Below are 288358 nucleotides of genomic sequence, written 5' to 3' on the forward strand. Positions count from 1 at the left end.
AATATTCACAAGCTGCCATCTTGAATTGGGGTCGATGACATCATTACAAACTGCACCGTTGAGGTGTCCCTGTGTGTCACTCACTACAACTGTTACTGTACCAAATTTGGTTAAAATTGGTTAGGTGGTCCATAAGTTAGCCCTCTTGCACCTCAAACATTCACATTTCTGCCATCTTGGTTCGAGGTGGGTGACATCATTACAAACTACACCATTGAGGTGCCTTTTGTGTCACTCACTACAACTGTTCCAAAATAGTTAGACCATCCACAAGTTAGCCAACTTGTACCTCAAATGTTTACATGTATATACCAACAACAGTCAGGATGGCTTTTAAATGTATGTTTTATTTGTTTAATTTTTATATCTAGTCTCCCCTAAAAGTGGATTATTTTGAGATGGAACAAAGTATGCACACTTGATAAACAGCTTTATAGAAGCAATTTGAGAAAATCATTAAATTTGATTTTCCTTTATGGGAATTATTCAGATATCTGCAACATTTTTATTTTCAGAAGTTCTTTGTTAACATTAACTAATTAATCTAGTGCACTAAATGCCTGTCAGCACCTGGTTAATGGATGTTTCTTAGCTGGATCTCCATAATTAAAGCACACCCTGTCAATCTGCTCCCTTCTGTTTCTAAACTTCAGTTACATGGAAGATTGTCTATCTCCTGTGCTTTCATTCTTACCTAGCCCCAAATAGCCAGAAGGCAGAAATTCAGAGGCATAAACAAGAACATCCTGATGAGGAGCCAACAAATGAAATTGTTGTAGTTTCCATTTTGCCTCAAGGGGGAAAGGGTTATCAAGGAATTTAGCGGAGTCTCCCCCTCCTTCACAGAGTGATTTTAAAATCTTGCAAAACCTATTGAAAAAGGACAGACAGTACAGTGGCACCTTAGCTAGATACCATTTTATCTATCTATCTATCTATCTATCTATCTATCTATCTATCTATCTATCTATCTATCTATTAATTACTATATAATATAAACATACCCATCAATCCACCCATCCATCCAATCTGTTAGTCAAGATTGACCCCAAAGCTGCTTATAACAATTAAAATTCAACACAATGAGATATGTGGAGTAACATCCTGCAAACCCAGTAATGACAAGACATGTTTATTTGGAGAAAATAAGGCTACTTTATTAATTAAATTTGCAAATAACCTGCAATGAGGAATATTACTAAATAGAGTGCGGTACCACCCATGTGGCTCAGCCTCAAAAGGAGCACTGCCCACAGCAGGGTGTAGGAATGGGTGTTGATTCAGCTTGGCTGCCAGTCCAGACATTGTCACTACCACGAGGTTACACCTGCTGAGGGGAGGCTGGCCAGCCCCACCCCAGCCCAGGCAGCAAAACTTTTAGTGGTGGGCCCAGCCAGCCTCCAAATGGGGGCAGATCCCAGCCCAAGGGCCACAAAACCTGCAAAGGATGTTTCTCAGCTTCCTACTCACCTTAAATGGTCCTCCAGCCCAACACCGATACAAGACAGCCTACCCCAACCTGCACTCACCTAACAGCCTAAACACTGATAGCCTTGCTGAAAGTGACCAAAGCGGCTGTAATGTTGCATGGGCAGTCAGGTTTCACTTGAGGAAAAGTGAAATCAATTGTGAGTGAAAGAAAATCAGGGCAATGTAAATTATCAGGCAAACATTTTCCAAGCCATGTTGAAAAGTTGTTGAGAAAGAGAATGGTTTCTTATAGTGTTGAAAATATTTTCAAAAAATGTGAAGAGTTTTGGCTCATCTCTAGTGAAAATTCACTAGCAAAGCAAGCATGTGAAAAATGACCTTAATAATAAGTATTCTTTTTTCCTAGCTGGGGGCATTAATGGTCAGCATGACATCCCATCCATCTCTCTTTCTCTCTCTTAACATAGCATTTCAGGCAACTGTGTCGAGTTTAGACAAGAAGATATTTATTCTTTCTTGGTGGTATTTCTTTAGGATTGCTTTTGTTTTCTTTATATTGTATGAAGGATCTAGGAAGGGCACCTTGTTAATATGACTGGCTGGTAGGAAATAGCATCACAGTTTGACAGAATGTGATTCAGAAAGGGTTGGGAGAAAACAGTAAGAGATCACCCCAGAAGATGTTGACATTCTTCAGGACAACCCTAGAGACTGGTTGCCTGGTATCCTTGCTACAGCACAACTGTCATGACGGCTGTCCATGGCAGGGAGAGGGGGTCCTGGCAAGGCATAGTTGTGGTGTGGAGATTTCTAGAGTCACCTGTCCGACCCCACTGCCTCCGGCCCCCACTGCTTCAGCTGAGTTGCAGCCCAGGCCCCACAGTGCACTCTGCTTGGCTACAAGTAGTGGTGATTCTGGCTGGGTTGCGCATCTCTCTGAGCAAACCAAAGAGGAGAGTAGCCCAGAACAGCATACAGCTGAGCCGAATGTGCTATAGAGTCTAGCTAAGTTAGGAGTGCAGCTGCTGTGGATGGAGCTGTGCTCTGGGGCCAGCGGCAGTAGTTACAATAGGATGATTTGAGGTTGGAATCTCTGCTGCCAATAGCATGGGGCCAGGATGGCATAGGGCTTGTGGTGATGGTCCCGGTTTGCTCCTCTAAAGAATGAGACTGTCACCAACTTTGTGCTGCACCTTATATTATTGTTTATATTGCTTATCTATTATACTATATTCCTTATATATTGCTTGTACTCAGTGCACATATGCAAGTACAAAATGTCCACTAGTGGGATCAATCAAATATTGCATGAATGTTGTGTGTGCGCATGTATCCTTTGCATATTTCCCCTTTAGTACACCAGATTAGCAAAGAAAGTGCACTTTGTGATAAAAGCATGTAATTTAGTATATGCCAGGGGTATCCTATGAAGCTCAAATTAAGATAGAGACGCCTGCCTAGTATTTCCAGAAGTCAGTCTCATGGTCTCAAGTAAGTAAGCTTGTCAAAGTTCATACTTTTATCACAAAGTATAACAATTCTAACTCTCATTGTGGCTTGGCCACTGCCGCTATTTTCAAATACAGAAGTGGTAGAAGAGGCAAGAATTAAGAGGGGAAACATGGCTATTACATGACTGCACCAATCTTTTTTGTTGTTAACTTGTTCATGTTTTTATCATGAACAGAAGGAATTATCAAGATAATAGAGAACAACATGTAATTAACCCAGACTATCTAACTGATTATACATAAACCATTCATATGCCATGCCATTTATTTTGTACTGAAGTATGCACACATATCTTAAGAACTGTCTCTTCCTCTATAAACTTGCTTGGTTGCTTTAAACCCCTTTATACAACAGAAGTTCTCTTGACAGTGTCTTTACCATCTGAGGTAAGCGAGATAACAAGAGATAGGAGACCAGTTCACCTAGTCATAACTAGGGGAAAACTAACTGTTAGGTGAACATGCAAATTTCTTTGACAGAGGAATTCATAGTCTATGCACTGAAGTCAAGAAGACCCCAGTGCAGTCCATAAAAAAACCAAGGCAGGAAGCACCACCCATGCTCATGTGCTAAGCAGCAGCTGGGTTGGAAGACTCCCTCCTACCCAACAGCTGTGCCCAGCTGCTGAATGTGGTAGGAGGAAAAGCGTTCAAACCCAGCTGCTGCACATGAGCATGGAAGGAGCTTCTGGCCTTGCTTTTAACTGAGAGATGTTTGGCAACTAGAGCATGCACAGCTCCTGGATTAGAGTAGCTGGCTTCTCCTACTGTAATTATGATCGTATGGACTTCCATGTGGTCTTCTTGACTTCAGTGCCTAGACTATGAATTGCTCTCCCAAAGAAGTTTGTATGTTCACCTCTCTGTTGGTTTTAATAATGTGCAGCCAAGACTTGACTTGTTAGCAAAGACTCTGGGTTCACTGCTAGCCTCTGCTTTTAATATTATTTGTTGCTGTTATGATTGTTATTACTTATCCTGTTATTATTCATTCATTTTCAATTTTTTCATTAAATATTTTAGCTTTTTAAAAAATTTATTTTTGTATGCCTCCTTGAACATTTCTCCATGGAAAGGCAGGGTGGGTACGTATTAATGAATGTGTGACTAAAATGAAATTAACGTTAATGCTTGAGTAAAAACTGGTAGATGGGTAACTGGTAGCTGGAGGCATTTGTTCAACAAAAAAAGCTAACCCCCCCACCCCAAAAAAATTGGAATAAGTTTAATTTTGAGCATTTTCTTGATGCAATGTTAGATATTTTAATTTGGTCATATATCTACTTACAGGCAGGACATTTTTATGTTGGTGGTAGATGATTATGATATAGATTTCAAGCTGTTTTAAGACCATCAATTTATTTTATATATGTAATTAAGACCAGCCATTTATTTTTGAAATAGTTTTCATTAGTCATGTTTTCTTTCTTTATTTTTAAAGGATATTCTTTCTTGGTTATAATTGTCCCTTCTGTCCCAGAGTTTTGAATAAGTTTTACTGTTGGGTATTCCCTACATGTGTTACAGACTAAGACAAAAGGTAGTCTAAGAAGATATTTATGAAAGTAGAAAATTAGTGAATATGGCATACACCATGCTGAAGAAAGAGTTATAAATTAGACACATTGACTTCACAGAGATTTCTTATGTGTGCAAATGTTTACAATAGGGTGAATGTTTACCTTTTTCAATTTTTGCCTTGAAGCATAAAGCAAATCTTGATAAATTTGGAAGTGAAGGAGTAACTAAGTGCTTGTAACTCCTTTTTCCTTTAACATAACACAAACTTGAAAATGTGCAGAACATGTCTGCAGACTACAAGACTCATGATGTTTATAATCTTACAGGATTACAATTTTAGCACATATAATGCATCAGCCTTTCTACAGTAAATTCATTAGAACAGTTTATTTCAATCTTGTCTTCCCCAGGGTGGTTTTTTATTGGAAAAGTTAATTGCAGTCCTGACATTATACCATCTACCATACAATAGTTACACAAAATATACACGAGATAATTTATGATTTAAGCTGAATAACAATGATCATTTTAGATGATCCCTGCTAACTTGGCAAAGAGGCACTTTTTAACGTGGTGATTCTCTTTATTTAGCAGGGGGGAGAGTAACTGGCCCTATTCACCTCCAGCACAGTATCTCCAGTGACTGTTGCTGGTGTCTATCTTGTGTTTCTTTTTAGATTGTGAACCCTTTGGGGACAGGGATCCATCTTATTTATGTATTATTTCTCTGTGTAAACTGCCCTGAGTCATATTTGGAAGGGTGGTACAGAAATCAAATCAAATAAATAAATAAATAAAATATTATTATATAGTAATTTGAAAGATATGAAAGACAAGAAGCTGAAGAATGAAAACACCAAACAGTATCTAATCCAAAAGTACCATCTACAGGTGAAACTCGGAAAATTAGAATATCGTGCAAAAGTCCATTAATTTCAGTAAAGCAAATTAAAAGGTGAAACTGATATATGAGACAGACGCATTACAAGCAAAGCGAAATAAGTCAAGCCTTAATTTGTTATAATTGTGATGATCATGGCGTACAGCTCATGAAAAACCCAAATCCACAATACCAGAAAATTAGAATATTACATGGAACCAAGAGGTCAAGGATTGAAGAATAGAACAATATCGGACCTCTGAAAAGTATAAGCATGCATATGTATTCAGTACTTGGTTTGGGCCCCTTTTGCAGCAATTACTGCCTCAATGCGGCGTGGCATGGATGTTATCAGCCTGTGGCACTGATGAGGTATTATGGAAGACCAGGATGCTTCATTAGCGGCCTTCAGCAATTCTGCATTGTTTGGTCTCATGTATCTCATCCTTCTCTTGGCAATGCCCCATAGATTCTCTATGGGGTCAGGTCAGACGATTTTGCTGGCCAATCAAGCACAGTACACTGTATACTTTTCAGAGGTCCGATATTGTTCTATTCTTCAATCCTTGTCTTCTTGGTTCCATGTAATATTCTAATTTTCTGGGATTGTGGATTTGGGGTTTTCATGAGCTGTACGCCACGATCACCACAATTATAACAAATTAAGGCTTGACTTATCTCGCTTTGCATGTAATGCATCTGTCTCATATATCAGTTTCACCTTTTAATTTGCATTACTGAAATTAATGGACTTTTGCACAATATTCTAATTTTCCGAGTTTCACCTGTAGATTCAAGGAAAATTAGAGAAGTCCTGGAAATAATAAAGCAGCAAATAACAGCAGTGTCAAAGAAGATTAGCAGATACGAAGCTAGAATTACACAACACAGGAAGAATCTCCAATTCCAGTCGAATCAGAGACGTTTCTACCAAAGCATAGAAGGAGAAACTGCAAGATACTTAGAAACACCAATTAAGAAGAAACAGTGCAATTTTTGGGGAAACTATGGGACAATCCAATAGATTATAATAAAAAAGCAGGCTGGGTGAGGGAGGTCGAAAAATGTAGCCAACAAATGCAAGATCTAATAATAAAACCAGAACTAATAAGTGAAAGAGCAAAGAAAATTAAAAATTGGACTGTAACAGGTGATGATGAACTGCATGGCTTTTGGCTTAAACACCTAACAAGCCTCCATAAACAACTATCAAAACAGTTCAATCACATTTTGCAAGGAGGTGATATTGAATAATGGCTAACAACTGGGAAAAGTCATCTCATAATGAAAGACCAAGCAAAAGGTGCACTTCCAAGTAATTATAGACCAATAACCTGCCTGCCTACCATGTTCAAATTATTAACTGGAATAATAGCAGATGAAGTCATGCAACACTTATTAACTAATAAACAGCTTCCAGTTGAACAGATAGGAAATTGTCTGAACACCAGAGGCACAAAAGACGAGCTGCTGATTGACAAAATGATTTTAGAAAATTGCAAGAGAAGAAAAACCAATCTAACTGTTGCATGGATTGACTACAAGAAAGCCTTCGATCCATTGCCTCACAAATGGATACTAAAATGTTTAGAAACAACTGGTGTCAGCAAAAATGTTCAGATATTTATTTAAAAAAAGCAATGAGCATGTGGAGTACACAGTTAACAATCAATGGCGAGACACTTGGACAGGTTAGCATTAGAAGAGGTATTTTCCAAGGGGATTCACTATCCCCTCTGTTGTTTGTAATCGCCATTACTCACAAATACTAAACAGAACAGGCCTCGGATACCAAACATCTAAAACATCAAATAAAATCAACCATCTGCTGTACATGGACGATCTGAAGTTGTATGGAAAGTCCCAGTCAGAAATCGAATCACTGCTAAACACTGTCCATATATTCAGTAGCGATATAGCAATGGAGTTTGGACTAGACAAGTGTGCTGCATTAATAATGAATAGAGGAAAAATAACAAAAACATATGGAATCGAACAGCCCAATGGAAGCAAGATCAAGAACCTGGAAGAGAAAGAACATCACAAATACCTGGGCATTCTCCAGGCTGATAACATTGCACACACTGAAGTTAAAAGAAAAATGGGAAGTGAATACATCAGGAGAGTTAGAAAAATCCTCAAGTCCAAACTCAATGGCGGGAACACCAAACAAGCCATAAATAGCTGGGCTATACCCGTTATCAGATACACTGCAGGAATAATAGACTGGCCCCAAGCAGAGCTAGAGACGCTAGATCGTAAGACCAGGAAAATAATGACGATCAATCATGCTCTGCACCCCTGCAGTGATGTAGATAGGCTATACCTCCCTCGCAGCTCAGGTGGAAGAGGAATGCTGCAAGTCCATCAAACAGCAGAGGAGGAGAAAAGAGGTCTTGAAGAATATATAAAAGACAGTGAAGAAGATGCACTTAAAATGGTCAATAACACGAAACTATTCAACACCAATGAAACAAAGCAGACCTACAAGAAAGAACAAGTCAAGAACCAAGCAGAAAAATGGAAAAATAAGCCACTGCATGGTCAATATTTGCACAATATAACTGGAAAACCAGACATCACCAAGACCTGACAATGGCTTAAGAATGGCAACTTGAAGAAAGAAAGAAACAGAGGGTTTAATACTGGCTGCACAAGAACAGGCACTAAGAACAAATGCAATAATAGCAAAAGTAGAGAAATCCACAACAGCAAGTGCCGCCTTTGTAAAGAAGCAGATGAAACAGTGGACCACCTAATCAGCTGTTGTAAAAAGATCGCACAGACTGACTACAAAAAAAGGCATGACAAGGTAGCAGGGATGATACACTGGAACATCTGCAAAAAATACAAGCTACCTGCAGCCAAAGATTGGAGGGACCACAAAATTGAAAAAGTTGTAGAAAATGAAGATGTAAAAATATTATGAGACTTCCGACTACAAACGTACAAATGTCTGCCACACAATACACCAGATATAACTGTAGTTGAGAAGAAAGAAAAACAAGTCAAAATAATCGACATAGCAATACCAGGGGATAGCAGAATAGAAGAAAAAGAAATAGAAAAAAATCACCAAATACAAAGATCTACAAATTGAAATTGAAAGGCTGTGGCAGAAAAAGATCAAAATAATCCCAGTGGTAATTGGTGCCCTAGGTGCAATTCCAAACAACTTGAAGAGCACCTCAACACCACAGGGGCCACAGAAATCACCATCAGCCAATTACAAAAAGCAACTTTACTGGGAACAGCCTATATTCTGCAATGATATCTATAATAACAGCAACAACATTGATAATAAAATTCAGCCATCCCAGGTCTTTGGGAAGGACTCGATGTTTGGATAAAACAAACCAGTCAATAACACCTGTCTAACTGTGTAAATAAATAATAATAATAGATGCAGGAAGCTAGCCAAAGAAAGGGTGCATCTATTAAGGCCTTCAAGGTGTGAGAGGTGCATGCAAGGAAGTTATAAAATATAATAAATGAAGAAAATGTTGGAGAAGGCATCTCCATTGGACCTCAATGAAGGCACATCCACATATTTGTATCACATGTTTTCACATAATACACCTGACTGTTGCTATACAAACATGCAAAGGACTTCAACCCACCCTGGGCCTAGAGTTGCCACCAGAAGTTATGTACAGAGCAATCCAATGCGTGTTTACTCAGAAGTAATACCACTGCATTTAGTGGATCTCAGGCAACTATGCATAGAACTGCAATCACAGAGTGCAATAAAGCATAAATTTGGAGCAAAAATGAATGTCAAAGGAAGCCAAATGAATTACAATAAGAGCAGCACAATTTCTAAGGGAGGTTCTACACACCCCTGTCTTTGCTTCAACCATCCATATGCTGGATGAGAAGACCCAGCTTCCTGCTGCTGAAACAACAGAACACCCAGAGGAAAAGGTACCAGTCAGTTACTCTCAGCTGCATGCTGCAGAGCTGTACAGAACTGAACAACTCACAGCCTGAATTGCAGCTGTTAACAAGTCAAACAGAAATGTCATTCTCACAACAACCTAAGCTTCTGGGATTGGGATCGGACTGGGGTGAGGAGGCAGGAGCTTACCTGTCCTCCTCACACACACAATCCTTGCAGCTGCCGGCCCTGCCACACTGAAAGCCCACACGACTGGGGCATGTGTGCTCCTAGAGTGCCGAGCAAGAGCGGGGAAACTTGGCTGCATCCTCCAGGATCCCAATATGTACTGCGCAAGGAGAGTGGTGCATTGGAGCATTCTATGAAATCTTGGGCTGCTGACAGCTTGAGCTTTTACATGACCAGGTGGTGAGGTAGGAGGGCATGCACACCCTTTTACCTCACTTTTCGTTAGGGTTTGTGATTATTTAGCAAAGCACCAAGGAAGCTACCACTCCAGTTACAGAGTGCAGAGTTTAGTTGTTGCAGCTATTTAAGTAACATGCACGGATATCCCTGCAGAGTCTAAACTAAATGGGTTTATTAGTGAGATACATTTGGGATAGGAAAGATCTATCTATCTATCTATCTATCTAGGTAAGGAAAGAAAGAGATGTTTCCATCTTCTCTCTAGGTGGAAAGGAAGAGGACTGACTCACTACAGGAAGTACCTGTGGAGTCAATATAGTCGACATACAGTAGAGGCAAGCAGGGACAGGTATGGAGACCTTCACTAACTACCTCTACTCCCAGTGCCCCTAGTGGTCATTTGGATAGTTGGTGCAAAAGGTCGATGCACTGGAACTCCATCTCCAACATCGCTTCTCATCGCCTGTCGCACCAGCTCATGACTCCCATCTCCTCACAAAGCATCTGGAATCTGTCTCTAAGCAGTGGCTTAGTCAATCCATCTGCCACCATCTCTTCCGTTGGGCAATACTCCAACATGACAACCCCTTTTTTTCCATGACTCAAATGTAGTGATACTTTATGGGAATGTGCTTAGTTTGGGACCTCATCTTCTCCATCTGGGAGATCTGGATACAACTGTGGTTATCCTCAAATATTGTTGGTGGCTTTTGTTCCTCAATCCCAAAGTCCCATAGGAGCTGATGTATCCACAGAACTTCCTTGCACACTTCAGCTATGGGAATATATTCTGCTCCTGTGGAATGAGAGTGCAACAAGTGACATCTTGTGGCTAGCCCAACTTATGGCTCCATCTTCATATAAGAACAGGTGTCCACTTGGGACTTGTAATCTGTTCTGTCTTTGGCCTAGTCTGAATCCATGTATCCCACTAGTCTGGGATTGCTGCTTGCTGGAATCTCCAACGTGCAGTGTGCAGTACCCTTTTATCTTCCCAGTCTTTTGACTGCAATCAAATCATTGTTGGTTGGTGCACTTACGTTTCTACACAGGATTCCCACAGCTGAAGCAATATCTGGCCTTGCTACTGTGGTTATATACAGAAGCTTTCTAATTCCAATTACCAGCAAGCCTGGTAAAGGCTTGCTGTCTCCATCTTGCTTCCAGAAATTTGTATCCATTGGTGTGCTGACTTCATTGGCAACTGTCAGTCTCAGGCATTCTAGAATATTATTTAGCTTCTGCTTCTGGTTGAGAAGGAATGTCTCATCCCCTCCTCTCTCTATTTGGATGCCAAGATAATAGGAGATGCTTCCGAGTTCCTTCACCTCTATTTCCTTTTTCAGGTGCTGTATTTCCTTTTTCTTGGCTGACTTGTTTTTCCTTATATGTAATAATAATCATCAGTATAAGTAAGGATGTAAGTCCATCTATTGTCTCTGAATCTTGAATATAATCAGGGGTCAGCTTTTCCTTGCGTGAACCCCTCCTTAAGTAGCAGTTGATTCAGTTTCTCATTCCATGCTCTGGCTGCTTGCTTTAAGCCATAGATGCTCTTGTTGTTTGCACACAAGCCCTTTCTTTCCAGGTACCTTAAAGCCTAGTGTCTGTTGCATGTAGATGTCTTCCTCGATTTCCCCATGAAGGAAGGCAGTCCTTGCATCCAAGTGGCCAACTTGCATCTTTTTGGCTGCTGCCACACTGAGCAGAGTCCTAACACTGAAGTGTGTTTCACAACTGGTGCAAAGGTCTCATCGTAGTTCTAACCATAGGTTTGGAAGTATCCTTTGGCTACTAGTCTGGCCTTGTAGTGCTGTACATCCCCTTCTGCATACTGCTTGACTTTGATGACCTACTTGCATTCCACAGTCTTTCTTTCAGTGGGTAGTCCCACAAGTCTCCAAGTCTCAATTTTGTGTAGGGAATCAATTTCTTCTAATGCTGCATTTCTCCATTTCTCAGCTTTATCAGCTGGCATATTTTCTATATCTCACCAAGTGGTGGGTTCTTGTATCTCTTCTCCTTTGGTCATAAGTGAGAGTCTTTGGGGTGGAACCCCTTTGTTGGGCCTCTGTGAGTGCTTCAGTTCTGGCTCAGACTATGCAGCCCATTGTGAATCTGTACCCCCTTCTGAACCTGCTTCTGGTTCTGGCACAGATTCTTTGGGTTCACTGTCTGGCTCTTGCCTCATGAGTGTCCACTCATGTGGTTCCTCTTTCACCTGGAATTCTGGGACAAGTTCTGGTGCATCACCTCTAGTTGGCCCTTGTCTCTCATCAAAACATCACATTGTGAATTCTGACCTCTCCACTTGCAGGATCAAGGATTCTGTATCCCTGTAACCAGTATTCTCAGTTCGATTCTGCAACTGAGTTTGTTTCTCTTGGCCTTTGGGACTTCTTCTTCTTATTATTTATTTATTTATTTTTATTTTATTTTATATCCCACTCTTCCTCCAAGGAGCCCAGAGCGGTGTACTACATACTTAAGTTTCTCCTGCAACTGTGAGGTAGAACTCACTAACCTGTGAGGTAGGTTAGGCTGAGAGAGAAGTGACTGGCCCAGAGTCACCCAGCAAGTATCATGGCTGAATGGGGATTTGAACTCAGGTCTCCCCGGTCCTAGTACAGCACTCTAACCATTACACCACACTGATATGCTTTAGAGAGGGTTTGCACCCATGCCATAGTTCAAATGGCGTCTTGCCTGTTGACAAGCCAAAATCATGTAACGTGCATTTAGTCATTTCTCGTAGAGAGCTATTTTTCCTCTCTGTCACTACATTGAGTTCAGGTGTATATGTGGGAATAGGTTCGTGTGAAATTCCATGTTCCTTTAGGAATCTTTTCATGTCATTTGACATGTATTCGCCTCCATTGTCTGACTTTAGTCGCTGAGGCTTTCTTCCAGATTTGTTATTGGCCAGTGCAATATACTCTTTAAATCTTTCAAACACTTGCCTTTTCTCTCTCAGTGGAGATACATAAGTAAATATTGAAAAATCATCAATAAATGTGAGTATGTAGTGATTGCCACTCATACTGTGTTCAAGTGGACCACAGACATCAGAATGTATTAGTTCCAAAAGATCCTCTGATTCTCTCTGTGTCTGTCAAGAGAAGCTGGGTCTCACCCTTTATTAAGTAAGCAACACTGAAATCTTGTGGAAGCTTCTTTGCATGACAACATTTTAAAGTCCTTAAACAGCCCATTTTCCTCAAGTTCATTTATCACATTTGTTTGCCTTTGCTCTAGTCTTTTATGCCATCTGGTAGAACAATTCTCGTGTTTGCATGAAGCTTCAAGCCTTGCCTGTTCAGTTACACAGTCCAATGGAAAAAGACCATCTTTACGCATATAGGCTGTCATAATTAAATCATCATCTTTGGTGATATAGCAAACTTTGTCCTCAAAAGTAACTTTGCAACCTTTATTGACTCCATGTCCCATAGCGATCAAGTTACACTGCATATCAGGGACTAAGATGTATTCTTGAATCAAAATCTTTTCAGTGTTTCCATCAAATTGCCTACAATATCATTCAGTGGATCCTCTCCCTGTTGAAAAAAGTGTGGTTCCATCAGAAACAGGAATAGGGACTTGGTAACTTTTGTCTAAATTAATAAACAATTCAGGGGAATTCAGAATATTTTGGGTAGCACTTGAATCAAAAATAAAATAATTTCTTTTATTCATGCTGTCTCTCTTAGTCTCCTGTTCTTTAAATCCAGCCTGCTGTTTGCTCCTCTGTCTGTGAGAAATGCTTAGGAACATAGGAAGCGGCCATATACTGAGTCAGATCATTGGTCCATCTAGCTCAGTATTGCCTACACAGACTGGCAGAAGCTTCTCCAAGGTTGCAGGGAGGAATCTCTCTCAGCTCTATCTTGGAGATGCTCAGCATTATTGCAGTTGAAGCAAAGCCTTTGTTGCCTAAAAAAGCTGTAGTACTGTCCCCATGCTTTTCAAACTCTGTTTTTTCCTGTTTATGGTTGAAATCTTGCAAGCATGCAACTGCATTTTCCAATTCAAGCTTACTATTTGAAACCACCAGTGCCATTTTTACATGATTATAACTTGGCAGCAAAGACCTCAGAATCAATCCAGTTAACAGTTTGTCATTCAAACCAGATTCATGTTGCTTAAGTAATCTGTGGGCCTCCAGCATTTTGTTTATATAAGCTGAAAGGTCTCCTCCCTCTTGTAACTACAGTTTGCAGAGCATTTGAATTAGAAGGAATGCTGTGTTTGGAGATACTCTCCCAAAGAGGTTTTTAATTTTCTTCCATGCCTATGGGGCAATTGTAATATCTTTGAAATGCATTATTAAATCATCACTCATGTACAAGAGAATTAAGCCGATTGCTCTATCGTTATTCATATCCCATGCCTCTTGGGCAGCGGTGCCATCTTGTGGCCTATTCTGTGTGAGGATTTTGTTTAATCCTTTTGCCTTTAAAACCATTTTTATTTTCATACCCCATTGTTTGTAATTTCTTCTGTTCAGCTTGCAAAGAGCACTGGTGCTCACCTTCAGATCCATGATGGACTAACTCACTCACTCAGCTGCACTTTGAAAAACCACAAACTCTGCTGCAGACCTTTGGGCTTCTGGGCCCATAACCCTGTTGGGATTTGTGATTATTTAGCAAAGCACCAAGGAAGCTACCACTCCAGTTACAGAGTGCAGTTTAGTTGTTGCAGCTATTTAAGTAACACGCATGGAGATCACTGTAGAGTCTAAACTAAATAGGTTTATTAGTGAGATACATCTGGGATAGGGAATACCTATCCTATCTATCAGTTACATAATGAATAGGTAAGGAGAGAGAGAGAAATGTTTCCATCTTCTCTCTAGGAGGAAAGGAAGAGGACTGACTCACTACAGGAAGTACCTGTGGAGTCAAGGCAGGGGTCACAGAGTAGATGCAAGCAGTGACAGGTAAGGAGATCTTCACTAACTACCTCTACCCAATGTTTCTAGTGGTAATTTGGATAGTTGGTGCAAAAGGTTGATGCACTGGAACTCCATCTCCAACACTTTTAACTCAGGTACAAAACTCAGGCTACCTGATGGAGAAGTGCCGGGATCAGTCCCAATCCCTGTGGTTCTCATGACCACCCCTACCCAGGATAGCACTGCTGTACCTGGGTAGGGATGGTCATGAGAATGGCCTCATTATGTTAGGAAGTTTTCATTTAGTCTGCACAGTTTTGCCATTTCCCCCAAAACATTTATTGAAACTCAAGACATAAATTGACTATTCAGTTACAAATTCAGTCAGTTAATTGATTTAGAATCTGTTAACTGATTGACTGCCCAGCATCTACCCCTTAAAAAAAAAGTTTGCCAAGTGGTGGGCACAAAAGTGATAGCTGTGGAATTTAAAGTCATTGGGAGGAGCCCAACACTTTAATCCTAGACACATAAGGTTACCAGGACTATGAGAGGGTGTCTGCACAATTAAGTGTTGCATAGCAGGCAGAAGACCTCTAGGAAATACCTCCTCACATCACAGTGCTGCAGTAAGGAGAGAAGCCACAGCTGGTGGAATGCTTACCTCTGTACACTTCCAGATACTGATGAGGGAACACAGAGTGGAAATGGGTGGAATACTTAACCTCATTTACTGAAAAATCTGAGATTATACAGACAAGTTATTGGTTGTGTAGCCTGTTGTTCTCCATGGTTCATCTTTAGTACAAGTGGAAGAGGAGATATCAATTTTATTAAAGTAAGTTCTGTTGATGTTCAAGTATGAAGCATCTTTAAAGTCTTAATGTGAGTGTTCGCGTAGCTCAAAAGGTTGCTTACTATTTCCCTAACAGAAATCATTCCAACAAAAAGCTCTCACTCTTGCCTATTTTGTACTTCTAGGATCTAATTAAAAATGGAATACTATAATCTAGAAAATATATTGGAATGTTCCTTAATTAATCATATGATTATCCATACCTTCAGTATTTTGCATGGTTCTGTATTTCAAAAGGAAAGATGATCCCTGTGAAATTGATTGGCTTCCACAGTATTACAGAAACTGTTAAGAGTATTTGACTTTGAAAGCAGCATGACAAAGGAGGACAAGTTAGAAACAAGTAACACTACAAATAGTCTTTGGTGATATTCACGTACAAAATACACGTTGGTTGTGAATGGTAAAGGTGAAGTTGTGCTGTCGGGTCAGTGTTGATTCCTGGCGACCACAGAGCCCTGTGGTTGTCTTTGGTAGAATATAGAAGGGGTTTACCATTGCCATCTCCCATGCAGTATGAGATGATGCCTTTCAGCATCTCCCTATATTGCTGCTGCCTGATATTGGTGTTTCCCATAGTCTAGGAAACATACCAGTGGGGATTTGAACCAGCAACCTCTGGCTTGCTAGTTAAGCCATTTCCCCACGTATATTTGCTGCTATCAACATCACAATATGCAGAATAATAGAATGGAAATACTGGATTTCTGCATAAGTGGCATTTAAAACAAAAGCAAGCTACTGAAAACTAATACAAGATACTTGATATCTGCATTCAATTCAAAATAAGATTGTGCAAGGTCATTCTTTGACTGTCATAACACTCTCCATGAATGATAGAGGGTAGAGAGGAAGCTAGTACTCAAAAGCTATCCTGTCATGGCAAGTAATTTGGTTGTAATAAAAAAAAAATCATATGCATGGGAACCAGGACCTTCCCAATTTCTCAGTCTCAATATAAAATGTCTTGTGCTTGTACTTCTTTACCTTTCACTGTGCTATTCACATGGGTCTTTAGAGCACAGCCAGAATTTGTGGAAACAGATTCTGTGCTCTGAACAAGAGCTGGGCAAGTTACTCCACTCAGTTAATTAGCTAGAATTAACTAGTCAGAAAATGGGACAACCTGGGACTTCCTATGAGACCAATTGCACAAAAGGTTGTAATTCTTTAATAGGAATCTCTTTTTACTCAATGAATTGAGTCAAAAAAATACATCATTCACAGATATCTGCCTATACAATTGGAGACAAAGTATTATATGAGAGAAACAGTACTCTCAATTCAAGTTCTGCCAAAATGGTATAAAAATAGTGCACTGTCAATGTAATTTTATTCACTTCTACCACCCACAAAGACCTAGATTAACTTCACAGTATGACTTTGGGAAATGGCTTATAGGTTATTTACAAAGCGAAAATCCCACTGTGTTACTTAAACTTCATTGCACAAACCTTGGAGCCTTGTAATAGGGTCACACTATCATGAGGTTTAGCACTGCATATTTACAATTGCAACACCATGAATTAGAAATGCCAACACTTCAGACATGAAGCATTAAACTCATGATAGTTTTGACAGCTACCTTGCCCCAAAGGTTTTCAGGAATCCACTACTGAATTTAGTTATTACTGTCTGATTTGCTCCAAAGCAAGCTTCATGAAAGAAAACCTTTTTGAAGTGGTCTTGAACACATACACTTTGTATAAGCCCTCCACACTGAGCATGTTAGTAGCAGTATAGTATTACAATCTACACTGAGTTAACTGGCCATGAAGATTAACTGTTCTGATCCACAGAAAGAGAACACAGCTTTCTGTAAAATGAAGAAATATTTCTGTTTTCAAAAGGATAACAAATGCTCTCTATTCACATTTGCCTGGATTCTTAAAAAGCATATTGTTCAACTTGAATTTTGCATGCCTATTTATTTCCAAGGTTTTCTGGGAATCAGAAGATGTGTGCTTTTGTTTCTAATCGGTGTAGATATATGATATGTTGTCATCAAGTAACAAGAATAACTCAAGCAGACAAAATTTCTTCTATTGATCTGGAATATTTTCACTAAAGATTTACAATGTGAAACAAATGTACCCAAATACTAAGGAACTCTCAGAGGTATAATCAGTAATTTATACAGCATATGTTGAAGTAATTAACAACTAAATTAACAGGGGAAAATGTAAAAGATTAAAGACATATTTTAAGAGCTCTCATATAAGCATGTGACATAAGATCTACATTTATAGGACCCATGGACTGCAGAACCAAATTAGAGAAATCTTGCTTAGTCAGATTGATTGTACGAACAGGGTATTCAGATTAATAAAGTTAGACTGTAATCTGAAAGGCTGTTATGTGTCAGCTCATATTTGCATATATCACTGAAAATAATGCAAGGATCTGATGCAGTCTATACTTTATCCTGTGTCCTGTGCCTGAATAGTATGTCATTCTAGTTTCTTTCTGGTGACTGTTAGTTCTTTATTAAAGAGTCACTAATCTTGTTAGCAAAGACCAGTATTATGATAAAGTGGAGTCAAGGCCTTGCTTTGGGCATCAGATTTACTGTCACTGATAGCAAAGCTGTCCAAAATTTGTGATGTGTTGCTCAAATGTAGTCATGCTTATAGTGCAATAGAACCTAGACTACCTTCCAACACAAGAGCAGGATGCAGAAACAGGGAGGGTGGTGGTTCTGACATGACGAACATTTCCCCCTTGCTGGATGAATACAGTTGTAACAGATGCCTCTCCCACTACTTGCAGTTGGTGACATGGGGATGAAGACACTGAAGAAAGTGAAGACACTGGATTGCCTTCTCTTGAAACACAGAACAAGTAGTGAGGAATCTGCCCTGTCTGTGAGGCAGCCCAGAAAGCACCACACCATTCTCAGTAAGATGGTATACAGATTTGTAGACAGGACAGGCTGCAATGAGAGATCTAACTAGGTGATGAACCTCCATGTTTGCATCAAAAACGATCAGGGTTTTTTTTGCGAGCAATCCCTTTGAGCAACTAAATGTTCTATTTTTTAAAAAACTATTGTTCCATTTCTATCCTGCCCTTCCCCCAAAAAGTTCATGGTGGTTTACAAGGTTCGTCCCCCAATGCCATTTTATCCTCTCAACAATCCTGTGAATTATTAAGCTCACTTACAGAACGCCATGGTTGAGTGGAGAACTGAGTGGAACTCCCTAGTTCTAAACCTCATCCAGATGTTATAAACAGAGGCTGTACTCGCATACGGTAGTGCAGTACTGTCAATACTGAGCTGTTGTCTTGAATACTTGAGAAAATAGTACCTTCTTTCTCAATGCACAGTGCTGGGGATACTATGAAGGATCTTCTTCAAAATCTTTTGAATTGTACCTTTCATAACAAATGTACTCATGTATAGCCTCTGAAAATGATTCCTGTCTGGCGCATTAATCACTCTCCCCTCTTGGCCAGGTCAGTTACACTTACAGTCGTTGTCTAAGGAGATGACCACTGAAAGCCTGATTGTGCACCTTCCCATGATTGGGAGAGTGCGGTGCCCAGTCTCCTGCTCATAGGAAGGCATACAATCATAATCTTTGCCTCTTCAGATAAAGGCTGTAAGCATGACTGACCCACCTGGCAGGGGAGAGTGACTGAGGTGCCAGATGGGACTTCTACCCCATTTTTGCAGGCTGCACAAAAGTACAGCCTCTGTCAATAATGTCTGAATGAGGATCTAATCTGACGTGCTAACCTAAAATATAGTGAGCATAGCACATATAAAATGCACAGGTCTGCCTTCTTCCATACATGCATTCTTGTATGCTCAGATCATCACCTAAGGCTTGTTCCGCTGCCTGTACCAACCTCAAGTATAAACAAACACATATATTTATGGCATCCCAGGACAGCTCACAATAAACATTTAAAACAGTATCAGGAAAACAAATAATGTTTGATCCCCTATCATTGAGGACAATGGTCTTGCACTGGTTCCCCATTATTGGGTAACCTCTAGGGGTGTACCAAACTAGTGCACAATCGGACAGGTCTGCATCGAACCAGGTCGGTTCAACCGGTTTGATTGGGGACTGGACTGATTCCGGTGAAAGGGGTCTGGTCTTCAACTGAACCAGATCAAACCTGGTTCATCCAGGGAACAGTTTTCTGGTTTGAGAGTCTGTAAAGGGGAATACAGTGGGGATTCCCCTTTGCTTCTAAAGGTAATAAAAGGTGGCGGGGGAGCAGGGAGAGAGAAGTGGCTTTAAATCTGAAAGAGAAGGCACTTACTGGTAGGCCTGCACTGCGCTTTCCCCACCTGCAACAGCAATAGCGGCACGCAAATGGCCTCTGCGCATGTGCAGAGGCCATTTGCGGCATGATCAGCAACACAATGACCATGCAAATAGCCTCCTTGTATGTGCAGAGACCATTTGCGTGCCGCCACCGTTGAGAGGGTGGGGGGAGCAATGTGCAGGCCTGCTGGTAAGTAACTTCTCTGTCAGTTTTAAAGGCGCTTCTTTCTCACCGCTACCCAGCCGCCAAAGTCAAATTTATTTACGGTCATAGACCAAGGTACAACAAAACAACATATCCAATACATAACAGTAAAAATGACACAGCTTTATCTTGTAAACAACTTAAACATCTTTTGCATCAATCTTGAAGCTGCGCACACTAGTAGCTATATAACGAAATGTTGCTATTGTGTATGAGATACCTGTGTCATTATCAGAAAGTAAAAACTTAACTAAGTAGTCTTCAGACTGTCCCAGAGCACTGGTCAGTAAAGGTAAAATTAACCGACGCCTGACATCCCAGCTGCCTATTACCTTTGGAAGCAAAGGGGAATCCTCACCGGATTCACCTTCACAGGTGCTCGAACCTGTGCTCGAACATTGTGCTCCCCCCTTTTTTGTTGCTATTTGTTTTACTGTGATACAGTTTTAAATATTTGTTAGTCCTCTACAGATATTTTTAAAAAAATGCCCTGAAACATTCAGACAAATGCTGTAAGCATGGGCAGGGCAGGGGTAAGGCTTCTGAGTGTGATCTTGGGGCACTCTATATGAGTACAGCTCCCCCTTCTTTTTAAAAGTTGCCTTCCGCTGATATAAATTTATGTCTTTGCACTTATATCCTCATTTTATGTAGATAGATGACATATTTCTGTCTCAAAACTGTGGAAATCCTTGCTAATTTACGTATTTATTTTACCTTTGTATTTTGTTGACAATGGCAATAGAAAAAATGTTTTTAAAGTTTTAAAATAAAATAAAAAGTCCCTGCCTGCAGGCTCATAATTTAAATAAGTTTTTTTTTTAGTGTTGTATGTGAGGATTCTCTGTGTACAATAATAATTCTCTGTGTATAATAATAATAGCATGGGGCCATTGTGCTGCCCTTCCTGTCTGTACTTTTTTTTTTAACATTAAAGCAAACAAGTCTCACAGTGGCAACTGTCAGCATGTGGTTAGCCATCTACCAGTAGTAACCTATGACCAGCTTCTTTGTTAAAACTAATGAAATCAGTAGGAGTTCTGTTTAGTAGCATGTGTTCCCCCAAGAGTAAACTTACAGTACTTCCTTAAAAGTGTTATATTTGCTATTAGAAAATCAAATGGAAAACATGAAATGAGTGCAGGACTGAACCTACTTGGGCCAGGACAATATCTGGGCAGCCCTTGTACCCACAAGCAGCATCTTTGGAGCCTCACTTGTTTAACTATAACACGTTGCAGGCAATCTGGATTAGACAGAAAGCCCTAGTGACTAAATGGATGCTCCTAAAGCTCTAACATCTGCAAACACTGAAGACTAGGCTGGAGATCATCTAGATTTAGCATCTAAGGACTGCGAGTAATACAAATAAGTACCTTAGATATGCCAATTTAATGGCATATGCGCGCTCTCTCTCTACACACACACACACACACACACACACACACACACACACACACATTGTGATTTACAGGCACATACAGTACATGCTAACAGGGGGAAAAAATCTTATGTATGCAATAATATTTCATTACCTTGCCACAACCCCTGTTAACTGGGAAAGGAGGCACTTTCTTTTATATTTGTTAGGGAAACAGCAATGGTCCCTATTCAGCCCAGCACAGTGTCTATTCAGTGGTTGTTGCTGATGTATCTGTGGCGCATGCGTATGTTTGCATGTATTTTTAGATTGTCAGCTCTTTTTGGACAGGAACCATCTTCTCTTTTCATTTACTTGTGGGATATACATATTTTAATTATAAATGACAATGTCAATAAATAATAATAATAAATAAAATAAAATAATAACAACTATCCCTATGTATTGTATTACAGCACCTATTGGAACAATGTTCTCCTTATTTTATACTCTCAACTTTCTTTGTAATTTACTTGCTTGTAAAGATGGTGCTTAATTTCTTCCAGGAAAAACATATTATGGTAATTTCTTTCATTAACCTAAAACCCTAAAAACAAATATTGTTTAGTGCTGCTGTGCTTGACATAACATAACACACCTTTTGTTGTGTTTTTAAAGTGGTTATTGAAAATAGAGATCAGAGGCCAAGCCTCAAGGAACATTTTATATCGCTGGTGTCTAAACACGTTTTTCTTTTTAAATCAGGAGCAAGTTGGGTGGTTGGATTATATTTACATGCCAATCCTTTAATGCCTTTTAGGATATATATTCACAACCACTGATTACTGAGAAAATATAAAGGCTATATATTTGCAACCATTAATTACTGAGAAAACATCTTCTGGTTTTTTAAACACTAGCCATTTCCTGTTTTCCCTTAGAAATTACAACAATCTCTTTTAAGTGAATCTCCTTTTAAAAGAGCATATAATATAGTTAAAATGCAGAAGAGATTTTTTAAAAAAATGATATGAAGGTGGGAGTATTTATCTCTCTGATGTTAGTAATTTGACTTTAGTCTTACTAGTCACTTAATCATTCCTAAACTGATAAGATTGTGAGGTGTGTAAGGTTATCATCGAGATCTTTAATGGTGCCCAAAAGGGAGACTGGAATAAAATTGCCCCACTATACAGGGAGATGACATGGCATATGCCTTACTTCAGAGTGTGGACAGAGAAGAAACGATTAACATATATTTGTAAGAAAATGCTGGAATATGTCTTATTTTGACATATTGGGTAGTCTACCAGTTTTGTATCTCTATGTGCTCTGGGAAGTTCCACGTACACTGTGATATAGGAGCAAGTCTTAGACCCCTGCCATGTGCACATAACTCATGTAGTGCAGTCCTTTTCACATTTACTCTGAAGTTAATCCCACTGCAGTCAACTGGCTTACTCCTAAATAAGTGTGTATATAGGACTGGAAAGAGTGTGTTACATTAGTCTTCTGCCTTTCCAAGTATTGCCAGTGTTATGCTACCCTTCCAATGTCTTTGAGAACTTGTCCATGGAACCATCTTGAACTTGAATCTCTAGGGTATGTTTTCCTGTTTCATAATTTTGATGTTGATGTCAGAAAATAACTACTAGCTCCTTTACTGGCCATGTTTCCTGGTAGATCCATGGAGTCTTACATAAGCTACTTATTAGGCTGCCTTGGGTCTCCTTGGCAGTGGCTAAATTTCTGGTTCTGGCTGTTAAAATCAGAATGCAGCTGGTAATGTAACTTGTATGGAATGAACTGTTGGGGCTGCTCAGGCTAGGGTGCTTTATGTGGTTGTTCTGTGGGTAATATACTGCCAGCACTGGCTTGAGGTTTTCTGCAGCTAGAGGCAAAAGCAAATTGCTGTTGGCCACGCCCATGAAGCCTGGCCTCTCTTGCTTTCCTGCCCTCTTCCCTGTCACCCAGCTGAATCTGCTTCTTGGCATGTCTCTGTGCCTGTTTTAAATGGCAAGTCAGTGGCAAAGGTGGAGGCAGTGAGGATGGAGGTTTTAACATGGAGCGCTGGCCTTGCTGCTGCTGCTTTGCTAATTCCAGTAGCCAGACGGCTTTCTCTCTTGCTCTCATTCCCCCACTTCTTCCACTGACAGACTTGTGTACTGCACTTTGGAAAGAGAGCTACTGGAGCTAGCAAAGAGGTGGTAACCAGGTTACAGTAGAGGTTCCATCTTTACTGCCTCTGCCCACTTAAAACAGGCACAGCGGAGTGCTGAGAAGCTAAGGTGGCCGGGGGACAAGGAAAGGATGGACCTGAAGAGGGAGGAAAGGCTGCATCAGAGGCTGAAACAGGATGCTGAGGAGGGAAACAAAGGGACGGGCCATGAGGAGATGGGGTTGGAGGTGGTAGGTATGTGGGCTTTGCCTGTGAGGGGCAAAGCAGGGTGCCTACACTCACCACCTCACGGTGCAGGTGCGGCCTGAGGCTGTTGCCTTACTTTGCCTCGTGGAGGAGCTGTCCCTGAGTTGTGCTGTATGTAAAGTTTTGTATTTGGATATCTCTGTTGCTTTGTTTTAAATCCAGGGTATTGTCTCTAATAAATTGCTGCTACAGTATTGGTGAGCCACCTAATGGTGCAGCAGGGAAATAACTTGCCTAGGGAGCAAGAGGTTGCTGGTTCGAATCCCCACTGGTATGTTTCTCAGACTATTGGAAACACCTACATCGGGCAGCAGCTATATGGAAGATGCTGAAAGGCATCATCTCACACTGCGTGGGAGGAGGAAAAATGGTAAACCCCTCCTGTATTCTACCAAAGACAACCACAGGGCTCTGTGGTTGCCAGAAATCAACACCAACTCGATGGCACACTTTACCAAATTTTGCACGAACCATCCTGCCACTTAAATTAGGTGGATTACTTTTTACACCAGAATATGCTTGGAGATAGGTTTAATTTTTATTATTATTTTAAAGGAAGAAATAAGTTTACGTAAGAAGATTTTGTCTATAAGGTGTTTGTATAGTGTGTGCATTTTACAGGGTTACTGAGTGTATGTGGATGTTTTCCTATTGCAAACAGAAGGCATGTATTGTGGAGTTTTGTATAAAGAATATTGTGTGTGTGTGTGTATTCTACAGGGCTTGGGCCAGAGACTTAGGTAAGCAAATGGAGAGGCAGGATGGTAATTCTGGCCTACATTACAGCGTTTTATAGAGAGAATTACCCTTGCTAATTGGGCAAGGAGGCACTTTTTCCGTATGTGGCTCTTTTATATTTAGCAGGTGTGGGCAATTCTTTCTATTCTGTTCAGCACAGCATCTCTGCTGTGGCCATTGCTGGTCCCCTTTGTATTTTTATGTAAACTGTGAGTCCTTTGTGGACAGGAAACTGTTTTCTTATATTCTTCTGCTATGTAAACTGCTTTGAGAACTCTTTTGTTGAAAAATTATATGTATGTATGTCTCAGCAACAATAATGCTGCATGTGTCCAAGTCTTGTAAGTTATGGCGTGTGTCTCATGCAGGACCTTGATCATTTCAACCTTTAGTGAATGTGAATAATGGGATGCAAAGGTTTCAGCCCAGCTTCTCCAGGTGGTAGAAGAGCTAAGGCTGCCCTGGCTAGTCACATTATCTTCCCTCTTTCCAAGAAAAGGCAAAAGGAGTTTGCCACAGCGGTTGGATTTCTCCAGCAGCCTGCCCACTCAACCCCCCTTGTCTCTCCCCAAGCCCGCCTTTCCGGCAGAGTTCGACAAATACCTACCTGCACCTCAGGCTGTGTATATATGTGTGTGAAAAGGGCGAGAAAATATGCAAATTAAAGCGTCGCGAGCAGCCAATCAGGGGCCAGCGAGAGGAGTTTGGGGAGCCCGCGTCTTCTCTTTTAGTCACCTCCGCCTACTTCCCACCCAGGGAGAGCTCTCAGCAGCTCGCCGAGCGCGGTGATCGACCGCTGCCGGGAAGCGCGCGTGGTGCCACCACCTCGCCACTGGGACCTGCTGCTGCCGCTTGCTGCCGCCGCTGCCCACCCCCCTCTGCTTCTGCCTTTGCTTCGCGCAGGGCTCCTTCCCCAAAGCAGGTCACGCTTCCTCCTTGCACAGGGCGAGCGTAGGGCTGCCCTCGGGAGCCTGCCCGCCTGTCCTCTTCAACTGACCTCTGTTGGCTTGGCTGCCGCCTTGACCCGACCCCCTGAGGTGGTTTCCCTCGAGGGGCTTCGGCTTTCGCTCCCTTCCCAGCGCCTCTTGGGAATCCGAGTGAGAGGCTCCTATCCGCGGTGCTGCTGCTAACAGTAAATTTTAAGCCCGCTCGCTCTTCCCTCCCACAAACTAGGGAAGAGGCAGCTTTGCAAGCTCCACGTCGGAGCGCGCAGCATTTCGGCGGTTTGCAAGGAACCGCCGTTAAGCGCTAAATAACCAGCAGGGGAGGGGTGGTGGTGATCCGGCGGCCGCTTCCCGGTCCCTGGAGTGGATGGAGAAGAAAAGGAGGATGCGACTGAGCCATTTTTGCTGCCTCGCTTATCAGCTGTGCTTCCTGTCAAACGGGATCACGGCAGGTAAGTTCAGCCTTCTCCCCCCGCCTCCCAATTTCTACTCTTGAACCTTAGAAAGAAAGTCTGTGTGTGTGTGTTGTGTGTGTGTGTTTAGAGTTCTATATGCTGGGTTGTTGGGGAGCCTTCCTGCAACATTTCAGCAATGGGAAATACACAAAGGGTGTGTGTATAAATATGTGAATTTTGCTAGGTGAGAGGGTTTGAGAGGTGGGTCCTGCAGAAGCACATACTCTTCTTCAAAACAATGTTGGGTGTGTATCTGTCTATATCAAGAGAGGTGCTGAAGCTCAAGTCTGACTGGAAACTTTGTTCCACAACCTCAGATGTGTGCATCTGGGCTGGGCAAGGAAGGGGAAGGTTGCAGTGATTAAGACACTCTGCCCATGTCCACATACAGTAATTTTTGCAGCTAGCTTGAATGCAAATGCATTCCAGCAGTGACATTCTAATCTTAGCGGATGAAGCCCATGATCACATTAAGGTTACTTTCAGTGCTCAGTATGAGTGTGGCATCTTCTCTGCCCTCTGAAAGATATTTCCATTTAATGGTTTTGATATGCTCCACTATTAACCCCATAAGACAATATATTGTTTGGTATGGTTTTTAATTATGTGTCCTCATACATTATTTTCACCGGAGTTTGTCTTCTGTAACATAATGAATATATGGGTTAACTCTGGGAATGAACTGTATGTGATTTGGCTGCATATGTGACTCACAAGGGAATCTGTGAAGTCTCGATATTTTCAATAAGGGTTTGGAAGAATATAAGAGAACATATGAAGCTGCCTTAAGCTGACCATTGGTACTGTCAACCAACAGGCAGAGGATCTCTTGGATTCTAGATGGAGGTCTTTCCCAATCAGGAACTGAACCTGGGATCTTCTAGCACACAAAACACATGTTCAGACACTGAACTATGTCCTCCTGTCTCTTGGGACGTATGCATACTTTTATTGGGTGGCAGTATACAATATGCATATCATATATTTCATGCAGCAGAACGTTTTGAATGTATAAAGCTAACTGGCCAAGTAAATTTCATGATCTCTGAAATGTGATTACTTGCTTTCCTCTGTTCAAGAGATAGAACATCCATTCTGTGGAGACAAACGCTTTAATTCTTTCTTTTTTCACGTGGATGAAGGCTTAATGTTTAATAATTTGTATTTACTTGCTTAATGGTTTGCTTCTATATACAGTTTGAAATACTGAATTGTGCGGGGACCCCTCCTAATGCATTACATGCTTCACCTTTCGACTGCAGAGTGCTTTATGGCTATCTCCTGTGCAATATGGACATTGCATTGCAATGTGAAGTTTTAGTAATGAGCAGAAGAATATGCAGTATAACCTTTCCCTCCCTCTGTGTAAAATCCATATTATAGAGAAGGGCAAGGATTGAGGGAGGGGGACCCTGAACCTCAAACAAGAATTGATGCTATGTGATGAGGTTGCTTTACTCTTGGTCCCTGGACATTGGCATGTGTCATGAGAGTGCTTGTCAAATGTGTAGTTTGTAGTATACTTTCATATGTGAAATCAGAGTCTATAAAATGTAATACTTTAGAGTGGTGTAGAAGTGGTTCAGTATTATCTTGTTGTAACCCTTATGTTTTACTGGGTAAGAGACATTAATTATTATTAGCTTCATGCTGCTGGTGGAGGCTGAACATGGACAGAGACTGACATCCAGTTGTGGGACCCTCGGGGACATATTTCCAGGATGCAGCATTGGCTGCAGAGGGAAGGGGAGATCAGTTGAACTCATCTTTCCTCCTCTGCACATGCAGAATGTTCTTTGGCACATCCAGTGTTAGTTTGGATATCAGACAGTGACGTCATTCACACAATTGAAAACTGTGTTCTACCCCGGTTTGGGAGCTGTGTGTACTCCCAATTTTTGATTGTGTGGAAGCAAGGTTAGAGGAAAACCTGGGTAGAAGTAATTGTGTGGAAGCAAGGTTAGCGAAAAACCTGGGTAGCTTTTTCCCCTACCTTGCTTCCACAGAGTAGAAGCGATCAGTGAGACCCGTGAGATCAGTGAAACCCACACAACGATCAGTGAGACCCGGTTTTAAGCTGTGAGCGAGAAGAGTGGGCTAAGCCCACTCTCCCCGCTCATGAGCGGGCAGGGAGCCCTGGGTGGCCGGATCGGCCACCCACATGATGTCCGGCTCTGAGACGGAGCTGGTTGGGGCTGGGGAGCTCAGGGGCTGTGCGGCCCCCGGAAGCTCCAGTATGCCCTGCGCAAGTGCGCAGGGCATACTGGGGAGACCCCCAAGCCAGGAGGTGGCTTTTCGCCTCCCGACTGGGGGTCTACTCACGAGCAAATAGCCCGGGTTTGTGGAGTGCTCGCTCCGCAAACCCGGGCTAAGGGGCGGGCTACAGGAGCAGGTTAGCCACGCCTGAACCACGGGGCTCGGCTGCGAGCCCGGTGGTTCTTACGCTCACATACATCGGACTAGGGTTTTCCTAGGATTTTCCTAGCCCAATTTTTGTGATCGTAAGAATAGCCCCAGTCACTTCTACCCAGGTTTTCCTCTAACCTTGCTTCCACACAATCAAAAATTGGGAATACACACAGCTCCCAAACCTGGGTAGAACACAGTTTTCGATTGTGGGAATGACCTCAGTGACTTGCCTCAGGCCACTGTGAGTTCATGATAGAGATGAAATTCAAACAGGGGGCCTGCTAATTTGTAGCTCAGTCTCCTAGTCACTAGTCCACATCAGCTCACAACACTAACAGAATTGTGGGTAATATTTACAGTGATTTGATACCTTGTAATTCAGATAGAGGATTTGAACTATCTCTGCTCTTAAGACATATATTTGCTTAGGGGAAAAATCTTCACTACCCTTGCAGATACATTTTACCCTTGCAGATACATTTACACACAAAAAATCTCTTGTTTAACATAGGCCATATGTCTCTTGGGATTCTATATAACATCAAGAGTCTAGCATATGGAAAAAATAAACTGCATGTAAAGCCAACAATATTTGAGCACTGATAAGTTGTGTTGGCAAACTGGTTTTACCTGGGCAGCAGTGATACAAATGAATGAAGCACTGAAATGAGATTGACATATCTCAAGTCTGGCACTCATATTGATGTATCATTATGGCAAACGTTAAGGCCATTGAGTGCTTCTGACCTGTGTTTAAACCTCACTTTGTTTTTTGAAGGTCTGCAGCCTTTGGGGGACACTGAGGAATGGGAAATCATCTACCCAGCCCTATGGAGCAGGGGCCAGCAGGAACCTACTGGAGGCAGTGGTGCTGGAGGCAGCTGCAGCACTGATGGAAACTGTGGAAACAGCAACAGCAATATTAGTGCTACCTCTGTGTCCATGCAGGCGCTGGGCAGCTCCCGTGAAGTCCGTTCAGTTTCTTCCTCATCTGATAGGCAGCTACAACCAGGAGGGGAGACCTCGGAGGATGAAGGCTCAGAGGATGAATATGAATCTCAGGAGTTTTATCACTGGTCTCCTTTTCCTCAGGGATCTAATGCTACTTCTCAGCTACCACCTCCCCCACCTCTCTTGCCTTCTTCTTCAGAGGATGGGGGTGAAGTGCTGCTGAGGATACCAGCTTTTGCTCAGGAGCTCTATCTTCTTCTCAAGAGGGACAGCCGCTTCCTGGCACCTGGCTTTGCAGTGGAAGAACGACTATTGAGTGAGAAGAGGACTCTCCCAAACTCTTCTCAGACCCAGATGGAGAGATCATGTTACTACAGTGGGTCTGTGCTACATTACCCTGGCTCCTTTGCTTCCTTCAGCACTTGTGGTGGATTGGTAAGGTTTGCAGTCTGGTTTTCCTATTCTCCTCCTACTCTCTCCTTCTTCTGTACAAGTGTTTGATTTCCAATTTTTCTTTGTACTCACTTTTCTTCGTCCTTATCTTCGTAGTCTTGTCTATGTTCTCTATAATGTTTCTAGTGATGTTCCTCTTTTTATTTTCTGTCTTCTTTCTATGCCTTCTTAATTTTCTCCACTATGTTAATGTTAGGGATGTGTGAATCAATTTGGGTACAAATTGATTTGTACCCAAATCAAATAGTGCCTGATTTGATTTGAATCAATTTGAGATTTGGATTCCTCCTATTATGTTCGCCAGATTCCCAGCTTTAATTTTCTTTCCTTTTTTTTTTTTTTTTAAAAAGCTTATCTCTAGCCCTTGTAGAAGTGGAGTTATGGAGTGAAATGTGTGGTCACTATGAACAGAAGAAATGAAGGTGTGTAAAGACACCAAAGCATCTAAACACTTTGAAAATTCAAAAAAAAACAAAAAACCCAAAAAAACTAAGTACCCCAGTGGGGTGGTGCTGTAGTTGACACATGGAAGTTGACAGTTGGTATTATCCAATGACAGTCAAAATGAACAGAAGAAATGAAGGCATTCATTATGAGGAAAAGTTATTAGACACCAAAGTATCTAAATACTTCAATATTCCTAAAAAATAAACTGAGTACCCTACTGTCTTGCAGTTGGGGTGTGTGTAGTTGGCACATGACAGTTGGCACTGTCCAATGACAGTCAAAATGAACCGAAGAAATGAAGATGTGCAATGAATCCTAACAGAGATTCATTATGAGGAAAAGTTATTATACATCAAAGTATCCAAACCCTTGAAAAATAGTGATCATACATTTTGCTCTATAACTCCACTTCTACAAAGTTAAAGGTTACAAAATTAAAGCTGGGGGTTTATGTTAGGGTTAGGATAGGGTGACTTTGTATCCCCATTATTTCCTATGGTGAAAATATACAAAGTTCATGCACATCCTTAATTAGTAGTGCATTATCAATTTTCTTTCTGTGTTCATAATCAGATCCCCTGTTTTCTTTGTAGTATTTGATCCATTTCTTCATTATTTTCAGTTTAAGCCATGCTTTGCTTAATTGTCAAATTCTTTGATGCACAGAAGTTCTTGCCATGGGCTGTATTCATGTACTCCTGGGGTTATTCAGAAATGTGTGCTGTGTTACATCAGTGGTTGATGTACCTTTTGCATAGGAGTTCATTTGTTATGAGATTATTTACTTCTAATTAAATCATTTGAGGCTACTCTAGAATTCACCTTTGCTTTGTTTTTCAGTGCTTCTATCTATAGAGGATAAAAGCACTTTGAAAGAGCTGGAGTGGTACTTCCAGCCTTCTCTTGAGTTTAAGAATGTAACTTCCTGTACAGACTAAGGTCCAGCTAGTGCTCTTCTGTTCCCAAGAGCAGCTAGCTAGATGCCTTTGGAAGCTCACAAGCAGGGTGGGAAAATGATGACCATCTCCTGTTGGTTGTCCCTAGCATCTGGTATTCAGAGGTTTATTTTAGCAGTCATGATTCCTAGCCACTGATAGACATCTCATCCATGAATTTGTCTAATCCTTTAAAAAGCCATCTAAGTAGCAGCTTCCACCACATCTTGTGATAAGACATTCCCCAAATTATTTATGTGTTGTGTGAAGATCTTTGTGTGTTTTATGCAGAAGTAAATCCTCCTGAGCTTAGTTCTATGGGTCATACTTCCAAAGTAAGTGTGCATAAGATTGCAGTCCTGTTTGAGTAATCTTCTCAATATTTATACATAGTTCTGCTCAATTCAACTACTGTTTCAGGCTGGTTTCACACATGCAAAATCTTGCATAGATGACTGCTTGAAACACACGAATATGGAGGCTGCTTCATATGTCAAAATATTTATGAGGTTCTAGCAGCTGCAGCAGTGCTATAACTTTAGTTCAGCTTGTAATAGCATTTTTACAATTCCCACATGCATGACAATGTGAATGTGAAAAAGATGCTTGAATTAGAAAAGTTTAGCCATTAAACTACACTGAAGTAACTGCTTGTGTGAACATGGCCTCAGAAAACAGACTCCTGGGAAATCTGTTACCTGATAAAGGATATTGAAAGTCATTTAAAAGGGTGTTGGTTCAGAGTTGTTAGAGCGAGTCATCAGTCATTGTTTATTTAGGCAGAGCAACAAGTGTCTATAATACAACCACAGTACCCATTTATTTATTTTACATCCCATACTTGCCAACATGTTCCTATATTCCCATTCAGGTGAATGGAAAAATATGGACATGTTGGTAGGCAGGCATCCCTGTTGCTTTACAAAGAATTAACCAAAAGAAAAAAACAAGATCCTCACCAAACTATACACTAACCATGAACTTAAAAGTAAGCAACAACTTAATCCAGTGTAGTTCTATAATTAAAAATATTTACTATCTCAGATAAGTCAAAAACATAAATGATTGGAAATCGTATCAATGAAACAAAATATGTAGCATTGTAGAATTGATGAAGTCCATAATATGGAGAGTGATGTAATACAAAACAAATAAGTCCACACATCCACAATGACCTCAGTTTCAATGTAGGTCTTTCTCAAGTGGAAGATGGCCTTCAAAAAGGTGCACTAATCCACGTGCTCTGAAGTCTGTTAGGTCCAAAGAGGCCCATCCAGTAGCCAAAGTTAAGGACGTGAGTGCACCATTAACTCGGGGTAAATGATTGTGTGGCGGCACAGAAGCAGCCTCCCAGCCAGTGCTGGAGGAATCCCCAAAATGCACTGCGCACTCGCATGGTACATTATGGAATTTCTGGGGGCTGGGATGATGTGCCTTGGCCCCCGACCCACTGCATTACCGGGGAAAGCCAGTGTCCATCTGGGTGTGTGATCCATCTGCCTAGCATGGACCCAGCGATCGTCTGAGGTAGGTTTTAGCATCCTTCCTGCCTGCACGCCCAGTAGCCCTTCCCACAATCATGAGAAAGGGCTCTGTATCTAGTCTCAGCCTCAGACCCTTGCAGGCTTGGATCTTGTTAGGTTCTGCAGAGGCTAATCAACAGAACCAAAAAGAGAAGTTGCAAAAATAAGAACTGTGGAGACAAGGCTGTTGAAGACTTGAGGGAGGAACCAGCATCATCAGCACACTACCAGCAGTCAGCATGAGGGAGTCTGTCCAAATCAGGAGACCTTATAAGGCATGAGAGCCACTAGATAATTAGGCAGCAGAGATGGACCTGAGTCAAGTTAGAAGCAACAACAAACCAGGTTAAGTGGACAGAAGAAAGTAGAGGCAAATACTGGGATAGCTGGGCAAATGATTATAGTCTGGAATCTTATGGGTTTGTGTTCAGGTTTTAGTTGGATCATGCGTTTGCACAATCACTTGGGGGTGGATGAGGTGAGTGAGAAAATCATGCATATTCTGATATTATCTAGAACCTATCCAGTGTGTGTTTTATTGGTTGCTTGAAAGTCAACTGATTCAAAATTCAGCAACTGGAATCTGAGGTCAGGCTGATGAAGACTCCGATCAAGTTAGAGTAACTGAGTGGCTGACTTCAGAGTTTTACAGTGCAGGGAGTAGGATGGCCTTTTGTGCTATGTTCAGGTGTCTGTGTTGGGACCCACCATGTTTGAAACAACTTCTGAAGCCTTGATAGATTAAAACTTGGTGATGGTAGAAAATGACTGCAATAACGTCAAGAGATTTAGTCCTGGACTACACAAACTGCAAGTGAGAATTCGACAACAGTGACAACAGCAATGGTTTTTGCAATGAACAAAAAATCCCAGGGTATTTAAGGGTGGGTGGAGAAAGTACCGGCAGCTGGGATGATGTAAAATCCTGGAATGATTTAAAACAAAGCATTTTTTCTTTAGCTATTTATTAATGTACACGCCTACAGAACCATATAGCATGAGAACAGGGATGTTGTTGACAGTGGCTATGAGACTGAAGAGAGCCAGTGGCATCTTAAATGAGCATATCCTGCTCTTTGTGGTTGGTTGGCTGTAATCTATGCAACACTTCTACAGCTATGAAGACATCATTGGTTCTCATTCCAAAATCAGGTTTCAACCCAAGAACATTGAAAATAGCTTGCCAACATTTTGAGGGGACTTGAATTAGTTTAGTTTATTCCTGTTAAAACAAGTGGAATTGCCAGACTTGATAGGGTTTGTAAACTGTGTGAAAATGCAGAGTTTTCAGTTGTATTCCAGCTTGCCCTCAAGTTGTGTGGAACAGACACTTAAGAACGTAATACACCTCTATGGCCCGTACTTCTTATCAGGTTTTCTAGTATATGAATATGACACTGACTATGAAAGAACAACAATAAAAACTTAGTAAGTAGTATGTGAACACCATTGAAAGGCATGTGATTATTGTTCTTCCTTTTTGGTCTGATTGTGACGGACCAAACTGATTGATGTTCATATAGTGCTGATATGTTGCTATTCTTTGCTCTCTCTCCCTGCTACCCTGCATATTCTTAACAAGAGGTACCAGGTTTTATAAGAACTAGGCAAAATTGTCACAGACCTGTGGTAGGTTGTAGGGTTCTTAATTTGTTTATTTGGACAACAGACATCAATTGCACATATTAGCACATGGCAGCCTAGGTCTGGTAAAGAACCTGCCATAGTCTCCATGTGGAATGGCCCAAGCAGTTTAAAATCATTCTCTTTGGTGGCTATTGGGCAATTTCTTCCACATCATCACAGATCTTTTTGGTGGTTTATTATGTAATAGGGAAGATGACATTGGTGAGCTGCTGTACACATAGTTTACCATGTGGTGATAGTTGCCAACTGAAGTGATTGTAAGGATTTGCTGTCACCTTTCTTATTACTGCTTTGTGTGTTATTTCTTCCTGTCTTGGTGAGTAAATTCCAAATTCTGTCAGATATAAACTTCTTCCTCAGGGGAAAGGTTATGCAGATTAAGCACATACAAGTTTCCTTAATTGACTCTCAGAAAGTACCTTGAAGGTCTCATTTCACCCACCAACATACTGAACATTAAATAGTGTGCAAAAGCCCAGTAAGGATTATATGGGTTCATACAAGGGAAAGAAATATAAATTATTTTGATATAATTGCCACAGGCTGGGTGTCTCTATCATTTAAATTAACCAACAGTGTCTTTGGCCAGTTTATGTCAGTCATGTGACTAGAAAATTTTGCTCATTTTCATCCATTCTTTCAAATTCTTCTCCTGCCCAATAATAATGCTTACTAAATCAGAATGGTTACTTCCTAGAAAAGAAAATTGCTGCATAGCATTGCCATTTGGCCATCGTGGTAACTTTGGGCTTTAAAAAAATTACAAGGGAAAACTTTGTTCATAAGTGTGGGAATAGTATCTCTTACTGAAAGGTCTTGGAGTTCAAAGGGCTTTTCTTTGTTTATTTTAATTCATCACTTGTTTGACTTGTATATAGATATGTTTAAACAGGCGCTATCAGATTTACCATCAGGAAAAAAATGTCTAGGTAGGAGAACATCAATGTAAATGTCAAGTGGAAACAGAAAACAGAGGAACTTGCTTTGTGAAATCACAGAACAGTCCTGCAGGTTCAGTGTGCTTGTTGAATGTTAGTTATTGAGGCTCTCCACACAAGCAGAGCCTGCAGGGCTTGTGTGGGGAGGGTGGGCTTGACCCACTATCCCTGCACACAAGCATTCCGCCCTCCCTGGGCAGCTGGATTGGCCGCCCACCCAGTAACTGGCTCTGTCACGGAGCCGGTTGGAGCTGTGGGGATTGGGGGCTGCCTCGCCCTTGGAAGTCCCAGAATGCCTTGAATGAGTGCATAGGGCAATCTGGGGAGATCCCTGAAGTTGGGAGGCTTGTTGTAGCCTCCCTGTCAGGGGTGTCCTCATGAGTCACCACGCTGCAGAGCCACGCCATGATGACTAACAATTGAGAAAATGTGGTTAGCGGAATGCTCGCTCCGCTAACTTCATTTAGGGGGAACGTTACTTTGGCAGGCTAGCCCGGTGGTTCTCATGATGGGGAAAAACTGGGCTGGACTCCCTTAGCCCAGTTTCCCACCATCATGAGAATAGCCTCAATAAGGTTATTCTCATGACCATAACAGGGATGAAGAGGGTAGGCAGGGTTGAATCTACCTTCCCCCCCAGACAAGCAAGGAGCTCCTTTCCAGCATGCCGGCACACACCCAGATGATCAGCGCTGCTCCTGACAGTGCAGATTGCTGGAGGCCAGGAGAATTCATGGCTTCCAGGAATCCCATGAGCCCAGTGCAATCAGCCTGATGCACTGACGGATTCCCCCATGAGTTGAGCACTGTGTATACATGAGCTGTATAAAGCCCGAGCACAAACATGATCCTGAACCTGTAGTTGAGGGTGCGCTTGAGCCCTCTAAGCCTGGTTTAGAGCCAGTATTAAACGTTGGGCTAGCAGCAGGAGAAGCACCAGGATAGGGAGCAATCCCGGCACTCCACATGAGCAGCCCAACCCAGGCTGGGCTGCTCTAATCTGAAATGGGCTGCTTGTGTGAATAGCCTTGTTGTCTACCGTAAATCTGTGGACTGAATGGATTTAAACACAGGTGTTCCCAGAACTGCTGCCAAATACACAAATGAAATTATATCAAGACAATTGCCCATATGCTTTCATCCGAGTGAATGTGTTTGTAGATCAATAACAAATTCTTTATACAATCTAATTTTTAACTACAATTGTGTAATAACTGATCCTGCTCTCAGACTTACAATCTTTAAAAAGACAAGAACAAAAAGAAAAACACACTGATGCTTTCCAGACTGCACGGGAGGAAGTGGGGTTAAATCTGACAGCTAGCACTAACATTTTGAAGTCAGAGTTAGCTGCTTCAGATTTTACACCATTTTCTCCCTCGCTAAGGCTTTGAGGTGAGAGAGAGAGAGGGGCGGGGAGGAAAAGAAGCAATCCCCGCCCCTGGACCTGCACACAGGGCACTTCCATGAGGGAGAAGAGGAGGGGGGGGTGGGTGACTGATGGCTGCCCCTCAACTCCTACCTCCACTTGGTGAATTTGTGCAAGGGCGGAGGATCGGCGATTGAAATACACACTTCTCAAAGCAAGCCACACTTCTACAGCTGCAATCTATGTACTCTTACCTAGGAGGAAGCCCATTGAACTAAATCATTTACTTCTGAGTAATCCCAGCAAGCCTGCAAAATGTTCTCAGAAAACCAGTTACTATTTCATGACACACATACGTGCTAAGCCTGAAATGTCAACATAAGATTCGAAACAGCTATGTGAACAATACCCTCCTGCTTCTGTATGCAAGACAGCTCAAAATCCAAATTAAATGGACAGAAAGCAAGCCTATTCGTAGTGAAGCTATTTCAAGATGCCATCTGGCAAGTCCCAATGGAAGTTTGAACAGAGAAGAAGGGGGTAGAATTAAGATCATTCTTGGTTGGAAACAATTTTAAACATTGTTTTAGCACAGGGAGATCCTGAGGTCATTTGCACAGTCAAAAACTATGTTCTACGCAGGTTTGAGAGCTGTGTGTGCTCACAATTTTTGGTTGTGTGGAAGCAAGGTAAGAGGAAAACCTGGGTAGAAGTGATGGTGTGGAAGCAAGGTAGGGTAAAAGCTACCCAGGTTTTTCTTCTACCTTGCTTCCACGCAACCAAAATTTGAGAGCAACACAGCTCCCAAACCCGGGTAGAAAACAAATGTTTGATTGTGTAAATGACCAAATTTTGTTGCTCAAATCCTATGCAAAATAAAATTATATAGAAAAGGGTTTGCCAAGGGCAAAAAAGTGGTAGACATTTAATCCTAAATTCAGTTCCTGGCATTTCTAGCTAAAAGACCTTAAGGTTGTAAGGCTACGAAAGATCCTTGCTTGAGACCTTGGGGAGCTGCTTCTAGTCAGTAGCCCATATTGGGCTAGATGGAATAGTGATCTCACTTGCCATAAGGGAGCTGCCTGTACTTGTTATGGCTGACATCCTGGTTAACAAAGCACCCGTGCTCTGTGAGAAGTGCTGATGCTTCTGTGCTACAGACTAGCAGTGCGTCCTGTAGTGGAAGGGGGCAGCTTTTGTAAATCTTCCCCAACCCCAAAACCATTCTTGCAATCTGTGATGCTCATGGACTCACCTCTCGGTCACAGGGAGAGCTTTTGGGGATGAAAAAGACTGGAAAAAAATCACTTCCCTGTGTAAGTCATGCACTGCCATAGTCTAGAATGCTGGCAGCAGTGTGTGTGAAGCTGTAGTTTCCAGACAAACCTCTGCTTAGAGAAGTACATATTGCTTTCTTATTGGTTATTCTGCTCAGATAGTTAGCTAGGTCTGATGGTCCGAGACCAGTGGTTTCTAAGTACAGGTTGTGACCCAGTACTGGGTCACAGGATATTAGCAATTATTAGAAATTAGCCTCCTCCAAAGACTCTAGGCAGTGAACAATAAAATTAACAATAATTTTTTAAAAAGTAAAGGGCAAAACCCTGGTGAAAAAAGTAGGTCTTAAGAACGGCCTTTTATGGGCCCAGGCACCACACACTACACCAGGGTCTGGGACACTAAGGAGGGCCAACTGAGAGGACCTCACAGGACGGGATACAACCAAGCAAGGCAATCCTGGAGATATACAGACATGAAGCCCATAAGGGTTTTGTAAGTGAGAACCAGCACTTCAAATTGGACCCGGAAGCAAACTGGCAACCAGTGCAGCAGCTATAAAAGAGGTGTAACACTATCAAATCTATGGCCACCCATGAAGAGGCAGGCCACTGCATTCATTTCCGAAGCATTTTCAAAGGCAACCCTAGGTAATCCAAACGAGAGGTAACAAAGGCATGAGTTACTGTTGCCAGGGCCTGCCAGTTGAGAAAAGGCCATAACTGGCAAACCAGCCAAACATGATCATCTTTTATATGGCACTTAAAATATGTAACTTGTTTGTCTAATGTGTCAGTTTAAATGTCAAGTAGTTTAGATAGCATGTATTGCCCCACTGAGATTTTATGAAAACTCATAGGATAGTAAGTTCTTTTGGGTTGTGGGGATAAATGATTCCCTTCAAAGGACACAAGCAGGGGCATAGCAAGGTTGGAGTGGGCCCAGAGACAAGATTTTAAAATGCCCCTCCCAACACTGATTTTCTCTCCTTCTCCTGGTCTGCTGTCTCTGCTAACTATCCCAACTAGTTACAAGGTGTAAATAACAGCAGAACCAATTAATACAACATAATCAACAAAGAACTTTAATCATTGCACATATCCCAACTACAGTTACAAGGTGTAAACAACAACAGAACAGCAGACCCAACTAATATAACAGTATCAATGAAGATCAGTAAATATTGCACACATCCCAACTAGAGAAACTACTAGAGAAAGACATGCTGTTCTGATATTAAAAAAATATTTTGTATCAGTACTTCTGAGCTAATATTTGAGCAAGAGAGTCCCACTTTATGACATTAAGAAAAAGTATTTATCCCTGTTAGATTTGAATTGGCATTTTGTGTAAATGAAGTATTATTTGAAAAGATGATTTCTATAGTCAGTATACGTATTCCATAAATGTATAGAAAGCAGAGATTCCCACAGAAAAACATGTTAGCCCTCTGTAATATTTCAGATAAATCCTTTCTCTTTTAGAATTATAAATATTATTGGAAATTTAATACGAACTCATTAAGGTGAGAGAGAAGGGAATGGGAAGATACAATAAATGCCAACTCAACCATTGACCTGAGTTAGAAATGTAATGAAGTCTTCGCTTCTACCTTGGCGAGGGCAGGGAGGACGTTGCTAATGCCCCAGTAACAGCTGTAATATCCTGGTTTTCCTAACTGTTTCACATGAAAAGCCATTACTTTTTACCAAGCTAACTCAGGGGCGGCGGTGGGGGGTGGGGGGATATAGCATCAAAAATAACCCGGAAGTTCTGTTGGGAGACAAAAGAATAGGTCCTCTGTTACTTTTAAATGTCTACTCGCTGCCACCTCTGTAAAAATGCAGAGAACAGCCATACACAGACCATGTTGTTGCCTCTCGCCGCCCCTCCCCCCCAATTATCCACTTGCTTATTAGGACAAAATGCAAATAAACTGGAGGCTCTCTTGCATGCAGTAATGGCTTTTGTTAAAGCACAGTTTCGGGTGTCCCGTTTGGCTGCGGTAGCAGCACAAGCCCCCTCAACTCTCCCAGGCCCTGAGAAAAAGGAGGAAGGAGCCTGTTGGAGCCAGTGCTCACCTGAGGAGTCAGGGTCCATTTTTCTCCTCCTCCTCAGTACAAAACCACACAGCAGCAGCCCTCCTGCCTACAGATTAAGCAGTGGCCAGACGCTTAAACCAGCAGCAAGGTGGGAAGCCGGGAACAGCAGCCTCGATAAACAGGGCATGGGCGTCCCTCACACACAGCAATCTCTCTTGCTTGCTCACCTGCCGGCCAGATGATGCAGCTGCTCCTTTCTGCTTCCATGTGCGGAGGGCTATGGCACGTCACAAGTCCACCTGCCAGCCTTTGAGAGCCCTGACCGATGCCGGAGAAGGCAAGCTGGACGGGGCAAGGATGGGGTCGGGAAGGAGGAACAAAAGGGAGATGGGGAAAGGAGGGAGGGGACTTGAGAGAGACAGAGAGCAAAGGGGAATACCCCTGGTTGGAACACTGAAGGAAGTGCAGGCACTGGGGAGCCAGGATGATGATCATGTGACTTGCCTCTGGGGGGCTCCTTGAGGCAGCGAGCCCCAAGACAAATGTCTCCCCTTGTCCAATGGTAGCAATGGCCCCGGACACAAGAATTTGAAAAGTGATGTCCTAGACCACAAGGGCTATAAGGACATCCTTTTCATGCCATAGGTTTCCTCTTACCATAAAAGGAGGCCTAACCTGATCTGAGGACTCTGGTTCTCTTTCTCTGATCTCTTTCTTGAGCTTCTGGCTATAGCTAGTCAGCCTGAATCCACCATTCAGTAAACCTAACAAGGAAGGTTAGAGGCTTGATTTTCTCTAATTTCAGGATTAACTGATCTTGTTTTAGAGAGTCGACTCCTAAGTGAGCAACTTGGGCAAGTTTCATGCCCTGTGTAATGTCTAAATTAGAGTATTTTTTCTTCGAATGCCTGAAATGTTATGTTCTCATATCTTAGTTAAATAAATGTTGCTTTCATTCAAGCAAACATCTGTTCTGTTCTGGGATTATACTATAATAAGCCTTTACATCCCACATTTGCTTGTACAGCTTAGATTTGGAAGCTGCTGCATACAATTTATTTTATTTTAAAATATATACGTATTACTTAAAATTGACTCAAAGCAGCTAGCACCCCCTCAAAGAAAGATGACATCATCATACAATAGAATAAAACACATACGTCAATAAAACCACGACCAGCATCATGAATGTGGCACAATTCTAAAACACTGTGATGTCTTAATATTGTGAAATATCAAGACACACTGCAGCCCTATAATTTCTTCACAGAGATTAGGGGATGAAATACCTCCCATAGACATCTATTGGTCTGTTTTCTCTTCTCTGCTAAATTGCCAATATGCTGTTGTTGTCCAAAGTGCATCCAAACATGGCCAGGCAATTTGTTTGTCCTTTGCCCTCCCATGTATCATCTAGGGGTATCCAGCAGTTTGTTCCTCCCCAGTGTGCAGATTGCTTTCAGGAAAAGTAGACGTAGTTGCATGTGAGGGTCTTGGGGGAAAAACAAGCTCCTGGCTGTTCCTAGGTGAACTATGGAAGAGATACGAATCTATCATAGTGTGCTCTGTGCAGCAGCTTGACAGGAAAGGAGTAGGAATAGTAGGAATAACGCCACACCTGGAGGGCCTCAGCGCATGTGCAGAGCATATCCAAATGGGTGCATTCTGAGCACATGTCTTTCCTAATCCCATGTTCAAGGGACTGTATCATCCAACCCATCTCTATGTTTATCTGTTCCCAAACATTTCCATACTATTTGGGACTGAATGTGTGCTTGGATTGTGGCAGCATTTACCCAAGATCTAGATCTACTAGATAATTCTTTCTCTGATGTGTGGTTCTGTCCTGGTTGTGAGTAAGGATGAAGTAATTGCTTTGTGAAATCTATGTGAAAATAGAAGTTTACTTAACTGAGATAGCCTGCAAGGCTAAGATTCTCTAATGAATTTGGAATTTATATTATTTCATGACTTCCAAGTCATCTTCAAGAGCAGCACTATGTAGAGCACATTGTAGTAATAGAGACTGGAAGTTACAGCATGGATCAGCATAGCAAGTCAGTGTGATCTGTCTAAGAAATGGAAATAACCGACCAACTACACTTCTTTATTAGCCAAGGATGGAGCACTTCTAACAAGTCCTATCTGCGTTTTAAAAAACAGCACAAGGAGTATCGCTAGGCTCTTTACTTGTTGTGCAGAGGTAAAGTCTCCTGCTAAGTGAGCAAAGAGGCACCGGTTTAAAGTGGTGATGATTTAGCAGAGGAAGAGCAACTGGCCCTATCCATCCCCAGAATAGCATCCCTCCAGCGGCTGTTGCTGGTGTCTATTTTATTTTTATTTTTTAGATTGTGAATCCTTTGAAGACAGGGAACAATTTCATTTATCTATTTATATCTATGTAAACTGCTTTGGGAACCTTTTGATGAAAAGCAATATACAGGTTGAGTATCCCTTATCCGAACTGCTTGGGACCAGAAGGGTTCTGGATTTTGGACTTTCCCAGATTTTGGAATATGTGCATACTGGGAGATCAAAGAGGGTGAAGAGAGGAGGGAGCTAGATCCTGTCAGCTCCCTGACTTCTCCTGATGAACAACAGCCGTCTCACCCTGCCTGAGCATTCCTGTCTCGACCGAGGAGGTTTGTTTTTGCAGCCCAGACCTTCTGAAGGACCAGCTTGGGATTGCTGCCCTATTCCACCTGTGCCTTCTCTCTGAGTGCTTGACTTGTTTCACCTGTCCCCAAGGACCAGAGAACTCTCATGAGAGGAGAGATTTCTGGAGTCCTTGGCAGCATATATTGGAGGGAGGCACGCCGAGAGCGTCTGGGAGATCAATGAGGGTGATTGAGAGGGTGGTGGCCGACCAGCTCCAGGCAGTCTTGGAGGAAACTGATTATCTAGATCCATTTCAAACTGGCTTTAGGGCTGGCTATGGAGTTGAGACAGCCTTGGTAGGCCTGATGGATGACCTTTACCGGGGATTCGACAGAGGGAGTGTGACTCTACTGGTTCTTCTGGATCTCTTGGTAGCGTTCGATACCATTGACGATGGTATTCTTCTGGATCGCCTGGGGGAATTGGGGATAGGAGGCACTGCTTTGCAGTGGTTCCGCTCCTATCTATTGGGTAGATTCTAGATGGTGGAGCTTGGTGATAGTTCCTCTTTAAAACGGGAGCTATTATATGGAGTCCCTCAGGGCTCCATTTTGTCACCAATGCTTTTTAATATTTACATGAAACCGCTGGGTGAGGTCATCAGGAGATTTGGTGCAGGGTGTTATCAAGTATGCTTCATCATCAGGAAATGGCATTCACTCCCTAAATGCCTGCCTACAGGCAGTAATGGGCTGGATGGGGGATAACAAATTGAATCCAAGCAAGACAGAGGTGCTCATTGTGGGGGTTGGAATTTAAGGGATGAGTTAGATCTTCCTGTGCTGGATGGGGTTACACTCCCCCAGAAGGAACAGGTACGCAGCTTGGGAGTACTCCTGGACCCAGGCCTCACTCTGGTATCTCAGGTGGAGGCTATGGCCAGGAGAGCTTTCTATCAGCTTCGGCTGATTCGACAGCTGTGTCCATTCCTTGAAATGAACCATCTCAAAACAGTGGTGCATCAGCTGGTAACCGCCAGGCTCGACTACTGCAATGTGCTCTACGTGTGGCTGCCTTTGTACGTAGTATGGAAACATCAGTTAGTTCAAAATGCGGCAGCCAGATTGGTCTCTGGGGTAACCTGGATAGACCGTATTATGCCTGTCTTAAAACAGCTGCACTGGCTGCCGTTATGTTTCTGGGCGAAATACAAAGTGCTGATTATTACCTTTCAAGCTCTGAATTGCTTGAGTCCGGGTTACCTGAGAGAGCGCCTTCTTCTGTATGATCTCCATCGTCCATTGAGGTCATCTGGAGAGGTCTGTCTCCGGTTGCCACCGGTACGTCTGGTGGTGACTTGGAACAGGGCCTTTTCTGTAGCTGCTCCTGGTCTATGGAATGTACTCCCGGCAGATATCCGCAGTTTAGACTCACTGTTGGACTTTAAGAGAGCCCTAAAAAACTATTTATTTGGCCTGGCCTTCCAAGGCTTGTAAAGTGTTGTTGTTTTTAAATGTATTTTAATTGGTTTTAAATAGTTTTAATCATTTTTGAATTGTTTTAATATTGTTTTTAGCATTGTTTTAATTGTGGGGTTTATGTCTTTTAAAAGTTGTTGTACACCGCCCAGAGCCTCTGGATGGGGCGGTTTATAAATGTAATACATACATACATACATACATACATACATACATACATACATACATACATACTGTAATGAGATATTTTGGGCATAGGTTCCAAGTCTAAACACAAAATGTTTCTGTACACTGAATTTTTAAAAAGGCTTTATTTAAAGTATCTAGTGCCAAAGCGAACGAGTGAGTTGAGGCATTTTGTTTTTTGTTTTGCTCCGAGGCGCTCAGCCGCAATGAGTCGGTGCTGCGAGCTCACGCTGTGGTTGTTTCCAGATTTTGAAGCATTCTGGATTCGAGATGTCCGGATTAGGGATATTAAACCTGTATAAATATTCGTCTTATTTGTATAAAGGTCCATAACAGACTGCAGATGGGAGCATGCAGTCATTTGAGAGGGAGGAGGGGAGCTGGAAGCAACACCCCGCAGTGGCGTTGCTTTAAACGTAAAAGGGGGAACATTCTTCTCGCCCCACCACCACCCTCCAGCCTCTGCCACCCCATCCCAATGCGCACTGACCTTTTAAAGTAAAAGGGGGAAGTTTCCCTCCCCCCCGCCCCCATTCCATCACACAGCAGCAGTTTTTGGAAGGAAAAAAGAGGGGACTTTCCCCTCACCCCCAGAGATGGGCGGCAGAATTTGCCACTCCTCAAATTTTGCTGCCATAGGCAAGTGCCTACTTTGCCTCTCCTTAAATCCACCACTGTGAGGTCAGCACTAGCACCAATGGTTTGAGACTACAGGTTTAGACTAAATATTAGGAAGAGTTTCTAACGAAATTCTAATGAACATTTCTTACACTTTACATTTCATAGTTCTCTTACATTGCTAATGTAAGAGCTATTCAACAGTAGAACAGTCTGCCTTGTGGAGTGGTGGGATCTCCTTTGCTGGAGCTTTTCAAACAGACTGGACAGCCATTTTTCAGGAATGCTGTAGTGGTTTCCTGCACTGAAAAATGGGACTGGAAGACCTCCAAGATTCCTTCCATCTCTAACTTTCTATGAACATAAAGCTAGTAATAAAATGACTCTAGATTATTGGAGCCCATTTTTAAAAGTTTTTTTTAAAAAAAACAGGAATGACAGATAGAAATGCCACTTATAAATAATGACAAATAGGAATAAATGGGTTCTGGCTGGTTCAGACAATGTGCTCTGGACACGAAATAAAGATGGGCTTGTGCTGATATCACTCCTGCTCTGATGTCACTGGAAGATGTCCCAATGTGCCTATGGAGCACGAGAGTGTTTGAATCAGTATTTGAAATGCATATAGAGGGGTGACTCAAATTAGCACGCCCCTCATGTGATTAAAGGATGCCCTGAGAGCGTGCCAGGACATGCTCCAGTGACATCAGGATGAGAGTGCTGTCTTGCATGACCCTGTCTTTATTGCGTGTTCATCTGGCATCTTGTCTGAACTGGCTGACTGATAAATAAGAGTGCCACTTACAAATGAGCAACAATGCTAGAGAGATGGTGGGGAGCACATGTACACTAAGATGACCTGACAGTCTCCTGTTTTGCAGCCCCGAATTCTCAAGGCATTTGGAGGTTTTAGCCATTTAATGCCCATGTATGATATCAATTTCTTAACTTCCTTAAGCTTCATAACTAAAATGTGCCTTTTCATATGTTTTAAAATGTGTTAGTTGAGAGGAAAGAACCTTAAAACCATTTCCCAAAATAGTTATAGAGTTGTGCATTTATGATACTATTTATAATTTAAGTTGCTGATGGCACATCTCTTTGTATGTAGTTGAATAAAAAGTGAATTTTTGGATGCATATGGTGTATTACACAATGTTTTTCTTGGGCCCACCGATACTTAAGTCAAAATTATTTTCTGAATGAGTTTTATATTCAAAACTGTAGAAATGTGCCCAAAGCCAACTTGTTAAAGTGACTTCATTTTTTTCCCTTCAATGTGACTGTCTTCCAACAATTGCATGTGCTTATTTAATTACCTCAGCTGTGCTACCTTGGACTCTAACCAGATCTTCAAAGCTGAGCTGGGTCAAGTCAGGCCAGTACTACTTGGATGGGGTACCTCTTGGGAAAAGCCAGGTACTGCAGTTACTGGAATTAGCAATTAGACAAATGACATTCTTCTGTGAGAACCATTACACAGCATAAACTGCAACAAAATGTAGAACTGTTGTACCTGTTGCTAGAAGTGCTGTAATATTTAAAATTGTGGTTCATTAAACAATTCATTACTTGGCTTGAGAGTGACTGATATCTAATTAAATATGCAATAATATAAAATGTGGACTTTTTAAAGAAAAAGGTTGCTAAACTAACTAATATGATAGATAGAGAGAGAGAGAGAGAGAGAGAGAGAGCAAGCCTTTTGGAGGGGGAGAGAACCTCGCTGCCTTTTCCAGACAGTGCTGGATGTGCAGAGGCTTGGGAAGCATGGCAAGCAAGTGAACTCACACAGTGTGTGTGGCTAACCAGGCCACTTTCATTTGCCCACTTATGCATTGGCTTTCCATAATGTGTGAATAAGGCTTATAGCTTCTGCATTTCATAGCATTTACTATCACTGTTTATGTCCTCCACCTCCCCGTGTGTGTGTATACACACATCTTGTGCAGTGTAGTTTATAAAAATAATAATAAAACAATAACATTATTTAGCCAGAAGAGTACAATAAATAATAAAATTATTTAGTCACAAGGTTACAGTAAATAATAATTTTATTGATTGATTGATTGATCACATTTATATACCACCCCACATAAAATCTCGGGGCGGCTTACAAATTAAAAGAGACTCTTTGTTCCTCACAGGGTTGTTGGGAGAACTAAAGAGAGTATCACATGTATGTCACCCTGAATACCTTGGAAGAAGGGGAGTATACAAATACAATAAATAATAATGAATGCTGACTGTAATTATACTTTTCTGATGTTACACAGAACTTCTGAACATGCAGGATTCTTCATTTAGTCTAGTGAGGGGAATGTTCCATGTTTTCCTTTCCGTGTGCTAATCGGTGGCTGCCATTAAAATGGCAGAAGCATGCAATGGCATACAATGGCTGGGGAAGCCATTGCAGGAAAGAGAATCCTGTGCAAGCATTAGAGCTCCCACTCATCTGTAAGTAATTCTACATAATCTTGAGGGAGTAAGAATGAAAAGTGGGTCTTGCAAAATGCAGTGCATTTATAACAAGAGCTGCAAGCCATTGGAATAAACATTGCTATATTTTTTGTCTGATGTCATGGCTTTCTGCATCTCATATATCTAGGAACAAGGGCATGATATAATATATCATTCGTTTGTGAATATATATTGGCCAGAGCAGATTTTGGCTCTTGATTGTTGCAACAGCAGTTTAATAAATTACATATTTAAACTATTTTTCCATAATCATAATCTCATACCTATCCTGATTTGAAACTTAGAAAAAATGATATTCATAGTATGTAATGTGCGGAAAGTAAATAGTTTATTGCAACTGGCATAAAACTTGTATTGCTGTAAATAATGATTGAGAATGCTAAAAAATTTTTGATTATAGATACACCCTTTTATTCAGTTGTTAAATTACTGCTTCAAGAGATGATTCATTCTGGGTTTCCACCATATGTACAGTATATTAAATGGTTTGTGAACATGTTTGTTTTTGGAGTACCTCTACTTCATTCTCACAAATAACTAGTTCAGGCATGCATGCTCATCACTTAATTGACTGCATCATCTTTGAGGGATAACTTGCAAATGTGAATGGACCATCATAGATGCAAAACCACAGGTAGACTTTTCATATTTCTCAGTGGGCTGGTTCAGATGATGCTTGGTTGAACCAGCCCACTTTACATGAAAAGAACATGTACTTGCCATCCTTCCTCCTTCTCCTGATATGCTACTCCTTAATTGTGTGGTGATGTGGTTCATCTGAACTGCCTCTGTAGATATGCCACACATACTACTCTAAAGTAATGTTTGTAGTGTGTGCAGAGGTCCGGCCTGGATAAATGCACAGGATTCAGTACGCTGGGAGGAAAGAATGTGTATGCTCATAGCACATATATGTCTTTGTCACATGAGGAGGGCTATGCTAATGAGATTATCAAAAATAGCTCTGCTGTGGGGACAGGAATTAAATTTTCAGAGTGTGCTTTTAGTGCTTCAGAAAAGTTTCAGAAAAGTTTCACGTCACATTACTTATCTGGATGAGTCAGACCTGACATCTGTGGAAGCTGAGATTGTTGGAAGTGAAGGACTATGCACTGTCTCTTGTCTCAGTGACATAGGAGGACAGACTACATAGGAGGACAGACAGTCAGAGGGCTAGAGGGTCAAGACATTGGTCATCCCTTCTCTACTGCTCTGACACTATCCCTTTGATATGTAGGTTGCTAATCTTAGGGACTTCCTTCCTTCCAGCCACTTCCTTCCTCTTCCCTTCCTTCTACCTTGCAACATGCAAGCTCCTCTCTCCTGCACCATATGGGCAGAGATGCAGAATCCATCTGCATCCAGCTAGATAGATAGATTAGAAATTCTATCTCCTCACTTTCCTATCTAGAATGGAGTTCTCTAATAAATACTACTTATATTGATTTGAAACTATGAACTGGCTCCAAGTTACTTTACTCTCAGCATACATGAATGCCTAACTAAATTCTGCTGTGTTGTGCCTCTGTGCACTCTGCTATAATGAAAAAGGGTTTCTCTTACCAGAGAGAATTCCCAACAGAGATGAGGTGAGGTAAGACAAATATGGTCTGTAGCCAATATGGAGAAGCTAGAGCAATGTCTACTTGCTACTCAGACCAATGACAAGTCCTTTCCAAAAAAACCTTTAAAAGGGGTCAGAAAATTCCACCTGATCTTCTGTAACCTATTGTTGTGAAGATGTTTCCTTGCAAAGTGACTAGTAGTGCATAGTACCACCTGTCATTCTTTAGATTGCTTTCTCAAGACCCTCTATGGACCAGAATTGTTACAGGAGCCCAATACTCCATATCAATTTGCAGAGACAACAATGGCACTATGCTACTTTGTTTTCCTCTGCTCAGGAAAACTTTATACTAATGCTTCTGGTTAAAGGTATGAAGTAAGTGTAATTTATAGGGCAGGTTCAGATGTCAAGTGGAAAGAACCACAGTTAAATCTTGGTTAAAAGTCTTGGAAGTGTACACTCCTCTCTCCTTTGCCTGCACATGGATTGGAAGAATTCTATTACAATTGTGGTGAGAAACAAACTAAGAACACTTGTGATGCCCCTATTGATAAATCTTGGTTTATTTTAACCAAAGTGCTTGAAATAAACTGCAATCTGAAACTAACTTCAGATCTTTTCTAGCCAGCATTGGAAGCAGAATACTTCTAATTCTCATGTGGGCAGGGGAGGGGTGGTGCATACTCCCAATGCTTGGAAATGTCAGGTAGAACCAAAATTTATCAGTGATTCTGCATAATGTCTGACTCTGAACTTATATCCTTTGTGAACTTTTATATGCAAGAAGGTTAGTTTGTAATTGAGGTATTTTCAGGCAAACTGAAAATAGAATATGTATGCACTTGTAAGCTTGTTGGTAATACAAATGCCTTGAAATGCCAGTAATAGTGAAAACCTTGTCATCTCATGTATTTTGCAAATGTAGTTAGGATTTCTTACATCTTCTTTCATGTGGATGATCTGATAAAGATGACTCTTCCTCAGGGGTGTAGCAAGGTTGCAGTGGACCATGGGACAGAAAGCAAAGACAGGCCCCTTCTTCTTCTTCTCACCCACTGGTGGGCCCCCCTCTCTCAAGGCCCTGGGGATATTTGTCCCCCCCTTGCTCAGTTGTAGTTATGCCCCTGCTCCTCTGCCTTTTAAGTCCATGACATAGTTGTTCATTGCATTCAAATTTCTGTTATATTTGGTGCTGCAGGATTACTAGGAAGTAGGAAATTCTCCATTTTCAATGGGTCATTAATTTTCCTCTTCCGGAGTCCTGGCCATGTTGCAGCAAAAACAGGGAGTCTTGTGGCACCTTAAACCTTAACAGATTTATTGTGGTATAAGCCTTTGTGAACTGGAGCCCACTTTATGTGTCTAAGGAGGCTTTTGTCTATGAAACCTTATGAGACAGTAAATCTGCTAGTTTTTATGCTGCAACAAGACATTTTTAGGTTTCCTTCATAGGGGGTCAAATGCTCCCTTGGAGCATGTGGGAGCCCTTGGACTGTGTAATACATGTATTCTTATACACACATAATGCATATCCAGTTTATCAGTATCACTTTCTAAAATGTTGAAAATGGCTCTCCTGGGCGCTTCTAGATTACAGGCTACAGCAGCTGTAAAATGCTTTGGCTTGGCAGGATTGAATTGAAAACGTAATTAAAGGGTGTTGTGCAAAGCCACCAGCAGGGGTAACAGTCTTTTCTAGTTGCACAAAACTCTACAATGGGAAAATACAGCTATTTATTTGCGCTGCACATGCAAAGTTATAGGACTGTAACACAGCAATAAAATCCACAGCAAATAAAATAAAATTAAAATTAAAGAAAGAAGGCATCAGGAATGTGAAAATTGCAGCACTAAAGAAGAGGAGTCCAGTTTTAAGGCAGGAGCTTGTGAATAATGCTGCTAACTAGTTGCCATCTTGGCCCCTCCCATCACGACACTTATTGGAAGAATTTTACATGAGAAAATTTTCTCCATTTTGTGCAGGCTGTTGCAGAAGACTTTGCACCTCCTAGAGTTTTCAGCTAGTTTTATGCCATTTTATGCTGGCTGGGATCTACCTGGGCAAAATGCGCTGTCACATCCTAGCAGGGAGAAATGTGGTGGGCGGTGGGAGGGCAGTGGGGGAGTGACTGAAGAGGCAGTAGGTTGGGCTCTGGAAGGTAGGGGAGTGAAGATAAGGGACCGGGGTGACTCTTGCTTTTCCTTAGAGAGTAAGACTGCCCCCTCCCTCCCAGCAAAAAATAAAAAATAAAAATAAAAATTCATGTCTGAAACACACACACATACATATATACACACAGTTTTTCACATTTATTTTATATCAGAAAGTGGGTGAAACATGTAAATAGCACACTTGTCTTGTAAGCCACATGCTTCCCACCTGTGTCAGTCAATGTTTCCCACCTGTGGCAGCTCTTAACTCTGGCTAAGCGGCAGATTAAAAGAGTTCTCTCAGAACTTTCCACCTCAGGCAGGGAGAAAATTTTTTGCACAAGTAAGTTCTGCCTACATAACTGGAAGATCCAGTTGTGGGCTTTGTCCTGTTTACAACTCAAATTCTATGGTTTTGGGGGCAATACCACATTGCATTTCAGACAATAACCTAATCACAAGATAGTGACTACCCCACATTCTAAATCCTACATTATATCTAATATTTAAATCCAGGGTAGAGAATGTGTGGTTTTCCATTTGGATGATTATTTGCACACAGGTAGAGGAATCTAATAATGCATTGAAAGCATCATCTGAACTGGCCCAAAGATGAGAGAAGTTCTGTGAATACTTCAGAAAATTATTTTAGTATCCTAGGATGCAGTTCATCCAGACCTGAACTTATTTAAGGTAGGTAGATGTTTCTGGAACACCTTCTTAGCTATCTTTGAACTGAAGAAAAAGTATTATGGTGGAAGGAATTTTGATCAATCCAACCTTCTGCAACTGCAGATTATTTTTCTTAGGATGCATAAGCTTTGTTTTATAAACACGGAGCCTGTTTGCAACCCATACTGTAACTATGACAGAAGTGTGTGTGTGTATTTTAAAAGTCCATTTTCCTGAACCTAAATCAACACCATATATTGGATTCTGCACAGAATTCTGTAAGATAAACAGCCCACTTAAAAAAAACATTTCCAGTAGGATTTCACGAAGTGAGGCATCTGGCCCTTTTACAGTCTTAATTTTGCCTATTAATTAGTCTGTGAGCCCTTTCTCATGATTACATGAGAGGGCTACCATGCGGGTGGTGGAGAAGGCTGCTAAAACTTTCCTTCCCTACAGACAATTCCTCTGTCTTTCCTGGGTGTGCTGATGGCAGCTGACTTCCCCAGGCAGCATGGAGGTTTGGGGGCTGGGATGTATCATCCTGACCCCTGGAAATCGCATCATGCACATTGAAGGGATTCCACTGGTGCTGCTCCTGTGTCGATGCCTTGTGGTGCAGACACACAAACAATTAGCCCAAGTTAAAGGTGCCTTTGTACTCTTAACTCTGGCTAAGCAGCAGGCTTCCTAAGCGGTTGTGCCGCCATGCCGCTGCCAGGAGCTGCTTGTCTCCCAGCAGTTCTCACACACAGCCAAGAGCAGGTGTGGATGCCTTAGCCTGCTCTTGACTGCATGTGTGAATGGCCTTTGAGTTTGTTGTTGTGTCCCAAAGTCACTCTGAGTATGCTCAGGAGCTACACTGGAGTGAAAAGGAGCCTAACTGTGCTGCCACCTTCTGGTCATCTGATTCTAGTATGGGAATAGATCAAAACTGGTGGAGAGGCATCTAAATACCAATACCATGACTTATGCAATTTTTAAAGCTTTATTGAACTAATAACAACATAAGGCAAGTCATATTCTAAAACCATCCTAGGATATGTGTGATAGATATCTTATGTGTTTGAATGCATGTAAAATCAGTATTAGCTAGCAACCAATAACATTTTAGACAATCTAAGCAGGGGAATGGTAGAGACAGAGACACAGAGCCTCCTGACTTAGGGAGAGAGGCAAGGGGGATGGCAGTTCAGACAGGCTGGGCTGTCAGGAGAGAGAAGAGGGAGAGGGCAGTTGGATGGAGATCAAGGAGCTTGGAGAGGCTGCAGAGATAATCTTTACCAATTCTAGGTGATGCCAGTCTGTGAGTGCTGCTAGGGTACATAGCTTGGGAATCCTGAGGCAGCAGCTTAAGGCAGGCAGATGGTATGTCTAGGATATCCTCTTTCGGAGCTGAATGGAGAGATCACAACTTGCTTCAGTTCCCTGCTATGCAGAGGCGATTGCTAATGAGCCATATCTGGTGGTACTTCTGTTTGGCTGGATAGCCTCAAAGAGTCAGCACGTTTGAGTAGGGATGGGCCCGGACCGGTCCGGACCTGGGTGGTCCGGATTGGGGGTGGGGGGTCGCTTTAAGAGCGGTGGGAGGGTTTACTTACCCCTCCCGCCGCTTTCCACGGTGGTGCCGTAATTAGTAGAGTAATTGGGGCGGCAGTATACCTCCCTGCCGCCCCTTCCCCGCTGCGGCTCTGCAAAGCTCCCAGTAATGCTTTGTGCGCGCGCACGTCAGTGATGTGAAGTGCGTGCACGATGTGCGCACGTGCAAAGCATTACTGGGAGCTTTGCAGAGCCGCAGCGGGGAAGGGGCAGCAGGGAGGTATCCTGCCGCCCCAATTACTCTACTAATTACGGCGCCACCGCGGAAAGCGGCGGGAGCGGTAAGTAAACCCTCCCACCGCTCTTAAAGCGACCCCCCACCCCAGTGCCGGACTGCAGTGTGGCGGTTCCGTGCACACCCCTACGTTTGAGTAAATGATTGCTGAATTCATGCCTGCTGCTCTCCTGTCTTTATAATTTGATCTTTTGATTGTGCAGTGCAATGTTGTGCAGTGCAACATGTTGTGCAACATGTGCAGTGCAACATCCATCATGAGTCTCTATATGTGTTAATAGCTAAACTACAAACAATGGGTTCTCATGACAAAGCACTTCTTCATTTCAAAAGGAAAACCAGCTGATAAATTTTAGTCACGTCAAGGCTGGATTACTGTCATGCACTCTACGTGGGGCTGCCCTTGAAGAATATCCGGAGACTGCAGCTAGTGCAAAATGCGGCAGCTAGGGTTTTATCTGGAGCTGCCCGGTGGGAGCACATCACATCCATTTTGAAAGAGCTGCACTAGTTACCAGTTTGTTTCCGGGTCCAATTCAAGGTGCTGGTTTTGACCTTTAAAGCCCTTAATGGTTTGGGCCCGGGATACCTGAGGGACTGCCTGCTCCCAAGAGTTGCTGCCCGCTTGACGAGGTCATTTGAGGTGGATCTGCTCTGGGTGCCGACAATGAGGGAGGCTCGGTTGTCGTGCACGTGGGACAGGGCCTTCTCTGTTGCTGCCCCCAGACTCTGGAATAATCTCCCGGTGGCTATTCGCTCCTCGGTCTCCATCACAGCTTTTAGAAAAAGTGTAAAACCTTGGCTTTTTGCCCAGGCATTTATTTGATTCTCCGCTGCTGCTCTTTATAGTCTGTATTATTTTTATGCTTTTGTTTTAAATTTTTAATAGAGTTGTTTACTTTTCCCCCCACTTAATTTTTTAATTGTGTCTTTTTTCCCATCTTGTGGTTAAATTTTTTTGCTGTAAACCGCCTTGAGATTGCTTTAATGAAGGGCGATATATAAATTTAACAATAAATAAATAAATAAGCTGTCTCTTTGTGCTTTGCTGCAAACATTTCAGGAGATGTAAACAGCCAAACTCTGCAAATAGCAGCTAGAGAGGTGCTTCACACGATTCGTGTGAAGTACCTTACTGGGCTCCCCCCGCAGATGATCATACCTGCAGCCCTGGGCGGCTGGATCAGCCACCCACACAACTACCAGCTCCAGCGTGGTGTAGTGGTTAGAGTGCTGGACTAGGACTGGGGAGGCCTGAGTTCAAATCCCCATTCAGCCATGAAACTAGCTGGGTGACTCTGGGCCAGTCATTTCTCTCTCAGCCTAACCTACTTCACAGGGTTGTTGTGAAAGAGAAACTCAAGTATGTAGTACACCGCTCTGGGCTCCTTGGAGGAAGAGCAGGATATAAATGTCATCATCATCATCATCACCACCACCACCACCACCACAGAGCTGGTGGGGGCTGAGGGGATTGGGGGCCGTGCAGCCCTCAGAAGTTCCAGGATGCCCTGCACAAGTGCGTGAGGCATTCTGGAGAGACTCTCAGGGCCAGGAAGCTGGTTGGAGCCTCCCCGTCAGGGGTCTACACATGTTACACCACGTGCCACAGCATCACGAGCAAAAAAAATGAGATTAACGGAGCGCTCGCTCTGTAAATCTCATTTAAGGAGAGGGGGAATTAGATAGGCTACCACCTTGCAACCATCAAGCTCACCTGTGAGCCTGGTGGTTCCCACGATCAGTACAAAGCGGGCTATGCTCCCTTAGCCCACTTCCTACTGATCATGGGAATAGCTTCATTGTCTTTCTTAGGGAAAGACCAGCTAGACATTTACCCTTCTAACAATACACCTTTGGCTAGATAATTCCTTGGATCAGCAGCTCACTAAGAGTTCAGCATGCCTATTAGCAGAGAGTTTCTGGTATTCCGGCTTGAATTGGACACAAAGCCAATTTTTGAATCTTGGATCCTTGATTTTGATATAGAGGATATTATGGGTCATAATAGTGAGAGTGAACTCTTGTAGATTTCAGACCTTTCTTCTGCAGTTCATCAGAAATTGATGTCAACATTGCACTCAAACTGTGTGCATAAGCTACTGGACCCCCAGGCATGGGCTAAGGCACATGATGCACTTGAAGCTAAACAGGTCTGGATCTGGTTTACGACCCAGAATTGGTGACTGTCTCAGAACCCTGTGTTTGTTCCTTTGAGCTCCTGAGAAGATAGGTAGAATATAAATACATCGACAGGTTACTCAGCAATGCCATGGATGTAAGCAGTAGGGACTTCAGGTCATCTCTGAAGATGTTAAAGCCTGGCTTTGCAGCCACAGAGACATCATTTGGTAGATTTAGAGAATGCTCCCCAAGCTATTCAGTATGAGGACTACTTATGTTAGAATGACTGCATAATCTTGTTGTAGGTCCTCAGCCTGCATCCCTACAGACAGAGTAACATATTTGATAATATGAATTGTCATATTATTGAGACCCCTCAGTTGAGCGATGTAATGACCTTGGTGGGAAAACAAGGAAAAGATTCAGGTTCATGGCATTAGGGTTGGTATTTTCCTATGCATTCAAAAAGTGTAGTATGGCTTTTGTAGTTATTGGCTGACATTCTGACTAAAGAAGCACTGGTATAGAAGGACAAGTACCTGTGCATCTGAGAAGTTCAACTAACAACTTTTCAGTGGCAAATTTCAGTGATCGTCCCTGAGAAGTACCTTACTTCTCTGAGGATCACAAAGCCACCAGGGATATATTTATACATAACAGATAGTGCTTAAAAGGGAAGAGGAGGTTGTTGAAATCCCCCTCAACACACAATTGCACTGGTGCAGCCTTAGTCTAGAATTCTCCAGAATCTCTGATGTTTCGCCCATTACACCAGCGCTTTGTTAGTCAGGATGTCAGCTTTGTCTTCAACCAAACAGCAGATTCCCAAGTAGTTTGCTATGTAATTGAGGCAGGGGACACAAAGACCCTGCTGAACTTTGGACCTTGAATGTACTGTTCTGCAGATTGTGGAGAAGACTATAGTGTGGTCTTCCAAGTCACAAAGAAATAACAGATCTGCTCTAGTTGTATGCCTGTCACTTACAACAAACTATAAAGAAGCATTCCATAGTGTTGTCTCAGTGTACCATTTGTGTTCATCCAGTGCATTATTCTGGTTATCTAGTTTCCATGGTGAATTTACATTTGCAATATTTCTTAGTGGATACATTGGAGACTGATAAATTTTATCAGTTGTGAGATCATTAGTAAATGTCTGTCAGCTTCAGCTTCTTTCCAAAACAGCAGATGCATGGTTTTCTTGGAATTACAACTTGGCTAAAGACTAGAACTGAAGGTGGGTGGGGTTTTATAAAGCATTGCTAGTTTCTATAGACTTTGAACTAAATGGAGCATAAACCAAGATAATCGAGATTATATGTATGGATACAAGCACCAAAATATGGGACAATGCCCTTAATAGTATTTTTATAGTGACTATTGAAGGAAAACGTATCGTAGCAAAACTTTTTTAAAATATAAAAATATATTCAAGTTACTGTTACTTTTGTGCTTAGAATTTACAAGCTCTTCCTATATCATTGCTTAAGTCTATCTCATTTTTGGACACTGAAGTAACTGGGCTTTGATCAGATTTTTAGTAATAAAAGTAATCAGATCAGATTTTTAGTAATAAAATTTTCCTTTCTATGAGTACATAGTAATTTTCTTACTATGGGTCATACTACTTTCCGTGTTAAACATCTAGTACATACATAGGGGTGGAGGTATTAATTCCCTGTGTGCACCTTCCAGTGCCAATTGAGCTTAGAGCTTTAAACAAACAAACAAACAAACAAACAAACAAACAAACAAACAAACAAACTTGCAAAGATGTTTTCCTGATCTTGTGCCCTAGGGCAAATCTCATTCCCAAATTTGTTTTGGGATGAAAACCTGTTCCAATCTGAAAGGAAGGAATACCTCACTTTGTATAATGTTGAGCTGTTTTTCAGTGAAATCTATGATGATGTGGATTCTTTTAGTAAAAGATGCAGGAAGCAATGTTGGGCCATTAAGGAAAAAAAAGTCTAAACAGGAGCAGTATCATAATAGCTTTTAAAAAGACCTTTAAAAACTAGCAGCCAGAACATTAGCTTTTGAGTTTCACAGAAAAATTCCTCAGCTTTAATGTTAAATCAACAAAACAAAACAAAAGAAAAAACAAGATGCTATTGGGGAGGAAAAGATCTTGCTGGTAAAGGGCATGGTAGAAATGCTGTTTAATATATATATCAGGGCCAAACTACACAGTGCCTTAATTCCCTGTGGTGATCACATCTTGATTTTTACTGGGGAGAGAGGACTGATTTGGATTGGGGCTATTGCAGGAGCAAAGGGTTAAACTCCTACTTTCCCCATGCTGTGGTCAAGATCTTCATTTCCTGCAGCTGCTACTTAAGTTGTAAAAATCAGACAATTGAAGCACCAACTAGAGTACTACTTTTTTTCTTGTTGAATCTCAAATCTTGAGTGCTGTTTTGCATTAGCTCCTCTTTCTCTTGCCATTCCTTATCTCTGGAATGTCCTGCCTCCATCTTATGCCCTTAGAACATCTCCAATAGTTTTGGTATTTAGATGGCATTTGAAGATGTGTTTGTTACTTTGTTTCCCCTGGACTTTACTCGTAAGTAAATTTGTGTCAATTTTCACAGCTTTGTCAACTAGATGGTAATCTAGTATGCAGGGCCTGTCTCTGTTTTTATTTATTGTTCAGTGCTTTGTATTGAAAGCACCTTAGAAATAAATTACTATATTATTAATTTGTTAATAATTAATTGTTAATCATAATGACATACCATGGAGGCCACCCTTTCCCTAGATCTGCTTGGAAATATGACATCACATCATATCAGCTGAACAAGAGGCTGAAAAGGGCACATAAGCATCAGTAGCTGATAGACACTGAGGGTACACAACTCTCGGGTGGTGGGGGGGAGGCTTCCAGAACTTACCTTCTCTCCAGATTATCCTCCCTAGGTGGGATGCATGAATCATGCTCCCATATGATCCACACTGTTTGGAGCAGCGTTGATCTCTAGATGCCGGAACAAAGCGTCCCGGCCTCTGGATATCCAATACAATGCACTGTGTGATGACTGCAGTGCATTGAAGGAATCCCCCAGGAGTCTGGCACTCTCAGCACCAAACTCTGTGCGTGCACGGGCTTCATGTGGCCTGAGCACCCACATGACCTTGGCTAAAGACTGAGATTAAAAGTAGGGGTAGGTGGGCAGGCAGCGGTGGGATCAGCCCCGAACCCAGTGCTACACATGAGTAGCCTAATTCAGGCTGGGCTGCCCCAGCCTAATCTGATATTGGGGTTAGGCTGCTCGTGTGAATAGCTTTATTACTAGCCTATATTGGGTTTGTTTTTTAAATTAAAATTGGTTTGCAAAAAAGACATTTGATTTATTTATTCATTTAATTTATATACCACCCATCCTAAAATGGTTCAGAGTAGCTTACAATAAAAATCCAAACCATTTGAAACATGAAATAAAAACATGAAATAACTTCTGTGTGTGTAGGACGGGCACGCTATCACAATTGCCATGTGGATGTAGTTTAAACGGACTGCTGTAATAGTACACATTGCTTCATGTGTGCTATCATGTGTGCTATCATGTGTAGAATGGGTTGCTCTTTTGATTGTCTCAATTGCATGGAAAATTGCTGTGCCCCTACTGGCTGTTACCCTGAATGTTTGGTGGTGGTGTGGAGAGTCTCCATACAGTCAGGTGTTCCATATGGACAGTTGAATTCTGTGTCCAACTGTCACACTTAATAGCTGATGGGGAAGCTCTTTCCAGCCCTCCTCATGCCCTTGACAATGCATAGTGAACTTACTTAATACAGACTTGTGATAGATTTGTTCTTTAGGAAACTGTTGTGCAGTTTGCTGGAAAGGCCTACAGTACTTTTAAAGGAGGGAGTTAATGTGGATAAGAGTTAAGACTTTTTTTAATCTAGTAGATTTAAAGCAGGTGGGCACAGGATTTTAACAAAAGATGTTCAGATCTATAGCAATCATATTAGGAAATACAGTTAATGAAAGGCAGAAATTACTGACTACCATTTGTGCATAATTTCTTTTGCTTTCTTAAATGAAGATAGTTAATCACAGAAGGCTGTTCTCGGAACAGCATGATTGACTCTGCTATTTATCTAAATGTATTGGGCTGAAACTTGCCTATTTCATTGACATGTTTGATTTTTGTTCAATGATTCATATCTTTCTTTTCCCATTAATGTCCCTACATTTGTAGAGCTTCCTGACAGAAGATATTATGAATGCTACTAGCTTAGATACTTTAAAAAGGTGATTAGATGCATTAATGGCGGATTGGTACATCAACAGCTATTAACTATAAGAACTAATTGGTGCCTTCATGGTCAGAAGCTGTTCACCTCTGAATTCCGGTTGCTAGGGGGCAGCAGTGGGGAAAGGATATTGACCTGCTTTGGGGCTTACTGGGGCCCTCTGACCCACCACTGTTGGAAACAGGATGCTATTTAGATGGAGCTTTGGCCTGAACAAGTCAGACTGCTCTTATATTCATACTAGATTTGTTTACAGGTTAAAATAAATAATGTAACTTTTTTTCCTTCAAGTTACTGTATAAAATCACATTCCACAAATTATGTTTTGTCTTGGAAATCACCAAAATATTTCCTATGGCTAGGTTATTTATTTATTTATTTAAACATTTTTATACTACCCAAAACTTGCGTCTCTGGGCGGTTTACAACAGAATAAAAACAAAGTAAAACATTTGTTAAGACAAAAATGGAAAGAAAAAAAAACATTACAACAATTTAAAATTTTTTAAAATAATATTTTAAAACAGCATTAAAACCATTAAAACAACATTAATTAAAAGCCTGGGTGAAGAGATGTGTTTTTAAAGACGTTTAAAAAGCTGCCAGAGATGGGGAGGCTCTTATTTCACTTGGGAGCGCATTCCAAAGCCTTGGGGCAGGAGCGGAGAAGGCCTGTCTCTGAGTGGCCACCAGACGAGCCGGTGGCAGCTGCAGACGGACCTCTCCAGCAGATCTCAGTGGGCAGTGGGGTTCATGCTGAAGAAGACGTTCTCTTAAATACCCAGGCCCAAACTGTTTAGGGCTTTATAGGTTATATTGTATTTTGCCCAGAAACATATAGGCAGCCAGTGTAGCTCCTTCAATACTGGAGTTATATGGTCTCTCTGAGATGACCCAGAGACCAGCCTGGCTGCCGCATTCTGGACCAGCTGTAGTTCCCGGACTACATACAAGGGCAGCCCCACATACAGCGCATTACAGTAATCCAGTTTGGAGGTTACCAGCAGATGTACCACTGTTTTGAAGTCGTTCTCCTCAAGAAACGGACGCAGCTGGCGTAGCAGCCAAAGCTGATAGAAGGCACTTCTGGCCACTGCCTCAACCTGGGAGACCAGGGAGAGGCTCTGATCCAGAAGCACCCCTAGACTGTGTACCTGTTCCTTCTGGGGGAGTGTGACCCCATCCAGAACAGGCAGATCAAAATCATTTCTCGAGTTCTGACCCCGCACAATGAGTACCTCCATCTTAGCTAGATTCAGTCTCAGTTTGTTATCCCTCATGCAGCCCATCATCGACTCCGTGCAGGCATTTAGGGAGGTTATGCCCTCTCCCGATGATTCTGACATGGAGAAATAGATTTGGGTGTCATCAGCATACTGATAGCACCTTGCACAAAATCTCCTGATGATCTCTCCCAGCAGTTTCATGTAGATATTAAACAACATTGGAGACAATATGGAGCCCTGGGGCACACCATACAAGAGTTCAGATTTTGAAGAACAGCAGTCTCCAAGGGACACAATCTGGAACCTGCCCGAGAGGTATTAGAAGAACCACTGCAAAGCAGTGCTTCCAACTCCCAACCCTCTCAGACGCTCCAGAAGGAAACTATGGTCAATAGTATCGAAAGCCGCCGAGAGGTCCAGAAGGACCAACAGAGTCACACTTCCTCTGTCCATTCCCAATTGGAGATCATCCATCAGGCCAACCAAGGCAATCTCCACCCCATAGCCAGACTGAAAGCCAGTTTGAAATGGGCCAAGATAGTCAGTTTCATCCAAGACTGTCTGGAGCTGGGAGGCCACCACCCTCTCAGTTACCTTGCCCAACCATGGAAGGTTGGAGACAGGCCTGTAGCTGTTCAAGTCCGAGGAATCCAGGGTAGGCTTCTTCAGAAGCGGTCTAATAATTGCCTCCTTAAGACAAGGAGGCATCCTACCTTCCCTCGGAGATGCATTTATAATCTCTACCAGGCCTTCTACAACAACCTCCCTGCCAGATAATATAAGCCATGTTGGACAAGGGTCAAGAGAACAGGTGGTAGGCCGCACCATTCCAATCAGCTTGTCCACATCCTCAGGAGTCACAAACTGGAACTGATCCAAACTAATCACACAAGAGGAGTCTCTGGACACCTCCACATCAGACACTGAAGTAATTGTGGAAACGGAGTCTAAGTTGGCCCGAATACGAGAGATTTTCCCCCACAAAGAATTCATTAATCACATCACAGCAGGTAATCGATGGTTTGAGATTCTGATTCAGGGGAGGAGGGGCACTCACTAGCCCTCTCACAACCCTAAACAACTCTGCTGGACGTGAACTTGCAGATGCAATACGGGCAGAAAAGAATCGCTTCTTTGCTGCAAGTATCGCCTGAGCATAGGTCTTCAAATGAGCTCTATGTTGCAATCTGTCGGATTCAAGCCGAGTCTTTCTCCACTTGCGCCCCAGTCGTCTACCTCGCCGCTTCAGCCCCCATAGTTCTTCCGTATACCAGCGGGCCAATTTTGAAGCAGGTCAGAGAGGATGCTTAGGAGCAATCATGTCTACTGCCCCAGTGAGTTTGCTGTTCCAATTCTCCACCATGGCATCAACAGGTTCACCAGCAGAGTCAACACTAAATCCCTCCAAGGCTTCTTGAAATCCTGTTGGATCCAGTAACCTTCTCGGGCAGATCATCCTAATAGGTCCCTCACCCCTGCGAAGGTGGGAAGTGATTGTGAGTCCAACCTTAACCAGATGGTGGTCTGTCCATGACAATGGGGAAATCACAGGATTCCCCACCCATGGAACACCACCCTGCTCAGAGTGAAAGACCAAATCATGTATGTGACCAGCAATGTGTGTCGGCCCCGAGACCACTTGGGATAATAGGCCCATAGTCATCATGACCGCTATGAACTCCTGAGCCACCCTGGACAAATTGGTCCCAAAGTGAACATTGAAGTCCCCCAGCACCACAAGCCTGGGGGACTCCAACACCAAGTCCAAGATCAAGTCCGTCAGCTCAGTTAGGGACTCCGTTGAGCAGTGGGGCAATCGGTACACCAACAGAAGTCCCAGTCTATCCCTGGTCCCCAGACTTAAGTACACACATTCGATATGGTCCGACACTCTAACAGGGATCCTGGTAAGGGAGATGTTATTCTTATAGACCACAGCCACTCCACCTCCCCGTCCACAGTCCCTCACCCGCTCCTTAACAGAGTAGCCTGGAGAAAGAAGCTGGGACCACACTGGGCCCCCAGCCTCCCCCAGCCAGGTCTCTGTAATACATACCAGGTCGGCACCTTCATCCAGAATCAAATCATGGATGGCTTCTGATTTGTTCTGGACTGACCTGGCATTACAGAGGAGCAAGGTGAGGTTTCAAAGATGCTCGGCACTGCTCCCCAAGGTCAAAGAGCTGGCAGGACAGCTGGAAGGGGAAACAGCTATTAGATTTCCAAGTCCCCTTCCCCTGTAATGGCCCACTGACCTGCCAACGTTACTTCTTCTGTTCCCTACCACGACCATAATGGCTGCCCCACAGTCAGTGGACACGCCCCCTGTCTCCTCATCTCCAGTTAAGTCCAGACACATTCTAAGATTATCTCACCCAGGACAAATTAAAACAGAAGGTGTACTATTAAATGCCCCCCTCCCATATACAAATACCTAGGCCAAGAGACCTGGCCCTCACTGACCCCCAAAGTGGCTCCCCCAAAGGGGCGGCCCCCTTTGGTGTCGCCCCTTCAGTGGCGGGCCCGCTGCCACTGGAAGAAGCCTGTATAGCCCTGAGAAGGCAGCTCTAGGCAGATGGAATGCAGGGAACTGCCAAGTCACCCTCCTCCCTGGGCCCCAATCCTGCAAGGCCTCACCTCAGCCGAGCAGCCAGTCCTGGGGGGCAGATAACTGACAGGGGGACAGTAGGAGAAGCAAACAGGCAGGCACCCAGTCTATCACCCTGGGGTCTACCTAGGAGCAGATGTTGTGTCTCCTCTTCTCTTTCCAGCAAGCTTCTGTGTAATTCCTCAACCTTTTATTAGGTGTAGAATTATCTTACCTGAAAGGCACTTTCAAGATGTAAACTGATTTAAGGGTAATAGGGTAATAGTTTAGGGTAACACAAGTTGCAAAGGTAATCACAGGGCTGGCCAATCCACTAGTCAGACTTAGGTTGTCACCAAGCACACCAGTTCTTGGGTGTGTGTGCATAAACAGTACCAGAATATAGCACTGCCAATTATTTTTTTTCTCCCACTTGCATTGAACCCCTGAAGTACAGTGCTGTGAGAATTTAATATGTAGTACTGCATCCTGCTCCCTGAAAGGTCTTCACATAGTACATCCCAAAATACACAATCTTCCTTGCTTATTGTACATCACACACACACGTGCAACAGTTAGTCTCATAAGCTACACTCCATCTCTCGGATTTGAACTGTCTCAGCATCATTTCCAAAAAGAAATTGAGATGCTTCACATGATCGGTGTGAAGCACCATTCGGGGCAGTGCAGGGAGGGCAGGCTTAGACTACTCTCCCTGCACACTGGCAGGGAGCCATCCCTGGGTGGCCGAATCAGCCACCCACACAACTGCCAGCTCCGTCATGGAGCTGGCTCGGACTGTGGGGATCGGGGGCCGCACAGCCCCCGGAAGTTCCAGGTTGCCCTGTGCAAGTGCCTATGTGTGTATCATCTTATATAATACTAGTGTTTGTAAGCCCATTGGATAACGGGCGCTAGTGGAGCTGTGCGCTCCGGACCCCAGCTGCCATTCCCCCTCCCGCCACCCACCGCCGCCCGCGGCTCCGGCCTGGCCCGCCACCTACCGCCGCCCGCGGCTCCCGCCGGGCCCATCGGTGCCCGGGCCCACCGCCGCATCGAGCTTCCCCCGCCACCTCGTCCGGCAGCCATGTTGGGCGGCCAGAAGCGGCCGCCCCGAAGAAGCCGGGTATGCGGCGGCGCGGCGCGGCCAGGCCTCGGCCATGGCTCTGCCGCGCCTCGGCCAGTGTCCCCCGCCGCCGCTTACCCGGCTTCTTCGGGGCGGCCGCTTCTGGCCGCCCAACATGGCTGCCGGGTGCCGGCGTTCGCGGCTGCCTTGCTCTGTTCTGGGCATGCGCGAAGCGCATGCCCAGAAGAGGCCAGGCACGAACGCACGCTTGGTGTCCGTCCACGGACGGACACCAAGCGTTTTATTAGAGAGGATAGGAATAGCACAACTATTTTATGTATGTATGTATGTATATTTATTTATTTATTTATTTATTGTGCTGCAGGGACATGAATTTGAAAAGCAATTCCGAACATATTGATGTACTTGCAGCAGAAACAGCACTTGTGGCACACTTCAAGCAATTTGATATACTGTACATGTCTTCTTCCATACAGAGATTACTTCCTAATAGGAGGAAGCTGCCCTAAAGCCTTATTCAAAACTATCACTAAAAAAATACATGACAATATGGTGTGTAGTAAAACCAGTGTATAGATTGTGCTGCATATATTTAAATGATTTATTGGGTCTCCCAAAGCAAGCTTTTAACATTCCAGATATTCCACTGTCCATCTGCTACTGGCATGTAGCCACCCACCCACACAGACTGAGTCAAAATAAATGAAGCTTATTTTAGTGTTTTGAAATAAAGGGGCTAATAAAATGGGACAGGCATCCTTCCTGAAAAGGGTATGGCACCTGAATCTTATACATCTGTGTTGCATTGTGGCAGTGTTGTAGGACTAGGTATCATTCATCAAAAGCATTTACTTGCTGTTGCAGTAAGTCCTTAAAACACGGTTGTGTTAATTAATTTTTACTTATTTAAAATATTTCTATACTGCCCAAAACTTGCGTCTCTGGGCGGTTTACAATTAAAATAATTTAGAACATGAAATCAATTAACAATAAAAATTATTTAAAAGATTAAAAACATTTAAAACCCAGTATTAACATTATTTAAAACTATAAATCTAATTAAAAGCCTGGGTGAATAAATGTGTCTTCAATTCCTTTTTAAAAGTTGCCAGAGATGGGGAGGCTCTTATTTAAACAGGGAGCGCATTCCAAAGTCCAGGGGCTGCAACGGAGAAGGCCCGTTCCTGAGTAGCCACCACATGAGTTGGCGGCAGCCGCAGGTGAACCTCTGCAGATGATCTTAGCAGGTGGTGCGGCCCATGGCAAAGAAGATATTATCTTAAATATCCAGAATTTACTCTGTTGTCTGTATGCATAGGTGATAGAGCCTTTGTAAATAGCAGGTTTCATACCTGTTCTTTTTGTTTTCTTCTACAGATGGGATTTTTGCAGATGAATGAAGACTTCATATTTATTGAACCACTTAATCACACTTTGACTGTGACAGGTCATGCACATCGGGTATACAGACGTAAAAGGTCCACACACGAGAGAGCCACCGAAAAGCCTACTTCTCATAGTCAGTACTGTGGTGTTGTTACTGGTAACGTAATCTCTATTAACATATTTTGATGTAATAGGCACTCTTTGTAGAACAAATACATCTGTTACTTGATCTCTGGTTGCTGTTCTGGTTCCTGCAGTTCTGTTACTTAAAATGGCAAATATCTCAACTGTATATACTTTAGGTTGAGGTAGGCTTCATTTCAGTGTTGTGTAGGTAGACTCATCTTAGACAAATGTACTTGGAAACAGATGCTTTACAGAAGCAGCTATGGAACTTTCTCCCCAGGGAAGCTTGTTAGACCGCCGCCCCCCGCCTCACGGCCATCCTTTCTGTCTTTAGCTGGGTTGAGGGCTTTTTTTCTTGTAAAGCTTCTAGTTAAACTTATTTATGCTCTTTTTTTAATTGCTTCTGCCTTTGTCATTGTTATTATTGATTCATTGTTTGTTGCAGTTTTAATCGCTTATTTTAAGTGTTCTTGTGAGACCATGATCTGAAAGGCAAGCTGGTTTTAAATTATTTTAAGGTTTTTATTTTCTGTGTTTTAACTTGTTTTATGGTGTTGTAAAATACCCAGAGATGAAAGTTTGGTGATAAATCATTTAAATAAAAATAAGTAAATAAGCTTCAGTGGCTGACATTCAGATGAACAAAAACCTCAGGGAAATTTTTTGGGGTAGCACAGAGTATTTCAGAGGGAGAATGTTAGCACCCACACTGCTTTATTCTGAATGTAGCATGCTGCATGTGTGCTTCATTTGCTGCACATATGCTTTGGACATCATGCATGTCAGTCACTGAATAGTGAAGTTTATTTACAGGGCCAGATACATAGAACCTCTGAAGCTCCTTTTGGTCATTGAACATTGGAGTAAAGTAACATTGGAGTAACCTTGCAGCAGCAGACTTATCCCACCTTTTATATTTGTTGAGAATAATTTATGTAGTAGTGCTGTGTGATACTTTCAGTTGGTATACAGATTTGTGTTGAATCAGGGTAAAACGTATTTGCTTTGATTTGGACTGGAATTAGCTGTTAAAACAGATCAAATAGCCATTAAAACATAGCTGCCCAAAGCACCCCACTTCAATTCTGATCCAGTTTGACCCTTTAGAGTGTGTGTGTACAGTATGTGTATATGTATGTGTGTGTGTGTGTATGTGTGTGTGTATATATATATATATATATATATATATATATATATATATATATATATATATGGCATAGGAAACCTCAAAATTTAAAGTGTCCCTGCACAAAATCTCCTGGACCCATTTGTCTGCAATTTGACAATGGTGAGGGCTACTGTCCCAGCAATTCATCCTGGAAAGAATAAAAACACTATAGGAATTTTGTGTGAAAAGGGGGAGGGAAACCTCAAACTTTAAAGTATACCTTCACCAAAATCCTTGCACCCATTTCCCTGAAATTTAGAAGGCTTTGTGCTCTCAGAAGGGGCTACTATCCCAGAAATTCTGATTCCATTCTGTGTAGAAATGAAAAAGTCGTAGATGTTTTGATTTTCATTGTAATCTAGAGGGATAGGCAAACTACAGCTCCCATCATCTCCAGCCACAATAAATTGTAGATGGGGAAGATGGGAGCTGTCATTCAACAACAGCTGGAGAGCCAAGGTTGCCTACCCCTGAATTAGAGAATGATTTATGCTGGTAAAACTCAAAAAGGGGAATGACAAACCTCAAATTTTACCGTGTTCCTGCACAGAAACCTATCCACCAATTTCTTTGCAATCTGGCATTCTTCATGCTCTCAGAAGAGCCTATCATGCCTGCAGTTTTAATTCCTTTCAACTGAGAAATGAAAATGTTATAATAGTTTTAGTGATTCTCCATTATACTCCCAGGGTGAAACTTCAGATCCAAAGTGAAATGACCATCTGAAGAGAAGAGTAATATGCAGAGGGAGAAAAACAGCAAATAGATTATAAATCCCCAACTTCCTCAATGTGAAGCTTTTTTTTCTGGTGCACAGACCAAATGTATTGTTCTTGATTGAGTGTGGAGAAAAATTTATACGATCTGAAGAGAAACCAGAGTATGTGGAGAGTTTTCTATGTGTACAGCTGTGTGCAGGGGCTCCCAGTATCCATGTACAGTACAGGCCCAGTACTGTTGGGCTTCATTATCCATGGGTTCGCCTATCTGCAGTCAGGTAAAAGACACCTAACCTCGGCATACGTGTGTGTGTGTGTGGTGTGGGGACATGTCGACTTCGCATATCTGTGGGTCAGGGTGTCTGGAAATGACTGTAGAGGTCATTTCCAACCTCCATTTTGTGTTTCGGAGCATCAAAATGGCTTCGTTTTAAAAGAGAGAGAGAGAAAAACACACAGTGATTTTTGGCTAGTTTGGGAGCATTCTGGGGCACAGCACAACTCGGGTGGAGCAGCAAAGCCTGGTAAGGAGCATCCCCCTACAACTCCCCCTCCCAAGTTTGGTTGATTTTCAGCAATTTATGACAGTTTTCCTGACAACCGGGAACCTAACCCCCGTGATCCCATAGCCCCCAATGCCTTATCCATGGTTGCAGCCAGCTATGGAACCCCCATGAATACTGAGGTCCTCCTGTATAATGAACAAACATAGAGAGGGCGAAAGTCTGTTGCCACAGTACCTCCACCTCACGCAACCAGCATGTACAGTTATCCCTGTTCTAGTTTCTGAACAGGGCTAGAATCTCAATTAAAAACCTGTCGACAGGATGAGGATTTCCATTCCTTTTCTTGGACAGAAGTGTAATAGAATTTTGAATTGTAAGACTGAAATAAGTAAAAACCGATTTCCCTTTTACCTTTGTTGGTCTCTTTCTTCTTCATTGTGGGTCTTGAATATTGTGTTTGCTGGCTAAGATTTATTGCTCAAGAGTTGCGCTAAGTTTTACATAAAAGTACAGCATTTTGAAAATGAGCTCTCTGTTATCTTCAAGCTTTGCAGGTTGATTACAAGTTAATTAAGTAAATGTGCTTAATCTGAGCTTCTAAGCAGCACAGATTTTGTAAGGTTTTGTAAGTTGACTTTGCAAGCTTAAACAAAATGCCTAGATTGGAATTTTAAACAGAATGACACATTATGGCAGTCTCGATTAAAACTTAAATGTGAAATAATGTAAGTGATTTTTTGCATATATTTAGGAATATGAATGATTACAGACGTTAAAATATCTGTTTGGTTTCCTTGTTATTTCTTGCATTATAAATGCAATAGTGGGGACATCTCCTTTCTTCTCTTTTGGAGTTTCAAAAGTGACAGATATGGTCATAAACTACTTATATTGGTCTGTCTGTGAAACATCACTTTAGGCAGTTTAAAACGTTATTTTACCAAAAGCAAATAGTATTTTACCATTATTCCATGTGTTTAACTCATAATAACCATGTGGAATACTGTACTAAGGTATGTTTAGGCACATTCATTGTTTTTTTTTAAGCCTCCCACACACAGACTCTTTCTTGTTTTCTCTCTCATCTGTGTGGTCTGTGTTGCACTTACTCTGTATGCAGTTGTACTTAAAGAGGCTCTTCAGTTTTCAAGGATTCCTACTGAGAGACCAAAGGGAAGTAGAGCAATTTTAAACAGAGAATGTTGCTGGAACTAGTAATCTCTGAAATGGAAGAAGACTATTAAATGTGACAGTTGTATACATAATAGCATTTTTTGTTGTAAATTAAATTTTTGTTTAATTTAAGTGCAAAGTACTGCTGATACACTAAAATTAATAGACTTGTAGAATGGATGGAGTGATGGTATTTTCTTTAACATTTTTTACCATACAAATATATTTTTGGGGGTTTTACCGGCTTTCTTTCCTTCAAAACGTTAATTATTGAATTTTGATTCTTTTAGATATGCAAGAATCAAGAAAGGGAAATGTCAAAAGTGACTGAATTATATTTTATTAGCATTCATCCTCCTCCTTCTGAACAACTGTGTAGTTGTTTTAATGTATATAATTATGTTACTTTCATTTCTAGGAAATAAATCTGTCATTCTATTTTATGGCTAAAGAAAGATGAGATAGTGGTTCTTATTCTTAACTTTCCTGGATTTATAATTCTCAGTGTGTACCTACTTCTAACCTTTAACATGGGAAAAGCCTTCCATGTTTTTTATTTAGCATCATATATGCTGTAGAAATGCTTTTCAGAGAGCAGTAGTTGCATTAGGCAACCAAGACTATGCTGCTCTGATGCATTTATGGTGAAAAAGATGTGTAGCTTTTTCATGTATTAGGTGAAATAAGCATTGCAAACCCAGGCCCAGATAATGACAGAACATGAGTAGTTGGAAAAAACTAGAGCCACTTTATTGAATATTTACAGAACCTGCAATGAGGAATCCTAACTAAAGTGCGGATATCCCCTGTGTGGATCAATCTCATAGGAGGTATGCCCACAGGAGGGTGAAGGACCGGGCTTTGATTTGGCTCAGTACCTAGTCTGAACCTCTTCTCTACCACATGGTTACCCCTGTTGAGGAGATGCATACCAGCCCACCTCAACCCAGGTCACGACGCACTGAGCGGTGTTTGCTGGCATGCATCCAAGTGGGAGTGGCTCCAGCCTGAGAGTTGTGAGATCACCAAGCCTTTCTCCGTATTCCCATTCACCATAATAGCCGCCCAGAGATGTAAGTTTGGGCGAGGTATAAATAAAATAAAATAAAATAAAATAAAATAAAATAAATAAAGGCCCTCCAGCCTAACACCAATGTAAATTAACCTACCTTGGCCCGCACTCATCTGCAAAGTGACTAGTTAACCCCTGGGACTGCCTTACTGAAATAAGCGAGACGTAGGCAAAAAAAGGCCCCAACATTAGCCAATCAGTTGGTTAGTTCCAGTCTATATGTGAAGTAAGGTCTCCCACTCCATCTTTCACCACCTACTGGCACAGCGGGAAAACTGACTTGACTAGCAGGCCAGAGGTTGCAGGTTCAAATCCCTGCTGAAACACCTATATCGGGCAGCAGTAATATAGGAAGATGCTGAAAGGCATCATCTCATACTGTGCAGGAGGAGGCAATGGTAACGACCCACTGTATTCTACCAATGACAACAACAGGGCTCTGTGGTCGCCAGGAGTTGACACCCACTCGACGGCACACTTTACCTTTACTTTACTAAAGAGTGGAATGTCCAGAGTTGGAAACCAGGGAACAGTGAGGCAGTATTGATATTATAAACCAAAGCAAGAGTGCTTGTTGAAATTGAAGGCCTGGGTCAGCTTTCCATAATCACTAAAAGCATGGTGTTACTCCTCTGCTATTTTTCTGTATAGATGCCCACGTAATTTTGCTCTAGTATACAGCATCTCTAATTTAATTGTTCCTTGCATCTCCCTAAGGCTAGTGGGTTGTCAATTGAGCACAACTGAGCATGGCTTTTCTTTGACTAGAATGAGCTGATATGCAGATTGCATCAGTATATTACAACAGGAAGAATAACTACATTTAATTGTATTGTGCAATCATTCTTTTAAAAAGCTTTCAGTTATATGTTGACAGTCACTAGAGTTTCAAACAAAAGTCTTCAGAATGTATTTGCTGACACCCTTTTTCTAAAAAAAAAATTGCAAGAATATATAATGTTTTTATCTATTTTTGTTGTAGAGAAAAGAAGATCTAAGGGTCAAAAAGGAGCAGAAGGTGGACGAGGAAAAAGATATTCCTATAAATTACCTCAAGAATATAATGTGGAGACTGTTGTTATTGCTGATCCAGCTATGGTTTTATACCATGGAGCAGATGCAGCTAGAAGATTTATTCTAACAATTCTAAATATGGTAGGAAACTTTGGAATTTTCCACCAAAAAGGGGGAAACAATTTTAATTCAGTAAAGCACAGAGTATGGCTTGATTGTGTGAGCCGTTAGGATTAAAAGATAGGTTCCAGTGCTAGAACAGAACCTTAACTTGAACTCTCACAATGGCAGTGGGATATGACTCCAAAGCTATCATCAGTGCAGAATCAGGCTTCTGGACTCATTAGCATTCCTGCAAGCTAGGTTGGGATAAGTTGACTATAACTACCCCTTGTTCCCACACCCCAGCTTCATTAACTTGGTACATTATGGTATTCCAGAGTGTTCAGAACAAAAAGTCCAAGGATGTTCCACTTGCACTGATATAAAGTTCTGTGTGTACTTTGATGAGCATGTGAACTTCTAATATCAACAAAGAAAGCTGACCTTTGAATGTAAAGGGATAGAGGTGAAGATGAGAGCTGTTCACAAAATTAGGCTGTTCCAGACATATGGAAACTTTGTTTGTGTGCTGGAATTGCTGTGCCTAGACCAGACTGCTATATTGGGGACATTGTGTAACAAATTTAGAACACTACATCAGGCCACAAAATTACCAGCACTTGTTATTAAATGCCTTTCTCTTTGTTCTGTGATTTAATATTTTCCCCCATAGTAACATTTTATTTTCTTGTTCCTTCCTTCTTGTCTTTAGGTGTTTAATCTATTTCAACACAAGAGCCTTGGTGTTCAAGTGAACCTTCGAGTGACTAAGCTTGTTCTACTTCATGAGACTCCAGTAAGAAAGTACTGCATTTACCTTTTTCCATGTAAAGTTATGTTAGCATAAACAGCAATGCAGATATAGTATTAATGTCTCACTGGAAAATGCAGTATTTAATCCTGTACAATTAGGGCTGAGCTTAAAAAGTACTTTTGTGTGTGAAGGCTTCTGAAGCCCTCTTCCATTTGGTAATTTTTGAGGGAGAATCAAAAGGGCACATTTGTCCATAGAACAGCTGCACTTCTACCTGACATGGCAAAACTGCAGTAGATTGAGCCTCTTTGTAGCACCAGTTAGCTACTGCTTCTGTGCCATTTCTTAATTCCAAACCAGGCAATCCTCACTACTTCAGCTTAGTTACTTAGTTTGCTCTCAGTGGTGTTGTCACATAGCCAAATCTGATTGGCTATGGGATGACATCATTTATTCCTAGAAAGGAGAAAACAAGTTTGAAATAAATGGTGCCAAAGCAACACCCAGTGAAAGCTATAGACAGCCTCCAAGTGGTACTGATCACACAAAGGCTAGTCATTTTGAAAAACTGAGGAAAGATTTTGGGCTTCCTGAAATTCCCCTTTCCACCAACCATGTTCAGCTTTGAGCTTTCAGCACAATACTATTTATTATGTATTGACAAAGCATACTAATTTTGCGCTGTGACTAATTTTGGTTATCATTTATTATGGATTGTGTTTTGCCTTTCAGTTCTGAAGCTGTACTACACTGGTGAAAAGGTGCTGATATCCAGACTAACAGGTGGAGGGGCAATTTTTGCAAATCTCCTCTGCCTCCCTAAAGTATGTCTCTGAAGGTCTCACATTCCTTGGAACAGATTTTTGGAAGGCATAGCGTGGTACAGAGGGGAGGGGAGATTGGTGAAAAATCTCTGCTTTCCCTGCTTGCAACATTAGTGTGGATGTCAGCACTGTTGCACCAGCACAGTGCTAGTCTGAATGTCATCCTTTATTTTCATTCTATTTCTTATGTGTGAGTGGGTTTCTTCAAGGATTTCAATGTCAGGAGCATCTTTCCACAGTGGGGATTAGCAAAGTAATGTTACTAAGATAACAGTATTTTCTCTTGCTGAAACAAACAGTTATTGCATAACTATACATACAATGCAGTCCCAAACAAGTCATTTTAAATTTAATGATAACTTAAGATGCACCTAAATCTTTGAAGGCATTTGAGAAACCTTTCTTTATATTGTGAGTAGTTATTTAAATAACAAAATATGAATTTCAGTTCAAAAATCTCTGTTAACAGTGTGATTCTTTTTATCTAAATAATATATGAAAACTCTGAATAGATTGATAGAAAGTTTACATAAGTAGAACTTTTATTTAATTACAGAATTTCACTAAACTGGATGAGGCAGCATTTTGATGAGTGCATGGTGATTTAAGGAAATAGCTTTTGATGCCATGGTTATGGTATACAAACTGATATTTCAATGGTTTTATAGACAGCCTTCTCTGCTGAAATAATTTTAACAACTTTTTTGTTTTAAAAAGCTGTGGGGATACATACAGTACAGTAAACGAAGCATTACACCTTTCAGGCAGACATGTATATTGGACATCATGGTGAAAAAATGTTGGAGAGTTTTTGCAAATGGCAACATGAAGAATTTGGAAAGAAAAATGACATCCATTTAGAGATGTCAACAAGTTGGGGTGAAGATGTGTCACCAGTAGATGCAGCCATATTAATCACCAGGTAAGTGGCATATTTTCATCTCTTTTGTTAAAGACAATGAACCTGATGCAAACTTAATGAACACCCTGATGTGCACCCCCAAAATGGGCATCTCCTTTCACTGCTGTCGGGCATAGCAGTGAATTTGGGAAGCCTTTATGTATTCAGGTGCATGGGTGTGCATGGAACTGGTTCCGTGCAAACCCAGGAGGCTGGGGGTGGTGACTTTAAGGCATGGGGAGAGTGCTCTCAAGTCAAGTCAAGTTTTATTTACGGTCCTAGACCAAACAACTCTTACATCCCTCATCGTGCTTCCCCCTCTGGCACTGCTTTAAAAACCACTGGTAGGGGGTGGCTGTATACCCTCTTGCTGCCCCAGTCAGTGTAAAACCTACAAATATAGAACCCAAGATAGAATAGTAGCTATATATAGCCAGTGTGGACTCTGGAATATTGGAATAATCTGTTGTGGACCACAACTATCAAATGTGGTCAACCATGGTCTTCATCACTTGCAGTTTTTGAAGAGTGAACTACATTACATGGGCTTTAAAAGTGGAAAAACTTTGAAGTTGCTAAATAATTAAGGGCCATCTTTAGGAGTAAAATGGAAGAGTTTCAGTATCCTTACCATATGGTTTTGGTGCAAGGCATAACAGAGAGAGAATTATGCTTGTTCTAGTCCATTTTAAATCTCTGTCCTCTCACCATTTTTGTCTGTGGGGAATCACTTTTTCCAATTGATCTTTCTTCACTGACCAGTCAATTTACTGTTTCTAGGTGAGAATATAGTTTCCATTAGTGTGGTTTATTTCGCTCTACATATATTATAAATAGATCAAAAGAGGAGCTTCACTTTGAAGTTTAACTTTCACTTTTCAGCTTGGCAGCAGTTACCATGTGAGCTTGCTATGGTATGAAAACAAGTGTATATTGCGTGAGGTGGGGTGAAGTACGGAGGATATATAGTGGTTATTTGCAATTGCACCTTAGCCGCAGCAAAAGTACAGGGTTTTTTTGGTCCCTATAGACCTGAAATATAATCTACTGTGGAAACAGGAGCGGCTGGTGAGGGCAGCACCAGTGGGGTGGCAAGAGGCACCTTTTAAGGATATAATAAGCAGGTGCTTGCCATTGTGTAAACAGCACCTGCAAGTTGTAATAGTCTACCCGCAATCCTGTGTGGGGTAGTGGCACTCCACCCAGCATCCAGTGGGACCACGGCTTAACTTTAGCCTCTGCGTGTACATAGAGCTGTGCACCCTCTGTACATACACACAGAGACCAGGGCCACACTGCAACCCCGTCAGATGCTGGGCGGAGTGCCACTGCCCCGTGCATGATTGCAGGCAGAGCACCGCAGCTTGCTAGTACTGCTTATACGATGGTAAGCACCTGATTATTAACTCCTTAAAGGTGCCTCTCACTGCCCACCCCCCCAGTGCTGCCCTCACCAGCCACTCTTGTGTGGAAATGAAAATTCATGTAAACAATCTCCTTTAAGGTAAATATTCTGGCAATCGTGGCACAAGACAGTTAATATTTGCACATTGTACAAATATGGTAGTATCTGGTGTTTTAATAATCTAAGATTTATAAGATGAAAATGTATAAGGAATGTCTTTGAAGGAGATGTTTTGTAGGACTTCTTTCTACCTATATTTTAATATAATTCCTTAACATACAGCTTGCTATGTTCTTTAAAAAATGCATTAAGGTAATCATGAATATGTTGTGATCACAATGTTTTGAATGTATTGTTACATTATTTAGAGGTATTTTTTAGAATTAAGATTAAGAACGAAGCATAGGCAAGTAATTCTTCCAATATCCTAATCTAGAGAAGGACATCCAAATTATGAGACTTTGCTAGCAAGATGAAGAAACTTATCATCAGACAATATGAACTGGAACCAGAGCTAATGAAATCCATGTTGTTCATGTTATTTGGAAAGCATGCTGTTTGGGCAATTCTCCCAAAAATTCTAATCCATGCAAAAACTTTATCTCCATGAATTCACACAAAAGGGGAGGCAATGGTGGCATTGGTTTTGTTTATGTAAATAACACAGCTGGTATTTTTATTGCTCTGCAAATCTGTAAGTTCTCAAATGATGATGGAGTGACAAATAAACAAGTAGAAAATCCAATATGGGGTATGATTCAGCTAAACAAGATTTTAGAAGTATCATTGATTTCAGTGCAAGAGGTGCAAGCACAAGTGCTTAAGTTTGGCTGGTCTTATCTTATGATTCACTCCACCATCTGCACAACATTTGTGCACAGGGGAACTCCCATAGGGTATAACAGAACCCAGTTCACGCCCTCCACTTCAGTGTACCAGGCCAATATGGGGAATAAGAGGCCCCTGCACATTCCCTATTTTCCTGTCCAATAATTTGCACTCTGTGCAGTCAAGATATACACATTGTTTTTGTTGACAGAGCAGATGTTCAAACTGGATGGAGACCTGAGAAGTGAACTTTACAGTTCCTGTCATCATTGCACTTCAAGGGCTCATGTGCATGTGCTGGGGGAGTGGAAAACTAGGTCATGGATCAGAACCACCACAGCCTCCCCAGCCCAAGATGGTATGAGAGATAGAGCTGTGTGCCTTCCACATATTGAGGACAACCAACCCAGATACCTGATGATCTCACCCAGTGGTTTCATGCAGATATTAGATAACTAAATAAATGTGCTTTTAAAGTTTTCTAAATTACACTTCAGCAAAAATATCCAGTGTAGTGTACAATGAAAATTAAAACAATCAGTACAATAGAATGAATAATTAATAGAACAATAGCAGAAAAACAGCAGCAAGTCATAAAACAGTGGAAATTGAAACCAGCTTAGATAACATTCTAACATGTCTGGGAAAATATGTTTAAATGTTTTGTCTGGTGCTGAAAAGACAAAATGGTTGGTGCCAGGTGAACTTTCCAAGTCACCAGTCCCCTTTCCAAGTCACCAATCCCCTTGCATCAGATGTGGAGTGGGGGACTCACAGCTGCTTAGGAGGACCAAAGTGTCTGGACAAGAATGTGGTCTTTTAAATACCTGGGTGCTAGGCAATTTAGGGCTTATATGGCAAACACTTTGAATTGTGCCTGGCAACATGATCAGCAACCAGAGTAGCTATTTAAGAATTGATTGAAAATGTTAAGTATAACTGATCCTAGTCAGCAGTCCTCCTATGGTGTTTGTCCAAGGCAGACCCATGTGGAGCATATTGCAGTAGACTAATCTAATCTTGAGGCTTTCAGTGCATGGACAAAAATGGCCAAACTATCTGTGCCCAGGACAGGTGCACCAGTCAAAGTTGATGGAAGGCATGGGTAACTATGGATGGCACTTGGACATTGATCAACAATATTGGATCCAATAGTAATCCAAAGCTATAGACCTGATCAATTGGTGGGGTGGTGGTGGGACTTGTCCAGTCAGATGAACCATCTACTCACAGAACATTTCCTCACTTCAGCTGACTGAGAAAAAAAGGAGAAAGAGTTTTGATGACACCTCACACACCCCATCAGTAGGGTTGGATGGCCTCACTCAGTGACCTCATGCAGATGCTAAGTTCCTGTCACTTTAAAAAGGTGTCTCTTTTCCTAGGAAGCAGGAATACTGAGAACCTGAGCTAACCCACCCCTTTTTATATAAGTGTACCATATGTAACTAAGAAGGTCAGCTGATACAATATTTGTATTGCTTTTGTGTAATGCAATTTATATACATTTTAAACAGGAAATTATAAGTCTGGAAATGTCACTACACTTCTTGTAGGCAGGGCAAGAAAGAGATGGGTTCAGCCAAGAACCTTGCGCCAGGATGGGTCAATTGTGAGAGACTGTAGCTTGATAGCCCAGGGTTTAAACCCCTGCTCAGGCTCACGTAGGAAGTCTTGTTTTGGTGAGAGGTAGTATCTCTATGGACATATGTGCAATTCCTCAAAAATTCTCACTAAGCATTCTTAGTGGGACCTGGATACCTCAGTTGGTAGAGCATCAGACTTTTAACCTTATGGTCTAGGCAACCTTTCTCTTGTCTTGCTGCTTGCTTCTTAATTTAGGGTAGAAACTAATAAATCACATGCTAGTTTCCCTCAAAGTATTATTTTCAGTGGCAGCCTGTATGGGTGAAGTGGAGGTGGAGGAAAACAAGCATCAGATGCAGCTCATTTCTACTCTTCTTGCCCTGCCCCAGCTGCCTCACTCTCCTTCATCTCGCTCTACTGCAGCGTTAACCTCAAGGGCATGGGCTGCTTAGTTGCTGGGTTGGAGAACCGGGGAAATGACCAGCCCATGTGCCTGGAGTTAACACCACAGTGGGGTGAGACGAAGACAGGCAAGGTGGGCGGGGCAAGAAGAGTGGAAATGAATCTCACCTGCAGGTCATTTTCTGGCCTCCCTGCCCCACCCATTTAGTCCACCACTGATTATTTTGTATTTGTGTTTGTATTTATAATTATAATTTATAATTGTATTTTGTATTTATAATCTACAGTGAAGATACTTTTCATAACTGAACTGATCATAAATTAGGTAGAATATTTAACATTAGGTGTATTTCAGTTTAAATTAAAATATTCCATAAATATGAAATTAAAATAAGGTTGGTATTATAATGGTGGTGGTTGTAAACTTGCGTCAGGAATGGAAATTAATAAAAATATAATTATGAAAATAAGAGTTTAATTTAAATAATATGCTTTGGTTTTGTAAAGACTTTCCCACTGAAATTAGCTGGGAGAGTTTTCCTGCACAGTTTTTCTCCACTGAATTTCTATGTTATTTTCCATGGGCCCCACTTTACATAACTAACTGCCTGTTTTTATTTGCTGCTTTGAAGAGATTCCTGTATAATAGTAGGCTTTATCTTGAGTAGCTGCATATTTAGACTTTGCATTGCCCCAAGGACCTCTTCTAGTGCTCTATTTAATAGGTTTAAAAGTTTACAAGTAAAGTATAATTTATGGAAATGACAGACTAATAGTTGCCCATTCTTGCCTCAGATTCTTTTCTGCCATTAGTCACCTCATTTAAGCTTTAGAAATCTGTCATAAATCTCTTAAAAGTTATACTGTACTTCCCACTTGAATAGGGGTCTATTATCCTCACCATGTGCTTGGTAAATCACTTATAAAAGATGCCTGCCTGCCCTGATAACTGAAGAGACTTGAGTGCTGTGTTTATTGGGGCTTTCAAACTTCATATATGACATTCCTGTAGACAAATGCCTGGTAGGCTATTAGATGTAAGTTGGAGGTGAATAATGTACCATTTGTACTTCAACTTTCAGATGGTACATTTGAACTAGAAATTTTGTATTAAAAGTATATATGCATTCAGAATTCCCTAAACTGGCAATGATCTGGAATTTTTGAATCTTTAAACACAATATGGTTTGCATGAGAGTGATGTGTGGAACAATAATTCAAGAGTGTGAATGAGAATTAATCGGCAAATCTGAAAGAATTTGGTTTTGTTTCTTTCCATTGAATGGTTGTATAGGATCTGAATTTCATATAGTCCCTGAACATTGGGGTATGATCTTTCTGTTTAACTCTATTAATTACAAGTCCTCCTATATTGTGGGGGTTATGTTCCTGGGAAGTTGCACAAATGATGAATCTGCAATACTGGTGCTTAACCTAATCCAAAAAATAGGTTCTGCACTCAGGCCACACTAGTGGCTGAGTGCCAGTGGCGAGAGTAACCATTTAAACTTTAAGTCTCCCTGCCCATCAGCTGATGGCACTTCCCATCAGCTTCCCAGCTGGCATGCAGGGAGGCTTAAAGAGGTGGCGCAAGTGGCTGCAAAAATTTAGTTATCCGGTGCTAGAAAATTGTGAATAGATGTAACTACCCCCCACAGTAGCTAAATTGATATACAAGCAGGTGGGCCACAATTTAGCGAAACCATGGAAATCAAACCCTGAATATTGAAGGAAGGTTGGTGGCATTCACAGTGCTTTATTGCCAGAGATGCCTGAACAAAGAAACATTAGAATTGTAGTTTGGTGTACAACACAACCCACTGAAATCAGAATATATTACTATGTGTAGGATACTGGCTTCCAAACAGACCACATCATTAATCATCTATTGACAGTCCCTACAATACAACTGTACTTGTTCCCCCTTCAGGTTTGAGGCAAAGAATTTACACCAGGAATTCTTAAAATACAATGCATACCCAGTGAAATGAAAAGACAGATTGACAAGGCCAGACTGGTACCCAGGAATAATCTATTACTTACACAGGCCCAGGAGGGAAAGCAAAAGAACACTGCAGGTTGTCGCCTGTAGTTCCTAGCTAAGACAACGGCACTTTCTTCTCACAGGACTTACTTGGTAGCCTAGCCTGTTCTTGCTTACAAACAGCCCCAATAGTTTCTAACTAACAGGCCACATGATAGACACATAAACACAGGACTAGACCAGCATTAGGCAACATCAGGCAACACCATCAAAGGACCAAATAACATCGGCTATATTCTCAGGGTTTCAGTCACTTGCTCTTCCTCCTAAACGATACTGTATATGCCGTCACCTGTCAACAGTGCCCTTTAGAACAAACAGATCGTTGTCTATGCAAAGGGATAAGTGGTGAGGCTGTGCAGTCATGTCAGTCTGACAGGCCCCTCGGTCCCATTATTAGGGATGTGCAAAAAAATTCGGGCACAGATCGATCTGTGCCTGAAACGAGCAACTTTGGGTGATTCGGGTCCGAACCGAATCTCCCCCGATATTTTTTGGGGCCGAGCCGAATCACCCCTGATTTGTGCCCGAAAAATTCGGGTGATTCGGGATGATGTCTCCTTGAATTTCCTGCCTTTTTGCCTCCATTGATTTGAATGCAAAAAGGTCTGATGTGATGTCAGCTTGAATTTCGGGTCCCAGGGGCAAAATAGTGGGGTGGGGTGGTAGCGTCTAATGGATGGAGGCTACCAATTCTCAGGGGAATTGGGCAAAGGGCTGATTTGGGGGGAATTTTTGAAGTTTTAGTGTCTTTGGGGCAGTTTGGGGGCATAGCGTGGGATCTGGGCAAAAAGAGTGGGGTGGGGTGGTAGTGCCTAATGGGTGGAGGCTACCACCCCAATTTCAGAGTGATTGGGCAGAGGGCTGATTTTTGGGGAATTGTTGAAGTTTATGCGTCTTTAAGGTTTTTCCCCATAGAGAAGCATTGAGGTGTCAGCAAATGTATAGCTTCATGCGGAGGGCAGAGGGGTGGCCTAGAGAAGTGTGGGGTTGGTGGTAGTGCCAGGTAGGGTCAAGGAAGCTACCTGAATTTTTTCAAAGGATTTGGGCAGAGGGCTGATTTTTGGGGAATTGTTAAATTTACGCGTCTTTAAGGTTTTTCCTCATAGGGTATACATGGAGCTTCCAGCAGCCCCATAACTGCACTTGGGGGGTGCTGGGGTGTTCCCGAGCGAGTGGTAGTGTAGTGCACATAGGGTGCCAACAGGATTCTGTTGTTTCTGAGGTATTCTGAGTGTGGATTCTATGATAGCTAATGAGATTTTCAATGAAACACCATGAATCCACTCTAATTTGCTATCATAGAATCCACACTCAGAATACCTCAGAAACAACAGAACCCTGTACCCCATGGGTTAGAAACCCATGGGGGTGGTTGGCACCCTATGTGCACTACACTACCACTCACTCTGGACCACCCTAGCACCCCCCAAGTGCAGTTATGGGGCTGCTGAAAGCTGTAAGTAAGTCTGATGATCTAGGAGGCTACCTAAATCAAACTAGGGATGTTCACTGAACTGGGCAGGGGTGGCTCGAAGGGGAGGGGGGTAGGACTTTAAGGGCGGGAAAGGGTGCACTTACACCTCCCCCGCTTCCCCCCCACTGGTGCTGGAGTTCTGTAAAATCCCTCAGGGTGGCAGCATACCTCCCTGCTGCCCCTTCCCTCTTCGGCCAGAAGTGGCCGGAAGCACTAGGCACGTGCTCATGGACATCACGATCACGAGTGAGACCGTCTGACATATACGTGTACGAGTGAGCATCCAGCATGTGCACGCATGCACTTCTGACCACTTCCGTCCGAAGAAGGGAAGGGGCAGTAGGGAGGTATGCTGCCGCCCCGAGGGATTTTACAGAACTCCAGTGCCGGTGGGGGGAAAGCGGGAGGAGGGGTAAGTGCAAACTCCCCCACCCAACGTTCAAACTGGCCAGTGTTCGAACCTGTTTGGAGGCCCATAAAAGGGCCTCCAAACAGGTTCGTGCACATTGCTAAATCACAATGCCACCTATTCATGTATAGGTGGGCTTTTTCCCCTCCTATGTTGCAATTCCTAGGATCTTACAAACTTGTGAGACCTTCAACTTTAAAGTAGAATGTCTTATGCAGCACAAGGATATGAAATGGTGTGGAAGTTTGAAATACTTAACCCATTAAAGAATGATTACTACGCAAATGCTGCAGTTGGAAGTATTCAAACCATGGGATAGAGGCCTCATTTGTCTTGGATGCCTATTCTGCCCTGGATAAAATGTTTCCCTTTTGAGTAACCTTATTAAATCTATGGATTTCTCCTATCCTTCAAGGGAGAAATTGATGTGTCAATGATCTTAGTGTAAAAAAAGATGGTCGGCACAAGAAAGTGGAGACGGTTGGCCAGTGATGCCAAATGTTTATACCATGTATACCACCAGTGGTCTGGGAGATGCATCATTTTATATTTTATATACAAAATGATGTATAAAATTATGTATAATTTCCATATATATATGGAAATCAGTAATTAAAGATCCATCCTCTGTAACGTGAAAAGAAACTGACATGGGGCAATTCACCAAAAGGCTATACAAGGGCCAATTGCTCTGTAATCCACCAGCTAGGATCACCAGGAAGCAACAACATGGACTGAACCTGTGATCAGTTATTTGAAGTTGCCAGGGAATTTTGCTGACTGGAATTTACTTATTAGTAGATATTATAGGAAGATCTTGGCCAGAGGAAAGGGCATTGCTAGCTAATATAGAAGTCAATGTATTATATGCAGTGTAGACCTTCCATTTTAACTCTGCTTCCAGTTAATTGCAGAAAAGTAATGCCTAACAAGCAATAAATGTCTCTACTGTGAAAGTGCTCCAAGTTCATGGGGAGAAAGAATATAAAATAATGGAAATGTAGTTTATATTGTGTATGAATATGCCATTGTGTGAGATATTCTCTTGCACATATTTATATATGGTTTTTTCATAAGTTGAAATCTAAATGTACTTTTGAGTATGCTTCCAGCCTTTCCATAGCATTTTGTACTGTTGGTCCACTGAGTGTTGGCTATGGTGCCAATTTAATTGCAAGTAATAAATCAGCTTAAAATATTTTTGGGGAAAGTAGTTTCAGCGATAATGCAAAACAAGCCCAACTTGCAGATGCTACATGACGACCATAGCATCCTTATGACTGAGGTGCCAATTAATTGCAAATGTCAAAATGGCTTAAAATGTTTTGGGGGAAAGTTTATAATGCAATACAAGCTCAACATTCAGAAACTACATGATAATTGTCATACAACTGCTCTGTATAAAAGTGAGTTAACAAATAACAAATCATTTATAGAAGTACCTAGTGTATTATAAACTTTTATTGGGCAGCTTATTCTCCAAAGAATACAGCCCTCATTCTTTCTTGGAAGTTAGGGAACGTATTATATTTGTTTAAATACAAAACAGGATGCAAGTGCATATTGCTGTTGCCAAGACTTAAAAATCCTGTCTCCCCAAACTCTCATAATTTAAATTTTGGAAGTTTATTCAACCAAGGCAGAAATCAAGCAAACCAAAGCATCTTAGCCTGCAGATAATATGGTGATAGTATCACTAATTAAGTTATCATATCTTAACATACATCAATGCTATTTTCATTATTTTAATACATGCTAGTGAAAGTAATGCAGGTGCATTCCTGGTATCATTAGGCCTTCTTGAGACTAGTACACAAGGTATACACTGGATCTGTAAGGAGTGACCTAAGATATTTGGACATCTGAGGTAGGCATCAAGTGCTCCCCCCTTACCCAGCAGCACACATTGCCAAGTTTCTTCCTCTTTATTGCATGGTGCATGTCCCCCATCCCCTTACCCAGCAGTACACCAGTAAATGTTAAAAGCCACTTCTCTTCTGGTGCTGAATTTGAAAAGAAGGGATGGAGGAAGGAGAAAGTGGAAGTGAGAAGAGTAATGGGGAGATGTTTTAGCTAACCATTCCCCTTTCCTCTACTAGTCTACTTCCCCCTCTCACAGAGCAGAAGAGGCAACTGGGGAGAGTGATGGATTAGAACGTTTCCCCTCTTTCACTCTGTCCAAATTCAGAGCATTGGTGAGGGAGGGTGAGGAGCATAGTTATTTGTGGAGGTGACAGGTGGCCATTACCTTCTCCATGTTCTGATAATCTGCTGCCTGAGACAACCACCTCAGGGCACCTCATAGGAGGGCTGGCCCTGCTTAAATTCAAAATTACTGTTATCTTTGCATCTACCTTAACACTACAATTGCTTTATTTTGGCATGTATAAGACAAATACTGTTGCAATTGGGTATGTCTGTAGTAAATATTAAATAATAGAGAACTTCCATGGATGCTGTAACTAGGTACAGCATCTATGGATTTAATAACTTTTGATCAGGACCTAAGCCCCATTTAGACATTTGAAATCTGGCCACGCTCACAGTCACGGTGACAAAAGCAGATAGGAAGTCTCACCCTGGTGCTGTCACTTGCCAGTCACAGAAACATCAGCCAGCATGGTTCCAACACTTCCCTCTTCACACAAACAGTGCCTGGCCCTGCACCATGAGTCTGTCAGCTGGAGGGGTGAGTGACAGTGCTGGGGCTGGACTTTGCTTTTGACACCATAACCATGACTGTGATCAGATTTCATATGCCTGAATGGAGCTTTAATGTTTTGTGAATGGGATACATGTAACTTTCATCTGTAGTGGAGCATAAAAACTGGCAATAAATATATCACCTGGGTATACACCTTAAGATGTAGCATAGAAGTAATTGAAATCTATGATGGATTCAAACTTTCATGTTCATGTTACATCTCATTTCAGTCCATTTTACCATACCTAAAAGTGTTAGGAACATAGGAAGCTGCCATATACTGAGTCAGACCATAGGTCCATCTAGCTCAGTATTGACTACACAAACTGGCAGTGGCTTCTCCAGTCTCTCTCAGCCCTATCTTGGAGATGTCAGGGAGGGAACTTGGAGCATTCTGCTCTTCCCAGAGTGGCTCCATCCCCTAAGTGCTCACACATCAGGTCTCCCATTCATATGCAACCAGGGTGGATCCTGCTTGCTACCACAAGACCAGCTCTCCTCTGAATGAACATTCATTCAGTATCCAAGAAATAACTAAAATGGTTAGATATTATTTTCTCTTTGTTGCAAGAAATATTCTTAAATACACGCACACACACATTGATTTATTAAATTTATTTATGTAGCATGATAATTATACATATCATTTTGCAGAATAACAAGAATATCTGTTCCAGGAAGCTTACAATCTAATATTCAGTGCAGGGCACGGGGGGGGGGGGGCAATAAAAGGATGCAAGGAAGACAGAGGTGAAGGTAAATAGCGGATGGATATGCTTTCAGTTTACTTACAAGTTAGTTTCAGTACAGAATGAAGAAACTGGCAAAGCAGTGAACTTCTGGTGATCAGGGAAAATAATCAACCATGAATAATATGACCTCACATGCAATTTAACTAAAAAGTGAATTGTTGTTACTTTGCTAACCTAAGTAGATTTTTTAAAGTGCTGTTAATTTCATGATTTCTTTCACAGTTCATTCCTGAAATACAAGTCTTTTAATTAAAATATGGGTAAGTGGGTCACACAATTAGTAATCTAACATCAAGGTTTTAATAAGTGCTTGTCTTTTTCTGTCCAATTTTAGGAAAGATTTCTGTGTACATAAAGATGAACCATGTGATACTGTTGGTAAGTAAATTACTGAAGCATTTTGAAACATAATAATTCATTATAAAGCATTTAGAATATGGCACTGTAGAAACATTTGCAAGATGGAGCATAATATATTTGCATGAATATGTATAATTAATGAATTATAATACAAACCTGTGTTAAGTTGCCTCTTTTGGTATTTTTCCGTAGCATGTATCTGTCTCTATAGCTCTATATCTGTAGTGGCTTGTATCTTAAGTGCTTGTAGTGTTGCCACACTCTGTGACTATGCTTTTGACCCATGTGGGGGATATTAGCTCAAATTCTAATTTGAGTCCTGCACACAGCACTGTACTATAAGGTAGCCAGAAAACTGGCCATGGATAAAGGTGATGTCAGGATTAGAATATCCAAAAGGGAGCAACAGAGTCAAGACAGATCTCACTGAGGATCTGGGTCCCATTTATTAAAGATTAACAATTAAAGAAGATTATTAAAGGGGTTTTGGGCATCCTCTTGGGGACCGAGGCAGAAGTAGCTAACTAAAAGATGCTCGATCTTAAGCAAAGCATTTAGTTTGTTAACTAATGCAATTGAGAGAGAATATTAGCAAAGATGGCAAGGGAGAGAGGTGTGTGTGTGTGTGGTGGGGGGAAGAGGTGGTGGATAGAGAGAAAGAGAGAGGATAGGCATATTGATTGTGGTTCTAAGTTCTCTGAGAAGCTGGAGTGTGTTGATGACAAGATTGTAGTTGTCCTCTGGGTGGAAGGTGGTAAACAGACTAGGGTTATGGAGGTGACTGAGGGGTCTGAGCATTCCAGAAATGCAAGTGTAAAACCCATACTGTCCCACTTCGGAGAAGCCTTAGTGGTGCAAGTTGCAGAAGCAAGGCTTCTGGGCAATGGAAAGGCAATTTGGACTTGGGCTACCGTTCCCCTAACATCATCATCACCACCATTATTATTATTATTATTATTTATTAATTAACACAGTCAGACAGATGTTATTGACTGGTTTGTTTTATCCAGACATCAAGTCCTTCCCAAGGACCTGGGATGGCTGAATTTTATTCTCAATGTTGTTGCTGCTGTTATAGATATCGTCGCACAATATAGGCTGTTCCCAGTAAAGTTGCTTTTTGTAATTGGCCGATAGTGATTTCTGTGGCCCCTATGGTGTTGAGGTGCTCTTCAAGGTCTTTTGGAACTGCACCCAGGGCGCCAATTACCACTGGGATTACTTTGGTCTTTTTCTGCCACAGCCTTTCAATTTCAATTTGTAGATCTTTGTATTTTATGATTTTTTCGATTTCTTTTTCTTCTATTCTGCTATCCCCTGGTATTGCTATGTCGATTATTTTAACTTGTCTTTCTTTCTTCTTGACTAGAGTTATATCTGGTGTATTGTGCGGCAGATGTTTGTCTGTTTGTAGTTGGAAGTCCCATAATTTTTTTGCATCTTCATTTTCTACAACTTTTTCAGTTTTATGGTCCCACCAATTTTTGGCTACAGGCAGCTTGTATTTTTTGCAGATGTTCCAGTGTATCATCCCTGCTACCTTGTGATGCCTTTGTTTGTAGTCAGTCTGTGTGATCCTTTTACAGCAGCTGATTAGGTGGTCCACTGTTTCATCTGCTTCTTTACAAAGGTGGATTTTCATCTGCTTCTTTACAAAGGTGGATTTTTCAACTTTTGCTCTTATTACATTTGTTCTTAGTGCCTGTTCTTGTGCAGCCAGTATTAAATCCTCTGTTTCTTTCTTCAAATTGCCATTCTTAAGCTATTGCCAGGTCTTGATGATGTCTGGTTTTCCACTTATATTGTGCAAATATTGACCATGCAGGGGCTTATTTTTCCATTTTTCTGCTCGGTTCTTGACTTGTTCTTTCTTGTAGGCCTGCTTTCTTTCATTGGTGTTGAATAGTTTCTCATTATTGACCATTTGAAGTGCATCTTCTTCGCTGTCCTTGATATATTCTTCAAGGCCTCTTTTCTCCTCCTCTACTGTTTGATGGACTTGCAGCAATCCTCTTCCACCTGAGCTGCGAGGGAGGTATAGCCTATCGACATCACTGCGGGGGTGCAGAGCATGATTGATAGTCATGATTTTCCGGGTCTTACGATCTAGCGTCTCTAGCTCTGCCTGGGTCCAGTCTATTATTCCTGCAGTGTATCTGATAACAGGTATAGCCCAGGTGTTTATGGCTTGTATGGTGTTCCCGCCATTGAGTTTGGACTTGAGGATTTTTCTAACTCTCCTGATGTATTCACTTCCCATTTTTCTTTTCACTTCAGTGTGTGCGATGTTATCAGCCTGGAGAATGCCCAAGTATCTGTGATGTTCTTTCTCTTCCAAGTTCTTGATGTTGTTTCCATTGGGCAGTTCTATTCCTTCTGTTATTGTTATTTTTCCTCTGTTCGTTATTAATGCAGCACACTTGTCTAGTCCAAACACTAGTGCTGTATTGCTACTGAATATATGGACAGTGTTTAGCAGTGATTCAATTTCTGACTGGGACTTTCCATATAACTTCAGATCGTCCATGTACAGCAGATGGTTTATTTTACTGGATGTTTTAGATGTTTGGTATCCAAGGCCTGTTTTGTTTAGTACTTGTGAAAGTGGGGTCATGGCGATTACAAACAACAGAGGGGATAGTGAGTCCCCTTGGAAAATGCCTCTTCTAATGCTAACCTGTCCAAGTGCCTCGCCATTGATTAACTGTGTATTCCACATGCTCATTGCTTTTTAAAATAAATATCTGAATGTTTTTGCTGACACCAGTTGTTTCTAAACATTTTAGTATCCATGTGTGAGGCAATGAATCAAAGGTTTTCTTGTAGTCAATCCATGCAACACTTAGATTTGTTTTTCTTCTCTTGCCATTTTCTAAAATCATTTTGTCAATCAGCAGCTGGTCTTTTGTGCCTCTGGTGTTTGGGCAATTTCCTTTCTGTTCAACTGGAAGCTGTTTGTTAGTTAATAAGTGTTGCATGACTTCATCTGCTATTATTCCAGTTAATAATTTGAACATGGTTGGCAGGCAGGTTATTGGTCTATAATTACTTGGAAGTGCACCTTTTGCTTGGTCTTTCATTATGAGATGACTTTTCCCAGTTGTTAGCCATTGTTCAATATCACCTCCTTGCAAAATGTGATTGAACTGTTTTGATAGTTGTTTATGGAGGCTTGTTAGGTGTTTAAGCCAAAAGCCATGCAGTTCATCATCACCTGTTACAGTCGAATTTTTAATTTTCTTTGCTCTTTCACTTATTAATTCTGGTTTTATTATTAGATCTTGCATTTGTTGGCTACATTTTTCGACCTCTTTCACCCAGCCGGCTTTTTTATTATAATCTATTGGATTGTCCCATAATTTCCCCCAGAATTGCACTGTTTCTTCTTTATTTGGTGTTTCTATTTTTTGTGCAGTTTCTCCTTCTATGCTCTGTTAGAAACGTCTCTGATTCGACTGGAATTGGAGATTCTTCCTGCGTTGTGTAATTCTGGCTTCGTATCTGCTAATCTTCTTTGACACTGCTGTTATTTGCTTCTTTATTATTTCCAGGACTTCTCTCATTTTCCTTGAATCTAGATGGTATTTTTGGATCAGATAGTGTTTGATGTTTTCATTCTTCAGCTTCTTGTCTTTCATATCTTTCAATTTACTAGCATCTGATCTAAGCCTGGAGATTTTATTTTCTAATCTAATCTTCCATTTAGGTGATGTACTACTTTCTTTTTTTACAGGTCCATTGATCTTATATCCGAGCTCTTGTGTTGTTATTATTGCTGCACTGTACATTAGTTGGTTTGTTTCTTGCAAATTCTTGGTTGTTATTTCTGCAAGTGCAGCATTGACATCTTTTAATGCCTGAGCAAGTTGTTTTTGGCAACTGTTTTTAGCACTGGAAGTCGAACCCTGGTGGTTGTTTGGTTCATGTGCTGAGTTATTTTTTGCTTTAGTTCTTGTTGCTTTTCTGTTAAATGGCATTTGTGTTTTTGAGGTGAAGGCAAAGGGGAGATTGCCTGGTTTTGATTCTGAAACAGTTCAGCAACAGTGGCATCCTCGATTTCCAACACCTACTCCACCTGCGCCTGAGCAACTGCTTCAGTTGGTGGTCATTCTTCTTCCATATCTTGAGCCTGTGTTGCTCTTTGCAGTTCTTCCAGCTCAACTCCTGTGAATACTTTATTTCTGATTATGAATCTTCTCTGGTCTGCTAGCCTTTGTTCTGTTATTTCTGTATCTGGATGCTTCTCTTTCTGAATTTGGTACATTCTTTTTAAATAACCTCTTCTAGTTGGACTAGACTTGTAATAGCAGATCATTATTTCCTTGTTGGCATTTTTCGTATATTTTTTTCGGTTAAGCGACGTTTCTTCCAGTAACCTTGCAGTCTCCAGCCCTGGTTGCTCAACTGAAGCTCCTGAGTCCTGTTGCCCACTTGCCACCAGATGTCCAGGGACTCCAGCACCTGGCGCGGTCCTTGTTGACCCGGGCGACGACCAATCCGGTATAGATTTATCAAAGTTACGTCTCACCATATTGTTGACGGGAGAGGCACTCTTTGTCTGGCTCCTCTGGTGAGACCTGTCCAGTATGGTTGGACCTCTGGCATAGCTCTCACCTTCCTCAGAGCACGCAAGCCCCACAACCACGCCAAGGTAGTGCCTCACTGGGGGTTGTTGTTGTTGTTGTTATGCTATTTACACACAGTCTACCAAATGTTATTGACTGGATTTGGTACTTTAATTATCAGGCCCTTTCCAAGGGTCTAGGATAACTTTGTAGTATTCGTGCTGTCCCAAATAGTGTGGCCTTTTGTAGTTGGTGTGTTGTAATTTTATTGATGCCCAAGGTGTCAAGATGGTGTTCAAGTTCTTTTGGTACTGCACCAAGGGCACCAACAACTATTGGCACCACTATTGTTTTCTTTTTTCATAGCCGCTCAATATCAATCGGAAGGTCCTTGTATTTAGTTATTTTCTCCAGTTGTTTTTCATTGACTTGTCTATGCCCTGGGATTGCATTATCAATTATCAGAATCTGATTCTTCTCAATAACTGTCAGATCAGTGGTATTGTGTGCTAAATACCTATCAGTTTGTATTCTAAAATCTCAAAGGATTTTTGCCTCTTCATTTTCTTTGACTTTCTCAATCAGATGATTCTACCAATTCCTCTGTGTAAACCACCCTGAGCCATTTTTGGAAGGCTCAGTACTTAAGTACTTAAGTCACAAGATGTGGTGATTTGATATTACTCACAAACAATCTTAAGTCACAAGATGTGGTGATTTGATATTACATTTGATATTACTCACAAACAATCGTATGTAGAGTGGAACTGAGTGCTGCAGGAGTGGGGGACAGGACAAAGACATTGATATGCCTCATTGCCTGGGAGTGGGGCTAGAAGACAGTAGCACCTGAACCAGCCTCTTGTTGTTTGAGATTTTATATAGGGTGGTATATAAATGGGACTTGATTGATTGATTGATTGATTACTAATAAAACTTTTTTATTAATTCATTCATGCCAAAGTTAACACACAACATAATCCAGTCCTTCTGCTCAAAAGCAGATAAACCAGAGAGAGTTCTCCCATAAATAAAGAAGGGTCCTTCATTGATCAACTGGTAAAAACTAAATTTGTAATCCTATGCATATTCATTTGAAGCCTATGAGACTCCTAAGCCCATGTTCATATGTACTCTCTTGAGATGTATGAAAAATTAATCTCAAATCACCCCTATCCAAAAACTGCAAAATTTATCATGTCAGAAAGAAAGCTGATCGGAAAACAAGAGGCACAAAAGATCAGCTTATTATTGACAAAATGGTTTTGGAAAATTGTAAACTAAGGAAGACAAATCTAAATGTAGCTTGGATTGACAATAAGAAAACATTTTACTCATTACCACATTACCAGGTTTTTAAATGCCTGGAAATGACTAGGGTGCACGATAACTTTAAACACTTGGTAAAAAAGGCAATGAACACATGGAAGATTCATTTGTTAGTCAATGGAGAAGAAGTGGGAGAAGTTAACATTTGGAGAGGAATATTTCAAGGAGACTCATTGTCACCTTTACTTTTTGAAATCTCCCAAATTCTGCTATCCATTATGTTGAAAAAAACAAACCATGGATACCAAACTTCAAAAATATCAGTTAAGCTTTCCCACCTTCTTTACATTGACGATCTAAAGCTTTACAGAAAGTCAACATCCAAAATTGAGTCATTACTCAATACAGTTAGAATTTATAGCTGTGACATTGCAATGGAGTTTGGACTGGACAAATGTGCTATGTTTATTTATTTATTATTTATTTAACATATCTTTATACCGCCCCAAACTCACGTCTCTGGGCAGTTTACAATAAATCGAGGAAAAATGACAACTAGTGAAGGAATTGAGATGCCAAACAGAAAAAACATAAAGAGTCTGTCACCTGAGGAAAGTTATACATATTTGGGCATTCTCCAAAGTGACAAGATCAAGCATACTGAAGTGAAGACCAAAGTTAGCAAGGAATATATCAGGCGAGTAAGATAGACACTGAAATCCAAACTTAATGGTGGTAACACTATCAAAGCAATCAACACATGGGCGATTCCTGTAATCCGATATACAGCAGGTATTGTTAACTGGACACAAGCAGAATTGGATGCGCTGGATCAGAAAACCAGGAAAATAATGACCATCAATCATGCCCTGCACCCAAAAAGTGAGCAGCCACAGAGCTGGGTAGCTAGAGGGTCCAGCAGCGAGGAAATTCCCCAATGCAGTATGCTCCTTGGATGGTGCATTGTGGGATTTCTGGAGGCCAGGCTGTGTTTTCCCAGCCTCCAACTCACCGCACTGCTCCTGGCAGCGCCACTCATGTGGGTGCATGAGCAGAACTGCCAAGAAGACAATGAGGATAGTCTGGGTAGAAGATAGGTGCAATCCTGCCTCCCCTGCACCCCCAGCCCTGCATCTTTAGGTTGTGTGAATGACCTTATAATGTTCCCTAATTCAACCTACGCCTGGAAAAAAAATATTCAAAGAAACTGCATTTTTCATGGGGGGAGAGTGGGAAAGCTGCAAATATCAGACTAAGAGTGCACACAGCAATACCAGAATCTAAGCCACTTGCAAACTGCTCTCTTAGAACAACAATCTCAGTGCTCACAGAGCAGTTGTGAGCCATCACTAATAACTTTCAGATGGAGCTTTTAAAAGAACACAGTGTCATCATTTGTGTTTGCCTGCTTTGAGAATGAAATGGCAAGATTTCCATTACCATTCCTACAGAAACCTAACTGAGCATGTATGGCAGAGCATGCTAGGCACAAGTATAAATAATTTTTGAAACTTCTTAATTTTTTCATTTTAGAAATAGGCACACTCTGACAAAAGAAACATGATTTTCCAACTGGTTGTTAACTCATTTGGTGAGGAAAAATGTCAAGGGGATGTTGTTTGTGATACTTCCCCTTTTCTAAATTCCTGTCTTTGAGTTAGAAATTTATCTGCTGCCCTCCAACTAATAGCAGTTTCATTTCATTGCAAAAAGCACCAAAGTGTTAGAAGATAATGTGCCTCAATTTTCTAAATTACATATAATTTGAAAAATATTATGATGCCCAAGATGCCAGAAACACATGGGGGATGTTTTTATTGTTTGTGTGGTCAGGAAACTGGGTAGGAAAGACAAATCCTCCACTCATCTTGGATCAATAGTCCCTTTCTATTCCTAGAATAGGTGTCCTAGGATTGTTCTGTGCTGCATAGTCAGCCTTTTATTGGGAAGGCTAGATATGAAAGCCTGTATGCCCTGTTCAGACATAGGGGAAACATGGGATGCTGTGCTCATGTACAGTGTCCCGGGGCATACTCAGAAGTCCTGTCCCCAGTGCTGATGCACTGATAAGCCTCACCCTCACCACGCTCTTCACAGTTATATTAACAGTGTTTGTCTGAAGAGGCAAATGTCATAAGTGTGATGGTGGTTGTTGCTTCCACAATCAAAAGGCAGAAGCAACCACCAGCCCCTTGGCCATTCGGGTCTGCCCTTTTTGTTAGGGTAAGATTGAATCTGTCCACCATGTGTTGCTATATTGTTCCTTTGATAATGACAGTCGATGTAGTCTTATTACTCCCTTGCTATTACATTACCCCAGCCAAACTAATGAATTTTATGACACACTTTTCCTTGCAGACAATAAATCTTCTGTCACACAAGATTGCTAACTTTTGTGAAGCCACTGTTAAGATCTGCCAACAATTAATGTTTACCCTTTAGATCTTACCATAAAACATTTACTTTGTGGGTGTATTATATGATAGATATTTTTAGCTGAATGTTCTATAATTTGTTGTGTTTATATCTGATCTATAACTGCAATAAAGCTATTCATTCATTCATTCATTCATTCATTCATTCATTCATTCATTCAACTACCTTTACACTTACAGTGTTTGCCTCTTCAGTTAAACCCTGTAACTGTGAAGAACTTAAAGAGGGTAAGGCTTATCAATGTGTCAGCACTGATGCGGGGCGGAGTGAGACTTCCAGGCAAGCTCTGGGACACTGAACATGAGCACAGCACACACACACCCGCCCATTAAAAAAATGACCTGAACAAGGCTTTTTTGTCTGAGCACCTAGGCTCATTCCTGATCAGTCTGCACTTAAGGCTGTCAGGTGCATTCAGGGACTGATCTCCTTGAGACACTAAGGATGAAGCACAGCAAGTAGTGTGTGGAGGTATGGCATGGATGACAATATGTACCAGGAGATTTGAGCTGACACTGTGTAAGATTTGTTACAAACAAACAAACAAACAAACAAACCCAAACCTTAGATGAAATGGCAGCCCATATGTTATTGAACTAGTATCTAAGGAGTGTTTTCCAACTTTATTTAGAACAGTGGAGATGTTATCCTCTTTAAGAAAACAAAACATAGTAAGCTGTTATGGAAGACACTTAACTGACATCCTAACAAAGTGCACATGCTTCAAGGCTCTGTGGGCCTCGAAGCCACATGCAACGAGCTGGCCAAATTTGCAGATGATACCAAAATCTTTTGGGTAGTGAAATCCAAAATGGATTGTGAGGACCTCTAAAAGGATCTCTCCAAACTAGGGGAGTGGGCGACAAAATGGCAAATGCGGTTCAATGTTAGCAAGTGTAAAGTGATGCACATTGGGATGAAAAACCCCAACTTCAAGTATATGCTGATGGGATCTGAGCTGTCGGTGATGGACCAGGAGAGGGATCTTGGGGTCATGGTGGACAGCTCGTTGCAAGTGTCGATTCAATGTGCAGCAGCTGTGAAAAAGGCAAATTCCATACTAGGGATCATTAGGAAGGGGATTGAAAATAAAATGGCTAATGTTATAATGCCCTTATACAAAACTATGGTGCGGAAAAGGTGTAGAAGAAGGCAACCAAGATGATCAAGGGCCTAGAGCACCTTTCTTATGAGGTAAAGCTATAACACCTGGGGCTATTTAGTTTAGAAAAAAGACAACTGCAGGGAGACATGATAGAGGTCTATAAAATCATTCATGGAGTGTAGAAAGTGGATAGAGAGAAATTCTTCTCCCTCTCACATAACACTAGAACCAGGGGGTATCCCATGAAATTGATTGCCAGGAAATTTAGGACCAGCAAACGGAAGTATTTTTTCACACAACACATAATCAACTTGTGGAATTCTTTGCAACAAGACGTGGTAAGAGCCAACAACCTGGATGGCTTTAAGAGGGGTTTGGATAACTTCATGGAGGAGAGGTCTATCAATGGCTATTTGTTGGAGGGCTGTGGGCCACCTCCAGCCTCAAAGTCAGGATGCCTCTGAGTATCAGATGCAGTGGAGTAGCAGCAGGAGAGAGGGCATGCCCTCAACTCCTACTGTAGGCTTCCAGCAGCATCTAGTTGGCCACTGTGTGAAACAGGATGCTGGACTAGATGGGCCTTGGGCCTGATCCAGCAGGGTTGTTCTTATGTTCTTATGTAACTCCCCCATGCATGTGGGAGCCACATGTAACTCCCCCTAGCATGTGCACTATTTTGCCAGAGCCCTAATACGTCTGAGCACTCCCCACACTCCAGAAGCACTCAGTAATATTAGAAACATGTCACTGACCTTTCCACAGAGCACTTGGAAGTATTAGACCTCTGGCACAACAGTGCTAAGGGACTGCAGTAATTGTGTGCAGGCTTCCAACATGGCCTCAAAACACACATACTTTGGAGCAATGTCAGCCACTTTCCCTCTGTTAGCTCTATGCATGTCTGTATTAGGATGATTTTCTAACCAAAATATTCTGGACTGCAGATCAGCACCCCAATATGCAGTAATACAAATGCATAGCTGCTGTATACTTGTCTTCCCCCACCCCGCTCGCCTGGCATTCCAGTACTTGGCTACTCATTTGAGATGGTTCTATATTAAGCATTAGGCTCTTTTTCCTGTGTTAAGTGGTTATTGATTCATCATTTAAGTGACCAATTAGTCATCATGTTTTTTCAGGCAATCCTGGAGTATAGAAACTTTCAAAAGTAGTGTATATTATTTATACCTTTTCATCAACAACAATGTGGAAAGCTTTTACCCTCCCCTTCTCCCCCCTTTCTCTAATGGGAAACATTTGGTATGCTGAAAGAAAATGAATATTAGTTTCTTACAAACAGAGCTGTAAGTCAAAGTTAATTTCCCCCAAGTCATGCTCTGAAGTATGTGCATCTGAGAAACACTTGTATATACTCAAGGAAAACAGAAACATATGAATATAATATATATCGTATTTTCTATTTCAGTGGCTTAACTTTTTGCAAATGTCTTTTAGGAAAAATTATGCAAGCTGAAGCCACATAGCTGTTCTGTTGTCTCAAGATATTGAAATTCACACTCAAAGACACTGCAAATATACAAAAGAGTATTATTCCAGCAAAATAAACATTATAATTTTTCACAGTATTTGCCAGTAATTTTTATCAATATTAACTTATGAATTTGCAATCCTAAGGAGTGTGAATTTTGTTTTAAATGTGTTTATAGTTTTCATGGATGAATAAGTGGATTTTCAGACTGCATGAAATGAATGCAAGGCATTGACTCTTGCACTCAAAGCTAATCAGGGACAATTTAATGCCATCTAAAAGCATTCACGTCTCCAGTGACTTCTGTTAATCCCAGTCAGTTAGTCCATTTCTTTATTGTAGAACTTTTCAGGACCAGAATAGCAACCTCTGTTTTGGTTTGAATAACATAAAGTTCCACGGTACTCCAGCTCCTTTCTCTACCTCTTCTTACTGAATCATCTCCTTTTTCTTCCCATCTCTATCTATGTAATGGCTCATATTTTCATGCCTCCTATTCAACAAAGCACCCCTTTCATGTACACTTGAATTCTCTATGTGTGTGTGTGTGTGTGTGTGTGTGTGTATGTGTGTGTATATATATATACACACACACACACACACACACACACACACACACACACACACATATATATAATATTCCAAAACTTCTATCCTTTCCCCCTTCACTCTCTACTCCTTGAGCATATGATATACACTCCACCACATGCTGTAAACCTACTGCATCTTGTCTTCCAACATCCTTCTTCACCTCCCCAAATATTGCTTTTCCCCTTTCCCCACCACTGAGACTGCTTTCAGTTGGAATTTTCCTGACCAAATGTAGGGCTACTCCTGGACTTGTTTTCTAGTTGTTAGCATACTACTTTTGGATCCCATTTCTTCCTCGGACTCCCATAGCAGTTATCCTCTGATTCTCCCCTTGGCTTCTTTGAGTCCTATAGGGCTTCCTTAGGATTCCAGGTCCCTGCCGTCACACTAAAAGTATCTTCTTTTTCTGGTTGTTGTAATCTATGTTCATTTCTGCAGTGATGAGCTCTATGTGTATGGCAGCTACTTTTTCACTTGTTTTCTATTCTCTTATTCCCAGGTTTCTGATCTATCTTCTCAGGGTTACCAACTGCAAATGTTGGAAATTAGGGAAATAGCATCTAAGCTGAAGAGAACACCTCACTGCATTGAAGTGAAATTTGATGCCACTTCTGCTAGTTTTTGCACCATAATTACTTGGGGGTGACACCCAATTTTATGTATCTGTTCCATCTCCAACTGGAGATGTAGTGGATGTGCTGAACCAATAATTGAAGGGTTGGATGTGGGCTAATTAATTACATTAAATCTGTGCAAGACAGAGGCTCTGGTCTGGAGAACTGCTGCTTCAGACATAGAGGCTCTTCAGACGATCAGCCAAAATCGGGCTAAGAAAGCCAAGCACAGTCTTGGCTGATTGTCAGAACTGCCGGGAGCCACACAGCTCCTGAGGGTAAACCCGCCTCTGGAGCCTGCCTTTAAGATGAGGTTAAGGGAGCACACACTCCTGTAGCCCAGTTTTTTTAACCATCTGCCAGCCCCAGCAGCTTGCAGCCGGGGCTGGTAGACTGCGGTGCTCCCGGCCAGAATTGGGGGAATCCTCATAATGCACTGCACACTTCCATGGAGCACCCAACTAAGTGTCCCCTCCAACCTGCTTCAAAATTGGCCCCTTGGTATACGGAAGATCTACGGGGGCTGAAGCGGCAAGGTAGGCGACTGGAGCGCAAGTGGAGAAAAACTCGACTCGAGTCCGACAGATTACGACATGGAGCACATTTAAAGATCTATGCTCAGGTGATACATGCTTCAAAGAAGCGGTTCTTTTCTGCCCGTATTGCCTCTGCGAGTTCACGTCCAGCAGAGTTGTTTAGGGTTGTGAGGGGACTAGTATCTGCTCCCTCTCCCTTGAACCAGAATTTGGAGGCATCAGTTACCCGCTGTGGTGTGTTTAATGAATTTTTCGCAGACAAAATCTCTCGGATTCGGGCCGACCTAGATGGAGACTCCACAATTAATTTGATGTCTGAACTGGAGGTGTCCGGCAACTCCTCTTATACGATTTGACTGGATCAATTTCAGTTTGTGACTCCTGATGATGTGGACAAGCTGCTTGGAGCAGTGAGGCCTACCACTTGTCCTCTTGATCCTTGTCCAACATGGCTTGTTCTATCTAGCAGGGAGGCTGTTGTAAGTGGCCTGGTAGAAATCATAAATGCTTCTCTGAGGGAGGGCAGGATGCCTCCTTGTCTTAAGGAGGCACTTATTAGACCTCTTCTAAAGAAGCCTGTGTTAGATCCCTCAGAGTTGAGCAATTTTAGGCCAGTTTCCAACCTCCCATGGCTGGGCAAGGTAATTGAGAGGGCGGTGGCCTCTCAGCTCCAGGCGGTCTTGGAGGAAACGGATTATCTAGACCCATTTCAAACTGGTTTTCGGGCGGGCTATGGGGTGGAGACTGCCTTGGTCGGCCTGATGGATGATCTCCAATTGGCAATGGACAGAGGAAGTGTGACTTTGTTTGGTCCTCTTGGATCTCTCGGCGGCTTTCGATACTATCGACCATAGTATCCTTCTGGAACGTCTGAGGGGGTTGGGGGTGGGAGGCACTGTTTTACAGTGGTTCCGCTCCTACCTCTCAGATAGATTCCAGATAGTGTCGATTGGAGATTGTTGCTCTTCAAAATCTGAGCTCAGAGTATGGAGCCATGTCAAGGCTCCATACTTTCTCCAATGCTTTTTAACATCTACATGAAACCTCTGGGAGAGATCATCAGGGGATTTGGAGCTGGTGTTACCAGTATGCTGATGACACCCAAATCTACTTCTCCATGTCAACTTCTTCAGGAGCTGGCATATCCTCCCTAAATGACTGCCTGGAAGCAGTAATGGGCTGGATGAGGGAGAATAAACTGAAGCTGAATCCAGATAAGATGGAGGTACTTATTGTGTGGGGTCGGAACTCTAGAGACAATGTTGATCTGCCTGTTCTAGATGGGGGTCACACTTCCCCAAAAGGAACAGATTCGCAGTCTGGGAGTACTTCTGGATCAACGTCTCTCCTTGGTTTCTCAGGTTGAGGCGGTGGCCATGGGTGCTTTCTATTAGCTCTGCCTGATACGCCAGCTGCGCCCGTTTCTTGAGATCAGTGACCTCAAAACATTGGTATATTTGTTGGTAACCTCCAGACTGGACTTCTGTAATGCGCTCTACGTGGGGCTGCCTTTGTACGTAGTCCGGAAACTTCACTTGGTTCAGAATGCGGCAGCCAGGTTGGTCTCTGGGTCATCTCGGAGAGACCACATTACTCCTTTGTTGATGGAGTTACACTGGCTGCCAATAGGTTTCCGGGCAAAATACAAAGTGCTAATTATAACTTATAAAGCCCTAAACGGCTTAGGCCCTGGGTATTTAAGAGAGCGTCTTCTTCGCTATGAGCCCCACCAGCCGTTGAGGTCACTTGAGGAGGTCCGTCTCCAGTTGCCACCAACTCGTTTGGTGGCTACACAGAGACGGGCCTTCTCGGCTGCTGCCCCGAGATTGTAGAATGCGCTCCCTGCTGAGATACGATCCTCCCCATCTCTCGCAATTTTCAGAAAACACCTGAAAACACACCTCTTCAACCAGGCTTTTTCAGCTTTTTAAAACTTGTTTTTAAATAGTTCTGAATATTTAATTGTTGTTTTATGATGTTTTTAATTGTTAATTATTGTTTTATGTTTTATAATTTTTGTTTTAATGATTAATTGATTTTAATGGTGTTTTAATGTAAACCGCCCTGAGCCTTTTGGAAGGGCGGTATAAAAGTTTTAATAATAAATAAATAAATAAATTATGGGAGTTCCGGGGGCCTCCAGGCCCCAAAATCTCCCTGCTGCTGGCAGCAGCCACCAGTCATCTGGGCAGGTGATCCACTCACCCAGCGAAGCAACGGAGATCATCTGCAGGGGAAGGTAGGATTTTTGAGGCTTCTTCCCCTGGCCCTTCAAGACCTTCAATGATCCATGAGAAAGGGCTCATAGTATGTATATCCACTTTTCTTGATGCGGTGGCATTCCTCCTGAAGGAGCAGGTACATAGCTTGGAAGTCTTCCTTGACCCATCATTATACCTGGATGTGCAGGCATCTGCTGTGGCTTGGGTTTTTTGCCTGGTATTGGTTGGTATGCCAGTTGCACCCATTCTTGGAGCAATCAGATCTGGATAGACTGATCCATGCTCTTGTTACACCTCTGTTGGATCATTGTAATGCATTATATGTGGAGCTACCCTTGAAGACCCTCTGGACGTTCCACCTGTTCCAAAATGCTGCAGTGTTCCAAAATGCTGCAAGGCCAAGACTCTTGGGCTTAAACTCATCAACCATATATGAATACAACAAATATGAATGTCAAAAAGGACCATACAACATAGGTCTTATTAGAAATTTGTTTCTGGGTGCAATATAAGGTGCTAGTGATTTCCTGTAAAGCTTTTTACAGTTTCGGACCAGAGTAACTGAAAGATTGCCTTCTCCCACAAGACTCTGTCTGTCCATGAATCAGGACTGTGGTGAGGTGGTTCAGTAGGGCTTTAAACCTGCCACTGTCATGATTTGCTATTTACCCTTGAAAAATAGTGCCATCAGTCCCAATGGCCCGTGCCCCCCCCCCCCCCCGCATTGTGGTCCTGATCTGCAGGAATCTCCCTTAGATAACAAAATATAAAAGTAAGCTAATTTAGTTTTTATTAAAACTATTAAACTGTTTGTTAAATGACTATTAAATTAATTTTTATGTTATTAAAACTAATAATATTTGCTAATAAATACTTAATATTTATTGTTTGGCCCTAGAACATTATTTCATGAGAAGTGTATTTTCCTCCATCCCTTTCTAAAGTCCATTCTCTTTCTGCCTGCCCTGTGTGTTGCCAGTTAGCCCTTTCCTTCAATTTCACTCTTTTGCAAAATAGTATTTTGAACAAAATGGGGAGGCACCATCACTTTGGTAGAATGCCCAGTTAAATAAATATTAGTGCTGTTCTCATAACCCAAAACAGAGTTGGAGGAGCACCCAACTACAGTAGGAGAGCCATTCCCACTCCTGATTAGTGGACATGTGTTTGCAAAAATCAAGGTTGGAGGAGGGGAGAACGATCCTGTGGAAGCTAGGGAGGATGGCTTTTTGTTCACCCTTGATAAAATGCTGGGGACAGAATTTGAGTTGCCTGCACCCATCCTACCCAGCTTCCTGTTTCCACACGATCAGTCTTCCCTTCTCCTACCTTGATCTTTGCAAACACATGACCACCCATTGGGAGCATGCACAGCTCTCCTGGATGGGTGCTCCTCTGACCCTATTTTGGGTTGTGAGAAAAGGAGAGGAGAGCTGGTCTTGTGGCAACAAGTATGACTTGTCCCCTTAGCTGATGAGGATCCGCCCTGGTTGCATATTAATGGGAGACTTGATGTGTGAACACTGTAAGATATTCCCCTTAGGGGATGGAGTCACTCTGGGATGAGCAGCTCGGTTCCCTCCATGGTATCTCCAAGATAGGGCTAAGGGAGATTCCTGCCTGCAATCTTGGAGAAGCCACTGCCAGTCTGTGTAGACAATACAGAACTAGATGGACCTATGGTCTGACCTATATGGCAGCTTCCTATCTTCCTAATCCTAACAGCCCTATTAAATATTAGTAATATCAAAAGTTTCCCAGATAATCTGATTTTTACTGTTAATTTGCTTCTGTTAATATTCTTCTTCATGGAACACGATGACTTGGTGACCATGGCATAAGAATATAAGAATAACCCTGCTGGATCAGGCTCAAGGCCTATCTAATCCAGCATCCTGTGTTACACAGTGGCCCATTAGATGCCTCTGAGAAGCCAACAAGCAAGAGGTGAGGGCATGCCCTCTCTCCTGCTGTTGCTCTCCTGCAACTGGTATTTAGAGGCATCTTGCCTCTGAGGCTGGAGGTGGCCTATAGCCACCAGATGAGTAGCCATTGATAGACCTATCCTCCATTGATTTGTCCAAGCCCCTTTTAAAGCCAATCAAGCTAGTGGCCATCACCACATCCTGTGGCATAGAATTCCATAGATTAATTATGCATTGTGTGAAATCTTCTTGTTGGTGCTAAATTTCCCAACCTTCAGTTTCATGGGATGATTCCTGGTTCTAGTGTTATTAGAGAGGGATAATTTTTTTCTGTCCACCCTCTCCATTCCATGCATAATTTTATATACCTCGATCATGTCTCCCCATAGTTGCCTCTTTTCCAGAGCCCAGATGCTGTAGCCTAGCCTCATAAGGAAGATGCTTCAGGCTCCTGATCATCTTGCTTTCCCTGTTCTGCACCTTTTCCAGTTCTACAGTAACCTTCTTAAGATGTGGTGACCAGAACTGTACGTAATACTCCCAATGTGGCCGCACCATAGGGGCCTCATAAGGGCATGCCATATAAGGGCATTATAATGCTATCATTCTTATTTTCAACCCCCTTCCTAATGATCCCTAGCATGGAATTTGCCTTTTTCACCACTGCTGTGCACTGACTTGTCACTTTTAATGAGTGTACACCCTGACCCCAAGATCTCTCTCCTGGTCAGTCACCGACAGCTCAGATCCCATCCACAGATATGTGAAGCTGGGATTTTTTTTCGCCCAATATACATCACTTTACACTTGTTTTACACTTGGTTACATTGAACTGCATTTGCCATTTTGTTGCCTACTCTCCCAGTTTGGAGAAATCCTTTAGGAGCTCCTCACAATCTGTTATGGATTTCACTACCCTAAATAGTTTAGTTTCATCTGCAAATATGTCCACATCTCTGGTAACCCTAACTTCTAGATCATTTATGAACAAGTAAAAGAGCACTTGTCCCAGGACAGATCCCTACTGAGTGGACATCAAAGAACTTGTGAGCACATGTATGTATACAAGCCTTAGAGGGAACAGTGCTGGGGGACCCCACTTCTTACTCCCTTCCATTGTGAAAACTGTTCATTTATTCACACCCTCTGTTTCCTGTCCTTCAACCAGTTACCAATCCACACATGAACCTGTCCCCTTATTCCATTACTGCTACGTTTACTCAAGAGCCTTTGATGAGGAACTTTGTCAAAAGCTTTTTGGAAATCCAGCTATACTATGTCAGCCAGATCAACTTTATCCACATGCCTGTTAACGCTTTCAAAGAACTCTAAAAGGTTATTGAGGCAAGACTTTACCTTGCAGAAACCATGCTGGTTCTCCTTCAGCAAAGCCCATTCTTCTATATGTTTAACAATTTTGTCCTTGTATGCTTTCCATGAATTTACCTGCTGCTGAAGTTAAGCTAACTGGTCTGTAATTTCCTGGCTCCCCAATGGATCACTTTTTGAAAATCATTTACATTAGCTGCTTTCCAGTCCTCTGGTACAGAGCCTGATTGTAGGGACAAGTTATGTATTTTTGCTAGGAGATCAGCAATTTCACATCTGAGTTCCTTCAGAACTCTTGGGTGGTTGCCTTCTGGCTCTGACTATTTGTTAATTTTTAATTTCTCAAGACAGTTTAGAACATCCTCTCTTCTTCAGCTTCCAAGCCTGAAGCTCAGTTCCGGAGAGGATATATGATCAGTGTCCTCCGCAATTAATACAGATGCAAGGAACACATTCAGTTTCTCTGCAATTTCCTTGTCCTCCCTAATAATCCATTTCACTCCATCATCATCTAAGGGTCTGGCTGCCTCTCTGGCAGGTTTTCTACTTCTGATATATTTAAAGAAGTTTGGTTTCTCCCCTTGACACTTGTAGTTATATGCTCCTCAGACTCTCTTTTTGCATCCTGTATTGGCTCCTTGCATTTCTTTTGTTAGAGTTTATGTTCCTTTCTGTTCTCTTCATTTGGGCAGAACTTCCATTTTCTGAATGAAGTCTTCTTCCCTTTTATAGTTTCCCTGACTCTACTTCTTAGCTACTCTGGCATCCTCCTGAACCTGGTGGTACCTTTCCTCCTTCTTGGTATACATTACAACTGAGCTTCTATTATTGTGTTTTTAAACAAGCTCCATGCTTTCTGGAGTGATTTGACCCTCCTGACTTTCCCTTTCAACTTCCTTTTTACCAGTCCTCTCATGTTTGAGAAGTTTCCTCTTCTGCAGTCCAACACATCTGTGTTGAACTTCCTTGACAATTCTCGCATATATACTGAATTGGATCACACTATGGTCACTGTTCCCCAATAGTTCCGGAAGTGTCACATCTGGCACCAGATCTGGGGCACCACTCAGGATTAAGTCCAAGGTCACCATCTTTCTGGTTGCTTCTGTGACTTGTTCTAACTACAGTCATTTAGCATGTCTAGAAATTTGGCCTCTTTTCCACTACCTGAATGCGACTTTACCCATTCTGTGTGTGGGTAATTGAAGTCCCCCATTATTACCATTCTGTCTCTCTTTGATGCCTCTCTTATTTGCTTCTCCAGCTCCAGGTCACCCTCAGTGTTTTGATCTGGAGGGCACATCCCTAATAACACATTTCCTTTCAGTCCTTATATTGTCACCCATAATGGTTTTGTAGAGGACTTTGGTCCTCCTTGTTTTTCTAGTTCATTGGATTCTATCCCTTCTTTAATATACAGTGCCACTCCACCCCTGAGCCTCTCCTTCCTGTCCCTTCTGTGGAGTTTATATCAAGGAATATCAGTGTCCCACTGGTTCTCATTGTTCCACCAGGTTTACCATTATGCCCACTATATCTATGTTTTAATTAGTGAACAGGCACTCCAGCTTTCCCATCTATGTTCAGAGACTTCTGGCGTTGGTATATAGACACCGATATGCCAGTTCTCTTACCTGATGTGTGCTATCTCCCTTGACATCATTTCACCTTTTTGACCAGCTGTCATGTGTTTCGTTTTGATCTACTCCTGATTGCACACTCTATTTGCCAGATTGGCAAATATGTAAAGCAAGCCATGTGAAACAATAATTTCCAATTTATCAGTAAGTTCCAAAGTCCACTTCTCAGCTTTGTCCAATGACCAAATGCTGTTCTCATGTCTGTCCTTTGCTTGACTGGGTGACCTTTATGATAGTGGATTTATAAGAATCAAAAGTAGGTGGCCAAATATTTGAAGCAAACTCCATCTTTCCAGGCTGCCACTGGATTCCACCTTCACATGGGAAGTGAAGAAAGTGGATTATCTCAGTCCGAGTTAAATCCTTCTCTGTGCTACCACTACAGAAAACCAAAGAGGGAAGCTTTGCCTCCCACTTTCCTGGCAGTAGTTCTGTAGTCATTTATTTTATTATTTATTTATCATATTTTTAAACCCCTGAAATGTACATCTCTAGCAATGTACAAAATTTAAAACACAATATAAAACAGAATAAAAACAGTTTAAATTTCACAAAATACAATAAAAAACATCTTGTAAAATAAAAACAAATTAAACAGTTTAAATTTAAAGTGTTTACATTTGTAGTCATGGTGAAAAAGTGTTGATCCCGGAGAGCAGACAAATGAGAGCATGCCTTATAAAAATGGATTTCTGCCTTTTTATTTGGTCAGGGTGGGGAGATCACATTCCATACTTGTATCACCCTGGAGAATGACCAAGGCACCCTATGATAATAAAGGTGAAAATATAACTCAGTGATACATTTCAACTATCATTTTATAAAGTGGCAAAATGTTTTTTTTTAATTGACTTGAATGCATTTTGTAATTTACTTTTGTATTCATACTCAACTTTCAGCTAGTTAGTGTACTGAATGGTGAAACTTTTTTCTTCACACATAAGGGTTGCAATCTTCACACATAAGGGTTGTAATAAGGACTACACTTACCTGGGTTCAATACCTATTGAAGTTGATGAGAATTTAGCAAGTGTTTCCTTCATATGTTTTGGATGCAATCCTGGCAGACTGTGGGTCAAACAACAGAAAACCCTATTGCATTATTGGGGCATGTGTGGTTGATTTTTATAAAGTAAGTAGCACGTATAGAGGGATAAATCCAGACTGGGAACACAGTGGGAGTGGGGCTTTGGTCCCACCATGGTCCCAATCTGGAGCACTCCTCTCCTGTAAATAGGATGTTTGCTATTTATATAATCTAGTGTGGCCCTAGATTATACATATAATCTAGTGTGCAATTCCCATTGTGCTCATTTGGAGCTCCTTTTGATGAGGCATATATTTTTAAACCTGTTTCTTGTTCTGGCATACAGAAGCCATGACTTAACTTTTCTTGTAACCTCCCCCCCAATTTTTAGGGGGGGGGGAATTATCCATGCTATTCTGCCACTAGTTTCAAGCACAGATGCTTCAGGAGTGTGTTAATTTGCAGTTTTAAAGAAAATCTATAGGATTGACTGGAGATGGTTTTAACTATTACAGAAGATCAATTGTTCCTTTTTTCCCTTGTGGATTTAACCTTGGAACCATTCCAGCTGTGTTAATAAGCCACAGGAAGAAATAGAGAACATATATATGTTTAAAGAAAACCTTTATCTTACCTAATGCTGTGATGGCTAAGCAGGAGCAGCTGCTCACTTGAAACCAGTTTCTGGTTCTTAACACATGAAATGAATATCAAAGGACAAGGTTTGAAACTAGTTCACAACTCGTAGTTGGCTGATATGCATTCAGTAGTTAGTGTTTCATGTGGGTTTCAGACACAAGATCATCCTTGTTTGTTTGTTTGTTTATTTATTTATTTTACATATTTTTATACTGCCCAAAACTTACGTCTCTGGGCGGTTTACAACAAGATTAAAAAGTAAAACATTAATTAAAAACAAAAATAAAAAAATTTAAAAGCAAGAAATTCAAAACACAATTTAAAATTTTAAAACAATTTTCTAAAAACAACATTAAAACAATCAAAACAATATCAGTTAAAAGCCTGGGTGAACAGATGTGTCTTTAAAGACTTTTTAAAAGTTGTCAGAGATGGGGAGGCTCTTATTTCCCTAGGGAGCGCATTCCAAAGCCTCGGGGCAGCAACGGAGAAGGCCCGTCCCTGAATAGCCACCAGACGAGCCGGTGGCAAATGCAGACGGACCTCTCCTGATGAGCTCAATGGGCAGTGGGGTTCATAACGAAGAAGACGTTCTGTTAAATAAGAAATAAGAAAATATTCTCTTTAATAAGAAATGAAGTAATAAAACACTGATTTAATAAGATATTTTGCTCGCGTCTAGATTCTGAAAAGTAATTTCTTCCCAAATGAGGAAAAATTAAACATCAGAAGCATCCTACAGATTTCATGCCAGAAATGTTAGGCATCCCCCCACCCCCAAAATAAGTATAGTGGCAGAATGAACAAGAACTGATCTTCTATCAGCAACAAATAATCATATGTTAATCAATCAATCAGTCATCTTTATCAGCATAAGATAAACAATAGAGCATTATTAAAACAAATTATGAAACAAAAAAACTATGCTATTTTAAATTTCTACTCTAATGTATAGAGTCTATAATGAATGTAATGTGAATATGTGAAGAGAGCCAGCGTGCTGTAGTGGTTAGAGTGCTGGACTAGGACCGGGAAGACCCGAGTTCAAATCCCCATTCAGCCATTAAAAAACTAGCTGGGTGACTCTGGGCCAGTCACTTCTCTCTCAGCCTAACCTACTTCACAGGGTTGTTGTGAAAGAGAAACTCAAGTATGTAGTACACCGCTCTGGGCTCCTTGGAGGAAGAGCAGGTTATAAATGTAATAATAATAATAATAATAATATATAATGTATTGAATTTATAATGCTATAAAGCTATAATATAATACTAAAAGGCTGCTACACTTCAAAAAGCTATAAAATTATTAAAATTATAAGAATATAATATGTGGAATATATAAAATGCAAACTGAGTTATATAAAATAGAACATCCAAATAGGAACAATAATAATAATAATATAAATCAGCAGTTTAAAACTATGTAGAGCTGATGCCAGGAAATGGCCTAGCAGTCATGACCCTGCGGATCCTGCATGCTGCCACGCAGAACTTTGCGGTGTTATATGTGAAGGCTGGGTCCTTATCTGAGAGCAGCAACTAGGTATAGACATGGTTTGGCCAGTCAGGTTGCTTGCAAAATAGCAGAAATATAAACTTGGCCCGAATGTCTCTGTAAAAGGGGCAAAAAAGGAGTACATCTTCTGTGGTTTATACCTCCCCAGTGTCACAGGAACAAAGTCTCTCTGCTACTGGGATCTTTCTGAATTTGTCTTCCAGCAGAGGGAAGGGCATGACAACGGGTGAGGGTATAAGCCTTTCTGTGGCTAGGGATTTCTAGCTGTGACAGGTATGTGGTGGGGGGAAGCAGAGAATCTGATCCTTTCCAAGGACAGACAGGATGGAACCCTACCTAGGTCAGCCTGGCGCTCAGTGTCCATTATCCTCTGTTTGATGACTATTTTTGCCTAGTCACAGCTCATAGCAAGTGGGGGAGGGTGAAGCCCAGTAGCGACAATTTAGTCCACGCTGCCTTTTTTCCAGGAAGATTGGGAAATGTCCTGTAGGGTCAGAGGTTCCAAGCTGTCTGAGGGTTGAGGGATCATTGTAGTCTGAAGTTAAGAATGGACAGCCACACTCTGGCTTCAACTTTTATCATGTCCCTTTCCAAGTGTAGTACAGCATTTGAGACACAGCAAGGCACTTGGAGGGTCAGGAATTTGGACTTTACCAGCTCCATTTACCTTGTGGCCATTTATACTCCAGGGATGGGAGTTGGGTCTTCTGCCATAACTTAAGCCATAACTTAATTTTTTGATAGTTGATTTCTATTTTTTTTATAATTAAGAATGTTTATTTATTAAATACAAGAAAGAATAAAAACATGATTACAGCTTGAATTTCCCAATTACAGAGATCATCTATGGTGTTACAAATAGTCAGAAGCATACAATATAGAAAAAGACCTCTTCTGTATGGATCACCAATCCTCTCAAGTAACAATGCAATACAGTGCAATGCAATAATCAGCAAATAACATCAGTGAAGTAAAGAATATCATTGCAAAGAACAGTTACAAAATATGGATAACAACCAGAAAGGACCCCAATTTGGGGTCAAAGCAAATCATCCCCGATTTGGCCTGAATCAATTCAGGTGATTCGAACACCATTTTGAGGCTGTTTTGCTGAAAAAATGGGTCTCAGAATGTTTTTTTCCCCAGGTAGAGCCAGTTGGAGTTGGAGGGTAGACCTGTCCTCCAAGTAATCCAGCTCTCCAAATGCCTACTCCAAATGGTAGACCACCTCTCCCTGGAAAAAGGCCTCATTTTGAGGCCTATTTTCCCAGCAAAATGGACCTAAAAATGGCACTTGAATTATTCAAATCAATTTATGCATATTCTACCCTTTCTACCACCTAGTAACTAAGTGAATGAATGTCAGACTTTAGTTTAGAGCCTATTTTTAATGGCAGGACTAAGCCATAGAACATGAAGTAATAGTAAATGAGAGAATTCCTCTTTGCTCATGTAACATGGCTCTCCAATGAGTATTTGCATCTCACCTCAACATAGCTTAGAGGTTAGGGAGCAAGTCTGTGGCTTCTAGGCAGGCATGAGGCCAAGCACGTCTCTATAACTGGAGCACTTGATTGATGTTTTTATAATATATGATACATTTCTTTGTCAAATTATTGTTTTTTAAAGTAGTGATTGGTTTTGAGACTCAATTCTACTCTTGGGGGGAAATGATTTTCCACCTGGATTACTGCCAGAAACCTAAGTCTGCTGCTAAAATATACTAAATATGGTTATCGTGAACAAGGAAACTTGAAGGATGTTGCTGGTGGCAGTATGAATGCACACTGGCTTTCTGTTGTTATCTCATTCTGCCACATTGTACATGAAGCAACATCCTTGCAGCTTTCTAGAACCATGCTGCAACTCTGGATTCTGGTGAATTTCTATCTTAGTTTGATATGGTATGGCCATTGGCAGAACTACAGATTCACTGCTGAATGGGAATGGTAAGTATATTCTTAATTTTTTTTTATTCATTGTTGCATTAAAAATTTCACTGTACAGAGCCCTGCTTTCTCTAGGTCCCCCAAATAAACTAGGGACCTTTATGTACAGTAAGATATTTTCTATAATCTCATAACTGATTAATTTGAATAATTCTTGTGCATTTGTTGAATAATTAATACTAGTGGGCCCGGGCACAGAGCATCTGTGCCTCTAGTGCGGCCAGGCCCACCGCCGCCTGCGCTGCGGCCGGGCCCGCCGCCTTACCTCCACGGCCAGGCCCGAGAGTGCCACTTCCGGGCCCGAGTGCCGCCGCGGCGGCCGGGCCCGAGGGTGCTGCTGCCGTGGCCGGGCCTGAGAGTGCCGCCGCCACGGCCGGGCTCGAGAGTGCCACCGCCGCGGCAGGGCCCAATAGTGCCCCCGCCGCGGCCGGGCCCGAGAGTGCTGCCGCCACGGCAGGGCCCGAGAGTGCCCCCGCCGCCGCGGCAGGGCCCGAGAGTGCCGCCGCCGCCGGGCCCACCGCCGTGGCCGGGCCCGGCCAGGCCCGCCGCCTCGCCTCTGCGGCCGGGCCCTGCCTGGCCCGCCGCCTCGACTCCGTGGCCGGGCCCGCCTGGCTCCCTGGCCATGGCCGCCGCCATTCTCCTGGGTGCGCCAGGACCAATCAGGCGCCCCCGCAGCCCAGCCAATCAGCTGGGCTGCCGGGACGCATTTCTCCTGGGCACACCCAGGATAAATATATATATAGATGCACAGGGTGGCAGTGGGGATCAAGCAAATTGGGCCCTATCTGAGAGACTCACAACTGACCCCACCCCACAAGGCCCAGTATGGCCAGGAGGAGGCAGTGGTGCAGTGCATCTTTCATGCCTTTACTGCCTTTTCCCAGCCTCCTGGGGAAAGGGTTCCACTTCCTTCTGCAAGTAAAAGGGCTTGGTGGGGAGGAGTTGAGTTAAATCTACTGGCCCAATCACTGTCATTTGGGAGGCAGGCAGGCCCATGTTAGAAGCTCTCTTGCCATCCTCTCCGCTATGGGTGGCAGAGAGGGTGGCGATACCTCATTTGATACCTTTGCACATGAACGTGCATGTGCAGAGGCCTAAAATTGGCCCAATCTTTCTCATTTGAGAGGCAGGTGGGCCTGTATCAGGCACTCTCTTGCCATGCTCTCCACTGCCAAAGCCATCCTGTATCCACTGCACCGTCATAATGTGGGAGGTGGGCAGGTTAACGAGGAGCTCTCGTCACCTTGCTGCCACTATGTGGTGACAGTTGTAAAGATTAAATAAGAATACGATTTAACTCAACTCCTCCCCCAAGCCCTTTTACTTGTAAAGGGAGCTCTCACTGCCACTGTGTGATGGCAGTTTTAAAAGTTAAAAATAAATAAATTTGACTTTCCCCTGCTCCCCAAGATTTGCCGCTGTAGAACATCGAGAATAGAAAAATAACACCACCTGTAGCCACGCGCATACCCCGCCCCCTTCAGGCTGCTTAGTTCCTTCCTGCCCAAACAAGCCCAGCTAGTTTTCATGTCGCTGCTGTCTTGTCTGTCCGCCCACCAGTGTGCATGTTCTATACAAATCTCAGTCAATCAGGCACACTGATTTTTATTTATATTTCCAAAATTTGCCGCTGGGGGGATTTAGCCACTGTAGGCAGCTGCCTCTACTGCCTCTCCTTTAACCCACCAGTGGCAGCTGCACTATTTTCCAAGCACTAAAAACAGATTGTAAGTGGGGAAAATGCTGTGAGGAATGTGAGAGCATGATTGTCCCTGGTATTTGTTGGATGTTCTTTGCAATATAATGAGGCTATTCACATGTGCATGCAAAACTGGGCTAAGGAAGCCCAGCTCAGTTTTGCATGCGCATGTGTACCACTGGGATCAGGCCCAGCAGCAAACCTGCAGCAAACCCAGCAGCAAACCTGCCTGAGAACTCCCTTAACCTCATTTTTTCAATCTGTCTGTCAGCAGACTGAGGCATGCTTGGTGAAGGGAGGGAGGATCCCTCCCTGCACACTCGCACGGTGCATTATTGGAGCACCAGGGGATGGGGCAGTGCATCCCGGCACCCTGACCCTCGGAGCTACTGGCAGCAGCCAGTGCTCATCTGGGTGGGTGATCCACCCACCCAAGGAAAGGGAACTGCTCATGTGTGGGTAGGTAACCTCTTCAGGGCGTCCCCCCTGCTAACCCTATTGCCTTTTTTCATTGCTCTTGATAAAGGGCTCATTAAATACTAGCCCCTGCTAACTGGGCAGAGAGGCGCCTTTTACCGTGGTGATTCTCTTTATTTAGCAGGGGGAGATTAACTGGCCTTATCCACCCCCAGCACAGTACTTCCAATGACTGTTGCTGGTGTCTATCTTGTGTTTCTTTTTAGAATGTGAGCCCTTTGGGGACAGGGAGCCATCTTATTTATTTGTTATTTCTCTGTGTAAACCGCCCTGAGCCATTTTTTGAAGGGCGGTATAGAAATTGAAATTATTATTATTATTATTATTAATAATAATAATAATAATAATACACGGCACAACTCAGATCTCATCTTTTTTGAGGTTTTTTCTTTAGTATATATTTATATTTTCCAAAGGAAGTGCACTTGTTTATCACATGCCTAAGCCTCCCAGTTAAATAACTGGATGTGCCAAATACATTTATATGGTGTAAGTTCAAAAATTTAGCTGTAAGTCAGCTATACACATGTATAGTCATCTATAAATCCTGCATTGCATATTACACCTAGATTATGTCTGTGTGATGCATATTGGGGCAAAAACCCTCAACTTCACATATACACTGATGGAATCTGAGCTGTTGGTGACTGACCAGGAGAGAAATCTAGGGTTGTGGTGGACAGCTCATTGAAAGTGTTGACGGTGCGTGTCAGCTGTGAAAAAGGCAAATTCTATGCTAGGGCTCAATAGGAAGGGGATTGAAAATAAAAATGCTAATATTACATTTGTAAAAATCTATGCTCCTGTACAAATCTATGTTGCGCCCACTTCTGGAGTACGTTTGGTCACTGTATCTTAAGAAGGATATTGTAGAACTGGAAAAGGTGCAGAAGAGGGCAACCAAGATGATCAGGGGCCTGGAGCTCCTTCCTTATGAGGCTAGGCTACAGCATCTGGGGCTCTTTAGTTTGGAAAAGAGGCGACTATGGGGAAACATGATCGAGGTGTATAAAATTATGCATGGAGTGGAGATGGAGGACAGAGAAATTTTTTTCGTCCTCTCATAACACTAGAACCAGGGGTCACCCCATGAAACTGAAGGTCAGGAAATTTAGGACCGAAAAAAAGGAAGCACTTTTTCACACAGTGCATAATTAATCTATGGAATTCTTTGCCACGGGATGTGGTGATGGTCACCAGCTTGGACAGCTTAAAAGGGGCTTAGACAAATTCATGGGGGACAGGCCAATGCAGCATTTACTTGCAGACGGAGGCGAAGGAGGCTGCCAAGGAAGAGGGGGCGGTGGCCATGGAGGTGGACAATGGGGTGCAATGATGACGCTTTGCTGAGGCCGGGCTCAGCAGTCCAATTTAAGGTGGACTTAACAGTTTGTTTTAAAGTGGCACTGCAGGCCATGGAGGAGGAGGGATGGACGAGGAGTAAGCTGGGGGAGGAGAAATCGGGGGTGTCAGCTGCTAATGAGCCAGCCTGGCCCTCCCCTCTGAGAAGGAGGCATGGTGGCAGCACAGCAGAGCACTCTGACCAATGAGAGGCTCCACGTTGTAGGGAGGGCCTCAAAGCAACAGAGTTCCTCCCCTACTTTTTGGCCATATTTAATTGGTTTCACTACGGTGTTTACAGCGATGCAGAATTTCTGAAAAAAATATCATCCTTTTCCCCTCAGTGCAGCATTTATGGTGGTGCAGAGTTTCTACCCAAAAATATGGTAGTTTATGTCCAGGGTACCCAAAGGAGCACCTTCAGCAACTTGAGTCTGCCTGAGCTTTAATACTTGGTAGCATCAGTCTCCTGCAATTCCACATTTATATGGGATCCTTGTAATGGCCATGTGGCTTCCTCTTTGTGGAACATTTTCCCCTGGTATATCCAGGATTTCCCATTGTTGATAAATTTTCAGCTTCTGCTTAAAACATACCTTTTCCTGCAGGCCTCCTTTCTTGCTCCTACCTAAAATAAAAATCATTTTTTAATTATTATAGCTCTCTCTATTGGCATTACAGATAGTAACTGTACTGTATTTTTGTGCTTAGTCCCTACCCATGGCAGCCTGCACCTGCCTAAAGCCCACAGTTCATAAGTGTCCTTGTTGTAAGTCAGTAGGAAAGCCTGCACCAATCTGCTCTCCACACCTTCTTCTGCCACAGAGGTGATCCTGCACTCCTGGAGGGAAGAAGGAACAAGGCAGTGGCAAGCAGAATGAATGCTGCTCCAGTGGCAGGGAGAAAAATGGAGTGGCAGGGGAGGTGGGGAGAGAAATGGGGGTAGTAGTGGCAGTGATGAGGGGAGGTGGGGCAGCATTGAGAGAAATGAGGGCAGCAACAATGATGGGAGAAGAGAAGTAGAGTGGCAAGAGAGGCAGGGAGATAAACACAGCAGTCTTGCTGGAAATCGCTCACCGCTAAGTCCCTGCACCCCTCCCTCCATTTGCAAAAAATAGGATAAACTGTGGGTACTATGTGGATACTATGTGTGAAAGTACGGTAATTGTTTTTCTGGTTTTTTAATCTTGTGATTATTTTATTGGCTGAGGTCCTTAATCATCGGTGCTTTGTGAAATTCCAAAACATGAATCGGAATGCAAAGCATAGTGATTAATTGTGGTGGTTTTCTTTTCTAGGTATAGCATATTTGAATGGGATGTGCAGTGAAAAAAGAAAATGTATTATTGCAGAAGACAATGGTCTGAATCTCGCATTTACTATTGCTCATGAGATGGGACATAAGTAAGTAAACAAACCAAATTTATCTAAGTTGATGTACAGTAATCCTAAGAGTAAATTCAAATTAACTCCTATTGTTTGATAAAGGCAATTTGGTATTCATGTGAATAAACAGTTACTCAAATGATGAAACACTTTCTCTTCACCCTGACACAGATTTATTGTAGTAATAGTGAGCACTAGGGATGTGCATGGAACCTGACCGGGCAAGTTCAGTCTGGCACCCCCTTAACCCCACCCCCCAATTTGGTTCGGTCCGTGGGGGCTCGCAGACCTTTTTTAAAATAAAAAATTGTGTCACTTACCCCCTCCAGGGGAGTTGTTGGATGCAGCGGTGTGTGTGTGTCCGTGGAGGTTCTCCCTCCCCCCGCCAGCCTCAATGCAGCCTGAACCAGCCCGTTTGGCCGGCTCTTCAGCCCATTCAGGCCTTCCCCCTCGGTGCAGCAGCCATTTTGGATGCTGCTGCACCTGCGCAATTAGCCTCTGAGAGGCCAGGCTCATGCCAGGCCTCTCAGAGGCCAATTAAGCTGGCGCGGCCAGTTCGGGCTGCATTGAAGCCGGCAGGGAGAGGGGTAACCTCCATGGACACCCCCCTGCCACCTCCAACAACTCCCCTGGAGGGGGCAAAGTGACATAAAAATTATTTTTTAGTAAAAGAAAAAGAAAAAAGTTTGCAAACCCCGAACAGTCGTGGGGGGGGGGGGGTGTCGGTCTGGGGTCGGACCAAGCAGGGGGTGGTTCGGTTCAACCCTGAACCATCAAACTGAACTGGCTCAGTGTCGAACCTGTTTGACATCAAGCTGGTTTGCACATCCCTAGTGATCACCCTTATTTTGATGATCACATTATTGGCCATTTTGATATGTGAAAAAGATCCTGATTATTGTTTTGAAAAAAGAAAGAGATGTAATTCAGTGAATAATTTTATCCTGAAAATGTTTCCCACCTGGCTATGTTCTTATCAGCTTGGCATACTTGGCATCTGTGTTCATCTTGGTTTATTATTTAAACAACAATCTGAACAATTAGATTAATTATTGATAGCTGTCATGTGGAAGCACTGAAATTACTCTGTTATTCATTGTAAGTTGTTCAAGTACAGTAGCTCAGCATAGTTTCCCACCACACCTTTACATACAGCATAAAAAGATTTTGCAGTGATGTGATGAAAATTGCCTGTCTGAGACACAGAAACACAAATTATTTGCCACATAGTAACAGACACCACACCGATGGTGTGTACTTAGCTAATATGTCCATTTGAGTCAGATTGCAAGTGAATGTTCAGTGCCTGTACATATCTGACCTTCAGCATCAGTAGACAGTAAATCAATAACTGAGCAATTCATGTTATATTGAGTATAAGGGTTAAAATTGATTATATAGTAATTAATAATAGGCAATATCTAGTTCGTCAGGAGAAAATAACAAAACATTAAATTTAAAATATACATTCTTATATTTTATTTTCAGTTAGTCTTTGAGTGGCAGCTATTCATTTATAAGTACTTCATGAGCTTAAAATGTTTTTCTACAAACGATAAAGCGAATTTTAAAGACCGCTGAGAACACTTCCTGACATTCTGACAGTGTGCTTCTTCAGTGAATAAAGTTGTTCTTATGCAAGAAAGTTATGGAGCTGTTGTCATGCTCCATGGAGTTGTCATGCTCCATGATGTTGTATATTAAGACCTTTTCCTGCACATATATAGAAGCTGTTCACATGAGCAGCCCTACTCAGGCTTTGGCAGCCCTACCTGGGTAGGGCTGCTCGTGTGTAGTGTCAGGATCAGGGTCAATCCTGGTGCTGTCTCTCCAGGTAAATGTAAAGAGTGCCATCAAGTCGATTTTGACTCCTGGCGAAATCGACTTGAGCCCTGTGGGTTTTTTTGTAGAATACAGGATGGGTTTACCATTGCCTCCTCCTACGCAGTATGAGCCACGTAGCCAAAGTTTTTTACTTGGGCTACCTGGGTAAAAGGTAAATGCCTGGGTAAAAGGAAAAAAGCTCACGCCCTTTTACCGAAGTCTGGGGTCTTGTGTCTGCTCGGGCTACTGGCAGCCTGGCAGACGCAAAGAAAATCTTTCAATGCACAGTGCTCCTTGTATGGTGGATTAAGGGATATCTGGAGGTCAGGCTTCATTTTCCTTGCCTCCAGAGCAGCAGAGATTATGTGGGCATATGAGTCACACACTGCATGGCAGTTTGGTGATCGTTGGGGTTGGGGGTAGATTCTACCCCTGCCCACCCTCCCCATCCCAGAAATGGCCACATGAAAGACCTCACAAAGTTGTGCAATATGAGTTGTGCAGCAGTCATTGTGCAATGTTGATTAGGAACAGTCTTGAACAATGATGATGCAAAACAATCTTAAGCAATGATGACTCACAATGATGATGCACAAAACAACAGTTTTGAGCAACACATTTTGTGCAACGACATTAAGAACAGTCTTAAGCAATGATGTTGCAAAATGGTCTAGAGCAATGATTTGCAATTTGTCAAAATCTTCTGCTAGTGCAAGGACTAGTCTCAAACAGACATTCCTTTCTTTGCACAACTTCATTGTGGCACGTCCTTAAACTAGCATAACTGGATTAAATTAGCATGATACTAATCTGAAACACAAACTCCCATGCCTTCGTAATTTCCTTGCACAAGTTCAGTTTCCTTCTGCAAGCTCACTGTTAATCAGGATGCTGACTGCTATTATAGCACTTGCTCACATATTTGTACACCAGCCACATGTGTATCTATGCTTTTAGAACACATTGGGGGATTCTAACTCAAAACTGAATTTGCAAGAATGCACAGCGAATGGACTGCAGTCTGGACACAGGCAAATACCACTGTTAGGGCTCCCCAGAGAAGCAACAGATGCATACAAGGTTATTGAAATAAATAGTTTATTGTTAAGGAAGAGGCACAGTACAAACAGTGGTATTTGGCAACCTTGATACTATCACAGGTGTACAGGGAGTGTAGGCAGCTCCCAGGGAGTAGATGAAGAGAGAAGGGAAGAGGGTTTTAATAGCCTACTGACTGGCAGGAGTTGGAATATGGGCTGAAAGAGAGGGAAGGAATACAAATAAGAGAAAGAACAGCTTTTTACCTGTTTGTATCTGCTGTTTCCTGTGTGGTGCTAAAAGGAAAGAGCTTCCCACCAAGAGATTTGGGGGTCCCCTTCAAAGGTGTGATTAAGTGAGGGCAAGGAGAGGCAGCAAGGTGCTTGCATGGCACCAAGTCCTGTGGCACTATGCGCTCCCACAGCTAGCAAAGGAGAGCACTGGGCTTCCAAGGCAGTCAGGCATGGGGGCTTAGCATGCAGCAAGACCACATAGGAAATGACCCAGCCTCAAGGACTCTCTGGGGTTTCACTTGGACATTTAGGGGCTCTCAGTAGTCAGGCACAGAAATGGTCCTTTGGCAAACCTGCATGGAGAGTGCTCAAGGGCAGTCTAGTCCAGATTTTCACCACCACCACCACAGCAGTCTCATACAATAAATGTTGAAGGTTTCAGTTCAGCATTGATTCTGGACCTTGTAGTCTAACATTCCAACTTGGATCTCACAATGCAGTAATTCAGCTTGCGGGCAGGGTGGGGGGAAAGTGTGAGTAGTTTGAGCTGCTCATCTCAATGGACCAGCAAGAATATTTCCCAGGAACCTCCAGGAAAGACCACCACATGTGTCTGGGGAGACAGGACTTCTTATAAGGTTCTGGCCTTTGCAAAATTCCAAAGGTGGGAAAACCCTAAGGTACAAAGCTTGACAAAGGGAATTGACTTGAGGAGGGAGTCAATATGGTAGTGCCTATTCAGAGGAAGTGCAGAACAAAAGGACTCTATTATGACAAATCTGCATAGCTGACTTGGGACCTTATTTTGATTGCATTCTGGGGTATTTTTATAGATGAAAGACTCTTCCAGCCTCACATGCTTAACTCTTCTTTCTTTATCTATTGTTTTTCAGTTGGTACAGAATTATTTTCATATACTGATTTAATTTTATTTAGCCATTTCTTTCTTGATCTGCAAAAGACTGTTTGCTAGAACACTTCTAAGAAGAATTTCATACCTATCTTTTGCTTTATTTAGACATATTAATAAATACTACATATTAATAAATACTATGTTGTGATGCTATAGGAATCAGATATAGTCTATATCCATGATATATATATTTTAAGATAACGGCTGACATGATGAGGAAAATTACTTAAAGTAGTCCCATTGAAATTGGATATTGCCCAATGTGTCCTTTTTAATTTTAGTGGGACTACTTTGAGTAATTTTCCTCAAATCAGCCAACACCTATTAACTCAATTTCTTTAACCAAAATAGAATATCTTTATAAGGACCAATGAAAATATCACAAAGTAGTCAGCAAGTTTTGCAGTCCTCCAGAACTCCTCTTCAGGCTCCATGTTAAACAAATCTAAAATGTGGGCATAAAAGATGACATAGGGACATAGGAAGCTGCCTTATACCAAGTCAGACCCTTGGTCCATCTAGCTCATTACTGTCTACACAGATTGGCAGTGGCTTCTCTAAGGTTGCAGGCAGGAGTCTCTCTCAGCCCTACCTGGAGATGCCAGGGAGGGAACTTGGAACCTTCTGCATTCAAGCATGCAGATGCTCTTCCCAGTGCCTCCCCTTACAATGGTCACATGTAGTCTCCCATTCAAATGCAAACCAGGGTAGACCTGGTTTATCATGGGACAAATCATGCTTGTTACCACAATACCAGTTCTCCCATTTTTAACAGTCATAAGATGGAGTGCAGAAATTTCATGCAGATGAAATTTGGTTCCTCATACCTTTCTGAGGTACAGGTTGTTGTCCATCCTTTAAGTGACTGCCATATTGAACCAACATGGTGGATCATCAAATAAATACCCCCATCAGGGTTCCCCAGAAGCTAGAACCCTCTCCAATGTGTTGTGAATTTGGTTTGTATTGGACTGTCAGCACATGGTTTACAAATGGGTGTTAGCTATACTTTGAGTGGCTGCCATCTTGAACTAACAAAGTAGATGAGCAACCCCCTCCCCACAAAAAACTCACTCTCAGAACCCCCAGGGCCCCCTCTCTACTATGAATTTAGTTTGTACCTGACTGCCAGCAGAAGAGTTACAAAGGCATGTTGCCCATATTTGAGTAGTTGCATCTTCAGACAAGATAGCAAATCAGCAACACACACACACCCCAAAAAGTTGGGGTTCTGTAGAATTCCTTCTTCTATACTGTGATTTTTGTTTATATTGGACTGTAAATACAAAAGTTATTAGAGGTGTGTGGTGGGGGGGTGACACACACAGATATGATGATTTCCTCATAAACCTTCTTGCTTTTGGAAAGTAGGCTAAAAGATAATCATCTTCTGGAATTATACAAAAGGGGGAGGTGTCTCAGTGTCTCCTACAGTTTCCCTATACATCTTCAGTTAGTCATTTAGTCCTCTCCAGTCAGCCACAAATATTCACACATTTGGTTTTGACAAATGACACAGTGAAAAACAAGACAATTGGGATTCACTAGTATTTTCCACTTTCATTGACCTTTTGAACAGATGTTTTTAGCTCTGGACTTGAGAAGTTTTCGTCTTCTTTTAAAACTAAATTGCTGTTTAAAATGAGATTCTAGATTTTCTGCTTCTGCCTTCCTTTGTTATTGTCACTTTGTACAAACAATGCTTGAATAACTGTTAAGCAACAAATAGATCTTCTGCAGTTACAAGCCAGAGGTTCAAAAGATTTCTACGTTCTAGTGGATTAATCTTGTTTTGGTGAAGATTATCTTAATTATGAGCTGGAAACTCCATAATGTTTGCTTCTCTTCCTCTTTTCGATTTGTGAAACTTGACTCATTCGTTCATCTTCACATTATTCTACCCCTAATAACTTCCACAGAATATCTCTCTTAGGGTCAATATAAATATTATGGAACCCATGTGAAAGTTGCTGAAAAAGCTCTAACAAACCCCTCCCCCATAAAAAGGCAGTTAGCAGTTTATTAGGCAACAAAAAATGGAATTGTCCCATCTGCCACATTTAGTGTGCATGTGTAATATGCCCATATGCTGTGGAATGACACTCTCTGGTGCATTCTCACATCTGAGCTATCAACCTAGCACCCTTCAGAGTTCTCGGCCCACTTTCTTCTATTAAAGAAATACCTTAAAGAAGAAATAGCACTGGAAACAGTAGTCCAAAAGGAGCATCTTTCATGTGCCATTGTAGATCCATGCTGCTTTAACACATGTGGTAATGTTGCTGTGCAAGAGAACTATACCGGAACTACTGACCTCCTGCACATCATGTGCTACTTCCATTATTCCCTTCACATAAGAGGTCAGTAGTTCTGGTACTGACATCATGCACAGCACTGTTACCATGTGTATCAGAGCCCTGTAGTGGCATGGGTGGTTCTCCAGTGCCTGTGTTGCACTGTGGGTCATGTAAGCCAATGGTATAATATCCATCATCTGAAAACATGCAACAGCTATATGATTCTGTTTGCCATTAGGCAAGTGATGTAAAACTTAAACAAATTTGTTTCCCTTAAAATACTGCAGCTTGTAGAACTTGGCATGATCATTTTATTTGCTTATTTTGCTTGCCATGTATTAGATACTTAATTTAAAAATCTGGAAAAGGGTGATGTATTTGTCCCACTGTATAACCCAATTACACTAAAGCTTCAAACTATTTTTATTGCTTATGTATACTGGAGTTTAGGGTCCAAATTATATCATCCAATGGAGTTACACATGGTAGGAATTAAAATATAAAAGGTTTTCTGCCAGGTGTGTGTGTGTTTCTGACAATTCTTGTTTACTATAATTTGAATATTGAAAATGTGGGCAGAATTTGCAGTGGCTGAAGAAATACAGATCAAGATTCATAAGTTTTGTATTTCCCCCCTTAACTTATCCTTTCAGCCTTCTTACATATTGTTTTTCCTGTCCTATAAATGATCAGCACGTAAGCAGCATGGGAGTGGGAAGGTGTAGAGCTACAGAATGTATCTCATTCGAGCAAATGTTTCAGTGTGCTTGTTGATAATCTTGCCTCATGAAAGCTTAGTGAGGAAAGAGAAGAGTTGGAGTGGGTGTCTGTTAACCCATATACAGACAATGTTGGATCATGGTCTTATCCATAATTACAAGTTTTGTCAGACCATAGGTCTGCTCAGATGACCATTTGGGGGTAGGCTGGAGGATTAGAGAGCTCCTACCTCAGTATTAGCACAAGAGCAGAACCTCTGGGTTGGCAAACTTAGGAAATGCACAATTAAGCCTTGTTTTAACTTTTCTGTTTTTGTTGTAAACCACTCAGAGATGTAAGTTTGGGGCAGTATAAAAATATAATGAATGAATGAATGAAGCTGCCCTCTGACCACAAAGGAGCAGGAAGTGGGCCCTGCTGAAGCTAATCCAGATGCAGGATCATAGAACGTGCTTTACAGAGTGGCAGACACATGGATGGCAGTCCCTGTAGTTACAGCTCTCTGTTGGTGCCATGCTGCTGGTCCCGATGGAAATAGAGCCCCATATTTCACCCTAATATTTAGGGGTGAACTGAATTCAGTTGCCAAGGAATGTTTAGAGGGCAGGAAGCAGAGAGGAGGAGTATTATGGTTTAACCTTGTTCTTTTTAACGAGGACAGGATTAATGAGGCGTCCATAAACTCATTTAATTGAAAATCTTTTCAGCTCAGTCTTAGCTTTGGGAAGGAATGATGAGGTGGGTACAGTGTCCAACAGAATCCCTTCCTTCTCTTCTTTTTGTGACTGGCTGGTTGATGCTCAGTGATGTTTTTCTCACAGTTGAGCCTGTCAGTCAGGCTGAAGGAAAGCCAGGCTAACCTGAGCACTAGACAGCCACGCAGAAGGGGAGAAAGAGGGAAGGATTCTGCTTGATACTGCTCTCCCTTCCCTCCTAGAGACATCTTCTCTCACTTGCAGCCAAGATGAGTCCTTTGATCAGGAGCCAGCAGCCTGTCTGTGAGTTGGGAAAGTGGGAGGGGAAGAACAAAGGATGAGCTGTCACCCAGCCAGTGGCCTTTCCTCCTTCAGGCTCTCAGAGACATTTGTCCGTCCTCAGGGGCGTAATTAAGGTAGGGCAGGTAGGGCACGTGCCCTGGGTGCAACTTGGTGGAGGGCGCCAAAAAGTGCTGACCCCCGCCCCACAACATCTATTTTTACTCAGTGCGCACTAGCAGCCACGACCGCAAGGCGCCGGCGCCTCTCTCCCCCAGCAAGTGCTCGGCTCCTGGGCGCCTGCCTAGAGACGAGGCTATGCCCCCGCCCACTCACACCACCAAATTATCTTCACTTCTTATCTTCAGGCAGGCAGGAGTGGCGCCCCCCCAGCGAGGGCTCTGTCTGCCCAGCGCCCTCACTGCCTGCCACGGACCTCCTCGTGGCACTCCTCCCCACCCACCCCCACTCGCACGTGCGCGGGTTTACCTGCTCTCGTCGCCTCGCACGCATGTGCATTTGTCTGAGGCGACGAGAGAGCGTGAGCGTCTGTGTTGCTTGCTGCTTGGCTGCGGCTCCCGCAAGGACTTCAAGGAAGGAAGAAGACAGCCCAAACCAGCAAAAACAACATCAACATCTCCAAGGACCATTGCAATAAAGTGTGCAACACGGAAGAACAAGGGGTGTGTGTGTGTGTGTGTGTGTGTGTGTGTGTGTGTGTGGTTTTTTTTAAATTTTTATTATTATAATTGTTTTATTTTTATTTAAAATGTCTGGGCTGAGCGGCGTGGTGGGCTTGCTTTGAACTGGCTGGGTGGGTGGTGGTGGCATGGTTGGGGAGTGGGGGGCAGCAGCGGGTGGCCACCGTGGCCTCCAAGTCCTCCTACGGCCCAGTTGGAAGAGGCAACGGCATGGCCCATGCCGGGCAGGTTGTCAGGCCAGGCTGGCCGGCCGTGGCGGTGGCTCACCATCTCAATCTGCGTCGTGTGCAGGAGGCAGAGAGTGGCCAGATTCCCTCGCCCTGACCCCCTCCCCTCCGGCTGCCCTTTCCCCTGGGCCATGAGGCGGTGCCTCACGCCCTTGCGAAGCTTGCCGCTGCTACCTGCTGGCCAGGCCAGCGGCCTACCGGATGGAGTCATGTCTATGCCCTGGCTGGGATCGGGATGGCTGGTGGGAGTGAGCACCAAGGTTGTCATAGTCCCCCATCCTTTAGCCACTGGACCGCGTCTGTGGCGGCGGATGACCGAGAACAGAGCGACGCTGAGGCCTGCCATCTGGCCGGCCCGGCATCGCTTCCCAACTACGAGGCGCGCCTGTGCAGTTCAACTGCACAGGCGTGCCTCACAGTTGCGAAGCAACGCCGGGCCGGACGGCAGGCCTCGGCATCGCTCTGTTCTCGGTCATCTGCCGCCGCCCGCCGCAGCCGCGGTCCAGTGGCTAAAGGATAGGGGGTTATGACGACCTTGGTGCTCACTCCCTCCAGCCATCCCGATCCCAGCCAGGGCACAGACATGACTCCGTCCGGCGGGCCACTGGCCTGGCCAGCAGGTAGCGGCGGCGAGCTTCACAAGGGCAAGGATATGGTTACACCTTGCTGCTCCCCCCAGCCGTCCCCTCGCCGCGGCACTATTTTTATCCGCATTACTTGCGATGTTTCAGATGTTGGGGGGGCCCCCGCAATTTCAATGCTTGCCCTGGGCTCCATTTTCCCTAGTTACGCCTCTGTCCGTCCTTGATCATTTATCAGTATGCCCCTGCATTTGAGATTTCATGGTAGTTGAGTCTTATCAAAACAATTGCTTTAAATGTTTATTTAGCCCTGAGCCATGTGATCTAAGAAAAATATCACACTGTCTTATATGCAATATGAAAGCTAAACATAAATGAAAAGCTGCTCTAACCCTGGCCTATTTCTCTGTTCATTCTAACAGTGAAGCAATCCAGTTTTCCAAAAAAGAAAATAATTGTTCACCCTCTGAACCTTCAGACACCCCATGCAGAATAAGCTTGTTCTTAATTATAAAATAAAGTCATACAAATGACCCAATTCACCACCGGGGGGGGAGGGCTGGAGAGGAGGTAAGAAGTCTGCCTCTCCACACACAATCTCCCTCCCCCATTCACTCTGCTGCTCACCGAGGCACATGAGCGATGCTGCGGGAAGCATCAGAGCTAGGGGTCCGCACAAAACCGGCTTGGCCTGTTTGGTTCGAATTTGAACCCAGTTCAAAGCAGTGTGGGTAGGTTCAGTTTTGGTTTTGCTCGAACCTCCCGTGGTTCAGTTCAAATTCAAACCCAACTTGAACCGGTTCTAAAAGGTTCTACATAGGGTATAATGGAGACATGAACCAGCCCATAATTCCCTGAGCAGAGCAGCTAGGGGCACAAAACCAGTGTGGGTGGTAGGCACCCATGGGTGCCAACAACCACCAAAACTCCAAAACAATTGGACACTCCTGTGATTTTAAATGATTTTTTTGGAAGATTTTTGCATTTTTTGCATTTTCCCCACAGGGAATAATGGGGATTTGAGGATGCCCCATCAGCTTCCTGGGCACCCCAAAGTAGATTTCGGGGCAAGTCACATTGTGCCACAACCCGCCCGCCCCCCAAGCCCCAAGCCCAAAGCCGGTGGGGTTCATGGATTTAAAAAAAAGATTTTAGCCTGTTTGACAGAATGTCAGTGTAATGAATGTGAATCCCTCTCCCCATTCTGAAAAAGAACACTGTGTGACCTTAATTGCTGTGAACTGTGAGTTCACAGCAATTTCTGACATGTTCCAACAAAGACATGCTGGACTTCAGAAAAAAAAAATTCTCAAAAATGAGGGGGCTGGTAAAAAGGAGGTTGAAAGAGACAGTCAAGAGGGTCAGATCACTCCAGAAAGCATGGAACTTATTTAAAACCACAGTACTAGAAGCGCAGTTGTAATGTATACCAAGAAGGAGGAAAGGTACCATCACGTTCAGGAGGATGCCAGCATGGCTAACAAGTAGAGTCAGGGAAGCTATAAAAGGGGAAAAGATTTCCTTCAGAAAATGGAAGTCCTGTCAAAAAAAGCCTATTCATTTATTTATTACATTTATATCCCAAGCTTCCTCCAAAGAGCCCAGACCAGTGTACTACATACTTAAGTTTCTCCTCACAACAACCCTGTGAAGTAGGTTAGGCTGAGAAAGAAGTGACTGGCCCAGAGTCACCCAGCAAGTATCATGGCTGAATGGGGATTTGAACGCTGGTGTTCCCGGCTAGGAGGCCAGATTTGGCTTTTAAAAAGCCAAATTCTGGCTTACAGCCCATTTGACTCACACGGTTTTTGCCAGAACCCTTAGGTTCTGGCAACCCTCTCAGTCCTAGAGTCCAGCACTCTAACCACTACACAGAGCCAGGTGGCATCCACCCAAGAGTTTTGAAATAGAGTAGGGAAGCTATAGTGTCAGGCAAGTAGAGCCCAAATGAAGAGAACAGAAAGGAACAAACGCTGGCAAAAGAAATGCAAGGAGACAATAAGGGATGCAGAAAGAGAGTTTGAGGAGCATATAGCTAGGAGTGTCAAGTGGGATAACAAAAACTTCTTTAAATATATCAGAAGTAGAGAATCTGCCAGGGAGGTGGTTGATGGTGTGAAAGGGATTATTAAGGAGTATAAGGAGATTGCAGAGAAGCTGAATATGTTCTTTGCATCTGCCTTCGCAGTGGAGGATACTGACCATATACCCTCTCCAGAACTGAGCTTTTCAGGTTTAGTGACTGAAGAACTGGGCCAGTTTGAGGTGACAAGGGAAGATGTGCTAAATGCTTGAAAAACTAAAAATTAACAAATTGCCAGGGCCATATGGAGATTTGTAACTTGTCTCTACAATCAGGCTCTGTACCAGAGGACTGGAAATTAGCCAGTGTAACTCCAATTTTAAAAAAGGGATCCAGGGGGAATCCGGTTAATTACAGGCCCATCAGCTTAACTTCAGTGCTGGGTAAATTGAGGGAAAGCATACTTAAGGACAGAATTGTAAAATATATAGAAGAAAAGGCCTTCCTTAAAGAGAACCAGCATGGCTTCTGCAAGGGCAAGGCTTGACTCACTAACCCTTTGGAGTTCTTTGAGAGTGTAAACAGGCATGTGGATAAGGGGGATCCGGTTAACACAGTATACTTGGACTTCCAAAAAGCTTTTGACAAAGTTCCACACCAAATGCTCTTGAGTCAACTTAGCTGTCATGGGATAAGGGTACAGGTTCATGTGTGGCTCAGTAACTGGTTGAAGGACAGGAAAAAGAGGGTAGGTATAAACTGAGAGTTTTCACAATGGAGACAAGTAAGAAGTGGGGTCCCCCAGGGATCTGTACTGTGACCAATGCTCTTTAATTTGTTCATAAATGATCTAGATGTTGGGGTAACCAGCAAAGTGACCAGATTTGCAGATGACACTAAACTATTTAGAGTAGTGAAATCCACTACAGATTTTGACAAACTGCAAAAAGATCTCTCCAAACTGGGTGAGTGGGCAACAAAATGGCAAATGCGGTTCAATGTAAGCAAGTGTAAAGTGATGCATATTGGGGCAAAAAACCCCAACTTCACATATACACTGATGAGTTCTGAGCTGTTGGTGACTGACCAGGAGAGAGATCATGGGGACGCGGTGGATAGCTCATTGAAAGTGTTGAAAAAGCTGTGAAAAGAGCTAATTCCATGCTAGGAATCATTAGGAAAGGGATTGAAAATAAAAATGCTAATATTATAATGCCCTTATACAAATCTGTGGTGTGGCCACATCTGGAGTACTGTGTACAGCTTTGGGCACCGTATCTTAAGAAGAATATTGTAGAACTGGAAAAGGTGCAGCAGAGGACAACCAAGATGATCAGGGGCCTGGAGCACCTTCCTTATAAGGCTAGGCTACAGCATCCGGGGCTCTTTAGTTTGGAAAAGAGGCGACTACAGGGAGACATGAGTATAAAATAATGCATGGAGTGGAGAGAGTGGACAGAGAAATAATTTTATGCCTCTCTCATAACACTAGAACCAGGGGTCACCCCATGAAACTGAAGGTTGGGAAATTTAGGACCAACAAGTGGAAGTCCTTTTTTCACACAGCGTATAATTAATCTATGGAATTCTTTGCCATGGGAAGTGGTGATGGCCAACAGCTTGGACAGCTTTAAAAGAAGCTTAGACAAATTCATGCAGGACAGGTTTATCAATGGCTATAGTCTGGTGGTTCCAGCCTCAGAGGCATGATAGCTCTAAATACCAGCTGCAGGAGAGCAACAGCAGGAGAGACGGCATGCACATACCTCTTGCTTGTGGGCTCCCAAGAGGCATCTGGTGGGCCATGATGTGAGACAGGATGCTATGCTAGATAGGCCTTGGGCCTGATCCAGCAGGGCTGTTCTCATGTTCTTGGTTTGTTTGGACCGAATGGAAATTGAACCTAATGGGCCTCATTCAGTTTGTTTTTCATTTGTTCTAATTATCATTACACACTCTTATCAGTATATATATATGCTATCCTCCTTTATAAAAATAACTTAAATGTTAATGTATTTTATTGGGCAGTATGCCTTCATTTGGTAGTCAAAGAGGAATCTTGCCTTTCAGTAAGCACTTTAAAAACTACTTTCTTCCCCCCCCTTAAAATAAGCTCTATTTTCAATACTTTCACATTTTTAGCATGGGAATAAATCATGACAATGACCACCCATCTTGTGCAGATGGTCTTCATATCATGTCTGGAGAATGGATCAAAGGACAGAATCTTGGAGATGTTTCATGGTCTCGGTGCAGCAGAGAAGATCTGGAAAGATTTCTCAGGTAATTCATTCAAGAAGTGGAATTGCTTAATGTCAGCTTTTTCATCTATTCGTTTTTTTTCTTGATGGCCATAAATTTCAGATATGTCAAGTTCTCACCACCTTGTAGCAGCTTCTGTATCAGATTAAAAAGGAACTGTTCTTGAAAATTACCTTGCGTTTCTCAGAAACCATATTATTGGCCTGTGCTGATCAAGGCAGATAGTTTTTAACACTATCTTCTCAACTTTTAGTATTGAATATTTTGCAAATTGAAATAATTAATCCAATTCAAATTAACTTCAATTAGCTTTACAAAAATTTGTGGATCTGAAGCCTTCCCTAGGACCATCATTCCATCCCCATGTGGGGTAAAAAGGACATTCCTTTGATTTTCTTCCCCATTGCAGGATCATGCAGACTTTTAAAAAGGTATTAAAAGGACTTCAAACTTAATAATCCCTTAATGGCTAGAAGGGAAAGTGAAAAATTATTTCTAACCACAAAAACAGACTTTCATTTTTGCTGACTGTGTGCTTCTGCAATAGGGAAGAAAAAAATTAGTATAAAATCCAAGGAATGTAGTTTTTCCTCCACATGTGGGTGGAATGATGGATCTAGAAAGGGCTTCTGATACAGAACCTTTTGTAAAGTTCTAAATTGAAACAAGCCAGATTTCATTTTAATATATTCTTTAAAAATTCACTAAGAATCAGAGTGACCTCTGATCACTCCTATCTAGCTTAAAGAGCTATCTAGCTATCCTATAGCTCTGATGGGAGTCTATCTAGCTTTAAAAAAGATAACACCGTGTTTTTCCAATGTGGACTTCATGTGTACCATATTTCATAACTGTATGCCCATGTATTCCAGAAATATAAGAGGGGCAAAGGAGGCATGCTGTTACCCCTTTTCATGAAGGCAAAGGGAAGATTCATCCACATGCTGGTAGAATGATGGTCCAAGGAGGGTCTTAAGTTTCAGATGTTGCCAGATTTCACAATTTTTAGCCTTTTTAAAAAACAACAACAAATGTTTCAAATATTTATCAAAAACCAGAGAATTGACCATTTCTCTTCATAATCATTACAGGGGGTCCTTACCTCCTTCTCCACATGTGTGGCAAGTTTCAAGAATGTAGGAATAACTGGTGATATTTGTTGATTTTTTTAAAATTTCCCCTTTCACCTCTATGGGTTGATTCCCCCCCGCTGTGAATTCCTGAATTCTTAATTATTTCTGAAATTAATTTTGATATTTCAGAATTAATTCCAACTTTACTAACCCATATATATATGAGATTCAGATTTTATCGATTTTTTTCAATTTGGGGCAGTTTTGGATTAAATCTGAATTTTCACATCTAGATTTGCACAGGCCTCATATATGATATGTCACTCCCCTTAAACCCAGTACAGTTGCACTAGGGTATATCAATACCTCCGTTCACTGTGTAGATATTTTAAGATTTTATTTTTAGATATTTAAGATTTTTAGATATTTAAGATTTTCTGTGTAACAAAATGAACTGAGAAAGCACTGAGAAAACATAGGATGTGGACAGTTTTGTGTAGATGCCCTTTGAAATACCAGTCAGCAGTTGATTATGGAATATACCACCATCTAGAAGCATCCAAAGAGGGCAGAAGAGATCCTCCATACGTAAGGTGGGGAAATGGGATAAGCAGAGAAAGAAAAGTCCCTCACATTCAAACTTAACAAAGGACTGGTAATGTAGGAGGTGCACCAATGCTTCTCAAGAGTTCAACTAACTCAGCATTACTGTTCATGTGTGTGGGGGTGGGTGGGTGGGAGGTGAATTCTGACATCCACTGGAAGCATTCTGTGCCACCCAAAAATATGTCCCTGTGGGTTGTGCAGCTCCCACGGACATTTCAGGGTACACAGATTGCTTCTGGTTGAAAGTCAAAATTGGTCGCACCATGCAGTGTTAGTCTGGAACTCTTCAGATGCTCTGGTGCTACACTGATGTTTCACACATAGCATTGGTTCTTCAATAGTCTGGATGAAAGTGTTCCTAGCAGCAAAGCTCCATGCGTCATTATAACAAAATTCCTCAGATACAGACCTGAGGAAAAATCTTACGATATGCAATACTGTTCCTGTCTGCTTCTGCACATGGTGTAAATCAAAGGCAACCATTTTCACATATCCACAATCTTAAACTCAGGAAAATTCTGTTTCTTTAGTTCTGTTTAGCAAAAGTCTTTACATAGCATTCATCACAATTTTGAAGACAGCAACAGAATATCTTATTCTTTGGAGAGAAGGGTAAGATTATCTCTTTGAAGTGCTACTCAAGTCGTGGGACAGACCTTTGTTTCAGCTCCAATGTATTACAACTTCCATTGTATTATATTTGTTTCATATTATTGGGTATTAGTTTGTTGATTTCCCTCCCCTTTTATTTTTTTAATAACTGGTTGATTTGAAACAACGTGTGAATCATGCATATTCCTGGTTATAAATTGTTAGCACAATCTTTACACCAATTAAAAGCCCTATTCTTTATTTCCACAAATGAAAGAAAAACTGTACTCTAAGCATTCATCTTAAGATGTATAATTCCTTCTTTGCAGTAAATGTATGTTTGATGTCAGTGCAATAACCAGCCTCAATTACTTTTCATCATCTTCTAAACCTCTATGTATTGCTAGGTCAAAGGCCAGTAACTGCTTGCTACAGACAAATCCCCAGAGTCTCAATTCTGTGATTATTCCTTCAAAACTGCCAGGGATGACATACACCGCAGATGAACAGTGTCAGATTCTGTTTGGACCAACTGCTTCTTTCTGCCAAGAAATGCAGGTAACTGTGATTGAGTATTTGCATTACATCCTGTAATAAATCAAATGTTGGCCTTTTTATGTTCCATGGAAGAAAAAGAAGAATTGTGGTTGGAAGGATAACAAAATATGAAATGGTTCTGATGTTTACAATATTAGCTGCTCAAAGCTATCCTACATTGTTTCTGACCTTTTGGTTTCTAAAGGTCAAGTGTTTCATGGTGACTAGATCGAACATTTCAAATGACTTGTGCAGAGCAGATTTGACATTTCTGCCCTGCCACCTGATTCTATTGTTTTTAGAAAATAAGACTGCTGTACTGAACTTGGATTTCTGTCACCTGGTAAAATTATTTATTTATTTATTATATTTAGAAACTGTCGAGGTTGGGGAAAAATATGAGCATTATCCAATATTATTGATCATAAACGTGACTTCAGGTCAAAAAGATAAGATTAGAAAAGCCAAATATACGGACAGAAAAAGTTTATTACCTGTATGTTTCTACTACCTGTTTCTGTATAGACACCCAGCTGTATATAAGCTCATCTGTATATAAGCTCATGTTCATCTCACCAGGGTCCTGAATGGTGAGAAGATGCCCTTTATCTTAGCCCTTTTCCTTTGGGGTTGGCCTCAGAATAGCCACTGCTGCGTTACCTCATCCATGGCTTGGTGGACTGCTACTAACCTTTTTCTCTGCTTAGCCTCTCTCTGGAGGCCCTAGGCTCTGTTTCCTCAGCAGCCTTCATCCTTGGCCACTTCCGACCAAAGTAGGGAGGGCTTCTGCCACTGCCCCACCAGGCTCCACCCTTTTCCTGTCACCCAAAGCATTATCATTTTCCCATATAGACTTGTTCCCGTTCTGTCCACTTCATTATGTTTCTTAGGGGCCAACCCCTTCCTGCCTGCTCTGTCTTGGCTCCCTGTCATCTCCTCATGTTCCTGCCCATCTGCCACCTTTGGACCTGGACTGGGCATCCTTGTGGCACCGATTGCCACCGATTGCCTCCAGTGCAGCTTGGCTCATGTCATCAGGTGGCACTGGCATGTACTCCTTTGTGCTGCTTGGGTAAACTTACTCTTATGTTAGGGACATTGTGAGATTAAAAAATTGTGGACATGAACTGCTCACTAGCTTAAACTGTTGCTTCCAGGGATGTAGCTATAATTGAGTGAAGGGGCTCAAAGAACCCGAGGCCCCCAGTTCCTGAGGGACCCCCAGCTCCACCCTCCCTATTTTTTCATTATCTCCCTCACTCTAAGGGGTCTCCGGAGAGAGGGGCGAACATGGGCCCCTTCTTCCCTAGCTATGCCCCTGGTTGCTTCTATTTTTGCCACTGCAGCAGCAAATGAAATAAGTGCCTTCCCTGCTGTGCTTCCAAGGTATGGAGAAAGAGGCCCACTTGGTTGCTGGTTAGGCCCAGTCCTCCCTAGGAGGCAAAGCAAATGGGCCCCCAGGGCACAAGCTTTGACAGCTGCTTGAATGTGCTGCTTTGTAATCCCAGCACTGTTTATCTCTAGTATGCCTTTATCAAACGCAGTAATATGACACAGACTGTATTCAGATCAATTAGTTTATTACTTTTGCTTTAGTCATAATACTCTTGCTCCATATTATAATTATTGAGATTTAGATTATTCATAAATAATAATTATTTAGATTCTGTTTATTCTTTATTAATCCAGTCTCATCCTTAGTAAACATATTCTACTTTTGTTATCAATATACCAGGAATGAAATAGTACCAGTGAGTAATCCTAGTTCTTATAGTTTCTTTCTCTAAAGTGTTTCTATCTAGTCATTTAATATGTTTTATGTAAAATTAATCCTGTATAGACATAAAATGTACCATTCAGAATGACGCTGCCCAGTCATTGAAGTGTATTCAGACCAGTTCTACTGCTGCTGCCCAATCATTGTGCAAGTAGAAAGGATTGTCAAAGATCAGCTAAGGAATTATAGTATTTTCAATAATATAAAATTAAAGCTTTCCACATAACTTTAGCTTTTCCCATGACTACTTTCTGTTTGAGGAGATAAGTGCGGGGAGGGGGAGACCTTACACACTGCTCCTGCTCCTACTACTATGAATATTGTGATATAGCATACACACTACTACTGTTCATGCACACACCATATATTATTTATTATTTTTTGTTTTATTTTTTAAAAAATATTTCTATACCGCCCAAAACTTGCATCTCTGGGTGGTTTACAATGAAAATAATTTAAAACATCAAATCAATTAACAATTAAAATCATTTAAAACCCATAAGAGTTTGCTGGACACTTCCACAATAAACTCTGAAGTAACTGTAGAATCTAGTTTGGCCCTGATATGAGAGATTTTATCCACAAAAATTCATTAAAAATGTCAGTGAGTGACCAGTGGTTCCAAGTTCAAATTCAAGGGGGAGAGGGTACATACTAGCCTACTCACAGCCCTCGACAACTCAGCTGGGTGTGAATTTGCGGATGCAATGTGGGCAGAAAAGAACCACTTCTTTTCCACCTGCACTGCCAGAGCATAGATTTTCAAATGTACTCTGAGTTGTGACCTATCACATTCTTCCTACTTGCGCTCTAGTCATCTACCTTGCTGCTTCAGCTCCTGTAGTTTCACGAGGCTGTCTTTAAAGCAGGTTGGAGAGGATGCTTAGGAGTGACCGTGTCTACTGCTCTAGTGAGTTCATTATTCCATGTTTGCACCAGATCATCAACAGAATAACTAGAAGAGCCAACTTGAAACCCTTCCAAGGCTTCTTGCAATCCTATTGCATCCAATAATCTCCTAGGGCAGACCAATCTAAAAGGTCCTTCACCCCTGCAGAGGTGGGTTCTGGTTGCAAGTCATACCTTAACAGATAGTGATCCGCCCATGACAATGGGGAGATGGCAGGAGTCCCCACCCATGGATGAAAACAAAAGACCAAATTGAGCATGTGACCATGCGTTGGTCCAGAGAACAATTGGGATAGGCTCATAGTCATCATGGCCACAATGAACTCCTGAACTCTCCTATGCCAACCCAGACCCAACATTGAAGTCCCCCAACAACAACAACAACAACCTGGGCCACTCCAATGCCAACTCAGCAACCAGGTCCATCAGCACAGCTAGGGACTCCATTGGGCATCAGGGTGGCCATTATACCAGCAGAAGTCCCAGTCTATCTTTGGTCCCCAGACTTTGGTACACATATTCAATATAGGTCAATTCCCTGACAGGGATCCTGGTAAGGGAGAAAGTATTCTTATAGACCACAGCCACCCCACCCACATCCTCTCACCTGCTTCACTCCAGAGTACCCCACTGGGAGAAGCTGGGACCAAACTGGACCACTCGGCTCTCCCAACCAGGTCTCCGTGATACACACCAGGTCATCTCCTTCATCCATAATCAAGTCATGGACTACCTCAGAATTATTGTGAACCGACCTGGCGTTACAGAGTAATAAGGTGAGGTTCTGTGGGTTGTTGGCACTCCTCTTCAAGGTCAAAGTGGTGGTAGGCCTGCTGGAAGAGGGAACTACAATTAAACTTCTGAATTTCCTTCCCCTGTAATGAGCCTGCTAAACTACCAATGCCATATCCTAGTAAATTCCCCACCACCACTGCAAATGCTGCCCCAGATCGTCCCCACCCCCCATCCCTGGACAACCCAAGACAGATACCTGTCCCAGGTCTAACTAATTACTAGGCAACAACAGTGTAGTGAGCAGGAGTCTTCCTTTCAGAAGTTCAAAACAATAAGTTGGCCCCAACCCTCAGTCCACCACCAAAGGCCAGCCCACTTTGGCAGCCAGCTTTGGTGATTACGCCCCCTGTACTGCTTGCCATAACAAGAGCCAGGAGTTCAAAAGCCTAACCGGTGTGGCTCTCACACACTACCAATCAGGCCACCCAGCCCAGGTACAAGATATTACAGCAGAATCAAAGTGAGCTAAAACACCAGATAGCATCCTGCAAAGGGAGAAGTACATGGGAGACTCAGCCAGAATCCCTCTCCCCTCTCCAAAAGTGGGGTGGAGGAGAAGCCAGATGAAACAAACTCCCTGCCCCACAGTGTGTCTTCCATTATTTTCAGCTAGTGTGAGCTAGTCAGAACAATCCTTCCTAATTTAAAACTTTTGTTCTACGCTGTCCATGATTGAGAATATTGGAAAGAGAATTAATCTATAGCCATAGCCTAATTTTTTTTCATCTTTCAGCTTGGCAGAATTCATTCACACTATATTTAGTATCTTCTAAAACCAACAAGTTGTTAATGAAATTGATGAAGAACATTTATATACTAGCTTTACATTGCAAGTGTCTGTTACTTTCCAGCATGTTATTTGCACCGGCTTATGGTGTAAGGTGGAAGGGGAGAAGGAATGCAAAACTAAGCTGGATCCACCAATGGATGGAACTGATTGTGACACTGGAAAGGTACAGTATAACATAACATTTTCCAAATAAGTGAAAGCTGTGCATCAGATTTTTGTTTTGTAATTCTTGTGTTATGGTTTTAATTTTCCCCTTCAGTGTACATCATGTTTTGGATTAAATTTATTAATATTAATTGATTTGTATATGCTAGAAAATCTACTTTTATTATATATTTTCAATAACTACTACTAGATGCTTACTACTAGTATTATTGGGCACTCCTTTAATTTTAAGTATGAGTCCTCCTCAGATTGTTCAAATATCCTAGAACGTGGATGAATGTTCGATTTATGCTAGAAATAACCTTCACTCAAGTGAGAAGTCCCCTTTGTAGTCATAGGGTGGGGGGAGAGTAGTTTTTCAATATTTAGCAAGGTTAGTAGCTTATCAACGCTACACTAATGTATCCTTCAATACTCATATAAATAATTCTATGACACACTCACAATGTTCAGTTTATTTTCAAACAGTATTTTATTCTTATTAGGAGTTTTGAAAGTAGCAAATGTATCAAGAAAAGATTACTAAATTTATTGAAAACTAGATGTGGCTCAAGGAAAGCCCCCACCTGAGGCAAATATCAATTGGCTATCCTGCCTCTGTGGCCATGCCCTTCACCAATGGGCAAGTAGATAAAGCCCACCCTGAAGGGGGAGGTGAGAGGGAAGGCATCAGTGTGCTCCAGCCCCCTGGGTGAGGCTGTGGTGACAACAGGGGTGAGGAGGGGAAGAGAGGGAAAAGAAGGAACAGTAGGGGTGGCAGCAGAAAGCTGGAGAAGCAGCAGCATTAACAGGCCAGCTGCAAGAAGGTGGGGTGGCCCCTACATTTGCCACCCCATAGTGCACTCATTCCTAAGGTCATTACTGCATGAAAGAGGTGCCCCTGCTGAATACAATACTTAGAAATGTATGAATATATGACCTACAGCTGCTATTTTAACAGTAGGATATTGCCATTTGATAGATTTTTCATTTTTTTCTTCCCTTCTACAGTTCATTCACTTTTTTAAAAATCTACATACATAGAAGGGTAGTCTTAAGGTTATTTTACGTTTGATGCTGTTGTCCCAGAAAAATGTACAAAACTTGCCAAAAAGGGGGCTACCAACATTGATTTCCAGTACTATTCATAAATGAAAAAGGGAAACAAATCAAGTCTCCTCCAGTGCACTCGATGGAAAGGAGTTGGTGAATGATTATTCTCCTCCTTAGCCTTAATAATATTTTATTCTTATTTATTTATTTATTCGATTTCTAAACCACCCTTCCAAAAATGGCTCAGGGCAGTTACACAGAGAAATAATAAATAATAATAATATTTATTTGAATAATAATATTTGAATCATGATATTCAAAGGTTCAAGGACTCTTACACTTTTGTCCAGGAATTATGTCTTCTGAAGGTCAAATTGTGTGTTGTGTCAATAGCATAGCTTGACCTTTTCATGCTTCACAATCTCTCTCAGGGTTGGGGAGAAAGGCTTTAACCCTTTACCTCTACTGAGGTTCTGATACAGATTAGTCCATCTACACAAATGATATTTTATCCAGGAGAAAAGCTCCCATTGGCAGCAATGGGAACTTCCCTCCTGGGGGGGAAAGTCACTTTGGGTGGGCCGGAGCTGGACTGGAACTTAGGTGGAGGGACAGACCACCCCAGCAGGTGATTTCTAACAGCAACATAAACGATTATGCAAGGGCCAAATTATGTATTTTCCCAATATGTATTTTGGACCTTAGAGAGAACTGATTCTTAATTGGACAGCTATGGGCTATGATGAAAGGCAATACAATGAGAACTTCATGATCACACACATGATTAGACTCCAATAAATCATTTGTCTTCTTCCTGTACATGCAAATCTATTCTCCTTTCTTTATTCTTGGCCTAATTTCAAGTGTTTCTGCTTGTGTATTATGCATGGCAATTTCATAGAAATGTATTTTATAATAGAATAATGCTATTTATTTATAGTCATGCTGCAGGATAACTGGTACCTCATTTTCTCATTCCATTGTGAAGCACATCCAGTAGTGGAAATTGACACCCTTATTTTCAGGAGGACAGAGCAACTGAATGAAATCCAAAACTATTAAAACCCAGAACTATTAATTCAATGGGAATTTTGTTGCTGGTCACATATATGTGACAAAGAAAAGAAATCTAATTTCTGGATTGTAATCAGTTCATTGCTTTCTAGTTCCAAAGTTTCTCACAGAATATTATAAATCCGCATAATGTGTCTCTCTGGTAGATTTTTCATTTGTACGTCTTTTAATACAAAGATGTTGAAAAACTTATGTTACCAAATGACTCTCGAGTGCCTATTAAGAACACTCAAAACACCATATTATTCCTTCGGAATTATTGTCCTGGTTTATTAAAGCTGACTTTAAAACAGTAGTATAAAAAGAACTCATTTAATGAGAAGTATTCATGAGTTTTGTCCAAGCTATGCAGACATAGAATAGTTGAGATGAAGATCCAGGATGGGGGGCGGGGGGAGGGGGGGCTGGATTTTCAGTAGAAACTGAAAAAGGCAGACACACATCCAGCTCTAAATGGAAATCCGTGCAAATTTGAAACTTCTTTTAACCTTCTTTTCCTTTTCCATTTTGTGTGATTGAGATTGCCTAAACTGTGGAGATTTAGCAATGTAACAATACTTTATAAATTACATGGTGATATGGTTTCTGCTGAAATTAACACAATAAATCCATAGCTGAAGCTTCAGCTGAAGCTTCGTATGGTTAGTCCCTTAGCAGATTTGCTGGCCATTATCTTCCCTTAGGTGGTTAATGTTCTGAGAATGGCATAGAGGAGTTTCCTTAATACACATATACAGCTTAACGCTGAGGGACAAGGGATACAGTTGCAGGTACTAGGAAATGAGAAGTGAGAAAAAAACCTGGGAGTAGAGAAACAGTTCTCTAACTACCTGTCTTGAGACTGCCTTGTGCTGGAGCAATGAGATGGGAAATTTGACTGGCAAGGGGAAACTCCAGTCAGCTAGGTTCTCAGCTTGCAAGGAATTGAGGGGCCCAAGAATGGTGATTTCAAACAGTGATTTCAGCTCAAAGATTCTCAGGCTAGGGATCTTTAGGACTCGTCCACAGAATGCACTTTCTCTCTCTCTGGGATGATCAGGTTAGTGAGAGGTGGGCAACCTCAGTCCTTGGGAACAGAATGAAGTGAAGCTGGGTGAATCCTGAATCTGTGAACTGTACAAAGTACTAATTCTAAGAGCGGTTTTTCCTGTCCTAAAGACTCAGCTTTCAGGGTCAGGTTTGACCTTCCACGTCCTATAATTCTAATATCAGGGTTGATGCCTTCCACTGGCTGGCTATTAGAGGTGTGCACAAATTGTTTTTTTTACAATGCAATTCAACATCAAACACAACAAAAAAGAACTGATTTGTCGAACTGCCCAGCCATAGCTGACTGGTTCGATGAATCAAATCAGAAATTTGAAAAGAAAAAAAAATCATGAATCATAACCATAGGGAACAATGAATTTGAATCACCTCATTGTTCCCCATGTAGGTCCTAGGGATACCAAAGTAGATTTGGGGGTGGGCATGATGGGTGCTATTTACCACCCAACCCACAAAAGAAACAGACAAGCAGGCAATTTTACAGCCCCCACCCCAAAAAATCCCATAGGGTCCTAAGGTGGTTTAGGTTTAAAATAAAAAAATCACCCGCTTCCTCATTTCTTTTGTGGGCTGGGTGGTAGGTAGCACACATCATGCCATACCACCCAACTCACTTTGATTGTCCCTAGGAGATACCCATGGGGAACAATGGGGCGATTTGAGTTCCTCATTGTTCGTTATGGGTAAAACAAGCAGACTGCACACATTCTGCAACCCTGTATTGGAAAGAAAATAACCACACTCAATGGAACAGAAGATTGTGAAGAACAAAAGCACACTCAGTCCCTCCCAATACAGAACAGAACACCACATTTTGCCAAACAATAATCACTGACCAAGAATTCACTGCCAGCCACAATGCCTGTGCTCCAGTAGCCTCATTGGCACAAGTGGCTCTCTCACTCACAATTATGAGTCCATCCTCACTTGCATCAGCTGCCACAGCAGCACCTTTAGCAGCCAGCACGCATAGCTATAAGCTTAACTACAGCAATGTCAGCTACATTTTGACTGAGTGAGTACAACCTGCAATTGCAGAGCAGACCAGAGCAGTGAGTGAATAACAAGTTAATACAAGGCCATACATGGAGCTCATCTCACAACATTCACCAAGAAATTATTAGAGAGGGCGGGGGGGAGAGAGCTGAGCTGCCACTGTCCATTTATCTCCACAACACCATCTCACAAACAGACCAAACCACAACTCAAGGAAGGTAGACAGGCAGTGCCTGCCAGTGTCTGGATAACACCATGACCTCAGATTGGTGCTGGGCCCAAGCTGACAGCCTGACACATGTGGTCAGGGCACCAGTCCATATCTCATCATCAACCATGATGGTGGCATGCATACACAACTGCATTGAATGGGGGTGATTCAGGTTCACCATTTTTGCCTATGGGTTTAACAAGCAGTGTGCATACATTTTGCAACCTGCTTTGAAAAACAGCAATGCAGAACAGACGTGCACACAGTCCCTCCTAACACAGAACAACACATTTTGCCAAGCACACAGTCCAAAGATGGCCAAAAAAAATTACTGACCCAGAATCCACTGCCAGCCACAGTGCACTGCAGTATGATCTTTGGCACAAGCTGCTCTCTCACAAAAAATTAGATTATCTCTTACCATGAGAAGAAGTCTTATTTTTCTTCTTCTCTAGAGGAAGTCTACATCTCTGCCATGCTGGACCGGTAAGTGACAGTGATAGTACTGCTGCTAGGGGTGGACTGCACACTATCAGTAGGTGCTCCAGCACCCTTCTCCTGCTTGCGTCCCAGCCTCCTATCCTCAGCTTGCCCAGCCTCTGCAACTAGGAGGTCCCTTCACCTCGGCAGCTGGTCATGGGTAACCACTTTCCCTTCATCCTTGGGTAACATAGGCAGGACAAAGCATGCTCTGCCAATTTACCCAAGGGTGTCCTGAGCCAATCCACGACTCCATTCCTCAGCCAACCTGCCCTGGTGATTGCTTCAGCGTGGTCTGAAGCTCACCCATCATCTTCTTGAGGAGAAGAACATCGGGAAAAACCTGGATGAGTGTTGCTGTCTTGGCACACAAGCTGTTCATGGCAACAAAGAGTGACTCAAGTGCCAAGACAACCTTGGAAATGTGTGCCTTGTCCTGGTTGGATAGGATGCCTTCTTGTTAGGGCATGGATGGCTAGCTCTTGCTTCTGCATGCAAGAGAAAGAGAAAGGTGGAGTTCCACTGGATCAGAACGTCCTGAGGGATCAGGTGTTGAGATAGGCCCAGCTCAAGCTGCCACTGCCTGAGCATACACCTACCCTTTTTGCTCTAGCTGCTGTCCTGCAGCAGTGCTCTGCAAGAGCAGCTGTGGCAGCAGAAGGATGGCACCCAGCACCTGCAGCAATGATGTTTCATCTGGCTGCAGCCCCAGAAGTGCACAGCGCATCCTGCACAACCAGGTTCAGAGTGTGTACCACACAATGGATAGAGACAAACTGACCCTGCTCAGCTGCCTTTGTGATGTTGTCATAGCATTGTCAGTGACCATGAACCATCGGTGAACATTTAACTTCCCAGACAGCCTTTCCTCCACCGGGTGATTTATAGCTGCCAACAGCTCAGCTGCCATGTGCACAGTGTCCAGCACTTCCACATACAGCACAGCCCACCTGTGTTTCACTGCATGGGAGGGGCTGGCCATGCCATCAGCAGCAACTGTCTCTTTACTCTCCTGCCCACACCAGTGCACTGTGAGGGACAGGAAAGCAGCATGCTCCCATTTGAACTGTCCCATAGATCCGCCGTGAAGTGCACACTGGTGTCAGACACTGGCACAGCCTCCCTGAACTACTGGAATAAGGAGGGCACTACCCACCTGCTGAAATGGGTGGGTGAGGGGATTGTGTACTGGGGGGCAAGCAGTCAGAAGCCAGTACCACCTAGAATGGCTGATCATCCAAATTGATCATCTGGGCAATGGCCCGGGTGATGAGATGAGACTCTGGGCAACCAGACCACTTGCCCACTGAGTGCACCCACCATGCAGGCAACTGCTTGCACCCCCTGCTTGGCACACCAGGCCTATTGATGCCAGGAGGAGCAGAGAGCCCCAAGTGATGCCATTGCAGGTGCTGCAGCATCCCCATCATCCCAAGATGCTTGAGCTCCTTACCCCTGCTGACCTATGTCCTGTAATGGATACAGACAGCATTGTGTGGGTCTCCATGATGGAGATCAAAGTGGTCCCACACCATGCTGCTCTCAGTCTGGGGCCATTTTGATGGTGGTGGTACTGGGGCTGTTGGTTCATACTGGGGGCTTCTCAGTCCAGGGCTGAGAAGGTTCAGGAACAACCAGAATGACTTCCTCCTATTCCTCCTCTATCTCTGATGGGGAGGTTGCACCACCAATGGAGATTTGGAAGGCTAGAGTGAGTGATCTGGCTGAGCTAGCAGCCAATGACACCTCCTCCTCCACTGCCAAAGGAAGAAGAGCTTCTTCCCTGTCAGTGGAGGACCTCCCCCTACTTTTATCTCAGCCTCCACTGGTGGCTGTGCTGTGGGGCAAAGGTCCTCTGGAAAGGACAGCTGTGCACAACCACATCAGCAGGGAGGGGGACTACTTGGGCAGTAGGCCCCTTTTGCCATTGCCCACTACAACCCCTCCCTCTGCCTGCCACTCTATTCCTGGCTCTGCTTCACACCCTCCCAGACATCTTGGAGTTTAAAAAAAAAATTTAAGTCCTAAACCTGATGGGGCAGGGGAGAAGAAATGCCTTTAAGGGGGTGTGGGGTCAGGGGTGGTCTATTTATGGTGTATGTGCCACACACAGCACTATCTATAGCACTGTGGTGCACACACAGAAGCTATAAAAATTAACACAGACACCCATAAAGAAGCAAGCTGTATTTGTGGGAGAGGTCCTGTTTTTGGAGTGGACGGAGCAACAATTGGGCAGGTCTAAGTGAAGGGAAGGCAAAGAAAGGCAGGGGATTACAGTGGCCTCAATCTAACCCAGCCCTCCTGTCCTTCATTCCTGCCCCCTAATCCCCCCTTTGCTAAACTAGGTCCTATTTAAAGAACCCAAAGTCCTAAGAGCCTGACCAAGGTTGGGAAGCGAGTCCTCATCTTTCTAGTGCCTTTAGCTGGGGGCTTCCAATGGCATCTTTGCTGGGGGAAGCTGGGGGCTTCCAATTGCGTGTTGCTCTCGGAGGCACTTGTGGGCCAAGCAGAACACAGAACTCCACAGCTGATGGCAGGGCAGGTGGGCCCCAGTTACTCAAACAAATAAACAAGGAATAAAATTCCAAGCAGCACTCTGTTAAAGCCTGCTTGTACAATTTAAATCAAATGGGGGGGGGGGGAATCATAGCACCTGAGTTATTAAAGGGGACTGGCAACAAGCAATGAGAGAAAAACACATACAAGGAAATAAATTCCAAACACCAACAAGATATGCTGCTGGGCTGCTAGTACTATTTTTAATAATTATGGGGAAAACAGCACACACAGCACCCCAGTCATTAAAGCCACTGGGGGTGGGACTGGCTACAAGCAAGAATAATAAAATTCCAAGCAGCACCCAGTTAGCAGCACCAGTGGCTTTAGTACAAACTTTTAAAATACAGTTAGAAAAAAATTTAAAACATTTGTTGGCACTGCAAATTAAAAGTGTGTGTGTGTGTGTGTGTGTGTGTGTGTGAGAGAGAGAGAGAGAGAGAGAGAGAAGCCTCTCCCCCACTCCCCTCTCATTGGGGGCCAGGCCTGCCAGTAGGCCCAGACCACCACTGCTCTCAGTGCTGCTGTAGTCTCTTTCTGATTATCCTCTCCTGAGCCACAAAAAAAATTGGCCTCCCTGCTCCCGCCCCCCCAGCCAATGGGGGCACAGTTGCCATGCCAAAGGTTGATTTGAATGACAACAAGCCAATCAAGAAGCAAGGAGATCTCAAGCCAATTGGAAGCCAGTGCCAGAAAACCAATAGCAATTGTAAAACATGGAGACAATATGAATTGAATATCACATGAATTGATTCATGATTAATAGGGCAATTCAATTTGCCCTTGAACAAGCCCCTTCATTTAAACAATAATTTGATATGCAGGTGAATACATGGATTGCCATCAATTCATCACGAATCTTTTCACATGCTAATTAAAACGTGCATCCCTACTGGCTATTGTTTCTAGGAGAAACTTGGATAAACTAAATAGCCTGAAGTTGGTATCACTATGGGTATGAGGTTCAACCAGTCAGCTTTTATCTAATCATGAGTCTCTGGTCTTCAAGTCCAAATTAATCAGTAGTGTGGAATAGGTTTTACACTTGAATGAGGAGATTGCTCTGTGCTGGAGAGGCTTCATAGTATATGCACAACAAGCTTAATTTTCTATGGGTGTTCTCTCAGACATTCCTCTTAAAACCGTTCAAGTTCAAGTTCTTTAATGTTACAGCCACAAGCCAAAACAGAAGGAAAAGGTTAAATTATATAACAATGAGTGTATATAATTAAAACAGGCTGAAATTAGAATTAGTTAAAAAAATTAACAAAATTGAAACATAGTGATAATAAAAATTTAAAACAGTAAAATGTCCTTATTAACCATCCGGTGATGTATATTTATGGCAGCAGCACAGAATTTAGCCACATTAGATGTAATTAAACACTCTGAGTCCAAAAGCAACAATAAAATTGCTCCTGTTGACTGGGAAATTTGCAAAGCAAAGGAGTAATGAAAGATTCACGGATATCCTTGTAGAACAGACAGAATAATAGAGCATGTTCAGTAGTTTCTACCAAAGCCTTAATAGGTGATCTTCCAAATGAGACAACTATATGGAGAAGGAGGGCACTGCTTTTCAGTCTGACACACTTGATTGGATCTCAAAGTCTTTTCTGTAGGAGGGGATCTGTCCTTGGTTCTTTGTAGGGATGTGCATGAACTGTGATTCAAACCATGGTTCAAGCACAGTTTGGCAGCAGAGACCAAGAGCTTTAAGAAATAGAAGAGCAGATCCTTACCTGCTCTGTGCTGCCCCATGCAGCTTCCTGCTGGGGTGGCACTTATCCCAAAAATTCCCATGCCGTGGGGTACATTTGGGTGGTCAGCAACACTATGCTGACCATGCAAATAGAACCTGTGCATGTGCGGATGCCATGTGCATGCTGGTGCTGTGTGGGGATTCTTGAGATGTGCCCTGCCCCAGCAGGAAGCTGAATGGAGTGGCAGAGATCAGGTAAGGACCTGCTCTTCTCTTTCTTAAAGCTCTTGGTCCCCACTTCCAAACTGTGCCCAAATGTGCACATCCCTAGTTCCTTGGCTTGTCTGGATATTCGCTCATCAAGAGAGAGGGCAACTTCATTCCACTCTCAATTTTCCAAAGCTTTTTCTATTCTGGCACGTTCTGTGTATGATCAGGGTAGTGGCTCTCAGAGTGGTATTTCATAGTCCCTTACAATTGCACTAATGAATTGGGGGCACTAAGAAGAACCTGGTCAGAATGACTTATTTCTTTTCCTTGAGCCAGAGGAATGCACTCAGGTGGAGGCTTCCTCTTCAGCAGGAACAGTCATACAATCATTACAAACAGCCAGGATTCAATCTGGGGGGTACACTGGCAACACTGCCTAAATTAATTCCAGCACTCACATTGTGACCTCATCACCCAAATAGTAATTTTTGGTAGTAATCATGCAGACCACAAAATGTATTTAGTGGTGTGCACAGAACTGTGCCTCCGCAGTCCAGCACTGGGTGGGTGGTTCTTTAAGGGCAGGGGGTGCACTTACACTGGGCATGGTCTGAGGGCATATCACTTTGCTGAAGCTAAGCAGGTCTCTAGAGCTGGTCAGTCCCTGGAGTGACTCAGTCTCATGTAAGCTGCCTTAATTTCCAAGAAAGGCAAGATGTGAACTTAATGAAATAGAACAAGTCATGCTTTGAGACTGCAAACAAGGTGCTTCTCTCTCACAATTTTTGCTTTGTTTCACTTACCAAATTACTGATTTAGCCCCAAAGTGGTAAACCTAGAATGCAGAAAAGCTACAGCTTGGATATATCTATAGATCAGACCAGACCTGAAATTGCTATCCATTGCTGTGATGTGGGACATGGATTATTGTGAGTGTGCATAAATATATTAACTTAAAATTTGGCTTTTACAATAGTGGTGTAAGGCTGGAGAATGTACCAGTAAAACATCTTTCGCTGGACACATGGAGGGAGAATGGAGTACATGGAGCACTTGTAGCAGAACCTGCAACACTGGAGTCAGCAATCGACAGCGTAGATGCTCTGGGTAAGCAGCAACAGCAGCAGCAGCTTATCCTTCTTGTACTTGCAATATTTGAAATAAATAATCCCTGTTTCAACCCAGGTATACAGGGGGTTGCTATATGTGGGCCAAACCTATGGTACAAACTCAAGCTAAATAAGAATGGGAAACTTTCTAGTGTCAAGGAAGTTTCAGCCTCTTGCACTGCCCTCCCCCCACCGAGGACCAAACTAGGTAAGCGATAAATGTTTGCCCAGGAGGAAAACACATGAATGCCCCGCCCCTTTTCCCCTCTTGGGGCAAACAACAGTTCAGAAAAAGCACTTTTTGTTGGAAGAATGTTGTGGGTGAGGAATTGGTTAACCTCTCTGATCATTCCATGGTTCTGATCCAGTCTGAGATCCCTATGGCTGCTCTCTCTCTTTTAAATAGAAGTTCACATAGACAGCAATCCAGTGCCATGTTTCTTGTCTCAGTTTGGCTTTGCACATCTATTCATGTAGATATCTAAATGAAAATGCTTTATTTATTAAATTCTGACTGACATTCTGTACAACCAGCTGTGCCCCCAAGAGGAATGCTGACCTGCTGGCTCCACAGCACTCACCAGTGCACAGATGCTCCTACTGATGGTGGGAGAGACTCCATGCATCCCCCCCCTTATCTTTTATTGGAATAAGGTTACAATATATAGACATAATCAAGGATGATAATGATACATGCAAATATAACTAAAAAGGGTGGGAATCCCTTAACACAGCTTGACACAATAGGATACCACCAATGCGGTGGGACGGGATTTTCCGTTCATCCTAAGAGCTGTGTCAGAGCAGCTGCAACCAACTGTCATTGGGAATAATGAGAGTAGGTTGCAGTTGTTCTGATACAGTGCTTAGGATGCATGGCTCCACCCTCATCGTTGGTAGCTCTTATCCAGCTCCTATCCAATCCATCCATGCATTGGTGAGTGCTGCAGAGCCAGTAAGCTCTCATTTTTTGAGTGTGCATGCCAACTGTGGGGATAGTCCACTGATTCTTCACTAGAACACTGGTGTTTTTGCACAAACCTGTTATCAGGTTATCTTGTCATCCCATCCCCTTTTTTTGTAGATTGGCAGGGCGGGGGTGGGGGGGGGGTGGGACATGCGACACAGTGGAAAGTGGGCATCCTGCAAAATGGCTTTTTCCTTTGGCATGCTTTGAAGCCTGGGACACGGCAATGCAGCATTCCTGTTGCCAGACAATGGTTGGAGGAGTACGGAGACAGCAGGAGGAAGGGCAGGTGCTTGGAGAGGAGGCCAGCGAGAAGTGCAGCAGGCATAGAGCTGGTGTGTTACTGGGGTGGTCTAAGCCAGGGATTCTCAATGTTGGGTCCCCAGATGTTATTGGACTTCAACTCCCATAATCCCCAGCCAATGGCCACTAACAGTCCAATAACATCTGGAGACCCAACATTGAGAATCCCTGGTCTAAGCCACCCTCTCTATGGTTTTTGAAGCAGCCACAGACCAAAATCCAGGTTATGGTGGTGGCAGAATTTGGACGACATGATGCCACCTTCAAACCTCACTCCAACCTGAAAGTTCAGATTATGGCATCAGTTTAAAAACCTCAGGTCACTCTTGTGATAAAACTGCAGTTTCACATATTCATATGACCACGAAATGAAACCTCTGAGTTGTTTACCTCTGGCTTGGCATTATGTGCAAAGGTGGCCGTATTAAGCTTCTCACAACCATTGCAGCCCAGCAGGGAGGGTGTGAAGGGAAGGGAAGATCAAGCTTACTTTCTCCTCAGACAATCATGTTGTTGTCCTGGCCATCTCCTAACCATGCAGCTCAGGCACTCAAACGAGCAACTCTCATGGGAGCCCTGAGACCATCTGAAGGCTGGGAAAATGTGTACCAGCTTCCAGGTATCCTTAAATGCAGCACGCGAGGAGTGCGGTACATTGAGGGATTTCCTCTCAATGGGCACTCTAGGCATACGGCTTTGTGTCTGCTCAGGCTGCCTGTAGCCCGAGCAGACACAGGACCTTGGGCCTGGTTAAAAGGGTGCACTCTTGCTCTTTTATCCAGGTAAAAGGCCGGGCCAAATCCTGGACAACTCATGGAGGCAGCACCAGGATTGGCCTCGATCTCAGTGCTTCTCATGAGCAGTCCTACCCAGGTAGAGCTGCCCAAGCCTGGGTAGGACTGTTTGTGTGAACAGCCTCATTGTGTGCAGACTGTGGCTTAGAGCAGGGCTGCAAAACTTCAGCCCTCCAGCTGTTGTTGGTCTACAACTTAGGCCCTGGGTATCTAAGAGAGCATCTTCTTCACTACGAGCCCCACCGCCCATTGAAGTCATCTGAGGAGGTCCGTCTCCAGTTACCGCCAACTCGTTTGGTAGCTACACAGAGATAGGCCTTTTCGGTCACTGCCCTGAGATTGTGGAATGTGCTCCCTGCTGAGATACGATCCTCCCCATCTCTGGCAATTTTTTTAAAAAAACACCTTAAAACCCATCTTTTCGCCCGAGGTTTTTTAGCTTCCTAAAAAAAGGAGGGGGTTAATTTCTGGTTTATTTTTAAATTGTTAAATTGTTTTAAAGTCTTTTGTATATGTTTTTAAATGGTTTTATGCTATTGTTAACCGCCCAGAGACAAAAGTTTGGGGCGGTGTACAAATTTGATAAATAAATAAATAAATAAATAAAATAAAATCATCCCCAGCACAGTTGCCAATAGTCAGAGAGGATAAGATTTGTAGTCCGATACCTGCAGGAGGTCTGAAATTGTGCCCTGGCTTAGAGTGTCCTGTGCAAATATGTTACTATTTTTGTTTTGTCTTCCCTAGTTCAGTTCATGAAGGAGGGGAATGTCATGGATCCAGAATACAATATAAAATATGTGAAAATCCATCTTGCCCTCCTGGAGTCCCTGCATTTAGAGACTGGCAGTGTCAGGTCTTCAGTGTCAGGCCATCATATCAGAAGCATGTACACCAATGGCAGGCTGTTATAGATGACGGTAAGCACATCTCACATTCCTACTACTAGTATTGTGTTTAAATGTGTTGTACAGCTGTGAATGATTAACAACTGAAAAAAACTTCAGCCAAAGTTTTAGTATTTTTGAACAAATTGTATCAACATATTTCAATTTACATCATAATGAGACTAAAGAATAGCTCCAACTCCATACAAGTGAGATGGGATATGTCACCATACTTAGGATAGAAACACGGAGGCGCTTCACACGATTGGTGTGAAGCACAGGAGGGGGCTGTGCAGATGATCAAATGGCAGCCCTGGGCCCACAAGACTGCCACCCACACGATTGCTGGCTCCGTCACAGAGCCGGCAGGGGCTGTGGGGATTGGGGGCCGTGTGGCCCCCGGAAGTTCCAGGATTTCCCACGCGAGCATGCGGGGCATCCTGGAGAGACCCCCAAACCCAGGAGGCTGCTTGCAGTCTTCCAGTCAGGGGTCTACTCATGTGTTGCCATGCGCTGTTGCCAAGCAAAAATATGAGGTTAACAGAGCACTCGCTCCGTTAACCTCGTTTAAGGGGAGGGGTAATTAGGCAGGCTAGCCGCCTTGGGAGCACTGGGCTTGCCTGCAAGCCCAGTGGTTCTCACGATCCCTGGAAAGCGGGCTAAACTCCCCTATCTCGCTTTCCAGGGATTGTGAGAAAAGCTTCACGATGTAAGAAACACAATTGTAAAGCCTCATAATGCTTTGGTTAAAGATGCAGTCCAAACAATTATTTTCAAAGAAGAAAAAGGAAGTACAGCTTTTAGCATTTTAATATTTTATATATTCGCTGGATTTTTGGCAGAAACCCATTTGAAGTGCATTACTTAGTTGACCGTGGAGCATTTCCTTAAAAATCCGGATGTTAACGACCTAACAAGTCTTAGCACCTTGCATGAATTATTACCAGCCATCTACCAGCTTCCTGGCAAGTGCCCCTCATACTCTGGCAAGGAGGACGTCCAGTAGCATCCAGACCCCCTCAGTGTTTCCTCTAAGGCATGTGCACGTGCATGCGCTCACACGTTTTTGGATGTCTGTTCGGTCAATTTTAGATCCCGCTCAGGTTGAATCAGGAAGGCCCAACTCCGAATGCATGTACGCACACACTGCCTTGATACTGCCGCCCAAAACAAAACTCATTCCGCACACAGATGAAAAACATTAGAGAGAACACTGGACCCCCTGCCTTCACGCTGGACCCCCTGCCTTCAGGCCTCAGAACTTTTGCTGCATTTTTAAGAACCGCATTTTTGTAAAAACAAGAATCCCTTTTGAAGAGACAGACAGACAGACAAGAGCTCTTCTCATGATCCGTGAGAAGAGCTTGCGGGCAGTCTGTGGGGAAGGAGGATTCAGCTTACTTTCCCTGCAGACAATCGGCTCTTAGTCCCTCACTGGGCAGATCTCATGCCAGCTCCCAGGGACAGGGAGCCAGGATGCACCGCCGAGTGTCACCCCACCCCCTAGAACCCAAATAATAAACCGCATGAGTGTGCGGTGCATTATACTGGGATCCCCCTCCCTACCAAGTGTCCCAGCTGTGGCTGCAAGCAGCCACGACTGACACACAGTCTGAAAAATGAGGTTAAGGGAGCACTCCCATAACCTCATTCAACTGGGAGGCTACTTAGGCGGGTTTGCCACCATGTAGCCACTGGGATTGGGCCCAATCTTGGTGGTTCACACATGTGTGCAAAACTGGGCTGGGCTTCCTTAGCCTGATTTTGCACGCTCATGTGAATAGTCTCACAGACTCCTACTGTTTCTTACCTTCTCCATAGTCTAGAACAAATAAAAGAAGACTTTGCCTCTTCCCAAACCTTCTGCATTTGCCAAAGAGCTCTGTGGAAGGAGAGGGAACTGGTGGTGACCACAAATATTGTCTGGCTAGAGAGTCAACATTTGTGAACCTCAAATCACTACAATGTAACAACATTGTATCTTAAAGGTGCATTTAAGCAGGTCCACAGTGCTATAGCAAATGTTTAAAATATGTGTAAAGCTTAAGTTACTGTAAGCTAGGGTCTAGAAAATAAAAATGTTTTACCTACTTTCCTACTAAGAATGTGAACACTGGCTTCATTAATTAAGATTACATATGCTTCAAATTATCATCTATTATTTTCTACGAAAAATAGCACAGAGAATGCATGAAAAATGATTTTGTTCTGCTAGTGTGGTGGTTGACGAATGATGCTAGTGACATTAAACTATTTTTTCGCCAAGTTGAGTGAAGGAGAGCCAGTGTAGTGTAGTGGTTAGAGTGTTGGACTAAGACCTGGGTGACCCGAGTTCAAATCCCCATTTAGCCATGACACTCACTGGGTGACTCTGGGCCAGTCACTTCTCTCTCAGCCTAGCCTACCTCACAGGGTTGTTGTGAGAAGAAACATAACCATGTACACCATTCTGGTCTCCTTGGTTGAAGAGCAGGATATAAATGTAATAAAATAAAATGTTTGCTTAAACCCATGTATCTTACATACATGTACACTTAGCTTGTGTGTCCTGGGGTAGCTTCTCACTGACACTTGGGGGGAATTAGTCTTGAATCTGGTGAAATTACTTGGGTTCTGTAGGTAGTTTAAGTTCTTGTTTTCAGTTAGAACTGTCTGGGCCCTTTCACACAACCATTTGGGAAGGTGAGCAGAGAAGAAGGCTGCATAACCTTAATTTCCCCACAGACAATTACCAAGATATTGCTGGATCACATTCCCAGATGATCCATTGCTGCCCCAGCAGTTAGGGCACACTTGCACCCTTAACCTTGGCTATCCGGTGGGCTCTGTAGGCAGGTTTGCTGCTGCCGCACCGCTAAATTCCACGTGGATCCTGGCAGTTCTCACAGGCAGCCCAGCCCAGGCTCTGCTGCCTTAGCCCAGTCTCATGAGAACAGCCTCTCTGTCTCTCATAATGTGCAAAGTACTGCCTACATGTATATCCACACCTCCAACCTCTCAACTAGGGAGAAAAGGAAACATTTGCTGTATGTGCTATATTACCAGCACTACTCAAAAAGGGAGCTTTTCTTGTGCACAAACTATTAAAATGAAGGAGCTTTGTAATTTTATGCAGTGCTCATATCTTCTCTATGAATCCATATTTCCTATCTAGAATTTACTAAGAGTATAGTTCGGTGTTACCACCAGTAATAGGAGATCTATGTAAACAATTTTATCAAGCTGACTTGTTTTATTCACTTATTCACATAGAAAAGCCCTGTGCATTATTGTGCTCTCTAAATGGCAAAGATCAGCCTGTACTGATAACAGAGAAAGTAATGGATGGAACTTCATGTGGCCATCAGGAACTGGATATATGTGCAAATGGCAGATGTCAGGTGAATCAACTCTTTAATATCTGTTTGTTGTGCAGTGTTTCTCAATCTTTTTTGAATTCCGGGTTCTGCTTCTAAACTTGCTGTACTTACTGTAGCACCAAATATGTGTTCTTCTTTGTGGTCTTTGTGCAGGCATTCATACGGGTTCTGTGCCTGCACAGGACATTTCGAACTTTTTAGGGCAGAAGTGTACAAAATACAAATTTGTCCTGCTACCATAGTAATGCTGGGATGTATGTATGAATCAAGCATCATTTCAGTGAAAAATTCTCTGAACTGGAATACAAAACAATATTCTGCACATGTGCTTAAAAAACAGCATTTAGGCTGACCAGGTTGCTTTCTAGGTTCATGTGCAAAAGTACGTTCAGAGAGGCAAAAATATGTTCATTGAACGGGTAAGCAAATTCCACAAATACTGGAACTGCTTCTCCGCTTTTAGTTTAAGTCTATTTTGTTTCAGAGTCCTGGACACTAATCAAAGCTCAGATAGTGGTGGGGGTGGGGTGGGGGTGGGGCTCAAAGGATGGCTTTTAAGACTCTATGAAACTGTGCCATCCCTGAGTTATTGGCCCAAAGAGCACTGAGCCTGCACAGCACCATCCATTGAAATTCAGCACAGAGTTGGGCAGGCCTGTTGTGAGTCCTCCCGGCCATCAGTTACACTTTTGTTGAGAAGGGTGTTTAATTACAAAGGGGATAGGGAAGTGGTAGCAGTGGCCGGGGGTGGGTGGGTGGGCAGCGAAAAGGAGCATTGCACAAACTGCATCTTACATGGGCCTTTGACTCAAGTGAGTCTGGACCCAGCCCAGAATTGGGCATCTCTTTTTATCAGAGGTGAAGGTTGCATTTCAAGCTGTCCTTCTGCTCAAACCTTGTCAGCATAACTACAATTAACTTAGCTATAACCTGTCCCAACATATAAAATTTGGTTATGTCTCCATCAGCATCATTTTCTTGCAATTCTTTATATTTTACCTTTTTGCTTTTTTACTTCAAGATACTTCTGGAGCTTGTTTCTGTTTGATCTATTCTTCTACTTGAGTAAATGTACTCCAGGCAAGGCATGGAAGCATGCCACATGACAGATTTGAATGGTACATTATCCTGCCCCACCTCACAGGAAGAATAGCATCACCTCAGGCAGGCATGAGGTGTAGACTGCACCAGTTTTTTTATGATGTTCAATTACATATCATGTTAAAAACAGCTGAAAAGGCAAACCCTTAAAAGTATTCCATATAGTACACTTACTTCCTTAATGCATAAAAAAAAAACCCAGTGATTAGAATGGTTTCCAGCTAACTTTTTGGGATCTAGGAAAGGAATGACAAGTGTCTTGAAAATAGGTTGCTAGATCTGGATAGTTGAAACAGTAAAGGAGTAGGGGAGCAGTAAAGGAGAAAATTGAATTTCTGGATTAAATAGAAGAGAACAACAGTACTAAAGAAAGACATAGTGAAGCTTACTTACATAAACATAGTAACACTGACGTAAGTGTAGGATTCTATCCTAAGTATTCACATACAGGTGCTTCATGGCCACCAGCTCTTTCTGTGGATGGAAGGAGAGCTGTGAGAACTCCACTCTCCTTCCATTCATAGAAAAAGTTTGCAAGCATGGAGTGCCTCCGAATGAGTGCTTAGGATAACCCATAGAATATTTAATTCTCTTTCTAGATATAGAGGAAATTATTTCAAGAAAAATAATCATATTTGAACTTTAATGGAAGTTCAGTGGAAATGATACACTAACTTGTGTTGATGAAATGTTGTTTTATAGCTAGATGTAGGTCAGACTTTGTCAATGAAGCTTATGCTTTAGAAGATAAGATGGATTTGTATCCCCCAAAGTACTGGAAGGGTCAAAAAAGAAAAGAGTGTATGCCGAATTAGTAAGACTGATTACAAACGAAAGCTTAGGTGAACTACTTCTATTGAACGTTCTGCTTTCCCAAGACAATGTCTGGGGATGTTTTTCCTAAGATGGCTCAAGATAATGGTAATATTAATGTAATATTAAGATCTATAATGTAATATTAAGCTGTACTTTATTGTAAGCTATACTGAGATACAACTGAGTGTTTAGTAAGAATGATAAAATGCTTCATTTTTCTTGCAGAAGTTTGGTTGTGATGGCATATTGGGGTCGTTGGCATGGGAAGATCACTGTGGTGTCTGCAATGGAGATGGCAAATCATGCAGAGTTGTTAAAGGAGATTTTAATCACACTCGAGGAGCAGGTAAATACTTTTTCCCCCTCCTAATGCTTGTGCAAAATTTGTGAATGTAATGAGCACTTTGCAATGGAGAAATTGGTAGTTTCCAATTTTTATATTGGTTAAATTATAGCAGTTTTCATTGCTGACAGTGAATGTGCACTTTACCTTTACCCAGTCTGAAACTTATTATTACTGAGATGGGTGTGATTAGGAACAGATGGGAACAAGTATTTAGTAAACCCCTCCACATACTTTTTGATACTTAATACTTGAGTTTATTTACTGTACTTGAACATAAATATTTATCTGGATTAGCATCTCGCCAACACTGGAAGTTTAAAGCAGGGGGAGCAAATGTCTGGGGGGAAATTATTACACATACATTGATTCAATTGTTATACTTTTTATGAATTTGATTTTTTAAAGAAGAGTTGGTAAACTAAACAATTGTCCAAATTCTGGTATATGTTAGTACTTCAGTAGAATATTTACATGAATAATTCTTTAGAGTACTGAATTCTAAAGTTGAAAGGATTAATAATCTACAGCACATTTGAAAGAATACTCGAGGAGCAAAACATTGATGGGGTTATAGTTAAGCTTCTTTCAAAATTGTTAAATTTCAGGCTTCAAAGTAAGTAATCTAGTACAAAATAATTTAATTAGAAGCAGATAATTAAAAAAAGCAGTAAGCTTCACAATCTATACTAAAACAAACAGTGCTTCAGAAAAGAAAATTAGAGACAGACCTTGAATCCTTGAATATGTCTGTTTCTGGGATGGAGATAATTTGGAACAAGGAAAACAAAATACAGATGAGACTGGGGGTTTAAGAGGCAGAGATTGAGAGGAGCTGAATAGTTAAATTATTTATCAAGTTTAGATCTGCCAACACAACATTGTAGCAAAAATAATTATCCATAGGCATACAAAACTTTTTAAACTATTAAAGATATGTGGCTGAGTGATTTTTTAGAACACAGAATTGTACAGGGAAAAGTTTTCCTGTTTTAATGTTGAAATATAAATCTTGATGAAAATGCCTCTGAATGTGCAGGACCACAATTTTAAACACATTGGATATGATCTAGCAAGCTTATTTACATATGCAAAAGGGATTGTGTTTGAACACCAAGGTTTTTCTCTCTGTGTCAGCACAGTAGCTGAACTGCTTGTGAAACTTTCACCCTCCCGTGAGTTTCCAGATATAGCTTGCTGTGCAGATCCATGTACATCTTACTCAACAGAGCTAGCTTAAAAGGCTGTAAAAACACTGGCTATAATCCTATGCTTAGTTACACAGATACAAATCCCATTCATTGCCTAGAGAATTATGCATGCATAACTTTGTGGAACTTTGCAACCACAGTGCTTATCTGTGGTCTTAATGATAAAGCACTATTTGTTTTTATTGCATCAATGTCACTGCTGTGGTTTCTGCCTAAAGAAATGTTTGAAGGAATGTCTTACTCTGTTATGTTCATTCAACTGTAGATCACTGTATATACATATAAGATACACACAGATATATATTTGTTTATTTTGGATATGATTATCCAGAGTTTGCCAAGTAGTTTCTGATGAGTCTGAAAGGAAACCAGAGAGTCCCATTTCCTTGCCCCCCACAGTGGAGAAAACTAAACATTTGAAATATATCTCTGAAATATATCGCTAATGTAAGAATGTTGGTGTGATCCGGTAGGATCTTTCTGCTATTCTTAATATCCAAGGCACGTGGGTATTATGTTCTCTCATTGACACACTGGATGTGTGTGGCCTGATTGTGAAGGAAATTTAAATATATGAATAAGCTCAAGTGAAGAATGTGAAATTTGTGGATGAGATCAGGGGAGATATAATTTGTGAATCTTTTGGTTATTTCTCATTTATAATTGCAGAATACTCAGCTTGCTTCATTAGATACAGAGACTATTCACACAGCTGTGCAAAACTGGGCTAAGGGAGCCCGGACTGGGTTTGGGATCGGGCCCAATCTCGGCGGCAAACCCACCTACAGAGCCACCATTTTTGTTGTTGTGTGGCAGCCGCGGCTGCTTTGGGGAAGGGGATCCCCATAATTCACCATGCACTCACGTGATGCATTATTGGAGCTCCAGGGGGTGGGGCAATGTAGGACCCTGGGAGCTCCCAACCCTGGCAGCAGCTGGTGTTCATCTGGGCAGGCGATCCGCCCGCTCAGGAATGGCGGAACGATAGTCTGCGGGGAGGTAAACACTTTCAGGCTTCCTCCCCGCAAAACAGGCTAGCCCTTTCTCACTGGTCGTGAGAAAGGGCTCAAAGTATCCTAACGTCTGGCATGGAATAAAAATCCCTTATGTTTCCCTCAAGCCAGATACATATTAAGTGCAGTTAGGCACATAATTACGCTGACAAAAATATTAAGTGCATATAGGAACTGTAAAAAAATAAACACCAAACATTACCAGCAAGCAGCAGCTTTGATGCAGCAGAGACATAAAATGAAGTTGGTTTGTTGTTGAAAGGGAAGAGGGGATAATACTTTGGAAGCATATTATTTTATGAGTACTATGGAACTCTTAGGGAACAGCTAATTATTCATCTTTCCCAAATGCAATCAATAGGAGAGTTAAACTGACAAGCTTGGGCTTAAAACAAGCAATTAAAGTACTGTTTCACACAGCCACAATTAGGTGGTTTCTACAGTGGGGAGCAGAGTATGGGGTCACTGTATTGAGTTTAAATAGGCCACAACTTTATTACTTACATACATTAATGTTATGTTACAGAGGCAGAGTGCTCCAGTGTTACTAACAATTCAGTAAAAAAAACCCTTCAGTTTAAAATGAGAGTCAAGCTGCTTTACATTTTCACTTTCACCCTAAAAAGAATGGAAATTGTAAGTTAAGGTGTCCATTTTAACTTCAGCACTATATAAGCTGTAAAGATTTTGTAGAGTCTGATATATGATGATGGCGTAATTTTTTTAAAAAAAATTTCACCACGAGTTCTTGTGCAAGGGTGCAACCCGCAATGGTGCAGGAGTGCAACTCATTTCTCATCTGCTTTTGGCTTTTGATATCAATCACTCATGTATTTCATTAAGCCTTTTGGGGGGAGGCACATTCACGCTGTGGATTTGCAGGCTCATTCAGCAGATCGAGGATCTGTTGATATGTAAAGCCACACAATATATTTTTCTTAATATAATGTCACCTCTCCGTTTTTCAATTCTGCATTTGGCCCTTTGTTTCGATCACATTTGTCTTTGGAATTTGATATGTAAAGCCAGTTTTTTAAAAAATGTAGCTAATGTATTTCCACTCCATTTCTTTTCTGCTTTCATCCTTCGTTTTTGATCCCATTGGTTTCACGCCCCACATGTTCGGTGCTTCTCCTTGCACAAAGGAGAAAATTGTTGCACCTTTGCACAAAAGCTCCAAGAATTTATTTATTTTTTAAAAGCATTTGTCGCATCAGCAGTTCCCCACCCCCTCCGTGACCCTATTGTCTCTGGAATCTGATATGTAAAGCAATTTTTTTCCTTTTTACAAATATATCTAATGTATTTCCACTCCATTTCATTTCTGCTTTTGTACTTGAATTTTGATCCCATTGGTCAAATGCCCCACATGTTAGGTGCTTCGGCTTGCAAAAAGGAAAAAGTTGTTGCAAGTTTGCACAAAAACACAGAGAAATGTGAAGTGTTTGTTTAAAGAGTTGGTCATGTCAGCAGTTCCCCACCCCCTCCTCAACCCTATTGGCTGGAAATGGAGGAGGAGGAGGGGGAAGTGATTGCAATCCATGTGGGATATGGATACCTCCTGCCTGGAAAATCCACTGTAGTGGTGGGCAATATGGATTGCCAAAACCCTGTCATGTTGTGTAGAAAATGACATCAAAGATGCTGCACTCGCGGTTTCAAACTGTTGCCTAATTCAGCTGGACTTTGACCATTGCAAATCTCGTAGTTCGGTGTTGAACACCAAGAACTTTGTAAAACCTTTAACTAAGATAAAGTCACACACACACACACCCTGAGGTGTAGGCCGGGGCAACCAGCAGGGAATGCTGGCTTGCCGGGATCCAGGGGACAGGGAGAATGGTGGGAGGGATTGCTGTAGCGGGCAGCAGAGTCTGAGCAGCAAATCAATGGAGCAGCATGTGGGAGCAGTGGGCAAGAATGTGGCAGCAGACTTCGGGCAGCCAGTCAGCTGCCATGTTTTTTGTTGGCAGCATTGTGAGCACTGTAACCTAAACCTTGCTACTACACAGACTGAAGACACTAAAAATGCATTTTTCTGTCTCCTAAAACCCAACTTTGAGGATCAATTGTAAAATAACAATAAATTGGGTTCCAGGGGATTATACAAAAGGCACTTTTCTGGCATGTAATCTAAAGACTGAAACTATGCAATTGGACTACAAAATCATTTAAATAGCTCCATCCAAACTTCCTCCATCCAAAAATATGTTGTCAATCTTTGAAACCCCTGTTCAAAAGAGAAAAATACTAAACTTCTCTATCTAAGCCATTTTCCAACGGATCTTCACTCAGTTTTTGGGGAATGTGTCTCTTCTCACCTATGGAATGTGTGGTGATGGCCAGGGAGATTGGACAGATAGTTTGGATTTTATAAGCAATCTAAAAGTTCAGGGCTTATAATGCTGGAACATTGAAAACACTCTCCAGCTTAACTATACCGGTACAATCGTGCCAGTATAATCTAACAATAGAACAGCATAAGCTTGACTGCTGATAAACTGGGAAGGAGAAATTGCTTAAGACAACAGACAGCAGGAGACACCAGCATAAGCTATACCACTGGGGGTGTAGCTGCACGCCAAACCCTGAAGTGGACTGCCTTGTGGACCCAAATGCCTCAGATCCCAAAAGGGCCTTGTGAAGTTTTGCTGGGAGCCTAGCCTACTTCCCAGTGTGGTTCCTGCTCAGATTAGGCACTTGTCTATTCTCAAGGCATAGACCAGAGAGAAGAAGTTGACCTTTGGGCCCCAGACAGGGTAGCTGAAAGGTGGGAAATTCTCATCCGGCTCCAGTCAAATTGCTGCCAGTTGTACTGGCACCCAGAAATCCTCATCTCTTCATCTCCTGCACCAGGGGTGTTCCTGTCTATCCGCATAAAATTGACATGTGGAAGTTCCCATAGAAAACTAACACAATTGCATTCAAAACAAGATTTGACAAATACATTAAATACAATAGATACATTTAAAAATGTCATGGAGACTGAAGTTCCTTCCACTTTTTAGCCTCTGTTTCCACCTCCACTTCTTGGTTCCATGGGGACAACCCCTGAAACCCCTCTGCTCAAACTAGAGAGGATGAGAGAAGTCTCCCTAGGAAACTCAGTGGAGCCAGCAGGTAAAAGAGGACACAAGCAGCAGCCACACCTCATGAGCTCAGGAGGCAGCTGTCACTTTGCGAGGGCACCTCTCCTTATTGACGCCATGAAGCCAGCAGGTAAAGGACTCAGGGGAGCCATATGAGCTGAGGCAAAGCAATCTGTGCTCACTTAGCTTCAGCCAACACAGTTCCTCCTTCTCAGTACTTTAAACTGTGTAAAGTCAGTGTCCCCCTTACCAGTTAAAGGTTCCCAGGATATATATATATATTTTTTTAAAGGATTGGGCTATGAATACACACTCTTGAGAACATGCATCTTCTGAGTTCATGCTTGCACACATTCACTAGAAACAAGTGTAGTGTGTATGCACAACCTTTGCACAACTCTTGCTCCCTGCAGGGTTTGAAATGGAGGAAGTGTTATGTTTCTGCATACTGCAGTGGATCCTCACTGTATGGAAGCTTCATAGCCTGCCTGGTCCACATCCACATGTGGGGGGAAAGAAGAGTGATATCAACTTATAACTTTTATGTAGCTGACATAAGTAGTGAACACTGAGGTATTTCTAAAATTACCGACTTCCTAAAGAATGTGACATTACAATGAGATATTGGTCACAACCAAGATTATGATAGTCAATAGGTGAAAACTGGGGCCTATCAAGGCTGGTGAATGGCAATTAGAAAGTGAGGCTATTCACATGATGAGAGGAAATCGGGCTAGTTGAGACTAGCCCAATTTCCTCCCATCATGTGAACCACCAGGCTCGGCTGCTAGCCCGGTGGTTCCTAAGCGGGTAACCCGCCCAAGAATTCCTGCCCTTAAACCAGGTTTGCGGAGCGAGTGCTCCACAAACTCATTTTTTTAAACTTGTGTGTTGCTGCAGTGTGACTCCATGCTGTGGCTACTCATGAGGAGACCCCCGACTGGGAGGCTCAAAAGCAGCCTCTGGGCTCAGGGGACTCTCCAGCATGCCCTGCGTGCTCACACAGGGCATGCTGGAGCTTCCGTGGGCTGCATGGCCCCCGAACTCCCCAGCCCCCGGCAGCTCCATGACGGAGCCGGCAGTCGTGTGGGTGACCGCTGCGGTTGCCCAGAGCAGACTGTCTGCTCATCTGTGGGGAGAGTGGGCTAAGCCCATTCTCCCCACAAACCCCCTAGAGGCTCTTCTCACGGATTGTGAGAAGAGCCTCAGTGTGTGGTTGGTGGAGTAACAAAAAGGCTGTTCTAGGCATAAAATCAAACCAAGCAGCTAGATATCAAAAGTTCTGTTCACATGAGATAACAGAATCAGGGTCAAATACAATTATGATCCCATGAATGAGTCAGAAAAGACAGGTTTTTGTAATTAAATAAAAGATATGACATGCCTTCATTTTTCTTTTAGTACTACTACAGAATCGGATATATATACTGCTCTTCAATCAAATTCTCAAAGCTATTTACATATAAAATCAATACATAAATAACATCCCCTGTCCCCAAAGGGCTCAGAATATAAAAAGAAACATAAGGTAGATACCAGCAATAGCCACTGGAGGGATGCTGTTGGCTAGGGCCAGTTGTTCTCCCCCTGCTAAATGTAAGAGAAACACCACTTTAAAAGTTGTTTCTTTGCTCAGTTAGCAGGGGTACTTCATGAGGGATATTTCATGGAGGATAGGTCTATCTGGTGACTGCAGGTGGACCTTGCTATAGGCGGTACCGCTGTTTGTGGTTCCGTGTATCCACGCTTCAAAAATAGGCACCCAGTCTTGCCATACACAGGTATAGAATGGGTTAATACTCACGTATCTGCCATTCCTAGGTGGCCGAAAGTGACCTCTGAGGTCATTTCCAGCCCAGCCACCATTTTGTTCAAAGGAGCAATATTGTGGCTCTTCTGTTTGGAGGGGGGGAAGGATTCCCCACCCCATGATTTTTCATGGAAAATTGATCAAATTTATGGGGCATTGCTGGATACCCACAGAGCACAGTATGACACTTCATTTCATTTCATTTCTTTCTTCTTCTTCTTAGCCATTTATCACCATTTCCCCATCTTTTCCCCCCATGCAGGAACAAAACCTAAACCCCGATTTCCATTGCCCCAGTGCCTTATAATCTCCAGTTTCATTTCCTATGGAAATCTGTGGGAACAGATCCCCCCTGAATAATGAGGTACACCTGTATAGGCCACCTCCAGCCTCAGAGACAAGTTGCAGGGGAGCAACTGCAAGAAAGAGGGCATGCTTTCACCTCTTGCTGTGGGCTTTTCAGAGGCATCTGGTGGCCCACTCTGTGAAACAGGATGCTGGACTAGATAGGCCTTGGTCTGATCCAGCAAGGCTGTTCTTATCTTCTTATCTTCTTCTTAGGTTATGTGGAGGCTTTAGTGATACCTGCAGGAGCAAGAAGAATCAAAGTTGTGGAAGAAAAACCAGCTCACAGCTATTTGGGTAAGTTGTGTTCTGGCCATAGTAGTTATAGCTAGTCTCCCTAGCTTCTGGGGGAAATGAGAAAACTCTGTCGAGTGAGCCTTTCATGTAGCCTGTCAAATAACACAGAGTTCTATGCTAAGAAAGTAAGGATTGTTACTTCCATTGAAACTAATAAGACTTAAGCTGATCACATGACTAACTTCTCTCATTAAATTCAATGGTGCTTAGTCATGACTAACTTTTAAATTCGATGTCCAATGCCAGAGTTATTTTATTTTAAGTGTATCAAGGAATTAGTGGAATTCTATCTGTCAAAATGAAACACATTTATCTTTTGGTTTAAAAACTAGTATTATAATGGCAAACAGAAGTATTTTAGTGCTATTTTAACATTAGCATCTTTTCCTTTTTAAGAATTTGCTAATGGCTGTTCCTTGCAAGCTGTTAGCAGTCAGTTTGGCAAATTCCTGCAATTTATAACGATTGATTTTTTAAGTTGCAAGATTCAGAAAACTTTGTGTAATCTATATGCCTTTTCATGACTAAAGGCTTGTGAATATGTTTTCTTTTTATAAAACTTGAAAACAAAGTCGTCTCTGTGGGACTTGCTGTCTGTCAAAATCTATCACAAGATCAATTAAATATTGAAGGAGAAAAACTGGTGGTCAGAACTGAAGCTTCCAGTTTAGTTCTAAGTACACACAAAATAGGTAAAACTGACAGCAATTGAAACATATATTGGAAAATATCCAGAATTATGCGTATTAAGGCTTGTCATGCACAATTGAGATTTGCTTATGCCTTGTGGAAATATTTAGAGGAATTTAGCTTTGCCAAAGCAGTAGACTGAAAACTGAAAGGTAATACAAGTTTTCTTCTCAGGAACAAATGCTGCAAACCTGTTGATACTTTCTTGGGCGTGAGTCCCATTGAAAACTGTAGGGCTTACTTCTAAGTAAACATGCATTGGCGGCTCAGACTGCAACTTTAAAGAGCATCTTCTGTTTTGTTGGGTAGTTCAAGGAATACAAGAACAGGCACATATTGAGGCTCTTCTCACGATCATTGAGAAGAGCCTCTAGGGGGTTTGCGGGGAGAGTGAGCTTACCAGCTCTCCCCGCAGACAAGCCGCAGTCTGCTTCGGGCGGCTGCAACAGCCACCCATATGGCTGCCAGTTCCATCACGGAGCTGGCTGGGGCTGGGGAGTTCAGGGGCCACACGAGAGACCTCCAAGCCGGGGGGCTGCTTTTGAGCCTCCCGGTCAGAGTCTACTCATGAGTAGCTGTGGTGCAGAGCCGCGCCACAGCAACACAAGCAAAAAAAATGGGTTTGCGGAGCACTCGCTCCGAAAACCTGACCCGGTTTAAGGGGAGGGTTACTTTGGCTCATACTTTGGCCACCAGGCTCACCTGCGAGCTCGGTGGTTCAAATGGTCAGGCGAAATCAGGCTAGGCTCTCCTAGCCCGATTTTGCCTGATCATCAGAATAGCCTCATTGTGTGCTTGTTTAACAAATATTGAATAAGTGTGGCCAAATGCATAAGAAGATAGTAACCTGTTCTTAGTTCACTACAGGGGGGGAGAGAGAGAGAGAGAGAAGAGGAGGAGGAGGAGGAGGAGGATGAAAGACACATGCAGTTTGCCCTGCACACATGGTTGTACATAGTGATGTGGATTTGCACCACAGGAAAGAAGATCCTGCATTTTTAACAGTGGCATATGTGCAGTTAGTCTTTATAAGCACTGGATCAGAATTAATATATGCAAATTTGTTCTAAGCTCACACTGTGAGACATTAAACATTGCAAGTTGAACAAAAACAAAACAAAACAAATTATGCCTTGATCCAATGAATTCCACAATGTTGATTTCAAGCGTCAAGGTCAGCTAAGCAGGTACAAAAATCAGGTGTCCACAATATGGGAGTCAAGGCTGCCTAGAAGTTTACTTTCACCAAACCATAGATATTTCTCAAAAATGCTTGCAGGGTTTTGTCACATCCAGTAATTTTTATGGTGCTGGAAAAAAAGGGATTTTGAAACAAAAAGGGACTTTAAAATTGGGATGTAACATACAAAAGAGATTACTTTTTCAAAACAAGAACATATTTTTTGAATGTTTCATGTTATGTATCATAAATTGAAGTGCACAAGAAGATTGCAAGATGTTTTGCACATTTCTCTGCAACTAAACTGTTTGCATATATCACCCAACTGTACAAATCATATACATCTGTATATGTTTTTGTCAGTCTAGTACTGGCTTGTTTGCTGCAGGGCATGGAAATGGCATGATGGGGAGGAAAGTGATGCAACTGTGAGTGGGGAGGAAGATATTGCTGGAAGACATGCCAGGTAAAGGGAAGAGAAGACAGAGTTCTTACTGTGGGTAGAGTTTGCAGCACTTACCAAGCACCACCTCCTATACCACCATCACGCAGAGAGCTCCAGCCCAGCTATTTATTTATTATTTATTTATTTATTTATTACATTTCTATGCCTTCCTATCCGAAGGCTCTGGGTGGTGTACCACCTAGAATGGAAACTTTATTTCAGTCATTGACCAGATAAAATACAACACAGTAGATAAGCAGTAACCTCCAGCAATCATCTTTCTGTCAGTACTTGCTTACAAAACACTATTTACAATATAACAATATATAGTACAGTTGACATTCATGATTTTACCAATTGCTTCCTTACACACCTTGCAATGGATCAAAATTTTGCCACCTTGATAGAAACATTGCTATCACTGTTGGACAAAAGGAGAGAAACATAAAGGGTTGATGGCCTACCTGGGAATCTAGACAAAATAGGTGACAAAAGTGTTAGCTGAATATCTCTATAAAATGAACAGTGAAGCAACATATGATCAGTTGTCTCAACTGCTCTGACTGACACAGCATAACCGTTGAGCAAAAGGAATACCGAGGTAGTGACCCTCTAGCACATTCAGCCCTTCTTGATCTGGCAAGAACAAGCTCATGTAAATATTTAGCTGGTCTAGGAGGGTGAGTTGCATTACTTAAGAAAGCTAAATGTCTGACTCGGGCTCTGTCTTCCTGAGTCACTGTGTTCCAAATCTACTGCCTAATTATCTCCTTGGCTTTTAAGATCCCCAAGGAGGCCAACATTGGGATATGTAGCCCATAGCTTTCTAATTTCCGCTCAACTCCCTCTTTCCATGGAGATGCAAAGTTGTCCTTCAGGACCAGACGTGTGCTTGACCAAGATTTAATTCCAAATAATAAGAGATCTTAGCAACCCAAACATGTGCTTCAATTGGTACTAACCCCAGTTCCAGCCTTAATGCAGCATTGGGTGTCCCTCTTGGCACCCCCAGGATTGTTCTAATTAATTTGGTTTGTACCAACTCTAGGGGGTGGAAATCTTTGTAATTACTCAGCTGGATACCATATAGTAGTTGGGCTAGTATTTTCCCTTTAAAGACCTGAATTGAAGCAGAGACAAAACCACTTCCCTTCCCGGGGAAAAAATGCCATGGCAATCTTTTGTGCCTCTTGGTTAACATGGAACAGATGTGCTCTCCAATAACCATTAAATTGGAAAACCACACTCAAATACTTATAGAGCTTGACCTGATCTACATCTTGGCCATCAATTTGCCACTTATGCTGCACAAATTTCTTCTGAAATACCATAATCTTGGTCTTCAGATAGTTAATATCTAGTTCTTTCTCTCAGCAGTATGTAGCAAATTTTCTAACAGTTCTGTGCAAGCTTATCTCTGTAAAGGAGAGAATTGCTGTGTCTTCTGCATACAGCTGCACTGGAATTGGTTGCTGGCCTAATTTCAGAGGATGGAAATCTGACTCTAATAGAGAGTGCATCAGTGAGTTTATATACAAAAAATGAAGAGGAGAGGGGCCAAAATGCAACCCTGTCTCACTCCCCAGTGAATGGGTATCCTCTGCATTAAATGGCCCTGGGTGCTGTATCTCACCATAAGCCAATTGTAATCATGTAGCATTCGTATAAGGTCCAAAAGGCAATGGCCTATGGAAAAGACCTCCAATTTCCTCCAAAGTCTATCACTAGCTATTGAATCAAACACAACTTTAAAATCCATGAATGCTACAAACAGGGCATCTTTTGACCAAGCACAGTATTTGTCGATAAGATGTTGCAGGATCAAACACTGATCTACCATAGGGCGCCTTTCTCTAAATCCTGCCTGTTCCTCAGTAATTGTCCCTTCATTGTCCATCTACTCTCTAAGCTTGCCACGTAAGTGTCTAGCATAGAGTTTTCCAACCACACTTAGCAGACTTATTGGGTGGTAATTTGCGAGATTTCATTTCACCCCCCTTATAAAGAGGGGAACAAAAAGTGCCAAATTCCATTCCTATAGGGCTATCCCGGTATAGTCAATAGTTGTTAAAAAGTGCCACTAGAACTGGAGCCCACCAATCAGCATTGTTTTTTTTTAATCAGTTCCGCAGATATATGGTCATATCTGGGAGCTTTCCTACTTTTCAGCTGGGCTATCAGTCCCTTCCCCTCTGAGATTGTAACCAAAGGCCAGACAGATAGTTCATTAAATTTAAAACTAGAGGCCTCTGGTGGCAAATGGGCTACCATAGATGCATAATGGAAACAAAAAAGGTCTCCCGTGCCTTAGCTGTTATATGGGATCCTGTTTCAGCTGGAGATTTCCATAGGTCAGCTCGTATTACTGACCAAAGTGTACAACCTACTGTGGTTATTTCTGGTTGGTTGTTTCTTTTCATCACGTGTGGTAAGAGATACAAAGTTTGGACAGTATAAAATATGTTAAATAATAATAATATCAAGGAATCTCCCAAGCTCTCTTCCACTCTGGTTATTTTACCTACAGTTATATATTCAAAGCCATACATAATATAATTATTATTACAAATCCTTATATCTTTGTTTGCAACTTTTATATATATATATTTTCTTTTAAGTTATGCAATAAAGAGCTCTGGAGTGAAGAATATATGAATATTTATGTTATAATTTTCAATATAAATTTCTGAGTCTGATTAATTACCTTGCCTAGTGGGAGTGATCACACCCTCCAGTTTCTTTAAGATTGATTTGCAGCTATATCTTGCAACCTATCACAGTTTCTGGCTTTTCCCAAACTGCAGATGCCAGGTAGGTTTCCCCCTTAGATTTCCTACATGTGATGAACAAATTTCACATTTCTGCCACAATTACACCCGTGTCGTTGCTCTGTAAATGTAGCCCCTGTATATGCGTGGCTGAAGATTAAATTTATCTGATAAGAAATTTACAGATAAAAACACTTGAATCCCTCTGACTTGTATGCCACTCTGGTAGCAGTTTCTATGGCAAAAGTATTTATGGCTTCTTTTTCTTCCAGTTGCTTGGATCATTTCATTGTTGAGCTAATACAACCAACCAAACTACTCTAAGCTGGAACACTTTCCAACCAAAATACAGATGAAACCTTTACTACACAAGTACAGATGTGTGGCAAAATGCTTATCTGTGTCTTATTGTTGCCACAGAATGTAGAAAGAGTATTTGGGAAGATCAAGCCTATCTTATGATTGTTCAATCCTTCCCTGTCTTGGCTGATAACAGCACAAGCTTAGAGAGTCTGGCTGATGAGTAGAAAGCTGATTAATGCTTCATGAATATGATAGTAAGATCCCATCACTAGTGGATTTTTTTAAAAAGGACATGGTAGAGCAGTTATTAAATAAGTCATTTCTGGACCACACTTATTTGGACCACACTTATTAAAGGCAATTTCCTAACTGGTCATTTCTGAGCCAATTCTCACGACTGTGGGAAAGCAGGCTAAGAGTGCCGAGCCTGCTTCCCTGCAGTTGTGTGCTGCCACAGGAGCTGCATGGCTCCCAGGGAGTACTCCCCTTTAAACAAGGTTAGCAGAACAAGCGCTCCACTAATCCCATCTAGTTGATCGTGTGCCACTGTGGTGCAGCTCTGCACCATGGCGACACACAAGTATACCCTGGCCAGCAGGCTTTAGGCAGCCTCTTGACCTCCGCGGTCTCTCCAGAATGCCCTGTGCACTTGTGTGGGGCATCCTGTGACTTCCAGGGGGCGGGTGGGCCTCGGTCTCTCCACCCCTACCAGCTCCATGATGGAACCGGTAGTCATGTGGGTGGCCAATCTGGCTGCCCAGGGCTAGACTTGGAGATCGTCTGTGGGGAGAGCAGGCTAAGCCTGCTCTCCCTGCAGAACCCAGTAAGATTCTACACACAGATCATGTGTAGAGCCTCAGTGAGCCTCTACTACACACTGAGGTAGTAGTTCATTACTACACACTGAGGTACTACACACATGACCTTCTGGCTGCTGCTTTGGAGGGCTGTGGGAAGGCAGGAGATCACCTGCTTTCCCAGCAGATGGCCCTGGCTATGCTTTGTGTACAGACAAGCAGCGGTGCAGAGAAGGTAAGAGCTGGGAGCAGGAGGACTTCCCCCTCCCACATCCCAGGGTGCCCTGTGCCACGAGCGCTGTGATCGCTTGCATTTCCACGGCTGGAAATGGCGGCAGGTTGGTGGAAGCCTTCTGAGCTGGAGAGGATTGTGCACACCTGAGATTCACCTAACCTTAGTTAACAGCCGGGGCAGAAAGTCAGGCTAGCAGGAGGGCAGGAGCGCCAGGATAGGGACCACTCCCACCACTCCACACGAACAGCGTAGCTCAGGCTGGGCTGCTCTAGCATGGGCTTGAGAATAGTCTTAGTCTGTTGGCAATTTCATCTTGGCTGTGGAATGCGTTGTGAAAGTAAGATTGCTCTTGTAGCCCCAGTGGTTTATTTTTGTCTAGAAAACAGCAGGAGTGTGACTGGCTAATTCTTCTATACCTATCAATAATTTTGACACCGTAGTTTTATGAACCCTCGAAGTGAGGTAGAGATGTATTACCTCTCCTTTTGTCATGATTCTGTTCTTCCTGCATGATGAGGTTGTTTGAGAGCTCATGAGAGGAGATTCTTTTATCTGCCCCAACTACAGTGGAAGTGCACAGGTAAGGGGCACACTGCCAATTAATATTGTCCAGAGACATGGAGTTAAAGTTCCAAATTAAGTAGTTTATGTAAGGAATCCATCAGAGATAGATTAAGACCTATCATGCCTCCTGGCTAGCTACATGCAGGAAGTGGGGGAAGGGAGAAGGAAGACTCTCAGGTGAGAGAATGAAACCTGAGACTATCAGTCTGACAAAGGGGAATCAGAGTAGAGAAAGCATGGTTAGAGAGGGAATGCCCTTACTGTCTATCTCTGCCGCTAATGCCCCAGGTCTCCTTTCCTTGGTGGAATCCCTTTGTTGGAGGCTTTGTGAGCTTCCCCTCCCCTAGGTGGAATCCCTTTGTTAGACAATTTGTGAGCATCTCACTTTTGGCTTAACATCTTCCTCTTTTGGCTTAACAGAGCTTCCTCTTCTGGTTATGGTTTTGTGGTTAGGTCCAGGGTTATGGGATTTGGTTACTTTTTCATCTGGATCTCAGGTCCAATTTCTGGCACTTCACTTGTAATTGACACTTCACTTGAAACTGTCTTTTATCTTTCATCAAAGTATACTACATTGTGTATTATCCAGGAAATATTCCTTCTTCACATCTGCATTTCAGTTTATTTTTCCTCTCTCTTTAGGAACATATCAGGGCGCTTCACACAATGAGTGTAAAGCACCAGATGGGGTTTGTGCGGGGAGATCAGGCTTAGCCTGCTCTCTCTGCACACGAGCAGTCATTCATTGCTGGGCAGCCACATTGGCCGCCCAGATGAGCGACTGCTCCAGCCGCAGCTCTGTTGAGAGCTCTGGGAGTAAGGTTAAGGTGAGCACCACCACATGACCCCCCAAACCCCAGGAAGGCACCACGTGAGTGTGCTGTGGCTTCCTGGGGTCCCCCCTCCCCTCTCCCCCTCACACCATTGTGACAGCCACGGTTGCAAGCACGATCCTCCTTGGCTTTCTCATTAATGGAATCAATCTCTTACAGTCCTTTAAAGATCCTCTCATTAACAACTCCTATTTGTCTCTGATGGAACAGTAATCTTCTTTGAATTCTACTCGATAGCCTCTGTGCATGGCATATTTGACTGAAAGTAAACTGCTTTCAAGTGCAGGGACATAAAGTGTTTCCTCAGTTCTCCAAGTTATGCTCATTCCTTTTGACAGCTTACATTTGATTTTTGCTTTCCCTCTGCTCTCTGCACTGTTTTTCTGCCATCTGCCAGCCTTAGTGAGGTTTAATAATTCAAGTCCAATCAGATTTGCAGTTGCACCACTATCAACAATTATATTCACATAGTCATTTTTGCAATCACTTTATTTATCTATTTAACATATTTTATACTGCCCAAAACTTACATCTCTTTAAGCAGATTAAAAAGTTTAAAAAAATTGCTCCAATTTTTTTTGAGCCCTTTCCTTTGAATCCCTGTTAGCCCTGTTTTTCTGGTTTGGAGAGATTCTGGGCAATGTGTCATCCCTCTTGGAATTTCTTTCAGCAGGACTGTGACCAAGGTCTTTGTTCTGGGATCATTCATTTGCAAATGGCCTGGCTTCTTACACAGCATACACACCTTGCCCTTTTATTTGGTCTGAAATTCTGTAACCTGACTCTTTTGGTCAGAAAGCTCATTAGGAATTACATCTGATCTTAAATCAGAGTCCTTAAGTCTAGAAATGAAAAATTCCAAATCAGCTTGTTCTCTTGATTCCAAAACATAATGTATCTCTTGAAATCTCTGTGGCAGACTGTTCAAAATAAATCCCATTACTTGCTCTTGTAATTTTACATTTCCCTTTCACATCTTCTTGATATGTGATTCTTAGCATGCTCAGTTAAATTCTGTCCTCCTTTGAGTTTCATATTGCACAGTATCACAACCAGATCAACACTTGTATTAGTTGTCCTTCTAGCATACAGGCATTTTAAAATCTTAGTTCTTTTGGTCTTTGTTAAATGTACAATGATTGAGTCATTCACATGCAAGCAGATGAATCTGTAGACATTTCTGGTTTTGGTATCCCATGCTGCTTGTTCTCCAGCTGCTAAAGTCCTGTCCTCTTTGCAGGATGCTTCCCAGTCCCTGAACCATGAGAAAGGACTCCCGTCTTGAATGATCACATTTCAAAATTAAATCCATCCAGCCTTGGGATTGCTGCCTGTCCCTATGCTGCAGTCCACATGGCAAAAAGATTCCCTGCCATTTATTTGGAACTCCTTTCCATTCAAGTGGGCTTTCCTTTCCTTTTCCTTACTGTGCCTTTCTATCTGCTTTCTCTTGGTTCACTGGTTCACTGGGCCAATAATCATGTTAGAGAGCTCATAAGAGAAGATTCTTTTATCTGCCCCTGCTACAGTGGAAGTGCACAGGTAAGGCACACACTGCCAATTAATATTGTCTGGAGACATGAAGTTAAAGTTCCAAATAAAGTAGTTTATGTGGAAAATCTATCAGAGATAGATTAAGACCTATTATGCCTCCTGGCTAGCTACATGCAGGAAGTGGGGGGAAGGGAGAAGAAGGAGGTCTCTCAGGTGAGATAATGAAACCTGAGACTTTCAGACCAACAAAGAGGTATCAGAGTAGAGAAAGCATGGTTAGAGGGAGAATGCCCTTACTGGCTATCTCTACCACTAATGCCCCTAGTGGTCAATAGGGTTGCTGGTGCTAAGAGTCAATGTTATCAGGAGCTGCATCTCCAACAGAGGTAAGGATGCTGTTTGAAGACTGAACCAAGTGAGAGCTAGTGTTCTACAGTGACTAAGAGAATGAGTTGTGAATCAGAACTCCCCAATGTTAAACCAACTGCTGCCATTAACTTGCTAGGTGGCCTTAAGCAAGCTACTTTCCCTGCAATATGGGGACAATAATAGTTACCATACAGTGTTGCTGTAAGATTTATGATAAAATAACGCACCTGTAGTGTTTTGAATACTTGGATGTGCTATCCCAACTTTAAGTATACTTATTTGATTAATATCTATATGAAGGCATTATGAAAGATCATCCTGAGATTTAGTAGGCAGTGTTATCAACATGCAGGTGTATCACAGCTCTAGTATTTGTTCTCCTCATGTCCAGAAGCAGTGGATTAGATACACATTCTGACTGAACTCGGATAAGACAAATGTTGATATACTTCATGTCATCTGGGAATGTGCAGAAGTTACCTGTTATAAAAGGGACACCATATCCTATGAAAAATCAGGTTTCCACCATGGGGTACTGCTAAATCTGGTGATTGTGCAAGTTAGAGCCCTGGCAAGAAGTGCTGTGTATCAGTAATATCTGGTGTGTCAACTGTGTTCCTTCCTGGAAGACCAGGTTATTGCACTGGTAACTTCTGGACTTTACTACCAACTGTTGTTCTTAACTGAGTTATTCATTAATAATTGTTCAAAAACTGAAAGTGGTATAGAATTAGAGTGACTGCAAGCCAAGCCTTTACTCTAGCAAATGTTCCCATGATGTTTGTTGATTGGATAGAGGACTATCTGCCTTTACTCAACCTTTAAATAGAATACTTTCAAATGCTGAGATTTAACAATAGGAAAAGCTTTCTTAGATTTGTACCATTATTGGATACTGCAATGATGTTATAGACATTTTGTGCTATTTGCATTCATTGTACTGTGCCTCAGTGGCATGCATGATTATTGGATAATGTAGTTGTATTACTGCCAGTTGATGGTGCTGTTGCCATTGTTTCCCATAGAAACATAACAAAACAGTACAAATATGGATAGAAAGAGAGTTGCCAAGAATGACTCACATTAACATACAACTTTATGAAGAGATTTGGGCAAGAACTGAGTAGCTGAGGCACTTTCACATCACTGGTGCCAAGCATGGAATTTCAATGAGAAAGAATGTTTAGGGCAGCCTTGTCCAGCAGATGACTTCAAGCCTATTTGACTTAACATAGCTGATTAACGGAATGCTTAAGGCATTCATATTGCAGGAAGAAAAATGAAGAACGTTTGTATCAGTAATGACATAAAGTTGTGTAACTCGCAGTGTATCTAACTTGACCTCATTAAATGCTTGTGGGGATTGAGCGGACTTGGGAGGGAAAAGAGTCAGCCAAAAAGAGTTATTTCTGGCAGGAAAGATCAAATTAATGCCTATTTGCTAAAACCACAGTTAAACACTTACAGCGCTGTAGTGCAAACGTTTAACAAGTCAGAGACAAGAGTAGATCAGGCATTTGCAGGCATGCTTTTCATGCCAGCCTAGATGCAGATCAGTATGTTAAACAAGTCCTTGCAATCTTGCAAGCATTCAAATCCCACAGGTTCTTCATCAGACACAGGTTCATAGTTGGTTTTTGTTAAAGACTTTGTTATGTGTCCAGAGGATGGCTGGATGCCTGGATGTACTGCTCAAAGAACAAAGATGATGGAGAACAGACCATGTTAATTGGATCATGGTTTGCTGGGTCTTTCCCAGATAAATGACTTGAAATGCAACAAGGGTAAGAGTTGGGGGTGTAGCTGGTTCTTATGTTCTAAGATCTTCCCTGGTAAATCTGGCTAAGTTCTATCTAGAGTAGCATTTTGTTTCCAAAAGCAGCCAGGTGCCTTTGGGAAGCTGAAAAGCAGGGCATGACTATCTCCAGTCCCCTGATTGCTGTTTCCTGTTTTGTCTATCCCCAGCATCTGGTACACTTCTGAATGTAGAGTTTTCATTTAACTCTCATGACCATTAGCTTTTGATAGGCCTATCCTCTATGAATTTCTCTAATAATGAATTATCTATACCGCATTGTGTTTGATTGACTGAGCTGGAATAGAATATTCATAAATATTCCAGCCACACAGCTAACCAAGTTGCAGATTCTGTGAGAGAAGGAAAGCTTGTCCATTCAGCTGAACTGAATTAATACCACACATAACAGTAGTTTTTTGGGGGGATACTGTGGTCCCAAGAGTTAGGAAAGATAAGAGACAAGGAGCCTGGAGACAACATAGCTGAATGAAGGGCACAAAGCAGTCAAAGGATCTGAAACTCCTTCTCCTTAAGTGGAGAAAGCTGGAGGAAAAGGGCAGAGAAGACAAGAGAATTTTGGAAAGAACAGGCTAATGAGTAAAGAAGGAAGTGAACAGGCAAGCAAGGGCTTGAGACTTTGAGCCAGTGAACACAACATTTCTTGGTACTAATAACCTGAGAGGACTGTTATACCTTAAAATGTTGTATAGAAAGGGAATTGTCTTCATTTTAACTTCGCTTTGATTGGAGCTTTGTGATCTGATAATCCTAAATAGCCTATAGGGACTAAGAAGCAGTGAAAGATGAAGTGGGAGACCTTATTTCACATATACACTGGAACTAACCAGTCAATCCATTGGCTTCAGGCTTCTAATCTTCTTTTTTAAAGCCACTAAGCTAGATCACATACTGTAGTATTTAGTAAGTTTAGAACTCTAGTACTTCTAGTAATAGATTTGTGTTTAAAAGGATTTTGAGGATTCAGCTATAGTAGTACAAAAGGTTTCCATTAATTTATGGAAGTATGTAATTAGACCCACTTGTCTCATCCCACATCCTATCAGAATTATAAAAATAGCATGTTCAAGAACCTTTGTGTAAAGTTAGCATTACATCTAAATTGAATATCCTGTATTATCCATATTGTAAAACTATGGACTAATACCTGAAGTCCTTTCCCCCCACATTCACCCTTTCATTGAACTGTGTTCTGAATGTGGAAGATTTTCAAAAAATGATTACACATATGGCTTTTGTCATTAATCCCAACTGGGAAAAGGCAAAACGTTTTCTTGCTGAGATTTGTTTATTGTCTTATGCTTATGAATCATAAACAGCTTTGAAACTTGGACCTTTTTGCTCCGTCAACATGAAAAATTGTTCTGATAGGATAATAGGAGAATGATTATAAAAAATTGAACCAATTTCTTCTATACTGTTTCCCAATATATCTGCAGCTCTTCGAGATGCCAGTAAACAATCTATCAATAGTGACTGGAAGATAGAACATTCTGGAACATTCAACATTGCTGGTACCACTGTCCATTATGTTAGGAGAGGTCTGTGGGAGAAAATCTCTGCCAAAGGTCCCACCACATCACCCTTACATTTATTGGTATGGTAGCATGGATAATAATCTAAAACCATTTTACACTATAAAGTATAATCAATCTAAATTGGTGCACATAAATACATACATACATTTCTTTGAAATTAAGTCTCCCCATAATTTATACACATGGGTGATATTTTGAAAACGCATGTGTGTCTGCAAAAAAATCTATAGTAATGTGGAGAGTTTAGAGATTGCTACATAACCTGAACAATATACGGAAGAATCCGAAGAATTAAACATACTCATCTCAATTCAAAATTATAACACAGGAGGGTATAGGGAAAGATTATAACATAGTTCCTTCATGACTAGCAGTAATAAATATTATTATTATTATTATTATTATTATTATTATTATTACATTTATATCCCACTCTTCCTCCAAGGAGCCCAGAGTGGTGTACTACATACTTAAGTTGCTCTTTCACAACAACCCTGTGAAGTAGGCTAGGCTGAGAGAGAAGTGACTGGCCCAGAGTCACCCAGCTAGTATTATGGCTGAATGGGGATTTGAACTCGGGTCTTCCCAGTCCTTGTCCAGCACTCTAACCACTACACCACACTGGCTCTCTGAATAAAAAGGTGTTTCTATATTATTACTCTTAGAACACATATGAAGTTACTTCAGTCAATGAAAAATGGTAATGATGATAGCACAAAATGAAGTAACTGTGTTGTTTAGCTATTATCTACTTCCAGGTATGAGAGTTTTGTTGTGCACACAGAAATTTTTCCTACACAACTGTCCCACTGGAAACAACTTCTCCTTTTGTTTCATTGGAGGGAACTATACCAACCCATGCAAATAAGCTCCTCCATGTAAATGAACCCCAACATGCTTAGGGGATTTGTGTGTCCATCTCTGCAGCTGTCTGGGAGTTGGACAAAGAGCATAACAGAGTTGAGAAAATGAAAAATGAGGTATGGTTAAAGTGGTGGTATTAACCATAACATAAACTAGAAGTGGGTTTCCCTAAAACACACAATTTTGACCACTATTTTGATAGTGGTATAGAAAGTTTTTGTAGTCATGAAGCAAAATTACTTGATGATTCAAATTTATTTCTAAAAATGTATTTCTAATAATATAGGCTTACTGGATGTTTTAAGTACTTGGGCCAGAAGTAACCACAATATATTTCTGCTATATTGCTGCAGGCTTCTAATGACTATTGCAGATAGCCTCCCTATGACTAAAGCTCTCCTGACAAGTATACACTTCATTTAATGTGTGTGCATGTGCACGCGCGTGTACACACACACACACACAGAGCTTCTCAACAAAATTCTGTTAGATTGCTTTGGAGTGGTTGTTTTTGGGGTTAATAGTGAAGTTTGTATAAATCTCATTCTCCCTGTGAATTCTGTCAATGATAATGAAAATTATTATAGATTAATATGATTTGATATCTCTCTTTTTGAAATGCTGTTGCAATAAAAGGATGATAATTACATTTACATGAAATAATCTGTGTTTCTCAAACAGTGATGTTTCCCAGACTCCTGAAAATTGAAGCACATTTGTTTCCAGTTTCAAATAAGAGTAATATTTTATGCTTATACGCTTAGACCCTAAAATGATGTTTTAAAATCTTTCTAGACTTTTAAAAGTGAGACTTTCTCTTCTGTCTCAGAGAAAGTGAGCCCAGAGGAATGAAGATTTGTGCAGGGATAAACACACAACAGACAGCTCCAGTCACAACCAGTGACACAATAGAGACACAATAGGCAGTGGCCTGTGTGGCCCACAGAAGCACTCAATTGTTTGTTTGTTTGTTTGTTTGTTTGTTTGTTTGTTTGTTTAATTGAACATCACTAAAGTGTCCCAGAAATTAGTGGGATTGTTTTAGACTTTTGTAGCATGGAGGTCACGTTCTCCACTGAGCAACTATTCTAATCTGATAGGGATCTTCTGACATGCCCACTGAGTTTATGGTGGCCATTTGGAATTGCTGCATGTGTCTGCCCCCTACTACTTCTTCAGGCAGATTAAACACTTTGCATCCTAGAGCAAACAAGCCAAAGTGTATTTGCCGTCTGATTTTGTCCATGAGGGTTTGAACACATCTTCATTAAACATCTTTTGTGGATGTTGGAATAGCAGCTCTCTGCCATCGGTCAGAGAGAGAACAATGCAGGCCATTTCTCTTGTTTGCTCAGATGAGTAGACAAAGCTTTCTTATACTGAACCAGACCATTGGCCCATCTAGTCCAGTATTATCTACTGTACATGGCAGTATCTCCTAGGAGGAGGGCTCTCCTGGCTCTGCTACCAGAATGGTACATGCTGTGTACTGAACCTGGGACCTTACGTTTGCAAGGTGTGAACCTTGCCACAAAGATATATTCTCCGCTTTCATACATCTACTACCTCCCCCCCCCCCGTGATATCTAGGCACATTATTATTAAAAAATTCTGAATATGTTTACAGGTTCTACTTTTTCAAGATCAGAATTATGGGCTACACTATGAATACACTATTCCCTTGGACCCTCTGCCTGAGAATCAGAGTTCAAAAGTATCAGAACCTCTCTTTATGTGGACACATTCAGGCTGGGAGGACTGTGATGCTGTGTGTGGAGGAGGTAATGGTTGCTAAAATCCATGGTACAAGAAAATATTGTTGGTTTAATGACTGAAGATTTCTGCTGCTGTACTAGTGATGTGCCTGTTGACAGCTGCACAATATTGTTGTCAAAAACATGAAGATCAAACACTAACATTATTTTCAGCTTATTTCATAAAATAATTTCTATTTATCGTAAAATTTCACTACTTAATTATTTATTGATACTTATTTTTACATTGCTATCCTGCTCCTCCTCCAAGGAGCTCAGAGAGGTGTACATGGTTATGTTTATTCTTACAACAATCCTGTGAGGTAGGTTAGGCTGAGAGATCTGGCCCAGAGTCACCAAGTGAGTTTCATAGCTGAATGGGGATTTGAACTTGGGTCCTCCTGGTCCTAGTCCAACACTATAACCACTACACCATGCTGGCTCATCAAATTGGACCGTACATAAAGGCAGGTATGTCCCTGAATAAAGTAGAAATTGTTATTTTAAAAAATATTTTAGAACTGTTAGATGTCTCTCAACTCAAAATCCAGCGTCTTTAACTCATACACTGGACAGCATAGATGCAGAATCTTTGACATTCTCTTCCATGATCAGAGAGTGCTTCTTATGAAAAATAGGTTAATATGTACAGATTCTTTCCCTTTATTTAAGATTGTGGGGAAACCTTTTGGACGTTTGCTTGAATCCCAAATTTAAGTCTCTGGACTTTCAGGGCTGCACATAAAATTTGGGTATGGGGAAGACTGTATAAGTTCCATAATTTTAGAGTGCTGTAACATCCCAAAGTTGTGCCTCAAACTAGATGTTATGTTAATCATATTGTTAGTGTAATGGCCCAGACTACCAAATCCCTACCCAGAATAGTGACTCTGAGTCTTACCCTGTGGAGGAAGGACCAGCTCTAGACCCAGCCCCCAGACATTGACATTAATGCCTGAAAGACTCCCAAAACTGAAGTTTCCCCAAAATAGCATCCTCCGAGCATAACAACCCTGAAGCAGCATCTTTCAAACCCAAACCTCCTGAAGAGATAAACGACAATGTATATTTATATACCACTTTTCAACAAAAGTTCTCAAAATGGTTTACACAGATTTAAATAAAATGGCTCCCTGTCCCCAAAGGGCTCACAGTCTAAAAAAGAAACATAAGATAGAAACCAGCAACAACCACTGGAGGGATGCTGTGCTGGGGATGGAAAGGGCCAGGTGCTCTTCCCCTGCTCAATAAAGAGAATCACCACTTTTAAAAGGTGCCTCTTTGCTCAGTTAGTGGGGATTGAGGTATACCCTACACACTATTGCATGGCCTGATATCAGCACACCAGTGCTGGCAACAAGCCAGGCAGGATCAGAGAGAGTGGAAGACAAGGAGTGCCATATTCCAGGAGGCCATCCCTTAAAGGCTTCCACTCTCCATGCAGCCCAGGAACAGTAGCCTGAGCTCAAAAGTATTTCACCTTCACCAGATATCAAGAAAATGCAAATATTGTTGTTATGGGGTAACTCTGTACCCCATATTAGCCAGCCTTGGCAGCCATGGCAGAAAAGTACACAGAAGCACTTACTGTTGAAAGAGCATCCATTATGCTTTGCTCTTCTCCTCCTCCTGTTCTTACTTGGTTGTCAAGCTTACTTGCTTTTCTGTCCTTGGTGGTAGGAAAGGGGCATTATAGGCAATGATAACTGGATGACATGGGACTTCTAATTCTGAACGGTCAAAAGTTCAAAGACTTGACATTCAAGTCTTGGCATTTCACTACGAGTGGGTGTTTTGTAAGTCAACTAAATCAGGGGTACAACTGTACCCTTAATGGGGAACACTTGTACTCCACCAGGGCTTTTTTTAGAGGCAAAACTATTTATGGTAATGACCTGCTCTTTGCTGGTTTTATTTACTGGGATGTAACTGGCAATGCCCTAAATGGACAAAAAAAATAGAATTAAGAACCAACAATTAATATTTTGATTCTCTAGGAGCACAGAAATACCCCATGATAACTGGTGAGTGTTAATAGCCCAACCTTTGACAGCTGTTGGATCAACTTGCTCTCTCAGAATTCTCTAAAGTCAGACCAGCCTTATCTTGCCTCCCTCACCTCTCAGACAACTAGGACAGGACAACCAGGACCAGGACAGGCCCTTGTATGTGTGCTTTTTCAAGTAGAAACACGTAGCTTTTCACAAGGACCACAGCACAGAAGTTTAAAAACACCTTCACCCCTTACCTGCAATATAAATTTAACCATGGCTATTCAGTCCAACTGTGTCTAACCATTTGCCCACTTTTCTTAAGTGGCTCACTTTCCTTATGTGGACCCTTGCAGCCTCATAATGTTCGCAGGCAGCTGTGAGCTGGCAGTCTAAGGGGCAGTGAGAGCATAGGCTCAATACATTTACATTTACAATGCTGCATTTACTACAATAATATACATCAGAATTTTGCCTCAGGTTTTTAATGTTAACCCAGTGGTGGTGGAGGATCAAATATGTAGCACATTTGTTCTAGAAACACTGATTTTACATTCTTGCATAGATTAATACTTAGGAAAGGATTTCATTTTCATGACGATGTACCATCATTATCTGTTGTAACAAGTGTAGTAGCAAATGGGTGTTATGTTTGCTGTTGATCCCGTGGGCTTAGAAAACCTATTTTTCTTCTTCAACTTTTTATTCAAATATTTTCAAATAAAAATATTTTATTATTATAAAAATATTTTATATCTAAACTTAATCTTAAAGAGTTTAAGAATGGTGATTCATTTTGATTGATTGATTGATTGATTGATTGATTGATTGATTGATTAAGTGCCGCCAAGTTGGTGTCGACTTTTAGCAACCACATAGATAGATTCTGTCCAGGATGATCTATCTTCAACTTGGCCTTTAAGGTTTCCCAGTGGTGCATTCATTGCTGTCATCATCGAGTACATCCACCTTGCTGCTGGTCATTCTCTTCTTGTCTTTCCTTCAATTTTTCCCAGCATAATGGACTTCTCAAGGGAGCTATTTTGCATAATGTGTCCAAATTATGATAGTTTGAGCCTGCTCATTTGTGCATTGAGTGAAAATTCTGGATTGATTTGTTCTATGATCCATTTGCTTGTTTTCCTGGCTGTCCATGGTATCTTCAAAAGTCTTCTCCAGCACCAAGATTCAAAAGCATCAATGCTTTTTCTATCTTGCTTCTTCAAAGTCCAGCTTTCGCATCCATAGAGTGTCATGGGGAAAACCATTGTCCAAACGATCCTAATCTTCGTAGGTATAGACATGTCATGGCATTTAAATATCCTTTCCAAGTCCTTCATTGCAGTTCTACCAAGTGCTAGTCTGCAGCGTATTTCTTGACTGCTGGATCCTTTACTGTTAATGGTTGATTCTAAAAGGCAGAAGCTATCCACCACTTCAAGGTCTTCATTATCAATTCTGAGGCTGATTGCTGTACCCATTGTCATTAATTTAGTCAGCTTTACATTTAGTTATAGTCCCATTTTTTCACTGTTCTCCTTAACTTTCATTACTAGAGCTTGCAGATCATCCACATTCTCAGATATCAGAGTGGTGTCATCAGCGTAGCGCAAGTTATTGATGTTTCTTCCTCCAACTTTAAAGCCACGCTCATCTTCTTCCAATCTAGCTTCTCTCGGTATATGTTCAGCATACAAGTTGAATAAAGAAGGAGAAAGTAGACAGCCTTGTCTTACTCCTTTGCTGATCAGGAACCAGTCTGTTTCACCATGTTCTGTCTGGACTGTGGCTTCCTGTCCTGTATATAAGTTTCTCATGAGAACAATGAGATGTTCTGGGATGCCCATTCTCCTAAGGATATTCCACAACTTGACATGGTCGACGCAAGTGAAGGCTTTTCTGTAGTCAATAAAGCACATTGACTTCTTTTTGGTATTCTTTGGCTTTCTCAATTATCCAGCGTTCATCAGCAATGATGTCTCTTGTTCCTTGGCCTTTTCTGAAACCAGCTTGAACATCGAGCATTTCCCTTTCCACATAGGGCTCTAATCTGTGTTGGATGATCTTGAGCATTATTTTGCTAGCATGTGAAATTAAGGATATTGTGCGATGGTATGCTCAATTGATATTGTGCGATGGTATGGGTATGTGTAGACTGACCTAGTATCTAGCTAGCTAGCTAGCTAGCTAGCTATGGAGAGAAGAGTACAAATAGAATGTATATTGAATTTATTTGCTTTTTTAATTGATAGATTATTCTTAAAACATCGTTTGTCTCCATTTTTCTAAGCCTATTTTATAATTCATGTTTTGTCTTTTTTTAGTATCATCTCTGGTACATTCTTTGCAAATGTACATGTGTAAATCTAAGTTTTCAATTAGAATATCTTCTTATGAATAATTTTTCTTTTTTTCAGTTCTGACATGTATAAATGGCAGTGCCTAGGTCCAGTGAAACTGCCCAAGGAAGCCTTGGGGTTGTAGTTGAAAGGACAGCCCTCTCTGCCACACAGCAGAGCACTCTGGAAACTGAAGGAGCTTTCAAAAGCTGCTTGTGATAGGGGGTTTGTGATAGATTCACAATATTTGTGAATCTGCTGCTCAAAGGTCAAAAGCCCTGAGCACAATTAAAGTAGTTCTTTTTAATACCGGCTGGCATTTAAATGAAAATCATTGCCTAAGAAACCACTTTTAAATCAAAGTTTTCTTCAGCTCCACAAACTTCTATTTTGTGTCTTACTAGGAGAAAGAAAGACAACTGTATCCTGCACAAAGATTATGAATAAAAATATCAGTTTTGTGGACAACAAGAAATGCAAATATTTGACAAAACCTGAACCACAAATCCGAAAGTGTAATGAACAGCCATGCCAGACAAGGTGATAGTGAGTCAAATAGTTAAGACTTTAATTGATGCTTAGACTTGGAAGGAGCACTGCATGAGGTGCTACTTCAGACCCTACTGCAGTTCTAATGCAGACTGGGGACCTCTGCCACTTCTATTTGTCCCTCAAGGGAAGCTCCAAATTATTTTTGTAAAAGGTAAGCACATTTGGGTCAAAGACACATTTAATAATACAATGTGTAGTTTGGCCCTAATGTACCAATGTACATGTACCTGTATTGCCCTACTAATGTACATGTACCTGTATATGCTGCTATTTGGTTTTTGGGCTTTTGACTGTGCTTCCCATTTGGACAGCTGGTAGCCAAGTTACTTTGCTTGGTTTCTGCTCTGCACTTGTTTCTTTTTTTAGTTCTTTTTTAAAGGAGTATTTGTGCATGTTTCTGTGGCAGTAAAAGTCTATTTTCATGGCTTTTACCATTATCTGGAAACTTATTTCTCATCTTACTACCCATAACATGGCAGGCAGAAGCAGGATAAGTCGCCTGGTGCAAGTGACCTCAGAATGGTGACATAGTACCTTGTTTGAAAAGGTACTATGGATGAAAAGGATTGAAAACCCCTTCTGTACATGAATGCTCAAGCAAAACAAGCAAAACAAACAAAAAATAAAAAAGAGGTGGGGAAGCAAAATCAAAATTGAGATTTTACTGCCTGCTATATTTTCCTGAGTAAAAGGGAAAGGGTAAATGTACAAAACAATAAAAGTACACAAATTACCCTCCCCCCGTAAAAAAAAATACCAGCAGGTGCAGAGCAGAAACCCATTGAAGTAACTTGGCTACCACCTGCCTAAAGGTGAAGCACAGTCAAAGCCCAGAAAAGACTCTCCCCCCCCCGACATCAAAAACCTGTTGTATATTCTTTACTGTGTGACCCTAGCAGAAGCTATGGTGCTTGGCAGCACTCCTGCATGTGCGCAAATACTCAAAGACACTCAAAGAAACAAATATTATTGTTGGCATCAAGTTCATATTTCAGTGTGGTCCCCAGCTACCACACATGCACACAATGGGGGTGGGTGGGAATGATAGGATGATGGGTAGGAAGTGGTAGGGGGAATGAGTGGGGGATTCTAGAGGGGATAGATAGCTGTGCCTGGGGTGGGGGAAGGCAGGCAGGGAGCTGACACGTGCACATTTTCAATTTGAAAGCTCCATGTGTGGATGGAAGAAAGGGAAAAGGAAGCAGAAAGAGAAGCTGTCTATGTGGACAGCTTGTAGTGGTCCTGGTTAGTATTCATCACACTTGATCACACAGTAAAGCTGCCTTTCTGGAAAAAACTTGGTTTTCTTAAGTGGCTGTATCAGTGACCTCAAAGAAGTAGCTGTGCATGTTGCATCAATGAGGTAAATTCACTTGTTTTCCTTTTAATTAAACAATACTAGAAAATATATTTAGCAATCATCCTGATTGTGGTAGGAAAATCTAGCAAACCCATGGTTTGTATTTTTCCATTTATTATGTAGGTGGATGATGACAGAATGGACTCTTTGCTCAAGGACCTGTGGGAAGGGAACCCAGAATAGACAGGTAGCCTGTACTCAGCAACTCAGAAATGGGACCTTGATCAGAGCCCGTGAGAGAGATTGTCTTGGACCAAAACCCACTTCAGCACAGCGCTGCGAAGGACAAGATTGCATGACAGTGTGGGAGGCTGGAGTGTGGTCTGAGGTACAGTATATATATTGTTTGTCAGTTCTTTCTTTAAAAAAAAAAAAAACATATTGAGGGATATGCATGACAGGCAAGAGAGAACTCAAAGCATTGAATAGTGGTTATCTGTAATTGTTACTGGTAGAGCACAGAATTTTGCATATTATAAAATAAATCCTTTAACATAAAGATTGGTATATATTTTATACCAGTATTATATAAATTATAAATGTATGTTTCTCTTGCATGTCTTTTATTTGTTGTTTATTAAATGTATCCCCTGGTTTTTCCATAGATTACCACACAAAGCAGCTTAGAATGATAAAATAAAACAATGTGGTTGTGCACGTGGCCATGATACCAGTGGAGGGAGGGAGTGGTGGGGAAAGACAGTGATGAACCTCCCTTCTCCCCAAGACCTTTTCCAAATGCCTCTTCTGCACGCCATCGTTCTCCCACAAAATCCTTGCTGCTCCATGCAAAGCAAATCTCTGGAGTCCAGGATTCATTTTCTCAGCCTCCAGTAATCCCACAATGCATCATGCAATAAGTACGTCACATTGTGGGATTCCCCCAGCAGTTGGACACTCAGGGTGTCAATGTTGTGTATGCTCGGGCTGCGTGTGGCCCAAGCATACTTACGACCCTGGTCCCGGGGTTAAGATGCACTTACTCTTGTAAACTCTGGCTAAAGGCCAGGGTAAAAATTCGGGCTGCCAGCAAAGGGACCGACGGGATCAGGCTTGATCCTGGCAATGCACATGGACAGCCAAACATACAACAGAAAAGAATTGAACAAAAACATGTGCAAGCATATGAGCAAATGTGCATGCATATGAGCTCAGACATTTGAAGTATAAAAACAAAAGCAAAAAAAATAACACCACCCCAGATATATTTCACTAGAGAGATATAATACTACAGTGACATCCTTAAAGCCAGCCAGTCTCTGAATTGATGAAGCTGGCTGGCCTGGAGGTGCTCCACAGCGCCCATCACAAACCATCTCAGGTTTGCTAGAACAGGGCACTGAAAATATGTGGCTGTGCCTGCAGGGGTGACTCCAAATGGTAGCAAGAGATATCCTCCCCTCAGATATTTCTCGTCCCCTCCTCCCCCATCCACCAGACTGGAACTTTAAAGCAAAACATCAAAAAATATGGTCATAGTATATTATGGTCTGGTTTTGTTTTTTTAAGAGGTCTAAAGAAGTCTCATTCACTCATTCCACCACCCCAGAAACATCAGCAGAAACCAGTGTAGCCAGGTTGGCAGAAGACTCCTTTAGCGTCCCAGGAGCCAGGCCAATCCCTTAACTTCCTTTCTGGCCAGGAAATGGGCTGGGTGAGACCATGTGTGCAGGAGGGTGCAGGGAAATCTCCCTTGCAGATTTCAGTTGGCCTAGTACTGACCTCTCTCCTCACCCCAGTCTTTCCTGTTACATCCTCTTTGAACAGGAAGAGAAAACTAGCCAGGAAAGCAGACTGGAAGGTTTGACCTGATCCAAAAAGATAGTGGGGCTAGTCTCATGATTGGCAAAATTCGGGCTAGGAGAGCCTAAGCCGATTTTTGCTGATCGTGTAAACCACCGGGCTTGCAGGCTAGCCTGGTAGCTTAAAAGCGGGTCACTCGCTTCTGTAGCCCTCCCCTTAGCCTGGGTTTGTGGAGCAAGCACTCTGCTAACCTGGGCAATCTGATCATGCATAGCCATGGCACGGCTCAGCGCCGTGGCTACTCATGAGTAGACCCCCCGGAGGGGAAGCAAAAAGCCACCTCCCGGCTCCGGCGGGGGCTGGGGGCGCGGCCCCCGAGCTCCCCAGCCAGGGGTGGAACAAGGCTGGAGTGGGCCTGGAGAAAAAATTTTAAAATGGACCCCTCGCTGATACACACACACACTTCACAATATATAGTCATGTGACTTGCCTCATGTGACTTGCCTCTGGGGAGCCCCTTGAGGCATGGGGGTCCCCAGGCAGCCACCTCCCCTTGCCTAATGGTAGTTACATCCCTGTCCCCAGCCCCCGCCGGCTCTGTCACGGAGCCAGCAATTGTGTGGGCAGCTGTTCCGGCTGCCCAGGGCTCCCTCTCTGCTCATGCCCGCTCTCCCTGTACACCCTGCTAGACCGGGTCTCACCGATCGTGAGACCCAGCTCAGTGAGGCGCTTCACTCAAGCAGTGTGAAGTGACAAAAGGAGGTCTGTGGGAAGAGTGGTGGGTTAGCCCAATCCTCCCTGCAGATGATCTCTTACTATTCCCTGGATGGGTGGATTGCCCACCCAGACAAGTGGCAGCTCTCCTGCAGGCCATCCACAGCTCGCCCGGCTGCTCCATGGGACGGGTGCAGGGAAGTGCCGCCATGCAGCACCCCACCCACTGGAGTCCTAATAATGCACCATGTGAGTACGCAGTGAATTACTGGGAGCCCACTCCCCCCCCCAAGTGTTCCCGCCGCAGCTGCAAGCAGCCACGACAGACATACAATTCAAAAATGAGGTTAACAGAGCGCTCACTCTGTTAACCTCATTTAACTAGGGGGCTGCTTTGGTAGGCTTGCTGCTCTGGAGCCACCAGGCTTGCCCTTGAGCCCAGCGGTTCTCACAAGCTTACAAAACCGGACGGGGCTCCCTTAACCTGGTTTTGCATGCTCATGAAAATAGCCTCAATATTTTCTAAAGGAAATCTGTCCCATTTTCTATATGTGTTGAAAATATTAAGCAAATTTCATTAATAAGATAAACTAACAATATTAATTACCTTACTTGTATAAGCATTTATTGTACAGCAAAATCCTCATTCCCTATTAACATTCTTTGCCAACCCTTGGTTTCCCCAGACCAATTATTCTAGTTGGAACATAGGAAGCTGCCTTACGCTGAGTCAGACCATTTGTCCATCTAGCTCAGGATTGTCTACGTGGACTGTTAGTGGCTTCTCCAAGGTTACAGGCAGAAGTCTCTCAGCCTTGTCTTGGAGATGCCAGGGAGGGAACATGGAACCTTTTGCATGCAAGCATGCAGGTGCTCTTCCCAGAGCAGCCCTATCCCCTAAGGGAAATATCTTACAGTGCTCACATGTAAAGGCAGTTCCCACGATCAATGGGAGCCACCTGGGGAGGGTGAGTGGGAAGAACCCACATGACTGCCGGCTCCGTTACAGAGCCGTTACAGAGCTGGCAGGGGCTGAGAGGATCGGGGGCCGTGTGGCCCTTGGAAGCTCCAGCATGCCTTGTGTGAGCATGCAGGGCATGCTGGTGAGACCCCTGAGCCAGGAGGCTGCTTTTTAGCCTCCTGGTCAGGGGTCTACTCATGAGTTGCCACGGCACAGCAACTCACAGTCAGAAAGCCCAGGTTAGCAGAGTGCTTGCTCAGCCAACCTGGGCTTAGGGGAGGGTTGTTTAAGCGGGTGACCTGCTTTCATGAGACCCAGCTCGGCTGCGAGCCCGGTGTTTCTCACGCAAATGCAAAAAAGAGCTAGGCTCCCTTAGCCCAATTTTGCATGACTGTGAGAATAGCCTCGTAGTCTCCCATTCAAGTGCAAACCAGGGTGGACCCTGCTTTGCAAATGAGACAATTCATGCTTGCCACCACAAGACCAGCTCTCCTCCCTGTGTTTGCATCCTACATTGCAAAGTAACTTCATTTTTTCTATACTCTGCTGCCTACTGCAGCAGATCCTCTGTATCTGCAGTTTGCTCATTTGACTGCCCTTTTAAAGAGAGAGATATATTATTAAATTGATATAGATCCTGTATGAAATACCATTCAGAATTCATGTAGTGTGTGTCTGTGTCTGTATATACTTTATTTCATTTTCAACGTTTTCATACAGTGCTCTGTAAAATGTGGCAAAGGAGTACGACATCGGACTGTGAGGTGCACAAATCCTCGGAAGAAATGTGTATTGTCTACAAGACCCAGAGAAGCAGAAGACTGTGAAGACTATTCCAAATGCTATGTCTGGAGAATGGGAGACTGGTCTAAGGTGCAACATGCTTTATAGAAGTGCTATACAAATTTCAATAATAGTCATTATTGGGATTTTGCCATGGAGATTGCCTCAGTTCTTTGTGTGGGGCATGCTTGTATATATTTTAATGTGTCTGTGTACTGGCTTGGGGGTGGAGTCACTGTGTTTATTTGTCGCATCCTCACTTGCTGACTTGAATTTCAAACTGAGAAGTTCTCTTTCCTTTGCATAAGAGATTGTTAGTTTGTTTATTGTTTTCTTAGCCTATGTTTTAGTTGGTAATAAATATCAAACTCTTCTTTCTCAGTTAAAGTTGTTTCCTGTAGTTACTTACAATAAATAAGTACTTTCTCTGCAACATGGGGTTATGAATATGGGGTTATATGGCACAGTTGTGAATCAGTAAATTGTGAGATTACAAAGAGTTTGTAGGAAAGAAAGCTGGACAAGATTCATATTTTTCCATCAGTGGGGAGGCATCCCACTATTGAACTGCTGGATGAAACAAACGACAGAATATGGTCCTTCAGAGTGAAGATGTTGCTGAATACTCTTGGACTATCCTATGTTCTGGAGGAACAAAGACCAACAGAGAATGAAGAGAAATGTCAAGAATGGAATTCTGCAAACAAGCAAGTATGGGACACAGATCAACTGATCACTTACAGTCAGAGATATATCATATAGAAGACAAAAATACAGCAGAAAATACGTGGGAAAGACTGAAGAAGGTCTTTCAACAAAGAAACGTGTATTTCTCTTGTGTTGCAATTGTGTAATAAACGATTCAAAGAAGGAGAGAGTCTGCAAGAACACATTTGTTTGTTTTGGGGAATACTGAAAGAGTTGGAGCTGCAGGAGATAAATATGCCTGAACCAGCAAAAATTGGACTTTTGCTTATATTTTTATTATTATTATTATTATTATTATTATTATTATTATTTATATTTATATTTTGCTTCTAAATATAGAATATAATGATACCAATATAGAATATGAAAATATTGTCAATTTTCTGTAAATTAAAGGAAATGTGACTTTGAGTTGTGTACAGGAACATTTGCAGAGTTTAATTTGAAAAAGCAAACAGAAAGGAAGGAATCAATTTAAAATCAGGCCTACGAAGTTGCTGATGGTAGACAGTGTTTTATATGTGGAAGCACCTTATATTTGAGGAATGCCTGTCCTAGTAAAGAGCAAGGGACATTCTCAACAGAGAAAAGGGAATGAAACTAAATTCCATAAAAATAGACTTTCTAACAAACTTGCCTATGCAAAAGTGAAAGCAATGGAAATAATGCTGAGAAAGAAGAAAAATTGTGTGATGCAAAAGAAATCATCTTCAGGGTTGATGATGCAAGTCAAAGTAGAAACAATATATATTTGGATAGTGGATCTACTTCACATTTATTCAATAACTGGCAAGATTTCTCTGAAATAAGCATGGAACATAAAAATTCTATATATCTTGCTAATGGGCAGCACATTTTTGCAGATGGAAAAGGGACAGTTTATCTGAAGTACAATCTTGGCACAAATAAGAGTTAGTGAAGTGTCTATTCCAGGGGCATACAATGTTCCAAGTTTGCAAAACAATTTATTGAATCTAAAAAGAGACACTAGATGTGGATGTAGAGTTCTTTTCAGAAAAGACCATTGACTAATTTTCAAAGGAAGAAAACTTCTGATGAAAGGTACATGGAAAGAGTATCAAGGATGAAATAGATTGCAAAAGAAAGCAAGCTAATGTGGCAAATGAGTGTGCACACAAAGATTGCATGAGTTTATAGCATCATCTATTTGGGCATCCAAGCAAGGAATGCATTTCAAAATTGGTAAAAGAACAAATGGCAAGAAACCTAGAAGTTAAAACATACAAATCTGAAACCATCAAGGATGAAATAGATTGCAAAAGAAAGCAAGCTAATGTGGCAAATGAGTGTGCACACAAAGATTGCATGAGTTTATAGCATCATCTGTTTGGGCATCCAAGAAAGGAATGCATTTCAAAATTGGTAAAAGAACAAATGGCAAGAAACCTACAAGTTAAAACATGCAAATCTGAAATCAAATGCATTGAATGTGCTAAAGCAAAAGCAACGAGGGGCACATATTCATCAACCACAGAAAGACAAGCCAGTGAGGTTTTGGATTTGTTTCACAGTGATATTTGTAGGCCCTTCCAGAAAAGACCCCAGGAAAAGAAATTCTATTTCTTGACTCCATTGATTTTTCTTCCTATACTCTCACATACTACTGTACCTACAATTACCCAGACAAATGAGGTGTTGCCAAAACTTAAAGAATATGTGGCTAGATTAAGCATCAAGTTTGGAAGAAAACCTAAGACTGTGCACTGATAATGGTGAGGAATATACTGGGAAGGATATTGAGCAATACCTAAAAGAACAAGGAATTAAACATGAGAGAACAATACCTTATACTCCAGAGCAAAATGGAGTGGGAGAGAGAAAGAAGAGAACCCTCATTCAAATGCAGAAGCATGCTTCTTGACTTAGGTCTGGAAAACAAATACTGTGGAGGAGTTGCAAGGACTCCAAATTATTTGCAGAACAAACTTCCAACGGTAACTAAAGAAGTAACAGCCTTTGAACTGTGGAATAAAACAAAACCTAACTTGAAGTAGATTAGAGCACGGTTTCTCAACGGCTGGTCCGTGGGCCGGTGCCAGTCCGCGACGAGTTGAGTGCCAGTCCATGCCTTGGGGAATTAACCCCCTCCCCCGCTGTGAACCTCTATGTTTTTTTAAAAAATGTTATTCCAATTCCAGCCGCCGTGCGGCCAAGGGGATGGCTGTGGGGTGTGTGTGTAAGCCAGTATTCCTTCTAACCCCTCCCCCCCACCATGGTGGTGGCTGATACCAGAGCGACGCTGTAGCCTGCCATCTGGCTCAGCGTCGCTTCCCAAATGCGAGGCGCACAGCGCTAGTGTAGTTAATAGTTTAAAACACGGTGGTTCTCAGCTATCCTGGACAGCCAGAGTGGCTTTCTTCTGCTGCTCCTTTGTGAGTGTGTAAATGTATGAGCCTAAATCTGCTGCTATCTAATTGTTGGGATTCCTCACATGAGAAGTTGATTTGTAGTTTGAACATGTGGCTCATTCAAAAAGCCGGAATATTCAAGTGATTTTCTCTCCCCTTCCCTACTCCCCCTCTGGATTTTGTTTTTTTTAATGGCAAGGCAGTGTGCCTACATTCACGTATTGTAACATTTTCATACTCCGCCTGCTGCTGCCAAAGGGGCTTGGGGGCAAGACCAAAAAAAAGTAGTTTTCCCCGATCTCTCCTCCTTTATCTTATCTTTTCTTTTAAACCCACCATCCTACTTCCAAAAGCATCATGAATTCCTCTATCTCTCCAGATAATGCAGCGAGCATTTAGTATTCCGATTTGATCACGGGCTTCCCCCCCTTTTTTTGAACTCCAGTGAGAGAGGGGGGAAAGAGGAGTGGGTGTGGGAGGGATGGATACAAGCAGCAGCACCTCCCCCCCACCTTCTTGGTGGTTTTTTTTTTTTTTTTTTTTTGCAAGATGGCGTATGTGTGTTTTAAAGCTAAGCTCTATATTTCATTAATAAGAAAATGAATACGCTGTACATTGGGAACCTGGGCGAAAACGTGGGCCCTCTGTACCTAGAAAGTATCTTTAAAGAGTCCAGTATCCCTTTCACCAGTCAATTTCTCGTGAAGATGGGATACACGTTTGTGGACTGCCCCAGTGAAAACTGGACTATGAAGACCATTGAGGCACTTTCAGGTGGGAGAATGTACTCCGACTTATCAACCTTAACTACCCTTCCCCCCACCCCATTATCTTTCTGGGCTCCATTCTCTTCGGCTCATGCCCTGGTCTTTCATGCCTCTGGTATGTTGCCCCTGAATGCCAACATGGGCTCAGCACTTTTTGCAAGAGGTGTTTGGCCCGACTTGCAGAACTGGCCTGCACTTATTTCGTAGAGCTTCAGCTTCAGTAGCACTATGTAAGGCCTTTAGAGGGGTTGGCGCTCGGTTAGCCTGGGCGATGACCTGGGTGGTTTGTGGTCCTTCCCTCTCCTCTCCCCACTTGCAACTCACACATGCTGTCAGGTATCATGCAGACTGTTGGGATTTTTTAAAGCCCTTTCATCACTGAGGAGGAGCAGGGCCGCCACAAATTGGAAGAATGTTTTTTTAAAAAACACGGAGGTTCAGGGGGAGGGGGAATAGAAGGACTACTGGCTCATCCGCCATCCCCAGACATCCCCTCAGTTGTGCGCCGGCTGGCATTGGAATTTTTAAAAATACATGGAGTTTCGTGGCATGGGAAGGCAAGTGGCAAGCAGAGCGAGGTGCAGTGCGGTGGGGTGGTTCTTTCCATCAGTTTCATTTTAAACTTTCTCTCACTCTCTCAAGCCAAACCTACCTATTCTCTTTCCATCTCCTTCTTTTCTAGCTTTTTCTATCCCTCTGTCTCTCTCTCTCAAGCCAAGCCTACCCCATTCTTTCTCAAGGCAAGCCTCCCCTATTCTTTCCCTCTTTCTTTCCCTGTCTTGCTTCTCTCTTTCCTTCTTATAAAAGCCTGTGTGGTAAAGGATCAAATTATAATCTTCTTATCAAAAATTAAGAGAAAAACTTCTCTAATTTTTTTCCTTAGAAGTGCTCCATGTTAAGTGTGATGATTTGGCAAAGGGAGAAAGGAAGAACAATGCATTTTATTGTGATGTATTTTGTACAGATTGTATTGTATTTATTTTATTAGAATTTTTAGTTCAATTTATTTTATTTTATTTTAAATTAATCTTGGCCTGCCAGAACTTCAAAAATTTTGATTAAATTCATTTTAATTAATTTCACTTTGATTTAATTAATTGATTGATATTAAGTGTTACTTTAATAATCAGCACCCTAAAAATTGACCTCAGCCCCCATGAGCCAAGTCATGGTCAGTTTTGGCCCACCAGGTCATTTGAGTTGTGCACACCTGTAATATACTATAGTGCTAATAGATAAACTTGAAACCCTTTTACTAACTGCTGGTCCAGGAAACTGTGCATAATGAATATACCGGTCCCTGAAACTGTGCAATAAGAATTTACTGGCCCTTGACTCTGAAAAGGTTGAGAAACACTGGATTAGAGTATTTGTATGCAAAGCATATGCATATATTCCTAAAGAACTAAGAAGAAAATTAGATTGCAGAAGTGAAGAAGGAATATTTAGGTTTGGCACTGAGTAGCAAGTGTCAAGTATTCTGTAACAGTCCTATCACAGAGACTGCTAAACTGTGCAGGGTTGCATATTTTGATGAGAGCAAAAGTCAAATGCTAGTGTGATTTCTGTCTGTGATCTGGATTTTCTGTCTGTCTGTGATCTGGATTTTCCATTAAGTGAAAAGGCTGAATAGCAATCATAGCAACAAAATGAACAAGTAATCATAGGCTATGATATAATAGTCTCAAGTGAGAAAGGTGATTGAGACAGAACCAGAGAGGTCCAATTAAGATGTGGAGATTGAGACGGAACCAGAAAGATCCATGCTTCAGGGCAGAGGGATCTCCATGCTTTGAGGAGCAGGGATCCGGGGCCGAGAATTGTGAGTGCACTGTGCATTGTAGAGATCCCCTGGCAATGGCTGGGAGCCTGCTCCTTTGCCACTCACACACGAGCAGCTAGCCTGAGTTAAAGAAGTGCTCATGCCCTTAACCTTGGCTAGCTGGCAGGCTCTCTTGGTGGGTTTGCCACCATTGCAGCGCTGGGATCCTCCTGGATCCCAGCAGTTCTCATGCGCAACTAAGCCCAGTCCTGGCTGCTTGTGAGAACAGCCTCCTTGTGTTTGTTTGTCTCCTCCTCACTTGCTGACTTGGATTTCAAACTTTCATTAGAGACTGTTAGTCTGTTTATTGTTGTCTTAGCCTACATTTTAGTTATCAAATTATTGTTTCTCAGTTAGAGTTGCTTCCTGTAAATTTACTTACAACAGAAAAGTAATTTCTTACAATAGAGAAGTAATTTCTCAGCAACAATTGTCAAATGTAATGCATTATGTCTCCAGTGGTGAACAAGGGCAAGCTGAAGTTGATAAGACAGATATTGCTTACTCTAGAAAAGAAAGTATCATGGGCAAGCTCCAGTGCCTATTAGTTTCACATCGTCCTAAGCAGGATTATATGTATATAACAACTATTTATTACTTTTCAAGCCAACTTTTCAATGTCTAAGGACCTCTCAAAGCACACAACAGCTATAAAAAACATATAGGATTTAAAACACATTCAATATATCAATCAGTCAGTCCATCAATCAAATCAACCAAAATCTTTATTAGTTCATAGCAGAACAGAACACAACATTACTTGTCTAAAATAGACATTCAAAACATATATGATCCTTCATTCTATTTATTGTCCCATGGGTTTGCACTGCACTGTGTTCCACACCTCCTGAATTATGGTTTAACCAGGAGAATTCTGGAACTGGAACATGTCCGTTTGCTGCAGCTTTTTGTCCCTTCCACTCCTGTGCCTATTTTACTGATGCATACATGCAGACTCTTATCGAGTCCTGAAAAAAACAATCATGGTCATACATATCTCCCCCCATGCATGCACGCACGCACGCACATACGCGCGCGCACACAGACACACTGCAGATACATATGCAAACATTGACAGAATACTGCAAGAAAGCAATCTTGATGTGATCATACTGCACCTGTGATCTCAAAAATCCAAGATGCTTCTTGTGCATACATGTACTTTGCATATTGGTCAAATACCATTCAGAAATCTTGATAACAGCATAAGTACAATCACATCAAGATTGCCTTCTGAAATGTTCTGTCAATGCATACATCTGCAGTGTGTGTGTGTGTGTGTGTGTGTGTGTGTGTAGGAGACATGCAGAAAGTGAAGGAACTGAAAGGGGTGGCAAACTGCAAATGCATACTGGCATTACATATTGTGCAAAGGAATGTGGTCAGCTTGAGCTCTGTCTGTGCCCCTGCGTGCAAGTAGACAAGGGGCTGTGCCACAGCACTTGGTCATAGGGACTCTGTGCACAGAACTATACAATGTGCTGCCCATTATTTCCAAGGGGCAGCATATGGCTCAATTCGATGCACAGAGCCTGTACTACCAGGTGCTGTTGCCCGGAGTCACAGTCTCCTCACAGCTGTTTACACACACACATGGGCCCGGGTGATGCTCAAGCTGCCCATATCCCCTTGCACTGTATGGAAGACACTGGAGAATTTCTCTTGCATCCGTTCTCCTTTAGAAACAAGACAAGGAGGCATGGAATTCCAAAATTCAGAGAAAAACTCTGATGAGGATAATTTTGAAGCATCCATCCTCTTTAGCCAACTTTTACCAAGCATCGTTGGCACACACTTTCAAGCCTAGCTTTGCAGACATGAGTGCTAGAAATTTACCTGTATTCGGAAATGCAAGCCAAGATTCTTTGGGTGCTGAAGTCTGCACTAAATATAAAATTATGTGCTTGCAGAAAATCCCTTCAGTGTGTACTATCCTTGCCTAGAATCTACATATGCTTCATGCTCAAAACTTGGCAGGCAGTGTTGCATGGAACTAAATAGTCTGCGTGAGAGTCAGAGTCAGATTTTTGTCCCCCTATTTTATGCAAAGGAGAGTTTTCCTTCTTTAAAAGGGACAATTCTCCTCCATATAGAAGTCAAAAATCTGACTAGGACTCACTTATACAGAATATTTTAAAATTCAAGCTCCATGCAAAAACAAAATAAAAAACCAAAGCCCCAAACATTTAAATTAACTATCTGCAGCTTTCAAAAGAATTCAACAGAAATATTTTATAACATTGTGCCTCACCTTCACAATTACCCTGCTATCATTTGTGAACGGAGTGCAAAGAAGGGTTTTACACAGCTATAAGGGAAATAAGTAAACGTTTGTGGCTATTCAGCTTAATTAATTAATTAAGCCCTGAACAGTTGGGATTCTCCAAGATTTATATCAAAACAATATAGATTTTAATTTCTCTATAGAGACATAAGTTCAGCTTCCATTGTGCTTGGATTTGCTATCTTGCTCTCTGCATGACTACACTGTTCTACTTTCAGTCTAGTACATAGCAACATGAAGCCATGCCTTATGTAGTAATGTGCTGCAGATAGTTAGTTCAGCCTTCCACCACTCTAGTGTCCACTGTTTTTGCTCTTTAGGATTCTTGACATTGATAGGAGGCTGTTCCTTCAAGCAAAGCCAAGTTATTTTCAAACTGGTGCCAAAATGTGGCTGAGAAATGTAAATGTCATTTCTTGCACATTGAAATGAAGGGGTTTAATGTGATCTCTCTTGGCTTTCTGTTCAGTGGGAACTTATAAGATTACTGAATATATATATATATAACCACAAAGTGAAAATAAAATATTGGTAGGGGTTTTTTTTTAATGTTTTACCAAAATGAACTTAGAGAAATCCAGATTTTTTCATTGTCTGTCACTTAAAAACAGGAACAGGATAAGAGGAATGCTAAACAAAATTTCTAGTTTCTCAAGCCCAAAGAACAAGTCAGTGTCCCTAAAACTATTAACATTTTATTTCCAAATCTTTCAGAGATGCTAGTAAAGAACAAAATGGTTCTAAACAGTAAGTGCTAGGAACCTAATGTCGGTCCATGTTCTGTGCCTGTCCTGAGGATTGCAGTGAGTGATCTAAGGGAAAGCAAAGCAGAAAAGCATTTGAAGGTTGCCTTGGTTTAGCATTCATTAAAAGCAAGGGCAATACACTTTACACACAAATCAGTGTGTAAATCAGATTCATGTAAGCAAAAAGAGTTTGGTATTGGAAAGAGGTCAAAGTTGAAATACTTTTTCATATTCATGAGGGCAAGCATGTGACAATTGTTTTTAATGGGCATACAAATGTGAGCTGAGTGGAAAGGACAGGCCCCACCAGGAAGCTGTTTACTATTCAGTAAAGAGGCTGCCCACGGGGCTAGAACTGAAGAGACTGGGGCATCACTGCCCTCTGTACTTGTTCTTCCTCTGCCATTGTGCTGTACCTCCGCTTGTCACTTCTCATAAAGCATGCTGCCATGTCCGTTTATATAGAGTGGCTACTTGAACATATCTGCATGTGAATCGATGTGCATGACATTAAAAATGGCAGCAGCAATATGGATAGGAAGCAGTAGGTAAAAGATATGCAGTTTATGGCAAGGGTCATAGTGAGCAGATCAAATTACTGATCTTACTTTGTAAACGGGTCTGGAGATTCATATCCGAGATTCGAGTCATTACTATTTGCTCCTTATCTGAAGCTGCAATCACAGCCTGTAGGTAATAAATAACAGAGGAAATATGGTTTCAAGAAGTTGGAAACCAATATGCTATCAGGTAAAAGGCCATATGACATTCTTTCTGCATTAACTACTATACTGTGGACATTTTTTGCACACAGCAATGATTCCTGGAGTTTGATCCTAACCTTACTTATTGAGAAACAGATTTTACAGGATTCCCTTGGGGCATGTGTAGGACTGTGGCCTTGGAGAAATAATTTAGGTGAGCTGAGCATGTGGTCTATGCATGGCAATGGTAAATTTCTTATCTGTTGGAAGAGTATGCATATTGTTAGGCAGCTTACTTGCATTTCCTTGTTCTTTCCTTGGTTTTGATTTTGTGAAGTGTTATTTTTGCAAGTCTAATAGCTTCATAGTACTGCATTTGTTGGGTATGCCAGATACCTGATGCTAATGTCAAAGATGAACACTGAATATATGAGACTAAATGCATCTTGACAATTGACAGTTATCTCAGGAGTCCCTGACAAGTGTGTGGCCGAGAGAGCCATTTGTGTAAAGAACTCTGAAAACAAAGCTGTCTGTACGGCTGATGAGGCTTGCTTCTTTGTTTCCTCACCTCAGATGAGTAAGAAAGAAAGGGAGACACCATAAAACCTTGACCAAAAAAAGAAAGAAAATATAATGGACCCTGCCTAACACAGTAGCCCTGATATTAAAAACTGGGAAAGGGTGTTTTCCAGGTTAGCTGCTCAACAGCAGCAAAATGCTTCTGTTCAGGCAAATCACATTCAAAATGTAAACAGCAGGGAGAGTAGTCTCATGAAAACGAACAACCCGAAAAAACAGCAACTTCTTTATGCTGGATATACGATGTCATAGCACTATATCGCAACTATTAAATTTGAAACAAGGCATTGGAAATATGAACAGCACCCTGCTGTCAGCATATGGACTGTGGTGTCACAACACAGGAAGTGTGGAAGCACACTTCAGAGATACGTTCTGACCCCGTTACAGAGTCTAATCTGGAAAGCACCAAGATGAGAATAATTCTTTATAATTATCGGTCAGCTACCTCATGAGGATTGCTGGATTTTTAGTGAGACTTAAAGCGTACTTAAAAATTTTCATTGTTAAAATCTCAGTTTGGACAAAATGTGTGGCTGCCTGAACATTCATGCTTCTTGTGTACGAAGTTGCAACACTTCTTGAAGTAGAGAGGGGTAACAAATGAAAAAGCATGCTGCTTATTCATATGGGGAATTTGACTTTGGGTCTAATGATTGACCGAGCTACAAATGATTTGTCTCGTCCAACTGAAATGTAAAAAGAAAACACAAGGCTTGGAAATGGAATATGAGATTAACAGTATTGACAAGGTAATTAACCTTGGTTTAGTTCTTTGATTCCTAATCTGAAATTACTAGCTCTTACAAATTCTGGAAAGAGGACATCACAGAACACATATCTAAGTGACATTATGCACAGATTTATGGTCAAAAAGATTATGTGAAGTTCATGCGCTAGTTGAAGTCAAAATACTTGTGGCATCATTTTAATAATGTTTATCTTAAGTATATGGCCTTGTTCCAGCAGATGAGGTATATCGTTGTTTCCAGAAAAAGATGAATGAGCAAATTATGTGTGAGCTGTCAGTGTAATCAGATGAGTGCAAGTTGTTTGTTCATGTTATAAAATTAGTGTAATTTGCTTCAGACAAAGGTTTCCTAGACATCAGTTCAAATAAAATTGTTAACTTCCTGCCTTAAATATATGTCATAGTGGAAAGAGCTTTAATTGAACATAAAAGAAAGCTGAGCATACAGATAGACTAAAAAGGACTGAAATAACAGTATTATTGCATCATATGGACAGAGGGAATCATAGGTTAGTGGAATTGTCTCTTATTTATAGCCACAATGAGAGCACATTACCACATGAGAGCTAATGCAAACATTACCACAGATATATGAGCAGAAAGATGTGCTCACAAGCAGCCAATCCAAGTGAGTCCTGGCGCTGCCAGCGCTCCATAGCCCAGCTGTTAGCCAGGGTTAAGGGCGTGAGTGCGTGCTTAACTCTCATTTCATGGTTGTGTGACTACCTGGGCTGCTTGCACAGAGTGGGCAAGCAGAGCTCACCTAGAGTGCCTCTCTCATGGGAATCCCCCAATGCACCATGCTTATTGTGCAGTGCATTGTGGGATTCCCAGAGGCTGGGACATATTGTCCCAGCCTCCGGCAAGCAGCAAGGCTCCTGGGACAGCCACTCGTGTGCACGTCCAAGCCATGCAGCCAGGAGGTAGTAGGTAGTGCATGGAGATCATCTGGAGGAAAGGTATATTCTGCACAGCTTTCCCTTCCCACACCCCTTGCCTTTGGTCATGTAAATATCCTTCAGGTGTGGTACCTGAGCAAACTGCTCAAGCAAAGGACCTTGAGTACTTTAAGGGATAACCATAGAGGGTTAATGCCTAGATACACTCCACAAGATCAGCAACCCTGGCAGGTGTGGAAAGTGCAGCAGCAGCATCTTTCTGACCATGCCTGTAACATTCCATGTAGTCATAATGAAAACTAGTCAGTGAATTCGCCAAGAATATGTCATTCAAAATGCTCAAAGATCATCATTGGCAATATTGGCATTTTTCTACTGTAGAGGTGGGCTTTTTATTCATGCAGCCATAAGACTATTCGAGTCTAAGGTGCTGGTTCATTTGCTCTATGGAGCACAGCTAGGGATGTGCATACAGGTTCAGGGGTTCGCAGTTTGCAGTTAGGGTTCGGGGGTTCGATGGTTCGGCTCCCAGACCAAACACACACACACACACACGGTTTGGTTCGGCCTAGAACCAAACCACCTCAATGGTTCAGGGGGTTTGTGAACTTTTTCAAGTAGTTATTTTTAAATTAACCTTAAAAGTGCTCATCAAGGCCGCAGGGGGTGCATGGACGTTCCCCCTCCCCTGCTGGCTTTCAAAATGCCCCCCTCGGGACTCTTAGGCCCGTTTTTCGGCCCATTCAGGCCTTGCTAAAATGGTGCAGTGGCCAAAATGGTAGCTGCCACACATATGCAAATAGCCTCTGCGAGGCCTGGAATGGCCCACGGCCCCACAGAGGCCATTTGCACATGCGTGGTGGCCACCATTTTGGCTGCTGCACTATTTTAGAAAAGCCCAAGTGGGCCGAAAAATGGGCCTAAAAGGCCCAAGGGGGCATATTGAAGGCAGGCGGGGGGAGGGGGAAACTCTGTGCCCCCCCCACCTCGATGAGCACTTCTAAGGTTAAAAAATATATAGATTTTATATATATATTTTTTTTTAAAGTTTCCGAACCCCTGCCCCCAAACTGAACTAAAACGGGGGGGGGGGGGTTGAGGGGTGCCAGACCAAACTGGCCCAGTTGGGTTCAAGGGTGGTTCAGCCTCGAACCAAACTGGGCCAGCCGGTTTTGTGCACATCCCTAAGCACAGCTCAGCTTTTATCCTTACATCCAAGTTTTAGAAGCCGTGCAGTCTAAATTTCTTAGAAAACTATATCACGAGGTGTTTCTATCGCAGTTTTGAGAATGGAGGCAGGTTTGATAAACTGAGTCTAAAATCTGGCTTTTAATATTTAAATTTTGGCTTAACATAAACTTTAATCCCACTGGATTGTTACCGCTTATGTTAGCAGATAAGTTCATTTCCAACTGGGAAATGGCACTTAAAAGGAAATTGCTTTCCTATGAGTTTGCTCCACAGTTACTGTTGGCAATGAATCTTGATCAAGGTTGCCTGGCACTCTCCCAAATAATTTGTGACGTATTGTGGCAATCAGATTGAAGTTTATATCAAGGAGATTAATGGTGGTTAATCAACGATAGAATATGAAACCTACTAATTACTTAGATAAGCATACAGTAGCAAAATACTGTAGAGCCTTCACACTAGCACGCTTCAACGTTTTAGCTTCTGCTGTGTTTGAAGGTAGGATTTTAAAAGTCCCTTACATGGAGCTGTTTTGTCCTTGCAATTCAGGAGCTATAAAGACACTTGTCCCTTGTGTTATTATATTGTAGTTTCATTCATTCATTTCATTTCTACAGAGACACTCATTATGAATTAATAGTTCCCCTCTTGGCAAATTTGCCTGACTGCCCGAATGAATTCGATGTTAGCTATTTTTTATCTGATAGCGATGACAGTATTACTTATGCAGTCACTAAGTTTTGTCTTGTTCCTATTAGAATTCAGTAAGAGTGTATCTGTATAGTTAGGTTTCATAAGGTTTACAAATACATGGGTTAGTTTTTTGTTACTGTTTGAGCCGTATGTATATATTTTTCTGGCCAATGACCATAAATAAACAGAACAGAACTGAACTGAACTGAACTATCAGAATGCCACAAAAGAATCTGATAATAATACATGCTACAAATTCCTGACTTGGAAAGCAAGAGACTCAGCATGCCTCCTGCACTTGGTATGCTTTACAAATAATCAAAAACATTATGTGGAAAGGTCAGATGAGGTAAATGTACCATCAGCATTAGCACCAAATTATATTATTTTATATAGTCTAGATGTTGTCTTTATGAAATTAAGGGCCAGTTCAAATGGTAGATGTGTTGGCCCTCTCAATCCATAGGAGCTGAGCATACACATCTTCTCCCCCATTGTCTAATCACACAGGGCAGTTCATCTAAAGGTGACAATGGAGTGGCTTGCCAGATGGAGCAAGATGTGCATGTCCATACTCCTCTTCCATGTGATTGAGAGGGCCAGCTGACATAGCTGAACCAGCTCAAATACATTCAGAAATGAAAAAGTAAATTCAGAAGTCATTTGCCATCTGTTCTGCTTAAAGTATTGTACCAATAACAAAGACAGCACCTTAGGTTTTATCGTGATGTAGTCATCATTTTAAAAACAGACACAGTGTTGTGTGGGATACAACACATTCCATGCAATGTAAAACATACCTACATGTTTGGGGGGGACACAAGGTCTGGGATTGAACCTGGGTACTGAAAAGTGAGACCTGCTACAGCTTTACATCAACTCTCACTATCCCTTTGCAGCTGTTTGGCAGAGACCCAGTCAGATTGCAACAATGGGAATCATTGTGCTACTGGATTGGATGAAAAATTATGCAGCCATTCCCATATTATAAACACATAGTCTTGTAGATAACTGAACCAGTGTGTATAAAAATGCAGTGTGGGAATTCATTATTAAGTCATCACTATCCATAGCTGATGTTGGTTTCTACTAGTACTTTAAAATCTAGGTCTGTATAGTACTGTAGTACTTAGTTTTCAAGTCTCATGCTGTTGTTTCAGGCTCTCTAGAAGTTAACCAACGTAATCTGTCTTTCATTTTCCAAAGTCTGTCATTTCTTAAAATTGACATTGACACTAGTGATTGAACTATGGAGTAGTGGAAATGATTGTGTAATCAGTATGGACTTGTTTCCAGGCAGGCAGAAAACTCCTTTATTAGTGAGTGCTATTCATGTCAATTTGCAGACATATATGATAATGATATGATTGAAAAAAGTTTATTCTGAATTAGATATTTTGCTTTTATAAATCAGATGCTTTCTATTTTGTAATTGCTCATTCTTTGAGATGTAATTGTCCCTCTCTTTCTGTAGATAAGCTATTAGATATTTGTTGAACTCGGTCGTTGTTTTTTTTAGAATAAAACAACTAGAGTGTAATGGTATATTTAGCTTGGAGACTTAGCTATCCCAGAACATCATATGATGTATTCCACTTAAAACTGCCAATATACAGATTTTGGGGTAGGCAGGCCAAACTGAATTTGCTGGTATCTCTTGGTTGGGGAACTTGGTTGGGACTCTTGTTTGTATCCCTTAAAAAAAACAAAAAAACTAGGAAGATCTATATGGACTGAAAAGCACATGTATAATATTTAGTAAAGGATGCTCTAATACACTAGGGGAGGAAGGTGGGGAAATCACATCAGCCTTTTGACACAGAAAAACATATAGGGAATGTTTGCATGGCCATCACTAAGTCAGTATGCCAGAAACCAGAGGTTCTCAGCTTACTGACTTGGAAGCAATTGTGTGAACCTGAACATAGTGGGAAGAGACTGCCAATTAAGTTTACAAGTGGGGTAATGTGATAATTCATGCTTGAGGAGGGGACAGAGAGTTGATTCTATAACTGACACCTTCACTCTTATATGAGTATTAGCAGACGACTTTCCACAGTGCAGCACCACTGTATATCAGGGGCTCATTATGGAATCCTTCCTTAAGATGAATAAGAAAGATAGCAAATGTAACATACGCATTATAGACAAAGGGCTTTTCTTTGTTGTTATTTGAAGAAGAAAATGGCTCAAAGATTGGTAAGCCAGCAAGGAGTGAGGAAAAATAAAAACAGAGGAGGTAAGAAAGGCCTAGAAGGGAGAGCGTAGAGGCTGGCTAGGGAAAAACAACCTTCTCTGGAGCGAAACAGGACAAACTGAACTTGGAAGGGCTATCCTCTCTTGCCTTTTAAAAGCTTAGCTTAGCTTGTTTGTCTCACCCTCTGGAGCATGTGGGCAAGATAACCCATGTGAGATGTCCTCACCCAACAGAAGGAAGAATTTCGCTGGGTTTGGGTGTCACTTTTCTCAAACCATACTCTTACAGGCCAGATGCAACCCTTATATGAATGGAGGAGGCTTTCTGCTAGGAAAAGGGCACCTTCTGGATCCAAACCAATGTTTGACATAGCAAAACACCATAAAGATGTCTGGGAGAGAGATGGCTTGTAATAGCAGGAAGAACTGTACATAGAAAATCAAAATGTTTTCCACATTACCATGTACGAACCTGATGGAGGTTCAAGAGAGCGGCTGACATCCTGAATAATGCTGCTTCTAACAACAGTTTGCATGTACTAGTTTACGAATATGAATACAGCAAATATTTATATACTGCTTTTCAACAAAAGTTCCCAAAGTGGTATGTATGTATGTATGTATGTATGTATGTATGTATGTATGTATGTATGTATGTATGTATTTAAATAAATAAAATGGCTCCCTGTCCCCAAAGGGCTCACAAAAGACAGACATCAGCAACAGCCACTGGATGGATGCTGTGCTGGGGCTGGATAGAACCAGATGCTCTCCCCCTGCTAAAAAAAGAGAATCGCCACTTGCAAAAGGTGCCTCTTTGCTCAGCAGGGGACTAGTCCCCATGCTTTCAAAGTATGGGTGTTCTTGCACAAGAGCAGGACTATTTTCAGTACTCTGGAAGTGCTCTGTTAGAGCAGAAATCTGTCCCTGACCCCCAGGGATGCTGTTACAGAACATGGGAAGAGTGCCAAAAAGAGTTGTGCTCTGCAGTAGACCAGGGGCTAGGGCAGCATGTGCACTGTTGTTGGAAGCATAAATGCAGCATTAGTCAGAACATTAGTCACTGATCTGAACAAGATAAAGAGCTGGTTTCAACAATAGCCAAGAGGCAGCCCATCATTCAACTACTTCCTATTGGATATCCTGCATCTAACCTTGTATGCCATTCGCCCCAACCCAAATGAATGGCAAACTGGAGACTGGCCAGTCATTGTCTAAAATCTTAGGGTCTGGAGATAGCTTATTCACCATGGGGTGGACCACTGTTAGGCCTGATGGAAACTTACACCCCTCCAAAGATTCATTCAGCACCAATCAGCCAGTTTTCCCCAGCTGCCTTTTCTAGCCAGGGAAGAAAAGGGCTGAGCATGCATGTGCAAACCCTTACTTCTCCAAGGATCAAGTCCATCACCTCAGATTGAACAAGCTGAAAATAACCTATAACCACAAGGCAGACAGGGGCCATTAGGCTGTCCACTAGAACTGAAAAATAGTGTTCAAGTCAAGCGATTTTTATTCAGAAAGTCCTTTGCAAATTGGTCAGAGTGGGCAATGGAGGTTTCCTACAAATGGCTATTGGGATCAAGGTATAATAAATGCTAACATACCCCAACATACTGCTCACAAAAGCTCCTCTGGATTGTCCTCTGAAGATGCAGAGTACAGAAGCTTGGACAAATTCAAAATGTATTTTAGAATCCTCTCAGTAATGGCTTTATGTGCTTATGATTTACACTATTTGGGTCCATCACATCAAGTTTTTTCTTTTCTTTTCAAGTCAACCCTTTTTAGTTAAACCAATAGCTTGCTTTTTTCAGTTTATGTTCTGGTTTTTATTCAATATGCCGTTGGTGAGATCCAGCAAGGTAATTCTTGTGTCCTTATGTTCTCTGTGTAATAATTCTGGAACAAGTGATTTGTGGCTTGCAATTGGAGTGATCATTTGTTCTTCGAAGAAGTTATCCAAGTCTCTGTTGTTAACACTGTTACAGATTGGCACTTCCAAGTGCAGATTTTTATCAAGCTCGGCAGTGATTGCCTATTATCTTGGCTGAGGCACACAGTTTAAACGTTGCTGTCTGCCAGTGACAATTTTCCCCTTAATTTCGGAATTCCTACTTCTTCCTGAGGCCAGCTGGAAATGGCTATGGCATTACAGCACCTTCCTCAGCTGCTGGTCGAGGGATTGTGTAGTTACTTCAAAATATATGTCTTTGGCAGGCAAAGGAAAGAAAGAATTGTAGGGAGAAGTTGTGTGTGCCAAGTTTAAAGATGGTTTGATATAAATTTTAGTGACTTGAATTAGGCAGAAGAAAGGTTCAAAAATAGATCATCTTAGAATATGCATACTACTTTTGCAGAGAAATATCACCCAAATACCAGTATTCAAAATGGCTTTCATTTTATCTTTATCCAAGATTCTTTTCTGTAGACCCTTTGACAAGAATGTTCTGCTTGACCTGGTGTTTGAACAGTTTTACAGAACTCTTAGGACTCCATTCTAAATGTAGAGATTAACAGCAATGGCTTTTCTTCTTTAAAAAAAACAACAACAACCTTCTGCTACATATTAGAACATCTTGATCTTCTTCTCACAAGCAGTGCGAAGGGCTTCAGATTAGGTTGCGGGGAAGGCGGGTTAAACCTACCTTCCCGTCAGACTATTGATGCACTGTTGCTGGGTGCACTCCCCACGTGCCCAGACAATTACCTGCATATCCAGGCAACAGGGAGGGCCGGGGGCCAGGATGTGTCATCCCAGCCCCCGGAAATGGCCCCTGGAAATACCATGATACCGAGTGTGTGGTGCATCTTGGGGATCCCCCCTCCCCTCCCTGGGTTCCCTGCAGTCTTTCAGCCACAGCTGCAAGCAGCCATGGCTGCCACATGATTTTTAAAAATGAGGTTAAGGGCACTGTTCTCTCTAAGAGGGATTCCCAGATGTTGTTGACTACAACTCCCAGAATCCCCATCCAAAGGCCACTGCAGCTGGGAATGCTGGGAGTTATAGTCAACAACATCTGGGAATCCCTGTTAGAGGGAACAGTGGTTAAGGGTGGCTAGTTAGGCGGGTTTGCAACCATGGTGCTGCCAGGATTGGCCCAATCCCAATGATTCATACGCGCATGCAAAACTGGGCTGGGCTCCCTTAGCCTGGTTTTGCACACGCATGTGAATAGTCTCCTTGTCTATCTTTGAAACAGTTTTTTGAATAGGAATTCTTGCTTATCAACTGCAGTTAGAAGCAAGGCACTTTATAAAGTTCTGTGTGTGCATATGTGATACTTAATCTACTGATGGTTAATTCCATTTTTTAAATGATTTACTGAAATCTATTTGCATTCCATATATAGTAAAGTGGTAGTTTGGAACAAAGTATTTTCATTACCTGACTTTAAAAAATGTTCTAGATACCTAACTGTTTCAAAGGAGGAAAATTCACAACACACATTCCAATGTACCCACATATTTGATAATCTACCATCAATGGATGATGCTCAAGAATACATGAGAGGCAAGCTAATTGCAGGCCTGTTATGCAACTACCTTACTTAATACAAGCTTGGTTCAAAGTAGTCTTCACATTACATCAAAATGCCATGTTATGTGTCATTCTGTCACCAATGTTTTTCAATATCTACATGAAACCGCTGGGTGAGGTCATCAGGAGATTTGGTGCTGGGTGTTATCAGTATGCTGATGACACCCAAATCCATTTCTCTTTTTAATCTTCAGGAAATGGCACTCATTCTCTAAATGCCTGCCTACAGGCAGTAATGGGCTGGATGGATGAGGGATAACAAATTGAAGCTGAATCCAAGCAAGATGGAGGTGCTCATTATGGGGGCTCAGAATCTGAGGGGTGAGTTAGATCTTCCTGTGCTGGATGGGGTTACACTCCCCCAAAAGGAGCAGGTGTGCAGCTTGGGAGTATTCCTGAACCCAGGCCTCACCCTGGTATCTCAGGTGGAGGCCATGGCCAGGAGTGCTTTCTATCAGCTTCACCCGATTCGTCAGCTGTGCCCATTCCTTGAAGAGGATGACCTCAAAACAGTGGTGCATCAGCTGGTAACCTCCCGACTTGGCTATTGCAAAGCACTCTACGTGGGGCTGCCTTTGTACGTAGTTCGTAAACTTCAGTTAGTTCAAAATGTGGCAGCCAAAAAAAGAGGGTCCCCTGTCCCCAAAGGACTCACAATCTAAAAAGAAACATAAAGTAGATACCAGCAACAGCCACTAGAGGGATGCTGTGTGGGGTTGATTAGGGCCAGTTGTGGTAGAAAGCATGAATTGTCCCCTTTGCTAAGCAGAGTCTGCCCTTAGACTCTGCATTTGAATAGGAGACCTCATGTGTGAGCACTGTAAGATATTCCCCTTTGGGGATGGGGCCCGCTCTGGAAAGAGCACCTGAATGCTTGCATGCAGAAGGTTCCAAGTTCCCTCCCTGGCATCTCTGAGGTAAGGCAGGGAGAGACTCCTGCCTGCAACCTTGGATAAGCTGCTGCCAGTCTGTGTAGACAATACTCATCTAGATGGGCCAATGGTCTGACTTGGAATATGGCAGCTTCCTATGTTCCTATGCTTTCCCCCATGCTAAATACAAAAGCATAACCACTTTAAAAAATGTCTCTTTGCACACTTAGCAAGGACAAAGACTATGAGAGGTCAGTCTTTGAACGTGGCCTGTATACAGGATTAATAAAGCTTCAATTATGCTGTTAATTGCAGTGGGAATTGCTCATCATCAGTATATGCTTCTAAATTTAAGAGAGTGAAAATGGTAAAATACCTAAAACTTGGTGAGCCAAAATGGAGGGCTGATTTTCCCAAACATTTTTTGTGTCTCTGAAAAACAGTCCCTTCTTTTGTCAGTTTTGGGGGGGTTGGGTGGGGAGATAGCTTAAAAGAGTGCAACAATATTTGTTGTCAAGGCAATTTGGTCGACACTTCTTGTGTTAGTGTGTTGCCAACAAAGGAAGAGGAAGTGTAGGAGGCATTCTGCATCCCTTTGGTGTTTTACACATATCTGCAAAATGATTCTAGATTTTCTTTTCTACAGCAGATCTAATATGCATTAAAAGATACAACATTTGCACTTATTATCTGTGTCCCACCTTTTCACAGTGATCAATGTATGAACCGAAGAGAAACTCAGTGGGGGCGGGGGCGCTATCTATCCTTCTAGCCACAAACTAATGGTTTTCTTTTAGTCCTACAATGTCTGATGTAGAGTGAGCGAAGCCTAGTAACAAGAAGATTCCAAGTCTAGACGGAATAGGTATCATGGTTCTTCTTCTTTCATTGCATTGGTTCACAGGGTGGTTTGGGTCTGTACTGCGTTACTGGCTCTGCCAGAATTTGATGGACTGATACTCATTTCTCTTGAAGCTAGGAATCCTAAGAATAATAGTTACAACTGAAAGCACCTATGAGAGTTATAATGCAATATTTATGGAGTAATGCTTATCAAAGCCATTTCATGGTTTGCAGAATTAGTTGTGCATGTGGTGATTTTCACAGCATTCTTACATAAACCTTTAAATGAAATTGTGACTGAAGAGAGTATAGTTGTGCTTTTTAAACAAAAGGTGACAAACGACTTTTAGAGCTTTTGTTTTCTTTTGCTTTTAATCCACCGCTGGCATTAAAGGAGTCCTACTTTTACATACTGCCAATGGCACACTGGAATGTGATAAATGGTATGAGCCGTAGTTTGATTTGGATTACCTACATATTAGCCATCACTATATTTTTGTTTTTAAACCAGTTACTATGTGTTTTATTAACACTGCATGAAAACCAGTTTGAAGAATTCTGATGTTGTAAGCCAGAAAGTGTTGTGACTCATGTTTTTCTTACCTCCTTTGCAGTGTTCCATCACCTGTGGCAAAGGAATGCAGTCACGTGTGATCCAATGCATGCACAAGATCACAGGAAGACATGGCAATGAGTGTTTCTCCTCTGAAAAACCAGCAGCCTACAGACCCTGCCACCTGCATCCCTGCAATGAAAAAATTAATGTGAACACAATTACATCTCCTAGGTTAGGTAAGGGACGGCAACGTTGCATGGGGACAGCCATCCTGTCCTTGCCTTGTCAAATACACCCAGACATATTCCATCCTCCCAGCAGCAGATCCCTGGAACCACCAGATTTTCCTAACTTCAATTCATTACATGGCTTAGGCATTTGAAAACTGTGTTCCAAACTAAGGCATTCTGCAGTTACCCCATTGATCCTGTAAAGATTTAGGCAGGCTGTTTGAATTATTTGGAGCTTACAAAGATTGCCCCAAGACAGTTTCCAGAGCATGGGACTTCTTTTGGAGACAACCATTATTATGACTCCCTAGAATACATATTGTCTAAATTGTCCAGAGTTTGTTGCCTATGAAGGCTTGATTGGTTGGTTGATGGATTGATTAAGTGCCGTCAGGTTGGTGTCGACTCTTAGCGACCACATGAAGGCTTATGCCACAATAAAGCAGTTAGTCTCTAGAGTTGCCAGTAAGCATTTCCTGAACTTTGGGAGATTGTGAAAGCCTTTCTTGAATGGTGAGCTTTTTAAGCCTACACATGCTTTTTTGTCTCAGATCAAAATGCAAGCTTGAGAAGAATGCTCGGATTTCTTCCATCCATTCCCACCAGCTGACCCTGGCTGGCCCCCAAATAGGCTCAGAAAATTGGTTCAGAATCTTCCAGGTTATGTTAAATAACTCAGATCTCTTCTGAATTAATCTGAGGTGTGTTTGCTAGTTTGCTCATCTCTATTAGGCTCCAAAGTACCAAAGCACTTTTGGATTTTGTGATGCTACAGTCTAGAGCAGATTCTTTTCTATATTTCATTCCTGGGGTATGTTTTTTCATAGTAAGGGAGACTTCCCTGCATACCATACATGTGTGCATATCCATTTTATGGATGAGCATAACTCCCTGGAAATGCAATCATGGTCTGACATCCTGATTAACACTTTATCTATGCAAGCAAGCAAGCAAGCAAGCAAGCAAGCAAGCAATAAATAAATAAATAAATAAATAAATAAATAAATGCAGCTGCTCATGTAGGGAGAGATTTCTGCTGATTCCGCCTCTGTCTGAATGAGGACTGAATGACCTTCAGGGACCTACTTGCAAGTTGCATAGAAGGGTAGATCAGTGAAAATGTCCCTCCTGTACAAACATCTGTGCTGCATGCATGGCTTTTTTGCTTGCATGGGCACAGCACTCATCAGGATGTTGGCGATGGTGTTTTATATATAAAAAGACTAATGTAGTTCGTTTGGTTTTGTGTCATTTTACAGCTGCTTTAACTTTCAAGTGTCTGGGAGACCAATGGCCTGTATACTGCAGAGTGATACGAGAGAAGAACCTCTGTCAGGACATGAGGTGGTATCAGCGTTGCTGTGAGACATGCAGGGACTTTTACGCTCAGAAAATGCAGCAGAAGAGTTGACCTCTAGCAGGGAGGCTGGCTAGCATTCAGTTCTTCACAATCACATTATTTATAAACACACACACAAGCACGCTTTTTCAGACCAAATATCAGGTTACATATAATTTAATCAAATTAATTTATTTTTGCCTGCCAAGACATTTTTTATTTTGGTTAAATAGCTTTTTTTTTTTTAATCCTCAGAGTTTCCGTGATTAATTTTTTATATGAGATATTTTGGATACATTTACCAGAATTTTGTTTTTTAAAAACACTATTTTAAATGTCTATATTCAATTGGGTAATCTGTCTCCCCACCACTACAAGAGAAATAATCAGCAAAATACTGTGCATCGTTAAGTGTGCTAGTCCCAAGTACTTGGTGTTAATTGGACTTAAGCTCATTTAACAATCCACTGCATTGTGCCAAATAATAAGACATCATGTTACCCCAAATTTATTTTTATTTAGGTGAATAGTTTTGCTGTATATGGAAATGAAGTCCACTATACTTTATTGTAATGTTTTGGTGCTAGGAGTTGGATTGACTTCAGATATTTTTGCAACAGATTCTGGGCTGAGTTAAGCTTCAAGGTTATATTACAGAACAGAACAGGCTATATTACAGAATGTATTAGGAAATCAATAATAATTTTACTAAGGGCCAGTTCAGATATTCAAAATGGTCCCCAGAAATGTAGTATAACAAATAGAACAGTTGACCACAAACATCTGTGGGCATAGACACAGCTTCCGGCATTGGTTTTAACAACTGAGAACACTTTTTTAACCAGCAAAAAGATGTGAATCACTTCTGAATAGTTATGGGCAGTGCCCATGGACAGCCTGTGTATAGGCTGTTTATACACTTTTATGAACAAAAAGACTTTTCTATATGAATATGCCCTGGGGATCATTGGGACACTGATTTTTCCATGCCCTTAGAAACATACTGTAGGAAATGATCTACTGTAATTTATACACTTTTATAAACAAAAAGAATCAAATTGCCAAAGTTGGGATTTTAATCATGTGCATAAATATGTACTTGAACACAAGTATTGAATCAATTAAACACTGTAAAGATGTACACTGAATCTCTGTTGCACTGTATGATGTAGCGTAGAGAAACACCATTCTAGAACTTGTAACATCCTATGAAAGAAGTCTGTACTGTTTAAACATGCCATTAGCTTCTAAGTATCTTGAACAAGAGATCCATGCCTAGCTCTGTGCTCGTGTGTGTCCTCTTGGGAGATTTACAACTGAGAAGAAACCTAAGATTTACTGCAAATTGGACTATATTTTCAGGTTTTAAAAAATTAGAAAATAATTTGGTGATAAATTACTTTGTTTTTTAAAAAAGATCTCTATAAAGATACAGTTTTACATTTTTGTGAAACGTGAACAAGACAACTAACATTTTCCTTATGAGAAAATATTGTAACATGATTTTTACATCTTTAATACATAAATATATATAGAGAGATATAAATTCCTCCATTTATATGTATTTTCTGTTGTCTAACATTGTTAGTTTTCTGTTGACAATAAACATGGAAGGACAAAATAAGACATTAAACATATGAAGATGCCTCAAACTGAATCAGATCATTGGTCCATCTAACACTGCATTATTTATTGTAACTAGCAGTGACAATCAAGTATCTCTGGCAGAGATTTTTCCCAGCCTTGTTTCTTTTAACTAGAGATGCTTAAACCTGAGAAATTCTTCATCCAAAGGATATGCTCTACCACTGAGATTTATGGGTTCTCTTTTCTCTGGTGTCCTATAATACTGTTCAATACCAACTTGTTTGACTGATTAAAAGTGTAATAAGCAGGATTCCCTGTCATCAGACTTGTAATCTGCAAACAGTGGAGTGCCTTTAATCACCAGTTTTCTCTTGGCAGCCAAAGCAATTGTTCATTATTCCCACCTACCCACCCCTATTTTTATTCATGCAGTTCTGCAGTTCTGATCATAAAATATTAATGAGCAATCGCTTTTTAATAGGAAACCAGTAATTAAGGTGCTTTCCCTAATGAACCCTATCTGACAAACTAAGGATAATTCAGGAATCCTGTGACAACAGGTAGTGAATGGGAAATAACTAATTAGTTGTTTTTTAAAAGAGGGGGCAAAGAGGAAGCTACTAAGTAAAGAAATAATTGCAGAGAAAAGTGGTATCTTTGCTAAATGGGACCAATGTCTGCGGGATGTTGCCAATGGATTCAGAGATTGCCAGTTTTTATGCATGTTGAAGTACTATATTAATGGTTGGATCTGGAATAATAATAAACTTCTGGGTCAACTCATGTTACAATTGATTGTGGAAAAGCAGTGCTACATAGCAAGTGTAGAAATACCCTCAAAATAATCTATAGATATATTTCTCTTAGGTGTACCTGTTGCTAATCCCATGTGTGGCAGCTCTCACAAAAGTTCACGAGCAAGCTGCCGGCAGAGGAAAGCTGCAGCGCTGGATAGGCTTGCGGACAGGCAGAAAGTGGAGGGGGCAGCAGGGGGAGGGCCAGTGGGCAGGCAGGTGGAGAAAATGATGGCGGCAGGTGGAGAAAATGACAGCATCGGGGGCGGGTAGGCAAAAATTGCAGCAGTAGGGGGACCTAGAGGCGCCAATGCTCTGCGCCCAGCCCAGCTAGTTGATATTAATTTTGGAAAATTTAATAATTTTTTAAACAATAAACATAACATAAACATAAAACATAAACAATAAAATGTTTGGCTAATAATTCTTATTTTGTGCTTTGGTGGTGGACATTAGAATGTTGCAGCAAACTGATCAGAATGGTAAAATATTCAGGGAAAACCACGACAGGAGTGTGGCTGGCTAACTGAAGAGACTTTCAGGCATCTTCTGAAAACACCTAGAAAAACTCCACAAAACTACTAATGTCACATCTCTGCTATACTGTGATGAATCTTGAAATCTCAGAGCTCATCCAGATAGCAGCATCCCAGGCATCTAGTGTAATGGTACAGCACATTAGCTTACAACTATTCCATCAGCAAGATTGTTCACATGACTGCTGTTGGTAGAGCCAAGGAGGATGGCGGAGAAGGCAGGATTGGTCCTACATTCTGCCTAAACGAGTGCATGTCTCCTTTCAGCCACACCATTCACAACCACATGAGCTGTGGTTGTCCATGCAGTGAGAATGTAGCCCACCTCCAGAAATCCCACAATGCACCGCATGAGGATCATGGTGCATTAGAGGATTTCCCCATTGCCAGGAATGCTAGCTGCCTGGATCCATGAATGCTCAGGCCACAGGCAGCCTGAGCATTCCTTCCTTCCTTATTTATTTATTTATTTATTTGATTTCTATACTGCCCTTCCAAGAGTGGCTCAGGGTGGTTTACACAGAGAAATAATAAATAAACAAAACATTCATACAACTGGAGAGTGGGCTAGAAGGGCACATTTGTGCCCTTCTACCTCATCATTAGCCTGGGTTAAAAGAAACCCAGGCTACCCCTCCTTAGAGTGCCGGGTGCAAGACATCAGAGTTGTAGAACCACTGGGGACAGTGATCATAGTGTGATCCAATCCAGCTTATATGAGAGTGAATCATTGCCAAGAAAGTCCAACACAGATGCATTGGACTTCAGAAGAAGAAACCTCAAAGATGAGGGGACTAGTAAAAAGGAAGCTGAAAGGGAAAGCCAGAAGGATCAAATCACTCCAGAAAGCATGGAACTTATTTAAAACCACAATAGAAGCTCAATTGGAATGTATACCAAGAAAGAGGAAACATAAGGAGTATAAGGGAAGGAACATAAACTCTGGCAAAAGAAATGCAAGGGGACAATAAGGGATGCAAAAAGAGAGACTTGAGGAGCATATAGCTAGGAGTGTCAAGGGGAATAACAAAAACTTATTTTGAAATACCAGAAGCAGAAAATCTGCCAGAGGCAGTTGGATCCTTGGATGATGAGGGCATGAAAGGGATTGCTAAGGAGGATAAGGAGATTGCATAGAGATGCAATAAGAGAATAGAAATGCACTATTCTACACTATTTAGTGTAATGAAATCTAAAACAGACTGTGAGTAGCTCCAAAAGGATCTCCAAACTGGATGAGTGGGCAACAAAATGGCAAATGTGGTTCAATGTAAGCAAATGTAATGTGATGTATATTGGGGCACCCCCCCCAACTTCACATATACATTGATAGGGTCTGGGCTGCCAATGACTGACCAGGAGAGAGAACTTGGGGTCATGATGGGACAGCTCATTGAAAGTGTCGACTCAGTGCGCAGCAGTGATGAAAAAGGCATAGGGATCATTTGAAAGGGGATTGAAAATAAAAATGCTTATATTATAATGCCCATATACAAATCTATGGTGCAGCTACATTTGGAGTATTGCATACAGTTCTGGTCACCGTATTGTATTGTAAGAAGGACATTGTAGAACTGGAAAAGGTGCAGAAGAGGACAACCAAGAACCAGGGGCCTGGAGCACCTTCTGAAGGTGCTCCTTTTTAATTTGGAAAGTAGGTGACTATGGAGAGACATGACAGAGGTGTATTTATTTTATTTTATTTTTATATATTGTTAAATTTGTATACCGCCTTTCATTCAAACAATCTCAAGGAGGTTCACACAGAATTTTTTTTTAAAGACTATAAAAATTACACAATTAAAATGTTACACAAGAATATAAAAACATAGATCTTTTGTATAAAATCATGCATGGAGTTGAGCGAGTAGACAGAGAGACATTTTTCTCCATCTCTCACAATTCTAGAACCAGGGGTTATCCCATGAAACTGAAGGCCAGGAACTTTAGGACCAAGAAAAGGAAGTACTTATTCACATAGCACATAATGAATTTATGGAATTCTCTGCCATGGAATGTGGTGATAGCCTCTAGCTTGGATGGCTTTAAAGGGGGTTCAGACAAATTCATGGAAGACAGGTTTATCAATGGCTACTAGTCTGGTGGCTATAGGCCACCTCCAGCCTCAGAGGCAAGATGCAGGGGAGCAACAGCAAGAGAACTGAGAGGGGAGCAACAGCAATTGCAGGGGAACAACAGCAAGAGAGAGGGCATGCCCTCACCTCTTGCCTGTGGGCTTCTCAGAGGCATCAAGTGTGCCATTGTGTGGAACAGGATAGTGGACTCGATGGGCCTTGGGCCTGATCCAGCAGGACTGTTCTGATGTTCATTTAATTTATTTAACAAATTTGTATACTGCCCAAAACACAAGTCTCTGTTTACATGTTCTTATATGTTCTTATGATTGGGTCCAATCTTAGTGCTCCACACGAGCAGCCCTACCCAAGTAGGGCTGTGCAAGCCCAGGTAGGGCTGCTTGTATGAATCACCTCAAAGTCTTGTCCAGGACCCATGCCTCCACCCCAAATAAGAATTTACCCTTTGACTTTCTTTAGTTCACAGCTTCTGAGATCACCACATTAACACAGTATTCTAGCCCAGGTTGCTATCTGGGTCACCACAGGGGCAGTTTCAATATGTATCTATTTATTATTATTATTTATTATTATTATTAATTTCTTTATTACATTTATAAACCGCCTCATCCAGAGGCTCTGGGCAGTGTACAACAACTTTAAAAAGACATAAAAACATACAATTCAAAACACAGTGCTAAAAACAATATAAAAACAATTCAAAAACAATTAAAACCATTTAAAACCAATTAAAATACTTTTTTAAAAAACAACCCTTTACAAGCCTTGGAAGGCCAGGCCAAACAAATAAGTTTTTAGGGCTCTCTTAAAGGCCAACAGCGAGCCTAAATTACAGATATCTGCTGGGAGTGCATTCCATAGGCCAGGAGCAGCTACAGAAAAGGCCCGGTTCCGCGTCACGACTAGACGTACCGGTGGTAACTGGAGACGGACCTCTGCAGATGATGAGCGATGGGGATTATACTGAAGAAGGCACTCTCTTTCTGGAAGAGATACTGGAAGATATGCACTAGCATGAAAGATGGAATTAAATACAATACTGAATTTCACATTGCAAATCTGCATGATACAGAAAACTCCTCTTTCCTGATTCTTTGAACAAATTTAGTACTTTTAATTCTATTAAAATAATCTCATTTGAAAGCCAAAATGCTAGTTTAGAAACTACTGCAGATCATTCAAACTTCTCAGGCATCTAGTCATGGATATTTCTATTTAATCAGCATACTCAGAGCTTTTTTTGCACTTGTTTTGAAAATATGAGCTACTCCTTTAAACAGAGCGTTAGAGTTAATTCTTGTTGTGTGCAGACAATAAGGAATGAGGCAGCCTGACATCAAACAGGGTCGGCTACAGTTTCAGGAAGAGAAAGGCAGTATCCTTGCTCACTTAATAATAGAAGAGGTGAGTATCTGCTCTGGAGAATAGCATCTTTCTTTCACTAAGAATGTTAGAGGGGAACATGGATCTCTCTGCCTTGCCAAACAATAATCATCCTGATAAATTCCTTCAATTGGATGTGAAGTCCTTAGCAAAAACCTCAGCCTTTTTACAAACCTGGCTTGCTAATTTTCCAGAGGCATATTTTCCTGGGGAACAGCAGTGGCACAACCGAGTCTATTCACAGGTAAGTCACTTGCGCACCAGGCATGCTTCTACAGCAACTTTTATTTTTAATAACTAGAGAGGATGTATTGCTGTTGTAACTACTTCAGAGAATGTCAGCCCAAATATTGATGCTCTATATCCCATCCTAGTAACTTGTTCAGTTTCCTGGCTGAGTGTGGATTTTAATCCTTTCAGTCTTTACTGTTGACTAACCAATTTTATTTATTGTGTGTACAGCATGGTAGCTTCTAAACTGGTTTTTGTATATATAGTCATCGATAATGATAACTGAGGGGTTTTCACACAAGAAATTACAATCAGAAATAAATCTAAAAGAAGCAGATCTAAAGCAGAGGAAAAATATGATTTTAAAATGAACAGTGTCTCCTGTTATTCAGGTGCGTACCACTTCAGAATAATCACCAGGACCATGAATGTTGCTATTGGCAGGCTACAGTTTGGTGTGGAGGCATAATTAAGAAGGTACAAAATTAATAGAGAGGAATAATCATGGAAGTTAAGGAATGGAGGGAAAGAGAGATTATTTGAATGATCTGGTTCATTAATCACACTTGAGCTGTTTAGAACTGCTGTCAGAAGTCCTCAGGTGTCAGCACCTGAGAAGTATTCACAGCAATTGGAGCCCATATTGGCTACAGGAAAATCCTATTTGTGTTGACTCTTGGTCAATAGCAAGCCAGTTGCACACATCCACAACTATAAAGCTTTCAGTACACATTGGCAAGTGTCATGTTTCTGAAACTTGCCAACATGTGCTATATGTTTCCAGGGTCGTTTACAAAATGGTTTAACAGCAAGAACATACATAATATAATTAGAATAACAGCAGCTGTTAAACCAACTTGAAGAGCAGTTTAAAAGAGCCTGGGGAAATAAAAAGATTTTCAGAAAGGAAACAGAGAGGATGTCATGCAAGATTCCCAGGGGAAAGAATTATATGAATGGAGCATCACTACCAAGAAGGCCCTCTCATCAATCACTACCCACCTCGTCTGAGATCATGGGAACACTTGGAAGTCAGCCTTTGAAGCTGGTCATAGCACACAAGTGTGATGCTATTTCATCTCAATACTTTTGAATCTAGATACTTCCTGCTTATTTGATATCAAAGAAGGTAATCAAGAAGCAACTGAGGAACTTGAAATAAATCTGACCAATCATAACTCATTTTGGAAGTTGTGCAAGGTCTGCTTGCAAAACTTAAGATCTGAGCTATCTAGTAGCTCAGATTACATAAGGTAAAGGTAAAGTGTGCCGTCAAGTTGATTTCGATTCCTGGCACCCACAGAGCCCTGTGGTTTTCTTTTGGTAGAATACAGGAGGGATTTACCATTGCCTCCTCCTGTGTAGTCTGAGATGATGCCTTTCAGCATCTTCCTATATCGCTGCTGCCCAATATAGTACCAGCGGGGATTCGAACCGGCAACCTTCTACTTGTTAGTCAACCATTTCCCCACTTAAGGTGTCAGATTATGCAGATTGATAACAGAGAGGAAACTCTGTTATCAACTGAACAAAGTTACTAAGATTTATTACTCAACTATTACCAAATTATAAACAACAGTCCTACTCTGAGTGAAAGAAAAATTCTACATGGGCCACTTTTTAGTGGATGAATTTTTGAACATGGCTATCTCTTTCTCCAGATGTGTATTGGTTGACGAAGCAAAAAGTAAAGCTATATTACCGTAGTGCCAGTAAAATATTCCCAGTGGTTTTTGGCACTTAACAACTGAGAGGCAAAAAGTCAAATATTGTCTATGCTTATTATAATATACAGTATGACATGCCCACGAGCTTATTATTTATTATACTTTTATTCCACTTTCTTCATGAAACACTCTCAAAGCAAGATAAAGTATGAAACACTCTCAAAGCAGTACTGTAAAAATACAGTACCAGATAAAACACAATTTTGGAATACATGGTAAAATGTAGAGGCAGAACTGATAAGCCAGAAAACTAATCAAACATAGGAACTTAGGAAGAGCAGCTAGTGAAGGGATACCATTGCAAGAGACTGCCATTGCAAAGAACATTTGAACAGCCCTGCTGGATCATGCCCAAGGCCCATCTAGTCCAGCATCCTGTTGGAATAGGAATGGCATTAAATAACCTAGGTGCACCACTGAAAAGTCCCTGTCCTGGGTCACCACCAATTGAAACTCTAAAGCCGGTGGAACCTGGAGTAGATCTTCATGTCTGGGAAGGCTCATATGGAAGAAAGCAGTCCTTTAGACTAAGCTCTTTAGGGCTTTAAAGACAACAACCTGTTATGAGGGTTCTCTTCACCCCACTTGTGGGATCTTTGAGCATGATTATGGAACAGCCAGTTTCCCAGGAAGACACGGTGTTACAGGCTTAAAAGTCCAAATAAAATATATATTTAATGACTACAATGAAGAGACTTAACTATGCTGATGATGTGGTTTCCCACGTCACTGGGATCCTCAGATAGGCATGTGTCCTGACTATGAATATTAAGACATATGGCTATGATAGACTTGAACAGGGAAGGGAAGCAGAAGTGGTTTTTCTGTTTAGTGGAGAAAATTCATTGGAGAGTGGGCAAAGAGAGAAAGAGAGGGGGAAACTGGTAAAAGCTACAGTAGAAGAATCAAGGGCAGAGAAGAGAGGACCCCCAGAGAGCCTGGGGAAGAAAGGAGAGGGGAGCCTGTCAAAAAACCAGAAGATAAATCTGAGGGTAGGGTGAAGGGCACCCCAAGAAAGCTGGGAGAAAGGTGGGATAGAGACTGGTAAAAAGAACTAGTAGAAAGACCAGGGGATTGCAGGAGAAGGGCATGATGAGTTTGGGGGGAAAGGGAGAGAGAAGGCAGTAGAAAGAATTGGAGGCAGAAAGGAAGGAGGGAGTGTGAGAAAGCGGATCATAGGAAGGAAAAGGGGAAAGAGAAACAGTTTTTCTAACTGTGGGGGAGAGCAGCTGCCATCTCTCCAGTGAAACGTGAATCTGGGAGCTGAACTTCTGCCAACGTTGGGAGGCAGTTGGTAACCAGGAAGTATGGATGAAGAAGGAAGCAGCTTCCTGTGCTGTTAAAGGCCACCAAGGATGTGGGGTTATTTCCAGTGGCAGAGAACGGAAGGAATAAAAGGACTCCATGAGCTAGTTTCATGAGGGCACCCAATGGATGTTCCTGACCAGTGGATTCAGCTAGAGCAGGCCTGATCAACTTAGGCCCCCCCAGCTTTTTTGGACCACAACTCCCATAATCCCCAGCCACAGTGGACAATAGGCAGGAATTATGGGAGCTGTAGGCCAACATCTGCAGGAGGCAGGGGCGTAACTATAATAGGGCAAGTTGTCTGGGGGCCCCCCGCCTTGGGGGGCACCCCAGAGGCAAGTCACATGACTGATCCCCCCCGCCACGCACCTGCCTGGGCTTCCTGCAGTTGTATTCATCCTCCGAAATTGATGTGAGTGTTAAGACCTGGAGCTACCAGGACAGCATGTCTTTCTCTAGTACCATGAAATTACTTGCATCATTCACAATTTACAAAACCTTTAAAAAAATAATTTAGGATGATGTTCTATTGTGGCACAAGATTACCTTACTTCATGAGCTGAGCTTCATTGGGGGGGAGGCATTTTAAAATCTTGTCTCTGGGCCCACTCCAACCTTGCTATGCCCCTGGCAGGAGGGCCAAAGTTGAGCAGCCCTGAGCTAGAAGTTGTCTTCCTTGGGTGTTGCCAAGGGCTCTGACTCCCCATGGGGAGAACTGTTTAGATCTAATAAAAACTCTTTAGCCTGGCTTGAAGTCACAAGCATACATGTGCACACACTCACCCACAGGGAAGGGGAAATTGGGGAGGAAAAAGGAAAATTCCTGGGAGCAGAGAAAGGAGAGGGGAAGTCTCCCTGTCTGACCTGTCTGACATGGAAGAGCAGAAATCCAGGTTCTCTGTGATGAATCTGGAGTGTGATGATGGGGGGAAACAGAGGGACAACAACCCTGGGATAAATCCCAGGTACTGCACACTTGGGGCTTTTAGCTGGCTATTCTTATAAGGAAAGGGAGGGCTAGTGTTGGAGTGAAGCTTCTAGGTTAAGGGTTATCTGTGGAAGCTTCTAGCTGAGAACAATGGCTTTGTTTGTTTGTTTGATTGATTGATTGATTGATATACCGTCCCTCCAAAATGGCTCAGGGCCGTTAACAATAAATAAAAACAAAATCAATCTAGCAGTTAAAATCAAAACTAAATCAATTAAACAATTAAGATCATTTAAACATTAAAAACATTAACATTAAAATCATTCAAAACTAGCATTAAACATTTAAGGGTTAGCTATTATTAAATGACTGGATTTCCTGAGGATGGAGGCTAAATGTTTACTTTAAGGATTTTGGTTTGTTGGTTTTTAGGAATAGGAAAATCCGGAAGGGGTGACTGAGGGCTAAAGTGCCCAGGTCAGGAGTTCGACAGATGAAAAATGGTGAGCCCGGGCTGCCTTGCTCTTACATCTTCAGGATGGCAAAAAAAAAAAAAAAAAGTATTAGGGTGCCCCAACCAGGCTGCCTAAGATGGGGACATGGGTGATGATGGCCAGATTTGCTATCTACAGGAAAGGACCTGTGCATAAGCGACACACCTGGATTCAGGAGCACTCCAAAATTGTGCACCTGGTCCAGGTATTGTCAACAGTGACTGGCAACCTGCTTTCCAAGGTTTCAGGCAGGAGTCTTTCCCAGCTCTACCTGGAGTTGCCAGGAATTGAACCTGGGACCTTCTGTGTGCAAAGCAGATGCTCTAACTCTGAGCTATGGTCCCATTCCCTAAGGGGATGTCTGTATACTGTGAGCTAGTGTTGCCTCTTACAATAGATAGCTCGTGCTTGTGGTTGGACACCCATCCAAATGCAAACCAAAGCAAACCCTGTTTAGCAAAGGGGACAATTCATGTTCACTACCACAACACAGGCTCTCCCTGTAGGAGAAAAGTAGGTGAAACCTCATTTTTTGATTGGCTTTCCTACTGACCAAGAGTACTTTAGTCTTGTCTGGATTTAATTTCAGCTTCTTTGCTTTATGCAGCCCATTATTGTCCTCAGTCATTAATTCAAAACATCTACTGAGCCTGAGCAGCAGTGATGCCTTGTCGTCTAATTTTTGAAGAAATCATGCAAAGTTTGCATAGGTGCCAGGAGAGGTACCATTCTCTGACTGCATTAGCAGACCATCAGGCTGCTGAAAATTCTTTATTTTAAATGAGTTTGTTCTCTGTTAGGGATATGCATGAATCTGTTTGGAGGACTTTTACGGGGGTGGGGGGTAGGACTTTAAGGGTGGGGGAGGGTGCACTTACCCCTCCCCCGCTTCCCCCCGCCGGCGCTTGAGTTTTGTAAAATGCCTTGGGGTGGCAGCATACCGCCCTGCTGCCCCTTCCCTTTCTTTGGCCAGGAGTCGCCGGAAGTACCAGGCGTGTGTGTGCAAGCTGGGGGAGCATGCGCATGCGTCTGAGGTATGCTGCTGCCCCAAGGCAGTTTACAAAACTCCAGCACTGGCAGGGGAAACACAGGGGGAGGTGTAAGTGCTAGGGGTGTGCAATTCGGATTTTTGGTGTTTCAATTCGGATCTGAACCGAAACACCCCTGTTCTGTTTTGTATCTGAATATTGCCCATCCGAATCACCCCTGATTCGATTAGGATCTGAATTAATCAGAATCCGAATCTGAATTGATTTGGATTAAAAAATGGGTCCTGGGGCCAAAAGCATGGGGTGGGGTGGTAGTGCCCAGTGGGTGGAGGCTACCACCCAAATTGCAGAGGGATTGGGCAGAGGGCTGATTTTTGGTAAATTTTTGAAGTTTTAGTGTCTTTGGGGCAGATTGGGGGCATAACGTGGGATCTGGGCCAAAAGAGTGGTGTGGTGTGGTAGTGCCTAATGGGTGGAGGCTACCACCCCAATTGCAGAGTGATTGGGCAGCGGGCTGATTTTTGGTGAATTTCTGAAGTTTACGCGTTTTTAAGGTTTTCCCCCATTAGGTATAATGAAGGGTGTATCGCTTCACGTTGGGGGGGGGAGGGGTGGCCTAGAGTGGTGTGGGCTTATTTGTCGTGCCGGGTAGGGGCAAGAAAGCTACCTGAATTTTTTCAAAGGATTTGGGCAGAGGGCTGATTTTTGGTGAATTGTTGAAGTTCACACGTCTTTAAGGTTTTTCCTCATGTGGTATAATGGAGCTTTCAGCAGCCCCATAAGTGCACTTGGGGGGTGCTGGGGTGGCCCAGAGCGAGTGGTGGTGTAATTCACATAGGGTGCCAACCACCCCCATGGGTTTCTAACCCATGGGGTACAGAGTTCTGTTGTTTCTGTGGTATTCTGAGTGTGGATTCTATGATAGCAAATTAGAGTGGATTCATGGTGTCTCATTGAAAATCTCATTTGCTATCATAGAATCCACACCCAGAATACCTCAGAAACAACAGAACCCTGTACCCCATGGGTACACCACTACCACCCCACCCCACTCTTTTGGCCCAGATCCCACGTTATGCCCCCAATATGCCCCAAAGACATATTGTCTTTGGGGCATATTGTTATGCCCCCAATATGCCCCCTCTGCAATTTGGGTGGTAGCCTCCACCCATTAGGCACTACCACCCCACCCCACTCTTTTGCCCCTGGGACCCGAAATTTGAACAGACGTCACATCAGACCTTTTTGCATTGAAGTCAATGGGATGCAAAAAGGCGGGAAATTCAAATAGACGTCATTGCTCGAAATGTAGTGGGGGAAAGAAGGCCACAAAATGGAGCTCCGAAACATGCGACTATTTTGGATCCGAAACAGGGGTGATTCGTTTCGGATCCGAAATTATTTGGATTTCTTTGAGGGTGATTCGGTTCGGCTCCGAATCTCCCAAAATTCGCTGTTTCGGGTACAGATCGTTCTGTACCCGAAATGTTTCGCACATCCCTAGTAAGTGCACCCTTCTCCTTCTTAAAGCCACCCTGCCTGGTTCTGTGCACATCCCTATTCTCTGTGACTTCTTTATCTACCTACCTACCTACCAACCAACCAAACAATTAGGTCTGTGTAAAGTTTCAGAGGTCCATTCAGGTTTAACTCTAGGGTTGTGTGAATCATTTCACAGTCAAATTGATTAGACTCAAATCTGGTAAATTCCAGTGATTCAACTTTGAACAAATCTGCCTAGTCACCCCTGGCCAAATTCGAGCTCGAATAGAATCTCACCAGACTTCATTCAAATTGATTCGAGATTTGAGTTTCCCTTATTCATCCCCCCAGATTCCCAGCTTTCATTTAAAAAAATAACATAAAATAAAAGCTAAGCTCTAGCCATTGTAGAAGTGGAGTTATGGAGCAAAACATGCAACCACTATTCTGATCAACTGCTGGAATTTTTGAAGTGTTTAGACTCTTTGGTGCGTTATGACTTTTCCTCATAATGAATCCCCATGATGATTCATTACACACCATAGAGTCTAAACACTGCCAAACGTGCTTTTAAAAAAAACAAATCTGAGTACCCCACTGCCTGGCAGGTGTGTGTGGGGATTAGTGGAACCCCATGTGTCAAATTCCCCCCCCCCCAACCTGCAAGCCAGTGGTATACTCAGTTCATTTTTAAAGGAATTTTTGAAGTGTATAGGCTGTTTGGTGTGTAATGAATTCTCATAGGGATTCATTATGAGGAAAAGTCATAACACACTGAAGAGTCTAAACACTTCAAAAATTCCTTTTTAAAAACCTGAGTACCCTACTGTCTTGTGGGTAGGGGGGATAGTTGGCACCCCATGTGCCCTACCCTCAACCCACTTTGGACCACCTTGGCACTACCCGCAGGGAGTAATGGGGCCTCTTCATATCCCCATTATTCCCTATGGTGACAATAAAGGAGCAGAACTGACCCTGAGTACATTTTCATTGCAACTAAATTCTAGACACATTTTTTTCCTAGACACATCTTTTATTTGAGATGCAAACTACTGGTATTTTACATTACGATACAATTATACTATTATATACAAAGAAAATATTATAAACATTACATCCACTAAAGGGACGATCGTGACATAAAATCAACACCAGTAATAGGATTACAGACTCGAAGAAAAACAAAACTATACAAAGAAAGTAACCAATCACGTGATTAGAGGGGGGACATCTATCATCCATTTCCAGCATTTATCCCACTGTGGCTTTGATGAAACATTTTTTTTCCTTTTGAACAAACCCAAACCCAAACCCGAAATTCTACAATTGACCCTAAAAAAATTGGCACTAGGGATTAAGACTGTCATGCTTAAGCCTTCTCTTGGTCACCATTTACATCTTGAGATAAATACATAAAATGTAACACCGAAATGACTATAGGCTTTAATAGGATCAGGGTGTAGGGAGAATTCATGGTCATAACAAAAAGTCATAACACACAAAAGAATCTAAACCTATAAACATTCATTAAAAATAAACTGAGTTTATCCACTGCTTTGTGGAGAGGATTAGTGGCACCCCATGTGCCAACTACTCCCCAATGCACAAGGTAGTGGGGTACTCAATTCTTTCTTTCTTTCTTTCTTTCTTTTTGAATTTTTGGATTTAGACTCTTTGGTGTGTAATGAATCTTCATAGCAATTCATTGAGCTGGGTCTCACGATCATTGAGACCCAGTTTGTAAAGGTAAGCAGGGAGAGTGAGCTGAGCCCACTCTCCCTGCAGACGAGCAGGGAGGGAGCCCTGGGTGGCCAGATCGGCTGCCCACACAACTGCCGGCTCTGTGACAAAGCCAGCAGGGGCTGGGAGGATCGGGGGCCACGCAGCTCCCAGAAGCTCCAGTATGCCCTGCGCGAGTGCACAGGGCATACTGAGGAGACCCCTGAGCTGGGAGGCTGCTTTTCACCCTGCACCGCGGCTACTCATGATTGCTTAAACCCAGTTGAAGCACCAGGCTACAGAAGTGGGTAACCCGCTTGCAACCGAGCCTGGTGGTTCACACAATGGGAGAAAATTGGGCTAGCCTCCGCTAGCCCAATTTTTTCCCATCGTGTGAATCGCCTCCTTATGATAAAAGGTCATCACACACTAAAGAGTCTAAACACTTCAAAAAAACCCTAAAACGTAAACTGAGTACCGCAATGCCTTGCTGGTTGGGGGTAGTTAGCACCCAATGTGCTCTACCTCCCAACCCACTTTTGACCACCTTGGCATAACCCATCAGGAGTAATGAGGCTGCTTCAAATCCCCATTATTCCCTATGGTGGAAATATGCAAAATCAGTAAAAACGAAAAAAATAAATAAATCTTAAAATATCAACTGAGTGCCCCAGCACCTTGAACATTAGGTGGCACCCATAGGGCCCTACCCACCACCCTACTTGGGTGCCCCCTGGCCCTTTAAAGGTTGGTCAAATCAACTCAAATCCAAATTGAATCTAATCCAACTCAAATTGGATCTGATCGGATTTGAGTTTGCAGATTCAAGTTTGAATTGAATCTGACTGATTTCATTCAACCTCAAATGGAATCACAAAAATCAGTTTGTGCACATCTCTGTTTAACCTATTTCAGTCCAAATACATCTGGGCATTTTTCACAGAGCAGGCTTTACCACAGGTTTACTGCAAGGTTTTACTGAAAGTTTGAAATTGTCCCCAAAAATCAACACAAAGAGTGGATTTTTTTTTACCCTGGATATAAATAAGGCTACACTCTAACGCACAAGGAAAAACCCAAATCATGTGTGAAGTGCTCCCCGATAGCTCACAGGAACTTTGGGATAAATTGGCCGATATGTGAATGCACACCCTCCATTCCAGAGGAGATGCGAGCTAAAAGCTCTGTGTGAAAAATGCCTTGGAGGGGCTGAAGTGGAGTCAACATGAAGAGAATTGGGACAAATTCTTTAGCACTTTGAAGCTTTGATTCAGCACCCACCCCTCACCTATTAAACTTCTTAGTAGAACTGGGAGGCACCAGGAGAAAAGCCTCTACTCTTCCTCTTTGCTCCCCACTATGAGGGAGATAGATATCGGAGGTATAAGATCATTAACCGCATTTAAAAGAGCTCTAAAAGCACACTTTTTAAAGAGTGGTCTTCAGAGATTTTAAAATGGTTTTAAATGATTTTAATATTTGATTGTTTTAATGGATTCTTTAATGTATTTTTGTTTGTTTTTATTTAAGTGAACTGCCTTGAACCATTTGGCTTAGGTGGTATAAAATAAAAATAATAATGTAGCCATTTTATTTATTTATTTACTTTATTTCTATGTAAACTGCTTTTGGAAACTTGTGTTGAAAAGCCGTATATAAATATTACTTGTGTTCATATACTACTAGTGTTTTTTAGCCCGTTGGATAACGGGCGCTAGTGGAGCTGTGCGCTCCAGACCACCGCCGCCATTCCCCCTCCCGCCACCCACCGCCACCCGCGGCTCTGGCCGGGCCCGCCACCCACCGCCGCCCGCGGCTCTGGCCGGGCCCGCCACCCACTGCCGCCCGCGGCTCCGGCCGGGCCCACCACCCACCGCTGCCCGCGGCTCCGGCCGGGCCCACCACTGCCCGGGCCCACCGCCGCATCGTTTTCTCCGCCGCCTCGTCCGGTGGCCATCTTGGGCGGCCAGAAGCGGCCGCCCTGAAGAAGCCGGGTAAGCGGCGGCGGCCAGGCCTCTGCCATGGCTCCGCCGTCTCCTCGGCCAGTGTCCCCCGCCGCCGCTTACCCAGCTTCTTCGGGGCGGCCGCTTCTGGCCGCCCAAGATGGCTGCCGGGTACCGGCGAGTGTGTCTCCCTTGCCCTGTTCTGCGCCTTCGCTTCGCACAGGCGCAAAACAGGGCAGGGAGGCACGGACACACGCTTGGTGTCCGTCCATGGACGGACACCAAGCGTTTTATTAGAGAGGATTATTTATTTTATTTTATTTTATTTTATTTTATTTTATTTTATTTTATTTTAATAATATCGTATAAAAAAGTAAAACAGAAGCACATTGTTTGGTATACCCAAATCATTCTGATAAAGCACTAAGACTTACAAAGCCTAACCATTTTTACTCAGGAGGATTCTGAATGATTTCAAGCAGATATAATTCCAAATATGTATACTAGGGATTGCAGCCTCTGTGTGTGTGTGTGTGTTTAATTTTCCTGTATCTTTTTCTTTGCTTAACTATCAAGAAATGATGAAGAAACTGAATAGATGACGAGTTCCAGACATAAGACTAAACATGATGTATATACTGTGGAAGTGAATGGTTGATGAATAGCATGTTTTGTTTTAGGATGAGAGAGCTAATGAGGTTAAGGGTTAGCTATTACCGGAACAGGAGGGGTACATGTGTTCCTTTTCAGAAGAGATGTGAGTGACCTCTAGGTTCCTGAAGTCATTAAACCTTTAGAGTAACCTAAATTCTCTGCCCTGGAATTCATTTTCTTTTAACAAACAGTTGCTTCTTAAGACTCACTGCATCAATGCTGCGTTTGTGAGTTGTCAGGACCCTTATTGAGAGATCACTCAGATTAATGTGCCTCATGAGCTTATGGAAGTGGCTTTCCCGTATAGAGGTGTTCTCCTATATTTCCATTATGTTCAGAGAACCAATGTGCCACGTAACTTGAATTTCAGACTTTTCTTCTCCTGTTTTTCTGTTCTTGGGCAGTCTATTTTCCCCATCTAATTCCTCCAAATATTGGAGGGTAAGATAACCCACAAAACCTGAGGGTGAAAGAAGTGTCTCTCATCTTAGAAAGTTTTTGCTAAAATAGACACTTAGAATACAACTCTGCACACGTTTGAGACTGTGCATGTGAAGCAGTGTAAGACAAATGAACATCCTGCCAATTAGCTTTTTCCTAGCAAGGCTGCTTCCATGCAAATTAGATAAGACTGGGTGATTGTTATTAGGATTGTTCTCACAACCAAAGATTCCTGGGTAGGAGGGTAGGAAGGGGTTAACCCTTTGATCATCTGGGGCACCAGGAGTTCTCCTGAAACAGCAGTTCCAAACCTGTTTAGCCCAGATCTGCTACCCAGGTTAAAACTGAGGTAGGACATAAAGAGAGCCGACCTACTTTTTTCTTTGGGTCGTTGTCAGCAACACCAGTGTGTTTTCAACTGTTCCCAGGCTTCTTTACCAAAAGGTTCTGTGGAAAGCAGGGCCAGGGAGAGTAGAGCTGCTTCGTTACTGAGGGCTGCCTCTCTGCTGTTCCCACAATGCACTGTGGGCAATGTGGAGGCCCCAGTTTCCAATTTCAGCAATGGAAAATGCCACTGGCGCATTTGGATGGTTTGGATGGCGTGCGAGCTGCAGAGCCCAAAGGGGGCTCTAGTTGTCTGGGTGGCACCAAATAGGAGCTTGCCTTCCCTTCAGCCCACCCCATACAGTTGTGAGAATGAACTCTTTGACTTTTTGTCTAGCACTTTCCCTGCCAAAATGTGTCATAAGTCTTGATCATTCACATGAAATGTCTAAGAGGTAAGTTGCTATGATTCTAATTTTCCAGAGAGCAAACTAAGGCTCACATGGTCATGGTACTACCAGAATCCTGATGCTGAGTTCACCTAACTGTTCTAATCACCTTCAGGATTCTTTATGAAAAGAAAAAGGAAACACTAAGGTTGAAACTAGACATTACATTAAGCATGTGATTGGGGACATGTTGCTTGGTTTTTATTCAGTAAATGGTAATCCTTTTCTATTCAGTAAGTGTACTTATTTTTTAAGTACATTAAAAATATTTAGTAAATATTTAACAGTCTGTTAAATATTTGTTCTGTTTCTCGCAGATTGGGACCATTATGGTGGAGGAGCAGGACTTGCCCTTGCCATAATTTGGTCCAGGAGAAAAATGCTCATGGGGAACTTTATTCCACAGTAATTCCCAGTAGCAGGGTGGAAGCAATCCAGATTGGGGCCATAGTCAAGGCAGAGGGTTAAACCACCTTTCCCCATGCTGTAGCCCCTATCTTCAGGGGGCCTAGTTGGGCTGCTATATACTGAGCCCTTTCTTACAATCAGAGAAAAAGGGCTCAAGGGAGAGTGGGGAGGAACCTTTGAAAAGCTTACCTCCTCTCTGTAGATGATGATTGCCTCTAGTCTGGGTACAGAGATTTGTGCACCCAGACATGCAGCTACTTTCTCTGGCAGTTTGGAGGGTCAGAAAGGCAGGACGTGTCGCCCCACCCCTGGAACTCCCATAATGCATTGCATGAGTGCATGGTGCATTATGGGGATTCCCCCGACACCGGCTGGAAGCCCTGCAGTTTCCCTGTTCTGGCTACAAGCAGCTTGGGCTGGCAGAAAATTAAAAAATCACTAAGGGAGTGCTACATTCCTTAACAACAGCAACAAATATTTATATACCACTTTTCAACAAAAGTTTCCAGAGTGGTTTACATAGAGAAATAATCAATAAATAAGATGGATCCCTGTCCCCAAAAGGCTCACAATCTAAAAGAAATATAAGATAGATACCAGCAACAGTCACTAGAGGTACTGTGCTGTGTGTGGATGGGGTGGCTGGCTTGGTGGGTTTGCCACTAAGGCACTACCAGGATCGGGCATGATCCCGTCAGTTCTCACGTGTGGGCAAGACGATGCTTGGCTTCATTAGCCCAGTTTTGCCTGCAAGTGAGAACAGGCCTCAGTGAATGAAAACAAACAGGCTAGCCCAAAGTATGTGCTAAAAGTAATGTCTGATTTGATCCGAATGCATTGTCCTACATAGGGACCGGGGGCACATGTACCACCTAAGAATGCACACACTCCACCACACATGGGCTGACATGATGCTTACTGTCACAGAGCCAGAAGACTCTGGGGCTATTTGTACGATCACAAAAATCGGGCTAGGAAAATCCTAGCCCGATTTTTGAGATCGTCAGAACCACCGGGCTCGCAGCCTCCTGGCTCGGGGGTCTCCCCTGTATGCCCTGCTCGCTCACGCAGGGCATACTGGGGCTTCCGGGGGCCATGTGGCCCCTGAGCTCCCCAGCCCCCACCAGCTCCATCTCGGAGCCGGCCATCGTGTGGGCAGCCGATCCGGCTGCCCAGGGCTCCCTGCCCACTCGTGAGTGGGGAGAGTGGGCTTAGCCCGCTCTTCCCGCTCACAGCTAGGAAACGGGTCTCACTGATCGTGAGACCCGGTCCTCTGTGTTGGAGCTGGAGGCAGCTCCAACACTGGAGAGAACAGCAGTAACTCTGACAGTGTGGCTGCTAGTTCTCTCCAGTGTTGGGGCTGCCTTCTGCCTCTGCTGAAGCCTCGACATGGACCATTACTTTGCACATCAGGTCATCCATTGTCCACTGACATACGTTCTTTACCAGTCCTTCTTTATTGGAAGAAGCAAAGATGTCACAAGCAATTGACTGGAGGAGTTTGAAATATCCAACTGCTCTGCTCTAAGGCCTGCAAGCATAATTGAGACAAGCAGACTTGCTCACAGCCTGCTTTGAGTGAAGCCATAGCTTTTGCCCTGAAACCTGCTCATAGGAGATGCTGGAGGGAACAAGATATGCACATGGCTTCAGAGAAGGTAGGGATGCATGGGATAGCATGAAGCACTGTAGAGCACTTGGGCCAGGGGCCAGGTAACACCATCAGTATAAGCTAGCCTCCCACCCTCTAACTGGCCCTTTTTTGCTTTTAGCTTGGCACCAATATGCCCTCCTGTTTGTCAGTGTGAGGAAAACAATCACCATTGGGGCTGAGCTAATGATGTCCATCTTGACTGGCTTTTGTTAGGGATTTGCTTTTGCCTACTCAACAGTGATGTGTTGGGCATTATGATAGGCCCCAAAAGTGATTTAGATGAGACCTTCATCACAATAGTGGGTGAGGGAGGGTACAAGTTATCACCTCATTAGTGAGCAACCTGATACATTGTTACTCATGGGACAACCTCTCATAGCTTTGCGGCCAGAGATATCTGGGAATGACCCCCTCTTGGGGTTTTGCTGCCCTGCATAGGCTTGGTGGGGTGATGATGTAGGCAAACCTCCCTTAAGACAGACAACTGTGTGACTTAAAGAGCTGGCTGCAGACAGATGCCTGCCACTGTGTTTATTCACCCAAAAAAGGGGGAGGCAGAAATTTCAAGCAGTTTCAGCTTCAGTCATGAAGGCTGTCTACACGAGCAGTGTGGAGAACCTGAATGGTGTTTTCAGAGAGAGCGGGCTTGATCCACTCTCCCCACACATGAGCAGCAAGCCCTCCCTGGGCAGCCAGATCGGCTGCTCAGGTAATTACTGGATCCGTCACTGAGCCAGTTGGGGGGGTGGGGTTCGGGGGCCTCCTGACCCTGGAAGTCCCAGAATGAGCTGTGCGAGTGTTCGGGGCATCCTGGGGAGGCCCTCGAGACTGGGAGATTTGTCTTAGCCTCCTGACAGTGGTCTCCTCATGAGTCACTGCAGCACAGAGCTGCGCTGTGGTGACTCACGATCACCAAAATGGGGTTAGTGGAGTGCTCGCTCCGCTAACCGTATTTATTATTATTTATTTATTTATTAATAATTCGATGTCTATACCACCCTTTCAAAAATGGCTCAGGGTGGTTTACACAGAGAAACAACAAACAAATAAGATGGCTCCCTGTCCCCAAAGGGCTTACAATCTAAAAAGAAACATAAGATAGATACCAGCAAGTCACTGGAGGTACTGTGCTGGGGGTGGATAGGGCCAGTTACTTTTCCCCTTCTCAATACCCCTGCTAACTTGCCAGAGAGGCACCTTTTAATGTGGCGATTCTCTTTATTTAGCAGGGGGAGAGTAACTGGCCCTATCCACCCCCAGCACAGTATCTCCAGGTGACTGTTGCTGGCGTCTATCTTATGTTTCTTTTTAGATTGTGAGCCCTTTGGGGACAGGGATCCATCTTGTTTGTTAGTTTGTTTGTTTGCTTGTTTGTTTGTTTGTTATTCCTATGTGTAAACTGCCCTGAGCCATTTTTGGAAGGGTGGTATAGAAATCAATCAATCAATTAATCAATCAAATAAAGAGAATCACCACATTAAAAGGTGCCTCTTTGCCAAGTTAGCAGTATCCCACAAGGCACCGTGCAATGAACATGATGCCTTGGACAATTCCCCCATCAGATGGGCACTCTAGTTGCTTGTCTGTGTGTCTCCTCGGCTCCATGGAGCCGGAGAGACACACAAACCCGCTAAGAGCCAGGCTCTGAAGTAGGATTAGGCTGGGCGGGAGCACCGGGATCCATGGGGATCCTGGCGCTCCACATGAGCATCATAGCCTAGGCTAGACTGCCCTAGTTCTGCACAGGTTTTGGAACTCTGTGCACTCCCAATTTTTGGTTGTGTTGAAGCAATGTAGAAGGAAAACCTGGGTAGAAGTAATTGTATTGAAGCAAGGTAGGAGGAAAACCTGGGTAGCTTTTCCTCCTACCTTGCTTCCACACAATCACTTCTACCTAGGTTTTCCTCTTACTTTGCTTCCATACAACCAAAAATTGGGAGTGCACACACTTCCCAAACCTGGGTAGAACAGCATTTTTGCTTGTGTGAATGACCTCGCTAAGTTTTCTTGGAATGTGATTCTTCCCCACTTGTAACATATCAGAATAAAAGCAAAATGACAAGAGGGATACCTTTTATGGAAGAGGAAAAAAGATAATAAAAGATTGGGAGCATTTAGTACGCTGTAAGCCAACTACCCCCCCCATTAGGGATGTGCACAAACCAGTCCAGAGGCCATGATAGAGGCCTCTGAACCGGTTCAAATGTGGCCCAGTCCGGCGCCAGCGGGGGGTGGTTATTTAAGGGTGGGAGGTTTGCACTTACCCCTCCCGCCGCTTTCCCCCCACCAGAACTCCATTTTTTGGAAACAATTTTGGGGCGGCAGCATTCCTCCCTGACACCCCTGCCCCCCTTGTTAGCCGGAAATACCAGAAGTAACAAGCGTGTGTGTGCCTGCCGCCGCGTGTGCGCCCCTGCCATGCACGTCGCATATTGCATGCATGACATGCACACGCAATGTGTGATGTGCTCGGCGAACATGTGCGTGTGGCAGCAAGCACAAACGCGCTTGTTACTTCTGGTATTTCTGGCTAACAATGGGCAGGGGCAGCAGGAAGGAACGCTGCCACCCCAAAATCATTTCCAAAAAATGGAGCGCCAGCGGGGGGAAAGCAGTGGGAGGGATAAGTGCAACCCCCTGCCCTTAAAGGGTGACCCCCTCCTGTGCCGGACTGTGCCTCCGCAGTTCCGTGCACATCCCTACCCCACATCCCCCACTTGCGTAGTTACGTTAGACAAATCACCATTTGTTAATCCAAGGATATTGTGTCCTCACCTCCTGCTCACTTCTGATGCTTGGACCAATAGGGATTTAACCATGGTGCAATGGCACAAACCCATGGGAGAGTTTATGTTACCATGGAGCCAATCATTCAAAAACCCTTTACATGTTTTTAATTTTAATTGTTGTTCAATAGTTGGTTTTATTCTGTTTTTATTGTCATTTTTGTAAACTGCCTAGAGCCTTTGGAGTCAGGCAGTATATAAATCAACTAAATAAAAAAATTAAAGGTAGTGCTGGGTCTGTGAACCCAACCCAGGAGTGATTTCAGCAGCTGGTCCAGCAGGATTTGGAACTGGGAACCTTGTGCTTAATTCCCACCTCATGCTTCCACAGAGGACTATGAATGAGTACTAGCCAGCTGCAGTGAGCTTCTGTTTCCTTGCATGGAGAAAAAAAATGAAAGTAACAGCTACCCAGTCTACACTGTTATACTGATGATGAATTAGGAAATGTTACTGCCTGCTCTGAGCTTTGGGGATGCAGATCTAGGTAAATTAATGCTTTAAAATATTTGCTTTGGCATCAGGTTGCTTTGCCTTTCTCAGAATTTTAATCTGGCGTCTATGAGCAAGCACTGCATCACAGTCCCAGCTTCCCTGGGACAAAGTTATTAAAGATTCATTTATATTTTTTTACAGGATTTCATGCAGTGATTTGATCATATTGAGACCTGTGTGCCCCGAGAGAAAAGAAAGTGAGGAGATGCCAGGGAGCTTATGTTATCAGCTTCTGTTGAGACCACCAATAGCCTGACAGAATTTTGCAATTGTATTGTGTGACTCTGGGGTGGGGTGGGGTTTGTGTCTTTTATTTTAATATTTTAAATTGCAAATTGTGTTGAGTGTATTGGTAAAAAGATGGTTCCATACATAAATGGAACCGGCTTGGCTCCAAGGTAATTAAGAGAGTGCCTTCTTCTTCCTCAACCCCACCACCTGTTAAGATCATCTGGGGAGGTCTAGTTGTGTTTGCCACCAGCTTGGTTGGTGGCGACTCGAAACTGGGCCTTTTCTAGAGTTGCCCTAGGACTCTAGAATGCGCTTCCTAATGAAATCAGAGTCTCCCCTTTTCTGAATGTTTTTAAAGACATACCTGTTTAGTCAGGCTTTTAGTTTATAGTTTTAAAGCTTTGGTTTTAGGGTTTTTATTGTATTTTAAATTGTTCTAATTTTGTGAATGTTTTAATTGGTTTTATATTGTGAACTGCCCAGGGCCTTTTTTTGTATGGGGCAGTATATAAATGTACTAAAATAAAATAAAAAATAATAATAATACATGCATAAATATTACAGGAATATTACATGCATATATAAATAGATATTACGGGAAGAAGTGATATTGTTTATCATAAAACCTTTCCAGAGCTATACGGATTTGTTGATCATTACAGGGTTTTCTGCACAGTGGGACCTGTGGAAGTCATTTCTTTTTTCTGAATTGAATGTTGATGTTGACAGTCACTGTCTATTTTGTGTTACTTGTAGAGAGAGAAGAAGAATGTGAGTGTGCAGCCTGTCTTGCAATTGGATGACTCCCATCCAGCAGTGATTGACAAAGCCCTTGGAAAACACATCACACCTGTCACCTTGAAAACTACCATCAAGAGTAATCCTCTGTACACTGATGTCTTTGCTGAAGATGGCTGGGAGGAAATGAGAAAATTCCCATCTTGGACTGTTCAAGAGTATGACAGGCATTCCCTAAACTCTGGCCTGGCTCGTTATCTAAAGGTATGAAGCTTCAAAGTCATGACCTGCATAAATCAAACAACAATGTTGCATTTGTGTTTGAGATATCAGGAAGTAAGTACTGGGGAGTGAAACCTGGAATACAGGGCAAGAATAACACAGAATATACAGGGAAGGAAGAAAACATGGGATATAGGGCAGGAATTTCAGAAAAAGGGAGAATAGCACATTGAGGGAATGGAGATGATGAAGAGGAAAGACAAGGAATGTAACCATTTCAGAGGAAGGATAGAAACCTGACTTACTTGCTGTCACCTTCAGAAAAAGATCTGCCATTGAGGCATGGGCAATATTTCTCAAGATGCCAGTTCAGCTCAAGGAACACCCTATTTAATGGGAAACTCACTTTCCTCATAGCCAAACTAGAACTATACTGTTTCCAATTACCCCATGCAGAATTTGGTTCAAAGGGCACCACCTGCTTGTGAGCTTCACCCCTGGTTATATACCCCAGGTGTGAGTGTGCCCTTAGCCCGGATCTTGGTACATATATAAAAGAATGGAAATACAATAATGTAAGAACATAAACATAATTATGGGGAAATGACAGTGAAATCTAGTACATTTTGCCAGATTAGTGAGGTTTTCATTCCATTTTGGACAGCTGGTGGAATCACTGAATGTCTGAAAGCTTCGTGCAGATCATTAAAGCAACCAAGGCAGTTTCTGTCCCATGGCCAGGTCTGAAGCCAGACTGAAAGAGATCCAAATAATGCTTTGGCACCCTGAACTCCGTTTATATGGATCAGACCCTATCACTAGGGATGTGAACAGAACTGCTGCTGGGTGGTTCGAAAGCGGCAGGGGAGCCTCTTTAAGGGAGGGGGAGGGTGCACTTACCCTTCCCGCCACTCCCCCCCCCCACTGGTGCTCGTTACTGTTAAAAGTCTTTGGGGCAGCAGCGTACCTACCTGCCACCCCGTTGCCCTCCTCGGCCGGAAGTGGCCGGAATTACTGGGTGTGCATGTGCCCAGCGCGTGTGCCCATCTGCTGTGCACACACATGCACACAATGGGTGCATGCACACCCGGTACTTTTGGCCACTTTCGGCTGAGGAGGGCAATGGGGCAGCAGGGAGGCACGCTGCCGCCGTGAAGACTTTTAACAGTAACAAGAGCTGGGGGGGGGGAGGGAGCGGCAGGAGGGGTTAAATGCACCCTCCTCTGCCCTTAAAGAGGCACCCCAACTGCATTTGAACCTCAAACCGGGCCCCATTAAAGGGCCTCCAAATAGGTTTGTGCACATCCCTACCTATCACCTATCCACCTCCACTCATTCTACTCAATAGAAACGAGGGGCATCTGGGTAGCTCAGTTTGTTCTTTGAATTCATTTGTCAGTAAACAATGGCAGCCAAAACACTGCTGGTATTTTATTGTCTACACACAAGGAAGCATCAAATTCATTGTCTTGTAGGAAAATCCAAATGATCTACAGTACTGGATGGAGGACCTCTACACACCAGGATATGATACCTTGTTGAAAAAGAAAGAGAGAGAAAGAAAACGCTCCCAATGTCGCCTTGTGCTCCTCTTGATATTGCTTGCTTGTATCTTAATAGCGACAGTGACAGTTTGTGTTCTGTTTACCTGATTCAGCCAAATTCAGCCAATAAATACTTTTGGACAAGACTTCCCTTTTTATATTATTTGACATTTGAAATATTGTTATTACTGCTGTTTGCTTTTCACTGGAAAGCTACAAACACCCCACAGACCATTCAGTCAGTCTTTTAAAGAGAAATGTTTCAGTGCTGCAATTTATGTGCTAAGTCAACAACAAGGCATCTATTAAATGTGATGGCTTTAAGAGGATGCCCTAAGGGGAAGCTACAACACCTTCTGATTGAATCTGTCTAGTGCAAGTTTTATTGCTGTTTTTCAACAATTGACATGTTTTTCTCACTGGTAACTTGGAGCAGAGTCTAAATTGCACTGGTATGCCAATCCATCATGTGCCTCTAAAGACATTCTAAAATACATCCTTAAAAAAATTCTCAAAAACCTGACAATATTTACATTAAGACATGCCCTGAGAAATCAGACCAGCAGTCCATCTAGTTCAGCATCCTGATTCCAAAAGTGCCGGCCGATGCTTCTGGGATGCCTACAGGCATGACATGAAAATCATCGATCTCTTGTGCTGGTGCCCCTCCCTCCCCCACCTCCAGAACTGATATTCAGTAGGGCACTTCACACAACTGAGAAGCCTCCTACCCTAATTTGGGATCTGGGCACTTTTTTGATCATGAGGCTATTCCACAACAGAAACCAGGCTAAGTGAGCCAGCCTGGTTTCTGCTGTGCGTGTGAACCACTAGGAGCCGCATGGCTCCTGGCGGTGGCATGGCAGCCAGCCCATTTATATAGCCCACCGCTTAACCCAGGTTTGGGGCGCAAGGGTGCTCAAACACCAGGTCAATTGATCATGTGTCAGCTGAGACTGATTGTAGCCATGGCTGGCACACTCGGGTGCGGGAGGGGGGCTCTCAGTAATGCACAGCACACTTGCATGGTGGAGTGGGGCACCACGTGGTGGCGCTTCCCTGCACCTGACCCCCGGAACGGTTGGGCGAGGCACAACAAGGCATGGGCAGCCTGCAGGAGAGCCACTGCTCATCTGGGCAGGCAATCTGCCCACCCACAGGCTTCTCTGTGATCATCTGCAGGGAAGGAAGCACTTTCGGGCTTCCTCCCTGCAGAAGGGAGTATCCCTTTTCAGTGATTGTGAGAAGAGCTTTCATGCATTAGATAAAAACAAGTTCAGAGGTGGAGAGCTTGATTGTCTGTCAAGCCCCAGGTGGATAGCTTGATCTTTCTGCTTATTTTGTTCAGAAACTGGGGATGGAATCTGGGTAGGGCACATTCATCGCACCCAGCTGGGGCTTGACAGAAGATCAAGCTCCCCACCTCCAGCCTTATTTTATCTTGTTTATTTATTATTTATTACACTTATGAGTGTGTCCAGCTTCTTCTATCCTAATATTGAATGTGTGAACTGTCCTAGTGGCATTCTGCTTCGGAATATGGAAGTTCTATAGAGCCATTGCTAGACCTGGCCTCCATTTAATCCCATTTAAAGCCACTGAAGCCACATTTCCCCATAAACTAACTATATGTTATATAATGCTATAAATTAACTATATATTAGGGCTATGCACATCACCAGGACAGCATGCAGGGGGAAAGGCAGAGATGAACTTACGTTCTCCCAGATGAGCATCAGTCCATTCTTCGGCGTACTGCCGTACATCCACATGATCCGTGCCACTCAACTTAATTGGATAAGTATGCAAGAGGAAGAAAAGCTTATCTCTTCTGACTTTTACCACATCATGCATAGTTTTATAAACCATATCATGTCCCCACCCCTAGTAATCCATTTTCCTAAACTAAAAAGCCCCAAATACTTCTGTTCTTCCTTGTAAGAAAGGTGCTGCAACTCATGATAATTATAGTTGCCCTTTCCTGCACCTTTCTATGATATCATTTTTAATAGGGAGTGACCAGAACTCTACTAAATTTGGGGCTTTCTGCCTAAAAGTAGCTTTAGATTTCCGTAGGCCAATCCACATTCATGCAAGTGCCTCAAGAGAGTGGGAAACCTATCACAGGAAGGCTTGTATTCAGACAAAGGAGCTGTTCACAAAAACTGATGCCTGAATGTGCAGGCTAAAAGAATGTGCCCCCTGCGCCAACATTCTCTGAAATTTCTCAGTGGGAGAATATGAGGTAATTTATAAAATTGATGGATTTCTACTGAATTCTTGAATTTTCTCTGAAATTGTCATGAGGGTCTTTTTCTTTGGCACAACAGCTGGCTTTCTGGAAATGACATTTCCCCTAGCATGTCCCTCATTCAGGGACCAATAGCAGTCATTCAACACTGAGGGCAAAAGAAAGAACTGAGAATGAAATTATTGGTCAGTTCAGACATAACAATGGACCTGCTGTTCTGTGCCCCTCCCCCACCTGTTCTCCCTTTCAGACGATGAGGAGAGCTGCCTCTCTGCAGTCAGTGAGATTGCAAAGAGACAAGTGAGCTGGCTGTGCAGGCTTCTTTCTTTCCTGAAGGACAGCCCAAACAGCCAATTGGGCTGGAGTGTGGGAGGAGCATCCTTCCTCAGCTCTGGTTCCATGGGGCCCAAACTGTGATGCCAGTGTTCAGATGTAACTCTAGCATCACAGAAATGGAGTCTATGGAGGAAAAACTCCACTTTGACCGAAGGTCACTTTCCCTTGCAAATTCCATTTCCCAAAATTCAGACGTTCGGGTTAGGAAACCAGAGGTGAAGGGACCTCCAGTTTCCTGTTATGTCTGAACTGGGCCTCTGCCTACTGTCCACTCTGAGCATGTGCTAAGTGTCTGTTCAGTTGTACTCTGGAGTAAGATCCTGATCCAAATTAGAGCCCACCACTGCATGATGTGGCAGTGCAACACCCATCATGCACTGTTCCACTGTGCAACACCTCTTACAGTTGGGCAATTATTCCTAATGTCTAGCCTAAATCTGTTTCCTTGTAACAGCAGCCATTAGTTCTAGTCCTGGCCTCAAGAGCAACAGAGAAAAAGTTGGCTCCTCCTTGAATGTGACAGCCCATCAAATATTTGAAGACTGCTATCTTTTCCTATTAAGCTTTTCCTATGAAGTTCACATTGTCCATAATGATTGGGCAGGAGTAGTTAAAACTAATGTATTTAGTGTCTGGGAAGGGGGTGGGGTCCAACATTGTGTAATGGAAGATGAGTTGTATGTTTAGTATGTGAAGACACCTGGGCTTGGTGGCATTGCCCTCTTCCCCATGCCTATTAAGAAAAGCACCACCTGCTTTCATGTTGTTAATGTGTATGTTAAGGCAAGCATTGAGATTCTACGAGAGAGATGAATAATAACGAATTCCAATAGATCTGTATTTTCTGTTCTGCATCGGCTGTAAGATTGTTCAAATTCTCTAACCAATATGCCACACTTCTCATTGACTCCTCTGCATGGACACAGGTGTAGCTGTGAAGGCTCTGTACTTGCTCAGGAACACAAATTCAGTAGGAGGCAGTAATGAATGAATGAATGAAGGGACACAGGAGGAGCAAGGAAAGGCTGACCCATTTTCTTGTGCAAAATCAGTGTTTCAGGAGCTTGGAATAACACTATACAACTGCAAATGAACAACAGGAAGAAACATTTGTCCTGACAACCAAGGACTTTGTTTCTCTGATATTGAACAAAATGTCATTTTGTTCATAAATGTGGTGATAAAATAAAATAGACTCTATCAGCCACTTGTGCAGCCTTTTTAAAGGCTTCCTCCCCCACTCCTGAGTATGCTTCTTAAGGTATTCTGGAGGTCTGCTTCCTCCGTTAGCCATGCCCCCAAGAAGCCATCAAGAGATATGTGAATTATTTCCTGTATATAGAAATCTGAGAAATGACAGATAAATTCTGCTAAGCATTCTCTTCCCCACCCCACCCCACCCCACCCGCCTGCACTCTAAGCAAAGAACATTTATTTTTAAACCCAGTGGTTGTAGAAAATTCTTACTGATGTCCAGGCTAAACAGATGATGCTGTGATTTGTGCAACTACAGTGGCCTGAACAAGGTGTGTACTAGGCAAACAGGGGCATAGCTAGGGGAGAGGAGGCCCGTGTTCATCCCAGTCTCAGGCAGCCCCCCAGAGTGAGGGAGATAATGAAGAAAATAGGGAGGGGTGGAGCTGGAGGGCCCTCAGGAGCTGGGGGCCCGTGTTCTTTGAACCCTTTTGCTCAATTATAGCTATGCCCCTGTAGGCAAAGATTTAGACCTAGGCAAAGTCTTGAGATCAGTTCCTTTGGCTCCAAATAAACCTAGCATAAATGCTACCCTTTGTTTCTGTCTCAGTTGCTTGCATGGAGTGGGGAATTAAAATTTGAGGCAAATTGTAAAGATCTTTGATAAACTGATATGTAACATACATTAGTGGTGAGCCTGCCCATCATATTGGCTCTAAGGTGGGAGTTTTCAGGGGAAATTTGTTTCATGTTTATTGCATATTTCCCCAAGAATCACCTAGATTAAGCCAACATTCTGCTTATTCATGCACAATATATATGAGAAGATAAAAATGGCTCATGGTTGGGTGGAACTGTATGATTTTGCAATAAAAGTTGCAACTCACTTGGCGTATGTCTTGCCATGTGTTTTCTAACTCTAAATACATGCACAACCACTTTGACCATAGGCAATTCTCTGTGGGACTGACCTCTGACATTCTGTGTTGTGTGAAAACACCAATGGTCAGGGTATTTGACTTTGTTTACACAAAGGAACATTCTTTAAGGAGAATGTTGATAGAGTTTCAGTTTGTCACATCACACTCCAAATCCATTATCTCTGGTTAGATCAGGGCCTCTTGAGTCCTTTATCATTAAGGTGGGGGTGTTTTACCTTCCTTTATATTTTGGTATATTGAAGAGAGCAGAAAGAAAAATATGGAACAGAAAGTGGAATGCCACAGAAGAAACTGGAGAGGAGCCACGCTGAAGGAGTTCAAGCATAATTTATGAATAATTTATGGCTAAGTAATATGCTGCTTAGTGCGAAGCAGCTAACGGAGCCACTATCTTGTACAGCAGCATAGAAACTGGGTCACAATCCACAATAGATCTTCATTTTTTTAAAGCACTGTAAAGTGTCTTATGGAAGTTTAGGAGGTATATATCTCACACTATGGAACATTAATTTTCACTAAAAATAATTGCTTAACTGATTTCCACCCCCTCAGCCCTAGTACATTTATGTTAAAGTGGACTTCAAGCAGCATTAAAAGAAATGTATTTGTATACATTACTGAGGTTGGTGGGTGGAGACCTAAAAGCAAACGTTCTGTAGTTTCCAGGAAAGCAGCCAATAATGAGCATTTCTTAACAGTTCTTTCTGTGTGTTTGACAGAAGGGATAAAATCATTTTTCGCCTTTAAGGCCATTACTGGCGATTTCAAAGTGGTTTACATTGCTGCCATCTACTGGGAATTTTGAAAAGATGAAAACTAGACTCTCCACTGCATCATCTTAACTCTAATTTGTATCACACTCCTGCCACCTAGTGAAACGACTGAGCCTGCAAGCTAAAGCAATATTTTGTTAAACTGTTTTATTCTGTAGAATAGAAATTTCTGTTGGAACTCTTCTCATGATCAGTGAGAAGACTCTTGGGGCGGTCTGCGGGGAGAGCGGGTTACACTCATCCTCTCCACAGACGGTCGTCCTTGCTTCAGACTGGTGGCTGCTCCCTGCAGCTCCAAGGGTCAGGGTGCAGGGACATACTGCAGCATGTTGCCACGCCCCCTGGAGCGCCAATAATGCACTGCATGAGTGCATGGTGCATTATTGGGATCCCTCCCCCCCCCCGCCCGGAGTGTGTCAGCCGTGGCTGCAAGCAGCTGCAGTGGACACACAAGCAAATAAATTTAAGACAGTGGCTACTTAGGTGAGTTTGTCACCGTGTGATCAGGCCTGATCCCAGCGGTTCACACAAGTGTGCAAAACTGGGCTGTATCCCCTTAGCCTGGTTTTGAACATGCATGTGAATAGCCTCATTCTGTTGCTGTACTACTGTTCCTTGTTTGCCATTTTTAGACTCCTTAAGAGGTTTTTTGTTTGTTTGTTTTTGAGGGGGGGAGGTTAAGTATAGTATGAAAATCAAGCTAAAGAAAGACGTGCACAAACACCTGTATAATCTTTTTATTTTTCTAAATATCACAGGCTTTGGTCTTTTATTCCATATATCACAGACTTCAACTCAGCAACACTCCGTTTGAAGCACTGGTGCACAGTCATCACAGGAATAAATAGTTTTAATTCTAGGATTTACATCAAACAATACTTAACATCTGAAGCCAATTGCGTGTTTAAGTGTCACAGTGACTGACAAAGTGGTTTGCAAATAGGAACCTCTGACCACTGTTTCAGGGCAATTGAGAAGGGAGGCTGTTGAGAAGGGGGCGGTGTCAAGAGGTGCCTCTAAGGAATAATAAGCAGATGCTTACTAGGGTATAAGCAGCACCTGCAAGCTGCCGTGCTCTGCCTCCAATCCCTTGTGGGGTGGCAGTGCTCTGCCTGGTCTCTGTCGTGGCTGTGGCATTCCCCTGGTCTCTGCATGTGTGCGGAGGCTCCACACACCACCACCACCACCACTACTACCACTACGAATATTTATATATCACTTTTCAATCAAAACTCTCAAGAGGTTTACATAGAAAAATAAATAATACATTAAAAAATGGTCATCTGTCCCCAAAGGGCTCACAATCTAAAAAGAAACTTAAGGTAGACACCAGCAACAGCTGCTGGGGCGATGCTGGGCTGAGGTTGGATAGGATCCATTGCTCTCTCCCTGCTAAATTAAGAGAATCACTACTTTAAAAAGTGTCTCTTTGCTCAATTAACAGGGAGTAGATACTTCTGTGGGATTTATTCAGGAGAGTGTGCATACACTTCTATCATGTTTTGTGAAGAGGAATACACAAATTAGTTCCCTTAGTAGAAGAATCATGCTCAGTGAAGCCACAGTTCTGTTCCATATATCTTTTGGGCTCTGCTTTCTAAAGTGCAAGTAGCTATACTCTGTGTTAGAGTGAGATGATTTAGAAAGAGAAATAATGGATCCCCTCTTTGCAAACCTAAATTCCAAACTGAGCTGGAGGGCAAAATTCACCTACCATTAATCACAACCCATGCACGATATTGCAGGCTTTGAAAACAACAACAAAACCAGGAAAATACATCTTGGTGCACAGACCAGTAGGCATGGTTCGGTCTGAATTCAGACTGAACCACGGGTATTTGAATTGGTTCAGTTGAACTGATTGGCTGGGCCAGTCGGTTCAATGAACCATCTTGAACCGCTCAAACCAGCCAGTTTCACTATCGAACCAGTTCTGCACATCCCTAGTCTTATTTGTTAATTAAAACATTTATGAGCCTGCTCTTCAATTCATGTTCTCAGAATGGCATATAATACAAGTAATACAAGCAATATAGAATCAATTAACACTATTAAAAGCACTTTAAACAAACAAATAAAAAATAATTAGGATGCCATTGTGCTACTGATGACATTGTCAATAGTGCAATGGGGCCCAAGCTCCACCAAGCCCCCAATCTGTACCTGCAACCTGACCCTCACTCAGGTTTCCTTCCCTCAGTACGAGATGGTAGCTGCCAGAAATCTTCAAATCATTGGCTAACAGGATGAACAGCACTACAGAGCCTCTGTAGTGTAACTCTGCACTCTGGGGCTGCTTCAGAATTCTGTGGAAGCCCTGAAACTGTTCAGAAGCAGCAGGTGTGGAAGCAGCATTTCTACAGCTCCCTTCATTGTCACAAATTTGGAAAAACTGCTTCCGCAGCTGCTGTTTCTGAACAGCATTTGGGCTTCCTTAGAAGTTTGCAATGCCCCAGAGTGCAACGCTATTGCTCTACAATGCTGCACTTCATGCCAACCATTACTCTTTTGCAGATGCCCAGATGACCTTGGTAACAACTTACTTTTTGTTGGGATTTGCTACAGACATTGTCCCAGTTCTTTAAATAGGTCGTGCTTCTCTGTTTGAATGTATCTATGTGCTGGTTTCGGGGTGGAGTCACTGTTTGTTTGTCTGCTCCTCACTTGTTGCCTTGAATTCAAACTGAGAGGTTCTCCCTCTCTCTGCATTAACAATTGTTAGTCTGTTTATTGTTTTCTTAGCCTATGGTTAGTTAGTAATAAATATCAAACTCTTGTTTCTCAGTTAAAATTGGCTTCTTGTTCAATTACTTATAGAGGATAAGTAATCACTCTGCAACACTTTTCATAGGTCTTTCATGGCAATAGGTACATATTGTTGATATTCTCTTGAATTTTGAATGTACTCTTTTCTACCTGAATTTACTCATTTCACACAAAGTTGTTTGAAATGCAGTTCAGTACAACTAATCCACATATTATGGATTAGGGGCCACCCAGAGATGAAGTTTGGGTGGGGTCTACATTATATAGATAGATAGATAGATAGATAGATAGATAGATAGATAGATAGATAGATAGAGCTATCTTAGAAATACTCTGGTTCACAAGATGCACAAAAATACAAGAATGGAATCATATTGTCTCATAATAGTATAATGATAATAATATACTACACATTCAGCAGTATATTAAGTAATACAAACTGCTCTGAACTTAGAGGCTAGAGTGGGATATTAATTGAATAAATAAATAAATACCATCCTTCATTGTTTTCTTTTTGATCACAATACCTCTGAGGAAATGAAGTACAGGTTTTGTGGCAGATAGTTGGATGGGACTTGGCTATGGCTATTAGCTAGTCAGGAGATCAGACTCTGGTCATGTTCTGTTAGACTTCATCAATAAGCACCATATTCCATTGTCCCAGAGCTACTAGATTCCTCTAAGTTCTCACTTGTAGGAGGCTATAGTCAGTGGTAGAGCAGAGCAGATGGTTTACATGTAAAAAGTCCCAAATTCAGTCCTTGGCATCTTCCCAGCCGCCTGATCATGGAAACACCCACATTCACAGTTATGGCATTTCTTTCTTCAGACAAACGCTGGCATATCCATAAGCAGTGCATGTGAGGAAGTGAATGTCAGGAATGGGGTGGGCCTTTTGGCCCTGCTTTAGATGCTGATGCTGTACTCAGATACAGTGAGGCTATTCTCACGCGCAGCGGAAACCAGGCTAAGGGAGCCCAGCCTGGTTTCCACCGCACGTGAGAACCACCATGGCTCCCACTGTGCCCGGTAGTGGCACAGTAGCAAACCCTCTTAAGTGGCCCACCACTTAACCTGGGTTTCAAGTGAAAAGCAGGTCAAACAATCGTGTGTTGCCACAATATGGCTCCGCGCCGCAATGAATCATGAGTAGCCTCCCGACTGGGAGGCTACAACAAGCCTCCCAGGATCAAAAGGCTCCCCAGAAGGCACCACACACTCTTGTGGTACCTTATGGGATTCCTGGGGGCCAGATGGCCCCCAAACCCCACTTCCCCAACCGGCTCCGTGACGGAGCCAGTAATTGTCTGGGTGGCCAATCCTGCCGCCCAGGGAGGGCTCTCTGCTCATCTGTGGGGAGAGCGAGTCAAGCCCCCTTTTGGCTTTACACACAGATCATGTGCAGAGCTTAGTGACTTTTATTTAACCTCTGAAGAGGGCTACTGTCTTTCACACAAAAACATATGTCTGAATATCGTCTGTATGGGGATGTTGTCAGGGGCGTAGCTAGGGGAGAGGGGGCCCGTGTTCATCCCTCTCTCGGGTGGCCCCCCAGAGTGAGGGAGACAATGAAGAAAATAGGGAGGGAGGGATCTGGAGGGCCCTCAGGATCTGGGGGCCCGTGTTCTTTGAACCCTTTTGTTCAATTATAGCTACGCCCCTGGATGTTGTATTGGATGACTGAAACAGCCATTCACAACAAAAAATGATTTGCTGTGTGAAAGAGAGTCCCAGATGTGTATTTCCTCCCCATCAATCAGCAGAAACATAACAGCAAAGTGTCTGCGTCTGTGTGAAGCTTCCTTCCTTTCTTGTTATTATGTTTATCTGGGTATATTGAGGCCTGCTTTTCTACTCTAGTAGTGTTTTTTAGGGGGATGGAGTGAAAAAGGCTGAGTATTCTGCAAGACAGCAGAGAAGGGAAAAGCTTTACCTTCCAGTTTAAAGTAGACAAGATTTGACTGACCGCCGATATATCTGGGATTGCCTGAGGTGAGAAGAGAAAATCACTTAGGTGTGTGGCCGTCCCAGGCACTTGCCTAAGGTGATATAGTGTATGGGACTAATGTGAGAGAGAAACCAGGACATGCAGTAGGAAACTAAAACTGGAGTAGCCCACTCTTTATGAGAGCTCTGTTTCAACAAACATTGACAACTTTGAGGTTCTGAGAGCTAATGCAAATGTTACACTTACCCTGTAATATTTAGCATTTGCATCTGATATTTGTAGTTAGTTGTAAGGCATATCATGTGCAGATAGCATGTTTGATCTCATGCTTCCCACCTTTCTTTGATCATCTGGCATGCAAGGCTTCCCTTATAGCAGAGCTTCTTAACCTTGGGTCCCCAGATGTTGTTGGACTACAACTCCCATCATCCCCAGCCACAAAAGCCATGGCTGGGCATGATAGGAGTTGTAGTCCAACAACATCTGGGGACCCAAGGTTAAGAAAACCTGGCTGCATCCACTTGTAACAGGGAAGTGCAGTTTCAGGGGCCAAAGGTTTCCCTACCATTATGGCCAAATACATGCAACTCTGGTCCTGTTTGTCCAGTGACCTGAGGTTGTGCTCCACAGACTCCAGTTTTAACCCTTGCCTTGAAGTGAGTTTTGCTGCTCATAACTGGGATTTCAATCTGGGGGTGTTACCTTCAAATGCATCACTGGAGGCTGCATTCAGTCAAACCTGAATTGAAGGAGGAAGCTCCTCCCTCTCTCTGGGCATAATTGGTTGTGCAGGCTGTCCTTCAAGCAAGAACAAAGCCCGCACAGCTGGTTCCCTGTCCTCTCTACAGTCTCCTTGACTGCAGAAAAACTGCTCTCCATTTCGTCCAAATGAGGACAGGAAAGAGGGGGAGGGAGTGAATGGCTGAAACAGGGCCACGTTACATGTGAATGCAGTCCCTATCTTATAGTGTTCATTTTTATTCTAATCATATGGGACAATGTTCAGGCAAAAATCCTCAGTTTGCCTCAGCAATTCATTAGCTGCCAGAGTGGCAAATCTTGTAGAGACTATCTAGGCTTATCAGTCCTCATTTGTCTCTTATTGTCTTTATGCTTGTCTCTTATGGTTGTCTCTTAAAGTACTGGTGCCTTACTGATAAGTAAGTGTAGCGTGATGCAAATTAGGACAAACCCCACCCCCTCTCCCAACTTCACATATACTCTGGGGTCTGAGAGGTCGGTGACCAGGAGAGGGATCCCAGGATTCTGGTAGATAGCTTGTTGAGAGGGTTGACTCAATGTGTGGCAGCAGTGAAAAAAGGTAAATTCCATGCTAGGGATCATTAGGAAGGGGATTGAAAATAAAATTGCTAATATCATAATGCCCTTGTACAAATTGCATTTGAAGTCCTGTATACAGTTCTGGTCACCATATTTCAAAAGGGATACTGTAGAACTGGAAAAGGTACAGAAGAGGACAAGCAAGAAGATCAGGGGCCTAGAGCACCTTCCTTATAGGCAAAGCTACAACATCTGGGGCTTTTTAGTTTAGAAAGAAAGGTGACTAAGGGGAGAGATCTAAAAAATTCCATACAAGGTGTGGAGAGAATGGACAGAGAGAAATGTTTCTCCTGTTCTCACACTGGAACCAGGGGTCATGCTATGAAACTGCCTGTAGGAAATTTAAGACCAACAAAATGAGGCACTTGTTCACAAAGCACATAATGGATCTATGGAATTCTCTGCCATGGGATATGGTGATGGCCACCAGTTTGGATGGCTTTAAAAGGAGCTTACATAAATCAATGGAAGACAAGGCTCAGTGGCAGGTTATAGACTGCCTTCAGGCTCAGAGGCAGGATGCATTTAATTACTAGTTGCAGGGGAGCAACAGCAGAAGAGAGAGGGCATGCCTTCATCTCTTACCTATGGACTTCCCAGAGGCATCTGGTGGGCCACTGTGGGAATCGGCATGCTGGACTAGACGGGCCTTGGGCTGGATCCAGCAGGACAGTTCTTATGTTATCATTTTATGCCCTTGTCTAACTGAGCAGTTTTGAATGACAACGTCCTTTTGGAAAGCAGCAGAATATTTCCTCATATACAATAAGTGACGCTTCATGGAATATCTTCAGAAAAACCTTTGAACATTTTCCACAATTTCTCTCTCTATCATACCTATCACCTAACAGTGAGGAATTGTGAATAATGAAGAACACAAATGAAAACAGTTCATCTCCATAACCACATCTACCCATATGCTGCAGAAAGCATAACACTTCTACACCTAAATGTGAACAGAGTGTGAAAAGCCCAAAGATTGGATTGCATATATTTGCTCCCAGCAACACTCCTACCACATGCTGCCAACAGAACTAGAAAAAATCCAGTCTGAGAGCCACATTCAATAGAAAGGCATTGTGAAGAGCACACAAAGGACCTTAATTGGATAGCAAGCTTGACTGGATTGTAGTATAAATAGATGCCTTGGGGTTAGAGGAACAGCTTCCCCTTCCCTGTGCATCTCGTTCTCGCTGTTTCCCCCTTTCTCCTCAGTACTGATCTCTTGACAAAGCCTACAGGAACTCCTCACCTCCTTGCTTTCCTAAAAAGAAAAGAGAAGTTGCCATCTTCTCATGTCTCCTGAATTTAGAAGTGTACATCAGTGTCTGAATTTAGAATTGTACATCAGTGTCTTTCCCTTTTCTATGTGATTGGAAGAAAAATATGTATGTTACTAAAGGTCAGAAAATCAATAGTCTCCTCAAACTCTACTAACTGAAGAGCAACTGTGGGCTGAGAGAGAATGTTAGATTCTAATTAAACAAGCAGCATTGTGGCAACACTGTATAAGCATTCGCATGTAACGGGAAGCTGGAGGTTGCTTGAACCATGGTTATTTAATCACATTGCAGACATTAATCCAACTGCGGTCTGACAACCTCTGTTTTCAGGGCAGGGGAGCCCCTCCCTCTTCCTGGCTTGAGCTCCATAGTACTCGCATCGCCAGACTGTGGGCAAAGCGCCAGCACATCTCCATGGCAGCAGCCATTGGGCATGAACTTCAAGGGGGCATGCTGAACACTATTTATTAGAAACATTTGATATACCGCCCACTCTGAAGACTCTGGGCGGTGTACAAAAACATGCAAAACAAGACAGCATTAAAATTACATTCTAAATAAAACTAAAGCAACTAACAAAAAGGAAAAGGGGGGGGGAAGCAAATAGGTAAACTACAGGGTAAAAGCCTGGCGAAAAAGAAAAGTCTTCAATAGAGATTTAAAATCAACAAGGAAGGAGGTAAACAAATCTTCAGGGGAAAGGAATTCCAGAGAAGTGGGTCAGCAACCAAAAAGGCCCTTTCACGGGTCCTAGCACCCTGAAACTCTCGGAAATCGGGGACCGTCAAAAGGGCCATCTGAGCAGATCTGACTGGATGGGATGTAACTGGATGGGAGAGGTGGGTCTGTTGGTAAACAGGTGCCAAACCCCACAAGGCTTTGAAGGTCAAAACCAGGACCTTAAATTGAGCTCGATAGAGAATAGGCAACCAGTGCAATGACTGCAGGAGAGCTGTTACCATGTCATATTTTCTGGCAACCATAAGTAAACGAGCCACTGCATTCTGGACCCATTGTAGCTTTCCGATCGTCCTCAAAGGTAACCCTAGATAGATGGTGTTACAATAATCTAGGTGGGAGATAACAAGGGCATAGGTCACTGTCATTAATGCTTGCCGATCAAGGTAAGGGCGTAATTGACGAATCAGATGGAACTGGGCAAAGGCACTTCTGGCTGCAGCCTCCACCTGCTGTTCAAGCAGGAGGTGCGAGTCCAAAAGGACCCCCAAATCATGTACAAGCTCCTTTGGGGGCAGCGCCACCCCATCTAAAACAAGGTTCACATCCAGTTGTTGGCCGGTACGAGGGCTGAGTAAAAGTAGTTCCATCTTGGTGGGATTCAGTCTGAGCTTATTTTGATTCATCCAGACCTTAACAGCTTCCAGGCATCGAGTAAGCACAGAAACAGCATCTCCAGAATGGTCTGGGATGGCAATATACATCTGAGTATCATCAGCGTATTGATGAAATCTCACCCCAAACTGGGAAATGACCTGACCCAGCAGCTCCATATAGATGTTAAAGAGGACAGGGGCAAGAACTGAACCCTGGGGAACTCCATAAAGGAGTGGCCATGGCTCAGAGCATCTGTCCTCAATGCATACCAACTGGACACGCCTGCTAAGGTAAGAACGGAACCATGTAAGACAGTGCCCCCTGATACCCAACCCATACAGGCGGTCAAGGAGTATAGCATGATTGATAGTGTCAAAAGCCGCTGAGAGATCTAAAAGGACCAAGAAAGGGACACTACCCTCATCAAGGTCCCAAAGAACGTCATCTACCAGAGCGAGCAATGCGATCTCTGTGCTATGCCGAGGCCTGAAACCCGACTGATAAGAATTAAGATAACCAGTTTCCTCCAAGTCCCTCTCAAGCTGGGCACATACAACCCTCTCTAACACCTTCGCTACAAAAGGGAGGTTGGAGATCGGCCTATAGTTGTCAAGGACCTCAGGGTCCAGGGAGGGTTTCTTCAAGTCAGGGCGAACTATCATCTCTTTAAGGGCTGCTGGTACAAAACCCTCACGTCGTGAAGAGTTAACCAACTCCTGTAGCCAAGAATTAACATTCCCACCAGCTGTTCTAACCAGCCAGGAGGGACAAGGGTCCAAGCAACATGTTGCCGCACCCATACCCAAGAGAATTGTGTCCATATCCTCGACCAACTCAAAGGTGTCCCATATAACATCACAGGGCGGAATCTCCTCTCTGATCAGATCCTACAGAAGTAGAGTCCAACTCTAGCCGAAGGTGGGTGACTTTATCAGCAAAGAATTGAGCAAATTGATCACAGCGGCCATATTGAACATCTACCGGCTCCTCTCTCCTAAAATGGGAGTGGGTAATCCGAAATAAGGCCACTGGACGAGAGTCAGCTGATGTGATAAGAGCGGAGAAATAGTGAGAATTTGCCACTCTTATCATCCTAGAATATTCCCTAATATGGGCAAGTAGTCGCATTTGGTCATCTTCGGCACCAGTTTTCCTCCGACGACATTCCAAGCGTCTTTTGGTCTGTTTCATCTCCCTAAGCACCTCAGAGAACCAAGGGAGCTGGGATCCACGAACTGTAAGAGGGCACTCGGGAGCAATTCCATCTAACGCCCTCGTGGCCTCGATGTTCCAAGATTCCACAAGCTGTGATGGAGAAACGCCTACCAGATTGCAAGGAATGTACCCAAGAGCCTCTTGGTAACCGACAGGATCCATGAGGCGCCTGGGGCAGACCATCTGTGTTGTAGTGCTGTCCCAGTAGAGACAGGGGGCTGCTGCAATCTGCATATTAATCAGAAAATGATCAGACCATGGCAGGGGAGAGATGACAATATTTTCCATGATCAGATCTGCCTGCCATTGTCCCGAAAGATAAACCAAGTCCAAGGTATGTCCACCCACATGAGTTGGGCCTGAAATGATCTGAGACAAGCCCATGGGAGCCATAGAGCTCATGAACTCCTGAACCATCGAACCCCATCAGGAGCTGGAAGATTGAAATCCCCCAGAACCATAAGTCTAAGGGTCGTAATCACCAGGCCTGACACCAAATCAAGGAGCTCGGAAAGGGCAGCAGATGGACAACGAGGAGGTCGATAAACCAGGAGAAGCCCAACTTTGTCACATCAACCCAGAATTACAGAAAGACATTCGCACCCCATCACCTGTGGGATAGGTGTCTTACTATCGTGTCTTTTGGAATGGTCCTCCCACCCTCAGCCAGGAAAGAGCATTTAAATCCCTTTAAATGCCATGCCATGCAAGCCCTTATTCTGACAGTGACTGCACCACCACCCTCAAAACAGCCCCGGGCGGGGGGGAGGTCTCACACAAGGATAATTTCTGGTGGGGGGGGGATCTTGGGGGAAACTGTTTTGAGGAAAACTCAGGAAAGGGAAGGGAACATGATGACTTCCTGGGATGGGATATGTATATGAGGGAGGGCAAAGGATTGTGGGGTCTGGCCTGCTAACCAAGAATGCTCTTGCACACCTGCCCCCTTGACAGCTTACTGCCAGGGGACTAGCACTCTCAGGACAGAGCCAGACTATTGGGGAGAACTATTGGCTCCCAAAAACCTTCAGTTATCTTCCAGACTGCATGCTCATGAGTTGAACAAACCCCCCAAAGGGCCCCCTGCTCTCTGGCTAATGAAAGAACTTGTGCACAGCAACCTTCTTCTTTCCAGGGAAGCCTTTCCCACACCCAAAGGAGATTTTAATGCTCCATGTGTCCAGGCGTAGCCAGGTGGGCAGACTATGGAAACACCTGGACCAGGGAGAGATCTTTACTCTTATTCAAATTTCCTCGGTTCAGACTGGCATAGTGCCATATGCAGCTCTGCTGCTGCGAGGAACTGCGGGAGAGGGGATCCCCAATTTCCAGTTACCTCAGGAGAGTGGGGTCACCATTCTGGGCAAAAACAAAGATGAACATGTTCAAATGGGCAGATGGGGTGGCAGAAGGCATGCTTTGAAAGCTTCTTGGTGGTAGTCACCAAGACAGGGAGAGATATTGCCAAGCTATCTATCCTTGTAGCTTACTTGTATAGAGCACCCTGGCTTGGCTGCATCTGCTGTCTGCACCCCATGGCCTGATACTATTATCTATCTATCTATCTATCTATCTATCTATCTATCTATCTATCTATCTATCTATCATATTTCTATACCACCCCAAACTCACATCTATTGTGAGAGAGCAGTCTGTTGGAGAAAGGGGTGTCATCACACAAGAAGAAAGAAGGGAACAGCTTGGGTGGGGCACTGACTGTGCTGTCTTTGCCTCTGCCCCACCTTTCCTCAGGTGTGTAGGATCTCCTTGGGCTGTTGCTGCTGCTGTGGCTGGGGGCTCTGCTGCTATGTAGGGCTGGCTGGCCCAAGGGCTCTCATCCTTGTGGCTCTCAGCCGTGGGGCGAGCTGCCTGGGGCCCAGAAGACCTTTCTCCTTACAGCCCAGAAGACCTTTCTTCCTGCAACCAAGAAGCTAGCAAGAGACTGCATAAGTCTGGTTCTGGTTTTTATTAAGCCAAGAAGCTATGGTGGGTTAGTCTGGGAAGATGTGTCTGGGAGAGCGAAAAAGTGAGTCTGGAGTGGGGGCAGCAATATCACAGGTTGCGGGCAGAGGGAGGTATGGCGGTGGGAGTTGGGCAGGCTGTTACAGGGGAAAACAGTCCAGGCAATTGAGGCCTGTTCCTTTTTCCGGCCCTTCTCCCAACCTCTGACCCCAGGGAGCTCTGAGAACACTCCCTCGAAGATTAGGGTGCTGCTGCTGAATGCCAGGTCAGTTAATGCAAAAACTTCTCTCATCCACGATTTTATTGTGGATGAACGTGCTGACCTGGTATGTGTGACAGAGACCTGGTTGGATGAGCTGGGCGGGGTTGGTCTCTCTCAGCTCTGTCCTCCAGGTTTCCAGATCGTGCAGCAGCCCCGCCTTGAGGGTCGGGGAGGAGGCGTTGCAGTCATCTTTCGAGAGACCCTCCCCGTTTCCAGGTGCTCAGTCAGGCAATCTCAGAATTTCAAGTGTTTGTCCTTGGGGGTGGGCCTCCGAGATAGGCTGGGGATTCTGCTGGTGTACCAACCACCCCACTGCACTTCAGTCTCCCTACCTGAGCTGGCGGGGGTGGTCTCGGAGGTGGCCTTGGGTTCCCCCAGGCTTATTGCTTTGGGGGATTTCAATGTCCACACTGAGGCTCCCATAGTGGGTGCGGCTCAGGATTTCATGGCCTCCATGGCAACCATGGGCCTGTCTCAATTGGTATCGGGCCCTACCCACGTGGCGGGACACACTCTGGATCTGGTCTTTGCCGACTGGGAAATAAATGATCTGGAGGTGGGGGAATTTGAGACCACTCCTATGTCATGGACAGATCATCATCTGGTGGGGTTTAGTTTGACTGCTCCGTCTGCCCTCTGCAGGGGTGGTGGGCCGATTAGGATGGTCTGCCCCTGGAGGCTTATGGATCCACTTGGATTCCAGATGGCCCTTGGGGAGTTTCCAGTGTTCAGAGCTGGTGACCCTGTCGAGGCCCTGGTTGACCTCTGGAATGGAGAGATGGCCCAGGCTGTTGACACGGTTGCTCCTAAACACCCTCTCCAGCTTGGTGGAGCCCGATCTGCTCCTTGGTTTTCCTCGGAGCTTAGGGCGTGAAGCAACTCGGGCAACGGCTGGAACAACGCTGGAGGAAGAGTCATCACAAATCTGACCGAACACAGGCTAGAGCCCATTTTAGGGACTACTCCGTGGTGGGGGCGGCGGCGAAGAAATGCTTTTTCTCCGCCTCCATTGCGTCTGCTCAGTGCAGACAAACAGAGCTGTTTCGTGTGGCAAAAACCTTGCTCCACACATCCCCCCAGACAATGGGGGAGGAGTCATCTACAGCTCTTTGTGATCAGTTTGCCTGTCACTTTGCAGATAAAGTCGCTCGCATCCATGCTGACCTGGACTCCAGAGTTTTGGCAGTTCCGGTAGATGTGCCTCTGGCACCATCTGGTCCCATTGTGTTGGATTCTTTTTGGTTGGTGCAGCCTGAGGATGTGGACTAGATCCTGGGCAGTGTGCGGGAGACTTCATGCACTCTTGACCCTTGCCCTTCATGGCTAATAAAAGCTGCCATGGAGGGGACAGGCAGATGGCTGGAGGTGATCGTTAATGCTTCATTAAGGGAGGGCAGGATGCCATCATGCCTCAAGGAGGCGGTGGTAAGACCACTATTAAAAAAGCCCTCCCTTGATCCCTACAACCTGGATAACTATAGACCTGTGTCTAACCTTCCCTTTTTGGGCAAGGTGATGGAGCGTGTGGTGGCGTCCCAGCTGCAGAGGGTCTAGGATGATACAGATTATCTGGACCCTTTTCAATCTGGCTTCTGCCCCGCGTATGGGGCTGAGACTGCCTTGGTCGCTCTAGTGGATGACCTATGCCGGGAACTAGACAGTAGGGATGTGCGGTTCGGTCCGGATCCGGACCGGTTCGTCCCGAACCGGTCCGGATCCGGCGGCTCGATCCCGGACCGAATCGGGCCCTTCCGGGACCGAGCCGGACCGAATTCGAGCCGGTTCGGTACCGAACCGGCTCGGGTTTCCCGAACCGGTCCGGGAGTGCCATTGAGTCTCTGGAGTGTCTCTGAGTCTTGAAAGTTAACTTTAAAGTGTGTCCTCCATTTTGTGTCTCCTTCCCGAAACTGTTGCTCCTCCTTGCATCCATTTTGTGATGCTATTTTCAGGCATTGTATTGGCTGCGCTATTGATCCTTGATTGGCCAGAATGAGTCCTTTGGTCTGGTAGGCTGCTTGGCTGTTGCACTGTTGAGAGCTGGCACCCTGTTGGCCGTGGGGGGAATGCAAAGGTGGGGGCTCCCAAAGGAGGGAATTTCAAACCTATATAAACCCAAGCCTCTTCTCTGGAAACTTCTCTTGGCTGCAGTTGTGGGATCATCTCTGAGACCTGCTTGCCCTTTGCTGGCTGCTCTGGTGTCTCTGTGAGTCCTCCCTGACTGTGTCCTGTGTCTCTCTGTGTGTGCCTAATCCTTTGTCCACCTGCCCTTTGTGACTCTCTGTGTGTCTCCTCTCTCTGTCTGTCTCTTGTCTGTATACTGTGTGTTACTTCACTTTACTTTCTTCTTCATTTCCCCCAATTTTCCCTGTTCCTTGTCTGTCTGCTTTTCTCCCCCCCTCCCCCCCTTTCCCTTCTCATCCTTTGGGCCTACCCTCCCCCACTCCCACCCACTGCATCCTCATTGCTTTAAAAGTTCTTCCATTAATTATTGCTCTTTGTCCTGCCTTGTTTTTGTTCAACTTTTTGATTTTCACATTGCATTCCATTGGTTTCATTTATATATTGCTTGCTGGTTTTGCTTAAATTGTACCATTTTGTTTGTTTCTGCTGCTGCCCTGCGAGTTGGTTCCCTGAATCCCTCCCCCCCACCCCCAGAGGATTCTGTTGTTGTTTCTTGTTGTCCCATATAATCAGTTTTGGTTCCCTGCTCCCAACTTGCCCCTCCAAGTCCAAACCACACCCCACCCCAACCCCACCCCATCCAGCCTTCTCCCAAATTTGCTGCTGCCAAACAGAGTCCAGTTTTCTTTGCTTGCAGTTCCACTTATTCATTTGCTATTATTAATTTGCAGCAATTGTGCTTTCATTGTCTCTGTTCACTTAGTGGGCACCCTCAGAGTCTGTGTGTTTGGTTCCCCCTCCCACCCACGAGTTTCTTCTTCTTGGTGGTTTTTGGTTTAGAAAAAAAGAGTCTTTCTTTTCATTGTTTTTTTTTTTAAACTTCTGGCTTGTGTTCTCTTGATATATATTTTGCTCCCCTCCTCCTCCTCATCCCCCTGCCTGCCCCCCCACCCTCCCTCCTCCCAGACCCTAGCCCAGGCCCAGCTCCTCCCCCCACCACCCCATCCAGCCTTCGCTGCTGCTACCCAGAGTCCAGTTTTCTTTGCTTGCAGTCCCACTTATTTATTTGCTATTATTAATTTGCACCAATTGTGGTTTCATTGTCTCTGTTCACTTAGTGGCCCCCCTCAGAGTCTGTGTTTGGTTCCCCCTCCCCACACCCCCACACCCAAGTTTTTTCTGCTGGTTAGAGTCTTTCTCTTTCTTTTCATTGTTTTTTTTTTAAACTTCTGGCTTGTGTTCTCTTGATATATATTGCTTTATATATTTTGCTCCCCTCCTCCTCCTCCTCCCCGCTGCCTGCCCCCCCCCCTCCCTCCTCCCAGACCCTAGCCCAGGCCCAGCTCCTCCCCCAACCACCCCATCCAGCCTAATCGCTGCTGCTGCCCGAGTTGTTCCAGTTTCTCCTTTGCTGTTTGTTGTTGCCCCCTCCCCTTCCCCCCAACACCCCCCGCCACACACTAGCCCCCAACCACACACACCCTCTCTGCTCCCCCCACCCCAACCCTTTTTTCTCCTTGCCCCTGACTCTCTCCACTTACCCCAGGCCCCCTGCCACACACTAGCCCCCAACCACACACACCCTCTCTGCTCCCCCCACCCCACCTCTTTTTCTCCTTGCCCCTGACTCTCTCCACTTACCCCAGGCCCCCTACCACACACTAGCCCCCAACCACACACACCCTCTCTGCTCCCCCCACCCCAACCCTTTTTTCTCCTTGCCCCTGACTCTCTCCACTTACCCCAGGCCCCCTGCCACACACTAGCCCCCAACCACACACACCCTCTCTGCTCCCCCCACCCCACCTCTTTTTCTCCTTGCCCCTGACTCTCTCCACTTACCCCAGGCCCCCTGCCACACACTAGCCCCCAACCACACAGACCCTCTCTGCTCCCCCCACCCCACCTCTTTTTCTCCTTGCCCCTGACTCTCTCCACTTACCCCAGGCCCCCTGCCACACACTAGCCCCCAACCACACACACCCTCTCTGCTCCCCCCACCCCACCTCTTTTTCTCCTTGCCCCTGACTCTCTCCACTTACCCCAGGCCCCCTGCCACACACTAGCCCCCAACCACACACACCCTCTCTGCTCCCCCCACCCCACCTCTTTTTCTCCTTGCCCCTGACTCTCTCCACTTACCCCAGGCCCCCTGCCACACACTAGCCCCCAACCACACACACCCTCTCTGCTCCCCCCACCCCACCTCTTTTTCTCCTTGCCCCTGACTCTCTCCACTTACCCCAGGCCCCCTGCCACACACTAGCCCCCAACCACACACACCCTCTCTGCTCCCCCCACCCCACCTCTTTTTCTCCTTGCCCCTGACTCTCTCCACTTACCCCAGGCCCCCTGCCACACACTAGCCCCCAACCACACACACCCTCTCTGCTCCCCCCACCCCACCTCTTTTCCTCCTTGCCCCCGACTCTCTCCACTTACCCCAGGCCCCCTGCCACACACTAGCCCCCAACCACACACACCCTCTCTGCTCCCCCCACCTCTTTGGACCGCTGCTACTGCTGTGTCCTCCCCCCACACCTGAATCCCCCCTCCCTGCTGCGCTGCGCTTCTCCTCTCTCCTCTTTCTCTCTATCATCTCTCTTTCTCCTCTCTCTCTCTTTCTTTTCTCTCTCTCTCCTCTCTTTCTCTTTGTCCCTGCCCCCCCTCTCTTTTCTCTCTCTCTTAGTCTTTTCTCTCTCTGCTCCCCTTCACTTTCCACCTCCTCTCCCACAGCTGCAGCCACACACAGTAGCCTACCCACCTGGCGGCTGCCATCGGTTTTTTTTTTCTTTTTATAGTTTTTGGTTGATTTTGTCTCTGCTTGGGGGTGAGTTGAGCGACACAAATAGTGTTGTCTCCTCACTTCTGCCCCTCCATCGTTGAACTACCCCGGTTGCCTGTGTGCCTTGTGCGGCCGCCTTGCTGTGTCCCAGCCCAGGGTGGCTGGCTGGCGGCGGCGCATCCGTGACCAGCAGTGAGCGGCAGGAGAAGGACCGGAAGAAGAGGGGTTAGTGCGTGTGCGATTGTGCACCTTTTGTTGCCCCTTTCCCTCCCTAGCTGGCGGTTTTAAATAGGGACACCCCTATTCTGAAATGCATTTGGGTGTGGGGAGGAGGGAGGGAACCTTGGAGAGGAGATGTACTGTTGTAACTTGTGTCTTCATGCCCAATAAAGAAATTGCTGCTGTGTGTTGCGTTGCATTGCATGCGTCTTGCAGTTGGTTTTTGAACAGGTGCCTTCCAGAGTGCTTCCTTGCCTCTGGGGCAGTCTGAGTGGGGTCCTGGGTTCTGATGCTGCCACTACATGCTGGGCCAATGCCACGCCAGAGTGCTTCCTTGCCTCTGGGGCATTCTGAGTGGGGTCCTGGGCTCTGATGCTGCCACTACATGCTGGGCCAATACACACATATGATGATGATCATGATGTTCAATCCATGAGGCTGCCATCAAGTGTTTGCTGCTGCTTGCTTGCCATGGCATTGGGTGGGCAGAATCACAGAGTGGGTGGGTTCAACCTGTGTGTAGGTGTGACTGGGTTCTGGTTTTGGTTGTGTGCAATTTAGAGTCACTAAATAGGCTGCATTGAGTTTGATGCTCCCCCCACAGGAGCATTACTTGAGAACCACCCCCCAGAACCCACACTTTGTGTTCCAGTTCACTAAATAAGGTTTTCCTCCTTTGATCTGCAGGTTCCCAAGCATTGACTGCGTCCCTCCCCCACCCCCGGTAGGTGCTGTGCCCTCACCCCATCCATCCACCCCCCAAAAAAGTTAAAAACTTGCCACCCACACCACAACTACTCCACCCAACTGCCCGTGCCACCCTCCCACACCGGGGTTCCACCCTTTAACCCCCTATTTTTTAAAAAAAACCCTCCCAGGCCCATCTCCCCAATTGGCTTGGTGGTTGACTCCCAAATTCTAAAAGGACACCCTCCCCCTCACTTCGATTGGCTTCCCCCCCCATATCAAAAAGTCTTCCTTTCCCCCCAATTGGCTTCCTTTTTTGAAAACAAACTCCCCCCCCCCCGCCGCCTCCAAATCAGCTGCCTTTTTTTTGGCCCCTAAGCCCCTCCAAATTATTTTTTTGACCCTGTCTGGCCTTTCTCCTAAAGTCTCCCTCCTTCTGACCTAGCAGCATGTCTGAGCGCCGTGTGGCGGGCAGGGCTCGCTCAAGGCTGGCAGGCAGAGGTGGGAGAGGCCAGGTGCGGGGTGCGCCTGCGGCACGGGGAGGGAGAGGACGCGGGGAGCCTGAGGACACCCCAGTTCTCCCCATTGGAGAATTCTTTGCTCCGGCCCCATCTTTGGTGCGCAGGATTCAGTTCCCCACGCCTGCTGCCGCCAATTGCGGCAGAGGCAGAGGCACCGTTAGGGCTGTGGCGGGTCCCTCCTCGCCGGCGGCACCAGGTGCTGCTGAGCTACCGCCAGTTGTTGAGGTGGAGGAGACTGTGGAGTTGGAAGAGCAGGTAGAGGGCGGTGAGGACCGTGCGGCTGGCAGCGATGCAGCCAGGTTCTCCCTCCCTCTGGGGCCCCTTCCCCCTATCCTTTCGCCGCTCAGTGGGGCCCCCCCTCGTGAAGCCCGACACTCTGGTGGGGAGCGGTCTGGCAAGGTGGTGGAGGAGAGGCCTGCCTCTCTGATGCCAGTTGAGCCGGGCCCTTCCTCCGCCGTGGAGGGCGGAAGGGGCGGGTTGGGTGGCAGCAGTGGGCAGGCAGCGGCGGCCGCCCCCCCCCAGGACTGCAGCCACCCTGCGAGAAACGGCCTAGGACGGCGCCCAGGGCGCAGGAGGCCAAGGGCAGTGGTGCATGGGTGCATTTTGAGGTCCCTCAAGATGACCCATTCCACGCCCGCTGTGTCCACTGCAGGATGCTTGTCAGCCGTGGAAGGGACCCTGCGCACCTGGGTACGACGCCTATGTGGAGACACCTAGAGCGTCACCACCCAGGTCTCAGGGGACAGGCTGGCAGCGCTAGTGCGCCTTGTGCATCTGCCACTAGGGCGGGCAGCGGCAGTGTGCCAGCCAGCAGGCAGGCTACACTGCCCGTCCAGTGGTGGACGCAGTCCTCGGGCAGCCAGCGTATTGTTCGCGTGGACCATCATCACCTCACCCGCCTCATAGGGGAGATGATTTCCACCGATGACCAGCCGTTTCAGGTGGTCGAGAACAACGGCTTCCGCCGGATTCTCCAATACCTGGCTCCCGAATACGTCATCCCCTCAAGGACCACGTTCAGCCGGAACGTGGTCCCCTCCCTGTACCGCCGGTGCAGGGAGCTTGTGTCGGCCGAGCTGCGTGCAGCTCCGGCCGGGACAAGCGTGCATTTCACGACTGACCTCAGGACCAGTGTCAGTGGGATGCACGCTTCTTTCCTGGCCCTCACTGCCCACTGGTGGGGACCGGAGAGTGAGGGGACCTCCGCGGGCGATGCTTCCGGGTCCGGTGCGGCTGCCGCTGCACTACGGCACAGGTGGGCCGTCCTGCACGTGGAGACGATGGACATGAGGCACACCACGGAGGAGGTGGCGGCCGTACTCGACCGCCAGATAGAGGAGTGGATTGGCGGGTGTCCACACCTCTCCCGCGGCTTCATTGTCACCGACAATGGAGCCAACGTTACCGCCGCTGTCGAGACAGTCATGGACTGTGTGAACATACGGTGTATGGCACACACGCTCCATCTGACCGTCAGGGACGCCCTTGGCCTTAAGGAGCTGAAGGCGTCCCAGGAGAAGGGGGCCCGCCCCATCCCAGCTGCTGTTGCTGCCACGGCCACGCTTGTGGATAAGTCCCGCAAGCTGGCCGCCCACTTCCACCGCAGCGAGAAGTCCAGGAGACTGCTTCGCCAGAAGCAGGATGACCTTGGCCTTCCTCGCCATCTCATCCCTACGGATGTGGAGACGCGGTGGAACTCCACCTTCCTCCTGTTCCAGCGCCTGTTGGAGCAGGAGAGAGCCCTTGTCGCCCTGGCGAGGGACGAGTCCTTGGATGTCTGCGACTTCTCGAACGCAGAGTGGAAGCAGATGTCCGAGGCGGTGTCGGCACTCGAGCCCTTCCAGCTTGCCACGAAGGGCTTGTGTGGCGACACCACTCCCTTGAGCCAGGCGCTGCCCACAGCTGTTGGTCTCGAGAAGCTGATGGGTGGACTCCATATCTCTCTGACCACGCCAGAGGGTCGTGCTCTGGCTGGGAGGCTGAGGTCTGGGGTTGACAAGCGGCTCGTTGATGTGCTGGGAGACAGGGACGAGTATGTCCTCGCTTGTCTCTGTCACCCAGCCCTCAAGGGCAATGCCGTGAGTGCCGACGACTTGCCCAGGTGGAAGGGCATCCTGGTCGAGAAGGTTAGGGAGGAGGAGGCAGCTAGGGCCCGCAGAGACCAGGGTGTTGGTAGTGGTGCGGGGGCAGCCCTCGCGGCCCAACCCGCACCCAGCAGCAGCATGGGCGGCCAGCCGGCGTCAGCTTCCCCTTCCCCTCCCTCTTCCCAGTCCAGCAGCGCGGCATCCCAGGCGGCGCCATCGCAGCAGCCATTTGCTACCGACTCGAGATCCGCCCAGTGGTTTCAGCGGTTCTGCTATGGCGCCATGCCTGGTATGCGGGAGGCTCGACCTGCCAGGCCCCCCTCCAGTGCTGAGCAATGCGTTGCGCAGTACTTGGAGGAGCCTGTGGAGGGAGACGGCGTGGACTGCGCACAGTTCTGGGCGAGCCGCCGCCAAGTCTGGCCGGACCTGGCGGTGGTGGCTGTGCGCCTCCTCTCCTGCCCCCCAACCAGTGTCCAGAGCGAGCGGGTGTTTTCACGTGCCGGGGACGTGGTGACACCCTCTCGCTCCCGCTTGGACCCTGGTCTGGTGGAGCAGCTGGTCTTCCTTAAGGTGAACCTCCCCCTGTTGGGCTACCCCAAGCTGCAGTTTGAGACGGGCGAGTGATTACCGTGGGTTGCCCCATGGTTGGTCACCTGCCTGGCTCGACCTCTGTGCTTATCCCTACCCTCCCCCCTTCCACCTCTAGCTGAGCTGACATGACAGATGCTGAGCCGTGCCAGCCAGTCGCAGCGTGTAGTGTGCCCACACAGAGATGCAGTGGTAGTAGTAGTTGTAGTGCTGCGACTGGCCAGATGTTTACAATGCCCACGCCCACCTAAAAAGAAACCCAATGCTGACCAGCACAGGCCCTTTATCTATCCACCTGTCAGCATTTGGGGACCTGGCGTGGGCATGGCACACACCCCCAAAGTAGCACAGCCCACAGAGTACTAGACTTAGCGGCAGCGGCGGGTATACGTTCTAAAATGCAGTGTAGATATGTAAATACTGTATGTAAATAAACATGTAAATAATTTTTTCTTTAAAAACCCCATGTTAAAATCAAGCCTCAAAATTATGCAAAAGAAAGAAAAAAAGGTGACAAAGGGAGAACAAAATGATGAATGCTAAATGAATTGATTTTATTGAAAATGTTGCCAGAAATCATGTGTGGGGGGCTTGGTTTACATGGAGAAAATGATTGGGTGATTTTTTCAAATGAAACGAATGAATTATTATCATCTTATGTTCATCTTGATTGTGGTCACTGTTGATGTTGGCTGATGGCAAAAAACCCAAAACCATCAGAATAGCAATGAACTGGTTGCCAACACAACATATTGATTGATAACTGTGCAGGGGGGGAATTGGGACTGTGTGTGTGTGTGTGGTGCAGGCTCAGTCTGTCTCTTCCTGTTGTGTGTCTGTCTGTCTGTCTGTCTGTGTGAATGGATGCCTAGCACTGTCTCTGTGTGTGGATGCTTTCTGTGTGTAGTGTGGTGTGTGTCTGTCTACATGTTTTTTCCCCTCCCCCCCATGCCTCCCTCCATCCTTCCCCTCTCATCCTCTCCCCTTCCTCTTCACCACCTTCCATCCTCCCTCCCTTCCAGCCCACCACCGCCTCACCTGCCCCCAACCCCGGTCTGGCAGATGATGAGAGTCTGGTCTCTCCCACCGAAGCACACACGTGAGCACGTGTGTGCACAAATATGTGGCTGACCAACTCTGAGCCGGACCCTCCCCCCTTCAATCCCCTCTACATCCCTCTCCCCCTCCCCTTTCCTCCCCCCTGCCCCCCTGCCTCCCTCCCTCCCTCCCCCCTCCTAGCTAGCAGCGCACACATACACACACAAAACACGTGTGGTGGCAAACACCACCAGCACACATGCACTCACACTGGTGCCACCACCTCTGCCTTGGGCCTCTGTGTCCTTGAGCAGATATGTGGTGGTGGACCAGAGAAGCATTTCTTTCCAGCAAGGCAAAAGGCATGCACTCACTGCACACACACACACACACACACACACACACACACACACACACACGAAGAGGTGAAAAGACGAGAAGAGGCAACTTCTCTAGAACCAGCAGCAGCAGGTGAGTGTCGTGTAATTGTGTTGCTTCCCAAGGCCACTGCCCATGCTCAATGCTCAGTCTGCTGAAACTAAAGAACTAGTTACAATCACCCTTCCTCATACGCAGCTCAGCTCAGCTCAGCTGCACAGCACACTGACTAACTAGACACTACAGCTGGTGGTAGAAAAAACAGAAGTCTAGATTCTAGAAGATGTCCTGGTGGATTTTAAACTTTCAAATCTGTGCTAGGATTGCCTCGCCTCCTCCTCCTCCTCCTGCCTGTAATTGTGCCCTCTCCCCTTGCAGTTGCACCGTCGTGATGGGTTGGTGATGTGCGTGCGCCGTCTACTTAGCTCTCTCCTCCTCATGTTGGCTGGGCTTGCCAGGCACTGGCTGGCAGCAGCTGTTGGCTGTGTGCTAGGCTCAGGCTGTGGCACGCGTGACTGGACTGGGAATGTTATTGTAGCGGCAACACTGGTTGTGGTGGTAGCAGTAGTAGCTGTTGCTGTTGCTGGGCTGGTGGCTGCTGGCCTGTGCTGACTCTGCGCACTTGGTCTGGTCTGGTAATTTGGATGCAGATGTAGGGTGTGTGTGCATCATCCATGGGGAGCATCAGAGCAGAGCAGAGCAGGTTGGCTGGCTTCTGTCTGTCGGGCCTAGTCAGTGGCAGGCACTGAGTGAGGCGGTGGTTTCTTTGGGCATCACATCACCCATCATGCAGAGCGGCAGGTCTGCTGCTCCGCCTCCTGCTTCTTCTCTGTGTGTGCTGCTCTTGTGCTTAGTGTGCTGCTCCGCTGCTGCTGCTGTGCTGGCAGGCAGCACAGCAGTGGCCTTTTTGTTAGATCAGAGAGTGGGTGTTGTCTCTCTGAGTGTCCTCCTCTTACTTGCTTGGATAGGAGTGGTGGTAGTAGGTAGGCATTAAGATGGACTGACTAGGTGTTACGTGTTAGGGCGCCCAGAGAGAGGCGCCAAAAAGATGGGGTGGCAATTGTTGGGTTGCTCCTAGTATTATTGGTGAATTTTTGAAGAAAATTTTTTTTCCATTGGCTAGAATGGGGGTTTGGGGCTGCCCCAGACCCACCTCTGTGGGGTGGCAGCACCCCCAAAGTGGGTCCGGGGCCATGGCAAAAATGCCCTCAGTCCCTCCCAGCAATCCCCGTAGAGATAGGAGTGATGGTTCTGTTGTTTTTCTGAGGTGTTCTGAGTGAGTGTGGATTCTGTGATAGCAAATGAGAGTGGATTCATGGTGTCTCATTGGAAATCTCATTAGCTATCATAGAATCTACACTCAGAACACCTCAGAAAAACAACAGAACCGAACCATCACTCCTATCTCTACGGGGATTGCTGGGAGGGACTGAGGGCATTTTTGCCATGGCCCCGGACCCACTTTGGGGGTGCTGCCACCCCACAGAGGTGGGTCTGGGGCCGCCCTAAACCCCCATTCTAGCCAATGGAAAAAATTTTTTCTTCAAAAATTCACCAATAATACTAGGAGCCACCAATTGCCTTGGGATTTTTGGGGTGGAGGACACCCATGGGTGGCTACCACCCACCCCAGCTTTTTTGCCCCTAAGGGCTCCACATTGTGAGTTATGGGCAAAAATTAATTTTTTTAAAAAAAATTGTAAAAAACCAGAGGAAGGTCCAATCGACTTGAAATTTGGGTGGCAGGTAGAACACAATGTCCCCTTCAAATCCAGCCACTTTTTGTGATCCGAACCGGTTCGAAACCGAACCGGACCGGGGGGTGGTCCGGCAAAACCAAAACCGAACCACCCCGGTCCGGTCCGGACCCGGTCTGGACCCGAACCGAACCGGGAGAACCGGTTTTATGCACATCCCTACTAGACAGGGGGAGTGCATCCCTGTTGGTTCTGCTGGATCTCTCAGTAGTGTTCAATACCATCGACCATGGTATCCTTCTGGGCCGCCTCTCGAATATGGGAATCGGAGGCACTGCGTTGCAGTGGTTCCGGTCCTTTCTTGGGGGGAGGGTCCAGAAGGTGGTGCTGGGGGACTACTGCTCGGCCCCGTGGCTGTTGGCCTGTGGGGTCCCGCAGGGATTGGTCTTGTCCCCCATGCTGTTTAACATCTACATGAAGCCGCTGGGAGAGGTCATCCGGGGACTTGGACTGAGTTGTCAGCAATATGCGGATGACACTCAGCTCTATCTCTCCTTGTCATCTGATCCTAGGGAGGCGGTGGATGTCCTGAATCGGGGGCTGGAGGCCGTGATGGGCTGGATGTGGGCTAACAAACTGAAATTGAATCCGGATAAGACGGAGTTACTGTTGGTCAGTAGGAGAGCCAATTGGGATGAGGAGATTTTACTGGTTCTGGATGGGGTTGCACTCCCCTTGAAGGAGCAAGTACGCAGCTTGGGGGTACTACTGGACCCGGCTCTGCTTTTGGAAGCTCAGGTGGTGGCAGTGGCCAGGGGTGCCTTTTCACGGCTTTGTCTAGTGCGCCAGCTGCGTGCCTTTCTCGAGAAGGCAGAACTGGCCATGGTTACCCATGCCTTAGTCACGTTGCAGCTGGATTACTGTAATGCGCTCTACGTGGGGCTGCCCTTGAAGAATATCCAGAAACTGCAGCTAGTGCAAAACGCAGCAGCGAGGGTTTTATCTGGAGCTGCCCGTTGGGAGCACATCACCCCCGTTCTGAAAGAGTTGCACTGGCTGCCATTTCGTTTCCGAGTCCAATTCAAGGTGCTGGTTTTGACCTTTAAAGCCCTTAATGGTTTGGGCCCAGGGTATTTGAGGGACTGCCTGCTCCCAAGGGTTGCTGCCCGCTTGACAAGGACATCTGAGGGGGCCCTGCTCCTGGTGCCGACAATGAGAGAGGCCCAGCTGTCGTGCATTCGGGACAGGGCCTTCTCTGTTGCTGCTCCCAGACTTTGGAATACTCTCCCAGTGGCCATTTGCTCCTTGGACTCCATCACGGCTTTTAGAAAGCTTGTTAAAACTTGGCTTTTTACCCAGGCTTTTACATAATCGTTTTTACTGCTGCTTCTGTGTGTTTTTATCTGTTGTATTGTTTTTATGCTTGTATTTTATATGTTTTAATATATATTTTTAGCTTGATGTTTTATTGCCTTTTTGTTGTATGTTTTAACTTTTGTAAACTGCCTTGGGGTTGTGTTTTAACGAAAGGCAGTATATAAATGTAACAATAAATAAATAAATAAATAAATAAATAAAATTATTAGTGATTCTGCATGACACTCCTGTCCCCAGAGATGGTTCTTCTAATGAGTTGTGAAGGTGTATCCCCATGGCCTTACATTCTCATGGGTGAGTGGTCCACTCAGGAACAGCAGCCATTGTCATCACAGAGAAGGGATCTCCCCTCTCAATGTTGGCAGTGCTGAACCTGCTGCCTGGCCCTTCTCATAAGTATACATAGGGACTGCACATGTTCCCCCAAGGGGAATGGTCTGGGCCTCCCTCCACCAACATCACTGAACAAAAAATAGACCTTAGCCATTCAAGAATTCCTGGTTGGGGCTGCCTTTGAAACCTGACCCTTTGCCAACCCAGCATTCAAATAGAGTTGCCCTGCTTAAGTTGCCACCTCGAGTGCATGTGTTTGTGCACACACATCTTTTTTGCTTCATTTTTGGAGAGCAAAGCATGTAGTGCCTGCCTTGGCATCCTGACCCCTTACTCTCCTGACTGCCAGAAGTGGGAGAGCAAGGGACAGAGTGGGAAAAGGTGCCCTTGTGTGACTTTGCTGACAAGCTTGGGATGGGGCATGGTGGCATCCCTGTTGTCTGGGCAACTGCTTTGTTGGAGTGGGGCAAGTGCTCAGAGAAATAACCAGCAAGAAGTACCACAGTCATTGAGTGGACGTAATCCTGGGTGGGTCTGACCCACCATCTCTATGATTACATTCCAGTAACTGAATGAAATAGTGGTTATGGTGCCCTCTGCATTCAGATGTAAAGCTTCCATTGAAAAACTGCAGGTTACGGTGGCAAAACTCACTACAAACCGAAGGTTCAAACTGGAGTTTGGCAAGGCAAACCTCAAATTGCTCTTGCCGCGAAACTGCAGTTGTTTGCATTTGGATGTAATGGAGTTCCAACCTCTGTCCCATTTAACTGTGGTTTTGCGTTACATGCGAATACTGCCAATATGCATGTCCTTCCTCTTCCCTCAAATCTATGGCAAACTGCTCATGCTTAAAGGAATTATGTTTATTACATCACATATTCTAGAGCTGAACTCTGTCATTAAAACAAATATAATAAATGACCCCTTAGCTGAAATTAAGCTCAACTTTATTTTATGTTTTACTGTATTTAAATGAATAGTGCTGGGAGTTAGCAAGCATGGAAAATGGAAGGAGGGTGGAGAAAGCAGAAACCTCCTGCCTGTCAAAAAAAAAAAAAGCTGTACCATTATGGATTTCCTGTTTTAAAATAATTTATGGATAATGAATTAAAAGCATGTGTTTGCTAATGACAATGCAAAACAAACAACCAGCTCAGGACAAGAATCCAAGTCCCAGACATGAGTGGGGGGGGGGGTAAATAATCCCCAATGCATAGCAACCGACACATTAATTTCTGAACATATTAAGTAAAAAATCAATCAAGTTCCTTGGTTTCTTTCTCTCCACTTCTGAGATTCTATCTATCTATCTATCTATCTATCTATCTATCTATCTATCTATCTATCTATCTATCTATCTACCTACCTACCTACCTACCTACCTACCTACCTACCTACCTACCTACCTACCAACCTATTAAATATTTGGTTCATCTCAGCATTCAAAATATTCCTGGCAAGGAAGCTCAAAACAGGGGGCTTTATATTTTTCCAAAAGAGAAAGAGAGACAGATAGACAAAGGACTTTGCTGGAAAAAATCCCCAGTCCTAAGAGCTTTTTAGTGTCTTTACTCAATTTGCTCTGGCTAAATTACGCAAGAAGACAACAAATAAAAGTTAATGCTTTCAAGTACTCTAATGCAATTTCCAGTAACTAACCTCATAAAATATAGTGATATAGCTGCTTAGAATGTCCTTTTCTATTAAATTTGTTCTCTTCCTTTATAAAGATGAGTGTGTATAAGGAGAAAGAAAACTATCTTGTTGGCATCCACCTGCAGGCACAGTTTTGCTTCACAAGATGGTGCAACTACCCTTCCTTTTGTAGCTATTGCTCAACAGCAACCAGTACAACATGCAGAGAGCTGATTGGCATACCTGTGTAATGCTCTCAAAATACCATGGCCTGTTGTGCTATTAATTATTGCATAGTGCCGGAAATACAATCAGAAAAACTGATTTATTTAGAATTACTTATTTCAATTAATTTAGGACTAATCAAAGTGGATGGTGCTTTAGAAAATGAAGCATTGAAGGCTGCATCCCTGAAAACCATCCATTCAAGAGCCACTTGTGCAAAGGTAGTTCTTGGATTATGAATATTTGCTGTGGTTGGGATCCAAAGTCCTTTGACACTGGCTTAGATGCTACAGAATGTTATGGAGCCATAATGCTGCCCCTGGGGGCTGCTGCAGATTCTTAAGGCAGCCCCAATGCTGTGATTGCACAATAAACACTTCTGTTGTTCCCCCATTGTCACAAATGGGGAAAATGTAGTGCTTGCATAACCACTGCTTCTGAACAGTGTCAGGGCTGCTTTAGAAGTCCACAGCAGCCCCAGGGTGCAGTTTTATGGTTCTAGAATCCTACACATCATCTAAATCATTGCCTTAAGCCACGGCTGCTCAACTTCAGCCCTCCTGCAGATGTTGGCCTAAAACTCCCATAATCCCTGCCTATTGGCCACTGTGGTTGGGGATTATAGGAGTTGGAGTCCAAAAACAGCTGGCGTGCCTAAGTCAAGCAGGCCTGCCTTAAGCCATGTGTTCAGACTTGTTACTAACTAGGTATTACAGAGACTTGGATGGGGGAGGCTGGTGGCCCAGTTTGGGCCCAGCTTCTTCCTACAAGATAATCTGTTGAGGAGTAGGTGAAGGAATGTGGGCGGGGAGGTGGAGTGGCTGTGGTCTTTAAAGATAATATCTCCCTTACCAGAATCCCTGTTGGAACATCTGATCATATCGAGTGTGTGTACTTATGCTTGGGGACCAGAGATAGATTGGGACTTCTGTTGGTGTACCGGTCACCCCGCTGCCCAACAGAGTCCCTAACTGAGCTTGCGGACCTGGTCTCGAATTTGATGTTGGAGTGCCCCAGGCTTGTGGTGCTGGGGTACTCCAACGTCTACTTCAGGACCGGGTTGTCTGGAGCAGCTCAGGAGTTCATAGCAGCCATGACAACTATGGGCCTATCCCAAGTGGTCTCTGGGTCAACACATACTGCTGGTCACATGCTTGATCTGGTCTTTCTCTCTGATCAGGGTGGTGTTCCGTGGGTGGGGACTCCTATGATTTCCCCATTATCATGGATGGACCACCATCTGGTTGTTAAGGTTGGACTTAAAGTTACGTCCCAACTCTGCAGGGGTGAGGGGCCTATTACAATAGCCCGTCCAGAAGGTTATTGGATCCAATAGGATTCCAAGAAGCCTTGGTTGGATTTAATGTTGGCTCAGCTGACGATCCAATTGATGCCCTGGTGGAAAACTGGAATAGTCAACTTACCAGGGCAGTAGATGGGATTGCTCCTAAATGTCCTCTCCGACCCGCTTCAAAAATTGCTCCTTGGTATACAGAAGATCTGCAGGAGCTGAAGCAGCAAGGTAGATGACTGGAACGCAAGCGGAGGAAGACTTGACTCGAATCTGACAGATTATGATATAGAGCGCACTTAAAGCTCTATGCTCTGGCAATATGTGCAGTAAAGAAGTGCTTCTTTTCTGCCCGTATTGCTTGCGCAAACTCACGTCCAGTGGAGCTTTTTAGTGTTGTGAGGGGGCTAGTAGTAGGACCCCCTGCTCCCTTGAATCAAAATTTGGATCCATCAGTTGCCCACTGTGATGCCTTTAATGAGTTTTTCGTGGACAAAATCTCTCGTATTCGAGCCGATTTAGACTTTGACTCCACAGTTAGCACAGTATCACATGCAGAGGTATCCAGCAACTCCTCTTGTGTGGTTAAACTGGATCAGTTCCAGTTTGTGACTCCTGAGGATGTGGACAAGCTGCTTGGAACGGTGCGTCCTACCACCTGTCTACTTGATCCTTGCCCGATGGCCTGATGGACGATCTCCAATTACGACTTGATGGAGGAAGTGTGACTCTGTTGGTCCCTTTGGATCTCTCAGCGGCTTTCAAAACTGTCGATCATAGTATCCTTCTGGAACGTCTGAGGGAGTTAGGTGTAGGAGTCATTGCTTTACAGTGGTCGGGCAGATTCCAGATGGTGTCACTTGGAGACTGTTGCTCTTCAAAATTTGAGCTTTTATATAGTGTCCCTCAGGGCTCCATATTGTCTCCAATGCTTTTTAACATCTACATGAAACCGCTGGGAGAGATCATCCAGGGATTTGATGCTGGGTGCTATCAGTACGCTGATGACACCCAAATCAATTTCTCCATGTCAACTTCATCAGGAGAAGGCATATCCTCCCTGAATGCCTGCCTGGAGGCAGTAATGGGCTGGATGAGGGATAACAAACTGAGACTGAATCCAGACAAGACGGAAGTACTTGTGTGGGGTCATTACTCGGGAAACAATATTGGCCTGCCTATTCTAGATGGGGTCACACTTCCTCAGAAGGAACAGGTACACAGTTTGGGAGTGCTTCTGGATTCACGCCTCTCCCTGGTTTCTCAGGTTGAGGCAGTGGCCAGAAGTGCTTTTTATCAGTTTCGGTTGATACGCCAGCTGCATCTGTTTCTTGAGATTCATGACCTCAGAACAGTAGTACATTTGCTGGTAACCTCCAGACTTGATTACTGCAATGTGTTATGAACCCCATATATCAGAACCAGAGGTACCGACTCAGAAGTATGTGCAACATAGGCCTGTGTCTGATTTCATTTCTTTGTATTAAGAGTTCAATTAGACCTGCCTGGGCAATGCTTGGTAATTGATTTGTAGAGGCAGGGGTAATCTAGCATTGTTTATCAGGGTTTGCGGAAACTCACTGAGACAATGGGTCAGGCTTAATTACCAGTCTCACACTGCTGAAATTAACCTGTTGTCCAGTAACAGGATGCTTCTGCCTTAAGTCAAATGTGTTGATTAACTTGCCTCACTCATGCTTACCCTTTTGATGATATTTTGAATATTCTTTTGTTGCAAATACACACTAGATAGAGGTATACAAGAAATAATGTCTCACACAAATAGAACTAACTCCCTCTCACTAATTGCTAACTTTTAACACCTTCTGGGACCAGGCTAGCACATCTGGGATGCAGATTTGCTTTTGGACTTTGTCCCCTCCTCAAGATAACAGTTTACAGAAGATAAGATTGAGATCTCTCTGAACTGACCAAATATCCTGAGCTAGTTTTGGTAATTAAAAGACAATATTCAGAGGATAGCAGGAAAAATGCCTTTTGTGATCCAGAAGACTGAAATGGACATCAAGGGATGGAAGCACTATAAGAAGGAGTCTCTGGACATGGCAGTTTAGCAGTTCTGTGCCTACAGGCATTCTGCTCACATGCTAGCTATCTTGTGCCTACAGCAAGATTTGCTCAGGAACTCTGCTCATGAACAGGAACTGTCTGTGACTTCTACTGCACAGTGAGAAGTCAAGACTTTCCCCCAGCCATGGCACCTTCACTCTCTGCCTCGCTCAGAGCAAACTGTCTGCTTGACCACCAGAAGCCAGACCATCGCTCTGTTGCTGCTCCCAGCTACAGTCTCTCCTCTTCAGCTGAAAGATCCACCATTCTCAAGCCTGGTAAATATGCTGCTCCTACAAGCTTGGAACCCCCTCCATCCTTCCATGCTCCCTTCTCCTTCCCCCCTTCCTTTCCTATACTAACTCCAAACCATGCCAGCCCTCAGCCTCTCTCAAACCCAGCCCCCTCTTTTCTGCCTGTATCTGAAATGTATTAGTATCTAGGAAGAGTTAATTACCCACACATAAGTTAGTTAGGCACACGGTGAATATTGGTACTGGTTAGAATGTTCTGTTTAAATACTGTGCTGATATTAATAGAGTGTTCTGCTTTCTGCTCTGCTAGATTAGTCTTTTATACTCAATAAAGCCCATTGAATCTTTGAGTGGTTGGATCTCTTTTCTTCATTGCGTCCAGATCAAATGTGGTCACCAATATAAAAGAACTTGGCCCAGACCTATTTTATATAATAGCTAATGAGCATATTTAGTATATAGATCAGGCCTGGTCTGTAACAAATGCGCAGTATGTGGGGCTGCCTTTTACATAGTCCAGAAACTACAATTAGTACAGAACACAGCAGCCAGGTTGGTCTCCGTGTCATCTCAAAGAGACCATATTACTCCTATATTACAGGAGTTACACTGGCTGCCAATAGGTTTCCGGGCAAAATCGAAAGTGCTGGTTATAACCTATAAATCCCTAAACAGCTTAGGCCCATGGTATTTAAGAGAGCAACTTCTTATGCATGATCCCCAACATTCACTTCATTCGTCAGGGGAGGCCCGTCTGTGGCTACCTTCAAGTCATTTGGTGGCCACTCAGGGACGGGCCTTCTCAGTTGTCGCTCCAAGACTTTGGAATGAGCTTCCCACTGACATAAAACTCTCCCCATCTCTAGCAGTTTTAAAAAGATCCTTGAAGACTCATCTTTTTAACCAGGCCTTTTAGCTTTTGTAATTTTAAATATTGTAAAAAAAAAAATTTTTTTTAGGGAGCTTTTTGGAGTTTTAATTGATTTTAATGTTTTGTGTTTTCATATTGTTTTATAATTGTGAACCTCCCCGAGACTTTGGTTTGACGCAGTATAGAAATGTATTTAAATAAATAAATAAATAAATAAATAAATACTGCAAACAGGGACTATCACCTTGTGGCTCTGGGCCCACCCTGTAAAAATAAGGAGTGTGATGAAGTCTGGTCTGGGAGGTTGTAAGGTACTGTTGGTTTATCAACCCCTGGAAATGGTATTTGACCTGTTCTGTGTGGAGTTGCATTGCCATTAATATCAGGTGCTACTTCATCAAGAGTTGGTGATGGATGAACACGTGGTACCTGTAGCTTGTGGTGCTACTTTATTTATTTATTTATTCGATTTCTATACCACCCTTCCAAAAATGGCTCAGGGTGGTTCACACAGAGAAATAACAAATAAATAAGATAAACAAAATGGTGCTTGGTGCTACTTGGTGCTACTGTGGTGCTAATAGTTAGGATAAGTATTCTCATGAGTTGTCTATTCACTAATAACCAATAGGGATGTGCACGGAACCGTGGAGGCGCGGTCTGGCGATGGCAGGGGTCTCCCAGTAAGGGCAGGGGGATTTGCACTTACTCCTGCTGCTTTCCCCCCACCAGTGCTCTGTTTCTGTGAAAGGTTTTGGGGGCAGCAGCGTTCCTCCCTGCCGCCCCTGCCGCCATTCTTGTCTGGAAATACCGGAAGTATATCAGACGTGTGCATGCAGCATGTGTTGTGAGCGGCGGGCATGGGCGCACAGTGGTAGGGGCATGCATGCTCATTACTTCCGGTATTTTTGGACAAGAATGGGGGCAGGGGCAGCACAGAGGAATGCTGCTGCCCCTCAAACCTTTCACAGAAACAGAGCACTGGTGGGGGGAAAGCGGCAGGAGGGGTAAGTGCAAACCCCCCGACCTTAACGGGAGACACACACACGACCTTAAAGGGAGACACACACCTTAAAGGGACTGCTGGACTGGCCCAATTTTGAACCGGTTCGGAGGCCTCTATAATGGCCTCCGGACCAGTCCATGCACATCCCTGATAACCAATCCAATATCACTAGGATGCCAAGATCTCCAAGGGACTCCTCTTCTCTGACAAGTCACCTGAGTTGGTTTACTGCAAGTTCACAGCCCCCTGGCACCAGCAGTGGCTGGTGTGGGTGCCACCGGGGGGGCAGTTTAACTGTAAATTAGTAGGTGATTACCTTTCCTCCCAGCTTTCCACCTGAAAGCTGTTTGGAGCAGCGGCACACTGCCCCACATCCGCCGTGGCAGAGGATCAGCTTTGCCACCCAGCTGGCCTCCACACATGCATGGAAGCCATTTGCTGGCCACACAAATGGCCTCCACCAGCTGAGTGGCAGAGCCAATTCTCCACTGCAGCAAGTGCTGGGCAGTGTGCTGCTGCTCCAAACAGCTTTCACATGCGGCAGGAGGACAGAAAGCACAGAATTAAAGGTGCCTCCCGCTGCCTTCCCAGTGGTGCCTGCACCAGCTGCCGCTGCCTGGCACTGGAGGCAGTGTGGCTAGTTGCCCCTCCAGCCTTTCATTTCCATCTTTCTGGTGGCATGCCGAGCAAGCCACTCTTCCCCCAAATCTCAGCACTTTCTCTCTTTCATGTCCTTTTATTCCTCCCTTACTTTAACCAGTGGTGATGTGCTAGCCACTGCCATCACTGCTATCTTCCTATGCCTGCTCCCATCTCTGGCATTTTCAAAGTCCAGAAGGGAAGGGACTGAAAAGTCTGGGGATGGAGAACTGGCTAAAGCAAAACTTGGACATTTGTATGTTTCTTCCTCAAAATGGGTGTTCTAAATTGTATTCTCAATATGGTTAAGGTATATTTGCACTAGCAATGGAAGATTAGACTTGGCAAATGCATGGGCTAAGACCTACAAACAGGCATTTATTTATGTGTTTGTTTATATAGAAAATATATTATTTATACTTCTATGAAAACATTCAGAGACATTCACAAACTACTATAACCAGCAACCAATAAAATAATAACCATTATTTAAAATACTAAAACAAAATAGAGAATATGAAATGCAGCTAGAAGATGAACCGGAAAGGATACTTCCAGGCCTACCAGAAAACTAAAATTGGGTAGTTAGGTAGCTTCATTTATATACTATCACTTTTGCAAATTCTAAAAAAATTCAAAATAAACTAGAAAACATTTACTCTAGTTTACTCTGGGGAGGGCATGTCCCACTGAAACCAATGGCATCTATCTATCTATCTATCTATCTATCTATCTATCTATCTATCTATCTATCTATCATATTTATATACCACCTGATATATGCATCCTTAGATGGTGTACACAGTTAAAAGCCTGAAAAAATAGGTGTGTCGAGGGTCTTCCTAAAAGCAAACAGAGAAGGAGATGCTCTTATTTCAACAGGGAGAGTATTCCAAGGCTGTAGGGCAGCCACAAAGAACGTCCAGTCCCAGTCACCACCAAACGAGCCAGCAGCAACCATAACAAGACCTCTCCAGATGATCCATTAAGACCTCTTAATGGGTGACAGGGCTCATGACAGAGAAGGTGCTCTCTTAAGTACCCTGGATCCCAGCTGATGCGGGCTATAACCAGCACTTTGAATTTCACTCAGAAACATATCATCAGCCAGTGCAGTTCTTTTAAAATTGGTGTTATATGGTGCCTTCGAGTTGTCCCAGAGACCAGTCTGGCTGCTGCATTCTGTACCAATTGTAATTTATGGACTATGAACAAAGAAAGCCAGCTTTTGAATGGGCTGAGACATTTGAAAGCCGGTTTGAAATGGGTCTAGATAATTGATATAATCCAAACTGCCTGGAGCTAAGAGGCCACCACCTGTTCAATCACCTTGCCCAACCATGGAAGACTGGAAACGGGTCTGTAATTAGCTAACTCCAAGGCATCCAATACAGGTTTCTTCAAATAAGTTCTAATAATAGCCTCCTTAAGACAAGGAGGCATCTTGCCCTCCCTCAGAGCAGCATTTATAATATTTATCAGACCCTCTCTGATAATAAAATTACTAGATGAGTTAAGGGTCAAGAAAACAGGTTATAGGATGCTCAGTCTGAAACAGTTTGTCCATATCCTCAGGAGTCACAAAAAGAAAGTTATCCAATCTAATCCTATAAGAGGAGCTGCTGGACACCTCCTCAGTAGACTCTGAAGTAACTGTGGAATCCAATTCGGCCCAAATATGAGAGATATTATCCATGAAAAAATCATTGAAAATGTCACAGAGAGTGACTGGTGGTTCCAAGTTCTAATTCAAGGGGGATAGGGCATATACTAGCCCCCTCACAACCCTAGACAACTCTGCTGGATGTGAATTTGCAGAATAAATGTGGGCAAAAAAACCCCAAACCCAACTACAACGCTGCACACACTGCCAGAGCATAGATCTTCAAATGTGCTCTGTTTCGTGATCTATTGCATTTGTGCTGAATCTTCCTCCATTTGTGCTCTAGTCATCTACCTTGCCACTTCAGCTCCCGTAGTTCTTCTGAATACCATGGAGCTGATTTTGAAGCAGGTCAGAGATGATGCTTAGGAGCAATTGTGTCTACTGCTCTAGTGAGTTCATTATTCCATTATCTGCACCATGTCAACAGAAGCAACTCTAAACCCTTCCAAGGCTTCTTGGAATTCCATTGGATCCAATAACCTTCTCAGGTGGAACAACCTAATAGGTCTTTCACTCCTGGAAGTCCTACCTTAACCAGATGATAGTCTGTCCATGACAATGAGAAGATGACAGGAGTCCCCACCCGTGGTACACCACCATGACCAGCACAAAAGACCAAATTGAGCATGTGACCAACATCATGCTTCGGTACAGGGATCACTTGGGATAGGCACATAATCATCATGATCACAATGAACTCCCCTGAGCCGCTCCTGACAATCTGGTCCCAAAATGAACATTGAAGTCCTCCACCACCATCAGCCTGGGCACTCTGATGCCAACGCCACAACCATGTCTGTCAACTCAGTTAGGTATTCTGTTGGGCAACGGGATGATTGGGTACATCAACAGAAGTCTCAATCTATCCTTGGACCTTAGGTACACACATTCAATATAGGCCAATTCCCTGACAGGGATCCTTGTAAGGGAGATGGTATTCTTATAGACCACAGCCACCCCATCTCCCCACCTACATCCTCTCACCTGCTCCACCACAGAGTAACCACGGAGAAGCTGTGACCATACCAGACCACTAGCCTCTCCTGACGAGGACTCTGTAATGCATACCAGGTCAGCTCCTTCATCCATAATCAAGTTATGGGTGGTCTCAGACTTATTAAAAGACACATTTAAAAGTGCTTCACCATAGTGGCAGTGTGTTCATACTTAATCTTTTTTTAAAGCACAATGTGGGTTTCCAAAATCTCTCTGAGGTATTTTAGATAATGTCATAAATACTGTATTCACTGGCTGACATGGTGCACAGTGGTATGGAATCACTGCACACCACGTTGGACTGCTGCAGACTCATAGAGCATCCCCAACATTGTAGAGAGTGGATGGTTGTATAAGCAGTGCTACTGCAGTTTGTCCCATTGAGTCCCATTCTCTGCAGCCTTGGGATTGCCTTCCAAATTGGGGCTGCTTAACGGCTCTGTAATGCTGCACATCCTGTGAGCCAATATTTCCAATTGGGGGGGAGGGGTGGTTCAGTTTCAAACATTACGGAAGAATAAAGATAGCTATCTGAGTGTTTATGTATTTACTGAGTTATTTGTGGGGATGTAGAAAATGGTTTTGATCATAATGTCCTGAATAGAACATTGGAGTCTCAGATTAGTAAAACATAATTTCCTTATGGTGGCAATACAGACCAATTCATTTTAATGTAATAGTTTCTAATTCTAATTTTCATAATTCTCATGTGGTAGGAATGTGGGATGGAAGGTCAGGTGAAGTTGGACAGCAGGAACCAAGGGAACAGGATCATTTCTCCCTACCAGTGTGTCCCTTTTATGAAGCCCCCCTGTCCAGGGAACATCTGGCTGGGTAGGGGCTTGGATCCAACCAGACCATGCTTTTCTAAAGGAAGTGCAGGCTGTTAATGAAATTGGTCAGCATCGAAGGACTCCCATCTGGGGAGAGGGCATGCATGTTATCTCCATTCCAATTTGCTTTGTTCACAGCCAAATCCAGGAGTGACTAGCCCACTACCAGATAAGTGATTTGTCCCCATGTGTACCATAAATGGAGAGCTCACTTTACAGTGCAGCTCATGATCATATCCAGAGTGCAATCTCCAATCCTGGAGATGCAAGCCAACAGGGAGGCTCCGGGGAGCTGGGTAGAATAAGCATAGCTGGTAACAAGGCTTTAGTCCTACCTTCTCCCTGTAGGAATTCCTCCCATTCATAAGAGGTCAGCGGACTGTAGCAAAATCCATTCTCCCAGGCAATGTCTCTGTCTTTATGCAACCCTTATATGACTCTTACATGGCTGAAGTAGAGTGCTGAAGAGAATACATTTTTTGATGGTTGCTTACTCGTTGTCTTGCAATTGTGGATCGTCTGACACCAAATATGGCAGTTTTAAGAGAGTACAGAATGGTTTGTGCTTACACAGAATAATGCCATGTGCCAGCAGCTTTCTCATGCTACATCATACATCTGTTGTGGTATAAACTAGCACCAATTTAACAGATTGCTATTATTATCAGGTTTGTAGGCTTGCACCAACAAATGGTTTGATGGTGGCTGAAATGCCTTTAGGCATTAGTGAGTTATCCTTATCTGTCACTGCTCATTTCTTATTTGTGGAAGAATTGTGCAAGAAAGTTGTTGTTAACCTTGCATTTTTATTTCTTCATTCATTTGTATTACTAGCAATTTGGAGCTAACTATGGTTTCAAAGTAATACAATACAATGCAAATAATTAGCATTATACCTCCAGTATATCCAACCGTTTCCTGTTTCTTGGAGAGAAAAAGGCACAGCAGGTAATGCATTAGTGGGCTCTTTGCAGTGCCTTGAGCGTGTGGTTTCAGCCAGATGATAAGTGGACTAAGAGATTATTAATGCACATCCTGGCATAACACATATCTATCACATATCTGGCTTCCTTGTTTTGTATTCTCTCTCTCTCTTTCTCCATATATATATATATATATATATATATATATATATATATATATGAATATTATACAAAGATGTATATTTTACAGATATCTTTTGTAAAACAATTCTGGAAGTTCAAAGTGGGTAACACTGTTATAAAACTGCTGCTGCAAAGATTTTATTTTCTCAGTGTAGAAGAGTATAATCAGCATAAATATATCAGAAAACCCTCTGATGCTCAGGGTTTGGGAGCTCCATCTGGGAGGCAAGTAAGAAGTGGGGTCCCCCAGGGATCTGTACTGGGACCAGTGCTTTTTAATTTATTCATAAATGATCTAGAAGCAGGAGTAAGCAGCGAGGTGGCCAAATTTGCAGATGATACCAAACTCTTTCAGGTAGTGAAATACAAAACGGATTGTAAGGAGCTCCAAAAAGATCTCTCCAAACTGGGTGAGTGGGCGACAAAGTGGCAAATGCAGTTCAAAGTTGGCAAATGTAAAGTGATGCACATTGGGATGAAAAACCCCAACTTCAGGAATACGCTGATGGGGTCTGAGCTGTCGGTGATTGATCAGGAGAGGGATCTTGGGGTCATGGTGGACAGCTCGTTGAAAGTGCCGACTCAATGTGCAGCAGCTGTGAAAAAGGCCAATTACATGTTAGGAATCATTAGGAAGGGAATTGAAAATAAAACTGCTAATATTATAATGCCCTTATACAAAACTATGGTGCGACCACACTTGGAGTACTGGGTATGATTCTGGTCACCACATCTAAAAAAGCTCATTGTAGAACTGGAAAAGATGCAGAAGAGGGCAACCAAGATGATCAGGGGCCTATGAAAGATGATCATCTTTCTTATGAGGCAAGACTACAACACCTGGGGCTTTTTAGTTTAGAAAAAAGATGACTGCGGGGAGACATGATAGAGGTCTATAAAATCATGCATGGTGTGGAGAAAGTGGATAGAGAGAAATTCTTCTCCCTCTCCCATAACACTAGAACCAGGGGTCATCTCATGAAATTGATTGCCGGGAAAACTAGGACCAACAAACGGAAGTACTTTTCAAACAATGCATAATCCACTTGTGGAATTCTCTGCCATAAGTTGTGGTGACAGCCAACAACCTGGATGGCTTTAAGAAGGGTTTGGATAACTTCATGGAGGAGAGGTCTATCAACAGCTACTAGTCGGAGGGCTGTGGGCCACCTCCAGCCTCAAAGGCAGGATGTCTCTGAGTACCAGTTGCAAGGGAGTAACAGCAGGAAAGAAGGCATGCCTCCAACTCTTGCCTGTGCCTTCCAGCAGCATCTGGTGGGCCACTGTATGAAACAGGATGCTGGACTAGATGGGCCTTGGGCCTGATCCAGCAGGGCTGTTCTTATGTTCTTAAAACAAATAGAGGAACAATTATGAGCAAAATATTGGGAATTTACTTTCAAATTCAGTGTGCACTAATTTCTAGGAAATGGGACTATTTAAAATAATGTCACATTTCTATATCACACTGACAAGAATAGACAGTATTAATGTGTAGTGCTCTCCAAAATACTGAAAAGATTGTGACCAAGTGGGGTTTGCATTTTTATATATTGGGAATATTCATGAGCTCAATACTGTTGGACCATGATGGTTGATAAATGTTTTTCCCAAGCCTTGGAAACAGATTGCAATATGCAATACCTACAGAAGCAAAATCTGCACATCTTGGAATCAGATAGCCCATTGTACTCTCATAAGGTTTTGTTTTGTAGTTATTTTAAGGAAGTATTTTAGCTAACATTGCATGGCAAGCAAAAGAAGATCTTAGTTTCATTTTCTTACACAGAAGTTGGGTCAGCAACATTTAACATTTATCCCAAATAATGAGGAGGGAAGACACTGAGCGGTAGCTATACAAATGGTGACTATCTTTTTTATGGTTGGGATTTTTCCATAGACATTGAAGCTTTTCTCATGATCAGTGAGAAGAGCTTTGGGGCTAACTGCAGGGAGAGCGGGCTTAGCCCACTCTCCCTGCAGACAAGCAGCCACTCGTAGCTGGGTGGCTGGATCAGCCACCCACATGACTGCCGGCTCCATCACAGAGCCAGCAGGGGTGGTGGGGATCGGAGGCTGCTCAGCCCCCAGAAGTTCCAGGATGCCCCGCACAAGCACACGGGGCATTCTGGAGAGCCTCCCGGTTGGGGGTCTACTTGTGTGTTGCTGCGGGCCACGGCAGCACACGAGCAAAAAGATGAGGTTAACGGAGCACTTGCTCCATTAACCTTATCTTAGGGGAGGGGTTGTTAGGCGGGCTAGCCACCTTGGGAGCACCAGGCTTGCCTGCAAGTCTGGTTGTTCCCACGATCCCTGGAAAGTGGGCTAAGCTCCCTTAGCCTGATTTCCAGTTATCGTGAGAATAGCTTCATTCAGTCCTTTCTCATGTTGTGAGAAAGGGCTCTGATCTGCAGGGGAAGAAGCCTTAAAATGCTTCTCTCCCCGGCAAATGATCGAGGAGTCTTTCCTGGGTGGGTGGTTCGCCCACCTGATGATTGCTGGCTACTGTTGGCAGCATGGAGGGCCGTGGGCTGGAATGTGTCTTTCCAGCCCCTGGAACTCCTATAATGCACTACACAAGAGCATGGTGCATTATAGGGATGTTCCCAGCACTGGCCAGGAGACTACTCAAGTGTAGGTGCTGCATGGCACCGACACACAAGCAGTTAGCTTGGGTTAAGGGCACCTTTGCACCCCAAACCTGGGCTAATCAGTGGGTTCTCTAAGGGGGTTTGCTGTTGCCACTCCTGGAGGTTCACATATGTCAGCAAAACCAGGCTGGGCTTCCTTAGCCTGGTTTTGCCTGCATGTATGAATTGGCTCAGTTCTTTGTATGGGACATGCTTCTCTATTTGAATGTATCTATGTACTGGCTTGGGGGTGGAGTCACAGTGATTTGTTTGTCTCCTCACTTGCTGACTTGAATTCAAACTGAGGGGTTCTCCCTCTCTCTGCATAAGAGACCATTGTTCTGTTTATTGTTTTCTTAGTCTATGTTTTAGTTAGAAATAAATATCAAACTTTTGTTTTTCACTTAAAGTTGGTTTCCTGTTCAATTGCATATAGGTCCCATTCGTATATAATGCTGAACCCTATTCACACATAATCCCCATTTAATGTAATGCAGTTAAATGGGGCAGAGGTTGGAATTCCTGTGTGTCCGAACATGTGAAACCATGGTTTCACACCCAAAGTAACCTGTGGTTTCCCTCACCAAACTCCAAATTGAAACTTCAGTTGTGGTGAGTTTTACCTCTCCAACCAGTGGTTTGAGGGTGGCAGCATTACATCTGATTGTAGATGCCACCATAACTGTGGTTTTGTTTCTGGAACCCAAATAATAGAGAGGGTGGCCCAGACCCATCCAGGAACACAGCTGCTCCATGCCCACCACGCTTCTTGGTGGCCGCTTCTCCAAGCATTTTCCCTGCCGCCCTGTCTCCGAGCCTGGCAACAGGGAAGCCAGCACATGCTATCCCAAGGTTCTAAGCCAGTCAAATTGACAAGTCACTTGCAGGGATGCCCACTTCCCACTGTGTCCTGCATTTCCCCCTTCTGGCAATCAGAAGAGAAAGGTGGTGGGATGGGGTCACTATCTGTTTTGCTTTCCAAAAATGAACCAGTTAAGAAGTATGTTCACAAGCACATGCAATCACGGTAGCACCATAAACTGGACAATCCTATGAGATTGCTGCAAATATGACTTATGGCAGGTTGCAAGCATGCACACTATGGCATTACTCTTAAGAAGAACCATCAAACAGAAGCAGCATTGCCTCCATTTAATGGAGAGATTCTTCCTGTGTGATGCTGCTGCTCTGGAGCAGACTGCTTGCTCATGAGAGTGAAAGGCCATGGAGACACCCATGCACTACTCAGGGGAAGAACCATTCTGGAGAATGCAGATATTGGGCAGAATCACTAATAATGTGTGATGATGCCCCTTCCAAGCATCACTCTCCCATGAGACAGATGCTGCCTGGTTGCTCCACACAAGCAAGCCGTGGGGACAGGTACCCTGGCAATAGTTCTCCCTGTCTTGGCG

General features: G+C 43.2%; 2 protein-coding genes across 6 annotated transcripts; both read left to right on the plus strand.

Moving 5' to 3' along the window:
- The first annotated feature begins 25166 nt into the window (after window positions 1-25166).
- ADAMTS19 (ADAM metallopeptidase with thrombospondin type 1 motif 19) lies at window positions 25167-215898 on the plus strand. 5 transcript variants are annotated; one of them, XM_053302857.1, is made up of 23 exons: window positions 25167-25806; window positions 28997-29604; window positions 66054-66219; window positions 71809-71981; window positions 72655-72738; window positions 74285-74442; window positions 86364-86407; window positions 116056-116161; window positions 129817-129957; window positions 132614-132764; window positions 137076-137177; window positions 147467-147597; window positions 150411-150583; window positions 153803-153930; window positions 156052-156172; window positions 163854-163934; window positions 176868-177025; window positions 179458-179611; window positions 184319-184454; window positions 185950-186154; window positions 189965-190117; window positions 211610-211787; window positions 213041-215898. In XM_053302857.1, the coding sequence occupies exons 1-23, from the start codon at window positions 25722-25724 to the stop codon at window positions 213190-213192; spliced, it is 3588 nt and encodes a 1195-aa protein (XP_053158832.1). In that variant the 5' UTR covers window positions 25167-25721; the 3' UTR covers window positions 213193-215898. The 5 variants fall into 5 exon arrangements, with proteins under 5 accessions (XP_053158832.1, XP_053158833.1, XP_053158834.1 ...); XM_053302858.1 differs by having other exon boundaries at window positions 66054-66195; XM_053302860.1 differs by lacking the exons at window positions 25167-25806; window positions 28997-29604 and adding an exon at window positions 57886-58079 and having other exon boundaries at window positions 213041-215897.
- A 3654-nt stretch (window positions 215899-219552) lies between these two features.
- MINAR2 (membrane integral NOTCH2 associated receptor 2) lies at window positions 219553-240429 on the plus strand. Its single transcript, XM_053304071.1, has 3 exons — window positions 219553-219760; window positions 238536-238781; window positions 240215-240429. Exons 1-3 carry the CDS (start codon window positions 219581-219583, stop codon window positions 240389-240391), a joined length of 603 nt encoding a protein of 200 aa, XP_053160046.1. The 5' UTR covers window positions 219553-219580; the 3' UTR covers window positions 240392-240429.
- The last annotated feature ends 47929 nt before the right edge of the window (window positions 240430-288358 follow it).

This window comes from Hemicordylus capensis, chromosome 2 (assembly GCF_027244095.1).
Source record: "Hemicordylus capensis ecotype Gifberg chromosome 2, rHemCap1.1.pri, whole genome shotgun sequence".
In the NCBI taxonomy this organism is placed as follows: domain Eukaryota; kingdom Metazoa; phylum Chordata; class Lepidosauria; order Squamata; family Cordylidae; genus Hemicordylus; species Hemicordylus capensis.

What these genes read in the sequence shown, in the direction of transcription:
- ADAMTS19 (XM_053302857.1), top strand. Translation starts at nt 25,722, where the DNA reads ATGGAGAAGAAAAGGAGGATGCGACTGAGCCATTTTTGCTGCCTCGCT. An exon ending in TCAGCACTTGTGGTGGATTG is followed by an intron (nt 29,605 to 66,053) that starts GTAAGGTTTGCA and finishes TTTCTTCTACAG; the next exon opens with ATGGGATTTTTGCAGATGAA. An exon ending in GCTCATGAGATGGGACATAA is followed by an intron (nt 116,162 to 129,816) that starts GTAAGTAAACAA and finishes TCACATTTTTAG; the next exon opens with CATGGGAATAAATCATGACA.
- MINAR2 (XM_053304071.1), top strand. Translation starts at nt 219,581, where the DNA reads ATGTTAGAGGGGAACATGGATCTCTCTGCCTTGCCAAACAATAATCAT. An exon ending in ACAACCGAGTCTATTCACAG is followed by an intron (nt 219,761 to 238,535) that starts GTAAGTCACTTG and finishes TGTTACTTGTAG; the next exon opens with AGAGAGAAGAAGAATGTGAG. An exon ending in GCCTGGCTCGTTATCTAAAG is followed by an intron (nt 238,782 to 240,214) that starts GTATGAAGCTTC and finishes ATTGTCTTGTAG; the next exon opens with GAAAATCCAAATGATCTACA.